This window comes from Vanacampus margaritifer, chromosome 9 (assembly GCF_051991255.1).
Source record: "Vanacampus margaritifer isolate UIUO_Vmar chromosome 9, RoL_Vmar_1.0, whole genome shotgun sequence".
NCBI classification, from domain to species: Eukaryota; Metazoa; Chordata; class Actinopteri; order Syngnathiformes; family Syngnathidae; genus Vanacampus; species Vanacampus margaritifer.
The window spans coordinates 10,631,765-10,896,700 of NC_135440.1; the positions used below are offsets into that span (position 1 = coordinate 10,631,765).

At 38.5% G+C, this 264,936-nt stretch overlaps 16 protein-coding genes and 2 long non-coding RNA genes across 44 annotated transcripts; 9 read left to right on the plus strand and 9 right to left on the minus strand.

Moving 5' to 3' along the window:
• Positions 1–10,668: 10,668 nt before the first annotated feature.
• On the minus strand, positions 10,669–14,210 carry ggctb (gamma-glutamylcyclotransferase b). Its single transcript, XM_077575962.1, has 4 exons — positions 12,907–14,210; positions 12,702–12,847; positions 12,484–12,616; positions 10,669–11,096 (listed from the first exon to the last, which is right to left on the minus strand). Exons 1-4 carry the CDS (start codon positions 13,015–13,017, stop codon positions 10,974–10,976), a joined length of 513 nt encoding a protein of 170 aa, XP_077432088.1. The 5' UTR covers positions 13,018–14,210; the 3' UTR covers positions 10,669–10,973.
• An 888-nt stretch (positions 14,211–15,098) lies between these two features.
• On the minus strand, positions 15,099–44,674 carry LOC144057747 (oxysterol-binding protein-related protein 11-like). Of its 2 annotated transcripts, XM_077575618.1 has the most exons (13): positions 44,576–44,674; positions 43,494–43,722; positions 40,772–40,950; positions 38,129–38,208; positions 30,497–30,589; positions 29,966–30,284; positions 27,965–28,059; positions 24,257–24,415; positions 20,068–20,590; positions 17,457–17,643; positions 17,101–17,283; positions 15,858–16,011; positions 15,099–15,543 (listed from the first exon to the last, which is right to left on the minus strand). In XM_077575618.1, the coding sequence occupies exons 2-13, from the start codon at positions 43,685–43,687 to the stop codon at positions 15,499–15,501; spliced, it is 2,211 nt and encodes a 736-aa protein (XP_077431744.1). In that variant the 5' UTR covers positions 43,688–43,722; positions 44,576–44,674; the 3' UTR covers positions 15,099–15,498. The 2 variants fall into 2 exon arrangements, with proteins under 2 accessions (XP_077431744.1, XP_077431745.1); XM_077575619.1 differs by lacking the exons at positions 38,129–38,208; positions 40,772–40,950; positions 43,494–43,722; positions 44,576–44,674 and adding an exon at positions 37,797–38,005.
• On the plus strand, positions 44,211–52,607 carry gpd1l (glycerol-3-phosphate dehydrogenase 1 like). Of its 2 annotated transcripts, none has more exons than XM_077575620.1 (8): positions 44,211–44,968; positions 45,337–45,514; positions 45,761–45,901; positions 48,243–48,381; positions 48,892–49,004; positions 49,608–49,844; positions 49,938–50,044; positions 50,352–52,607. In XM_077575620.1, the coding sequence occupies exons 1-8, from the start codon at positions 44,925–44,927 to the stop codon at positions 50,446–50,448; spliced, it is 1,056 nt and encodes a 351-aa protein (XP_077431746.1). In that variant the 5' UTR covers positions 44,211–44,924; the 3' UTR covers positions 50,449–52,607. The 2 variants fall into 2 exon arrangements, with proteins under 2 accessions (XP_077431746.1, XP_077431747.1); XM_077575621.1 differs by lacking the exon at positions 44,211–44,968 and adding an exon at positions 45,012–45,038.
• A 741-nt stretch (positions 52,608–53,348) lies between these two features.
• Positions 53,349–62,796, plus strand: tcaim (T cell activation inhibitor, mitochondrial). Of its 6 annotated transcripts, none has more exons than XM_077576638.1 (12): positions 53,350–53,497; positions 54,190–54,335; positions 54,543–54,644; positions 57,354–57,486; positions 58,761–58,911; positions 58,997–59,243; positions 59,968–60,090; positions 60,518–60,615; positions 61,114–61,205; positions 61,282–61,514; positions 61,599–61,730; positions 61,822–62,796. In XM_077576638.1, exons 3-12 carry the CDS (start codon positions 54,610–54,612, stop codon positions 62,045–62,047), a joined length of 1,470 nt encoding a protein of 489 aa, XP_077432764.1. In that variant the 5' UTR covers positions 53,350–53,497; positions 54,190–54,335; positions 54,543–54,609; the 3' UTR covers positions 62,048–62,796. The 6 variants fall into 6 exon arrangements, with proteins under 6 accessions (XP_077432768.1, XP_077432764.1, XP_077432765.1 ...); XM_077576639.1 differs by having other exon boundaries at positions 53,367–53,492; XM_077576641.1 differs by having other exon boundaries at positions 53,438–53,456.
• A 2,251-nt stretch (positions 62,797–65,047) lies between these two features.
• Positions 65,048–76,669, minus strand: cnot10 (CCR4-NOT transcription complex, subunit 10). Of its 4 annotated transcripts, none has more exons than XM_077575707.1 (19): positions 76,520–76,669; positions 74,791–74,879; positions 73,824–73,985; positions 73,580–73,730; positions 73,303–73,439; positions 73,005–73,079; positions 72,860–72,943; positions 71,914–72,031; positions 71,615–71,764; positions 71,315–71,517; positions 70,562–70,683; positions 70,249–70,428; positions 69,152–69,232; positions 68,960–69,073; positions 68,751–68,881; positions 67,624–67,656; positions 67,394–67,521; positions 66,302–66,377; positions 65,048–65,412 (listed from the first exon to the last, which is right to left on the minus strand). In XM_077575707.1, exons 1-19 carry the CDS (start codon positions 76,533–76,535, stop codon positions 65,270–65,272), a joined length of 2,193 nt encoding a protein of 730 aa, XP_077431833.1. In that variant the 5' UTR covers positions 76,536–76,669; the 3' UTR covers positions 65,048–65,269. The 4 variants fall into 4 exon arrangements, with proteins under 4 accessions (XP_077431833.1, XP_077431831.1, XP_077431832.1 ...); XM_077575705.1 differs by having other exon boundaries at positions 67,624–67,659; XM_077575706.1 differs by having other exon boundaries at positions 73,303–73,442.
• On the plus strand, positions 75,051–81,086 carry calhm6 (calcium homeostasis modulator family member 6). 3 transcript variants are annotated; one of them, XM_077575709.1, is made up of 3 exons: positions 75,051–75,490; positions 77,431–77,912; positions 78,721–81,086. In XM_077575709.1, the coding sequence occupies exons 1-3, from the start codon at positions 75,448–75,450 to the stop codon at positions 79,135–79,137; spliced, it is 942 nt and encodes a 313-aa protein (XP_077431835.1). In that variant the 5' UTR covers positions 75,051–75,447; the 3' UTR covers positions 79,138–81,086. The 3 variants fall into 3 exon arrangements, with proteins under 3 accessions (XP_077431835.1, XP_077431836.1, XP_077431834.1); XM_077575710.1 differs by having other exon boundaries at positions 75,068–75,110; XM_077575708.1 differs by lacking the exon at positions 75,051–75,490 and having other exon boundaries at positions 76,688–77,912.
• Positions 81,087–82,491: 1,405 nt separating this feature from the next.
• LOC144057921 (calcium homeostasis modulator protein 5-like) lies at positions 82,492–85,828 on the plus strand. 2 transcript variants are annotated; one of them, XM_077575943.1, is made up of 3 exons: positions 82,492–83,016; positions 83,110–83,260; positions 84,402–85,828. In XM_077575943.1, exons 1-3 carry the CDS (start codon positions 82,718–82,720, stop codon positions 84,789–84,791), a joined length of 840 nt encoding a protein of 279 aa, XP_077432069.1. In that variant the 5' UTR covers positions 82,492–82,717; the 3' UTR covers positions 84,792–85,828. The 2 variants fall into 2 exon arrangements, with proteins under 2 accessions (XP_077432069.1, XP_077432068.1); XM_077575942.1 differs by having other exon boundaries at positions 82,492–83,260.
• A 1,990-nt stretch (positions 85,829–87,818) lies between these two features.
• rwdd1 (RWD domain containing 1) lies at positions 87,819–97,615 on the plus strand. Of its 7 annotated transcripts, XM_077576427.1 has the most exons (10): positions 87,819–87,900; positions 88,356–88,468; positions 88,554–88,655; positions 89,684–89,795; positions 93,098–93,163; positions 93,440–93,570; positions 93,883–94,026; positions 95,368–95,500; positions 96,133–96,195; positions 96,688–97,615. In XM_077576427.1, the coding sequence occupies exons 3-10, from the start codon at positions 88,569–88,571 to the stop codon at positions 96,798–96,800; spliced, it is 849 nt and encodes a 282-aa protein (XP_077432553.1). In that variant the 5' UTR covers positions 87,819–87,900; positions 88,356–88,468; positions 88,554–88,568; the 3' UTR covers positions 96,801–97,615. The 7 variants fall into 7 exon arrangements, with proteins under 7 accessions (XP_077432553.1, XP_077432551.1, XP_077432548.1 ...); XM_077576428.1 differs by lacking the exons at positions 87,819–87,900; positions 88,356–88,468; positions 88,554–88,655; positions 89,684–89,795 and adding an exon at positions 92,604–92,801; XM_077576425.1 differs by lacking the exons at positions 93,098–93,163; positions 93,440–93,570; positions 93,883–94,026; ... (1 more) ...; positions 96,133–96,195; positions 96,688–97,615 and adding an exon at positions 90,369–91,331 and having other exon boundaries at positions 88,356–88,480.
• A 787-nt stretch (positions 97,616–98,402) lies between these two features.
• Positions 98,403–108,014, minus strand: zufsp (zinc finger containing ubiquitin peptidase 1). 4 transcript variants are annotated; one of them, XM_077575333.1, is made up of 11 exons: positions 107,941–108,014; positions 106,149–106,671; positions 105,524–105,622; positions 105,247–105,339; positions 105,028–105,137; positions 104,247–104,415; positions 103,181–103,369; positions 101,990–102,155; positions 101,536–101,696; positions 98,962–99,182; positions 98,403–98,562 (listed from the first exon to the last, which is right to left on the minus strand). In XM_077575333.1, exons 2-11 carry the CDS (start codon positions 106,663–106,665, stop codon positions 98,515–98,517), a joined length of 1,773 nt encoding a protein of 590 aa, XP_077431459.1. In that variant the 5' UTR covers positions 106,666–106,671; positions 107,941–108,014; the 3' UTR covers positions 98,403–98,514. The 4 variants fall into 4 exon arrangements, with proteins under 4 accessions (XP_077431459.1, XP_077431457.1, XP_077431458.1 ...); XM_077575331.1 differs by lacking the exon at positions 107,941–108,014 and adding an exon at positions 107,256–107,367; XM_077575332.1 differs by lacking the exon at positions 107,941–108,014 and adding an exon at positions 107,234–107,287.
• Positions 107,353–118,132, plus strand: kpna5 (karyopherin alpha 5 (importin alpha 6)). Of its 3 annotated transcripts, none has more exons than XM_077575338.1 (14): positions 107,353–107,446; positions 108,382–108,513; positions 109,012–109,113; positions 109,275–109,374; positions 110,002–110,096; positions 110,278–110,409; positions 111,153–111,241; positions 111,331–111,430; positions 111,564–111,727; positions 113,264–113,342; positions 113,430–113,555; positions 113,654–113,781; positions 114,578–114,756; positions 116,254–118,132. In XM_077575338.1, the coding sequence occupies exons 2-14, from the start codon at positions 108,385–108,387 to the stop codon at positions 116,439–116,441; spliced, it is 1,611 nt and encodes a 536-aa protein (XP_077431464.1). In that variant the 5' UTR covers positions 107,353–107,446; positions 108,382–108,384; the 3' UTR covers positions 116,442–118,132. The 3 variants fall into 3 exon arrangements, with proteins under 3 accessions (XP_077431464.1, XP_077431461.1, XP_077431465.1); XM_077575335.1 differs by having other exon boundaries at positions 107,391–107,505; XM_077575339.1 differs by having other exon boundaries at positions 107,416–107,521.
• Positions 118,133–118,924: 792 nt separating this feature from the next.
• LOC144058480 (uncharacterized) lies at positions 118,925–141,689 on the plus strand. The gene is made up of 3 exons (XR_013295443.1): positions 118,925–119,070; positions 137,628–137,719; positions 138,569–141,689. It is a non-coding gene; the product is annotated as an uncharacterized LOC144058480 (long non-coding RNA).
• On the minus strand, positions 123,300–136,995 carry gprc6a (G protein-coupled receptor, class C, group 6, member A). The gene is made up of 6 exons (XM_077576954.1): positions 136,767–136,995; positions 134,585–134,879; positions 131,488–132,282; positions 130,348–130,563; positions 130,099–130,222; positions 123,300–128,614 (listed from the first exon to the last, which is right to left on the minus strand). The coding sequence occupies exons 1-6, from the start codon at positions 136,964–136,966 to the stop codon at positions 127,497–127,499; spliced, it is 2,748 nt and encodes a 915-aa protein (XP_077433080.1). The 5' UTR covers positions 136,967–136,995; the 3' UTR covers positions 123,300–127,496.
• Positions 141,690–143,887: 2,198 nt separating the features above from the next.
• cnih4 (cornichon family member 4) lies at positions 143,888–145,913 on the plus strand. The gene is made up of 5 exons (XM_077575526.1): positions 143,888–144,026; positions 144,409–144,477; positions 144,575–144,687; positions 144,851–144,991; positions 145,080–145,913. The coding sequence occupies exons 1-5, from the start codon at positions 143,958–143,960 to the stop codon at positions 145,105–145,107; spliced, it is 420 nt and encodes a 139-aa protein (XP_077431652.1). The 5' UTR covers positions 143,888–143,957; the 3' UTR covers positions 145,108–145,913.
• A 43-nt stretch (positions 145,914–145,956) lies between these two features.
• Positions 145,957–162,212, minus strand: wdr26a (WD repeat domain 26a). Its single transcript, XM_077575525.1, has 14 exons — positions 160,874–162,212; positions 158,669–158,768; positions 158,534–158,590; positions 157,872–158,008; positions 154,944–155,041; positions 154,537–154,693; positions 153,275–153,413; positions 153,038–153,178; positions 150,761–150,880; positions 149,460–149,605; positions 149,284–149,362; positions 149,075–149,204; positions 148,092–148,286; positions 145,957–148,021 (listed from the first exon to the last, which is right to left on the minus strand). The coding sequence occupies exons 1-14, from the start codon at positions 161,170–161,172 to the stop codon at positions 147,999–148,001; spliced, it is 1,821 nt and encodes a 606-aa protein (XP_077431651.1). The 5' UTR covers positions 161,173–162,212; the 3' UTR covers positions 145,957–147,998.
• A 1,792-nt stretch (positions 162,213–164,004) lies between these two features.
• adcy3a (adenylate cyclase 3a) lies at positions 164,005–193,265 on the minus strand. 3 transcript variants are annotated; one of them, XM_077576032.1, is made up of 22 exons: positions 193,112–193,265; positions 192,206–192,513; positions 191,328–192,062; positions 188,814–188,963; positions 186,833–186,963; positions 185,335–185,446; positions 184,142–184,269; positions 183,716–183,874; positions 181,881–182,046; positions 181,479–181,598; positions 180,430–180,572; positions 178,456–178,617; positions 178,245–178,332; positions 174,647–174,763; positions 174,254–174,537; positions 174,038–174,119; positions 172,602–172,760; positions 172,347–172,493; positions 172,125–172,238; positions 171,901–172,027; positions 168,928–169,052; positions 164,005–167,317 (listed from the first exon to the last, which is right to left on the minus strand). In XM_077576032.1, the coding sequence occupies exons 3-22, from the start codon at positions 192,000–192,002 to the stop codon at positions 167,138–167,140; spliced, it is 3,369 nt and encodes a 1,122-aa protein (XP_077432158.1). In that variant the 5' UTR covers positions 192,003–192,062; positions 192,206–192,513; positions 193,112–193,265; the 3' UTR covers positions 164,005–167,137. The 3 variants fall into 3 exon arrangements, with proteins under 3 accessions (XP_077432158.1, XP_077432159.1, XP_077432157.1); XM_077576033.1 differs by having other exon boundaries at positions 171,901–172,024; positions 191,328–192,513; XM_077576031.1 differs by having other exon boundaries at positions 191,328–192,513.
• Positions 193,266–197,575: 4,310 nt separating this feature from the next.
• Positions 197,576–204,217, plus strand: preb (prolactin regulatory element binding). Its single transcript, XM_077576556.1, has 10 exons — positions 197,576–197,741; positions 199,170–199,359; positions 199,434–199,629; positions 200,623–200,870; positions 200,936–201,016; positions 201,102–201,229; positions 201,322–201,495; positions 203,021–203,093; positions 203,175–203,334; positions 203,443–204,217. Exons 2-10 carry the CDS (start codon positions 199,225–199,227, stop codon positions 203,535–203,537), a joined length of 1,290 nt encoding a protein of 429 aa, XP_077432682.1. The 5' UTR covers positions 197,576–197,741; positions 199,170–199,224; the 3' UTR covers positions 203,538–204,217.
• Positions 204,218–205,027: 810 nt separating this feature from the next.
• Positions 205,028–205,873, minus strand: LOC144058317 (uncharacterized). Its single transcript, XR_013295421.1, has 2 exons — positions 205,628–205,873; positions 205,028–205,524 (listed from the first exon to the last, which is right to left on the minus strand). It is a non-coding gene; the product is annotated as an uncharacterized LOC144058317 (long non-coding RNA).
• Positions 205,874–227,549: 21,676 nt separating this feature from the next.
• lyplal1 (lysophospholipase like 1) lies at positions 227,550–237,714 on the minus strand. The gene is made up of 5 exons (XM_077575722.1): positions 237,594–237,714; positions 237,110–237,209; positions 235,664–235,833; positions 229,157–229,272; positions 227,550–227,844 (listed from the first exon to the last, which is right to left on the minus strand). Exons 1-5 carry the CDS (start codon positions 237,676–237,678, stop codon positions 227,608–227,610), a joined length of 708 nt encoding a protein of 235 aa, XP_077431848.1. The 5' UTR covers positions 237,679–237,714; the 3' UTR covers positions 227,550–227,607.
• Between the last annotated feature and the right edge of the window lie 27,222 nt (positions 237,715–264,936).

Consider the following 264,936-nt stretch of genomic DNA (forward strand, 5'->3'; position numbering starts at 1 on the left):
TAGACAATTTTAGACATAAAAGTGGTAAAATGGTTAACTAAATATAATATAACTAGACAATAACAGCGCTATAGGCTTAAATATTAACACATCACATAAGCAAGTTTCCCTCATTCCAATCAAAAAGGGCACTTATAGTATTTCACTCAAAAGGAGGCCACAAAAACAAGCTCCTTTTGGAGGAAGGAGTATTCTGCCTGACACCAGCAATTTATTACCTCACAGTAAGCTCAGGTGACTGTCTCCCAATCTGAAGCTTATGAGTTTGTACTGCAACCCTTGAGTGATTTAAAAAAAAAAAAACTTGTAACATTTAGTAAATCTTTACTACTGTATTTTTTCCCCAAGTAAATATCTCTTGTCCAAATTGTTTACAGTGTAGGTCTACTGTTTGACCACCTGTAACATTTCCTAACTTTAGAAGAAAAAACTTCAGCTAACTCCTGCCTAGCAACAAAGCAAAAAGCAGCCTGGTAATAATATGTTGAGAAGAAGAAATTTGTCACATATCTTATAGCAAGGTATAGCTTACGGCTTGTGGGAGGGTTGAGGTGGATCAAACCATTTTTTAAGCAAAGGGGGGTTAACTGCATTTTTGTCATTCAAATAAAACATTTCACCTTTGTGTGTATTTTTTTTTATATAACTATAATGTTTTTTTTAAACACATTTTTAGTTTGTGAAAAACAAAAATATAAAAAGATCTTTTAAAATTTGGGGGGGGGGGGTAGATTTATTTGCACCCCTAAAAATGTGCACGACACGCCTATATGCTGCATACTTAATCAAAATACAGTATAATCTGCATATATATGTCAATGGAGGACAGCAGTCTAACCACCACATTCATAAAAGCCGTAAACATTCAAGAGCAGCAGGGAAGACATTCAATACAACAGCGTTTACAATTTCCTTCGTTAACCTACTTGTGCTTCAATGCTGACATTTAGACTGTAGCTATACAGTAACAGACATTTATGAGCCGGAGCCATTATGTGTTTTTATTGCACTTTGAGGTTAAGCGGTTATGTAAATGTAAGGCTTACAAACCCAGGAATTGAACCTTTGCAAGGAATACTACAAATACGGTTACATAATGCAGCTCAATAAATGTAGTGGATAATATTGCTTACTGAGAGCAACTAACTAATTCACCCGGTTAGTTGTGATGTTCTCTAGCTCTTCCGAGTGTTTGTAAGTCATCTACTGCAATAATAATAATGTAATAATTACCAGATAGGCCAAACAGCTAGCTTAGTTAGCGTCTATTTCTTCAGCTAATTCTATTATGAATCCCGGGTTCTAGAGAGGACAGGCGCGCTGTAATATGATTGGCTGATGCATTCAGGTACGAGCCAGCAGTATCTGACTTAAGTGCCCACTAACCCACCCGAATCCTAACCCTAATATACTTAATTATTTTTTAACTTGTACAAACGTGATACCTATTTGGAATGGTCATAGCTTCTCATATGCGTAGACTTCCCTCCATGCCTTTCATGTAGTAGCCAATCAGAATTCAGTGGGGCATACTGTCTCACTAAGGGTGTGCCCAAAAAACTAGATAAAAATAAAAATCATAAAATCATAAAAATCACGATTCTCATTTAGTACAATTCAGAATCGATTTTAAATGTCCCAAAATCGATTTATTTAAATTATGTTATACTGTCTTCCCTTTGTTTATGTGTGCCTTTATTGGGAGCGCTGTTCATGTTGTACACGATTTGACCACTTGGGGGCAGTGTGGTTCCACACGGCCTGGAACACTGTTAAGTTGCAGCCACATTAGAGAGTAGAAGGAAAAAGTCATGATCAAGTTATTCCAATAAAAGTAGTTTTTTGCAGCGTTCTTTTGAGTGATAAAAGTGCCGCGAATAGCGCGCTAATTAGCATTAGCAAGTCGGACTGGAGTAGATCATTTCGATTCCTTAAACATCCATAAATTGAAGCAAAAATCAGCCAAAAAAATCACTCTTAATTGAAAATCGATTCTAAAACGAATCACACACCCGAAAATCGAATCGAATCGCGAGACATTCAAAGATTCCCACCCTTACTGCTCACCACTGTTTAAAAATCAGCATGTGTGTCTACTCCGCTTGCGTTCCAAGCATTTCTGGCTGATGTGGATGTTTTTTTTTGCTGAACAATTCAGATAACTACAAAAACGCTAGATAATATTTCCACCATTCTTATGGGGTGTTGGCTATAGCTTTTACACTCTGCTTAAGTTTACTGGAAAAACAGGTAAATGTCTCGAAGACCGCTCAAAAGCATAAAACCAATTTTTCACATATAAATATAATTACTGTGGAACCTTGGGCAATCAATGTGTGGGGCTAATTCATGTCAAAGTAAGCAATACAAGGTTACTGTTAATAATATATATAGTTAGTATTATTTCTATACGTAAAATACAGTGCTGATTTCAAAAGATATTGGATACAAGACAACATAGATTACATTGCAAATCAGCACATATACTACCTGTCGGATGATAACCAACCGATGATACAGCTTTTGGTGCTCCACTAGTCGTAACCTTCAACCTATTTTCTTCACTCTTATCTGTGAGGTACACACTGTTGCCTGATATTCATTCCTAGTTCATTAGAGTATTGTATTATCTGTTCACTACAAGATGTGACAAAGCAATTCGAATTCTGCAGAGAAAAACGATACACCAGAAGAGAAATTTGATACAAACTTGAAAAAGCTCAATCACTCAATAAATCCCAATTTTAAATACATTTGACTGTATTTCACTCTATTGATCTCTTTTTTACATTGTGTCGTCATATGTGGACGTTTTCGTTTTCGTAATAGAAATACCCGTTTTCAAATGTAGGGAGTTCTTTGTAGACGTGAAAAGTCCTCAGAAATAGAACAAAAGCACAGTACACTTCCCAGCACTGCACTTTGGCGCTATAAGTTCGAAATCTGAAATCTGAAAACTGGGTCAATAATGCACCTGAAGCGCAATGGATAAAGTCAAAGGCTGATAACATGACAATAAACGACTTTGTAACATCTCCTGAGAGAGACCTCTATCCTTTTTTCTATCCGTCTTGTCCTCGTTTGGACCACAAATGACCTGAAGTCTATCTCAGCTGGCTTTGCGCGGCAGGTGGGGTCCGACAGGGCCCTTATGCACATTCACATTAGCTACAAGGCTCTTTGGAATAACAAACCAAAACTGGGGATAAACTTGCTACAAAAGGAAACAAGACAGGACTCCGGAAAAACAAGACTCACAACAAACAGGAACAGGAATGGAAGCGGCAAACTCCAACAATGAACAGACAAGGACGAAAAAGCAAGCAGAAAATTCAAATATAAGCAACCGACGAGACAACGGGAGGGACCAGGTTGACAAGCACAGGTGGACACAATAACCTAATGAGACAGACGTGGAAAACATGACAAATCTAATCAAAACCAAACCCAACAAAAAAATCATGACATATTCATATATATTACTGACAAATGTTCTGGACACTTGATGCAGATAGACCAATAAAAGTAATTAATCAGGACTCTTATCAAATTAAAAGAGTGCACTGAAACAGACATAGGTGTTTACTTGATGGTGATTCTTCATTTTAACACCGGACTGGACGAGAAGAGGACTGGTCTCCTTGAATGGATGAGAGGAGGACTGGTCTCTGTGACTGGACTGGATGAGAGGAGGACTGGTCTCCGTGACTGAACTGGACAAGAGGAAGACTGGCCTCCGTGACTGGACGAGAGGAGGACTGATCTCCGTGACTGGACAATATGAGGACTGGTCTCCGTGACTGGATGAAATAAAGACTGGTCTCTGTGACTGGACTGGACGAGAAGAGGACTGGTCTCCATGACTGGATGAGATGAGGACTGGTCTCCGTGACTGGATGAGAGAAAGACTGGTCTCCATGACTGGACGAGATGAGGACTGGTCTCCGTGACTGGATGAGAGAAAGACTGGTCTCTGTGACTGGACTGGACGAGAAGAGGACTGGTCTCCATGACTGGATGAGATGAGGACTGGTCTCCGTGACTGGATGAGAGAAAGACTGGTCTCCGTGACTGGACTGGACGAGAGGAGGACTGGTCTCCGTGACTGGACAGAAGATGACTATTACAAACCATGTTTTACCATTAAACAGGAATAAGTGGAAATGGCCCCAAAAAAAAGAAGCTATAATTTATCGCCTACAGTAAGAACAGAATGTGTTTGGCTCAGCATGAATCACTAAAATACCTCTACTTTGATATACAATAAATTGACCAACGTAATGTGGCACACCTTTTAAATCCAATCTGGTACTGATTTTCACACCTGAAATTTTAAAAACCATTCGGAACTGTGGCGTGTCTCCAAGTTTTTTTCTCAGTGCATGCTGTGCAGTCCACAAAACACAAACAGTGAACTGAACATTAACAAGCAAAGTGGAGTTCAAACTTGTGCCCACTGAACAAAAACATTCTGATACTGCTTGATACAAATCGAATTCATGGGAATTCACTAATGTTTCTTGACAGACTCTTCATGCAGAAAGAGAAATACAACAACTGCTGCTACTTTGATTCTAATTGGAACAAATGGTCTTGTCAGTCAAAACATAGATGTGTCAAAGTGTGACGGAATGGCAGAACTCAGAATTCAAAGCAGGAAGAGCAGTTTCCGTCAACAGCTAGGTAGACTATAGCATCTCACTGCTAGCATAACAGCTCGTTTTAAAACTCATTTATCTCATCTGCTGAAAGACTTGTTGTGCCCCTCCAGTTCCAATGTCCTAAGAATTGCCACGCAAAGGAAATAGCTTACAATTCTGAAAAGTCCTTTTGGCAACTTCATGCAAATGTGATTGTTGTGACAATTTTATATATATATATATATATATATATATATTATATACATGTAACATTATATTTTGTCAAAGTTGCAAGACATAAAGGAAACGAAGCACCTGCTTGGGTCCAACCGCCGCTAGCGCGACCCCACAAACACTACAATGTTGCAACCGGGTAACTACTGAAATCATAATGAATATGTGACATCATTGGCAAAAGTAGAGGGCGCCAAAGTCAAATTTGTTTAAGACCCTGTGGCGGCTCGGGCCAGCTCTGTGGATTAGCATAAAGCAAACAAAGTTAACTTAATTTGGCTATTTATGATTATCATACATTGTATAATATGTACAGAAGATTATATGTTTTCTTTCTTGCACTGGATTTATTGTTTTTTGTTAAGTTTCAAGTCTATTAACTTGTAGGCTACAGTGCAACTCTTCATGTGGTTAAAAGTGTCACATCCATGGCTGGTTAATGCTCATGGATTCTTGCATTAAGCACTGTACCTATCATATGTATTCAGGGTTGGGAGGGTTACTTGTAAAATGTAATCCATTACAGTTACAAGTTACCTGCAAAATTTTTTTTTAGTTTGTAATGTAATATTAAAGTAATGTAACTGGATTACTTTTTGATTACTCCAAGTAAATATGCTCATGAAGACAAAATAAAAAAATAAATATCACCACAATATATATTCTATACAATGTGCCCCTTTTATTTGCGGGTGATAGGGACCTATATATAAATAGCAAAAATCCTGAACTGTCACTGAAAGCAACCACACCTCACAGTTTGATAGATAGATAGATAGATAGATAGATAGATAGATAGATAGATAGATAGATAGATAGATAGATAGATAGATAGATAGATAGATAGATAGATAGATAGATAGATAGATAGATAGATAGATTGTCATCAAATGAACTTTTATCCCAGTCACAAGTTTAGCCGTGTATATGTTGTGTATGATGTTTAAATAGTGAATTGGTGGGAGGAAGATTTGTTTGGAAGGTGTAACTCACATTATGCTTGTAGGCTAGCGGGCTAGCTAGCAAGAAGCTACATCGCGTAGCATGCCGCTGGACTCTCAGCTCAAACTTTCGCTACGAGTAAGTTAATAAAATACCGGCCGCCATTTCCTCCTCCCGTCCGTGAAGCTTTTTCAAACTGCCCGCGTGTGGAGAACACCACTAGTAACTTCGTTCATTCCCACCTCCCCGACATGTAGCAACGGTCCCACTCGCGCGGGCGTGCACGGGCTCTCTCTCGCTCTGTCCTTCTCTCCATCTCTGTCTCTCTCTCGCTGTCTCTCTCTCGCTCTGTCTCTCTCGCCCTCTTTCGCACTCTCTCTCATCGTAATTGTAATCCCTCGAAGTAATCCCCATTTTTAATAAATTTACCTGTAACCTGATTACATGTTTTTTTCCTGTAACTGTAATCTGATTACGTAATGGCGGTACATGTATTCCGTTACTCCCCAAGCCTGTATGTATTTGAAAGTTCAATAATTCTTTGGCGCTTTCCATCTGTGCACTGTCGGGGATCATGTGTTGACTGAGGCCAGCTGCATTTGTTTTGCCTCCCCGCCACCCCCCTAAAGAAGGGGCAGATCTCTGCCCTAGATCCTGCGCATCTCTGTTTCACACATAGTGATTATTTGAGATTTGGACACAGCTCTGCTTGTGTGTACAAGAAGATCGCAAAAAATGATCAGTGGGGAGAGCATTTTGTATGTGGAAGCTGAAGAGCCACCTGGATGGGCGATGATGCGCGCGAGGGGACGTGTATCGTCAGCAGAGAAGGAATTTTACAGGGCCCAACTCTCAAAGTGGGCACTGTGTCTTGTTTTCATATGTCTTTCAATGGGACAGCTGCAACTTAGAACAGATACTTTGTAACAGTCCTCTTGCCATTCTGGTACTTTTTAAAGGAGACTTTTCACAATTAAAAAAAAGAATGTGTCTTAAAGTGGATGTGAATTTTTAAAAAAAAATGTGACCCCCCAACTAGTCTAAACACAGCATTTTGATTAACTAATTCACTGCCATTGACGGCTATAGACGTCAAAAATTCATTTGAACTATTTCTATTAGTTTAACATTTTTTCCCACTTTTGTTAACAAGAGTATGAAAACCTAGACATTTTTAATAGTATTAGAACAGATATATCGCGGCACGGTGGCTGACTGGTTAGCACGTCCGCCTCCCAGTGCAGAGGACGTGAGATCGAGTCCGGGCTTCGGCCTTCCTGGGTGGAGTTTGCATGTTCTCCCCGTGCTTGCGTGGGTTTTCTCCGGGTACTTTCCTCTCACATTCCGAAGACATGCATTGCATGTTGATTGGACAGTCCAAATTGTCCATAGGTGTGATTGTGAGTATGGTTGTTTGTCTCTGTGTGCCCTGTGATTGGCTGGCAACCAGTTCAGGGTGTACCCGGCCTACTGCCTGAAGCCAGTTGGGATAGGCTCCAGCAACCCCTGCGGCACTTATGAGGACAAGTGGTTAAGAAAATGGATGGATAGAACAGATATCAAATCTGTGATTAATCGTGAGTTAACTAGTAAAGTCATGCAATTATTTACGATTAAAAATTGTAATCGCCTGACAGCCCTAATTTTTTAATAATCTTTTCCTTAAAAAAAGAAAAGATTATTAATTTTTTTTAAATATATATATTTAAAAAAAGAAAAGAAAAGATTATTAAAAATTAGGGGCATCAGGCAATAAAAATTTGTAATCCTAATTAATCGCATGACTTCACTAGTTAACTCACGATTATTCACAAATTTTATATCTGTTCTAAATGTACAAAAAAAATATCTAGATTTCATATTCTTGTTAACAAAAATGGAAAAATATGTTAAACTAATAAGAAATAGTTCAAATGAATTTTTTGACGTCTATAGCTGTCAATGGCAGTGAATGAGTTAATATTTGCAGAATATGAATGAAGTAGCAAAATCCACCCGTTTTTATCCATCTCAGTGGGCGGCCATTTTGTCACTTGCTGGCGAGTGAAAATGACATCACAGTGCCTCAGGGCTCCGGTAATGACCAATCACGGCCCACCTGGTTTCTGGATTTGGTAACATTCACAAGCTGAGCCCTTTTGCTGCATTCAAGGAAGGTGGAAAGTCTGACTTTTCCGACCTCATACCAGGAAGTGTGGACGGGAACGCACATTTGAACGCGGAGATCCAAGTTGCAAAGTTGGAAAAAACTAAAGAACCCCGACTTCACTGACCTGCTTCAATCTGACGTCACTCGAAAATGGCGACCCTTGAAGAGATATGTAATACCACGTAACACAACATAATTTGAACCTAAGCAACAAACAATTTATCGGAATCAGCCATCATTGTTGTTTACATTCGCCTTGAACGTTTTGAGGTCGGAATGGGACGATCTCATTACGATAATTCCAAATTCCCACCTTCCTCGAATGCAGCATTAAACACAGTGATGTCATTTTCAGTGGACAGCAAGTGGCAAGCCCCCTGAGATCGATTTTGCTGCTTAATTCGTATTTCATAAACACAATAATATTCAGAACACTCTGTTTAGACTAGTGGGTCCACATGGAACATGTTATTGTTAACAGTTTTGGCTTGACTTTCCCTTTGGGACATTATATTGCCAAACTACCATTGGATAATAAATTAGGCATACTTTACACCCAATTTTTAGCCTTCATATAATTATTGTTACTACTTTTTGTTAATTAAAAAAACATTAGTTTTTAGCATGTAGGTATGTCTTTCACCTTAATTTTGAAACATATCGAAGAACTGAAAGCGTGAGTGCATTTAGGAGTGCATACAATCTCCTTGTTTGTTGTTGGTGACCGGCTGGGTACACAATTACAAGTGTTTTTTTTAATTCCTTTGCGCTCACCCCCTTCTCCAGTGCACCTGGACTTGATTTCTTGGGTGTCCGTCCATGCTTTGGACCTGTGTTGATGGCTGAAAGTAGCTCATGTTCTCAGGAGAGGTTTGTAGTTATGAATTGATTGCGTGCGAGGTATTTGGCAAGGTCATAAATTGTGACATCATCAGTGTGTGGGCCAGGTTTGAAGCAGAAGGAACTCGGGTCGGATCGGACTGTCGGAAGTGCAGACGGTTTGCAGCTGACAGACTGGCGGGAGTAATATTTCTTGTGTGAAGCTGCCCCCTTCAGTGTGTTCTCTTGTTTTGCAGCAATAATTTGAGATTGGCGATCTGGACTACTATTTCCAGTCTTCGCTGATGTTGTAAAACAAAGTCAGCAGTTCTTGGTTCTCTCTAAGAGAATGTCCACAAGTAATGCTGAATGTTTTAAAACTTAATTCAAGTCATTCAACTTCCCAAAAATTTACTTCTGCTATTGTGCCAGATTCTTTTTCCTACTCTGCACTGCCTCAACGGTAGCTTGTGTGATGTGTCTGTTTAACTTCAATTTCTATGTCATTTCTGTTTGTGTGTGTGTATGAGACTAGCTTAACTGCTTCCATCTTGGTTTTGTTTCTTAATAACTAGCTTGAGACTGCAATGAATAAAGATTTCGTTGAAACAGCCAAGTGGACGCTTGATTTCATTCGTACTTCTGTACCCGTTTCCAAACAAAATGTTCACATTGCATCTTATCATATCAAATTCTCGAAAAAACCTAAAAATAATAGATAACCAGAGGCTGCTTTAAAAAAAAAAAAGTCTTATAAATGATTTTTTTTCAGACATTTTGAGTTCAGATGCTTTACATGTACAAGTGCTAAACTAGTGCTGCACAAGTTTCCGGTGCCATCTTTTCACTGAGAAGGTCTTGCTAGCTGAGGGAGCTAGCTTATCCAAACAGCGAAAAATGTATACACAAACTCCAAGTCGGTAGTGAAGTGCAAGGATTCAAGAAATGTTGTTGTCATACCAACACACATTTCTTCATGATATGGCACGAAAAACTGTACGATACCCGAGAGAACAAGGTAGAGGATGGGAGGATCAAGTACTGAGCCCTGTGGTGCACCTTGGGACAAAGAGGAGCAGTTAGATAAGAAATGAGGAGGGCCACTTCCCCAGAGATGATGCTCTGGAGGATTCTGCATAACCCATCAGGGCAGCTCCTGAGGAGAACGATTCTTCCAGTGGCATCTACCTGCAGCGCTTTATTCCATTAAATGTTGCCAACTTGGCATTGAAGAGGGTCGTCTGCCCAGATTTAGTCATAACTTTTAATTTATTTATTTCCTCAGTAGAACTTTTACCTGTGGATGTGTCTTTGTGAGTGCTGTCGCAATTTCTGCTTGTGCTGGCAGGTCTGGGGGGGCCTCCTCTATTTCCACAATAGAACATTTGTCTGTGGTTGAAGTCAATGTGTATTGAATGATGTCTGTAAAAGTCTTATCTCATGTCTGGTGAACTCCGGGTGGGCTGGGGGCTTGGGGCTTTTGTGGTACCGCCCTTCAAGATAGTATAAGAATGCTGTGAGTCCGCTGTAACTTCGCACTAATGAGAGGCTGCAGCAATTGTCTGGATCTCATTTGTGCCCGGAATATTCTGTAGAAATAAAAGCTTTGAAGTGACTGTTCATCGATCTCCAGCCTGCATTCGGATAACCAACATTCTCACTACCCGAAAGAAAATGAACACGCGAAGAAAATATATTTTCTTCAACAGCATGTAATGCTGACTGCTCATCCTGGAAGGGGATTTCTCCATCTGTAATTAACTCTCAAGGTGTCTTCTGGTTAGGCATAATCTATTTTGGAAAAATCATAGATTTATGACATTGGGACCCAAGAAGATGAGGATCCATCAGATGATCAATGGTGATTGCTTCAAAAGCAAGAGGCAGACTTATAAAATATTTTATGATAGAAAACTGTTCTTCAATCACATTCTTTACCAAATAGCAAGCAATTAGAGATTTCTCCATATACCCGAACTCCAACTGCAGTTAATCAAGCAGTATGATGTCTTTTTGATGCAGCATGAATTAGCATGATAACATAAACATGATAGATTTTAGGGCTAGGTGATTTCCAAGATCAGACAAGATTAGGAGTTCTCAGAGTTGCGTGTCCGTAAGTTATTTTGGTCCGTTTAAAGCCGGACATGCAGTCTATTGGGTCAGGCCTGTCTTTCTGCTTCTCTGGCTCACTCAAGCTCCAGCTCAACCATCAGAGGTAGAGGACCCCCATACTTGTTGGTCTCGATTGCTCTCAGCTTCTCCTGGTAGTCCTTAGGCAATCGGTTTTGCTCTGCTCCCATCACAATCACCTTCAATGAGAAAATACAAATTATACGTGTTTAAACATCCTGGCTGCTTGGTGCGATTGGCATTCGTAATGTTGCCTGTTACAATCACTACAGATATTTCGTTAGCAACGGAGCTAACATGATAATTTCATCTTCGAAAATTTGTTTTGCAATACCCCAAACAATGCAATTTTCATTTCCAATTATGCATATAAAAAAGTGTAAATTCATAAAATTATTTTAAAAGAAGAAAAAGAAAACCCACTAATATGCATTTCCCACAAAAACAGGTTCATTTGGTCCCCTAAGCGCCCCCAGAAAACACAAAGCAATCTGCATTACATTTAAATACTCTTTTTAAGTCATTCACTGCCATTGATGGCTATAGACGTCAAAAATTCATGTGAACTATTTTCTATTAAGTTTAAAATGTTTTTATTTCATTAAATTTTTTTTACATTTATAACAGATATAAAATCAGTAATTGAGTCAACTATTGAAGTCATGCGATAAATTACGATTAAAAATGTAATCATCTGACGCCCCTAATATTTTATTTTATTTTTAATTAGGGGCATCAGGCTATTTAATTTTTTTTTAATTGTAATTAATCCCATGACTGCACTAGTTAACTAACGATTAATCATACATTTTATATCTTTTCTAAATGTACAATCATTTTTTTCCTAGGTTTTCATACTCTTGTTAACAAAGGTGGAAACATTTTTAAACTAATAGAAATAGTTCAAATGTATTTTTGACGTCTATAGTCGTCAATGGCAGTGAATGAGTTAACAACATCATTTTCATTACTTAATGAAACACACTTCTCATTAGATTTATTTATAAGTTTTGCACATGATCCTCAATCATTACTATTTGTCGATTTATTTGCTAAAAGGTTTGTATTCCTTTATAGTGAGATTTGTAGATTTTAAGTTAACTTGCTATACACATACTGTAAGCCTTTGTTGTTCTGCATGTTATAACCATGTCAGTTAGTATTTCAATAGAGTAACCTAAACCCGGGGGGCACACAGTGGTCTAATGCACGCACTGCATGTATAGTAGAAGACAAAAGAACGGTCACAAAGCCACTCTGTCTTCATCTGCAGTCATTCTCATACGTACATTATTTGAAGCTCTCAGTAAGGGAAAGAACAATCTGGCATTCTCACAAACAAACTGTGTGATCATGGAGCACAAAAGAATGTGCAATTGGTTAATAACGTTGTCAGGTGACTTTTCTGGTTGATTCGTGCAGGGAAAAGGTGACGATAAACAAGTGATGTTTTGTTATGTAAATCTATTTAGGAATGAATTTATGAATAAATCATGAGACGCTAGCATCTTATAAGAGAGGCAAGTGACATCCATTTTGATTTCAAATATGGTTCCTTACACTTACCAGTAGGTACTGTGGTGATGGCGGCGCATACACACAGCTGTTCATCAAGTAGGTGCGACAACGAAGCTCCTGGCCTTTTGTCCTGACCGATATTTCCACAGGACTGTACGCTCCCAACATGACGTTCTCTTGACTGACATTTGAACACACACGCGTTGTCAGTTCCACGAAGAACACGTCACACCGCGTCAACGTCGCTAGCGAGGATGATACGTCACCTATCTAGAGACTTCAGATCAGACTTGTTCATCCTCCACACCACACCCCACACTTCATCTCCTGGACTGTGCTCTATGGTGGCCACGCCTCCATGCCAACGCTCACTGGCGAGGCCTTTATAGTTCCCAAATACCAATTTATAGTCCTGAAACACAAATTAGCTTAGTGTCCAAGAATGAAGTCAATGTGTGGCAGCTGCCATACCTTAAGTCGGGCCACACAGTGCAGCGTTGCAGATGGGTTCTTGAGCTGCAGTCGTTCCTTTAGCAGGTTGCTACCATATGCAAAGTACAAAAAGGTGCGGCTGTCCTCCATGTTTTTTTCCAGTTACCAGGAGGGGAGTCAAATAGACAGTTGCTAATATTAGCGTTCAGGGTAAGGTGACCAAGTCGGGTCCAAGCTCCGTGTACTGGGGCAGTTTGGGGCAAAGGTGAGAAAGCATGAGCTGGATTGAGAGAGAAATGAACTACTGACCTTCCAGCACTCACAAACTATTCTCATGCTAATCCCCCCACGCTGTATCTGCGCCCGGTTAATGCTCACAAAATGCCTTTCGGTCAGTCATTGTTCACGTACATTTAAATGGATATAGAGTGAACCACTATTGAATCGCAGGTTGATTGTTCGTGTCCTGCTATATCACAGATTATTAAGCATTCATTTTCTGTGTTTTTTTTACAGAACACATTTATACATTATAAACATTGGCTGTGCAATTGATGTTAGCGTTTTGTTAGCAGACCTTGACAAGACAAAATTATATAGTTTGATTCACGGGTGCAGATAGCACTGGGGACGGGGGTTAACCCTAAGCCTCCACTTTCGAAGGGTTTTTGCTTGACGGTGTGCGCCTCCGAACACACCTTCATCCTACACAGCGTGGCTTTTCCCCGCTGTGGTCGATATTCTCCCAAACTATAGGAGGCAGTGAAGAGCGTCTTCGGCATATGAACAACACTGCACCCCGTTAGAAGTAGAAAGCTTTTTTTCTTTTTTCAATAAACTAACAACTTTGGCAATTTGGGGTGAATGGTCAACATACATTTGACAAAATAAATGGAAAACAAAGAATCGGGAAGTAGAAAACACTGTTGTTTACGACAGCGTTTGCTCGTCCGCCATGTCTTCTTGCGCGGATCGTCCACGTATGCTACCTCGCTTGGAGCTTCAACGGCGGGAGTGGGGGAAAAGGCGCCTGACGGGATCTAGACCTTGCCGCCGCTTAATTATGCTCAAGCCACCATCCCGAGCTACTTGGAGCGGGGCCGTGGGAAGAACTTGGAATGTTATGAGCTCCAGATTCAAAGGTAGGCATGCATTGGGAACAGAGCACCTGTTCGAGCTAGCTGCAGCCAGCGAACCCCCGGACGAGCCCCAGCCCACTAGTAGCCGGGAAGCGGATTTGCGCCGTCTGCGCATACAAACACAGTTGGCTGAGTACGCCATTGAAACGGACCAATCACGAGCGATGTTACGACCCGCCATCTCTACGGCGTTCAAGATTTGGAGACGTGTGCGCCGCACCCGGCCACGAGCGACACAGTACTTGACTTTAATGACTGGCGTCGATCACGTGATGTACGCCAGTCATTAATGCAAGAGCAAACGCAGACGTATAAAGCAAGCTTTATTCCAACCGAGCACAAATTAGTATGTAAACGTGTTACCTTGATTGTTTCAGAAACCGGAATTCTTAACCTTAACCCGAATATTGACTGCATGTAAACGTAGTCAGTGAGAACAGGCACTTAGGATACTTGAAAAGGGATGGTGGTGATTTTGCATTGCACCGTGACAGTAGTATTATGCTTTTTCATCGTCTGTGTCATTGATTAAGGAGGAATTTTATGTATTTATTTGTTATGCTTATCATTACTATTAAAATGCTGTTATTGCTATTTTATAATAAAATAAAATATGTAATAAACATTTTAATAAATATATTTAAAAAATAATAAAATTTGTATTTATTATTTTTTAAATATATTTATTAAAATGTTTATTACATACATTATTATTATAAAATGTATTATTATTATTACAAATATTAAAAGTATATATCTATATATATATTAAATTTATTATAGTTATTGCTATTGTAATAATTATGTTATATTATTCATCAAAATCCTTTGGTTTCATTTAACAGATTGTATGAGGCCATTTCTCCGATGTAGTTCCATGCATGTTCTGCACATCTAAAATGTTCCAAGTTTTTTTTTTTGTGTGTGTGTCAGTGGCACTTCTTCCTTTTGCCCACTAGATGTCAGTAAATGATGGTTGATACGGTGTCAAGTCTCGTTTCATCATTTACCAGCAACATTTTGGAATCAGCGTGAAAAGACAGAACATTTGTCAGGAAAAAGATGAAGAGTGTGACTTTCATAAAACACAAGTTATTGTTTTTTCTTTATTATTCCAACCAACCTTTATAAAATGTGCAAAGTGTTTCCTCCAAATAGTTTTAATTAAATCCATGTGGAACCAAAAAAGCAGTCTGGGTTACTTCTTATTTACAAGCACTTCGACATAAAACCACAAAAAATGCTCATATACACTATGCAGTGTTCTCTACACTATATTTTATAGTGAGTTATATGAAACTGTGTTATTTCAAACAATAAAGAGTGAAGGTCTTGCGTGTGTTCTCCTTTCCCTAATTTACACTGGTACTGTGAATACAGTCATCTCAACAGTGTGAAAGACTCAATTCGATGATTGAAAGTTTTTGTAAACGCCTTTGGTGTCCTATTTCTCTCTTGATGATTAGTGGAGAACTGCTTCCAAAGATTCTGGTCAATGAACTTTCCACAGTGGGTTGTGGTAGACCCAACCTTCACCCTGCATATCAACACACACAAAAAAGAAGACACTGTTTGTTTTTATCCAGTGTTGGTACTGTATATCTGTCTAAATCTTTATAAACAACTTCCTGGCTAAAGTGTTGTAAATGAAACACTCGTTTTTTTTTGTGTACTGACAAACAACATTTGCTGTGCCAGAAGTCATAACAAGTGGTTGTAATTTAGAGCTATCAATTTAAGTGTTAACTTTATAGTATGTTACTGCCAAATTGTATCGTTATCAAAACGGGTCAGTTCTTAACCAGACCCATTTTATTAGGGACAAACCACTGAATTTCTAATCTTCCTCACCTCTTTGATAAAATATTTGGGTTTCCAAGGAGTTTTGGTGGCAGTTCTCTGTTTGTCCTCGCTGCGTTGCTTCTCCTCAAGGCGGTGTTTGTGTTCTGCGGCGTCATCCATTCTTCCTGCCCTCAGAGACGCTGTGACATGCTGCCAAAGGCGCCTGGACACGAAAACAAGTGTGCAAAAAAAAAACGGAACACTTCAATCATACATCCTAATTCTCAAGGAAGAAGTACGCGAGTTGGTGTTCAGTGATTTCCATAACATTTTGCCACATTAACACCCAATCAGTTTTGAGTTTCTTTGTGTGTGTTTTTAAGCGCAAAATGTTAACTCATTCACTGCCATTGACGACTATAGACGTCAAAAATTCATGCGAACTATTTCTATTAGTTGAACTTTTTTTTTCATCTCATTTTTTTATAAAAACTTTGTTGTATATTTATAACAGATAGAAAATGTGTGATTAATCGTGAGTCAACTATTGAAGTCATGCGATTAATTACGATTACAAATTTTAATCATCTGACGCCCCTTATTTTTATTTTTTAATTAGAGGCGTCAGGCGATAAAAATTTCAATTGTAATTAATCACATGACTTCACTAGTTAACTAACGATTAATCACAAATTTAATATCTGTTTTTTCTAGGTTTTCATACTTTTGTTAGCAAAAGTGGAAACAAATGTTAAACTAATAGAAATTGTTCAAATTAATTTTTGACGTCTATGGTCGTTAATGGCAGTGAATTCATTTTGACTTTCAAACTCCTACACACTGAGAGACATGACTGAACGCAACTCTGGCGTGCGCAGTTTTGAAACTTGCTTTCATTTTCGGTCGACCTTTTATGTTAATTAGATCATTATTTTTATTTTAATTAACTGTAGGCCTACCTGTGCGTAAAAAGCGAAGCATGGAGAGTCTCTGTTGCTGACAGCCAGTCGATGATTAGGGCTATGAGGCCAAAAATATCCACGCTCTCTTTATTGGATATGAATCTTTTTTATATTTATGTTTTATCTCTTTCTTGCAGCTTGTTGGTAGGTGTAGCTGCAATAAGTTTACGATTGCTTGAAAAAAGTATAACTATCTCACGCTCTAGCCACACAAAACAAGCACAGTGCAGCTCTGCTTCTGACTAGTGGATGTCAGCTGGTCAAAAGTCATGGAAACCGTTTTTTTTTAAACAAGAATTTAACAATCACCAATTAATTGTGTTCCATTAGTGATGCATCTTCTGACTCACCGTGACTCATTGTGTTCCTGCTTCTCTATTGGCCTGATCTTCTTTTTGATGACAGGCAGCTTGGAGGTATCAATTACCTTGCTTTCTCCATTACTGTAGGTAAACTCCAGCACGCCGTTCCACTCGCCTTGGACTTTACAAACTATGTTTCCTGTCTGGTTGTGCTTAACTTCAGCTGTGACTCTGTAGAAGGCAAATTGGTTCACGTGAGGATGTTCAACCAGCTAAAGAGCTTACGTAATTGCTATATACTACTGTTACGTGTAAACACAAAAATAGCCTATTCCTTTCAACCACTGTTTGTTAGCAAGGGGTTGTTTGTTTATTAGTGTCACATGACAAGCGTGTCCATCTACCTGTGAACTTTCCCTCCATAGAAAGGTTTGGTGTGGAACGTGACTGTAGCCGAGTAGCCCGTTTTGGCACAACTGATTGTGACCTTTCCCCCTAGCTCCACCCAAGGCACGGCCAGAATGGATCGGGCGTAGGCACAAGGAAGCGTGAACACGTACTCTTCATCGTGCTCTAACAGATGCAGTACACCTGGGAGAGGTTGATAAAAAGCTGTGATTAACACGGCGGTTCTTGAACTTGTTGGAGGTACTGAACCCCAGCAGTTTCCTATGCGTCTTCACTCAACCTTACTTTATTGAAAAATAAAATAGGTTTAGGTATTTAGGTATAGGGTTTACCCCTGAAACGGACTCACCGAACCCAGGTTAAGAACCACTGGATTAATACATTTATAATTTAGATGACCGGACACAACAACGACTCATGACTTGTACAGCTTGAAGGGGAAAAAAAACATGGTTTGATATGTCCTCATGAAACCTCTTATATAAGGATATGTTGTTGTCCTGAACTGTTGTACAAATCCAGGTGCCCAACAATTTGTAAATAAAGGGCTGGATCAACCTGGGAACTCTTCCTTGTTTATACTACAGCCTTCCCTGCTTTGCAAAACATGTTTTCGAAAGTGTCTGAGAAAGGGCTTTGCTAGCCCGGTTTCCCACGCTAATGAATAAAAGACGGAGCGGCACGCGGTCCTGACAGAGTCAGCTGCGGAACACGTACGATTGCCCAGCCGTTTTGCAGCTCGTTCTACCCGGACCGTGGGCTCTCCGGTCTAGTGTCAAGGTAAGCGCTGATGATCATCATATTATGCTGCTTAACGTTGTAGTATATTGATTGCTGTTTGCGGGGAATAAAAGGTACAATAATTCTAGCAAAGCAAGTTGTGAGTATTTCTGTTTGCGGGGAATAAAAGGTAAATTCTAGCAAATCGAGTTGTGACTGTTGCTGTTTGCGGGGAATGAAAGGGATAATCATTCTAGCATAGCGCAGGTGTTGATTACTGTTTGCGGGGGATAAAACGTACGATTATCCTAGCACGGTATAAATGTTGATTGCTGTTTGCGGGGAATAAAAAACACGGTTATTCTAGCAAAGCATATCAAGTCTCTGTGTATTCATTGTTGCCGCCGATCACTCACGATCCTGCATAAAAATATAACGGTGAAGTAGTGTTTTCCACAAAACACAGCTCATCAACAAAAATAACAACTGAGTGGCAACAATGTGTGAGAGCAGTCATACTCATTGTGTGGCACACACTAACCAAACTAACTAACTAACATTCTTTACGTACGACTTCCCGGCAAGGGCAATTGTGCAATTTGAATGTGCCATGCTTCAATTGTAAAATCCAATCCTTCTGTGAAAGAAACAAGCATTTAAGAGGGTCTGTGTGTAGCTTGACCTCAATTACTGTTTATTTGCGATTTGAGTTTTCAAACTGTCTGCCTCATGTCCCTACTGAGCTCCCATCATGCTTTGCTCCCTGCTTCCTCTCTGACGCTTATGTAACAGCCAGCTGTCTTGTGTCCAGGTCAACTGTATTCACATCTGTTTCCACAAGACACACACGCACGCACGCACATGCATGTATTGTTTAACACCTTCAGCTATTTCATTAGTTTGACTTTATTGCACATGCCATTCTGTTTGTATTGTTTTTTTAAGCACGTGCATTCACCTTGGTGGACATGAGCATTCTCTTGATTACATACGTTCCCGCATGCCTGGTTGTGCAACTATGAGACAAAGACCTATATATACACAAGTCATATATATATATATATATATATATATATATATATATATATATATATATATATATATATATATATATATATATATGTATATGACCGATGGTTTGTGATTCCTTTTGCACTGCACTGCATAAAAAAGGTTTACAAATAAGGGTGTCAAAGTTAGTGTGTTAATTTTGAGTTAATTTACAGTTCCTTTAACAGCAATTTTTTAATGACCGCCCCTTACTTGGAAAGCCCGTACTGGGGGAATTCCAGTCGCAACGCAACAGGCACGTCCACATCAAAATTCAGCAGTAATAAATTTAAAAATAAATGCATGTATTTGTGGAGACTTGGGTCAGGTTGTATTTTAGAATTTTAAAAATGTTCTGAATTTGACAAGTTAATTCATGTTAAAGATTGGATAGCTCTTGATATGAGAAGAAAAATGCACTGAGCGGTCATCAATGTCTCACAAATGCAATTATGCCATCTAGAGGCAGAAAAATGACCTCAACACAAAGCAATATCACTCTTTTTTTACAGTACAGTACATCTTTTTAATTTTAACTCAATGTTATGAATTATGGTATAACTAAAAGATGCAGCCATATTTCTATTAGTTTAAAAAAAAAATCCACTTCTATGTTAACAAGAGTATGAAAGCTTAGAATTTTTTTTACATTTTAATGTACATTTAGAACAGTTAAAAAAAATTGCAATTAATCGTGAGTTAGCTATTGAAGTCATGCGATTAATTCAACATTTTAATGGCCTGACACCCCTATTTACAAAACATCACAGGTACTTCTTTTTGAAAATACACTGTATTATAACATAATCATCCATTTTAAAAGAGTAGTTATCTTACCTTCTCCAACCATTGAAACTCCAACAGACATGCCCAAGAACTTGCTCTTGGTCCACACATGAGTATTAACACACATCCTCTTCTCCTTGCACTCGTAGTAAAATCCTGATACAGGCGGGTGGTGAGACACCTGCTCTGCCACAAAGCGAACCTGGTAGCAGTCGGACTCGAACCCACTGCGACTCTCCGTCCCCTTCTGTGAGGAGTTTGAAGTCGAAGATGTGAAGGCGACTCCTGATTTGGGAGCCGTACAGCTGGTGGCTCTGAGGGATCGAACACAGTCCCGAGGCACGCACCAGGTACAGTGGAAGGTCTCACCCAGGATGGGGTTGTAGGGCTTTTTGGCCACCGCACCCTTGCGGCCCTCATGGAAGGCAGTAAGATAGTACTCAACAAAACGGATGATGCGCTCCTCTGACGTGGATCCGGTGGTGATAGAGAGGAACATGTCTGGGTGAGCCATGAAATTGGCGTACATCTCTAACAGAGAGCGCTTCTCTAGGATGAATGTCGGGAGCACTACCTGTGAGAAGGAAGAGAAGATGGAAATTCACTGAGCATAAAAACGGTGAATTGGTGAGCTTTTAAGCAAATAATGGAAGACGGGTTCAAAAATAAATAAATTGTGGATGCTGAACCTTGAATGGGTGGAGGAGACCCATCTATGGTAGGCCCAACTCGACCTTCATCGAGTGTGAAGTATAAAGAGCTTCAGACAGCCGTAGAAGATCGAAAACTGTGGAGATCCATCGCAGTTCCAGTAGCGTAGAACCTCGAATATGCAGCGGTTCAAGGGAAGTCAAACCCCCCAAAATTCTTGACAATAGTATGTTCTATGCAGCCCTACTAGTCTAAATATGGTATTCTGGTTTATATTGCATTAGTGGAATATGAGTTACGCAGAAAAATCCAGCAGTTTTTATCAATATCAGAAGGCGGCCATTTTGCCACTTCTTGTCGAGTGAAAATGACATCACAGTCACCTGTTATCTGAAGCTGAGCTGTGGTTGGTTGTTACCTGAGACCTGAGCAACTGTGATGTCATCTTCAGTCGGCAGCAAGTGGCAAAATGGCCGCCCCCTGCGATGGATAAAAGGGGCTGGATTTTGCTTCACAACTCATATTCCACAAATGTAATATTAATTAGAATGCCATGTCACACGCGACATATTATTGTCAAGAAATGTTTAAAGTTGACTTCCCCTTTAAATGCATGCTAAGAAATCTAGAGCTTCGAAATGTGGGACGATCGACTGTGGGGCGATCATTACGCGCTTGAGGGCATTCACCCATGCTTCCTGTTTTCGTGTCAGTGCTTCATGATACAACAATGCATAACTGCAACTTCCCTGTATGAGACAAAATTCGATGTATTCTGCGAATTTCTATTATGTAACGTGGTGCTAATCACTAACGACTGGCGGGGGGAACAATTGCATTGATTATACTGAACTGCACAACACAACCAGGCCACACAGCACTTAGCACCAGTCAAATATGACTTTAAGAATCAGCACAGTTCAGCTGCTACCAGTGCATCCTTAATTCAGTCACTGCCATTGACGGCTATAGACTTCAAAAATTCATTTTAATTATTTCTAGATCCGTTTTTTCACTTTTGTTAACAAGAGTATGAAAACCTAGAATTTTTTTTTATTGTACATTTAGAACAGATATAAAATGTGTGATTAATCGTTAACTAATCGAGATTAATCGAGTTAACTATTGAAGTCATGTGATTAATAACAATTAAAACGATTTAATCGCCTGATGTCCCTAATTAAAAAAAGAAAAGATTGTTAAGAATTAGGGGCGTCAGACTAGAATTTTTAATTGTAATTAATCGCATGACTTCAATAGTTAACTCCATTAATCTCGATTAGTTAACGATTAATCACACATTTTATATCTGTTCTAAATGTACAATAAAAAATATTCTAGGTTTTCATACTCTTGTTAACAAAAGTGGGAAAAAAAGTTAAACTGATAGAAATAGCTCAAATGAATTTTTGACGTTTATAGCCGTCAATGGCAGTGAATGAGTTAATTTGACCCAGCAGAATGGATTGGCCAATTTAACCCAACAGATGAGTTATTCTGGGTTGTTTCAACTTCATATTTTTGTCATTTGCTATCCCCAAATGCTGGGTCAGATTAACTACAATTCTGGGTTATTTCACACACCCTACTTTTTTTGTTTTGTTCAATAATCTATGCAAATACTTGATCACATTAAACAGTATGAAAAATGTATTCTAATACTTTAAATACAATCTCTATGAATATTAATTGCAACGCCATTAAAATTGTTCAACTTCAAACCTATAACAAAATATATGTTAGATTTGGACACTCGAACCATATATTATTCTATAAACACTAGAAAATAAAATGCACCTATCTGACCAACAGAGCTGGGTTAGGTGGTCAGATAGGTGGGCTCTAAATGCTAAATGCTAACTAATTATTTTAACTAACTAATAGAAATAGTTCAATTGAATTTTTGACGTCTATAGCCTTTAATGGCAGTGAATGAGTTAAAAAGGAACCTACATGAATCAGTCAAACACAATTCATCCATTTTCTATACAGCTTATCCCATTTAGGGTTACAGTGGGAACTTGAGCCAAACTGATACATGCATTTAAAGCGATGGCTCCTTATTTCGGGAGTGGATGACTCCGCTTTTGTTGACACTTTCAGCTGCCTGAGAAACCTTGTCGTTCCTACATTCTATATTATCAGCACATTCTTCTTGTGATCCAGAGCAGTGGGCCATTGGTAATCATGTTAGCTCATTGGTCTGTATGAGTCACCACAATCACCTGAGCAGAAGCCATGTGATTGTAGGCTAGAACCAAAACATCATTGAGTGATAAAACTAGAAAGCAAAGCACGTTAGCAATCGAAACGTTATTGATTTTACCAGCCAGTTGCCATGACACAGTGATTGGAAATGACTGGTTTAGTAGACTCGTTTTCATATTTGTTTGACAGAGAAGAATATTAAACTGTTACTTAAAATGTAACATATAGTTAAGCTACAAAACGCAAAAAAATTAATTTTGGATCGCTACTGCCACCGGTGGCCAAAAAACGAAACTGCATTTTCCCTTCTTCATGTACACAATGCACACATGACGTCACATCAGTAGGCAGAGGGCGGGAAATTCAAACCCATACCAAAACTATTGGCCAGCAGGCGTTCCGATTATGAGCAGCTAAGGTGTTAATCTACTAATTAAAAAATGTTTCAGTCATAAATGGTCAAATAAAAAGGTTACTGTAAAGATATTTTGAGGCAAATTGTTACAAAGTGCATCTTTAATTAAGGGTTTTATGATGGTGAGTTTGATGATTTTTCAATAGGAAATCAATGTTTTAAAACAGGGGTGTCCAAACTTTTTCGCTTGACTTAAAAAATCACTCAATCAAGCAATTATGTATCATTTATTGTTTTCTAGTTAATTTGATACACCGCTACATAGCAGCTTTTTGTTAAAGGTGATAAGTCAAATAGTGAAGGAACTTTCAAGATTTTGGGGTGCCTAATGACCCTGTTATCCCACTAGACTAGATCCACTGAACAGCAGCCGAATCTCATCTCTATAATCAGGACCAAAACAAGGAAGTTGACAATTCTTACTTGAGGATCATTAATGTGATATACATTATTCCTAAATCAGACCTTGACACAGAGCAGAAAGTGGAAGAAACTATTTTTGCTACTAAAATCTAATTTTGAAGAGAAATTTTCTTATTTTAGTCATAAATAGTTTGTTTGTATCTTTGCATATTTAGGAAAGTTTACAGTATATAAACCAATGTATTAGTAGTAATGGCTTTTTTTTTTTAGCACCATTCCTACTTTTTTTTTTAAACTAGCCTTGCGTCAAATGTCAATTTTAGTATATGCTGTGGGCCGCAGAATAATGGATAATAGGCTGCAAATGGCCCCGGGCCGTAGTTTGAGCACCAGTTTAAAATATGGTGAACTATTGAAATGGAACAGACTGTGTTTCATCTTATGCAATAGCGAATGTGCCTTTTCTCCAACTGTTTTATGTAGCATAAGTACCTTATACGCCATATGGTCATTTGAACTTCTACACTGAACTCTGGTGCATTTTCTGTGAAGATAAAGTCACCTAAAGAACACACACATCAGAGGCAAGGATCAGAAGTTCACCTTCGTGAGGTCCATTCCAAGTTTGAGCTGGGACAGTAGATGGAGGATAATACTTCGCTGCTCCTCAAGAACTCCCAGGTCCTCCTCGTCGTTGTCTTCTGTGTCTGTGGTCTCGTCACTGGGACCCGGGCTCTCTGGGCTGCTGGGCTGCTGTTTTCCCTGCCAATAGACACATTTGGGCAATGCTTTTAATTGATGACATAAATGTATGCGGTCTAAACTCCTGTTTACTGCATTCTGTAAACGCACCATTCATATTCCTCCAGGCAATTACCGTAAGAGGATTTTATTAATCTACATGATTTTGTATTGTGGGTGGAAACACGAATGCCGAGCACAAGCAACTTTTACAGTATACTTTGCCACAATAAGTTTTAAACAATGAATACAAATAAACTCAAACATTAACGACTGTACTACAAAACTGTAACACGCAAATATAGCGCACAAATACACACGCGCATCTCTGCCACTCACTTTGCTAGGCTTACATTCAACCACTGCAGACGTAGTCCTGTTGGATTTCATGTCCAGCATCCACAAACATACAGAGAGAGGTGGAATAAGAAGCGAGAGGGACAGAGGGAGAAAGCACGGGTAAAAAAAAAGAAAAGAAAAAAGTGGTAGAGAAAGCGAGAGAATGCCTGCCTCTATATGTTTTTGAGAGCAGTTTAAGACTGATGCTAAAGATCGTTTCTGTCTTGCTATTGCTTGCTTTACACGTAAGCCCCGCCCCTTACACGCTCACCGTGTGCAGTGCGTCACAACTCGTCCTACTTTTAATAGCTCGCTCTCACTCCCTCACTCTTTCATTTCCCTTAGGCAATCTGCCTATTCCGGTCTGCTTTCACTCATTTGCTTTTAACACTATGAAAGGCAATATCATTTGATTTTGCTGTCTTTCAGAGTCTTGAGAAGAGCCTCGAGACAGCCGTTCATTCCAACGCATCCTGATAACTAAATCACAGAATAGACGGCTTTGTCAATACTTCTTTTTACGAGTTTAACTTCTTGGTTCACTCATAGCAACGTTAGTAGCCATAAACTACAATTCAATAGTGCTTCCACTCATCCCTTGTGTTAAACGACATACAAGAACCAAATGCCAAAAACATTTTCACAAGACACCATTCAAACCACAGCTGCCTTAGCTAGGTGTCTTTTTTGGGGTTATGTTGATGTTTAGCTGTCATGGAGTAAACTCACAAATTTGATTATAATGAATGCTTTCTATTGCTGTGATTGTTTCAATGGGAAGAAGCAGAGGAAACTCTAAGTTTCAAGACTATGCTATGTTAAGTCACATTTATTTATTTATTTATTTATTTATTTTACAATATGTTTTATGCTTCCCCATTTGTGAAATACAAATCAAGCAGCAAAATCCACCCAGTTGTATCCATCTAAGGGGCGGCCATTTTGCTCCCTGCTGCCGACTGAAGATGACATCACAGTTGCTCAGGGCTCAGATAATGACCAATCACGGCTCAGCTTGCAATCGTCACATGACCAAACTCATAAAACAGGTGAGACATGATTGGTTGTTACCTGAGCTCCTCTGAGCAACTGTGATGTCGTCGTTAGCAAGTGACAAAATGGCCGCCCCGTGAGATGAATAAAAATCGGTGTATTTTGCTGCTTAATTCATACTCGAGAAACAAAATATTTATCAGAATGCCATGTTTAGTCTATTGAGGCCACATATAACCAATTATTGTAAAGAAAATGTTTGACTTGATATCCCTTTTAATGAGAAGATATTTAATGATCATTTGTGTGTGTGCCTGTTGTCAAGCTGCTCAAATTTGCAGATCACAGTCATTACCCCCATTAAAGACGATAGTGAGTCTACATATTGACGAGAAGTGGAGTGACAGGTGCTCTGATGCAGCCAGCACACCTGAAGATGAACACATTCAAAACCGTAGGGTTGATTGTGGACTTTAGAAAATGTCTCTGGGGGGCAGCAAAAGTCTTGCCATTGAGGAGGGGAAAAGACACTTAACATACAAATGGAATGGGTTACATCAGGGATGTCTAAATCATTGTAGTTCGAGGGCCACATAACACTTAAGTTAGTGTTTTGTCCTTTGTTTTGATAAAAAGCAATACAAACAAGTATATCGTTTTCATCCTTTCAGAAAACAGGAAAAACCTCATATCAGGATCACATGAAACTAATAATATATTTATTTTCTATTTGATCACAATTGTCCTAAAACTGCCCGTAAAAACAAATCAGGGCTAAATTCTCTCCCTGTAGAGTTGTTGCAACTAAAATGACATGTCATGTCATTCTTCACTCTCCCACATGAGGAACATCCAGTTAATGCGTTATGAGGGTTTGGAAAGTGTGAAATTGTCTGTCCATCATTTTGTGCTGCAGGACTGACAAAGTGCTTCACCCAGCGGCCTAATGTTTAAAGCAAGATTTCTACATACACTGGAAGGATTGATGTTCAATGTTTGTGGCCATTGCACATTTTCTTTTATAATGACCTTTTTCCACCAGCAGAATTAAGTAATCCACCATAAACCCATACACACAATTTGTTTATCAATGTAAACAAACAAACAATAGCTTCATGAACTCATTTAAGTATCGGTAGCCTATAAGTAATTAATCAAAATTCATTTCATGTTAAACACAATAACAGAAAGGAGTAATGGCTAATCAAAGCTGTTGGGTTTAGGATTGTACACTCTAAAAACAGTTAGGTAAAAAATAACCCAACTATAGGTAAAAAATGTACCGATCCTCTACTTGGGTCGATTTGACCCAACTTTGAGTCAAGGAATGGGTCTTTCAGCAAATATTAAATATTGGTCAGATCCTTTACTTGGGTCAAAAATGTGGGTCATTTTGTATAAAACAACCCAGAAAGTTGGGTCAAATTGACCTATAAAATGGATCGGTCCATTTTTTAGCCATAATTGGGTTATTTTTGACCCCAACTGTTTTTAGAGTCTAACATACTAATTTTCTAAATACATTTTTTAGCTCTCTATTCAAAGATTATCCATCGGCCTGGTCAACAAATGTGATTGTCTGGTTTTAGTAATGTAACACGTACTGGAGATTGAAGCCATTAACTGGACCAGTCCACAAAAACCCAAACTTTAAATAACCACTGTCATACTTTATTCATTTTCTGTTTGTCGCCTCAAACCACTCACAAAACTACAAAGGCAAACATCAAACTATCAAAGAATAAATAATCAATGAACTGATACAAAAAAACACTACAACTTCCTAATTTAAAACAGTACTTTAAAATAAGATGATCACACATGAATGTATCATAAATGACAACATTTAGGCTTGTATTGTATTACAAATACAGCTCTCACACACAAACACACACACACACACACACACACACAGACTAGTAGATAGTTTTACTATCTTTGTGGGGCCATCTCATTGACATAATGCATTTCTTAGCCCCTTTCTCTAACCCCGTCCATCAAAAATGATTGCCTACCCCTATTCCTTACCCTAACCATAATCTAATAAAACCTAAACTCTAAAACCAAGTCTTGACCCTCAAAAAGAGGTCAAAACTTGCATGGATGGGTGGGCCCCACAACTCTGTAAAATCCCGTAGTGTTGGTCCCACTATGTAACAAAAACAAGAACACACCCCCCCCCCCCCCAAATATAGTTGTTGCTATGACATGGTAAAATGCAAGAGAATGTGCAAATACCTCAATATGCTGGGACTGGTTCCTGAACGGGACCGGGTTTGATACATCATGTGTCATCTGCTTCTGAGAAGATCCGACCCATTCAGTCAAACTGTCTGAAAAAGAAGATGACGGCACTCTGAAATTTGACACTCAAGGGTTGTAAAAGGGTTAGGATTCTGAAGTAACGTGGTTAAAAATGGACACTTGGTTTACACCAGGGGTGCTCAAGTTCGGTCCTCGAGAGCCCCTATCCAGCCTGTTTTCCATGTTTCCTTCCTGCAGCACAGCTGAATCTAATGATCCGCTAATCAGCAAGCTTTGCAGAAGCCCGATAACGATCCTGATCATGAATCAGGTGTGTTAGTGGAGAGAAACATGGAAAACAGGCTGGATAGGGGCTCTCGAGGACTGAACTTGAACACCCCTGGTTTACACTGTTTGAGCAACAACAAAAGTCATCAATTCAAATAATGGTAGTGCTGTATTTTTCCTCTAGGTGTCAGTAGAATGTTACAAGCTGTAGCCAACTGTCACAACACTCAAGAAGACATTACGGCTGTCAGTGTACTTGAAATGTTAAAGATGAAGAAAATGAAAATAAGTGTTTGTTGATTTTCTATTACTTATCCTGTTCAGGGTCACTAGGAAACTGATAGTAGTTCACAGTACTGCCTGAATACTGGTGGCGGAACTGAACTGTGAAATTCATTGCCTTTCACCACTCCTCCCTTTTAAGTCCTTTCTTAAAACCCACCAGTATTCCCTCCCTCGCAGTTTTTTGTACAGCAATTTGGCCTGTTGGAGTTTAAAGTGCTTTATAGATACGATAAAGCATGATTAACAACTAAATGAAACTGGGAATTGTTGGCAAATAAACACTTGTGAGGTTAGCAGTCACGTCACTGATGTTGGACCTGAGCGAGAGAGAGAGAGAGAGAGAGAGAGAGAGAGAGAGAGAGAGAGAGAGAGAGAGAGAGAGAGAGAGAGAGAGAGAGAGAGAGAGTCTCACAACCTGCCATCATCATGCCATCACGACTGATAGCCTGAGAAATTGGGTCGGGCTTTCTGGGACTGTTCTAGAATGGTTCTCTTTATAAATGTCAAACAGAAAATGCATCTATCCTCATCTGTGCATCTTACTTTGGATTTACCACAAGGCTCGATACCTGAGCCTATTTTAATTTGTATTTATGGATTACCTCGGAGATCTATTATTCGTCATCATAGAATAGTTTTTCACTGTTAGGCTGATGACACTCAGTTGTACATTTCAGTAAAATCAGCTGATTTTCGCAATGTGTTGGTGTTGCATGACTGTTTAGCTGATGCTCGAACCTGGTTGACTTGGAATTTTTTGTAGCTCAACCCCAAAAAAACCTGAGGTTTTTATACTCGGCCTAAATGTGGTGTTGGATAAATTACAATCATAAACAGTAAAAAAAAATAAAAATAATCTGAAAAATGGGGGGAAAATATTCAGAAAAAGTGAATAATTATAATAAAAAAACCTCAGAAAATATATTTTTTTAACACAGAAAAAATACCCTAGAAAAACTGAAAAAAAACACAAAAAAAACAATTTGCGATTAATTCAATTTTTTTTTAAATAAAAATAAAATAGTACTACTAATGTCACAATTTTTCCGTAGCTTACAACAAATATATGAATAAAAGATAACATTTGATTGTTTTACAATATTTTGTTTTTCACTATTTCATCTTAAACAGAATAATTTAAGTACAAAAATATGAAAAACATTAAACCTCTGGGAAATGAACTAACATAAAAATAGATCAATTTATAAATGAGTTCAGTTTACTCATTTTGTACTTGTTGCTGCCTTAAATTAATTATTATGCAGATAGAACAACCTAATTACAACCCAAGTGCATGATGTATATATAATCCAGGAGTCTAAACTTCAGACTCTTGGATTCTATATATATATCATTTCAAATCCAATATTTTTCTTGATTCTCTATAAACATGCAGAGTCTGGTCACCATATCTCAGCTCACCTGAATGACTCTGAATGTAGTTGTGGTCCTTCTCTTGTCTTCTAGTGTGGCTGCAGTGTTTGGGACTTTGGTTCTCGTTGACGGAGCGGATCTGGCTTGGACTGCTCGACTTGAGGCTACCGGGTTCCACCTGGTGCACGCTAGAGCTGCAGCGCTGATTCCAGGACTTGACTCTCTCGGAGGAAGCCGTCTCACTCAAACTCATTGAATGGTGGTTCTGGTTCTGGTTGTGGGCCCGAACGTTGTGGTGTAGCAAAGTGAAGCACTCACCCAAGCAGCTTAAAGTGGCTGCAGAAGTAGCTTTTAAAAGGAGTAAATCCTTGAGCAAGAGGAAGGAACAGAGCGTGAGAGGCTTGGAGTAGTTTTCTTATTTTCCACAAAAAAAGCAGAAAACAACTAACATGAAAATGTGCATGTTTGCAGCTTTTCTGGTACATCTAACTGATAATAATCATCATTCCTTGTTGTAAATATGTGGCATTTTTTAACATAACACAATTCATGTGTTTGAAGTGTTGTCTGTGTTATTACCTCATTCAGAGAGGAAAGGGGTCCAGCTCTTGGGGGCAGAGATTCATTGGAGTTGACCAGGATCTTCTGTTCTGGTTTTGCCTCAGCCATCCCCTACACACAAACCAACAGACCGGATAAGACGGTTTACAATCATTGCCAGCTGCGACATCGTTTGGAATGTGTTGGGACGAAAATCTGATTGTTGATTGAAATAAAAGGTGGCCATGTTTGCAGGAACAAGCACAGACATACCATCGGGAAGATTACCATTCCACAGACTGCTGTGAAGGACGGACAAAAAAAAATTACAGACTAAGAAATGTTGGGTTGTTTCATCTATCCTAGTGCTGGGTTATATTTGAACCCTTTTGGGTTATTTTTGAACTTGGACAAAATCTCTCAATCCAAGATGGGTTGTTTTCTTCTCAACCGCTGGGTTAAGAAATGTTTCACTCATTGGATTATTTGTATCGGGTACTGACTCAACAGATGGGTTGCATTACTTGGAAGTGGAACATCATGAACATCACATTGAAATCTTCACATCTAGCCAGTCCAGGCTCTGTGAGAATGCAAATTACCACTGGGAGAACTTCATTCACATTGTCTGTGTTGCTTTACCTATTGGCATAGTATCTCCTGAGTGTCCAGGCTTGTTAGTAAGTTTGGCTAACAACGAAGTATCCCATCTAGCAATTATCACTGAAGCACGCACTGATATTCATTCCCCCTCAGCCATTTATTAAATCAATTCTTGGAACTCGTATACTCGTATACAAACTAGTGAAGTAATGCGATTAATTAATTAATTTAATTAAATTGCCTGACGCCCCTAATTTTTAAAATCTTTTTTTTTAATTGCGTCAGGCAATTCAAATTTTTAACTGTAATCAATTGCATGACTTCAATAGTTCAATAGTTAACTCACCATCAATCACAAATTTTATATCGGTTCTAAATGTACTCCAAAAAAATCTAGGTTTTCATACTCTTGTTAACAAAAGTAGAAAAATGTTAAAACTAATAGAAATAGTTAAAATGAATTTTCGATGTCCATAGCCGTCAATGGCAGTGAATGAGTTAACAACTGTTGGGATGGTGCTATAACCCAGCAGCGGAGTTAAAAATAAACCAATTTGGGTTGGGTTATTCATTTCTTTTTTTGCACAGACGTGTTGTAATTATACTTTGGAGGTCTGCTCCAAAAGTAAGTTTAATATACAGTACAGTGTTCCTCCGCTATTCGCAAAAGGTAGGGAATGACTATTACATTAAATAGCGAGTAATTGACCTTGTAACCACAGCCCAAAAGGTCTATAATCATCGATAGTGGCAAAACTCACGTCAAAGTAGTTCCTTGGCATCAAGAAGCCACTAGATGGCGCCAAAGGACAACTATTTAAATTAGCCGAGCTTTGGCCTGAGCACAAAAATAACAGGTGAATTTTTAACTTATAAATTGGTCTTTCTAACTAACAAACAAACAGTGATCCAAACAGAGTTGGTCAAGTTTTTTTTACATGGTGAAGGTAATACAATAGAAGAAATATTTCCATTCCCTCGATGGCGAACCCTTGCAGACAAATGTAATTGACAATGAGGACGACTCGTGTGAGAAGAGAGATAATGAGTGCTTCGTGCGACCCTTGACTGTAATTAGGAGTGGCATTGGCTTCCGAGTACCACAACTGGGACATCAGCTTATTTAACGAATATGTGAGATGAACTGTGATGAATATTAATCACAAATACATTAGTGAAATGATTTCAACAGTGAGGACAACAATTAAGCAGAAAGAAGAGTTTAAACCCTCTTTCTCTATCACTGTAATGCGCTTCACTGTAGTGACACACAAATCACTGCAATCAGTACGTTAGTAATTACAATAGTGTATTATTTCTTTTTAACTCTTTGTCTGCCAAACATTATCCAAAAAATCAACCCCGACAATGCCAGTCAATTTAGAGTATTTTAACTCATATTTCAAGGCAAACAGAATATTGTGTAGTTTGACTACATATACATGGTGGGTTCCATTCTTTCATTAGAAAAAAAGATATCTTTCTACCTTATTCCGTTCTTTAGTAATTACCATTTGAAGATAGGTAATTTGAGTGACATTGAGAGAAAATTGAAAAGATAAGGAGAAAACAAGTTTTTTGTGAAGATCCATTTTCTGCACAACAGTGACTTTGACACTAATATTTTTTGTTTAGTGACACGCTGTGAATTAGATTTAATGTGACAAAGGCTTTGATCATTCATGTCATCCTTGAATACATTCAATTTCATCAGATTTGTCATGTTTCATTGTAATTCAATAGACCGGGAGCCCATTGAAAAGAGAAACAATGCTGCCATCTGCTGGCCGTAGTTAGTGGCTGTTTTGGGATTTTACAATCCCAATGACAAGGTCATTGAGACAAAAAACGTAGTTGACACCAACTGACGTTATTGGCGGCATTCATTAGGATTTTAGCATACGTCATTAAACGTTTTTGGCGGTCAAAGAGTTAATTCCCCAGAGAAATATTTCAATATAAATGACAACGGTGGAACAGTTTTAGATGTCATTTAAAATATTGTAACTTCCATCTCTTATGTTTTAGAAAGACACTGCTGAGATAGATGCAAACCTCTTGAAAGTGCTTTCATGTAAACACAGATATGCTCCTCTCAGAATTCCATTCAATACTTATTTATAGTGCACTACATGGCCAGGCATCTGTCTAGAGATATATTTGAGCATGACGTCACTTTCAGCTCACTCACACTTCAATCAAGGCCTGTGGTTTTATTTTTAAACCTGCCGTTCAGTAGCAGAGCTTCTTCTCTTTTTTTTTCATTCACATCATAGCAATTGTTGTTTCTATGATTTAAAAAAAAAAAAAGTTTTTACCATGACCCAACTTAAGGGGTCCTAATAACACTCTTGGTGCACGTTGAGAGCTCAAATACAATTACAATCAGGCCAAATTTGATCTTCCAAATATAACTGTAGACAAAATGAATGGGCTTCTTTACTTACATACAAAAAAAGTCTAAAAGTAAAATAAGATTTGACCTGTAAAGCAATAAAAGAAAAAGCTTTATGCACATGGAGGTCCTCTCTTGCATAGAACAGAGACAAGAACTACCATTAAACATGAAATGTCGGTTGGATAAGGCAGAGGCAAAGTCGAAGTAGGTCTTTTCATACACTGTCACACTCTCACACAGCTTCACTCAACACGTCTCATTCTCAGGGGAGGGTGAGTCATCACTCCTCTGACGGCGAGGGAAAGATGTTAAGACACTTTCACAGTTAAAAGTCCTGATGTACCCAAATATAGACTTGGATTTATCACACCCAAACACAAATAACAGGTTCTTTTCATCAGTGCAAAAAACCCCAAAAAAAAAAACAGGATGTGTGGACAAAATGTAAAGAAAGAAACCCCATTATGTCACTGAAACAATTTGAAAATAAATTAATATAAATCACACAATTAATTAATAAATTAATTGAATAGACAAAAAAAAAGAGACAAACATTAGAATAAATATATGAAATTGGAGTGACAGTTCTGATTATACTATAAAGCAGTGGTTCTTTACTTGGGTTCGATTGAAGCCCAGAGGTTCGATGAGTCAGTTTCAGGGGTTCATCATTTGATTGATGATTCTATGTTATGCTTGGCTATCATTGGCTGCAGGTGATCGCGCTAGTAGTCAGCTGATGTCAACATTTTCTGAATTCAACGTGATGAGAGCCTAATTTGATTCTTCCTGTTTATTTTGTTCACCAGTAAACATTATACCTGGTATGAATTAGAGAAAAAAAATCATGTTATTTTTCAATAAAGAAGTGTTCGATGAATGCAGATAGGAAACTGGTGGCGTTCAGTGCCTTCAACAAGTTAAGAACCACTGCTAGAAATTGTCTATTGGTTTTATTTAAAGATTTGGAAACGTTCTTAATATCTTTGCTTTGCCTTTGTTCCTCTCAACACCTTTCAATTTTTCTCAGCGGCTTTCACACATCATTTTCTCATTTCCCCCCTTCACTCATTTCTCACTTTCTTTTTCACACCACAATCTCTTGTTTGCTTATCACCCTTATAATCAAGACTTTATATAACATCACCAAAACTTCTCCACCATATCCCACCTTTTCTTCTCCTTCCCTGACTTTCAGTAACCTCTGTTCATCAAGAGTTTTCAAGTCCTCCCTTTCTCTTCATAATTCAAATGAGCTGTTATCATTGCTAGCTCGAATAGTACCCTGTGAGATCTTTAAGAGAAAGTAGCAGCCAAAGGAAGTCGAAAACGTGCGCGAGAAGTAGGATGAGAGGCAGTCGGTAACCTAATTCCTTTCTGCCTTTGCACCCACTGCACCTTCAGGCTACACTGCTGCCATCACAAGACTTAAACGCACGCAACAGCAGGAGAATTGGATGCAAATTATTAGCCCATTACGAAAAGGGACGCGAGTAGAAAAAGACATGTTTGTAATGGGGAAAAGGTATAAATAACAAGCTGAGAGATGGGATGGCTTGTTGGCAGTTCCAGCATCCTCCTTCGCAAGGTTGGATCCACCAAATCCATCAGGATGCTGTTTGGTGGCATTTCCCACCGGCCGCTTCCTGGCTGGACTTTCAGGTAGCAGTTTTCAAAGTACATTTCAAAGTAAATGCCCAGCAAAGCCCCTGCAGCCGACCTCAACAGGCTAGTTTTCAGACCTTCCGCTACTGCTTTCTCAGTGCTTTGCTGAAGCAAGGACCATTTTGCACTTTAGTCCTAATGCAGTGCTTTTTCATGACATTAACTCATTCACTGCCAATGAAAAATTCATTTGAACTATTTCTATTAGTTTAACACCCCCCCCCCCCACACACTTGTCAACTAGTGTATGAAAACCTAGGATTGTTTATTGTACATTTAGAACAGATATAAGTCATGCAATCAATTACGATTACAAATTTTAATCGTCAGATGCCCTTAATTTTTTAATTTTTTGTTTTGTTTTTTAAAATCGCGACAGGCGATTACATTTTTTAATATTAATTGATCGCATGACTTCAGTAGTTAACTCACGATTAATCACAAATGTTATATCTGTTCTAAATGTACAATAAAAAATTCTAGGTTTTCATACTCTTGTTAACAAAAGTGGGGGAAAAATGTTAAACTAATAGAAATAGTTCAAATGAATTTTTGGCGTTTATAGCCGTCAATGGCAGTGAATGAGTTAAGAAGTAAGAAGTTAGGCTGCACCTTCTTCCTTAACTGCTCTACACCATCTGCCAACTAATCCAGACCTTTGTCATGCCACATAAAATTTCCCATGCGGGAAGCGTTACAGACAATGACAAGACGTCACATTCCCCAAGTAGCATGCTATCTTGAAGACACGTCAACCGTGACAGTCCCTCAGAATCCTTATGATTATTTCATGGTGAGACAGTCAATAGGGAAGAGCAAATAGAATTCAATAAAAAGCCAAATTATTTCAGAGTTTTTACTTTCTGGATCTGGATTCCCCAGCTCTGCCTAGGAGTGAGAAGGAAGGATGTTTTTGGGTCTGTAATAATTTGGTATGAAATGTCACACAAACGCCCACAAAATATTGCTCGGATCCAGAAACTCACATTAGTCAGACACTGTAAACCCAGATTATTTAAGTTTACTTGGAAAATACTAGTTAAACTAATGAAAGAGGAAAACTTGCAATCATTTAACCCAACATTTTTCAGCAATTACAATTATAATGGAAGACAATTAGACAGGATATTTTTAATTGAAGAAACGTAAAGTTTATTCGTTACAACTTCAAATATTAAAGTCAACACCCTAAAAATTTCTTGACATTAATATGTTCTATGCAGCCCTCGTCTAAATACAGTATTCTGGTTAATATTAATATTCCAGCAGTTTCTATCAATATCAATATTTTGCCACTTGCTGTCGAGTGAAAATGACGTCACGTTGCTCAGGGCTCAGGTAACAACCAATCACATCTTAGCTTCAGAAAACAGGTGAGCTGTGATCGGTCGTTGCCTGAGCCCTGAACAACTGTGATGTTTATCTTTAGTCGACAGCAAGTGGCAAAATAGCCGCCACCTGAGATGGATAAAAATTGCTGGATTTTGCAGCATAACTCATATTCTACAAATGTAATATTAACTCATTCACTGCCATTGACGGCTATAGACGTCAAAAATTCATTTGAACTATTTCTATTAGTTAAACTTTTTTTTTTCACTTTTGTTAACAAGAGTATTAAAACCAAGATTTTTTTAAATTTAGAAATACGGATATAAAATGTGTGATTAATCGTGAGTTAACTAATAAAGTCATGTGATTAATTACAATTAAATAATTTAATTGTCGGACGCGACTTAAAGATTATTAAAAATTCGGGGCGTCAGGCGATTAAAATTTGAATCATAATTAATCGCATTACTTCACTAGTTAACTCACAATTAATCACAAATTTTATATCTGTTCTAAATGTACACTAAAAAATATATAGGTTTTCATACTCTTGTTAACAATAGTAGAAAACATGTTAAGCTAATAGAGATAGTTCTAATGCATTTTTGACATCTATAGCCGTCAATGGGAGTGAATGAGACTAGTGAGGTCACATATAACATATTGTCAAGAAAAGGTTGACTTCCCCTTTAAGTAATTACAATAACTTTGCAAAACTTATTTTCAATTAAGTGGATTTAATTCTGAGTTAGTTTCATTTAAAAATATTTAGTAGAAATAATGGAAGTGACTTGATGATCACAATGATGATCACCAGTATATTAAAGTCATTTAATGATAACTCTTCCACTAGTATTACCTTAATTCATTTCACAGGTAATGGAACATTTCACTCTTGTGTAATAATAATATAAATACTCTATGTATGTGACAATAAAAGGCTTGACTCTTGAGTGCTGGAGGGAGGTCCAGAAAGAAATAACAGTGTACTAGTAAAGCACCTGGTTACAAGACATGAAGAACGATAAGCGCAAATGATTAGGTAATAGTCACATGGTTATTATTTCAAAGACAGTACTCACACAGCACATTAGCAAATGAACCACACTAAGATGTGCTTAAATACATCAGCCGCCTGCTACGGCTGTGTGCGGAGAAGACTGAGCAGATGGGAGGCTTTTAACGGTGAGATGAAAAACAAAATGTCATTAAGTCATTTGGTGAAAGTGGAAAATAAAGCAACAACAACAAAGCGCTTGGATCATTTTTGGTTGCCCATTTACAGTGACAGCAGGTCACATTATACATCACAATCCTAAACCCGTATTGCTTTTAACACACCTGTGATAGTGAAATTGTGGCCGGGGGGGGGTAAACCATTAGAGAGATGGGACATCTGCTTCGCATGCCTGAGTGGACGAGATGTGGAAGCGCTAAGAGGCTGAATCAAACAAACTATATCTTACAAGTGCAACAGCAGGGTAGAAATCCAATATGGCTCCAATGTGTCTCGAAATTTAAACTCTCTGGTGTTTGGAGTAGTGCTAATCCAATAAGGAAGCAGGGAAGAGAAGTGGATTGATCGAGCACTGTCGTTTCGTGATCAATGCAGAATTCAACCGGTGGTTTAAATGGCTGCATGTGCGTGTGTGTGTGTGTATATGTGTGCGTACCTTCGCCCCATTGTCAGAGTGGCATCGAGAACATAGCTGCAGCTGCGTCATCCATAACTCCTGCTCCTCTAGATTTGAAGCTGAAAGAAACAAGGAAGGCTACTGTAACTGCCGTCCTGCATTCATAGTGTAAGAAAGGATTCATGCTTGAATATGAAAATAACTTTTTCCAACAGCTGTTAAAAGTTTTTTTTTGTTGTTGTTTTTTTTTGCAATTTGCAATCGGTGAACAATTTGTGCAACCAAGGCCAGCTGGTGTAACAATAAAGCAGCTTTTAGCTGTCTGTGTTTAAAAGCTGTTCCAATGTAGACTGCCTTGAAAAAACACTTTGTAGTTGCCAAATAAAAATGCTGGTTTGAGAATTTAAACAATGAACGAAAGACATTTGGACTATATCGAGTTCAATATTGAAGAGATTTGAAAAACACAGTTAATATACATACTGAGCAAGATGCCACCACTTAGCTTTGTTTGTGCTGTTTTGTTTCAGTAAACAAAGACTACATAGTGGTTCAATTGCCTGATTTCAGTGCAGGCTATAAAGTATGTGCCCTATGATTGACCAATGTTTATAAAGTCATTTTGACATAGTAAAATAGTGGGACGGATAGGGATATGCATAAAAAACGGACAAAACTGCTTTACAGAAAACATTAGAAAAGGGAGGCATACACCACCCTTGTACAAAGTTTTCAAGAAATCAGTTTAAAAGGTAAGTTAACCCCAAAAAATATTAATAATGTGTTCTATGCAGCCCCACCTCCGGTAGTCTAAATGCAACATTCTGATTAAAATTGCATTTGTGGATTATCAATGAAGCATCAAAAGCCACTAATTTTTAACAATCTTAACTCTTTGACTGCCAGACGTTTTCAGAAAAGGGATGCCGTGGGTGCCAGCCGATTTAAGCATTTTTGACTGATCTTTCAAGGTCCACAGAAAATTATGTGTTTGGACTATGGAACGTCGTGACCGAAAGAACAAGATCCCGGATACAAGCGGCCGAAATGAGTTTCCTCCACAGGGTAGCCGGGCTCGCCCTTAGAGATAGGGTGAGAAGCTCGGTCATCCGAGAGGGACTCAGCGTCGAGTCGCTGCTCCTCCACGTTGAGAGGAACCAGTTGAGGTGGCTCGGGCATCTGGTTCGGATGCCTCCTGGACGCCTCCCTGGGGAGGTGTTCCGGGCATGTCCTACCGGCAGGAGGCCCCGGGGGCGACCCAGGACACGCTGGAGAGACTATGTCTCTCGGCTGTCCTGGGAACGCCTTGGGGTCCCGTCGGATGAGCTGGCTGAAGTGGCTGGGGAGAGGGAAGTCTGGGCTTCCCTGCTAAAGCTGCTGCCCCCGCGACCCGACCCCGGATAAGCGGAAGAAGACGGACGGACGGACGGACTATGGAAACACACATACTACCAAATGAAAGATTGGACTCTCATCTTTAGTCGTTAGTTTCACCTCTGTTTTGAAAAAACGTCTTTTAACGTCTTTGGCACTCCTCCATTGGATTTTACTAAACGTCATTTAACGTTTTTGGCAGTCAAAGAGTGGGGCAGCCATTTTGCCACTTTCTGTCGACTGAAAATGACATCACAGTTGCTCAGGGCTCAGATAACGGCCAATCAAGACTGAGCTGTTTTCTGAGTTTGCTCATGTGATGTTCCTAAACTGAGCCACCTGAGCCCTGAGCAACTGTGATGTCATTTTCAGTCGACAGAAAGTGGCAAAATGGCTGCCCCCGGAGATGGATAAAAACGGGCGATTTTGCTGCTTCATTCACATTTCACAAATGCAATATTAACTCATTTGCTCCCAAAAACATATAACAATTGTTTTTTTAATGTTTTAAGTGTCCCAAACACGTATTTATACTTTTTTTTTTTTTTAAATGCTACAGCATACAGAAGGCTTTGATGCAGCCTCTCAACTGCAAAAAACAGTTGAAGAAATTGTAGTTATTACACAAATGGTCAGCAGGTGGCAGCAGAGCAAAAGAGATCAACCAGGGGCCATGTTGGGAAAAAAGCTCATTACTCACATTTCTAAATAGATTTGTGAATAATGATGAAATTTAGCTATATTCTAATGCTAATTGCTCCAAAACAGATTTTTTTTTCCTGTTGAAAGAAGAGAGTCTAATCTTCCTTTTGGTAGGTTCCATGTTATAGCAATATAATCCATGTTTATAGCAATAGAACACTATATTCTTTGGGCCTTGCTAAATCAGTCAAAATCCAATAAAACAGCCGGGAGTGAAGGGGGTTGCTTCAGTGAAAATGGCTGGGAGAGAATTAGTTAATCACAATGCCGTCTTTAGATTAGTGGGGGCAAATATATTACAACAACAGCAACATATTATTGACAAGAACATTTTGGGGTTGACTTTCCCTTTAAGTGATGATCTGGATAAAGGTTAAAAGAATTGTATTTCATTTATGTCATCAACCATCATGAACCAGGCAGCTAACAAATGTATAAATGACCATTTTGCCTTGATGTTGCGACATAATAATACAGAATATGGTCATTATAGCATTTAAATATAACAAATGCAATGGTGTTCCAAGACTTAAATTGTTTGTGTGCATGTCTTTATTTCTAGAATATTTTTGCTAAAACCAGTCTTACATGTCATGTCACACTTACCTCTAAGTTTATAGGATTCACCAGTCGGGGACTGAACAGCAAACATGTAAGGAAAGTCACTGCAGGACACAACCAATGCTCCGAGTAGAGAGAGGGAACCTCTTGGGGGCCGCTGGCTTTTGCTGTGTTCATTTCGATAGTAGTCAAGCTGGCTAACCTTGGGGTCAAGAACAAAATACCTGCAAAAAGGAGAGAAGGCAGAAGAACGGCAGAAGAAACTCAGAATACGGTTATGTTTTTTTTTTTACTCATTCACTGCCATTGACAGCTATAGACTTTTAAAAAATCATTTTGCATTTTTGTTAACAAGAGTATGAAAACCTAGATTTTTTTGTACATTTAGAACAGATATAAAATTTGTGATTAATCGTGAGTTAACGAGTGAAGTCATGCGATTAATTACGATTACAAATTTTAAACGCCTGATGCCCCTAATCTTTTTTTTATTTTTAAGAAAAGATTATTAAAAAATTAGGGCGCCAGGCAATTCCATTTTTTTAAAATCATAATTAATCGCATGACTTCACTAGTTAACTCACGATTAATCACAAATTTTATATCTGTTCTAATACAATAAAAAAAAATCTAGGTTTTCATACTCTTATTGACAAAAGTGGGAAAAATGGTAAACTAATAAAAATAGTTCAAATGAATTTTTGACGTCTATAGCCGTCAATGGCAGTGAATGAGTTGAATGATACTATGCAAACAAACTAATGTACTGTACCCACAACACTGGCAATATCAAATGCAGAGAACACCAATATGTTAGTGTGATAACGCTCAGTCAGTAATCTCCAATGGGGAGGAAAGAACAAACTGAATTCATTTCACTCTTGACATCATGAACAACTTCCGAATGAAAGATGAAAATACTCAACAGTCACGAAGCAGTCTCTCTAGGATTGCAAATAAGAGTCCACTGATGTTGGGGATGAGAATGAGCAAAATAATAATAATAATATGCAAAAGGATCTGACAGTGGCATTGTACAATTTGCAATCCAACCAAAATGATTGGTAAATATACCTCTCAAATTGCACCAAACTTTGAACTTGTGTGTGCGCGTGCTTGTAATTAAGCATATATCACATTGTCAAAGTGTGATCATGAAGCTCATTACACTTTTGGATGGTTCTATCGATCCAGCTGGACAATTTACAATAGAGAGGAAGAGAGTTGGAGTTGGGGAGGGAGAGATGATGCCGGAGAGGAAACAAGTGCAGGACTTTCCTGGATGACTCATTCAGTATTTCTGGGACACCCGCCCACACAACTCCTCTCAGCAATGTTTCGAAAAACAAGCTGCAAATGAATGAATGGAAGCACGCGTGAACAAATGAACGGCTTACAAATATGACATACAGCAATGCAGTCAGTAGGTGGGAGGAAATGAAGAAAGTTGGCTGTGATGGGATTTATAGCACACACTGCGGTGCACGTCAGTCATCCACAACGGCATGAGCACTACATCGATGGAAACACCGAGCTCATCATTTTTAATAGAAAATGTATTTGAATCTGATTCGGCGAGTGATTATATTCACTACTAGTGTGCTGTCACCCATTAAAGGGCAATAGTAGAATGGAGCAAAAATAATGATAATGCTATGTGATGCAATCGATGCCTCAATGAAATATAACTACATCAAAATGAAAACATGTTTCACTACACCATACGTGCCATTAACTGAAAAACACGAGTTGCGTTTTAAGTTTATTTCTTGCAAGTTGTACGAAGCAAACGCTTGCTTATTTATGTAGAACCGACACCACGTTGAGTAAGTAGACTCTTCTTGCACATTTTCCATTACACATTTTGAATTTAAAATCCTGTTTGTATGTTTTCCTTCTTCAGTTACAGAGAAAATTATCCTTTTTTCCCCTCCAATAGTAGGATTGGGTTATTAAAAAATCTAATAATAGATATCGAATCGATTTTCCTTTTCAAACCTGATATTGATTCTGAAAGCTATGAATCGATTATTTCAATCTCTTTTCCCAATAAATAGAATTTTAAAGGCTGAATTTTTTGTATCTTACCGTTTTCTTAAAATTTACAATTCACGTAAATTTAAAAGTATTTTCTTATATTTATCATGAAAGACTTGACTTATTGCACTTTCATTTCAGAATATTTGTAATTTAGATTTGCAATTATTGAATTACAATTGTGAAAATATTTTCATCTCATCCTCTCATCCTTGATGATGTCAATGTTTGTGTAACACTTAAGTGATAATAACATGTGTTACTTTAATAAATAAACTACAGTTACTGCCTCTGCTAAATTTAATTTGGAGTTTAATGTTTGTGGAGTTTGCGGAACCGCATAACATTGCCTTCATCATCTATTTTCCATACTGCTTATCCTCTTCTGGGTCATCATGGCTAATATTGTATTTAATGGAATGAATGAAAATGAATTACGTTTGAATATTTCATTGTTATGAAACAAAACAAAATCCTAGATTTTTTTGAATTGATTGATGCCAAAACCTCAAATTCTTTCCCTTAAAATTCTCAAGCAGCCATTTGATATCAAGCAGAGTTAAAGGCTCTTGGCAATGGTCATTTCACCTCTAGTTAACCCTGCAACACTATATAAAGGAAGCAATGACATTTACACACATAGCAACAAAAATAAAGTAGGCATACCATTTAAACAAATGTCAATGTTATGCAAAAAAAAGTTTACAAAACGATTCTGTATTTCCCTTACCTATTCTGCCAGCCCTGCAACAGATTAGTGTATTTCCTCAGGACCCCCTCCAGATGCTGTTTGTTGCGGGTTGTTTTATGCGGCGATGACCCTGCACCACTATGCCCGGACTCGGAAGCAGGTGGTCCAACTCGCTGGTCTTGCCTCTTGTCGGGATATTTAGCGGGGTTCTCTTGGCAAACGGACCGGTTCATGATGCTGATGATTAATTCTGTCTGTTCACGGTTATCTTTAAGTGTTTATAAAGAGACGGGCAAGAAGCGTCAAAAGATTGCTCCTCATCGATTCGCCGCAGCTTTTAGCAATTGATGCAGTGATAATGAGAAAACGAGACTAATTCTACAAGTGGAGCTTTACTGCTCCCTGACAGTGTTGACACTGAATAGATACTGACTTATTTACTGCGGAGCTGTCCTCCTCCTCCTTCTGTGGTGACGTTATTGTGTGTGTTTTTTTTTCCAATTTGGAAATCCCGGGTTGGTCACTCCCCCCAGCCCGGAATACTCCCCCTCTACAGTCACTGGATATGAATTATTAATCACAACATTACGGTATCGCAGGCAGGATTTGTACTTGGTCGGTGGGGTGAGGCGGGGGAGAAACTACGGGGTGGGGGGCTCCACGTTTTATTTAGAAATGAGTCACTGTGAAGTTTTAAGCATTTTTGTACAACAAGTTGTTAGTATGTCCACTGTTATTGCTCGTCTGCCATTGTTGTGTAATATTGTGTGTGTTGACTGTGTGTGACGTCATCAAAAAGAGACGCTGACGCATGACACCGTATTTTAGCCGCAGGACGACGGACGTACAGTAAAAAATAATACAGTAGTAGTCGCCGTATTTATTCGCTTTCTTAATTCACCGTTTTACGGCAAACTTCAAACCTTGTACAAAATACAACCGCAATGATTCTGTTGCCAAGCCTGAATAACGTCTTTTACCCGTGGTAGTCATTAACTACTCGAAATGTATAGCTATGATGACAGGGCATATAAACTACCCTCTCGCTTCTTTATTTGCAAGTGGTCATGCTAGCAAGCAAAGTTCCTTTTTCTAGCTCCCCTTGTAAGCAAGTAATTTACCTATTCCACCTCTTGAAGTAGTTTAGTTCACTTAAATTAAATGAATCCACTGCGTGAGTGATTGTCATGATGTATTCAAATGCATTAACTGTGGAGGCTTCATACAGCCGCTAAAACGTTAGCATTCGTTGTGCTAGCACCTACAGTCAACAATGCTAGAGCAGCACGGGGATGTGTCAGTCACGTGACCATTGCCTTGCTGCTCGACTCCAACCAACTGGCGCTGCTGTAGCTGCTGGATAACTGTCGTCGCTTTGGCGCTACGCTCATTTAGTGTTTCTAATATAAACACGTTAACTTAAAAAAAAAAAGACCTTAAAAGGGTGGCTAAACACAACACGTGTCACCCATGGCGTCTCCGCTCAAAGTTTGCATAGTCGGATCCGGAAACTGGTGAGTTAAGATCCGAGAATCACACGATATAGCGATGATGATAAAACTATTAGGATCAGGGTGGTTAAGAGTTACGTTTCTTAAATTATATGTGAGGACTTATAATATATAATGTCTGTTCTTCAGATATGTTAACAGAAGTAAACGGGCAGTTTACGGTAGAATGTATTGTATTGCATTATCATCAATACAACAGTGACGGGAAGAGGGCTCATGTATAATAAGTGCACAAATACCTTTTAGCTGATGGCTTTTGCTACATTCTGTATTAATATGTGATGTATTAGGCAGTCATTCTTTGCCAAGTGTAGTGAGTGGAAATGAGTTATGGACTAAACCAATGGCAATGTCCTTTGCTTTGTTTCTAGGGGCTCAGCCATTGCTAGGATTATTGGAAATAATGCCAGGTCGTTGCAGCATTTTGCGACCACAGTGAAGATGTGGGTTTTTGAAGAAAATATTAATGGTCGAAAGCTCACGGACATTATAAACACTGAGCATGAGAATGTTAAGTACCTGCCTGGATACAAACTGCCTGATAATGTGGTAAGACATCCGTCTTTTAGACTGTCCTTGCAACTTAAAATCAACGTATCACACACACAGCTACAGTATTTCAGTTGCACTGTCTCTCAATCATATACAATGTCATCTCCCCCCAGAGTGCCTCTACTCCTACCCTAACTACAAAATCATGCTTAGGCAAAAGTGTGATCGCCAGATTTTTCAGCTCCAAATCAGCAAATTAAATCACAGCATTCCTCTTAATATGCATCTTTTCTATGTCGACAGGTGGCTGTTCCTCAACTCCGTGATGCTGCTGAGGGTGCAGACCTTCTGGTGTTTGTGGTGCCCCACCAGTTCATCAGGAAACTGTGTGACGAGTTGGTGGGCTGTGTTCCGACCAAAGCTCGGGGAATCACACTAATTAAGGTAATTTAATGCTAGCCCTCGCACTGACTGGCTCAAACATCAGCTCCTCCACCCCAACCCCCCACGCACACACCTGGAGTGTTGCATGATGTGTGAGATTGACACGTTCCAGTGAGCGAGTGTTAATTTCTTACGCTGCCGGACAAATCCTGATGCTGTCACACATGATATGGACACATGCAGAGCAACATTAACTAATTTACTGCCATAAATTCATTTAAAAAAAAAAAAATTTTTAATATTGTAAAAAATTCAAGGGAAGCGGCGATTACATTTTTTTTAATTGTAATTGATCGCATGACTTCACTAGTTAACTCACGATTAATCACAAATTTGACATCTGTTCTAAATGTACAATAAAAAAATTCTAGGTTTTCATACTATTGTTAACAAAAGTGGAAAGAATGTTAAACTAATATGAATAGTTAAAATGATTTTTTGACGTTTGTAGCCGTCAATGACTGAATGGATAAAAAAATAAAATAAAAGATTCTTAAAAATTCGTGGCATCAGTCAATTAAAGTTTTTAATCGTAATTAATTGTATGACTTCACTAGTTAACTCACGATTAATCACAAATTTTACATCTGTTCTAAATGTACAATAAAAAAAATTCTAGGTTTTCATACTATTGTTAACAAAAGTGGAAAAAATGTTAAACTAATATGAATAGTTAAAATAAATGTTTTACGTTTATAGCCGTCAATGGCAGTGAATGAGTTAAATTCCAAATTGATGAAGAAATCTAACACTAAATAGTAGTTACTTATTCCATAATATCTAATTAAGGTCATGAAATGCCATTCATCAGATATTGTTGTGTTCAACATGCATATAAATCTTTATGCTTTACATAGAGACAAATTCCTCTCTGACGTGACAGGCTGCCTCAAGGACTTGTTTGGGCTATTATCTCCATTTTCATTGATGACTGAGATGAAAGCCAAGGCAACACTTAGCCAAACAAGGTTCGTGTGCGCATGCACGCAAGAGAGAGAATTCTTCACACTATCCACTGGTTAAAAATCTGATTAAAAAATGTGGACAGACTCATTAATTTGAGAGGCAGATTTGTAGTGTGATTATTTACAGTAGGTGCGAACAACACTAGGACAAAGCTGTATTTTGGCTCATGTAGCACATAATATAGCAACTTTTTAAAAATCCTTCTCAACAAGGAAAATTACATTACATAGCTCAATTTGTCCGATATGACAAGTGTTGGGAATAATGGTATTTAAACTTATCGTATCGTGACTTTCATAACTTGATAATATTGTATCGTGATGTTTGGATATCGTTACATCCCTAGTAATTAATAGCGCCAACAATTGTATTTCTCTTAACCGACTGTGCGCAAATTACATATATTTGGGGGACATATGTGCCACAAATCACCATATATCCACCGGTATTTTTTAGATTCTAATTGCTGTAGTAATTAGGGATGTAACGATAACGGCAATATCATGATATCGCAATATTACAACTGCCACAATATATCGTCGTCGTCATGTCACGATATTAGAAGCACGCACATCTGTTGAAAAAGTCAGTTTGATTTCCATTTGTGCAGTTCTAGCACCCTCTGGTGGCTAGTTTTTTAGTGCAGTTTAATTTTCATAAGGCATGTTTTGGCCCTTCTATGTTTAAAATCCATGCTAATGGTCAAATGAAGGGGAACATAATATGTCAATATGTGGAGGAACTCAATGTGTGCTTGCTTTAGCAAGTGAGTGCCTTTCATTGCTGTAATGTACTAAAGCACAATATATATATATATTTTTTGTATGAGCCCTTTTCTTTTCTTTTTTACAATATTGTGACCTTTTTTGTATCGCCAACCTCCCCACAATATTGTGATAATTATCGTATCGTGATAATATCGTATCGTGATAATATCGTATCGTGATAATATCGTATCGTGATAATATCGTATCGTGATAATATCGTATCGTGATGTTTGGATATCGTTACATCGCTAGTAGTAATTGGCAGTGGTAGAACATATTATGATATCTGTCATTATGGTGTGAAATAAAAAAAACAAGCAAAAATAAATGAAAACACCCTTTATAGCTTGAACCTAAATTGAATTCCTTGTATGCAAAATAATAATAATAATAATAAATAATAATAAAAAAATCTAAGTTATTTGATATAAAACATTTTTAAAGTAGTGAAAATAGTTACTTTGCCTGGTAATGACTTACTTTTATTTTGAAGTAATTCAATTACTCACTTCAGTTACTTTTTTACTACTAATTACCGGTACTTTTATAAAGTAATGTTCCCAACACTGCATATGACATGTGTTCCATCCATTATGCTTTTCTCTCAGGGGATAGATGAAGGTCCTGAGGGCCTCAAGTTGATCTCTGACATCATCAGAGAGAAGATGGACATTGATGTCAGTGTCCTCATGGGTGCAAACATCGCCAATGAGGTGGCAGCTGAGAAGTTCTGCGAAACCACCATTGGTAAGCATAAGAAATGATTCAAAAGATAGAAGACACGTCTTCGAAATACCTCATCTTGTCTTGTTGTTTTTCAAAAACAAATTTCATGATTAACTCATTCACTGCCATTGACGGCTATTGACGTCAAAAATTCATTTGAACTATTTCTATTAGTTTACCATTTTTTCCCACTTTTGTTAACAAGAGTATGAAAACCTAGAAATGTTTTTATTGTACATTTAAAACAGATATAAAATTTATGATTAATCATGAGTTAACGATTGAAGTCATGCGATTAATTACTTAACGAGTTAACTCATGATTAATCACAAATTTTATATGTTCTAAATGTACAATTAAAAAATATAGAATTTCATACTCTTGTTAACAAAAGTGGGGGAAAAAATGTTAAACTAATAAAAATAGTTTAAATGAATATTTGACGTCTATAAACGTCAATGGCAGTGAATGAGTTGCATACTTTTCTAGCCAGATGATGCCAGTATGTGTTTGTGTATACTGTATATGCAGGCAGTAAAATTCTGGAGAACGGCCTACTATTCAAAGAGCTCCTGCAGACTCCCAACTTCCGGATCACAGTGGTGGATGATGCAGATACTGTGGAGTTGTGCGGAGCTTTAAAGGTACAAACAATAATAGTTGTAAAAAAAAGTTCTTATTCATTCAGTTATATGTAAAAGTAATGACTTGGATCAAGTGCAGCATGACCGTACCACCTCATTCCCGAGGGGTCTGTAGGGGTCTGTTGTTTTGCAGTGTTCACATCTGCTGACTAATGGCTTTGAGTTTGTTTGGAAGATGAGAAATGTGACAGCAGCTTTAGTGTTTCCCACTCTCTGTCCATCCATTATCTTATAGCTGGACCCTATCCAGTGTGACACCGGGCACACATCGCATCAGCCCTCCATTTAAAAAGTCATTCATTTACGCTTGTCTCATTGCTGGAAGATAAGCTTACGAAGCATCATATATACTTTTCAGCAGCGACTAACTCATACCTAACCTGGAACGCTTTATTTTTTTACACATTAAGGGAACCCAAATTCCAATGAATTAGATTTTTTTTTTATACATGGAGAACATACACAAATGGATTCGGAATCACACTCAAACCCAAACTCTTTTTTCTGAATTTTATGCAGATGTTCACTATTGACTGGCTGCTCTTGTCCCTCATGAATAACTAAAAACAAATATATATATATATATCTTCTTGTCTGGGTCAGAACATTGTGGCAGTGGGTGCAGGTTTCTGCGACGGGCTGCGTTGCGGGGACAACACCAAGGCGGCCGTGATTCGTCTAGGCCTGATGGAAATGATCGCTTTCGCCAAACTCTTCTCCAAGGATGACACCGTTTCCACGGCGACCTTCCTGGAGAGCTGCGGCGTGGCCGACCTCATCACGACCTGCTACGGCGGCCGAAATCGACGGGTGGCGGAGGCCTTTGCCACGACGGGGAAGGTACGGTATGACGACATAAAAATGGCGGATGTTTGAAATGAAAACAATGAGTGACTTGAATTTGTGTGTCCCTCACCGATGGCACCAACCAAGACCATTGAGGAACTGGAGAAGGAGATGCTGAATGGTCAGAAGCTCCAAGGTCCTGCGACCTCAGCTGAGGTTTACCACATACTCAAGCAGAAGGGCCTGGTGGACAAGTTAGTGTGCAGCTTTTTTCTATATCGATCATCTGTATTGACATGACCCTCGCAAATGTGATCATTTCATTGCCAGTTTGCAGGAAGGTTCTTACTAAGTTATTTGATCAAATGCCAAACCATAAGAAGATTGAATATTTTTGTGGTAGTTTGAATTTTTGGCACAGCTCCACATCGGACAGCCACAGCTTCATGCTTACCATAGGGATTTTGAAGTGTTTTTTAAAATTTTTTATAATTTCATTCAACCATTGTTGTTTTTCTTTCCTTTCAAATATCCAATGTAACTCTATTGTCCTCTCTGCAGGTTTCCTCTTTTCTCAGCGGTCTATCACATTTGCTTTGAGGGGAAACCAGTCCAGGAGATGATCTCTTGTCTGCAGAGCCACCCCGAGCACATGTGATGTGATAACTGGATGCCCAAGTCAGCACTTTTTTGTGTTAATCATTTCGATCCTTTGTTACGCTAAAAGGCAAGTGACATGAATCAGTATGGTCAACTACGTTGATGGTCATTGTAATTTGAGCAAATAGTATGTAATGTGTATTCCAGTGTACTACCCAAGCGTTATTAAGCTTAAAATGAAGGATACTTTCTTTTTTGATACAAAGATGAAGACTATAAATTCTGTAACAGTGGGAAAAAAAATAGCATGACTACATATGAAATAGAGATAGACCGATATGCTTTTTTCAGGGCCGATACCGATTATCGGTAGTCAGGGAGGCCGATAACCGATATTTGAAGCCGATATACATTTGCAGGGGAAAAAAAGTTGGTGTCAAAATTTGTAATAATAAAATAATAATAAAAACTCCAGCACTTGACTGCTTAAATGCCTTCAAGCACATGTTTGTTAAACAGCTTTTGCGATTTGCAACATGTTAAAGGTTTTTTGTTTGCCATCAGCTTTTGCACCAACTGTAATGCCAACTCCCAAATAGCCACTAATTTGCGGGCTAACTGTTAGCTCATGGGCTAACCATTCACACACACGCTAACCCCGGGATAACTCCCAAATAGCCGCTAAAAAACGGCTATTAGGTTAGCCCGCAAGCTAACCGTTAGCTCACTGGCTAAAAGCCACTAATTCGCGAGCTAACGGCTAGCTCGTGGGCTAACCATTGACCCGCACACTAACTCCCAAATAGCTGCCAATTCGCGAGCTAACAGTTAGCTCGCGAATTAGCGTCTATTAGTCCGTGAGCTAACCGTCTAGCTCGTGAATTAACAACTATTAGGTTAACCTGTGAGCTAACGGTTAGCTTTTGCACCAACTATAATGCCAACTCCCAAATAGCCACTAATTCACGGGCTAACTGTTAGCTCATGAGCTAACTATTCACCCACACGCTAACCCTGGGATAACTCCCAAATAGCCGCTAAAAATCGGCTATTAGGTTAGCCGCAGGCTAGCCGTTAGCTCGTAGGCTAGTAGCCGCTAATTGCTGCTTATTGGCTGTTAGCACTGCACGAGAAACCAATCAGAGGGTGCTGTGGGCGGGCGGGAGCAAAAATAACGGTTTTTAATATATCGGCCATCAAAACAAAAAAAGAGGCCGATGCCGATATTCATAAAATGCTGAATATCGTCGCTGATTATCTGCCGGGCCAATTATCGGTCTATCCCTAATATGAAACGTGTATAACAAAATTGCGCCTGCAGTTGTGGTTTGCTTTTAGTTTTTGTAAGACGTATTTACTTCTTTTTATAACAAATATTTTCTACTTGTTTTATTACAGAATTGTGTTGTGCATTTTTACAAGGAATATCAGGAAGAATAAAACAACTATACAAACATATTTGCCAGTCTGCTGCAGTAAGGTTTATGAATTTGCAGTTTTTCTGTTGCAAGATGAGCATCCATTGCACTATACAAACCCACTTTTTTGATTAGACCCTTGAGTATTTTTATTTTATTATTTTTTTTGGGAGAGAAAATTGTCAGTAATCACATATCATTTCCAGTACAATTCCCAAATACTCAGGTCAGGATGAAAGCTGGAAAACATGTTCATTTTCAATTTGTGGACTAATAATGAAAAAAATGTAATCTTGTTTTGTAAAAAGGCATTCCCACCTTAAAGCTTTCACAATAATGTACACTCCAAAGTTGATGTTTAAAGCATGTAGTTAGACTGAATTGTGAGTGCTGCTAATGCACATATGCTCAAGACCACTCCAACCCCAGCTGTTATCCCACTGCCAGACCAATGGTGCATAGTGGTCTTCTGGACTGAAAAAGAACAAAGCCGCCATTTAGATTTTCTAAATAGATGTTATGTAGGATTTGTGTCTCATTCGGATTTGCCTTTACTGCTACTCAGGAAATCAGTGTTTCAATGTTGTTCATGGTGAAATACATCTAAACAAGAGAGAAAACGGTATCACAAACAATCATGCAACACCTATTATTGATTCAGCGTTTGCCTTTATTACAGAAATGTTTTACGCTTTTTTTTTTTTCTCAGTGTGTGTGTTTCAGTAGTTTCTCTGGATATATAACAAATGTATGCTGCTGAATAAAATGTGCAAATGTTTAACTTGCCTGTTGTTGTCAATATTGTGGTGTAATGTCTTTATTTAATGCAATTCATTGATTCAAATATAAAAAAAACTTTTTTAATGTGTGATGGCATCCACAACAGATTCCTTCGTTAACACCATCGGGGCCAGGTTTGGCCTGCTAATACATTTTATTTGACCCATTAAGCAAATAAAGTGTGTCAACTTTGTATCTCTTCTTAAATTGATTTCAATATTTTTCATTTCAGCAGAAATTCTGGTGTAGAATTTCTCTTTTCTTTTTTTACTTGTTAAAAGATATTTAAAAGTTTTTGGGCCCCTAGCTCCATAGTGTATTCGCAACAATATGTTGAGTTAATTATTATGATTTTCACAGCCATAACGGCCCTGTGAAGGAAACCATTACTGCGATGTGGCCTGCGTTGAGAATGAATTTTTGACACCTGTACTTTACAGGGTTTCGGTCAGGAATTTGATCCATTATCATTATATTAAGACTATATTCTCCAGGAAAGACCAACACCGAAACATCCATTTTCTATGCAAATATAGCTGCTTTTTTTTGTACATGGTTCAAATGTATTTGTTTTATTTACCAAATGAAATGAATAAATTAAAATTGAGTTTTTTTTCCCATATAGTTCAGTAGTATCATTGCAGTAGACCGATCACCCTTGTTTCATGTGGGCTTAAAACAAATAACTAGAAAAATTCCATAATAATAGAGATAAATTGCGGTGCATATGCTTTTCACTTGATGACCAACAGTGGATGCTCTTCCAGATCCAGTCCAGCGGGAGGCGCTAAAGGGTGAACGAATATTTCTCCGAAGAAGAGAAGCGGGACAACTGAAGACTCCAACCAGCTGGCAGCTAACTTGAGCAGTGAGCACCAAACTCCAATCAACTGGAGTCTACACAGTACAGTACTTAACCTCCTCAAGTCTTTCACTTGCCATTTAATACTACCAATTAAATGTTTCTTATATATTAACAGCAGTAGGGATGACGCTTTCTAATGGTGTCACTGCTAGCAATGTTATTGACGCTCATGGGAGCCATGATTTACTTAATGCGCGTTTAACTCTCAGCAAACAGGAATCACATTCTGACGGTCGCTCCATTACGTAATGTTGTTTTGACTGGACTTATATCGGTCATGTATCATATGCCTTTATTTGGAGAACGTATGTGTTTTTTTGTTGTTGTTTTTTTAAACATCTTTGTCATTGTCAAACGGAGTTTGTTCTCTCACCTCGTAAATACATATAATAATTTCACGCAGGTGACATATTTAATTACAGCGTACTCTACTTCCAAAATTTTGATTTGAAGTGACTAAACATTGTGTGTGCTATTAAGAGCTAAGAATACTTTTGTTGTGGTAAGGTGGTCGACTTAAGTGTGAAAGTCAGCAGGTTCGACCCCCAAAATGAACAATTGTACTGCTTACTGTCCACAATGTACTCATAAGGAAAAGCAATTTGAGCATTTAGTCGATGTCCTTTGATATGCTTTGTCTTCAATAGGAAAACACGTGAGCACACCAGTGGCATGCTTGGATGTTTTTCTTTTTAAAATAAAGGCTTCTATCTTTCCGCCCTGCCCCATAATCCAGACATATAAAGAAGACAGGAGGTTGTTGTCACGTCTACGTGCCAGAAATTTCTGCTGCAGCTCCTTGAGTGTTACTGGCGTCCTCCCTGACCAGTATTCTTCTCGTCTTTTCATTCATTTTGGAAGGACGACCTGTTGTTGCTAGTGGTACTGTTATGCTATATTTTGTCCACTTGATGATGACTGTCTCCACTTTGCTGTGTTCGATGGTATAATAATACCTTAATTGTTTTGTACCACTTACCTGATTCCTGTCACAATAAGATCCCTCTGATGCTGTGGAAGTAAAACTGGAGTTTGAACAGGTTCTGTGTAGACTTTTTATAGCCACTGTTCTGTTGCTCCTGCTGGCAGGACTGCTGATGGAGCGGTTGCTGAGATCATGAGCTAAAGTTCACCTGTTCAACGCACGGCATCAGCTATGTCTGTCCACTGCCTCCTGCGCTGCACCATCAGGTGTGTTGGATTACTCAGCTGTGGTATTAAAACAATAAAAAACAATGAATCTTCACTAAAACCAGAGCCACATGAACACCACTTATGCCAAGATGATATATATTTTATACATTTGGATGTTTTTGAAGTAAAACAAGAAACGATTGAGTGTAGACTTTAATCTTGAATGTAAGGTTTCACCAATATATTTCATACAGCTCATTTTAAAATACACAATAGCGATCCATTATTCCTGCAGAGTTTTTGGGCTCAGTGTTTGATAGTGAGTTGACAGAGTAGTGAGATAGTTAACTCATTCACTCCCAGCCATTTTCACTGAAGCAACCCCCTTCGCTCCCGGGCGTTTTACTGGATTTTGACTTATTTTGCAAGGCTCACGCAATATTGTGTTCTATTACTATAAAGACATGGGACCTACCAAAAGAAGATTAGAGTCTCTTCTTTCATCAGGGGGGAAAAAAACGTATATTTGTATCTCTTTCCGTTTTGCAGCAATTAGCATTAGAATATAGCTAAGTTTCATCATTATTCACAAATCTGTTGAAAACACTGGGGAAAAGAGCTTGTTTCAACATGGCCCTGGCTGATCTCTTGTACTCTGCTGCCACCTACAGGCCGTTTTTTTTTTTGCTACCCCTTCAGGTCAGAAGGTGCATCAAAGCCTTCTGTATGCTCTTGCACACACAAAAAAAGTAAACAAATGTATAAATATGTTTTGGGAGTGAAGGACGAAGTATTAACTCTTTGACTGCCAGACGTTTTCAGAAACGGGATGTCGCCAGTGCCAGCCGATTTAAACATTTTGACTGATCTTTCAAGGTCCACAGAAAATGTTGTGTTTGGACTATGGAAACACACATACTACCAAATGAAAGATTGAACTCTCATCTTTCATCAGAAAAAAACCTTTCTACCTTATTCTGTTCTTCAGTAATCAACAATAGAAAATGGTTAGTTTCACCGAAATGCTCTGTTTTGAAACAAAAAGCGGAGAAAAGGAGCTTTTTGTGAAACGATGTTATTTCATGCACTCTAGTGAATTGTACACTTCTTTTTGTCCATGAATGATGCCACAAACACCTAAATAGTGCTTTACTTCTGTAATACACCACCACCAACAATGAAAAAGTGTTTTTGGATTGCAAAATATGTTTATTTCCATTCAACAGTAACAATTTGACAAAACAATTTGGCAAACTATTTACAAATGTGTGCAACTGTGGTACTATTTACAATTATGTGGATGTTTCAAATACAGTTTTTCTTCTTTTTTTTTTGTAACACTGCCCTGTGTGCAAGGAGACGGAGCAGGATTTGCACAACAGATACGTTTCACTTCGATTGTCCGTTTCGCGTGCAGACGTTACACTTTCTTGACGGCCTTTTTTTCTGGGGAATAGCAAGTAGCAGACTGTACCCACTCCGATGAATATGCATTGGACTCGGGGTACTCTTTGTCGTCCAATTGAACGTCCACCTGAGCGTGCTTGGTTGTGCTCCGCGTTTTCCGGTGTTAGCATCGCTAGCCCGTGAACCTTTATGACGTCGTCATAGCCGCGTCAGCGCTTCAAACTTCGGCGTCAACCTCGGAGTCACCATCATCGATGATGATCATCGTCGTCATCAATGTGCTCTTTAGCGTTGGTCGATGCCTTTCGTCTTTGAAAAAAATTCCCAAGTGTGAGCTGCTTGCAACCGCCATTATTTGCTTCCTCAGCCATCTATCTCCGCCTCACGTCTTCTACTGCCGCGTCAACGCTTCCAACCTCGGAGTCACCATCATCATCATTGATGATGATCATCGTCGTCATCAATGTGCTCTTTAGCGTTGGTCGATGCTTTTCGTCTTTGAAAAAAACTGCTCTAGCGTGAGCTGCTTGCAAACCGGTCGCCATGTTCTCTTCCCTTCCCCAGCCATTGTCCCCTCTAGCTCCGCCTCACGTCTTCTGCTGACGCCTATCCAATCTTGTCAAAAGAGAGTCATTGCTGCCCTCTAGGGGCCAAAAATAGTCATTAGGCTAACTAGATCTGCTTGAAACTTTCACCAAAGCTGGGCAAGGCTTTCCTTCACCCGTTTAAAAAAAAAAAAAAAATTGGATGACGTCTTTTAACGTCATTGGCGGCCCTCCGTAGGTTTTTACTTGACGTCTTTTAACGTCCATGGCAGTGAAAGAGTTAAAAATGTATTTATAAATTCTTGGATTTGAATGAGTTATATGTCTCTACTCCTTATTTGTTTAACGTCCCTTTGCAATGTGAGAAGCATGCAACTATTATTCTGACTCTTCATGAAGTTCTATGTGGTTATAATTACAACTGTGTGTATTGCGCAAGAGCTGCACAATTAGCTGGTGTCATGTCTAGTATGTATGCCGCGTTTCATCCAAAGTCAGCTGGGTTAGGCTCCAATTACCTGTGACCTTATGACACCAAGCACTATATAAAAAAAAATCAATCAATGTAGTAAGCCGGCTCATGTTATGGTATCATAGAACTCAAAACATCACAAGGTGAAAGAATATTTTGCTAAGAAAAGCACTTCCTTTTGGAGATGTTGACACATTAATGTATATTACTGTACTTGTCTATATTGTACTAGAATTGAAAGAAATAAGGAAAATATGTAAAGAGCTAAAGAGAAAATGTGTGTTTAGTATTTCAATGCTACTTGTTAAAAAAGTTGCTCTGTACATGTTTTTTTTTTTGTAGGCTGGAAAGAAAACACGCAGCCACCCATTTATTCCTGCAGAGAGCTCTGTCCGGAGCAGACGCCGTCAATGCTCTCAGACCATTTTACTTTGCCGTCCATCCTGATTTCTTTGGTCAATATCCCAGGGAGCGGGTAAGTCAGCCGTTCATGCACCTGTAAGGTTGACCATGCCACAAATCAATAGTGATTTGCTTTATAGACTTAGACAAGCTATGATCTTGATATTGATATAATAATGAATGCAGTGGTTCTCAAACGTTATATTGGCCCCACCCCCACCATGCGATGCCAAAGATTTTAATTAAAGGGGTCAAGGTTAACTTGTATCGAGGAAAGAGAAAACACAATGTTCTATGCATTTCTTTCAGCCATTTCTTGTGCAAATAAAAAAATGACATATTTGTTGTTTTCTTAGCAAACTTAATATTTCACTTTCGTCCCACAGGTGGTGAGAATTAGTCGGAAAAACACTTGTCAAACTTTTCATGGAATTGACTTCATTAGGAGAGCAATCAATTTGGATGATAGTTTATGAGAAATCATAATATTTGATAATTGTGTTAATATTTCGGATTTGATATTATTCGATCCGTTTTTATTGAATTACCATCAATTTTTAGTTAAACTGTTTCAGTGCCAGCCATTTTCAGGCCCTACTTGGAATTCTCATGAATAGTTTCCTATTGGGAGTATTTCCGAAATGGAAATGTACTCTAAATTTTACAGAATTTTACTGGAAAGTTTCTGTAAATTTACTGACAAATTTCCACAATGTTGAAGCAGTAGTTTTGACTTTAGACTCGAGTTTAGATTTTGTGTTGCTCATCAACACAAAGTCTGTGCCAGCTGCTACTTAGACCAGGGGTGTCAAACTCATTATTTCAGGGGCCACTTTCACCCGTATTTGATCTAAAGTGGGCAGGACCAAAATGTTCATGGACTAATAAGAAAGATTAAAATAGTTCAGTTTTTTTCTTATTGCAGATTAATTAGAAAATTCTCAACAAAAATGAGTATTTAAAAAAAAATATCAAATCCTGACTTAACAGCCAAATTTCAAATAGTCATTGAAGTGGTTGTCAGTGTGACCTTCAGTAGACAAAATTAGCAACAACAGTTAATTTTAGTGAAAAACTGCAGTTTGTTTTCTGTCCTCATGGGCCACATTGGACCCACTGATAGGCCGGTTCTGACCCACTGACACCCCCTGACATAATCAATTCTGTCACACTGCTGTTTATACTGAACAGGAAGAGGGAAAAAGCCACAAATTGCTTGCGTTAGAGCTGTGGTGAGTTTGTTTGTATTTGGTTCCTCGAAATAAAGCCATACCGAAGGATTTGTCCAATGATTGTATGCATGGTCAAGCTATCATGAGGCATTCATGGTTTTGATGTGGTTTACAGGAAGTGAATGAAAATTCCTTAAAGAGCTTAAATGGCTATATGGAAAATCTCCTGAAACCAGGATCACGTTCACTTCAGCCAATGAAGCTCACCTTTTATGTGAGAGACACAAAAGACAGCAGTGACGTGCAGCAAGACCTCCTTTCCTCAGGTGCAGATTTCAGGCAGTAATATTGACCACAATATCCATCTGTTGTGTTACTATAGAAGCTTGAAACATTCTTACTTGCTTTAAGGGTTCCGTCCAGTGAGCTTTGTCTTGCGCACCAACGATGTCCTGAGCACAGTGACGAATGTGTTAAAGTCCTGCAGTCTGCCCATGGAGCACATGAAGGAACTTGCCAAATCTCCCCAAAGTCCAGCTGAAGCCGCCATTCCTTTCTACAGACCCATCAAGTGGGATAAGAGCTACTATACCTTCACTGGCTTCCGAGACCCTGAGGAGGAGATGCAGCAGGCCAAAAGAGTTGAGCCTACTCTCAGGTTAGTTACACGGGGCTCACACTTCACCATCAACTGTAGATTAAGGGGGACGTATTTGGCAGGGGTGTGCCATAAAAAAAATCGATTCTCATTTAGTACGATTCAGAATCGATTTTAAAGGTCCCAAAATCGATTTTATTTAAATTATTTGATACTGTCTTGCCTTTGTGTGTGTGTGCCTTTATTTAGAGCGCTGTTCATGTTGTACCCAATTTGGCCACTTAGGGGCAGTGTGGTTCCACGCGGTCTAATACACTGTTAAGTTGTAGCCACATTAGAGGGTAGAAGGAAAAAGTCACAATCAAATTATTCCAATAAAAGTTTTTTTGCAATGTGGAGCCGTTTCTTTTGAGTGATAAAAGTGCCGCGAGTAGCGCGCTAATTAGCATTAGCGAGTCAGACTGGAGTAGATCATTACAATTCCTTGCACATCTATAGATTGAAGCAAAAATCATTGTCAATCAAATTATTTTGAATCAAAAATTGTTCTCAATCGATTCTGAATCGAATCACAGACCCAAAAATCGAAATCGAATCGTGATAAATTCAAAGATTCCCACCCTTAGTATTTGGGTCTACTGTATTTTTTTTTTACTAGTTAAATTCTTATCTAGACAGTTGGCTAATTTACATAAATCCCATCCTGCAAAGGAGTCTCGCTCTTTTGCTTTCGCTCTCTCACGCATAAACTTCAATCAAAATGTACCTTATGTTCTCTTTTCAGCATGTGGCTTCAAAACAATGAGGCAGAGGCTACAAAAAAGCACAATGATAGTCTTCCTCGGAGAGATGAACTCAAACGGTTGAAGAAGGAACTGTGCTACAAATTTGACCTGGCTGACATCAGGTACACTCATGAAAACTCAGAGCGAGACAAAAACTCAAGTCGCCAATTTTAGGACGTGTTAGTGCCCATGGCGTGGTTAACTTGCACATGTGTGAAGGCACCATTAATGCTGAAAGGAGCAAACATGTGCTGACATCCAATCAACATCATTTTCAGGGACTTTTCTGCCTATTTCCGCCACACAATGCCGAGCCACATTCTGCACGTGTTAAAACAGCGTGGCTTCATAGTGAGAGTGCATGCATTCGTCTGGCCTGCCAGCAGTCCAGACCTGTCTCACATTTTATTTTGAATGCAAAAAAAACATCAAACTGGCAAAATACATTTTTGGGGGGGTTATTTTGGAAAAGATGGCATTCAATTAATTTTGAGAAAGAATGAGTACGCTTCAGCCTTGAGCAAGTTTAACATCAGCTCCAATGTGCAGGTGGCAGCGCAGTTGGGGAGTGGCCCACAGGTGCTCTCAGCTTCAGAGTCTGAATCGACTGGCCGTGCAGAATCCAGAGGCCATGCGCAACCTACAAGGTAAAAAACTGTTTTTGTTATTTAATATGTCATCAATCTGTTTGGGAAATGGCCGTCATAGCACGAGTTGAAATTCATGTCGTCTGCTTTTAAGATATAAACTGTATACAGTGGAAACCCTGCATACTACACAGGGTCATTAAAAAAAACATTAAAAGTCATTAGATGGATTTTGCTCAAATAAAGGTCTTAAATGGCATTTAAAAAATTAAATACAATTGATGGTAAAAACATTTATGCTTCATTTTACATACAAACATTGTGCAACAGAGTCACTATAACACAAACAATTTATCAATAATAAATGTGATTAAAAGTATATGTATTTGTGGGGATGGTTGAGTAGTAAATCACAAATCACAATCAACAAAATGGCCTGGAGTCCACAAGTTGTTTCATGTTCCAAATACCAATTGCTCTCAATTTGAAAAGGAAAATGTACTGTTCATGTAAACAATGTCCAACATGAAACCAGATCGTTTCCTTGTCACCCTCCAGGCCACGCTGTTGTGTTCGCCGACCAATCAGGGATGAACGCCTCCGGGCATGTCATGCTGGGAACTACGGATGTTCATCATCAGTGGACCAAAGTAATGCGCTTGCATCTCATTTGAAGCGTGTTGCCCCCCCCCATGTGCTCACCTGCTCTGCTCGTATGCCTCGCAGCTGTTTGAGCAACTTCCCGCCTTCCGCGTCCTGCAGCAGCGCACCGAGTGGCTGAAGGAGAGGATCAGTCTCCTCCTGGGTGGGATCCAGGTGGTTCCCGCCGAGGGGCTGGGACCGGTGCAGCCGATTGCAGAGCTCCACGGCACCCTTAACGCCTTCCATAACAATCTGATAACGCAGAGGCTTTGTCTCCACCCCAGAAGTCTTGAGGGGCTCAACATGATACTGGAAAAGTACACGGTGTCATTTGTCCCTTCATGGTTAGCTCGGACCTTCTTGATGAAGAAGACGTGATTTGTCTTTGGTATCGTTGATAGGGGCCGCTCTAGTCCCAGTCTTCATGAGATGGGACACTTCATCATACCGAACAACTGTGACCCGCCAAAGCTGCAGGCTTTCCTCCAGAGTCAGGCGCCCAATGCCAGACAACGAACGCATCGTAAAAAATTGTGAGGAAACGCCTCTCAGCGGGATTTCTAAATCGAGCACAACTCTTTTCATTAGGTTCATTAATGGCCGATTTTGTGTGCGTCCGAGCAGGCTGCAAGCAGAAGAGGCGGCCGCGATGAAAATGTGTCTCCAGAGTCTTTCTCTTCGGGGTCTCTCCAAGGAGCCCAGCGTCACCTCCAGCCAGATGATTCTTTGCTGCGAAAAGTTGTCGGAGCAGCGTTCGCCCCTCATGCCGGGCCTCCATATTTGCGCTTCTCACTTCTACTCAGTTATGCAGGACGGAGACCTTTGCATCCCGTGGGACTGGAAAGGTTGAGGTTCCTTTCGAGGTTCGCTTTGTGCCAGGTTACAAATATTTTGTAGCACTTTATAAATGTGAATCTTCATCTGTTGAACGTGTAGAGAGAGAGAGAGAGAGAGAGAGAGAGAGAGAGAGAGATTTATGTTAGTATTAAAATGGTCGGTCAATTCACAATGACTTGAATAAATGATCAATCGTTGCATAAGAAGCACTTTATTTCTTTGCTGAAGATGACCAAATAGAGGTGTGTTTAAACTGTAACTATAGAAAGTTTGCTTATTACTTGACCAGAGTATTTGGGAAACATGATGACTTGGTCACCAATTTAACTCATTCACTGCCATAAAAAAAAAAAAAGATTATAAAATACAATTTTTAATTGTAATTAATCGCATGACTTCACTAGTTAACTCACGATTAAGCTCAAATTTTACATCTGTTCTAAATGTACAATTAAAAAAATCTAGGTTTTCATACTCTTGTTAACAAAAGTGGACAAAAAAAATGTAAAACTAATAAAAATAAGTTCAAATGAATTTTTGACGTTTATAGTCGTCAATGGCAGTGAATGAGTTAATAATGGTTGTGTTCAGGTGCGGTCGGTCAAGTTGATGTAAATTCAACTTAAGTCAGTTCAGTTCTATTTTCACTCTCCTACACGTGGCTCGGTCCTTTGGCACACTTGTTTGGGGCACACGTGCCAGTCAATTGCTGCCTGTATTTTTCACCAAAATAAAAGTTGCCATTTTCAACTTGTTGACTAACCTGTGGCTAGTTGTCTCTCTCACTCGTCCACCAGTTCTACTACCAAATGTTGTTGCAGCAAGTTAAATTGGATTGTTTTGGATTCAGTCAAGACATTTTGAAATTGTGACTTGTCAAAATTAATATGTGCATTAGTAGTAGCGGCATATCTGCTTGGAGATGTTCTGGGTTTGAATCTTGGCTCAGGCCTTCTATTGCATATTTTTCACCTCAAAAGGTGCGAATGGTTGAGACCAGTCCAGGGTTCACCCTACCTCTTGCCCAAAGTCAGCTGGGACCGGCTTCATCTCACCCGTAACCCAAATGAGGATAAACGCCATAAAAAATGAATGGATGGAATGTGTGCTTATGTAGATTTCTACAGTAGTTGGATAGATTTAAGGCCACATAATCTTAATACTGTGCTTTTTCTACATCCAATATTTACAGTTGTCATAAAATCCCTTGGCAGAATTTGTCCGTTTCATTTATTCAAAGCCAAACGTATTTTTTATGGAATTAATATTAACCTATAAAACGTTTCAAAATAGCACTTAAATGGAACACAAAGAAAAAAAATAGAGTCCCTGATCAGTCATGTTTCCCTGAGAAATAATCCCAATTACACTTAATTGATCTGAAAACTATGAAAGACATAAAGTAAATGAAAGACAGGCCCAGATGATTTATTCATACTCGAGCCTGCGTATTCCACTGAAGGGCGAACATTTGCGTGTTGATTTCACGTCAGGGTTTGTTAAAAGTCGCGGCATTTTTTAATTGTCCTCTAAACTGTCTTAATGGTCTTTTAAGACTGGTTAGAGAACGATTAGCACGTTTAGTTCAACACTGAGACCTTGAACGAACCCTGACATGAAATCCACTTTTGCTGGCGTCACAAACGTTCATCCCTCATCGCCATCTTTATTTCAAAATACATGTAATTATGTATACTATATATATTTTTTTAATCTTAATGTGTGTACTGTAAAATAAGCCTTAGCTCAATAAAGGTGAGGAAACACTGGAAACGTATACTATAGTAATGTAAATGTAATACCTGTAATTAGTTTTGACACTTTTTTTCTCCTTTGATTTTTGTGGTTGTAGTTTGCGATGGTGAAAAGAGACGGGTCTATCTAATAATTTGGTTAACTGTGTTATGGGTCAAAAATATGGTAGCAGGTGAAAGATATTATAACATTTTTAATACCTAATTTCATATATCAACTATTGTTACACATTATGAACATTTTAATTCTTCATATTAACCTATAAGACATATTTTGTGTCCTGAGCAGAGCAGATGATGTCGACCTCGTATGGTCTGGCCTTAAGCTGGGTCATATTATTTAGTCTAAAAAAGTTCCTTCTCAGCGTTTTGTGCGAAAGCACATTTAGCCCTTGAACCAGAATTTGTCTCAAAAACACACACACATACTCCTTTGGCTGGTATACACTGATTGGTCCAAAATTCCTTGTTTTATTTGTACACGCACATCTCGGTCATGAAAACAGAATTAGTTTTGAAATAACACACACACACACTTTACTTTCTTCATCAGTCACGGCCACTGTAAATTTGGTTCAACTTGTTTGTGAGATTTTGCTATGGGAAAATCCTTCAACTATATAACACATTCTGTCTCAAAAACATCCACCTGACCTTGTTTACGCCATCTGCTGACGGAAAAGTACCAGAGTATGTTTAGTCTACAAATGAAAAGGAGGAGGTCTTTTTAACTATAAGAAGCTATTGTACAGTAGAAGAGCACATTTGACGCTCTGAAATTCCACGTTCTTTAAGTGATGAAATCAGAAGCTGTTGTATGTCCAGAGACTGTTTTTTATTAAATCATTTTTGCAAAAGGTGTATTTTTCTTACATTAAACCTATCTTCATTTTTGGAACACGCAAAGAGGACAAAATTCCTTCAAATTCCTTCACAGGCTTGGAAAGTATTATGCTGTGCAATGTTGTGGCTTGCATTTAGGCAAAGTTAAGATATGCCAAAGTTGCCACAGTAGTCCCTTATTGCATGCGTTTTTTTCCCCCAAACCAATTTCACTGACCATAATTTGTTCCCAGGCCATACGGACACTATAATGTGCAGCTAGTCTAAATTATCATTTTTGAGAGATATGTCTTATGAAGTTTGATTTTAATCCACTGACAAATGTATGAGTTACAGTTAATAAAACACAGTCTTGCAACATGAGAACAGAAAAAACAAGTGTAAAACATGAAATAAAGAGTCGCATATAGTCATCATATAGTAAATAAAATTTTATTTTGTGATTCGGACCTACAGGCAAAATGAATTAAAAATATGTCCTCAGCGGGCCTCAGTTCATGATCACTTCTCACATCGGCCAGCAGTCCGATTTGCATTTCAAACAGCTCCTGATGCTGAGGCAAGAAGCATAATAAATAGCAAAGCTCCTCAGAGTGCGCGTGTCGGTGGTCTAATGGGGTCAACGTGAGTATGGCGGCTCATTTACGCTGGACTTGTGTGAACGGCGAGGGGAGCTGGATGGGATGCATGGGTTTCTTGCGGGAATCTGGCGACACCCTCTGGACCGCCGTGGGCAGCAGCTGGTTGCGCTTGATGATCTGCAAGGCCAGCTGAGTATTCCCTGAAGACGTGGACACAGGTGATGAGTTTTGAGGCCTCGCTCGCATTTTCAACAGGCCTCGGCACAAAAACGTGCGGAAATCCTGGCTACATAACACAAATCCAGAGTTTGGGATTTTTCCTTATAATTAGTTTTTATTTTGCTTTGACTTATTTATTTTTATTCAGTTAGTTGTAATCATTTTTTAAATTCAGTTAGTTGTTTTTTAGAGCAAGTTTGTTTTTATTTTTATGAAAATGCTTTGTTTAGTGTGTGTGTGTTTTTTTTTAATAAAAATTCCCAAATGACTATTGGACCTTCCTTGTTTTGTATAGCCGAACAGTCATACCAAAATAAATGCATTTGAAAAGAACCCCAAAAGTTCATGTATGATATTGACAAAAACAAGTACATTTTCGCCATAATTATAGTTTTATAAATGTGAACTTAAGTTTCTGGTAGTTTTCATTTTTTAAAAGCATTTTATTTATTTATTTTTTTTCCCATTAGTTTTTGTCAACTATAATAACCCTGGTTCAGCTTTCCTTAGATGTCACTATTTGAATGAAGCCAGGGGCCACTAATGTGGTCCCGGGCACCAGGTAGCACCCAAGGACCACATGAGTAGCCCTGTTCTAAAAATAACTAACTAATGATAGGACATTGTGATTTCCTAGGAATTTTGTAGAAGTGATTGAAAATGTGACTATTAGCAGAGATAAAATAAATAAATAAAGTGTTACATATTGATATTAATCTGTTTCCTGATTAGTGTCAGAAACCATTAACATGATCAGTGTCTTCACATAAAAAATCGTTACTATAACTGTACCAAATCGCTGCACGGGGAAAAATAATTTTGTCACGTTCACAGACGCTTTTTGTTTTAGAATTGGAGGTGGCAACTGACCATTCTGTAGCTCCAAATAGACTCCCAACAAGATGGCTTCAGGTGGAATCTCCTTCGTGTTCACCATCGAGGCAGCCTGAGAAAGACAACAAACATGAAGTGTACGTTCATCTGAACAATCTAATCTTGAGAAGCATAACATGGGGAAGCTATATTGTATATGTGGGAATTAAATGAACAAACTACAGTACACTGGCAAAGAGGAATAAAATAAACACTGGAGACAAAACCCCATGATGCTTACGTAGAAGTCAGGCAAGTAAATAACTACACCAACTCCATATTTTTGTTTTAACTCATTCACTGCCATTGACGGCTATAGATGTCAAAAATTCATTTGAACTATTTCTATTAGTTTAAAATTTTTCACACTTTTGTTAAGAGTATGAAAACCTATCATTTTTTGTGTGTCTTAGAACAGATATAAAATTTGTGATTAATCGTGAGTTAACTAGTGAAGTCATGCAATTAATTACGATTAAAAATTGTAATCGCCTGACGCCCCTAATTTTTAATAGTCCTTCCTTAAAATAAACATAAACGATTATTTCTTTTATTATCCATAAAGGGCATCAAAAACAAATAAATAATTGAGAAAATTCCAAAATGACTTGGATATCACACTAGGGTTTTTAACTCATTCACTGCCATTGACGGCTATAGACGTCAAAAATTATTTTGAACTATTTCTATTTACATTTTTTTCCCACTTTTGTTAACAAGAGTATGAGAACCTAGAAATAAAATATTGTAGCTATTGAAGTCATGCAATTAATTACAATCGCCTGACGCGATTAAAAAAAAAGAAAAGATTATTAAAAACTAGGGGCGTCAAGCTATTAATTTTTTTTTTTAAAAATCCGCATGACTTCACTAGTTAATTCCCGATTAATCACAAATTTTATATTTGTTCTAAATGTAAAAAAAATAAAAATTAGGTTTTCATGCTCTTGTTAACAAAAATGGAAAATAAATTTTAAACTAATATCAAGAGTTAAAATGAATTTTTGACGGCTATAGCCGTCAATGGCAGTGAATGAGTTAAGAATAATGTCGACCAATGGATGCAATGTGACCGCCAACTGCGGTTACCTGCTGAAGGCACTTGCGGGCTTTGTCATATTCGCTTCGTAAGCAGTAAGCGCTGCCCAGGTTGAAGAGCATCATGGCCCGAGCTGAAGTCACACTGCTGGGGTAACAAAGCGGAGTCTGCTTGCCTGCTGCAAACACACGATGGCCAGTCAGTGTCATATGCTGCCTTAAAACTATGAGGATTCTGCGTTATTTTTGGATTTGTTTGGGTAGAACTAAAATGGACTCACAAGATTCGACGGGTTCGTCTCCTTTATCAGAACCTGCTGAGAAAAACAAGATGTACTTCAAATTTGGTAGACAATGCTTAAAATGCTTAAAATTTATACTAAAATTGATTCCAAAAATTTCCGGATCTGTTAAAACGTGCCGGGTTAAAGATATTTTAAAAATGAAGACCAAGATGAATTATTTCAAAACAGTTCACCCAACATTCATAAAAAAATAACCTGTACAACTCCCAAAAAAAAAAAAGAGAAGTCTTTTAGAAACTGTAAATTGTACTGTAAACAGCTGAACTTTATTTTGGGTTAATCGGGACATTAAATGGTGACTGTGTGCTGACTCTCATTTAGGATGAATTTGAATGCAACCGGTCATTTCTGAACAGAGCCACAAGCCCAGTTTTAAGAGGGTGTGCAAAACTGTTTGGCTACACTTTCTAAAGTTTATGTACGTTTACCTCATGCAACTACGGTATCTTTTAGTTCATTGGTAGTTAATTTTGAAGTGATTTATAAAGTTATTTGTAGTTAAGCTAAAAGAAGTGTAAAACATCAAGTCAGATTTGTGTTGTTTTTTTGCCACCAAGTGGCATTAGCATTTCATGTTGGACATTGGTGACAGAAAGAGTAAATTTTTCAAATTAAGAGCAAATTAATTGAAATATGATGTAATTAATTGATTCCTGCCCATTTTGTTCATTGTAAATTACAACTAGGCCCCGGTCTCCATATTCTTATCATATTTATTATTGTTGAACTGTGTTATAGTGACAACATTGTTTGCCTTTCACTTGAAGTTTAATTCCGATGCGCATTGGCATTAGTAACGAAGCTCACCTGCAAACGAGCCAGAAACGAACCCAATGTTAGACAAAGTAGTTGTCTAATAAAATATGCCTTATGTGACTAAGTGCCAAGGCGGGCATATACTTGCCTGTCGGCCCGTTTGAGGGCTTTATCAACCTAGCTCGGCGCTAACTGCTAACCGGCAGCCTAGCAATGGTGTTTTAATTTAATTCCTGCTTCTGGGCAATGTATTGAATGCTTTTCAATGCCAATTAAGGCTTAATTTTCACAATAGCATTTTAATGACTTTTAAAAAAAAATTCATGAGCCAGGGAAACACAGCACACCTGGGTCTTGCTCACTGGTCAGCACCCCAATTGACACGTCGACGACATTCTCCGGGTTGAGGTGCGCGATGGCATCGGAGATCCTGTCCAACGAAATGAGGGCCTCGGCCGCGTAGAGGTGACCGAGGAACCTGAAGGCGGCGGGGATGCAAGTCGCGAGTCAACGGCGGTTGGGTTTTGAGGTCCGGGAGCACTTCGACAGAACTTACTTGAGCGATCCTGACACCTTGGTTTGATGGAGCAGCTTCTCGGCGTGATTCAAAGCCATCAGGTTGTCTCCTAGTGCTAAGGCCACGTAGGCACTACACGCCAAGATGGAGCACCTGCACATTAAACATGGCATCACTCCTGTGTTTGCTTGAACAGCCAAAGGTGCGGATGCGTCACGTCAGTGCAATTACCTGAGGTTTTCCACTTCCTGCTTTCTGAGAGGAGATGACGGCGCCGCAGAAAGCAACCTGTCGGCCTCCTGACCTTTCCCACTGCAAGACAGATGATGTTCATCAAAGTAAAACAATTTTTTCTATGCAGCCCAACTAGTCTAAAAACTGTGCAGGTATTCTGATTAATATTATAACTATGTAGAATATTAAGCAGCAAAATCCACAAATTTCTATCAATCATTTTGCCACTTGCTGTCAACTGACATGGCTCAGCTCGCAAACGTCACATGACCAAACTCAGAAAACAGGTTAGCCGTGATCGGTCGTTACCCGAGCCCCGAGCGACTGTGATGTCATTTTTCAGTCAACAGCAAGTGACAAAATGGCCGCTCACCAAGGTGGATGAAAACGGGTCAATTCTGCTGCTTAACTTACATTCCATAAACACAATATCAATCAGATTACCACGTTTCACACTAGCGAGGCTGCACAAAACATCAAACAAATCACTTCATGTCACAGTCATGTTTTTTTTTATTATTTTTTTTACACTGGATATTTGCTACTCGGAAAATGATCATACACTCTCAAAACAGGTCAAAAATTGACAGATCCTCTACTTGGGTCAATTTGACCCAACTTTGAGTCAAGAAATGGGCCTTTTAGTGGAAAACAACTCATAAATATTGGTCAGATCCTTTTCTTGGGTCATTTTGTATAAAATGACCCAGAAAGTTGGGTCAAATTGACCCATTAAGTGGATTGGTCCAGTTTTGATCCAAAATTTGGTTACTTTTGACCGAACTGTTTTTAGAGTGTATGCAATGTCGCTACAACTGTAGGGGAATCCCCACATAAAACAAAATGTACCAATCATTTCTCGCTGTAGCTTGTTTTCGTTTTTCTTTTTCACAAGTGTCCGTCTGGCAAAATAAAACAGCCTAAACAGAAAATGTAATGTCAATTTGTCAATCAAAATTCAATCTTTAGGTTTGGAATAAGAACAAAAGAAATCCGATCCAAAACTTGCTGCACACAGCTAATCAGACTTTGTAATATTTGTGCTTCTATTTCTCTAAATTTTTTGTAGTATGCGTGGTGTGCGCATGTCCAACCTGCAGGCATCGCTGTTCTCGCTGCCGCTCTCGGTGCTTCCGGACTGACTTGAGCTCTTGGAGCTGTTCTCCATCTTGACGTCCTGCTGTTGGTGTTCAGGCAGCAGCAGCAGAGAGTTTCTTAGGCAAATGGCAGCAAACTCCATACTGGCTACTGGGATGGCTGCTGATTGGCCCTCACTGCCACACAGAGCAATTTAGTCAATCAAAAAAAGATCACCAAGAAAATTGTGTTTAAATGGTCAAGTCGCGTGTGTATTTTGTTTTATTTTATTCGATGATTAAAGATGATATAGTGAGCTCTAGTACTAACCTGTAAATGGTGTTCTGCATGGATTGGGATGCCAACACAATCTTGCGATGGTATCCCTGTCCGACAACTGACTGAACAGTGCCTTTCTTACAAGGTAAACCTTTGCTTTCCTGTTCTGAACCCTGCAAGACAACAAAAAGGGTCTCAATGACAAATTAGGGAAAGGTATTACCCATATTAAATATGATCCTTTTTCAAAAGGCATGACACACATATATTCACTCTTAAAAAAAACATGAAATTAATGAATTGATGGAGTTTAACCGCCTTAAAATAATGTACAAAGCCCATCATGAAATTGTATCAATTAGCATGCAAATCAAACTAAAAAAAAAGGGAAAGTGTGTACAAATTAAGACGAACAGATATTTTTCCCCAAACCTACATACAGAACAAAACAAAAACAACGACATATTTCAACTCAAGGTGTCAGTTTCTGGATTATAAAACTAAATAATCTCAGTCTATTTGTATTTTTTTTTTGGAGCGTATAAAAGCACAATAATTGGAAAAATATATATATAGCACAAGGTCATGCTGTTGAATTATTTTGTTTAATTGTTACATTGAAAGCATTTTGCCTGCTTGCTGTCATTTATTTTGTGTTGATCAGGGGCAGATTCTGTCCTCTTTGTATTTCTTTTTTTTAAAGAATAAAAAAAAATGAAATTGAAAAAATTGAATTGAATTGAAAAGTCGGGTTAAACAGCTACTTAATCCCAAAGGAAATGATGGCAATTTGATTTGACGTACCCCTTTGTTAGCCGAGATGCAACACTCCGCAAGCCGCAGCCACAGTCGAGGGTTTGAATGGTAAACCTGCACCGCCTCAATCAGACACTCAAAGGCGGCCAGAGGCCTGCCGATGTGCAGCAGCTGGATGCCGCAGTTATACAGAAGCTCATAGCGTTTGTTGGCTAGCAGTGCACACATGGGGATACCTGTAAATTTCTTTGCTACAAAGTAGAAGAAGTGTTACATACACAATCATTGACCGCCGTTGCAACCTCGAATATATAAATATACCAACTGAACCAACTTTCTTTGACTCACCTTGCCCATTGCCGCCATCTCCGAGCTGTGCACAAGTGTGGTCATTTTCTTGTAATGCCTTCTTGAAGTAGAAAATGCCAAGATTATGTTTCCCCATCGCAAAGTGAATGCAGCCAAGATTGTTCCAGAACATACACCGAACACATTCGCCTGGGTGGGACAGAAGAGAATTAAAAAAAAAAAAAAAGCCAAAATGCAGATTCATATAACACAGATGCTAAAACAATTTCGTTATGTACAATAAATCCAAGCTTAGCAGACAAAGGGAGTCAGAAGAGGCCAAATACAGTCACAGTCACCTGTCTTGATGGGTCCGGGGTGTTCTGCTATGTTGGAGCTGTTGAGCAGCTTCACTGCTTTCCGGTAGTTCCCTCTCAGATACTCAAAGTTGCTCTTAAGAAATAGTGATGGTGCAGACTGACCGGGAACAGGAATAAGAGCAAAGACAGGGTGGGTGGGGTTTTAGCAAGTTTTAAAACTCCCCAAATTCTTCAAAAAACTAAGTTAATATGTAGGGGAAAAGGGGAACCCAACCCAAAACAAACCCCAAAAAATATATGCTAATCCACAGGTGCCAAACCACGAGTATGCAGGGGTCCTCTGTAGTCAAAATACAGTAAATATTTGTATAAAAACAACACATCTGAACCATAAATATAAAACTAATTAAACAAAGGAAGTACAGTGGTGACCTGGTGTGCCTTCTTGTGTCACAAGACGCATTCTTACGCCGCTATACAACTATTGTACGCCAACCCTCACCTCAAAATGTTGGGAACACCGTAAACTGAGGACCCCTGTATTTTATTTAACATGTTAAGTGATACTAGTACAGTATAGTATCTGTAAACAAACACAATTTCGTAATAGAAGCTAGAAGTACAGGAAAACGGTTAGTTTTTTAATATATGCATTATTTCCCTGTCTAACGAGTTAAACGATTCAGTCATATAGTTCTTTTATTAAGCCAACCTGATTACTTCAAATCAAAATTCAAGCATTTTACAAATCTTGATAATGTGTTCCTTAATGTCAAGCACCTGTGCTTTTACTACAGGAAATAAATACACATTAGACTGTCTCTTTGCCACAGACTCTCAATGGACTCCAGAGCTAGGAGAGAAGCTAGCGCGCTAGCAGCTAGAAAATAGTGACCTCAAAGTGTACTCTAGTGATTACAACATTGATTGTGACAAGACCAACAGATAATGTTCTGGCTAGTGTGATAATAAGAAAGAGACTCACATTTCCTGCGGTGTTCATCACTGACTTGATTTCCCTTTTACACGCTTTGGAGGATTTCATCTGAATGTAGGCTCTGACTTTGTACTGTAAAGGGAGAAGAGGAGTCATTATGGAGGCTAGCCTAGCGCTCCTCTGGCTAGCATACCTGGTGCATCTTTGATTTAGCTGCCTCGATCATGGCTGAAAACTCTGCCTTCTGGTTCCCACTATTTTTGTTGTTCTGGAATCAAAAAAACGTAGTTAAAGCTTATAGAACTTTTTTTTTTTTTTACAGCATTCAGACCCTTCCACAATACTACAAATGTTAGCATTAAAGCTATCAACCAGGGATGGGTGGGCATAATATTTCATTAGTCAGATAGACTACTGAATACTTTGCATCTGAGTTCCACTTTAATTAGAAAAATTATGAAGTTGTGACTTTCAATTTTTAAATTGAGTACCTCTCCTTTGCCGTTCTTGTTGCTTCCTTGTACCGATAGCTTATCGAGCACAGCCAACAGGTGGAGGGCCTTCTCTGGCTGGAACGTGAGCAGGTACAGATCCACCAGCAGGAAACACACAGCCTGAGCAAACTTCTCTTCTAGGACAAATAACAGAATGACTCCATGCCAAACTGGATGTCGACATTACAAAGCACGACTCGATAATAGCGTTACGTTACATATCGCAAACATTTTAAAACACATGAAATCGTATTGCCATTTCACCACAACATACCAAACGGTTCCAGAAATTGATAGAGCTTCTCTCCAATAGAAATTGCTTCTGAGTATTGTCGCATATGATAGTGGATAATGGCTTGATTGTAGTACAACAAACTATTTTCAACATCATCCAACCCATCGACATCTTCGGTGGCTGTGTGAACCTGGATGATTTCCAGAGGCAAAAAGTGCTGTTATGTTAAGTTAACATAATAAGCTGAAAGGATCTGAAGAAATATGGATCCACAATCACTTACCTGGGTCTTCATTGCCATTAGGCTTTGCTTAAGGTGTCCTGTGGTAGTCTGACCACTTTTGTAAAACTCTACAATAGCTTTATTCAAAGCGATCTTGTAGTCCTCTTTATTTAATTCATGCAGAGCTTCAAGGTGTCTCAAAGACTCGTCGTATTTTCCAGCCTGCGAAAACAGTATAGGCATGATGATCTGATTGAGGAATACGTTACATTCCATTCAAAGCCAAAGATGTAACAGAAAAACTCAATTTTTTATTTTTCAAATTGGTTAACATGAGATTCTGACTTAGCTTTTTTATATTAGCACAAATCCATTGACCAGGCTCATTCATGAATGTATCATACAGTGACTCACTCAGTCACAGTCATCTATCTGCAAACCTAAACCGATGATGTCACAGAGTAAGTGTATCATTGGCGCACGTTTGTAGTTAAATACATGTTGGAATGCCTCCGAATATCAAATTATGCCATAATGCTCAATAAAAATCCTGAGTTGAGTAAATGTAAGTTTACTGAAATAATGGTCGATATAAGCCAAATAATATTGCCAATATTCATCATTGTGGCAGTCAAGCCACAATGAGAGAGAAAGGCTCTAACTTAATTATCAAATACATATTAAAAAAAAAAAAGAAAAAAGTTCAGATATCTCAATCATTTGGATTTTCCCCCCATAGAAAACACTTATGAGGTTTATCCCTTTTTCCCCAAAAATTTTGAGGTTAAAAAAAAGGAGAAAAAAAAACTAAAATTCCCCAAAAATTTTGAGGTTAAAAAAAAGGAGAAAAAAAAACTAAAAAAAAAAAAAAAAGAGTCCCCCCCCTGGCCTCGACCCAAAAGACCTTTAAAATAGGCATCAATTATATGCAGATTTTTACTATTTACATGTTGACCTGGTCTCTATTCCCCTGCGAATAGCAGGATCCACTCCAATGGTTCATTAAAATTTAAATGTGAACACTCACCATAAACGATTCATATGCACTGGCTGCCATTTCTTTTTCGTGGTCTGTCATTCCAGGTGACGAGTTGTCATGCTTGGCCTCGTTTTGCTCTGATCAGAAAGAATAAATGTGTCAAAAAGTGCAAAATTACGGTTGCTTGTCTTGATGTAATCAATCTAATGTATCGTTTTCATCCAAATCAACCTGAAATGGCTATATTGCGTTGTTTAGTGTCATCACAAAGAACCCGATAAATGCCTATGAAGTTTGAACCTACACCTACAGTAACAAAGGAAGGCAACCCGTAGTCCAGAGCTGCAAATGACTCCTTCATCCATCTGGTATGGCTCACTATGTCTTTGCAAAATAAGTAATGCCCAAGGGCTTTTTACGAAGAAGAAAAAGGGACAATTGGCTTTTCCCTGTCTGGGGTTGTCACAGCGAGTGACTCGCATGATATGCTAGGCACGGTTTTTACACTCGATGCACCCTCTTCCATTTTTATCTGGGCTTGGGAAGGACAGTCGCTGTGAATCAGCGTACAGCATAAAGGGTCTTCAATTAGTATTCGATTTTACATTTGTTATTTTTTCTTCATTTGAAGATTATGTTGATTCTGTAACACTAAAATAAAGCATTTTTATTTATTTTTTGCGGTCAAAATATAGTACGTCACGAATGCCACCAACCCCCCGTCTTAAAGGAGCAAAACATATACCAGGTAAAATAAATACTTTAATGGCTATTATTTTGCAAGCATTGTCCTTTATAGTCAGGCTTACAGTTGACTGCATGTGATAAAATAATGACGTAAAGCAGAAGCAGTTATTTGAAACGAAGTGGATATTTCGCTGTGACCAGCAACTCGCCACTTAGTACTATCATGGTTAACGCGTTCACCACATAAATGTGAGGTCACGGGTACGAATCCCATAGTACTATCGAGGTTAACGCGTTCACCACATAAGTGTGAGGTCACGGGTACGAATCCCACTCAGAAAGTATTTTTTAAAATAATTTTTAACTAAATTTTTTGACAAAAGCCTATATGCTCTGATGGTTATTGTCAGGCAGGTAATGCCGATAACAGCAGGTTAGGTCGGTAATGCCAATAGCAGCCTATCTTCGGTGGCAAAACAAAATAAAAACTTCGTGAAAAGACACAGAAGGGGCTGAAGCTAGGCAAGAACCACGCCAAGTGAATGACTCGCGAATGACCAATCAGAGTCGTACATGCTTTTCTTTTCTCTAGCAATGAACCATCTTCAAAAACGTGAAACGCTATAATTTCATTATTAGTTTAGTTAGTATTATATTTGTTTTTACCAATACAAGTTTTTTTTAACGAGGTACGCAGTGTTATCATTACTTTAGATGTCAAAATGGTTTTGGCTCCAGGTGATTTTATATTCTGTGGGAGACGCTCCAAATTGCTCTGTTAAGTATTTAAGGTTGCCGGCAAGTAGTTTCATCTTTGCAAATATTCTTAAAAACATTTGGTAGGGCAGCAAACGACGAAGGTGAAAACTGACGAGGTGCAGAACTGCTACGGAGCTAAAGAGCTCTGCATACTATAACACATATTTGTTTTCGTTTCGAAAACGGTAACATTGGCGATCAAATACACAATGTTATTCAGAGGACTGATAAATAGTATCGAAGTCTATCTTTTCAAGGATTAGATCCAAGTTGAAATGCTAGTTCAACTCCTCCGACTTGCTAACTGGCTAATGTTAACCAATGCCCTTACCTGTGTTTTCTGCCATGTTTTGATCTTTCTGACTTCAGATAGAGATGCTCAATCTGCACGTAAAACGAAATAAACTGTCGGTTCGGATTATTTGCTAAATACACTTAAATAATGTAATCGTTAGTGTCCAATGTGTTCAGCATAGAACAAAAAATCTGTCGCGATTCAATTCATATGCTTCTTTGTGGGTAGGCGTCAGTTTGCAACTACGCCGTAAGAACAAACCAGCGCCCTCTACGGATTGGAGTAAAATTACAACAACAACAACAAAAAGATTCAGTACTCGAATAAAAGCACAAAACAGGTTTGGAACATTTGCATAAGATTATCGTCAGACTTGAAACAACAAAATATTCAATTATTGTAAACAATAATTTATCAGTAACTTTAAATAAAAATAATCAATGGAGCTGGTCTCGTCATATGATTTGTTTTCTTGGCCAATTGATGATCAGACGATAAAAAAAGAAAAATAAATAAATATATATATATTTTTAAACTTGACTGACCCACAACAAAACATTAATGACAAAGGCATAGTAGGAAGGGCATTGTTTATGGATAATTTTCTATAAAATTGTTGTAAGTGCACGGTGCACCTCTGCAGAGGAGCTAATACTTCTATATCCACTTATGTTTATTACCTTGCTTTACGTTCATCCAAACTTCCTGTGACAACATTTGATCATGAATTGTAACGTTGCTGTAACTATATACCCATGAATAACCCATTGCTAGATAGCTGACACCTGTGGGTGTTGGTGGTTTTAGAGGGTGGAGGAAGAAGACTGAGTGGTGATGCCACACTCTTATTCATACAAAAAAAAAAAACACACGGCAGTCAGAGATGGATAAGTTTAATACTGTTCTGAAGATTGCCAACAAACAGACTAACCTCGGTTTTGGGTTAGTCTCCTTGCTGACAGCTGGAGGAGAGCAGATCTTCTCTTCGGTGCTCTTCAGATGTCCCTGCAATGAGCTGAACTTCATGTACGGCATGGTGTTCCTGCTGGTACCTGCTCTGGCTCTGCTACTGCTGGCTTACATCTTAAGCAAGAAAATGTGGAAGATGATGACAGGGTTTTGCCAACGTGGGACCGATTTGTCTTGCTGGAAGAGGATGTGTCACTGTGTGAAGATAATCTTTCAGATCAGCACCACAGCCCTGGTGGCACCATCCAGCTGGATAGCCGTGGCTCTGCTAAACGGGAGCTACTTTGAGTGCGCAATGACAGGTGTCAATGTGAGTGATTACAGTGAGCGTCTCTGCCGAGGTGCTACTTCTACTTCTCTGGTCGAGTGTCGAAAGGAACTCCACAGGTTCCCTTGTGGGAGAGGCAGCAGTGTCAGTGACAGAGAAGCTGTCCTGCTCACCCTCAGGGCTCACTCACAGGTCAGTTTTCATGTACTCCAAAGCGTTGCTCAGCATCAAATGGCATTTCATCCTTGAAACATGAGGATTTGCAGTACAGTGTATGCAAAAGTATATGGAAAAAAACAATACTTGAGAAAATAATAATACTTTAAATTAGGGGTGTCCGGCGATTAATTTTTTTAATCGTAATTAATCGCATGACTTTAATAGGTAACTCATGATTAATCGCAAGTTTTATATCTGTTCTAGTTTGCATGCTCTTTTAGCCATTGATACAGCAATTTCATAATTCATAACATTGAGTTAAAATAAAAAATATGTACTGTACTGTAAAAAACGAGTGTGATATTGATTTGTATTGAGGTCATTTTTCTGGCATAATTGCATTTTCTCAACGCATTTTTCTTTTCATATTAATAGCTATCTAATCTTCAACATAAAGTAACTTGTGAAATTCTGCACATTTTAAAAATTGTAAAATACAACTTGACCCCAGTCTCCACAGATATATGCATTATTATTATTAAATGTATTACTGCTAAATTTTGACATGAACGTCTCTGCTGCATTGCACCTGGAATTCCCCTAGTACAGAAGGGGCGGTCATTAATCGCACTTTAAAAAATTTGTGGTGTTAAAGAACTTTAAGTCAAAATTAACGCACTAATTTTGACACCCTATTTTAAATATATAACAAATACAAAATAGCACTTTTGAAACAATTTGAGTTGTCTATGATATTTGCAGTAACAGTGCCTTGTGTCTGACAGCTCCATGTAATTATTTCAATTTCCTCTTGTTCTACATATTGTGTCTTGTGTCACAGATCATTGGCTGGCTGTTGATTGCATCTGTCATGTTGTCCAACCTTTTGTTGACCTGTTTGGCCCGATGCACCTCGCCCGTCAGCTACCTGCAGCTAAAATTCTGGAGGGTTTATTCTCAGGAGGAGAGCAACCTCATGGATTCCTACAGCATGATACATGCCAAAGAACTAGCAGAGAGAAACCTGGAAAGTTTCTTCAAACAGACAACGCCCCGACATGTCATCACTCCTTCCAACAAAGATTGGGCGAAGATCTCCATGCTCTACAAGTTCAGCACCAAAGACCACTACTACAGCACATTACACAAGTATATGGAGACTGGGATGATGCGAATGGCCTCAGTTAAATCAGTTGAGTCACCTGCAGATAATCCAGCTGTTCTTAATTTTGTGGATGAAGGCGGGATGGGATTATGAGGACGGATGTCAGATGGGTAGTCCATTTTAGACTTACATTTGCCAAAATACTGACTATGTTTGTAAAAGGCTTGTTTAGATCAGTAAGGATATACCATATATGAATACTTTTTAATTATTTTATTTTGAATTCTAAAAAGTTTAGTTTACCATGTTTGGGAACTTGGCCGACTGCGTTACCCCTCGATGGATGTTCCGGCGTATTCGATGACATGCCACTGTTTCATTTAGTAATGTGGTTGTCAGAACGGGTGCGGTTTGTTGGAGGACCCAGATGCAGGGAGCAAAAACAGCCAGGCAAGGATGCAGCAAATGATGAAAAAAAGGGATTTTAATTTCTATAAAACAAAAAGCGAGCTTCCAAACTACAAGGTAAAACAAAACATGGGGGGGGGGACAACAAGGCAAAAACGGGCAGCATGACATGGGAAAAGACAATGAACCAACACAGACAGAGGGGAGACAGGAGACTAAAAACACAGACGCTAACGACACAGCAACACACACCTGGGGCAAGACACAAGTGGCTGAGGGCACTGATTGGTTCACATGAGGAAGGGTAAGATTACACTTAGACAAGACCAAGGGAGACACACAAAGAAAACAGAACCCAAACATGACAGTGGTCAGGTTTTAGACTAGCTAAAAGCAGGTCTAAGTTTTGGCGCAACGGGATTTTGGTGGCTTTGATCGTATTTTATGCATATGACAACAGCGTGGGCCAATCCATCTGACTCATTGTAGAAATGAAATTTATTGAGCAAATTTATTTTCATTATCATTTCAAAAATATTTCAATAGCACCCCCTGAGGGCATGGCACAACTATAGTTGATGAGGTGGGGGTTGCACATTGACACGATCGGGGGGGAAGGTGGTCTCTAAGTGCCCATCCACAGTAAATTTTAGAATTTTTTTTCAGTATTAATTGAAATGCATCAATCTGGTGTACTTTGAGGGTCACATGGAGAACAAATAGATATAAAACCAGCCTAGAGTAGTTCTCAAATTGTGGTTTCGTGTGGGCTCCTAAAACTTATTTTTGTCTCAGTTTACATTATAGTTGTTGTTTTTTCATAGGCCCTTATGGCTATGAAAACCATAAAAATACTGTATAGTCACATCACCGTTTCATTTCATTGACACAAGTGTCTCAGGAATTGATTCTTATGTATAATAACAGAGAATTGAATTGAATTTGGTGGTGGTGGTGGTGGTGGGGGGGATAATTGTAAATAAATCAATAAAAATGCAGGAAACAACCCCAGGCCTTGAGTTTGACACATGCGCTCTAGTGGTACGTGAAAGTATCACTGAATTGAATGTTCAAGCTGTGTTTAAAGTTGCAGTAGCTTCAGCTTAAAAAGAATCCTGAACAATATTTTTGCTAAATGTAGTTGTATTTAACATTTAAATACAGGTTTGACTTTCCAAATGTATTGGGGTATATAGTTTATTAAAATTGTATTTATGCGCAATACATTTTAATTGAATAAGGTTAAAAAAAAAATATATATATATAGTTAAGTGCAGTTTTAAAGGAGAAGTCAAATCAAATATTTTCTTTATTTCTAGTATGTTCTATCAACACCACTAGTCTAAACACGGTAGTCTGATTAATACAGCCATTATGGAATATGAATTCAGTAGCAAAATCTGTCCCCTTTTATCCATGTAAGTGTCGCGATATTGCCACACGCTATTGACTAAAAATTGACTTCATGGCTAAAGGGCTCAACTCATAAACGTTACATGACCAAACACAGAAAACAGGTGAGCCGTTTTAACAAGCGGATTTTTCTTCTCAGGGGATGGGTCAAATGCGGAGAAAGAATTTCACCCCACTTAGGTGGTTGTGACAATAAGTGGTACTTGAACTTTTAATATTAAATGTGCTTTGTACTTAGGAATAAAAACCTTTGCCTCAATTCAAATAAACACTTGAACCTACTTTTTGACTATAATTTCATGTTAGTCACTTGTTACTGGGTGTACAGAGTTGGTGGGTTAAACCACTGGACGAAAGAGGTCATAGTACTTCACAGACATAACACAGAAAATTGACTTTTGAATAAACAGCCAAATAAGAATAAGCACTGTATTTGTGATCCTTTCTGGACCGGTTGGCACAATTGGAATATGTCTATTGAGTGTTTGTGCCATAATGCATTTCTTATGTATGTGTTGCTGATATTTCACATTAGTAGCCTTCCACAAGGCACTTAGTCTGAGTGGTCACGCTTGTGAGGCTTGCGACAGACAAACCACTGAGAGGATGCGTTTCCGTCTTCATTCTGCTGAGCTGCTGATGGTGACTGGCTGCATTGCTATAACAATGGTATGTTTTGTATGGAAACATTCAATAGAAGTGGTGTCATTTCGCATGATTATGCTGATTGCGTGTTTCCCTTCCTCGCATGCCTTGCCAAAATACATGATTTCATCATGATATGTTGGTTTCAAATTTCACACTTGCAAAGGTGGGTTATGTCAACATACTACAGTATATGCATCTGACTGAAACTGATTCTTTTACTTTAAAAAGTGGGGAATAACTGACAGATTGGAAGTGTAAAGTGGTTGGCTTGAGCGGTTTCCGCGTGCTTGCCTTTAACTCACTGCCATTGACGGCTATAGACGTCAAAATGTATTTTTTTATTAGTTTAACATATTTTTCCATTTTTGTTAACTAGAGTATGAAAACCTAGATTTTTTTTGTACATTTAGAACAGATATAAAATTTGTGATTAATCGTGAGTTAACTAGTGAAGTCATGCAATTAATTCCGATTACAAATTTTATTTGCCTGATGCCCCTAATTTTTAATAATCTTTTCTTTTTCTTTTTAAATATATTTTTAAATTCTTAATAATCTTTTTTTAATATATATATAAGGAAAAGATTATTAAAAATTAGGGGCGTCAGGCAATTAAAATTTGTAATCGTAATTAATCGCATGACTTTACTAGTTAACTCACAATTAATCACAGATTTTATATCTGTTCTAATACAATAAAAGGTTTTCATACTCTTGTTAACAAAAGTGGGAAAAATGTTAAACTAATAGAAAGGGTTCAAATGAATTTTTGACGTCTATTGCCGTCAGTGGCAGTGAATGAGTTAAATGTGATCAGTGCAGAACAGTAAAAGAGAATCTACCACGGCTTACAAGCCTGCATTACTGTCAAGAGACTTGGGGAGGTAATCAGCAAAACTGGATATGCAGGATTTTCATGGCACAGATGCAGCTGAAAAGCACAAACATAAACATACAAGGATTAGTGGTATTCATTTGGAACATGCTATATTGCAGCCTCTCTTTCACTGTTAGCTATTTTGTGACTTCCCTTTGGATAAAGTGTAGATTTGCTGAATGAAAAGCAATGAGTGGGTAGGAGTAGGCGAGGGACAGAGGGAGGAGTCTGAAGGGAAGAGCACAAACCAAAGGGAGGGGCACTGTTTTTGTCTTCAAGACAAGACCTAGCAAATGTCAGTTGCTCGACAGTCCACATTTTCATTCCACTCTCTCTTCTTTTCTGTTTTATTACTTGTGGAGCGCGTCTAAATCCCTCACTGGTACCATGGATAAATTCCAGACCGTCCTGCGTTTCTTCATGAACCAGAAAGCCACAATTGGCTACAGTTTTATGGCCCTCCTGACGATAGGCGGGGAGCGAGTCTTCTCCATGGTCTCCTTTCAGTGTCCCTGCAACCATGACCAGAACTTTGCCTATGGGCTCACATTCCTGCTTGGACCTGCGGCTGTGCTCCTGGTCTTGGGTCTGTTCTTCAGCGCCAGGTTGTGGAGGCTTTACACCGGGTGCTGCCTCAATCCCATGAAGCTTTGTCCCCGTGGTAGATGCTTTGGATGCTTCAGAGTGTTAGTGAGCATCTTTACAGGGGCTTGCGTGGCTCCTATAATGTGGCTCTCTGTGGCCCTGCTCAATGGGACTTTTTATGAATGTGCTGTCAGTGGTCTCGACGATAACCTGGTGGTGGACCTCTTCTGTAAAAACAAGACCATGAAGTGTCGAGAGGAGCTAGCCAGAGTTCCCTGTGGCAGGTCCAAGTTATCTGATGAGGAGCGCATGGACCTGCTGCTGATGTTCAGGGCCCAATCTCAGGTAAGGGAATTTTATGACTTCTTTGCCTAATATTCATGCATCATTTGTAATGTGTATAATGCACGTGTTATATTTTCCATGGTGCTGGTGGCGTTACACACAAACAAGCCTCGACTTGTAACTTAGAAATGTTGGCTTTTGTTTACACCTGCTGGTAGATTCTCTCCAGCTTTGTAAAGAACAGTCTATAGTTTGGATCTACATTGGGATAAGAGGCAGGGACATATATACAGTAAATTCTGTAGAGTAAATTTGACCAACCAGATTCAGTTTTAGAGCAATATCTACACTTGGATGAGAGTAAAATAAAGAATTGAAAAAATAAATAAAAGTCACTCAAGGATTGAGGAACAAAGTCACGACCTTCGGCTTCTACTACTTCCTGAGCCATGCAGCTCCTGCTTTTAGTGTACTTCCTAACTCCAAGAGACCAAAAACCATGAGATAAGCAACCAGGAGGAGGGGCATAGCTCAGGTGGTAGTGTGGCAGTCTCCCAAGCTGAAGGTTGTGAGTTCATTCCTCAACCCTTGAGTGACTTTTATTATATATTTTCAATTCTTTATTTTACTCTTTTCCAAGTGCAAATATTAGTCTACTCTAAAACTGAGTCTATTTGGTCCCACTCTAGAGTCAAATTCACTCTACAGAATTTACTGTGAATTTCATTTGGCAAGCATTCACACTTTTAAAGGCTGTAATAAATGAACCTTCAACCTAACATGCTGTTTGTTTTTTTGTTTTTGTTTTTTAAGCTGAGCCGTGATTCTCTGTTACCTGAGTCCTGTGATGTCATTTTCAGTCACAGCAAGGGGCAAAAGAGCCCCTTAGGTGGATTTTGCTTACTTTTCACAAACACAATATTAATCAGAATGCATATACAAGATATTAGTGTCAAGAAAATTTGGGGTTGACTTCCACTTTGAAAAAGCTCGTTACATGCCCAGTAGAAGAAAAAGAAGACAACTGTTTGAATAGGAATGTGTTGTGTGACAATGCTAGTTTGCAACAAATGTACTTGTTTGCAGCAAATCGCAAATGAAGAAAACCCTCATCAGTGTCAGGTTGGAGGTTATTTATCAAAATGTCATAATAGTCTGGTATAATGTGTTGAACATCATTTTGTTTTGTTGGCGTGTGCAGATTCTGGGCTGGTGCATCATCATCATCGCGGCCACATTTGGCCTTCTTGGTACCTGCTACACTAACTGCCGTTCCAAAGTTAGCTTCCTGCAGCTCACGTTCTGGAAACGCTATGTGGAGAAAGAAAAGGAGCACTTTGATGCCTACACTCTGGAGTATGCCTCCAAACTGGCTGAAAGAAACCTGCAAAGTTTTTTTGAGAACAAAGATCCCGACCCATTCCCTTTCCCCAACCACAAGTCCTGGGAAGAGATCTCCGCACTATACACTTTCTCAAGGAGCGAACAATATTACAGTACCCTGCAACGTTATGTGGAGAGAATAGACAGGGAGTTTGCACCAGAGAAGAGACCCGTCTTGGACTTGGAGCATGGAATTGAAATGAAATAAAGATGTATTTTTTTCCATTAACAAATAAGCAAACTGTGGAGACTGTTACAGGATCGTTGAAGGGCACAACCACTCTGTTTTACTGGCTTAATTGTTACTTTTATTACCTTACCAATCCATATATTTTGTATCTGCGCATATATAAATAACAGAATACTTGATAAGTTGCAAATAATGTTCGCTTAATTTTTGACTGACAATACCGAGGATTTGGTATTTTTATTGACTGTTGCAAGTTTGGATACAATACTTTGATATGGTGGATATTAGAGTGTTGAGCCAAATTATTCCCTGTCCTCTGTATAAAAACACTTCAACTTGCATTTACTGTATGAACTTCAACCCATTGTCATTAACTCATTCACTGCCATTGACGGCTATAGACGTCAAAAATTCATTTGAACTATTTCTCTTAGTTTAACATACCCCCCCCCCCCCCACACACACACACACACTTTTGTTAAGAAGGGTATGAAAACCTAGACATTTTTTTGATTAATCATGAGTTAACTATTAAAGTCATGCGGTTAATTACAATAAAAAATTGTAATCGCCACCCGCCCCTAATTTTTAACATTCTTTTTTTTTCTTTAAAAAAATGTTTCTAGGTTTTCATACCCTTGTTAACAAAAGTGAAAAAAAATGTTAAACTAATAGAAAAAGTTAAAATGATTTTTTTGACGTTTATAGGCGTCAACGGCGGAGTTAACATGCTAGGAGTATTTAAAGTAGTTAAACATGCTTTGTTATGTCTGTGTGAGACTGTGAGTACATGCAAGAAAATATTTCATACTACAGGAACTGAATTTTTGTTCTTGGAATTCACATAGTTGTGAAGTGTAAAATTTCATTTTTTAAACTCAACTCATAAAACATGTTAAATGCATTTGCTAACTGACTGGTGAGAAGCCAACTCATTGTTAAAGCGCTAAGTGTTAAAACTCACTTTGCATTGAAATAAAGTTTGTGTCCATTTTCTGCAACGAGAGAACGGAAGTCTATTTTTCCACCAATAAAAAAGGTGCACATGTCTGTAAGACTGAATTAAAGGAAATGTTTTTGTTTTTTCACAATTTAAAAGCGTTCTCACAACTCCTTCCGTGTACTGAAAATCAAAATTTCAAAAATATTTTGCATAACCTTTATTTTTGTTTTGCTGTAATATGCCCTTATTGAGCGGGTAGTCCCATCTCATGCATCTCGACTTTACCTCTTTCCATATATTCTTCTGCCAATGACAAGTAGCTCCAGCTGTTGTTATCATGAGGGCTGAAGACTAAGCTAGGGGTTGAAATGTGGCAAGTGGCTTCATGTGAGCTCCCGGAAAAACAAAAGAATCCATCTCAAGTCGCACTAACAAGATGCAAGATGTTTGCAAAGGAAATGGATGTGCACAAGAGTTTAACTTTAGTCAAACAGTATTATGGTATGTGGTCAATGTGTGGATGCCAGAAATTATAATAATAGATTGGAAAAATAAAAATAAATAAATCATAGTTAAATTAATTGTATCTTAAATTAATTTTATGAGTTAGGAGCAGAATAACCACAGAGATCATGTGCTGATTTACTGTTGCCATACGAAAGCGAGAAAATGAACAAAATAGAAAAGGAAAATGCTTTTAAAAAACATTGAATTTATTGTCATTTTCTACGAAAGCGTATTGCAGTCACTTGAAAAAACATCTCCTGTTTTTCTGACTAATTGTTTGGGGGAGCTTTGTTTTGAGTATTTTTTTTCTTTCTGTTTTTCTGATTTTTTTTCTGTTCTACTAAATACTTTTTTCTATCAAAAAAATATTCCGAAAAACAGGCTGAAAAAACAGAATTCACCCCCCCCCCCCAAAAAAAAAAACCCTGAAAAAAAATTATTCTGAAAAACAGAGCTGGTGTTCTGTTTTTTTCTTACCCGCATACCTCCATATGCAATAAGATGGTCATGTTTACTAATAGAAATTAAACTGAAACAAAGCATTAAAAAACACACACACACACCCTAAAACTAATACAAACCAATAAACTTGCTCTAAAAACTAAAACGAAATAAAAACTAATAAAAATTCTAAAACTATTATAACCCTGAACATCATATGTCTGTGTGCACCTGCACTGGATTAACTATTGATTGCCAGGTTATAGTTCCTGTATAGTTCAAAATTTATGACGGTGGTAGTTGCACTTTAAATGGTACGAGCAATAAGAACATGTAAATACATTCAGTAACTAAAATGCTAGAACAGCGACAGCCTTGCTTGGAGAAAAGTGAAACATTAGTAAAGCTGAAGTTTTATGGTAGAAAAAAAACTAACACACTTCTGTAACTTAGGCTATTTATTAATATATATACCAATGTAGGCTACTTAATGCACCTTATTGCCAGTGACTAATGTAGTGAATGAAAGTACTTGATGAACTGTCACCACTAAATGTTGAGATAAAAAGAGAGAAAAAGAAAATGTTGCTTGATCCTTGAATAAAATAAAATAAAATCTTCTACGGATGAATATATCTCTTTCAAGTGCGGAAGCTGCGCATAGTTATAAAAACTTGACAATTAACCTTGAACAAGGAACAGCTAACGTACATGAAATATAAATAAAGCAATGCCCAACTTTAATAGCAAGTACGCCCTCTTCTGGCGTATTGCTATACTGCTCTACTACGTGGGGAGAGGTACAAATGTATTGATGTAACCCCAGAGAACTTTATAAACATGTCAAAATGATCAAAATTGCCCAGAGTACAGGAAAGGAAAAGTACGGAAGGCATGGAATTACCAATGTGGAATGTTTTGACTGTGCTATGTCATTTGAACGACGTTGCAGTACCTAACTTAGAACGTTTTGGTAAAATGGTTCGAATGTAATGCAAAGTGGTTCGAACGTTTTGTTAAAGTCGTTTGAATGTGCTTCAAATAGGTTAAAACGCGTTGATAAAGTCGTTCGAACGTATGATAAAATGAAGGCCAAATGCTAAAAATATAGCATTTTTTCCCATAATGCCACGGGGTATTGTTGATTTGCGCATGCGCAGTTGTGCGCCACATGCACTCACGGGCGGTCACAGGTGGACAAGAGGCTGTCATCACCGAACCGACAGTGAAAATTAAGTAAGTAAACATTGTTTGCTTGTCATTCTTATGGTTTTATGGTTATTTCTGCAGTGCGTGGTTTGCGTCCGGCCATTTTGTTGAAACGTATGCCAAATGCAAATGCTACGTTCCATTTGCCCTCGGTAGGAAAGAAGAAGGGACTCCACTCCATGTTTTGTTTTGGCCAGGTCTTTTACCGTTCCAAGTGTTGTCGGAATGTTATGGTGGCCATATTTTCCACATTAAAAGCTGGGACGCAAAGGCAATTTATTAGAAAGCAAAATCAAGTAAAAAATATATAAATGAAAACAGAGACAGAGCTTGTGTAAAATTAAGACGCATCAATGATTTTGGAGAGATCCACAGTGATATTGCAAAGAGCTAAAAAAGAAAAAGAAAAAAAGTGACTACTGGGAAAACTGTGACGTCTGGTCACTAGATTTTTTGACAGTGACAAATGCATATAATTTTAGCAGTAACACAGGGTTGGGGTACACACAAGTGTGCACAACAGACTACACCACTGAACGCCAATCAGCAGATAGACGGGACAAGCAAGATCACAAACACCACCAACAGACAAAAAGTAGGTGTATAGGTATGATGAGTATGTGGTGTTTTTTGTTATGTTTTTTGATTTAATGATCACGATTCCCGAACATTTCTGACAGATTAACAGTTGAGAGATGGAGATCGGAATGGAGGCGCTGTATACTTTCTTGCGAAGCCGCAATATTCCTGAGGAGAACATAATCAAACTCCGAGATGACAAAGTAGGTTGCCTAAAGATTCATGAAGCTCCATTCACTGTTGCTAAGCTTTAAGTTAAATACTGTTTGGCACTTATTTTATATAATCACACAAAGGTCAAATGTCATGTTTATGAAAACTATGTAGTGTGAAACCTGTTTTACAAATACAGAAATGTCCACACAACACTTTCAGAATGTGCTCAGGCCACTAACACTGCCTTGCATAATAGAAAATAAACTAGGCTTTTGAACAATATTATGGAAGCGCATTGCATTCACTTGAAAAAAAAAAACCCTCCTGTTTTTCTGACATTTTTTGGGGAGCTTTGTTTTTTGAGTATTTTTATTTTCTGTTTTTCTGAATATTTTTTTCTGTCAAAAAATATTCCAAAAAACATTAAAAAATGATTTTTAAAAAATAGGATTTATTTTTTCTCCGAAAAACAGAGCTGGTGTTCTGTTCTGTTCTGTTTTTTTGTTTTTTTTAACCTCTGAACTCCAAGTGACTTGTTGCAGACTCGCTAATAGCGGAAGCGGACACTTTCCCCACATACCTCCATATGCAATAAGGTGGTCATGTTTACTTACTGGCTCACAATAAAGGAATGAATGTGTATACTGTATTGTGGTTTGTTCTCTAATCTCTGAGGGAAAACCCCTTTAAAAAAATATTCTGAAAAACAGATATTTTTTTTTTTTAGATAAACAGGAAAAACTTTTTTTTAGAAAACAGGGAAAAATTACTCAGAAAAAAATTATTCAGAAAAACAGAGGAAAATATATATATTTTTTAAACCGAAAAGATTACCCAAAAAAACAGGAAAACATTTTTTTAACAGAAAAGATTACTCAAAAAAACTGGGGGAAAAATATTCAATAAAACAGAAAAAAAATACTCAAAAAAACAAAGCTCCCCCAAAAAATTTGTCAGAAAAACAGGACTTTTTTTCCCAAGTGAATGCAATACGCTTTCGTACAATATGACCCCTATCTTATTTTCATAGACTTCATAGCTACTTTAGTACTAATCATTTTATTTGGTGTTGTAGATAGACGTCTCCGTTATTGAATTGATGGATGACCGCGCCTTGGCTGTTTACATTCCTGCCTATGGGGACAGGATTGCCGCTCGGAAATTTTGTTCTGAGTATCAAAGAAAAGGTGAGAAAGATACACCGAGGAAGTCACTACTACAAAAGCTCAGGCGGAAGATGGACATGAGTAAAGCCTTTGAGGAATGCGACGAGGGAGACCCTGGACCATCTTTCATACATCCCCGACCACATATGAGAAATAATAAGCTTGCCGTTAGACAAACAAGGAAAGTAGAAGTGGGGTGGATACACGAGGGGAAACAGCAACGCAAGAATCGAGGCGGCGGCACATGGAGAATTGATATGTCAAAGGAGTCCAAAAAAGCGGACATTTTACAAATAGCACTGGATATTTTCTTTCCAAATGGGGCTTCTAAAAAGGGAAAATTGGAAGAATTCTGCTTTGATATTTTAGATTATCAAGAAGATGCAGAATTGGATGAAAATGTGACTATAGGGGAACTTTATTCTGTGCTGAAGATGGGAATGCTAAGGTTCTACCTCTGCACAACAATTAAGGAATCCACTAACTCAAACCTCACTGAGCTGGAGGGAGGACACAACGGGCCAAGTGACCCCACTCCCACTATCAGTAAGCATCATGATGCTGTAACACCGCGTGTTACTTTTTCTCTTTCAGGAGCATCTACCCAGACCAAAATCGTCTCTGATCTCACAAAGAATCAACTCACCAATGCCGACATAAAACTCAACAGAACAAACCTTCTGGATGAATTAATCTCACAGTTCATAGATCCTAATCTGCTAAACAGGACTTTCACATTTGGTTACATCAATGAGAGAGGGGCAGAAGCCCCCGCAGTTTCTCGAGATGTTTATTCTGCATTTTGGATGGATTTTTACGATTATGCCACTGAAGGGCAAGACATGAGGGTCCCGATACTCTCACACAAGAGGATGGAAGCGGAATGGAAAGCGATTGGTCGTATCCTGCTGAAAGGGTTTCAGGACCATGGGTATTTCCCTTGCATGCTCGCTAAAGCATTCACGGCAGCCCTCCTGTTTGGTGAGAAATCTGTCACGCCAGACCTGCTGTTTGAGTCATTTCTCTCATACATCAGCAAGGAAGAACGGGATCTTGTAAACAAGGCTATAGAAGAGGATCTTGATTATGAAGAGGAGGAAGAAATGATAGATTTTTTAGGCCGCATGGGAGTCAAGTGCATCCCAGTAAAGGAAAACTTGAAAGCTACACTTTTCAGTGTTGCTCACAAGATGATTATCCAAAAGCCAAAGTATGCTCTGGATAAAATGTCAGAGGTTGTCGGTCCAAAGCTCAGACAAGTTTTTGATAATGTGGATAGGCTTCAACAATTATATGACATTTGAACGCCACCACAAAGAAAGTAGTGAAGCCGAGCATCAAAGTCTGCTGTGCTTATAACTATATATCAGAGGACTTGATCAGTAAAGCAAGTTTTAGAGATTTATTACATGCAGTAATTACTGCAATTACTTTAATTAGGTAATGGTGGCCCGTCGTCATCACACTGCAAGTTCTTGCTGAGATGTTAAACTAATTGATCATGATGTGAAATACTGAATTTAGTGGTCACAATAAATGTTTTTGATGACTCGACAATTGTCTTTACTATTTACAGGAAAAAGTTCCCCACGGGGAAAATAAAAGTATATCGTATCATATCGTATCGTATTTTTCCAAACTGATTTGGACTCTTTTGATGGTATCTGCTCGCCAACAACCCCCACCCCCCCAAAAAAAAACGGACCTGCCAGATATCCACATTACCTGATGCTAACAATTTAATGATGCAGTCAACATTCAATGTTAGCAGCATTTTCTAAAAACAATGTTTAATTTTCACCGTTAGTGAGCTTCATCCTACACTGTCCACCCCTTTGCATTATGGATATTTTTTTAAGCATTTAACCTACGTTTTACCGATACTTTAGAACTACTTTACAGTACATTCAACCCACTTTGCAGTATGTTTGAAAGACATAGCCCAATCAAACTCAAAACGGTTTACTCCACATTGGCAGTTCCATACTTCAATATTTTTTATTTGATTTTTTCATTTATTTATTTTACAAATTGTTAACCAATCCAAACTATTTAAAATGGCCTGTTCCCTTTGAAGATGCAGTGTTAATCGTTGAACAAACATGACATTTTTGGAGTCTCTTGAAAAGTGTTGATTTTGGAGGTACGACGCCAGTGATATGTAAAAAAAAAAATTATGGAGGTGGGGTGCCACATAAAATCTTGCCTAGCGTGCCACATTGGGTAGGGTCGGCCCTGCATTTGGCTGTAACAATACAGGTGGGTTACCGGGCCAACACCAATTTCAAATCAGGGTTAGAAGATTGAAAATGTATCAAGAAAAAGACTGTGGCTTTTATGAATCTGCACTGCTGATCTCACTCTGGCCAGGTAACCAGTCTGTCTATACATCTGCGTTTGTCCAACTTTGTTGTAGAAAATGTATGTTAGATACTATAAAGTACATACTATATTTCAGTTTTTACATTGATAAAATACATACGTCGAGATTGATGTGGTTATATTATATTAAATGTACAAAGTGGAAATAATGGAGGTGTAACCAAAGATACTAGACTCATGGTGCAGGCATACTTGGTTCACACGTCATACCAGTAGAGGGCGGTAATCTACCGTAACGCTTCTTGCCTACCGCCATAAACTACGAGAAGAACTGGCAGACAAAAATAATGGAAAACAGAAAAGTCATTCTGTTTCTGTAACAAACAAAAAAAAAGCGTAAAAAGTTAAGAACATTATTGAATAACATGTAACAGACACAATCATAATCTGCATATCATCACAAAGCTTAAGGACTGGCACAATCTCGGGGTCATAAAATTGCTGAGAGCAGGTGGTAGATATAATCGATCGTCATCGAACTGCCTGAACACGCAGCTTGTGATGGTAGTAGCTGCCTGCAACACCGTGGTGATGATTTTGATAGCTGCTAGATAACCTGCATCAATACAAAAATGACAGACTACGCTGAAGAGCAAAGAAATGAATTAGAAGCAATTGAGTCTATATACCCAGACTCTTTTACAGGTGCGAATTCATTTATATTGACATGCGAGTAAAAGACAGCTAACAGGTAGCTAGCAATAGAAAAAAACACACCTAACTTTTGTGTAGGTATCTTGAACAACGTAGCCGTGTTACGCTCTTTTAAAATACATTTAGACCGTGAATTCATTACATAGTATTTTTTAAAATAAAAATATCGTATATATATGTACCCCACCACTAGCCTAGTCAGTTAGGATACTCATCCATCTCAGTAGGAAAATGGTCATGTGGATGGATGAGATTGAATCATATTAATGAATTCTATGCGATTTCAGTGCTTTCAGAGGACCCCATCAGCTTCACTATCAATGTAACGTCTGACGCAGGGGAAAATGGTGAAAGTGAGTATGTTGTGTATGTTGGTTAAGCAAATGACTGTCCTTTATACATTTATAGTTTTAATTTGAGTAGTTGTGATGATGGTGGCTTAAAATTGATAATACAACACCTAGCTCCAAAATTTCTTCCATGGCTGTCTTCCTAGCAATCTTTTTGTCTATATGAGAGTCAATGTTTCAGTCAACACTTTGCCATTATAAAGCCCTTAGCGACTGTAAGACAATACAGTCATTAGAATGTTTGTATGCTGACTGTGTGATATTTTCTTCTCTTTACAGCTGTGGAAGCAACTTTAAAGTTTACATATGTAGAAAAATACCCAGATGAACCACCACTATGGGAGGTCCACTCCCAAGAGAACCTGGAAAACAATGATATGGATGACATCCTCACACTATTGCAACAACAGGTCTGAACATAATGTCACAAGTTGTATGGGATTCTTTCATGGAAATTGACTCCTGGTTTGGCTTATACCGCCTGACTTTGAATGAGTCTAATATGTTATTAGTGTCATGAGTAAACAAACTTGTCGAATAGGAGTTACTAATTTTGTGTCAAGCTGAATTAAAGCGAAGACAGGCCTTGTCTTTTCGTATGGGTACCTTATATGTATTTATGCACTTTTTGAGTATGGTGTGATATGTCATAGGAATCCCTGACATGCATTCTACCATTGAAATTGGTTTCATTGCGGCGGCGTTGTTTTTTTCCTCTGCAGGCAGAAGAAAATTTGGGGATGGTGATGATTTTTACCCTGGTGACAGCCGTGCAGGAGAAACTCAATGAAATTGTGGACCTGATGAAGAACAGACAAGAGGAGGAGAAACTGCGTCAAGAGAGGGAGGCAGAGGAAGCAGAGAAGGTAGTAGCTGGACATTATACTGTATAACGTGTCTCTCGGTTTAAAGGGTTTTTTCCTGGTACAAATTGAGGCGGATGTGTTACCAGTGCCCCCCACTGGCTCAAAAAAATAATGCAGTTTTGTGAATGAAGTATTTATATGCATTTTAGTGTTGTTTTTTAATGTTTTCTTTTTCTTAAATCGTATTCTTCTAAAATATTAAATAAAATTACAGGAACCCTGTTCATTGTGAAATTAAATAATTTATAACAGTGCTGTGTTCGGTTAACCATTTCATAGTCAGAAGTTAAACACTGGCCTCTTATTTCAAATTTTTATAAAATAAAAAGTGTGTAATATGAAGGTATGTCTTAATAAATAAATAAAAAAGTCAATATATATTGGTACCTCGGAGTTTGAACATAATTCATTCCTGCGAAGTGTTCAAAGTCCGAATTGTTCACCCTCAGAAATGTTTTTCCCCATAGGAAGTAATGTATATGCAATTAATCCGTCCCCAAGATCCAAAAACAGAAAATTCCTATTTTAATTTCTATTCATGTTTTTTACATTTACAGTACAGTATTTAAACAATAAAAATACCTTACCTTACCTTTTGTGATGGCATCAGTGGATGATAAATGCTATGTTAATGCTAGCTTTAGTTCAGTGCTGAGTTTGTGTATTTTACGTTGGGCATATTGTTAGACTACTAAGCGGTCCTTGCATGCGTTGTTTAACGTCAGGCACGTTGTTGAACAGCTAAGGAGGGTGCTCATGCCAGTCTTTACAGAAATAGTTACGGTAGTTACAACAGCGCGATAATCTCCTTCCTAAATCCACTGTGTTTCGAAGCACTGTATGTTTTTCTTTGGGCCCGTGGCGAAGAAAATTGAAAAAATCAAAATGCACTCACGAGTATGGAGCACCTCCGGGAGTATTCACAATCTGACTGGAAATGAGCAATGCATCGTCTCAACTACCGCAACGTGAACATTTGGCATTGCTCGGCTTCGCTTGGCTTCACTCGACTACCCGTTTTCAAGCTATGTTCCGCTTAGCCTGCTTTGCTTGGGTGTTCAAACTGAAAATGAGTTCAAACTCCGAGGCATTTTTTACTAAGATGTTTTTGGTTGAAGTCCGAATTGTACGAGTTCCAAGACGTTCAAACTCCGAGGTTCCACTGTACATAAATTTTTTTTGGAGTGCACCCCAGAATTTGGCAGAAGTACCACTCCGCATTTTTTAATAATGAAAACCCCAGAGGGTAAAGCACTATTTGGAATGATGATGACGATGATGTGCAATGGATGGTCTCTTGATTTGAGAATGATGAGAGCATTGCATGTGTGCTTGACACAGGTGGCGTTCCAGGGCACAGTGGTAACAATTGAGAACTTCCTGGCCTGGAAAGCCAATTTCGAACTCGAAATGGCTGAGATGCGGAGGACAAAACAGAGGGAAGAGGAGCAATCAGGCAAAACAAAACTCACAGGTAAATGCTTCAGCTTGCAATTACAGTACAATAGTCAAGCATTGCTCTTTGGGTCTTGGCCCATTTACAATTAAGCATTTTAATTCCTTTTGTAACCAAACGGCCATCGATGAGATATTTAGATAATCTTCAGACTGATTTAAACATTTGTGTTAGCTTCAATTTCATGTTGCCTAAATTAGTGATGGGCAATTATGTCAGTTTTGCTGATGGCAATTTTAAAATACCTTTAGGTAGAGTTTGTATAAGATGACCACATCACATGACTGATGTCTGAATTTTCCAAAGTACTAGTGCTTTGTCACATGTCATCTGTTTGAGAAAGTAGAAGGCAAATCTGCTGCACACAATAGACTGTTAAGATTTGGATTTTTCACTTTCTTTTTTTTTTTTACCAAACTACTGGGAATAGTGACTCAAAATAAACATTATCACAAAAAAAACCACTGCATCTTGGAAATAATTATTGTGGTGGCACATTTATTAGGAACAAAGTGTGTGTTGAGTGAGTGTGAATTGCACCCATGACATTTTTTTTTCTGCCAATGCCAAACAGCTTATTATCGGTTACCATTGACTCTAGTTTTGAGATTCAGCCCCCCCCCCCCCCTTTTTTTTTTTTTTTTACACAGGCAAGCAGCTGTTTGAGACGGACCGCAATCTGGACACGTCAGACATCCAGTTCCTTGAAGATGGTAATGTGTTGATGACATGATACAGTTTATGTTCATATCCAGTGGAAAAAAGGGAATGAAATAAGTTGATTTCATGTTCATATGTGGTAAAGAAATCTTTGTTTTTCTTCTATGTTCGCATGGATGAAGCAAACATACATTGAGAAATATTTGCTGTTATATTTGATTTTAGTATTTGCTAGGCAATCAAATTCTTGGTAAGATTGGATTCATTCGGAACATTACAGGGTGTCCTCGCGTCCCAGTCATGACATTTTTATTTACAAACGGTGTAAGAATATGTGGTCATGCAGCACATTTTTTGGCCTAGAAGTGCTTTTCATAAAAATATTGTAATCTTTATTTTTAGTGTAAATTGGTACTAAATTACGGCGCAGTTCGGTTCCATACAAGTTTGGCGGGAACTCCATAGTAAACCAAAAACTTGCTGTATTTCTAATTAAATTAACTTATTGTTAAAAGTCACTCCTGCTGTTTTGTCTTCTCTTTCAGCTGGAAACAATGTTGAAGTGGATGAATCGTTATTCCAGGACATCGAGGACTTGGATTTAGAGGATGATGACCCCGACTTTGACCCTTTAGAGATGGGCAGTGATGAGGACTAAAGCTGCAGTACCAAAAAAAGGACTGCAGGCGGCTGACAGCACCATTTCTCTTGTCTGGAATACGATTACGTTACCAGACACAAGAAGATGATCCAACATTAAGACTCTAACAGCAGTCAGAGGGAATCTTTGTCAATGCAGTCATCCATCTTTCATTAATTACCTCGTTTAAATTTGTTTGTGAATGCTTGACTTGTGCTGTCCACAAGGGTGTACTAAAATAAGTCATAAGTATGGCCATATAGTGTATACCGATCTATTTCACAAATATACTTATTGAATTCAAAATGTTCAAAGAAATCCATACAAGTAGAAGTTGAAAATCAATTGAACTACTATATTGGAAAGTTCTGTTTACACAGAGTGACACAAAAAAACAGAACTTTTTAACAATCCAATAAAACCAAGTGATGGAAGAAAAATATTTTATTCATAGTAATTGAAACCTTAAAACATGCCATTTGTAATCAAACAGTGATGGAATTCCAGCTATCCCAGCTGGGATGTTGCAGCGGTCAATCAGAAAACAGCCGATTTTAAAGGATTCGTACAGGAGGATGTCATCCACAGGAAGGAATAAAAACAATTACAACATTGTTTCTTATATGGCACGTTTCAATTACTATGAATAAAATATGTCTTCCATCACTCTTGGTTTTATTGGATTGTTAAAAATCTCCCGTTTTTTGTGTCACCCTGTACTTAACCTGTACAATTACTGATCTGAAGTATTTAGGTTTTTGGGGTATAGCTGCAAGAATCACATCCTGGAAAGTGGAGCCTATTTTAAATAAAAAATGTGTTAAGAAATACAAGTTGAATCTCATTTTCTGGCAACATAATTTTTCTGTCATCTTCCTTGTGCTGCCCATTTAGGTGCGTGCACTTGGTGGATCTCGGTGGATTCCTATCATATACTGTGACGTATTGTAATCCACATTCAGTTTGTCCCATCAGGAGTTACCACTATTTTTGTGCATTTTAGTATACAGGTAGAGTAAAATTGTGCACAAAATGTGTGTTGACAGCATATAAACGTTTTAAAACCATAAATTAGACACAAATACAATGTTTACAGCAAATAACCAGTCAAACTTATAAGTATAGTAGCTATAATAGTAAGCTTATATATCTATGCTTTAGATGGCTAAACAGTGCTACAATGCTGAAAATGTTCTTTGCTTCCTCAATGACAATTCAAGTGAGAGTTGATGTCTGCAGATGATAAAATGGTAGATCGGTCAGTCAGTGATAAAGATATAAAGCACTGAGGAATATAAAACACCTTACCAGAGGTTTGAAGAGGAAGAACTGGGTCCAACATCATCACAGGCAATAAGAGCATGGAAGGAGCAAAAAGTGAAGAGGACGTACTGTACGGCTGCTTTGATAAAAGTGGTGACCACATGAGCAGTGAGCCCAGAAGGGGGTCCAACAGTGACACAGTCCAAAATGTGAAAAAGTAGGAGTACAGGTGGAGAAAGGCAGAATTTGACCCTGCAGACGTCTCATTTTTTAGTGTTGATATTGAAGAAACGTCACTAGTAACTGAACCCATACTATCTAAACAAGTTAAGCGAGTGACCCACTAACATCAGTGAGTAATTTTGAACATTTATTAGCAAATGAGTGCAGCATACTGTAAATATAATATTCACATTAAAAACAGATGGTGATGATGAAAATACAAAAAAATAAATAATCATGTTTCAGTTCAGGGGATCCTTTCAGCACACAGTGTCCTCGAGTTCAAGATGCTGGTCTGTTAAAGCAAAAAAAAAAAAAAACATGTTCTAAATGTGCAATTAAAATGAAATATTTCTCATCATTTAGCAAAATACACATTAACATACAGTGCTGTGCAAAAGTCTCAGTTGTTTTAATGATCCTTTTCATAACATTTTTTTTTCCAGAAATAGCACAAAACTAAATATGAGGACAAATACAAAATTATTAAGTAATTTTCACAAAACTTTAACAGATAATAGATGGACTAAACCTCAACTACACATCACAATTTTCCCCCCACTTTTGTAAATGATTTGACAACAGGTCTGTGCACTACTGACTGACATCCTTAAATGCTCAACCAAGTCGAATGGTGGCCTGAGACTTTCACACTGCACTGTACTGTATATAAAACAACACATAGCCATCTAACCTGTTTCTCTTCATCGGTCATCACACCCTCTACTCCCACTATCTGGTACTGTTTATGTTTCAGGCTGTTAGGAAGCTTTCGGACATGGCGGATGGCTACGGACACAGTGTCTTTACGCATCAACTTCAAGGTGTCTGATGATGATGTAATAGGATCCAAAAGTAGAAGGCACAGGCTTCCATTCTTCCGCTGCTCCAAACCCACAATGGAGCGACTATGCCCTAAGGGGACAGGATAAGGACGGAGCATTTGACATATGGCTGTCTTGAAACAATTTGGATGTTGTAATAAGGATGCCGTGTTTGGCAAGTGGTTAACCATGAATCTACGTTTATCCTTCCAGCCATTTCCTTATTAACTCATTCACTGCCATTAACGGCTATAAACGCAAAAAATTCATTTGAACTATTTCTATTAGTTTAACATTTTTTTCCCACTTTTGTTGAAAATCTAGATTTTTTTTATTGTGCATTTATTTTTGTACATAAAATTTGTGATTAAACGCGAGTTAACTAGTGAAGTCATGCGATTAATTACAATTAAAAACTTTAATCGATTGACGCCCCAAATTTTTAATAATATTTTAATTCTTTTCTTTTTATTCATTCACTGCCGTTGACGGCTATAAACGTCAAAAAAATCATTTGGACTATTTCGATTAGTTAAACATTTTTTTTCCACTTTTGTTAACAAGTGTATGAAAACCTATACTTTTTTTATTGTACATTTGGAACATATAGAATTTGTGATTGATCGTGAGTTAACTAGTGAAGTCATGTGATTAATTACAATTTTAAAAAAATTATCGCCTCTTGCCCCTAATTTTTAATAATCTTTTCTTTTCTTTTTTTAAATGAATTTATGGCAGTGAATGAGTTAAGATGATGGGTGAGCTGGAGCATATCCCAGCTGTACACTCTGGACTGGTCACCTTGAGATACGAGTGACACGACTCAAGTTTTTGAGAGATAAGTTCGACCAATTTTTCTTTTAGTGGCAGTAACTCAACTTCACACCTGGCACATACAATTAGTGAACAGTTCTTGAAAAAGAGACTTCAAGCTGTCTGCTGCTACTCTCAGTTGAAGTATACTGTCAAGCTAAATATAAAACATATATAATACAACCATGTAGTTCAGCCTTTCAGTACGTTAGCGTGATGCTAACGCTAAATGGTTAACATTTTAAGCAACGGACTGAACACAAAGAGCGCAGCAACAAATGCAGACAAATGTAATCATACTCAGAGTTAAGAGATGCCCCAATCATTTTTTTTTCACCTGAGTCCAAGTCATTTGCTTTTAAGTATCTGCTGATACTGAGTCTCAATCTATCGTAATGCAATGAAGCAAATAAAATAAAATAAAACAGCGCGTCCAAATTCTATCAATTATCTTAATTGAAAAAAAAAAACACAATAAAAGGTGTCCCAACATGATAGCATTTTATATTGCTATCGAGGAAAAAAATAACAGATTTTATTCTTATTCTTTAGACATTAAGCAAATGAAAAAAATCTGATCTTTTTTAGCTGTTGCCCATCATCTGAAAATCCTGATTGGCCCCAATTTCCGATCACATGATCAAATCGGTACAACTCTATTCACAGTCATATACTCCTTATCCCAGAGGTGGGCATCGAGGGCCGGAGTCCTGCAGGTTTTGCATGTTGCCCTTCTCCAACACAGCTGATATATGATCAGCTCATCAGCAAGCTCTGCATAAGCCTGATAACAATCCTGTTGATTGGAATCAGCTTGCGTTGGAAGTGAGAAACCTCCAAAACCTGCAGGACTCCGGCCCTCGAGGACCGAGATTGCCCACCACTGCCTTATCCTCTACGTAGAATCACTAATATTATTGTTATAGTGACGAGGTGAGATGTCTTAATGAACAGTAAATACATCTGTCCAAAGCCGTATATAGAGAGTTTGGCCAACTCTGTTTCAACCAGGGTAACAAGATGGCGTCCATATGTCATGTGACCAGCAGTTGACCAATCACAGCGCGAGATTGGTCAACTGCTGGTCACATGACATATGGACGCCATCTTGTTACCCTGCTAAAACCTGTCTCTCTAATACTTTAATACCATTTAATTACATCATTACTGTATATTTTCATAAAGTACATGAGAGAGTGCTATTTCTTCTCATTAAAATACACATCACAACAAATGTTGGTGCTTTTTTTGGGTGGAGACTTGAATTGATTAAGGGCATCTCCATTCATTGCAATGGTGAAAGATGATTTGCGGTACAGACAGGTTTTGAGTTACAAGGGTGGTCAAGGAATGAATAAAACTCGTATCTCAAGGCATATGGAATTTCTGGCCCAGCTTACGCTTTAGAAGTCCCATTTCCCATGCACCACCCACACTACTAATAAGAGCTTACTATTCTTCTTACTGGATTTGACAGACCCACTAAGAGTGATATAATGTGGCCCAAAACCCAACCTCAGTGAAATGACTTTTTTTTTTAAAGGACTGCAGTACAAGGAAAGATAAGATATCCAAGTGGCCATGTGCAGTGTGCAAGTATTGAGATGTGGCGTTGTTGTGTGCGTGCGTACCTTGATGCTGCAGGTACAGTGGTGGCAAGGAGGTCTGGATGACTCTGGAAGGCAATCTGTTACTCCTGCTGGACTGACTGAAGTACTGTTTGACCCACTCAAAGAGCTGGGGATGGGTGTCTCCTGGGCCTGTTGGCTGATGGAAGTCAACGATGCGGCCGCTTGGCGGAAAAAAGACAAAGAAATACGTCATTTAAACCTCCTTAACATTTAAATCAATCCGGTCCGGTACCGCTATGTGGGACATTTTATATTGGGCCGCAAAGAGAAACCGAACACATTTGAATACAATTTAATTTACTTTCATTGTAAATACATTGGGTGTCATTTTTAAATATATTGGAGTAGTCTATGTCAATAAAAAGTAATGTAGCTTAATTTAACTTATAAATGACCAGAAAAAAAAACTATAAACGCTAGCCAATTCGGCAACAACCAGTTTAACGGTAAGCACCTGATTCCTAGAGAAGTGAGGAGGACGTAGATCTCTGTGGCGCCAATCCAGGCTCGTGTTCCCTGCAGTTTATGGTTAAAGTGCGACGCACCTTGAGGATCCAGTCCTAATTTCCATGCATCTTCAATCATACTCTGCACCCGTGGGATACTTGGCACTGATTTGTCTGGGACAGAGTGAGCATCAAACGAATAAGATGTGTCCCTATTTTTTTCTTTTTAATCTGATCATCTTTCATTTCATAATATAAATATGGAATATGATCAAGTTTGTGGAAAGGATGTGAATCAGTACCCAAAAAGTATATATTTTTTTAAAAAGGCTGGTAATCCCTGCTCTTACAGTTAATGTCAAGCAAACTATATAGTCGTTATGGGTGCAATCTCAGTCAAATACAGTGGATATAAAAAGTCTGCACACCCCTATTCAAATGCAATGTTTTTGTAATATTTAAAAAAAAAATAACAGCAAGTTTCATTTTGAAATTTTTCCCACCATTGTGACCTATAACCTGTACAACTCTATTGAAAAAAAAAATTAAAGAGTGGAAGTAAAAATAAATAACTGATAAACTCAAGATTAGCACAAAACCTTCAGGTACTTCTGCTAGAAAGAAAAAAAAATAATCAAAGATGACAGTGCATACTCTAATGGACTGGTTACCAGGGTTGTGGAATCAAGGTCCAGAAAGTAAAAACCTTGCCACAGATTGGCTTTAGCCACAGGTGTTTCTAATCAACTGGCAGGTAAACGAGCTCGTCTCCACCTGTTGTATGAAAGCACCTGTAGCGAAAGCCAAACTGTTTCAGGGTTTTTACTTTCTGGACCGTGATTCGTAATTCCAAACACAGCCACGTGTCCAGTTAAAGAGGGTGTGCACACTTCTGCAACCACACTATTTTAATCGTTTATCTTTACTTCTCCCTCCCAATTTTTTTTCCCCAGGTTTTGAAATGTTTTATTTACTGTTTCTAAATCTTAACATCTGGCATTTGAACAGGGGCGTATACTTTTTAGATCCACTCTAAATAGAATATAATTAACGGATTGTGACGGGTACCTTTTTCTCCCATTCCCTCCAAGTGCAATCAATACATCCCAGAAATTTGCCCTTGTGTTTCAAAAAGTATTGAAGGAGTAGTAATACTAAGCTTGTACTTATTTCCTATAAGGGTGGATATAACGGCGCACCTTGTAAAGAGGAATCAAATGTATCTAGCCTGTAAAGGCAGGAGAGCAGCATCTGGAAGTTTCTGTAACCACAGCCCCAGCCTTTGTCTCCCGGCGAGGAGCAATAGTGGTCCGTTTCAGCGCTCAGCCACACGTGCACACAGTCTCTGCTCTCAGTCTGATAGTATTGACACAAAGCTCCAATGACGCCTGGGCACAGGTGGACAAGCATGCACGTGAAACTACAGAGCAAAAAGTTCAGCTCAGGACATTCAACACCCTTGTGCTGAGACTATCAATTACCTACCAATGCAAAAAAGGTGTCACTGGATAATGGGTACAAATATACTACAGTTACATATATACTAGGGGTGTCAAAATTAGTGTGTTCATTTTGAGTTGATTTAAAGTTCCTTTAACGCCACTATTTTTCTTAACGCACAATTAATGACCGCCTGTACTGGGGGAATTCCAGTTGCAACACAGCAGACGCATCTAGGTCAAAATTTTGCTGTAATGAATGTAATAATAATGCATATTTTCTGCCACTAGATGGCATAATTGCATTTGTAAGACGTTGGTGACAGCTGAGTGCATTTTTTTTTATATCAAGAGCTATCTAATCTTTAACGTGAATTTGTGAAATTCTGCACATTTAAAAAATACAACTTGACCCCATTCTCCACAAATATGACCTCAACACAAATCAATATCACTTTCCTTTTTTTTTTTTTTTTTACAGTAGAGTACATCTTTAAAATTTTAACTCATTTATTAATTATTATGAAACTACTGTAACAATTACTAAAAGATTTCTATTGAGTTTAACATTTTTTCCACTTTTATGTTAACAAGAGTATGAAAAAAAACATGTTTATTGTACCATTTGTTACAGAACAGATATAACATTTGGGATTAATCGTGAGTTAAATTAACTTAATTAGAATTTTTTATCGCCTAACACCCCTAATATATATGGTACATATTTCAGACAGATTTTTGGAAACTCAACTTCTTTCAAACTGCATGTGTGTGTGTGTCTTAACGTTTTGCAGAATGTTGGTAGCGCACTAAGAAATACACATACCCTGAGTTCTGGTCTTGCCGTCATCAACTCCTGAGGCAAGAGACTCCATCATCTCCACCTTCTTACAATAATACTCTGCGGGGGCCATGATGCCCCTGGCCACATCTCTCTCCATGGTCTTCTCCATCTGTGCGCGATAGCCGCCGCTGCCATCCAGGCCAAACTGCTTCTGCACATGCAACATACCACACACAGGTGCAACTGACATGCAGAAAATAAAAGCACAAGTAAAAAATACACAATTCTATTTTGCTTTTCTGGTCTGGTGGGAAGAGAGTGGAGGGGATAAAGGGGAGTTACAATAGATCAGATTTGATAGTTTTGTATTCAAAATAAAATGAGTTACAAAAGCTTTGACTGTGTGTATCTGACGTGTTTTGCTTTATTATCAGGAGACCGATAATCATGATCATTTTGGTAATAATTGTAGCGTGAATCATGTATGCTGTTTCATCCCATATTCTTAAACTCACGTCTTGTGGGTGGCAGTAATGTATATTATGATACTGGCACCCACATGCTGTACTCTACTGTACATGGTGGCATAACCTCAATTTGTACAATTTTGCGCTTGCCAGATGTAAAATCAATGAAGTATTTTTGCATGAATATAAGAAACGAAAGATTTGAACTAGCCATCACATACACAGAGCACGTATAAAGCAAGAGCTAGATTGCACTATTACATCTAAAATGAACATAACTTATGTTGAAAGCTGTACATTTTGAATCAAAATGTGACATTTCTCAGCTACAGTGTTCTTCTCTGTAAACTTCAGACCTGCAACTTTTTAAACTGCTCCTTCTCCAGTCGGTTTTCTTCCTCCTTCCTCTTCTTTTCCATTTCTTGCTGAAGTTTCCAAGCCACTTTTGCGTCTGAATCAGAGCTCCCTGCAGCAAAAGCAAACTATTATCAGAGTTGACTGTAAGATGAACGAGTTACGAGCCTCTGTAATTAGACACATTTAACCGGTGAAATCATGCTTAAAAACAATCCCACCTGCTCCGTCGTCTAAATGCAGTTCCACATGCAGCTGCAGAGAGGTGCTGTCGCTGCAAACAGTTGGACACATTGGGCACTCAAGTTTCTCCTCTGCGAGAAGACATTTTGGGAAAAGTCCGATTTAGAAGAGTGACATTAAAATGACCCCTGAAAACAGATTCCTCACGTACATTAGGTGATTTAACTTGTCTTAATTTGATGTTTGTAATCTCTGTTGAATATTATGGCCTTTTGCAAACTCAGACACATTCGTCTATACAGTATTACAAAATACCTTCAGCAAAGTGGTGTTCCTGTAGGTGCAACTCAACATGCTCCTGTAAGATGCTGCTGCTGCTGAAGACAAGTGCACACATGGGGCAAGAGAATGGCCCTGTAAAAAACATCAACTCTAACTTATAACTCTTAAAATGACTCCAGTTGAACATTAACTCATTCACTGCCATTGACGGCTATAGACGTCAAAAATTCATTTGAACTATTTCTATTAGTTTAAAAATTGTTTCCACTTGTGTTAATAAGAGTATGAAAACATAGATTTTTTTTTATTGTACTATTAGAACATATATAAAATGTGTGAATAATCGTGAGTTAACTATTGAAGTAATGCGATTAATTACAATTAAGAAATGTAATCGCCTGACGCAATTTAAAGATTATTAAAAATTCGGGGCGTCGGGCGATTAATTTTTTTAATCGTAATTAATCGCATGACTTCACTTGTTAACTCACAATTAATCACAAATTGTATATCTGTTCTATATGTACAATAAAAAAAGGTTTTCCTACTCTTGCTAACAAAAGCAGAAACAAAGTTAAACTAATAGAAATAGTTAAAATGAATTTTTGACGTCTATCGCCGTCAATGGCAGTGAATGAGTTAAAAAAAAAGTTTTTACCATTCTTTGTAGAAGCTCGTCGTTTCTGTTTGGGACTTTTCTGCTCAGGTAAACATCCATTTTTTTCCATAACAGGAACGCTCATCCCAATACCACGTTTTATTTCAGAGCTTACAGATGTTGATGAGATGGCCGAAGTCACCTCAGATGTTAAAACCCCTTTACTTTGTGTCGACATGGCATCGGTTCTCTGTTTATGTGGCGATGAGTCACTGGACGATCCACAGGGTTTCGCGTCTAAATCTGTACCACAGCTGACTGCAGTCTGGGGATCTTCAACCTCTGTCAAATTTGTGCTGGTTGTAGGACAACAGGATGTGGAGTCAGATGATTTTTTGGCTTTATGCTGGTTGTCTGGATGTGCAGAGCTAATATGGTAGCAAAGCTCATCATAGGACACTCCTGACAAAGAACATAGTGGGCAGTCCATGTCATTTTCCAGATGGCTGAGGAGCAGATGTGTTTTCATGTCCTCCTCCACCATGATTTCCTCACTGCATATCTCACAGGTCAACATAGCCGCCTGTTGATCAAAAATAGAACCAGATAAATAATTTTCAAAGAAAACCATGAAGCCTCTGAATGGGACACCTACATTTTCTGAGATGTTGAAGCCACTTGAGCTATTGCTTCATTAACTCGTCATCAATTCACAACGAGAAAAACCTTAATTTACATTTGATTGAATAAATGTCCAATGGTAAAATGGTTGCATTTGTAATTGAATGTGTCAGCATTTGCAGAGAATGTTAGGTACTTAAAACACAGCAAATCATCTCGTAATGAATGTTGACCCACATGCTATCCAGCGTTATAAAGATTTTGAAATTTGGACATCGAGAGCCAACGCGAGCCATGAGTAAAACGCTACGTGATTATAACTACTAAGTCATACAGTGTTTGACGCAAAGCTACAAACTTGAACACACGTACGTTGTTGTCCTTCAGTTTTACACGGCATTAACGTGTACATTTGCTTACTGTCCAAGAAAGATACATTGGTCATTCGCAAACATGTAATTTAAGAGTTCCGGGCTACTCTTTCACTATAAAAAAAATCGAGGAAATTGACAAAACATGCATACATAATTAAAATTGTCGTTTTACCCGTGTGGTTTTCTGTGTCTTCACATAACATTTATATAACTACACTACAGTCAGTTCAAATAGTGGTGCTTCAAAACCGGAAACCAATCGACAGCTGGCGGAAATGACGAAAGTCTTGTTGACGCGAGGTGTTTTCTGGGAAACCTATCACTACGACGCCATTTTCCTCTACCGACAGGGGAGGGAGACTTGTAAGAATTTGAGTTTTTAAACACTCTGGACAATTTCAAGTCCGTCAATTTTTGTGTTGGTAAGAATCAACGCAGGTATTAGATGTTGAATATTTGGCTATCGCTGTTGAATGTTAACACACCAGCGGGTGAGAATAGCTGCATCTGTCAGGCGCTAGCCCAACTGCTAGATTAGGAACCGATTCCGATTAGCCTAACAGAAATATTACATAGCAGCGTGTCCAGAAAAACAAGTAGAGGATTTGAGAAGCACGGCTAAAACCATGTTCGTTCGGCGTTTCAACGTGTGAAGTCATAGCTATGGAAGATGTGTGCGAGCAGTGCACCCTTAGCATTTGACAGTCCCGTTCCAAGGGGTAAACCCTGCTTAGCATAACGGTTGATAAACGTAAACATTCCTTTGGAGTCTGGCAATGTAGTTTACCAGGCAAGAGCTTTGTTAAGGATATCGGATATTTTATTATAGTCGTGGTAAAGCATATGTCTGTATCCACCTGGTTGAAGGGACTACTTGGATCCGAAGCCCTTGCACCAGTTTTCAGAAGTCTCAAAATCCCATTAATATTAGTCAAATCAAGAGTAGCCACAACAAGCTCACACAAGAATTGAAAATCTAGTGCTCTTTGAACCTGACGAGGGCTGGGCAATGACACTGACAATTTGATGAAGGGTCAGATTTTAAGGAAGCATACAGGGAGGGTAAAGATGAAGCTCAGTAAGAAGCCATTTAGACTTGAAAGAATTAAGAGGCATGTCTGTTTTGAATGGGGTCAGTAGAAATCAAAACAAGTTAAATCTTAATGAAATAGCGTTTTTCTGAATAATTAAAATAATTTTAAGTAGTTAAGCAGATCAAAATGTCAGAAATGCATGAAGAAATGCTCTTTTTTTGTGCTTCGCTTAATTCTTGACTTTGTTGTGTCCTGACTTTTCAGACCATGGCGAGTCCGGGGAAAGATAGCTACAGGATGAAGAGCTACAAGAACAAAGCCCTGAATCCTCAAGAAATGCGTCGAAGGAGAGAGGAAGAAGGAATCCAACTGCGCAAACAGAAACGAGAGGAGCAGGTAAACACTTAAAATCCATGCGATTCATGGGATGGCACCACACATGTCATGATCACAAACTTCTACTGTTGTCAGAATTGAGACACAGAACACTATTTTGATGAAATTTAAATATCAGAATCACTCAGTACAATGGTATAAATTACACTCAGACTCGTTAAATTAAATGGTGTTAAAACAATTGTGATCTTGACTACATCTCATTTGACCTCATTTTGCCTACACTATATGCAGACATGTCAAGTGTTGCGGTTTGGCTGTATTTTGCCTACACTATATGCAGACATGTCAAGTGTTGCGGTTTGACTGTAGGTTTTTACAGGCCCTTGCCATGTGTTCTGCCGTTACAGGGAAGTCAAAAATGTTTGAATTGAACAGCTGCATTATCAAAAGAGGAAGGCTGTATACAATTAACAAGTGAAATCGAATTATAGTTGCAAAACATCAAATACGTGTCATGTAGATGGATAATTCTATGGCCCCTACTTTTCCCCACAGCTGTTTAAGAGGAGAAATGTGTGTACACCATCAGCTGATGAATCAATGTCAGAATGTCCAATCCAGGATCCAGACATTAGCTCAACAGTGCCTGTTGCCAGCGTAAGTCATGTTACATTCATCATGAAATCTTTGTTCAATTAATGTTTATTGTTTTCCGGTTGTAGTCTTTGCATAACATACATTCATGTATTTATATGCAATATTGTGTGCATACAGTGTGTGAACATTGCTGTTGTGTTTTATCTATCTGATGTCGACAGGATGGATTTATAACACCTGATATGATTCAGATGATGTTCTCTGAAGATCCAGATCATCAGCTGATTGCTACGCAAAAATTCAGAAAACTGCTGTCTAAAGGTTTGTGTTTCCTCCCTAGAATTTGTAGTGTTTATTACTTGGGATCTTCGATACCACTCTTTTCAAACTGATACAAACACGAGTACTCAACTCTTGAGTAGTCACTGATACTTATGCCAAATACTCATACCACTAGTACTTTGGATATTTAAACCCCCCACCCCCCCAAAAAAACTAACGACAGATTATTTTAAAGGAGCGTGGAGTTTCCAAACTGCTAACATTTAAATGTTGCCTCACTTCACTTGTGTCGCTGACCAAAGCCACGCCCCTAAGTAATGTGAATGTGTCATGCACGAGATGTGCATTGTATGAGCATGCATGGCAAATAAGCCGATCTTAGCCACGGCTATTGCAGAACATTTTTAGCATGATTCATTCATGTTTGAGTGTTGCAAAACACCGCCTCATAGGACACCATGTTCTTTATTTTCTTTTATGTTTTCTTGTTTTATCTTAAGTGCTGTCCAATTCCTAATTTTTGCTCATTTAATGTAAATATGTTCGTTAAGAATTGAGATCTCTATTACCCCCCACCCTATTTTAAAAACCGTGTAGAACAGTTGTTGACTTTTTAGTCTCAACCACTTAAAAACCAGAGTTCAAAACTTAACTTTGCATTTTTAGAGCCCAACCCACCCATAGACGAGGTCATTGCCACCCCTGGGGTTGTGAATCAGTTTGTTGAGTTCTTGAAGAGGAGTGAAAACTGCACATTGCAGGTAAAGAGTTTTGCTTAGTCACACAATGCTAGACGTGTACTTAAATTTGCGCTTCATTATTTGAATTAATGTGCCTTTGACTTTCACAATACTGCTTAAACTGAATGTTCTTACAGGGTAGACGAGATTTGCTGAATTGTCATTCAAGTGTTTGTGTCAATCTACGTGTGTTTGTTTTCAGTTTGAGGCAGCCTGGGCTTTAACCAATATTGCCTCAGGCACCTTCCAGCACACTAAGGTTGTGATTGAAACAGGAGCTGTGCCTATTTTCATCGAGCTACTGAATTCTGAGTACGAAGATGTACAGGAACAGGTGAGAACCTTTTGTAATCAAACGTAAACATGAGTGAACAATGCAGTATCAATAGAAGTCTTGATTAGTGTACAGTGGCTTGCGAAAGTATTTGAGCCCCTTGAACCTTTTGACCTTTTGCTAAATTTCAGGCTAAAGATATAAAATTAGATTATTATTTTTTTGCGGTGTGTGTGGAACACCAAGTGGAACGAAATTCATACGATCGTTTTAACGTTTCAGAAATGAAAAAAAACGCAAAGTGGTGCGTGCAAAATTGTTCATCCCGCTGAGTTAATACTTTATAGAGCCAACTTTTTTTTTGGGATATGTCTGTATCAGTTTTGCACATCAAGAGACTGAAACTTTTGCCCATTGTTCCTTGCAAAACTCTTTAGCTAAAAGTAAGGTTAGATGGAGAGTGTGAACAATCGGGAAAGTATATCAAGTAAGACATTCCAAGAGAATCAGCTAAAATAAGCTAATGAGGGTTTTAGATCAGGCAAGTGGACATGTTTCACATTTTTTTCAAGGCTATTCCAGGGAAATGAAGCAGCGTGAAAAGCTTTTTTAAAATTTTTTTTATAAATAAATCTACGTAACGTCTTGAAACAGACACCAGCACCATGATGAACTCCTTTCCCCTTTATGAACAACAATATAATCAACTTGGGTCTTCTTCCTTTTGGACAAGCAACCAGGAAATGTTGAGCACTATTTGTGATTCACAAGCACAACAATAGGAGAAACTGTGCTGATTTCAGGCTGTGTGGGCGTTGGGCAACATCGCTGGAGATAATGCAGAGTGCAGGAACTACGTTCTCAACTGTGGCATCCTGCCTTCACTACAGGAGTACGTTTTCTTCTCCTATCTCTGTGTTCTCTCATTGTGTTGTACATTATTTAGTCACTTCTAAATAATGGCGCTCTCTGTTGCTCCAGGCTGCTTGCAAAATCCAGCCGCCTCACAACAACTCGAAATGCAGTTTGGGCTCTGTCCAACTTGTGCCGCGGGAAAAACCCACCACCAGATTTCTCCAAGGTCAGTTATCAAGACTTGATTGAGGAATATGTTAATTACGTTCCTTCTTTGTATGCAGTTTCTCTTTTTGAATTTGACTTCATCCCCGCAATGAAGCTCTTCCCATCTTTCTCGTAACCTTAATTGCTATCAGGTGTCGCCGTGCCTTAGTGTGCTGTCCAGGCTTCTTTTTAGCAGTGATCCAGATGTGCTGGCTGATGCTTGCTGGGCCTTGTCCTATTTGTCTGACGGTCCCAATGAGAAGATCCAGACAGTCATCGACTCTGGAGTCTGCCGCAGGCTGGTGGAACTGCTTATGTGAGAAGCTTTTATCTGTCACTATAACTCTTTTAGAATAGATGGCGTTTTTTTATTCACAATATATTCCGTTTATTGTACTGTAAAAAGCAGTGTTGCCACCATTCATTCATACAGTTTTTGCATTCTTATGAGATGAGCATGCCACACCACACAGGCTGGATGTTCGTGCCGTACAACGGAATGCTCATTAAATTTTGGGTAGAGAGAGCATCAGGCTCTAATTGCAGCGTGCGTCCTCAGATTGTTGTCGTAGCAACGATGAGCTGAAATTTGCCTTAGTGGTGTTTATGTTCAATAAATAGAAAAGCATGGTCATGTTCTTGGCTGATGAAAAGGGGCTGGAGTTGAGTCACATTATAAGTAAAAGCTTACAGGTTAACATGACCACTTCCTATTGTTTGTCTCGCTGTCATCAAAGCAGCAGAGATGGTGGGATGATTTTTATGTTACTATCTGACACTGCTTTGTTTCCGTTGCAGCCTTTTTTTTGATCACACAATGGTAACATAATTATTTTTATCTGTGACCACACTAATTTGAGCCAAATTTTCTGACAGTGTGAAACACACTTTTACTCTTTCAACCATTAGAATAATTCCAGGCTATTTTGGTATTGAATCATCTGTCATATGTGTGTGGACAAACTCTTCCAGTCTCATTTTTTTTTCATGATTTATTTTCAATAATGGTTTCCTCCTTGTTTGTCTTCCATGAAGTTCACTTTGGCCCAAACAAGGATGGATGGTGTAATCCCGTCTATCCTAAATTTCGGAAAATTATGTGCAACTATAACCAAAAGAACATCAAACTGCTTGGAAATTGTTTTAGCGTTTACTGCCGGTAATGTGCTTGTCTATAAAAAAAATTAAACTCACTTTCACTTCATCTGGTCCACGTTTAGTGTGGTACCATGTCACCAAACTGCACTGACGACTTGTCACCCTTTAAAAAGACTGATTCACTAATTACAGGCTTGACGTCACAGACGATGCTAATTACATTAACTAAAACACCTTAGTTGACACGACAGTCAGATTATTTGCTAGGGGTGGGTACCATCATTTTTGTCCAGGCCTGTTTCATGAGTCTTTTTCTTCGTTTTAATAATTCTATTGACCCAACAATTCAAAAGCAGTGTCTGATTTTCATAATGTTTTCATTTATTATTACTTTTGCCAGATTCAAGTTATCTGTTTGAGCGCTGGGACTTTTTTCTTTGAATAATATCAACAATTTTGCCTGTGTGTATTCTGGTATTATATACATGAGACTTTAAAACATATATAAATAATAACAAATATTTGGTCGCTACTTTGTGGAATTTGCGATAAATGAGGATTGCTTTGTCTGTATATAATTTTTAACAGCAGATTACCTAATGTGTCTTTAGTGTGTGATGTGCACATTGCTAATAGAACATATATACTGTAGTTATTGTGCTGCGTTGCGTATTTTCATCCGTGTGACAGATAAAACAACTTGAAAACACAGACGATTATTTCATTGCTGCGTTTGTGTTTGTTCACTCACAAGGCACAGCGACTACAAGGTGGTTTCTCCTGCTTTACGGGCAGTGGGCAACATTGTTACTGGAGATGACATTCAGACACAGGTCGAGTCCAACGAATCACGTGGCTCACGCACACTTGACATATATGCTGCTTTTCTTCTTCTTCAATGCGTGTTTTTGTCGTCACAGGTGATCTTAAACTGTGCAGCACTACCTTGTTTACTACACTTGCTAAGCAGTCCCAAGGAGTCTATCAAAAAGGAGGCATGCTGGACTGTGTCCAACATTACAGCTGGAAACAGAGCTCAGATTCAAGTACATGCTTCTTAAAATGCATTCCATTATTCCTGTTTTAAGACGAGTGGATTTATTTATTATTATTATTTATTTGTTGTTGATACTCCTCTTGCCAGAGTGTGATTGATGCCAACATCTTCCCGATACTAATTGAGATTCTTCAGAAGGCCGAGTTCCGCACAAGGAAAGAGGCAGCGTGGGCGATAACCAACGCCACCTCGGGCGGTACACCTGCACAGATCAGGTACAGAATGTTTTACTGTTTCTCTGGGGAAAAAAATCAGTCAGGTATTTATTTGAACATTAATCGTGGGTGTGTGATAGATTTCAATACTTGTTAATCAAATGAGCATCCCCAGGCAATTTATTGAATTAATCTGTATAGGACCAATTGTCACACCAACCCACCCCACACCTGTATAATAACGATTTTGTATCATCCCGTCATGTGCTGCAAGGGATTTTTAGATACTGGATTGGCTGTTACTAGGCATCTTTTGACATGCTTTAACGTTGTTGAATAAGAACTATGCTACCATATGCGTTTTATACTTTTGACGCAAATCACCTTCAGGTCATTTTAAAGAAGTAAGTTGATTTTACTTTGAATACATTTAAAACAAAATGTTCTGAAATGTGTTTGGTTGCTCCTTTCTCTGTCATGAAAGTAGTTGGTTAGTTCCTAATTTGTAATGAATGAGCATTTGTGGGGTTTTGTTGCTGTTCATCACAAAATGCATGTTTCCTCAAGGAGCAAAATTTGGACCTTGAATAGATATAACCTTCCTATTAGCGCAGAAAAATAGTATGCCATGTTATATAAAGGTGGATGGGCGTGATATTTAATATATTTTTTGAGAAGTAGCTACATATAGAACTTAAGTTATTAATAATAATAATAATAATAATAATATTAGTGTACATGGCAATTGCTCTTTTGCCTTCAGAGAAACAACATACATTATTATTGCACATAACCTTCAAAGTCATTAAATTAAACTGGCTTACTGGATGATGGTTTTATTGTTTTGTGTGACTAGGTACCTGGTTTCGCTGAGCACTATCAAGCCCATGTGTGACCTTCTCACCGTGATGGACTCTAAGATCGTCCAGGTCTCTCTGAATGGTCTGGAGAACATCCTCCGGCTGGGAGAACAGGAGGCCAAAAAGAATGGAACAGGAATCAATCCTTACTGTGCACTTATCGAGGAGGCTTACGGTACAGTTTTGCACACTGCTTGCAAAGTAGGACATGACCAATGTTACAAATAATCTGATCTTCCCAATACACTCACTGCACACTTTATTAAGTTAGTTTAGGTTTAGCTTTAGTAAAAATTACATCTAACATTTTTGACTTTATAAACTTAATGCCCAGTTTTGATGGAAACTAATGTGTTTTGATCAAACACAACTTCAAATCTGCATTTAGTGCTTGCAGCGCATCCTAATGAGATTGGTTTCTGGTCATTTATAATGTACATAATTTTTATACACAAAAATCTGCATCTGGGAACGTGACAACTGGCTGCCAGCTTTGTGGAATTTTCTAAAACAAAAAAACAAAAACAAAATAACAACAACATGGAATTAGCACTTCAAATGCCTCTAGAATTGTCCCTACCCCAAAAAAAAAAAAAGATTACTAAAGTACATGACCAATTCCAATTCCCACAATGCCCTTCTCACCAATAATGTTCCATTTGCGATATTTAATTCAAGCTTTTGAGCAAGTGACACTGTTTTAAACATCACTGTAAATTTGATACACCAACTATTAGCGAAAGTTACAGGGGTATTGTTTCTAGTCATGTATTTACGACGGCGTATTAGGGCCACATATAAATATATATTTTTTAGAGGACGGAGGCAATATTCCAAGAAAAAAACTCACAAATTTGCCACTTTATAAAATCGCAAATTTGCAAGAAAAAAATTGTAAATTTGCCACTTCATAAAGTGGCAAATTTGCGACTTTATAAAGTAGCAAATCTATGACAAAAAAAACATACGAGAAATACACATAGCGTACTACTCAAATGTTTGTGCTAATACTTTTCGGTCGGGTTTTCAAATAAGGAGATAGTAATGGCTTTAACCATATCATGTAGAAGCATTTGCTCTTTGCAACATTGGGTACCGTCAGCGACAAAAACGCTTTGCAAAGGTCCACACCCTGAGGATCAAGCATTTAAGTTAATTTGTTAAAATGTATATATACTTATACATTTATGTTTCCAGAACTATTATTTACACATTCATACTTTTTTTTTTTTTTTTTTTGTACAAGTAGCTAAATTGATGTGTCGAATCTGCCGCTCCCCGTCATTCACTTGCATTTACCTAAAGTATGCTAGATTATGATTGGTTAGTGCTAATCAGCTGATAGGTGATCAGGAAGTGTTGTCGTTCTAGCTGCCGTGTATGAAGAGTAAAGTTTAAATTAGGAATGAATCAGTCTCTATCCTGCCTATTTTTTAATTTTATAAACAGTGCCCCATTAACCACCAACGACTCCTCACATTAGACTATATTAACGCTACATGTATTTCTCACAACTCTGCCACTTTATAAAGTCGCATATTTGCTACTCTAATACGCCATCGTGTATATTAAATGTTTGCTGCTTTTGGTATAAAATTATAGTGGCATCTGCTAACTATGGCCTGCTTAGATCACCTTTCATCCTTCCTCCTTGTGTGTACGTGCACATCAGGCTTGGACAAGATCGAATTCCTGCAGAGTCACGAGAACCAGGAGATTTACCAGAAAGCCTTTGACCTGATCGAGCACTACTTCGGTGTGGATGAGGAAGATGCCAGCCTGGCGCCGCAGGTGGACCAGGGTCAGGGCCAGTTCATCTTTCAACAGCAGGAAGGACCTATGGAGGGATTCCAGCTCTAACGTCGCCTCACTTTGACCGCTTCATCATTTTCCTGATGTCAAGGATCTCGCTATCTGATAAACCGAGTCCTGACCTAATCTCTCCTGGGCCGGCTCCACCAGCTCCCCCGAGACCATCCACGTCCTTAAATAAAAACAACCATCTCTGAAATGGCGTCGAGATGTGTGAATACTGAGGTAAATGTGAGAGCATTAGGCCCATTGATGCTTCCCCGACACGAGCGAGCCTGTAAGGGGTAATCGTACCTGCACTAAGGAATAAAAGAATCCTGTTTTGATATAGTATATCTTTGGGGTCCTTTGATATGTTTTATTATGAAACCTGTCAATGCAACAGTACTTATGTCACAATTGATAACCCGTCTCATAATTCACATTTGTATCCCTATTGAAATGTGAATTGACCTCTTTAGTCCTCAGATGGGGAGGGAGGTACAATCCCTCAATAATCAGGGAGGATATTCTAATATGTTCAAAGTCTGCAAGGGGTTCCTTTCAGAAGACTTAACAGGTGCTGGATGTAAATACAGTGCAACTGTAAGTCCTCAGATCCCCCTTCGTCTCGATGAACAACTGGGTGGGTTCTTATTTATTTGTCTTGAGTGAGAGCTGAGTAGCTCCTGTTATTCCAGCTATCTGTTCAGGCTGGTATTTCCTCTCTCGATAGTTTCCCCCTCCCGTAGTAGGGCAAGATTGCTGCCTGTGACATGATGCATCATGAGCAAAGATCTCATTTAAGGATTGTAGCCTAAACTAGCAACATAATTGATGTGAAGTGATTAAGCAGGATCGATTTGGAGGGTATATCATACATATGTGCAAGAGTGTAAATCAACTATTTAACTGCCAGTGGGATGTTCATGTATGAAGGTGTAGTGTTTACAGTCATGACTGCTTCTCTTGATACCTCAATAATTAGGATGAGGTTCACCTACTCCAGGGATAGGGAACCCTGGTCCCCGGGAGCCACTGGCCTGCCTCTTTTCCATGTCTCACTCCTCAAACACAGCTGACTCAACCGATCAGCTAATCAGCACGCCTGATAACGATCTTGTTCATCAATCAGGTGTCTTGAAAACAGGCAGGATAGCGGCTCTCGAGGGCCAGGGTTGCCTACCTCTGACCTACTCTGAACTCTTATGCTTTTTTTTTTTTTTTTGCTTCATATTGGGACTTAGTGGTTGAAGTTGTGTAACAGAAGCACAGTGTTATTTTTTTCTACTTGATGCTTTTCCCCTCAACCACACATTAACCATATTTTCTTGCACATAAATGCACAATTGATTACCGCAATGTTAATTGGTGGACAACAAGAAATGATCTATATTTACATGGAAATATTTGTAATGCAGAAGTTATTTCATCTAGCACATTCAACAGTGTATAGTTTTCTAATATTTCTGGTTTGTACAATCGTATCATTTTTTTTATTTTATTTTTATTTTTAGTAGATTTCTTGTTTGAGAATTTATTTGCTGTGTTGTGGCTCTAAGTAGAAATCCTCATAGACCTCCAATAGTCTGTGTACAGGTGCGACATATCATGCAGTCGGACTTTGAGACTTTGATTTTGGACAATTGAATCACTCGACACCTGGAAGTGAAGCTGTGTTATGTTGCTGGCAATGCCTGTGTCTGGAAATACACCCTGTTATTATCTGGAACTAATAAATTGGCCCGTTGGAAACAAGACTCCATGCACATTCCTTGTTTGCATTATGAGGTAAAATGATACAGTAAATACACATTACAAATTGTTATTGACACGCTTACTAACCAAACCATTTGAGTGATCCTGTACGACATCAATCCTCAACCACCGGCCAGTGGACTGTGGAACATTTGGAATTGGGCCGCACAGAAATTGAGCACAAAAAAAAGTTGTATTGATTATCACTGTCTGAAAGATTAAGACAGAAGACTGACTGTTTTATCAATATCTCTATGTACCTGTCTGTCTGCCTCAGCATATTTGTAATTGGGTTAATTCCAAAGTAAAAAATGTTGCATTACTTTAATATTACTACTTAACTCATAGTACATTTTTTGTCAGGTAACTAGAAACTATTAGAATACATCAAATACATTAAAAGTACATTGATACTGTCTTTTAATTCTGCTTGATTAATTTTTTTTCAAAATGCATCAAATTGATGCGTTTAAATATGAAGACTTTTTCCACTAAGGGCGCAGCCCCCCTATTTGTTGACACTCACAGTTCGCTTTAATGCATTTATTACACTGTTTTCTGCTTTTAACCCCCCGCACTGCTCTTTTCACACCATGCCTTAAAAAAGTAAGCCCACAAATTAGCTAAAAATAATAATAATTTTAAAAGAGAGAAACCAAATGATGAGCATACAACTTCAAATAAAATTGAATGACGTCAATCAAAACAAAATTATGTACACTGGACATACGAAGCGCAATTTGAGTCCATCCACATACAGTACATACATACAGAACGTCACCCACAGTTGCCATTTTGGAGGTTCGACACAATGTTTTACTGCCAGTCTTGAACCATGGAGAGAAAACAGAAAATTTGCCAGGAAGACAGCTGAGCTGATCTCACTGCGGCCAGATAGACTACCCATTCAACCAAGTTTGTTCTGAAGGCTTTATTGAAGGTAAGATTTAACACATAGCCATTACAAAATATGTACTAGCATGCACGCTATATCTCAGTTTTCAATTTTTACTGTTCAGTACTCTTTAGTAATAACTTTATAAAATATATATCTGACATTGTATATTTGTTCATTATTGCGATAGTAGTCTACCGGTGTATATATATAATATAAAAAAAAACACTTGAGAAATGTAGAATTCTTCCACCATGAGGCTAAAGTTCTAGGCAAAGTTGGTGCTGTATTAGCTAAAGTAAGCTACATTGGCAACTATTGCGGGTCATTAAACAGTCTCGGTTTTGTTTCCTCTGGACTAATTTGCGCACATTTAGATTGTGAGATATGTTTGAATTGTGAAGGGAGCATATAGTTGTTTGTTTATAGCCGCTATGTGATTGTGTTGTCTTATTGCCACTGTATCCAAAGTTTCTCAATGCTCTGTCAGCTTTTAGCCTTTATGTATCTCAGCACATCTAGGATAAAATTTATAACAGTGCTGAGTAACACTGGTGGTATTTTGGCTTCCTCTACTAGTAGTATTCTAGAGAATCAATGCCCAGGTACTTTTCTGTTGTATTTATACATTATACAATACGTTAGCATTTAGTCTTTAAGAACTGTTTCTTTTCAAAATTGTTATAATACAATTTTCATTTAGCCTACCGTTTAGGTTAAAAAAAAAATTCTCACATTCTTGCATATAACATTTTGACTTAATTATTCCTGTAAAATCACATCGATGATTTGTTTTCTTATCTACCTTATTCCTACGCTCCGGCGTTTGGTTTGCGTAGAAACTGTGCAAGTCCGCGTTCTGTGACAGTTACAGAGTTTACCAATGGGAAAAGTTGAGAACGGCAAGTTGGACACGGTGATTGATTGGTTAGCACGTCCGCTTCACAGTGCAGAGGACGTGAGATCGAGTCCGGGCTTTGGCCTTCCTGGGTGGATTTCGCATGTTCTACCCGTGCCTACATGGGTTTTCTCCGGGTGCTCCGGTTTCCTCCCACATTCCAAAGACATGCATGGGCGGTTAATTAAGCGCTCTGAATTGTCCTTAGGTGTGATTGTGAAGTGTGGATGGTTGTTTGTCTCTGTGTGCCCTCCGATTGGCTGGCAACCATTTCAAGGTGTACCCCGCCTACTGCCTGAAGCTGGCTGGGATAGGCTCCAGCACCCCCGTGACTCTTGTGAGGAATAAGTGGTTAACAAAATGGATGGATGGAACACCAGTTGTTGCAGTTTTTGCTTCCCATGGAAGGGGTAGTAGGATGGATGACATAAACAAAAGGCCAGCGACAAAGTACAGTCGCACGCTGTTGCTTCAAACGTGAGGCATTGAGCAATCTCAAAAGCTCTGAGGCAAATCAGTACCTACACAATAATAAAGTTGGTTACGTTTTGTTATAAGAGCATGTAGTTTGAAAAAAAAAAGTTAGAAAATTCTGTACTTTTTCTTGCAATATTTCAACTTCAGGAATACAACCTTCATCTCATTATTGATAAATATTTACTTCTGTATTTTAATTTTGGTCATTATAGTGGTACTTGGAGAACCAATTATTATTATTTGTTGTGGTGTTTTGTGTGAAAATATTGAGAACCACTGACATACAGTATAGACCAAAGATTTGGACACACCTTTTCATGCAATGCATTTTCTTTATTTTCATGGCTATTATGGACTATATGCCACGGAGGAGGCGGGACTTCCGACTTCCGGGTTGTAAAAAAGTCATCAGAATAAAGCAAACACATTAAATGAGATGTGTGTGTCTCCAAACTTTTGGCCTATACTGTAGATGATATTATTAACTGATTAGGGTTGTTGGGGGAAAATTTAACAAATGAAAATGAACATGAGTCGGCAGATCTGGTATTTCTGTTTCAAGCCTGGCTTGTCTCCCGTGGAGAACTCAACTGGAAGTCAGACTCTTGCTCCACCCCTCACAAACATTTAAAATTGTCGTGTTGCCTGGAGGACCGTTGGGTTGCGAATGGGGAGAGGGGTGGTCGTGGTCTGGCTGTGATTGACAGCAGCAACTCACTAAGAAGCCGTTTAAGGAGGCGTGTACGAGAATGAGCCGGTGGGTGGCTGGGGCGACTACGTCATGCGGAACAAGTGACGTAGTACCTATCGTCTCATGTAATGAGAGGACAAACAGGCAAATTCAGTTTATCCCAGTGTGTTACCTGAAGATGGTGCCAAACACACGGTTTTTGCCCCAAATTCAAGCTTTCAACAAACATGCACTAAAATGTCAAAGTAATGACCAGGATATATAGACAGCATTTGTAGACACCAGTTTATCAGCAAAAAAAAGTTGAGTGGCGTTGAGTTATCCTTTAATGTCGGAAATGTACAATCGTTATCCAAATTCACATGCACATATGTTCATGCCCACTTCAACCTCTGAAAATATCAAAACAATTGCCCCAATATATTGGATGTTATGGCCGTTGTGTTTTTCTCTCCATTAAAAAGGCTTAACATCTTGATCTAAAAAAACAACAACCTAAAACTGTGATCAATCTTAACCAAAATCTATATGTACATCTGTACAATATACCCACATAAATTTCTGAAAATATGAAAATGATTGCAAAAATATTTGGGATTTTATGGACAGAACATCTTCCTCTCCATTGGTGCTCATTACAGCTTATTGTCACTTAATGAGAAAAATGCTTAATGTCCATAAAATGAAAAATATTGAGACATCATTTTGATCATTTAAGCGATTGATGTGGGCAAAGGTAGAGATCTGTACGTGAATTTGGGTGATTATTGGTCGTACTTGTTTTTTTTTTTAAGCATTATCTCATTCACTGCCATTGACGGCTATTGACGTCAAAAAATCATTTTAACTATTTCTATTAGTTATTTTTTTTTTTACTTTTATTAACAAGGGTATGAAAACCTAGAAAAAAAATGTATTGTACATTTAGAAAATATATAAAATTTGTGATTAATTGTGAGTTATTGAAGTCATGCGATTAATTACAATTACAAATTGTAATCGCCTGCCGCTCCTAATTTTTTATAATAATAATAAAAAAATGTCTAGGTTTTCATACTCCTGTTAACAAAAGTGGAAAAATGTAAACTAATACAAATAGTTAAAATTAATTTTTGATGTTTATAGGCGTAAATGGCAGTGAATGAGTTAAGCGACGTTAAGCTTTTTCTCTGTAGTAAACGTGTATGAAAAGAAAAAGGCTTAATGCCCATAAAATCCAAAATACTGTGGTAAATGTATCAATATTTTCAGAGGTTGCAGTAGGCATGAACAGAAATGTGCAGGTCAATTTTCATGACGATTCACAGCGGTTTTCTGATATTAACTGACATTAATCTTTTTTTTACATGTTCCGGTACATTAGATTGTCCCCAAACACATGGTGGACAAACAAATACTGATTATGTCATCGAAAACTACCTATTGCACTTTTGTTCCGTTAACAAGTGGAGCAGCTCCCGGCGTTTCACATTCAGAGGTTTGTGATAAAGCCACGGGGTTGGGCAGAGGAGTGTGCGGGAAGTCTATTTGTGTAGCTCCTGTCTGTGGAAAAACATTTAAATAATGTGTTAATTAATTTGATTTACCACTCCCTTGTTCTTTACTCTTATACCTCATTCCATCACAACAGCTGTATGCTAGTTTCTCATTGACGGAAAAGCTCGTCTTTACCTTTCCTTGACATGACAATGAAGTGGAATAAAGTAGATATCCTGCATTGTATGCAGTCTGTCTGACAGCAAAAAAAGTGACAGCGAACAGTAGCAGAGGCCAAAGGTAACAGCATCACTGAATCTTTTACATACCACTAGCAGGAGCTGTACCACACTTTTGAATCGCTGTCTTCATGTAAACAAACTAAAAACCGCTAAAGTGAGTGGAATTACTTAATTGTCTCTCACCAAGGCACTGCACCGATTGACCTGGTTGTCCCAAACCTTTGTCCCATTTAAAAACATCTATGCTGTACATTACAACAGCAGAACATTTTTGTAGTCCTCCCCGGCTTCCCGTCCCTGCTCTTTAGACATTTCACAATTTAGCTTTTGCTTGCATATTGTTTGTCCCAAATTCCCTGCAATTGATTAGCGATCACTCAAGAGTATACAAACATCTCCTGCACTAAATCATCTAAGATTGGCTCCAGCTCACACGCAGCCATAATGAGGACACACGGTAGAGAAACTGAATGGATGGAAGACAACTATAAGCTTTTTAATTGACATCATTTATTGACATACCCAAAACTTAGATACAACAACATCTCTACAAATCTGCACAAAAACAGCATTTATGGCATTTACACACAATAATAAATGTTAGCGAGTACATTCAAGTGGGAACAGGCCAGTCAAAGTGGACTACAGGGACTAATAGCTGCAACATGAGAAGCAAAAAGAAACTTTGACTTTGTCTGTTCCCTCACACGCGGTGCATTCAAGGACAGCTAACAACACTGGGCATCTCAATCACAAAACACCGTCAATAAATTAAACCCAGTTGCCTAAGTAATACTTTCATTGCTTTTGCCTGGCCACAATAAAAATTGAATAGGGACGTTTTTCAGCGAATAATGCAGCTTAGGTTACCTTCAAAAATCCACAAACAGGTGAATTTGTGAATGCCGAACCACAAATATGCCGGGGTTCACTGTATATCAAAGAAAAAGCTGCACATCACTGAATATTGCACATATAAGTGAATACATGCGAAACATTGCATAATTAGCATCAAGCGTGATCGTTTAGCTGCAGCAAATTGTGCTGCTGAAGCTAATCGTACCATAAAATATATCCTTTTTTTTTTGGGTCACAATTCAATGTTCTCAGTGTGATACGGGCTTAAAGGGCAAGTCAAGTCAAAAAATGTCTTTACAATAATGTGTGCCCCCACTAGTCTAAACACGATATCCTAATTACCGGTAATATTGTGTTTGTGGAATAGGAATTAGGCAGAAAAATCCACCCGTTTTAATCCATCTCGGAGGGCCATGTTGCCACTTTCTGTCAACTGAAAATCATATATCAACGACCAATCACCTTTTTTCTGAGTTTGGTCATGTGACGTTCCCAAGCTGAACCATGATTGGTCATTACCTGAGCCCTGAGCAAATGTGACGTCATTTTCAGTCAACATCAAGTGGCAAAATGGACGCCTCCTGAGATGGATTTAAACAGGTGAAATTTGCTGCTTAATTCATATTCAACAAATGCAATATTTATCAGAATACCATAGTTTAGACTACTAGTGCTGCATAGAACATATTCTTGTAGAGATTTTTTTTTAACTTGACTTAAGTCAGTACTTAATTATTTTTTGTTTGCCAGAAGAAGAAAATATTCCGTGCCCCCCAACTCTCCGTCGCGACTATAAATAACATAATTTATCCATAAAATTGTTGTAAGTACACCGCTGCAGAGAAGCTAACACTCCTTTAGCACTCTCTGACAATGATAACAGCACTGCCACCTACTGCAGAGAATGTGCAATTACACTTTATTCAAGTACGGTATAATACGGGGCCTAAATGTCATCATAAGCACTAAACATTATATTTTAAGAATTGTATATCAAAACCCCAATCATTACATCATTTTACAAATAATTCTTATTCCAACAGAAAGTAAAAAGAAGCACGGGAAAACCCCAACAGGTTGTTCTTTGTTAAATGTGATTAAGTCTTCAACCAAGAGAAATCATTCTTGGCTCTGATATCTCATTTCAGCTTAATTACATTTAGAAATAAGCGTCACATTTCTGTTGAGCTTGTAGAGCAATTAACTGCCTGCATACCGTAAATGTTGACCTTATGTTTTATTATTATCAGTTTTTGGAGGGTTTGTTGCAAAAGCACCACTTCCTCATATGTGTCTTCTAGAACCACTAATGAAAGGACAATAAATGAAAGTGATTTTATGGAATTTGTGGAGGCGTAACTATAAAAATGTTTCTTTCACCCCCTCCATGTGCTGTGTCTTTGTCACACAACCAGACTGACAAGTTTGCAGTTGGGGCTTTTCGGTGTGCGTGAAACTAGACGACATGCCGCACCTGGCTGTTTATGTTCTTGCTCTGACAAACCAGCCGTCCTTTTGAATGAATTCATTGTTTTCAATCTGATTTCCCATGTATGGGAAAAAACACTTCATTTATGTCTTCATGTCATCAAGATAACATGATGGACACAAGTAGGTTAAAAGATTAAATCCCTTGTGCACGCACCTGAAACGTTCAAACATGGAATGCCTCACGTGTTGACACTACCTTTTGTTTTTATAGTGACCCAAAAAGATGTCCCTCAAACTAACACATACATGAGCACAAATATTAGATAAATACCTCATCATTTATATATCACCCGAGACTAGTATTTCAGTGGGTGCCAATTTTATGTGGATTTTCGCTATTCATGGGCCGGCACAGTCCCTATATGTACGTCATAAATATCTTGCGCAATACTCTTCTTTAACTCCTCCCACATGGCAATGTAGCGAGATTTGTTCTTCATGAGTTTAAACTAATACTATTTACTGTTTAATGCTAACCATAATTTTACCCTGCAACACTCGTATACTTTTGAATGAACTCATGCAAAATGGTCTAAAATGACACTCAGCGCAGACTAGTGAGCCTAATTTGGATCAGCACCAAAATTGTACACATTTATAGGCATCTGCCTCCTGCATTGGCCTTAATTATGCAATTAACTATTCACAAAGAAAAAATAAAATAAAATAAATAGATGTGCACCTTTATCTAGTTTATGGGTTCTATATACTGCGCATACTATAGGCTCATGCCCCACTTCTACATCCTTCCAGAAATAGTTAAATAGTTGGCTATATTGTGCAAGTACATGATGAATATGTAGCCTCTTTGGCTTGGATGCAAAGGGAGTGACACTTAACTCTAAAGTAACACTTAAAATTAATTATAGAGCCTAAGGTTAAATAGAGCAGTGGATGCAAGCAGGTTTACACTCAGAGCTGCCCTTTACTTGTGCCATCATCAGAAACAAAACATTAGTAAGAAGGGCTATCATTTTTTGGGGCGCTGAACTCCATTGTTGTTGTACATAGCAAAAATATTTGGGTATTATAAAGTTCTCCTTTGCATTGCCAGGATTTTTAAAAGTTGTGCCAGCGTGTCAATCAGACAACTATGCCACTCCGTGCAAACGTGATCCAGTGACAATTGTTTCTGATGTTCAGTACTCAGTTTGTCCACATTCCTAAATGCCAGTCAACGTCAACATTGTTGTGAAGACATTCAGGGCTGCAGTGTCTTAACACTAATCCTTCGTGACCCATCTTCTAGCGTTTTCATACTGCGTGTTGGAAATATATCCATCTATTTTCTATATCGTAAGTCAATCTAGGACACATGTAGGCAAACAACTGCTCTCGCTCACACCTATGGACAATTTAGAGCAGGGGTCACCAATTTGGCTGCCTGTGGGAACCAGATAGCACCCAAGAACCACATGTGGACTTGTTCTAAAAATAGCTCACCAGTGAAGTTATCCTTTGAAAATGTTAATATATGCAGAGATATACAGAAACAAAGTGTAGCATAATGATATTTATGGTTCCTAAATGTTAAATTATTGTGATAATTATTGTCAGAAGTCATGAACGTATGCAGCAAACTGGTAGCCCTTAATTTGCATTATTCAGTCCCCTAAAAGTATCTCTCTTCCTCAAAAAGGTTTGTAACCCCAGAATTAGGTTACCAAGTATATTTATGCAATGTCGAACCGGAGGACCTGGAGAAAACCCATGTGTGGGTGTAATTTTAATTAATTGGGGAAACTAGTATGCATCCCTGATGGCGCAATCTTCCACTTACGCTACGTATTACGCTTGGAGAGTTCAAGGCTATTGTAAAGGAACGCGTAAAAAAATGCTATTGGGCGATGTGACTGTTTTTAAAGTTTTAGCAAATTTGTTGAATTTATTGATAGTATGATGAGGATTTTGTGTATACATATATATTGTTGTTTGTCTTAAATTGTTGTAACGATTGTGTGTTTTTGTTGCGCCCCTGTGGCCAGGTCACTCTTGGAAAATAGATTTTTAATCTCAATGAGTTTCTTACCTGGTTAAATAAAGGAAAGAATGAAAGCTTGTCTCACCGCCTGAGCTCACTTCCCACTCAGCAACAGTGAGAATGTGAGCGTATTTTTGGCTTTGTGCTGTAAAGCTTCATCCCAAAGTCCAAAACATGAACAATGTGCTTCAAATTTATTCTCGGAATAAGAACAGATGGAACAAAAGCACTGTACTTTTGAATCATGAATGGGACCAAAAACATTCGGACCCACTTTCAGATATTTGCATGTCCACGTTACTTGGTAACACCCTCATGAGATAGCTAATGGTTGGACAGTCTTTTGCCAGGGAGTATCTAATAGCTGAGGCTTCTTTTGTGGGAACTGATTTGATCAATTAATTTTCTATTGCCTCTGTATGAAATTTTGAAACTGTCTCTGTCTCTGTAGTTTTTCCCCACATCGGGCTTGACGTAGTCGTTTTGGGGCGAGGAGGACGGTGAATGTATGTCATTTTGCTGATAGCTGTGCTGTTTTTCTGACACTGAACTTGAAAATGAATCTGTACATTTGACATTATACTGATACAGCTTCTCCCTGAAAGCACTGCTGGTGTTTTGGGCTTTCCTAAAGAGGATTATGTAGCACTTTGGGAAGAAATGACAGCCTATGATGCCGTAGTTGGAGATGAGAATGACCACCATTTCCACAGCTGCGAGATACTCTCCAGTTGTTGTGATGTAGATGGGGACAAAAATTACCCAGGAGATAAGATAAATCAACATGCTGAAGGTAATGAATTTCGCCTCATTGTACCGCTCTGGTAATTTACGCCCCACGAAGGCACAGACGAAGCAAACAAAAGCCAAAAGTGCGATATACCCCAGCATCACACCAAAGGCCAGATTGGATCCTTCATGACAGTTTTTCAGCATAGTTTTGGGCTGCAAAATAATCTGCTTATAAGGGCTTTTGAGGACCAGCCAGCAGATGCAAATGACAACCTGCACAGCTACACACGCAACCACAATCAAGTAGGACTGGTAGACTTTACTGAGCACTCCCTGCATTTCTATATTCAACTGGAATGCCAGAAGGATCTTCAAGGATTTGACCAGGATGCAGGACACGCATACAGTGAAGCTGATGCCAAAGAGAATTTGCCTGGCTTTACACTGGAGGAAGCCAGGCTCGCCGACAAACAGCACGGCACTGATGAAACTGACAACCAAAGAGTACAGGATGACCTGGCTCAGGGGTCCTCCGGCCGCTCGCACCACAGGAGTGTCTCGCTTATGGATGAACAATGCTGACACCATCAGAACCAGCAGGATGCCCAGAGCGGAGAACACCAGAAGGGCAATGGCCAAAGGGCTATGCCAGCTGAAGTAGAGGGGAGTTCTGGGCAAACATATAGAGCTTCCGAGAGGAGACCACTCTGTGTCTTTATCACAGCTCAAGCATTGGTCCATATCTGGAAGAATGAAGGGGACACACAAGGATACGCAAGGAAGTCAGGTAGTTCATTTAAAACAGATAATAACAATGCGCAAACAAGTGTGTGAAAATATGTTCTAGTGTTACCTTCTAGCTACCGTGCATTTGCTTTTCAAAGAGCACTAATTGTCACCTTCAACCTGACAAACTCTAACCCTGACTGCAGCTTGGAGTAGCAGACAGAGTTCACTCGCACGACTTAATAGGGTTCGGAGCCTGGAGCAGGAACGTAAAACACGAAATCGAAAGCATGATTGCGTGCGAACGTAACTAAGCTGCTTTCATAAAAGTCATTCAGTTCAAACCTACCCCACCAACGTGCAAAACAGGTAGCAGTGAGCACTGAAGCTAATGTTAGCATCAACAGCTCTAGTATAGCAAGGCTAGTTTAATTGTCTCCGTGCCAGAATGGAAGAAGAGAATAAATACACTAAGAAGTCATAATCTGTTCAATGTATGAGCACATTCCAATCAACTATATAATGTGTGTTTATTGCACTTCATTTGTTAAATATATTATCAACTAACTAACTCAAATCAAACCAAAACACACCCAAAATCTGATAGTTTAAACCAAACAGATTTTGATTTTCATGAAACTTTCTGTACCTGTCGGTAGTGATGGCGCAACACTAACTCTGAAACGGTAGGCAAATCGGAACAGTTGTTTGGGAGCTACGGCCCGCCGAATTTGAGTATTTCCGACAAAAGGGGGTGTGGCTGCCTCCTTTGAACCCTTGTATCTCAGGAACTACTGGGTCAATCTTCACAAAACAGTTATTGTTGGAAAGGGAATTCAACAAAGACTCTAAAAATACTAAAATCATTTAGAAGATTGGTGCATATTTAGTAACTTAGTTGACCTTGAATTTGACCTTGTGGATCACGTGGCAATTGTTATTTTTTTAAATCATGAAATGTAATCTCTCATATGTTCTCTAAAGTTTTTTTTAAAGCAATTTCCATACCCTCAAATATTTATTAAATATTCATTGAATGTTGACTATTCAGACTATTCATTAAAAGTTGAATATTCAATCCGGGCCCCTTTTTGCCGTAGCTCCCGAAGCACTGCTCTGGTTGACCTAAAATTTGAGATTAGCGTTACTATCAACAAGTACAGCAAATTTCATCCAAATCAGAGGAATGCCAACAAACAAAGTTTTTTGTGTCTGGAGACAGAATATTTTGTTACTCTTGTTTAAGAATCTAGATAACTATTTAAAGCTCATAACAAAAATAGTACCTTAAATGTACCGTATGTCCTGTTCTATTCAGATCTGATACAATAGAGTTGAACTGCATATTGCAGCACACTACTGTGACATGTCTCATAAACAAAAACACATCTAAAAAAAGTAACTTCTCACTATGTGCACGTGTGTCTTGCTTTAATCAATTTTGTGGTGTGTTGGCCGATATAAGTGGAAAGATGTCCTGTGTGTGCGGCTAATTACTTGCCTGTGTCGTTGGAGTAGTAATTCTCCGTACAGTTTATGCAGTCATAACAACAAGTGTGTTGACCCTCCGATGTTTTCTTGAGCTCCCCAGGCATGCAGCTATTGGAACATTTTGAGATTACGCGCTGGAAGCAAGGAGAAACCATATAAGCACTTATGCCAACATATACCAATACTATATTCAGTATGCTGCATACACTGTGTGTTTGTGTATACGAAGCGATATGGTGGCAGCAGGATGAGGGCCCACCTCCAAGTCTTTAAAAAAATCCGTGTTGTTGTTTTTTGTTGGGGTGAAGGTGTTGCTTTGTGGATTGTACTCAGCCACAATGTCGTGGACGTCAATTTTCCCATCGCGTACCTTCCATAAGGCCACATCATAACCTTGGTTGATGTCGCCTTGGTTGTCAAACACGTGTGTCTCGCCATTACTATCAAATTCATGCATCCGAAGAGCTTCCAATACCTGCAGAGGAATGAAAACTTTAAAAATTTCAATTTACGGTTGTTGTCAGGTTCTGTTTTAATTTTAGTTTAGATTTAGATCTTCGTGTGTGTGTGTGTGTGTGTGTGTGTGTGTGTGTGTGTGTGTGTGTGTGTGTGTGAATGGGAGCCATTTACACGTCCCAAATCAAATTCCTTGTGTGTCTTCAACTTGACAGATTGTTTATTTAAAACAGATGTAGATTTGGAACCAGGAAATAGAGAATAAATACATACTGACATGTTTTGTTTACCATAATCCCAACTATTGATAACCCGTTTCATCACTTGTTCCAAGTGCACGTTTAATCATTTCAAGTATTTTAATCTCTAAATGTTTTGTACTTTGTATTTCGGGGAACCTATTCTTTGCTTCCTTATTAACTCATTCACTGCCATTGACGGCTATAGACGTCAAAAATTCATTTGAACTATTTCTATTAGTTTAACTTCCCCCCACACACTTTTGTTAACAAGAGTATGAAAACCTAGGGAAAAAAGTATTGTACATTTATAACAGATATAAAATTTGTGATTTAATCGTGAGTTAACTAGTGAAGTCATGCGATTAATTACAATTAAAAATTGTAATCGCCTGACGCCCCTAATTTTTAATAATCTTTTATTTTAATTTTTTTAATTATGTCAGGCGATTACATTTTTTAATTGTAAATTGTAAAAAAATATGTATATAGGTTTTCCTACTCTTGTTAACAAAAGTGGAAAACAATGGCAAACTAATAGAAATAGTTCAAATGAATTTTTGACGTCTATAGCCGTCAGTGGCAGTGAATGAGTTAATAATGCGTTTTCCTGGCAGCTGTTATCTACCAATACTTTTTTTTTTCTATTTTGGCAGTCACGTCAGAGGTGTAGGTGTAATATAGATTGATTGACAATACCGTACCTCCCAGGGCTGCAGGTTGCCAGGGGTTGTGCAATCTCTGCTCCTGCAGAGAGTTGCTATAGCTTGAGCAGTGGCGGCCACAGCCAATTCGACGCTCAAGATTGTGGCCGGGTTAATGCTTTTTCTGATGACCTTCACAACTTCAGATGCCACGCCAGAAACGTCGCTGTCGTTCATCAGCGTGAACAATTCTTCCAGGAAGGTGTTATTCCATGTGTCGTTATATCCCGTCGCCTCCAGCCTGTCCAGATACTTGTTGAAAGATGACATGTTTCCAGTTTTGAAGTTGAAGCCCACAACCTGTCCCATGTCTTTGAGGATTTGGACATCTTGCATAGAGGCTGTGGTGGACCAACTGTCACTGGCTAACCACACTCTTTTCATGTTCCCTATAGTTTTCCCTTTTCTCAGAGTTTCATTCCTCATTTCCTCGTAAAGGTCTTTCATGTGAACCCCCTTTGTAAAGGACACAATCACCTGTGCCTTTGGATTTTGAAAGATAGTTTGGACGGTCTGCCTGAGAGCAGTGCGCAACATCTCGCCCGTGGCGGTGTGCGGAATGATGGATCTGAATGCTATACAGATTCCATTTTCAGCTGCTTGAGCTGCAAACTGCTCAAGTGCTGAACGGCCATAATCACCATCCGAGATGACCATTCCCACCCAGTTCCAGCCATGGAGATCGATGAGTTTGGCCATGGCAGCTGTCTGGTACTCATCATTTGGAACCGTCCTCAGGAAGCTGGGGAAGCGGAGCTTGTCACTCAGAAGCACAGCTGTTGATGAATAGCTGATCTACAGACACAAAGTGCAGCGTTTGTTATCAGGAAATGAACAGGTTGAACATGTGCATGAAAAAAATATTATAATTTGCGATTTTCAACAAAAATTGCTGCACTCAAGCTCAATTTGATGTATAACTGTCAAATTAGCAATACAAACATCCCCCTTTATAAATATTAGTTTTAAAATATGTTTATTATTGTTGTTATAGTATGGAGTGATTTTTAAACTGCACGGTCACACTGAAGGGTCTTCAGAAGCACTCACATTTGTTTTAGAATATCAATACAATATACAATGCAGTTAAATTTTCTTCATTTTGGCATTGTAAAGTAGCAGGAATGATATTGTTAGAAGTATTAGACAACACATTTTGTAGAGAAGTGGTGCATAGCCCAAGATAGAAGATTGAACTGTTTGTGCTGCCTGATGCACTGTAGTGTTCATTTTATCAGCCATTTTTAAATTTAGTGTCAGTTTGAGTCCAGTTTCAATCACGCTTGTTTTTATCAGTTAGCCAACCTCATCCCGTTTTTATTTAGTCCATTTTTAGTTGACTATAAATCTAGCATTTTAATCTGTATTTTAGTCCAAGAAAATATAATTTTATTCATCAACAAAAACTGTCAACGTTATAATCTAGTTTTAGTCAGGACAATCATTTTACGCCTGTATTTTTTTATCTGCAGGTATGTTGAACATTTTGGATCTAAAACTATTTCACAAAATTTTTTCCCTCATCTTTTTGATGAAAAACAACTTCACTTACAATTACAGTATGTCGGCAAGTGGGAACTATGCCTCCATGCTATAATAAGATAGTAAGTTAGCCAGCATTAGTTAGCGGACGGATTAACATTAGTGTTGGAACGTTATAGCCGTTGAATTAATGTTGCGTTAAAAATATATTTAAAAAAATTTAACCTTTCACCGTAAATCCAGCTCCTGTCTGTCCCATGTGTTTGTGCATGTTGCACTTCCTAGCTGCAAATTTGAAAGCGGGTGTGTCACTGTGTATCAAATGACAGTGTCACGGTGACACATTAGCAGAGATTTTACAAAATCATATAATTTCCGTCTCTTTTCATGAACTAAAATGTCCACAGATTTTAAGTCCAATTTTTATTAAGAAAAGTACATTTTTAACTCGTCTTCATTAGTCGACGAAAATGCATACCGATTAAGTCCCAGTTATTGTTTATTAATGAGGATTTTGGTCTAGTCTAGTCTAGTTTTAGTCCGGTGAAAAATGTGTGTTGACAAAACTATTTTTGTTTATTTTTCGTTGACGAAATTAACATTAATGCACCCATTTGGAGATCCTAGGGCGTTCACCGGCACCATTTTGGGTGCACTCTGATTCTGAATAACCGCTCGGCACATCTCAACAATGCTCCGTTTTATTTTATTATTATTTTTATTACAGAATTATCAGTGGGGGAAAACTGAAGGTATTGGACTGTCCAAGTTATTCTTGAGACTTAAACCCCATAGAGCACCTACAAAAAAGGAGGCTAAAGGGCACAGAGTAAATTTGACTCTATTTAGAGTGGGACCAAATAGAGTCAGTTTTAGAGTAATATTTACACTTGTAAGAGAATAAATAAAGAATTGAAAAAATAAAAGTCACTCAAGGGTTGAGGAATGAACTCACGACCTTTCGCTTGGGAGACAGCCGATCTACTCCCCAAGCCACGCAGCTCCTGCTATGTGCCAGCTGGAATTTTCCTAACTCCAAGAGAGCAATAATGATGTTTTTGGTCTCCTCTTGGTGATAAGCAAAAAGGAGGAGGGGCATAGCTCACGTGGCAGTGTGCTCTCTCCCAAGATGAAGGTCGTGAGTTCGTTCCTCAACCCATAAGTGAATTATTTTTTTCAATTCTTAATTTTACTCTCTTCCAAGTGTAAATATTAGCCTACTCTAAAACTGAGTCTATTTGGTCCCACTCAATAAATAGTAAATAGAGTCAAATTTACGCTACAGAATTTACTGTGCACCTAAAAAATAATAATCTGGAAAAGCACCGCAAACCAATAGTAGTCTTCCTCTCTGTTCCAATATTTTTTGTCCGCTAAATAATTTGGTGTTTTGTTTTGTCTAACAGATGCACATATGAACACATAGAGATAAAAACAGTTGATCAAACCAAATATTTTCAGTGTACAGCAGTTAATAAAAGTGATTTTCCTCCCTGTTCTAATACTTCATGAGTGGATTGTTTACATAATAAAAAAGTTAGATAAAAGGACCAACAGTAAAAAAATAAAATAAAATAAAAAGTACATGTTTTTTTAGTAAAAACTCAAAACTTACTTGTGGAATCATGTCGATGGCTAGTTGCCTGGCCACAACAATAGACATTTCAGAAAATGCAGAACCCAAGATGGCGACAACTGGTTGATCACATGTGGAGGAGGCATGTTCCGTTCCACACTTTGCCTGTTCCAGGAAGTCAGCTGTGGATCTCAGACCAGTGCTGACATCACTGCAGGAGTCTTGGATCCGGTAGCCCAGAGTGATGTTAAGATCCATCAGTAAAGGAGATTCATTCATAACATCAATCGTGTTGATCATGGCTAGCAACAGCGCCACGGCTCGAACGGATAACCTGTGTGAAGAACAACATTTATTAATTTGAAAGAATTTGAAATACTGCAAAACAATCCCGATGTGACTGAACTGCTGCCATTTTATGCATAGAACACTTTTCAGGGGTTTAATATTAGTACAGTTGACATAATTGTGAATGCTGTATATTTATACAGTATTTGGAGCCCCTACTGCATTTTTTCCATGGAGATTTTTTGCCAGGACTTCACTGACTTGGCCATCAAAAGTCTTAATTTACTTCTTTGATTTACAATTTTTATCACCATATTTTTCGATTCCCGTCATTTTGAGTCAGGTTATCTCTGTTTTCATCTGTCCTACAAAATTCAAGATTCCAGAACATGGCAGGCCTTTTTAGATGCTTGATGCCAAAGACAAGTCTGGCTTTCCTGTTGTTGAACGTTACCAGTAGTTTGCACCTTATTGTCAAGGCTCTATTATTTATATTTATTAACGTATCTCTGTTACCTTCAATTGATGCTATAACGAGTTTTAAAAACTATTAAGTGATATACTCTACATCATCCACTATAGTTAGTTACTGTGAGAAACAAATTCAGACTTTTCAAGGCAAATGAGTTAAATGTTGTACAACTGGACACAAAGTGTAGGCGAGACGACACAAACAAACATTTAGGTTAAGATGGTTGCATTTCGAGGCCTGGCAAAGTATCTACAGCTGATGAGGATACTCGTAAATTGGTGATTGGTCCACAGGCTCCAAACTTCAGAAAAAAATGAACGTGCTGGATTTCACTTTCCTTTCTTTGATCCTTCCTCGGGTCTCCTGACAACCTCACGACTCTAGCTGGATTCTGAAGTATGCGGTTTAGATGGACGTTATGGGATTTTTAATAGGTTTTAGGTGAATTAATGAGTACACACTCACATGCACACGCACACATGCACACACACGACCGCACATGCACATACTCACGCACATACAAAAAAAAGAAAAAGAAAAAAAGAGAGCGAGCAATGATGCCGAGCTTTCTCTAGAAAAGAAAATGGAAAAAAAATAGAAAAAAATTCACATTCTTTTCAGCCAATTAGTAAAAATTTCAGGTGTATTTAGAATTATGTCAGTTGAATATAGCGGTAGTAATAAAAAGTGAACGTAATACCTCAATAATAAATGACATTTTTGTGAAATTTCTTACATTTTAGATGAGTTTGTACTTCAATGCCATACTTCTAATCTACAGTATTGTGGTGGTGTGAATAGGGGCAGCTCATAAAAACTATCACTGTCAAACTATTGTTCTACCTAATGTCAGTAGAGTTAGCAATGAAAACATTTTAGACAATGGAACTTTTCGTTTCAACTGTAAAACCCAGTTTCTAAACCGAACACAAACTCTACCTTGCCTAATCTTTCATAGAGCGTACACGGATTGACTTGAGCGCTCACAAAACTTACATATTTTCACGTGCGATCGTTGAATACGAGTTGACTCATAAACAGGTTGTTGTTGTTAGTGTCAATTATTTTATCATAGTCACAACATTACCACATAAACATTGTAATGACATCGGTGGATGTAAAAATGTTGAAGGTTGCATCAAATATTCTACATTTAGAAAGATTTTTTTTTTTTAGTGCAGTTTGTTTGAGTCATGGAGGCATTAAGTTAACGATATGTTCATAACTGTAGTTTTAGGTAGCAGAGGTCTACAACTATTGAGCGATGTATATTTTGATTATCTCAATTAGTTACATGAGCAAGTCAAAAGCATTATTAACAGCTAACTGCTAACATAATTATCTTTGTAAAAACAAATTCAACAAGTGAACTAAAACGGATATCAGAATGAATCAAAATTAACATTCAGGGTGATTAATTGTGAGAAATGTAGTTAAACATTAAATTTCTACTGAACTCACCCAAAACACGTGCGAGGCTGGGGTTCAAAGGAGCTTTGATTTTTTTCAACACCTCTATGGATGGGGAACATTCCTCCTATGATGACATGTCCTCTGGCTGTCACTCCTGGTGCTTTCATATCATATTCCGAGGCCCCTTTCCCCAAAATAATACAACAAAGGATGACAAACAAATACATTCCAGACAAAACCTGTGCCATACTTTGTGTCCTCTCCTTCCCTCCCGTTCTCTCCCAGACTCACTTGCACCTCTTTACCTCAGGCAGGGTGATGCATTTCTTTTTAAGCATCATTGTTGCGGCCAAGAAAACCACTCCTCTGTCTTCGTCATGATCAGATCTCTGTACTCGTTTCCTCTCGGGAGGCCCCGCCCACTCTTATGTGACTCAATGTTTCAGCAACATATTTCTTGTTGGGCATAAATAAACTTCAAATGATTATAGGTCATAGCGGCCAACTTTCTGTTTGAAAGTACACCATTAACATTTCAGTCATACTTCAACAACTCCATATAATTAATTTTTCATATCTGATACTGTGTAAAAACATGGGTGTGGTGCATCTGAAACTCAAATGAATTACAGTTTTTTGCATTACAAAAAAAAAGGATAATTATACCAATGTATATGTTACATAATATATCGAAATACTTTGGGGCAGTGTGGTCGACGATTGGTTAGCAGGTCTGCATATGTGGAGTTAGCATGTTTGCTCAGTGCTTGCTTGGGTTTCCCCACATTCCAAAGACACTTGTTAGGCTATTTTGAGTCTCTAAATTGTCCATACAGTAGGAGTGAATCTGAGTGTGAATTAGTTTATTTTTATCTTTTTATTCATTGCCTGTTTTTCTTTTTCGTCTAGGAGACTTCCTGTTTGGGTGCTGTTCACCATTCAAACGTGATTGTTGGTGACGTTTGACTCCATGTCACCAATCTAACAGAGAAGAAGTGCAGGTACACCATCTTGTCACACACACACACACACACACACATCAGTTCCAATAAGCAAAACAATCCTGGCCTGGCCTCACATTAAGTACATGTTGTTTACATTTAAGTGTACGACAAGTTGTCTGTCCAAATATGAAACTTTCAGCCTACAAAAGGTCAACGTCTAAACATGAGAAAGTTGTAGCAAATTGTAGATAATTTTTCTACTGCTGTTTTCTTGTTTTGGCTGCTAACAGTTTTATGTTATGGGCGTTTTTTAGAGTAGACACAAACACACACATTTTAGGTACCATAAAATATAACTACTAAAAAGCCTGAAATTTATCAATAAACAACAAGAAGCTCCTTCATTCGGTTATTTCGGTGAATAAAGGAAACAAAATCTGTTCTTGTCTTCTAGTTAATATGATGGACGTCCTATGCAGAGTGCAAAAATAACAAATTCCACTGGTTTATTATTATTATTATTATTATTATTATTATTATTATTATTATTATTATTATAAAGACCTTGTTTGTTTTAGTTACATCCATCGATCCATCCATTTTCTGAACCGCTCAAGTTAATTATTACTACTTTGTACTTGAGTCCGATTATTCTTTTTTTTTTTTTTTCCTGGAGAGCTCAGTATTGTTCATTCGGTAATTTTACCGATTTGACATGTCATTATCATTGCTCTCTCTTTTTTTTTTTATTATTATTATTATTACAATTTATTTTTATTTTATTTTGTATGTGGGTGAGAATGTGTATGTGCGTGTGTGCGTGCGAGTGTGTGTGTATTCATTAGTTCACTTAAAACCTATTAAAAAATCCCATACCGTTCACCTAAACCGAACACTTCCGACCAGAGTCGTGAGGCCGTCAGAAGGACCAAAGAAAAGAAAGGAAAGTGAAATCCAGCACCGACCAGACATCACCCACCACCCACCGGGCCACCAACCAGAGTCCTTCACCAACCCCAGAAATATCCAAATTCCAACAAATCAGGGAGACCTCAAGAGACCAAAGGAGAGACTAAGGAAAGGAAGGAAGGACAGACGAAGCAGAGTGAGATCCACAGACACCAGCCTCCACCGATTCAATGACCTGAGGAAGAAGCAGATTGTGTCTGAATTCGCTCCATCCAGGGAGAGCCCCGCAACGCAACACCCCACAAGAGACCCAGGGAACGGCCAAGACGCATCCGCCACCCAGCAGCCAACAGAGGGGCAGACCCGCCACGCCCAGCCAGGGGGGGACAGCACCTATAGAATTAAACCACTGGCATGCAGTGAATCCGAATATTAACCCTTAGTGCCCATTGGAGGGGAATCTTGAGGAGTTGGTGATTAAGGTGTCGTTTGATGTAGTCTGCTCGATCCTGTTGGCAGCAACTGGTTTCCTGACTATAAAAACACAACCATTAGTTACAAATTGCCAAATACAGAAACATCATTGTAAGTTATCGCGATGTGGTGGCTCTCGCTAACAGGCAGAATTAAGTAACCAGATTTAGGTTAAAATATTCTATATACGTAGACCATGTTTCTATAAATTTTGATATTTGGTTTTTATTTGAGGCAGATATTTTTTCCATTAAAATGTGATTTATGAGGAGGTTAGACCATTGGCCGATATTCAGAGTTTGTTTATTTTTCCAATTAACAAGAATTGTTTTTTTTGCCATAGTAAGGGCTACAAGTGTAGATTGAAATTGTTTATGTGGTAAGTCAGTTGTTGTTAGGTCGCCTAGCAAACACAAGTTCGGAGATAAATGTATCCTACTGTCCAAAATAGCGGAAAGTTTTTCTAAGACTTTAGTCCAGAAATACATAACCGGAGTACATAACCATAAAGCATGAACATAAGTGTCTGTAGTGTTTTGTAAACATTGGAGACAAATGTCGGAGTCTGAGAGTCCCATTTTCTTCATCATATATTGAGTAATGTATGTTCTGTAAATAATTTTATATTGGATGTACTTTTAAATACAAGTTTGGACTAATCTACCCAGCTCTGTTTATTGGCCACCTAAGATAAACAGATCCAATGCTGTCACAACATTTGCTGTTACAAAGACAAGTTAATGCAAGCAGCAATAAGAATCCCTCGCATCCCCTTTTGCCATCCTTCTTTGTCAAAATGTTTTTTTAATACAAAAGCCTAAATTAATGTTTGTTGCTTATGTTGAAATATATGTAAATTGTATTTAATAATGAAAAATTTTATTCAATTATCCACAAAAAGTTAGGTTTGTGAATTCTCCAAGTTATCCAACTTTGATTCTATACATCACACACAGTGCCACGCGCACACACACTTACAAAGTGTTGCAATTTAAAGCGGCTCATCGAGATGTCTCAAAAATGTTCTGCAATTGTAACGTGTGGTGGCTGAAATAAACACTGGATGTACACACAATGAAATCCTTCTCAATCAACACCTCTGGGCGTGGTAGTGATTTGTCATCAACAGAACGCCCCCCCCCCACCCCCCGGCTTGTATTTTGCCATTTTGTTGTGTTTTGCCATAAGAGGGACGTTTCTGGGCGGAAAGTCAATGTTTACCCCTCCAGCCAATCACAGAGCAGAAACGGTCAAAACTTAAGACCCCACCTTTAAAAGAAACCAAAAAACAGTTGGCTCGGCACCACCACGCGTCACAATAATCGTACGCTTCCATGAAGTCAAACACATTGACGACCAAAACGAAAAAGCGCTGTACATGCTCAGCAATAACAAAGAGGCGCCACCCTGTGGCGCGGTGCCACACTGTGGATTGTTACACAATGCCGAAAAATTGAAGGACGCAAGGGCCACTTAAGCAATCTTTAATTTATTAAAGATGCTAAAACCAATTCTTTACACAATGCTACATTGTTTAGATTAGCGATGTTCGATAGCACTTGGTTTCAGACTGATATAAATACGAGCACTCAACTCTTGAGTAGTCACCGATACCAATTCCAAGTACCGATATTACTTACAATTTTAAGGCCATTATATTCAAATTTAGCATTTTTCTGTAAAAATGCATGAAATTAATGAACATTTTCTGTTCTTATCATTTCTAGTTCCTGATTGTAAAACAACCACAAGAAGGCAGCCGATACCGGTATCGGCCCTGTCAGGAGTACCGATACCTTGAATTAAGGCTAGGGATCAGCCCAATCCCGATGATACTTGGTATCAGTACTTGCCCATCCTTAGTTTAGATATTGTCGTTATTTTGAAAAACTGTTATGAATCAGCTTTCTGTTAAAGGTGACAAAACGAAAGAATGAAAGATTTTCCAGGATTATAGGATGGTCCCACTAGAATAGGTTTGTCCCTGCAAAGAGTCATCATATATCCACATTCAGACCAAAATGAGAGGAGTTGCTTGAGGATCATGTGACATGTTCAAGAATTGGACATCGACACAGAGGAGAACGTAGAGGAAACTTTACTCAATGTTGTAATTTTTTAAAATAGCTTTCTATGCTCTGTATAAAAAACAGTTTAATAATAGATTAATAATAATAGGCCTAGTGGTAGCAGTGGTAGTCACACCCATGCAGCATTTTAGCTCGTGCCAAATCTTAGTTCTAGTATTTGCCGCGGGCCATTCAAAAGTGCACAACATGCACAAAATGATAGTTTGTACTAGAGATGGTCAAATGAAACCGAAACCTCCAAACTTGTGTTAGCATTCCTGAATCGCACTGCTTCGAAAATAGTGTTTCAGAGCTTGTCTCGTTCTGCTGATACCATATGACCCATTACGTGCGTGATTTGTTGTTCGAAATGGTTTGGTGACTGTCACCCGTTTGACAGGTTGTTTTGGCGCTATCACCAAACTATTTAGTGTGTTACTAATGGTGACCACTGTGAAAAGTGACTTTCAAAACTTTGGGCTCTTGGAGATACGTCTTCCGGCATCATCAGCGCCACGAGAACACATATTTTCAAAAGCCAGAAAAATAGTCAGCGGGAAAATGAGCCGCTTAATCTGCTGTGGAGAATGTGTTATTTTTTTAATAAAAATTGTAAATACATCCCTGTGGCCTGTTGTTATTATATAATATAATATAATTGTCAATAATACATTGATCACTATCATATCTATTTAACTTTTACTGCTGAAAGATAAGCGTGAGTCTCTTGAGTGACATGGTTGCTTTGACTTCTTTCGTCCACTAGATGTCCCCAATGTTGCTTTCACTAAAGCACCAAAGCTCCGAATCTGGTTGGTCGCAATGCGCTCTTTGCACAAATCCACTACTTCCTGAACTCAGTACAAACTGATTAATCCAGGTGTGCCTGACCTCAGTAACCACAACGACAATGGAAAGACACACCTGGATTAATCAGTTTGTCCAATCATCAAAGACAGGAAATGTAGGAGTGGTATTGAGTTCAGGAAGTAGTGGATTTGTGCAAAGAGCCCTTTTGACGGAAAATCTCAACAAAGCTTCACCCGTCCATCGCTAGTTTGTACACCTCAGAGGTCTCAATTATCAAATAGTTCATAGTATTCCTACTAAAGGTCTACATATGCACAGGTGCCACCACAAAACCTATTAAACACCCATTTACCACGCACACAGCTGTGTTTTTGTATAAAATGGGGGCATAATGCATTTCCTAGCCCCTCCCCCTAAAACCCACCATCAAAAATGATTTCCTACCCCCATTCCTTACCCTAACCTCAACCATAACCCAATTCAAACCTAAACTCTAAAACCAAGTTGTTAACCATCATAAAAAAAGGTCTGAACTTGTGGGCTTCCACCAAAATGTCACCACAATTTCAAGTCGGTCCCCACAATGGTAGTTAAACCTGGAAAACACGCCTGTATGGGCCCCACAATGTTGCGATGACAAAAGTACACACACACACACACACACGCCTGTAATTTTCCCGTGATCACAATACAGCACTTGGCAAACTTGCAGGTGGATCCCGCCCTCTGCACGCCCAAATTTAACCATATATGGTCAATGCAAAGCAGTACAGGAAACAAATGAGCTACACCTGCCAAGAGCAACTCGTGCCAAAGTGCTTTTTATAGATACAGTGGAAAAAAGGTAAAGAATAGCGGTTGTCAGCTTTGGCAGCCGAGCAGACAAAGAGAATATGACAGGAAGGACAGAAGGAGAAATAAAAAAAAAGGATAGGCGGCCCTTGAGGGACCGGAAGTGACACCTGCTCTAGAGTTAAAAGCGGTAAATCCAAGAGTTACCTGCGGGGGTGGCTCGAGGATTTTTATTTTTTTCTCCCTTGGGTAAAGGGGGGCTTGACAACTACATGGGTGTCTGCGAAAATATGTTTTAAATACATTTCCAGAATATAAAAAAAAAAATGCTTGAGGGGTTTTACTATACAACATAATATGGATATGGGTTCAACCAGACGTGTATTTAGCCCATGTTGGGGGGGTGCTTCAGCAGTATATATATATATATATATATATATATATATATATATATATATATATTTACAGTATATATATATATATATATACATATATATATATAATTTTACTGTGTGTTCTTTTTAACAAGCTAGAAACTTATAGCTATAATATATATAAACAATAGCATTTAAAAGTAATATAAAGTTAAACAACAAAAATACAGTACACCCCCCCATTTGATTGAAAATGTTTTGATCCACCTCGACCCCTCCTCTCCTGTAATCCATAATCGAGCAGCCCTACCAGGTAGGCAATAAAAAAGTTGTAAAGGATTTAGTCTGTATCAGTCTTGTTTCCAATTTCACAAAGGTTTTTAAGCAGTGCCTGACCAATCCAAGATGGCAACGATTTTAAATCTAAGTCAGTTCTTTAGAATTACAAGATGCACTTCTATTTTGTTTTTTCATTTGGTGTGATAGTACGGTATTCGCATTGGCATCAGCTGATACTGCATAGCCGGGTGTCGGAGTCAGTATCAGCTAATTTGAAGGTAAATTGAGACCAGCGGTGTTTCAGAATACAGTGACATTTATGTTTGGTAAATTGTGAATGTTTCCAATGTAAAATATGTGCCTTGGTCAAAGTTTGCAAATGTTTTGAACAGCTAAAAAATCTGGCAAACCTACTTGAATGCAGTAACTAAGTATTTGTACTTCGTTACTTCCCGCCCCTGGCTTTGAGTCTGTAATCGTTGCTGTAGTGTTCAGTCGAGTTGTCCAATGATGCTCGTAAATGCTGCGTTGCCACCCCCGGCCGCAAGGTGGCAGTACGTATTTTGTCCCGGTCTGGTCGTAACAAAGATGGACGCCGCTGTGTTTATTCTGTCGCTGATCGACTGTTGTGCACTGATTTTTCTAGCGGTCTATTTTGTATCCTTTGCTGTGTGTGTTTCCTTGTACGCACGAGGAGCCATTCTTGTAAGTTAGTACCGAGTCAAAAATGTATGTGAGTTTCGTCTTCCTAAATCGGCAAATGGGCAGAAAAACGAGCTACCGTGCTAACACTTTAGCCACCTTGCTGTTTCCGAGTAGAGTTTGAAGAAGGTCGGCGGCATAACAAGTCGCTGCAACAGAAAAAACAAGTTAGTTATCGTTGGAAAGTAATTTGTTTTGCTCGGACTACGATCAAGCCAATGTTTATTTACGTTGATTTAATTTCAATTTAACATGTCGACTTAGTACTACTTGTAGTCTGTTGCTCTTCACATCTGATTATTTATATTGTTTTACGTCACCTTGACTCAAAGGTCAGATTATCACCTTGTCTGATTTAGAATGCGACTACATCAACGCCAGAGCATGTTGCTCGAAACTCAACAAAGTAAGTCTGCATGGTTTCTTTTGGGACAAACTTCCTGAACAAGTGACATTATACATGCGCATGCGCAGTACATCTCAATTGTTTATTGTATGTTCAGTGGGTAATACCAGAGATGGTTGGCCAGTGTCTGTCCACGGTGCTGATGTTGGTCTCCACACACTGGTTCGTCTTCTTACTCAACCTTCCTGTAGCAGCTTGGGACATTTATAGGTAAACCGGTTTCCCATTTAGCTGTAAGAGAACACTATACGCATCGTGATTATTTACTGAATTGCAGCGAGAACGATGCATCAGTTAGCATCACAACGTTGTGTTGGCGTGTGTCTTAATGTTGGCAGCATGTTGACCGTGCTCACCACTGTTGCGTGTGTAGATACGTGAAGGTCCCGATGGGCAACATGGGCGTGTTCGACCCCACGGAAATCCACAACCGGGGGCAGCTCAAGTCCCACATGAAGGAGGCCATGATCAAACTCGGCTACCACCTACTTTGCTTCTTCATTTATTTGTACAGGTAGATGAGCACACGCAACACAATCGCAGGTTGAAAATGCTACGAGAGCTTGAACATGAACGCGCATCGTTGGTTTCTGTTTCGGCAGCATGATTCTATCCCTGATCAACGACTGAGCTCGTCGCACTCCCGGATTGAACGTTTCCTCCTCCCATCCTGTGCCTGTGCTGAACACGTCAAATCTTTCCAAAATGCTCTCCTGATAAGTTCAATCATGTGTGCTGAAAGCATACTTTCATAAAAGAAATAATTTGCATCTGATACAAAAGTATCAGAGCTTTACAAAAAAAAAAGAAAAATAGTCAAATGCCTACAAAAATCTTGTCAAACTGGTGCAAGGGGAACATTTTTTTCATAAAATAACTCAACAAGTTCAACTGTCCTTATCTTGATGCAGAGGTACAGTATAGACTTAATAATATTTTGACTTTATTCTATTATAAAGCCTAAATATTCAAGCTAGTGCACTGAGTCTGTCATTCCTGTCATTCACCAAACATTTTCAACTGCCCGGCTCATAGTCAGACATGCAAATCATCAAACATCCTGTTTGCTTTCAACAATGCAGTCATTATGCTAAATGAACAAATGGCTTGTCCCGACCTTGTGTGAACTCTCATTCTTACATTCCTCCATTCGAAGGTGTACTGTATCTTCCCGTGTTGTTTGTTTCTCATCAGAATGCTGCACTTGTGCAGTCACCTCCATTTTAAAAGGCTGCAGTGCGTTTTGAAACGACTCCAATGAGAGGCACGTGTGCGGATAATGGAGCCGGTGATGTCACTGTGTTAACTGACATGACTGCTGGTCAGCTTGATGGCTGCTTCTCAAAGTCTTTGTAGCAGTGTTGTTTTTTTCTTGAGATTTTGAGTTTCATAAATAAAACAAAAAATGCAAACAAATGTGTCTTCATCTGCGTACGTTGGGACTATGAAATCTTTTAACTTCTCAAACTGGACAAAGGATTTTAAAACCCTGACTTTATTTAAAATTTGTATACAGAACAATACAGAACAGTACAATCACTTTTTGTAATAACACGCATCTGGCAGAAACTACCTGCAAGCAAAGGAAGTTCCTACTTTTTGTCATCTTACAGCAAGAGAAGCCTGAACCACAGAATCAAAAGAAATGGGCAAAAGCAGAGACATGAAAATCACAGCTGTGACTGACTGAAGTGTGAGTTTGTGTTAATTGATTATGACGATGTTTAGACAAACAGGGTTCCCATACTCCAAATGTGTCGGCATGTGTAAAAGCGCTTTCAAAATGTCACTTTATTATGGCTGAATACAACTGCACTGTAGTGCATTGTACGTACTAAATTGCTGATTTGGTTTGGATTGAGTTTTCAGTGCAGTCAGATGTAAAGACAGTCTTGTGAGTACTCATGGAAAAAAATTTAGACAAGGGGCAAAAAAACATCAACTAAAAACACAAGGAACCCTGTGAACATATTTTGTATCTCGTCTTTCAACACAACCTCATCAAACATGCCATAACACAAATATACAGCACATACATCAGAAACCAGATTGTTCACTTGAGTCTATTGAAAGGAAACACTTTGTACTTTTTTTTTTTTTACACTACGTGGGAAGTGAGTAGGTCATTATAAAACATTAAATTGTTACATTAGTAACAATGTGTACAAACTTAAATGGCCGGTCACGTGATATGGAATATACGTTTACTATCAACACATCACGTGCAGACCTGAATCCAAACACCCTTTGGACTGACATGAAAAAAAAATGTGACTGATGCAATGGGTGGCGTTAGAAATCCATCACTCCTCCAGAAATGTTCAGCTGTTCGAGGGGATTATTGCAGCTTTACTTTAAATCACTGTGTAATATTTGTGAATATTATTTTTGGATGAATTACAAATTTACTGACATTTGAGATTTTCAAGACGCAGACATGTTTGTTTTGAAATCCAAATGCTTATTTAGGTTAGAGTAAATAACAGAGGCGGTAAATCCAGGTCCAGAAAGTAAAAACCCCTGCTCCAGTTTGGCTTTAGCCCCTCGTGCTTGCTAGCTAGCTAGCTAGCTCCCTGGGTGCTTGTTTACCTGCTAGCTAGCTAGGGGCTAAAGCCAAACTGGCAAGATTTTTACTTTCTGCACCCGGATTTGCCACCTCTGGTAAACAAAAAGTAAAAGCAGGGAGTCTGACTTCAAATGTTCAACTCCATTTGTAATAAGCAAAAAATAAGTCAAGAATAAAACTTTGAACGTTGTGACTAAACTAAAAAAAATACAAGTGAATTGCAGTCTGCAGGGTGAAATGGCGACAGGCTACAATCAAACAAGGATTCATTTATAAGAGCAACCAGTGAAGCCGCAATAACAAAAGGACATCCACAACAAAGGCATGAAGCAATCTACACTGACAATCCAACATCTTGTCAGACAGAAGTCAGCTACTCAAAGTCTTACGAGATGGACGACAAACTGCTGAGCGCAAGTGGACCATCAAACACATTTTGTGCAATCTTGTGCAACATGCTCAGTAAATACTCTTCTGTCTATGCACGGAAGCAACAAAGTGGAAGGAAAACAAAGCCATTAAATCTCTTGTGTACTTTAAAATGACAACACAGCGTAGGAGAATTCTTTTAAAAAGAGCGGTTAAATGGGCGGACGTTACATCCGTTGTGTTCCTGCAGGTAAAATCTCGAGAAGATGTTGAGGTGAAGAAAGAAAGCAAACGACACGCACACGCCCTTGAGCTGTTTTGTCACTTAAACAATAAATTACGTCTCTGATAATAAATAAGAGGAGGTGTGGGTGGATCCAGTCGGGAGATGGCGTGTCAGATCAACGGAAGTCCAGGTGCGGTCTCAAGAAATCGATGGGACCTCGTGGACACCTAGCGAGCGCCGCTCCGGCCTCCGGATGCGGCTGCTCAGTCAGCAAAACGCTCCTTGCTCCATGCGGTCAAGTGTCACCAGAGTCTTAGTGCTCGTCGAGTTCACGGCGACATCGGCAGCCGTCGCCGATCATCAGCTGTCCATACTGCAACAATCTGGCACGACACAAGAGGACACGTTCGCCTCAACAACTTCTCTCTATACATGCAATATGTATTTTCTTACCGTTGAGTCCCTCTGCGTCCTGGACGTCCAGGAAAGGGGCGGGTCCCCAGATTCGGATGGTTCCGTCATCGGAGGCGCTTGCCAGCAGGCCGGGCAGGACCGGGTTCCAGCTCACACAGTTGACGGTGCGCGTGTGTCCGGTCAGCTCTGCGATGGGCAATTCGCTGCGCCTGTGCCAGATGTAAACTTTGTGGTCTGTCAAGGGACGACAGCACATGGCAGTCGACAGTTAGAACATGCGAGACAGGAATGCTAGCAGGAGTTCTGATGGAGGACCAAAAATGACAATCAATAAATACATGTGAAAATATAAATGAATATACAATTTTTTTTAATGGATACAAAAAAATATATATAAATGGAATAAAAACAAAAAAATTAATTAAGTACATTTAAAAAAAAAAAAAGCAAGATTAAAATGTAAAAAATAAATGTGGAAATAAATACAAAATTCTATACATCGAATTAATTGTCAATCAATAAATAAAAAGTATCTGCTCTCATATTTATTTATTTCATGCTGCAGACGCTGGGAGCAAGAAATGTTATTCAAATGAGGGGGCGGTCCTAAGTGTAAATGTGAGAGCAGAGCCGTTTTATTTATTGATGTTTAAATCTATTCATATATTTATTTTTGTATTTATTTCCACTTTTATTTACATTTTTTGACTCTCATTTTTGATTTTTGTATTTATTTTAGCGCTGTCAAAGTTAAGGTTTGAACTTTAAAGCTATAACTTCCACAGCATTAATTAATTTTTTTAATTTATTTATTTATGTAGCTATATACCAGTATATATTTGTTGTTGTTTTTATTTCCATTTATATATATATATTTTTAATTACATATTTTAACGTTATTTTTTAATTTTCACTTTGATTTATTTATTTAGGCATTTTTGGTCCTCCATACTCTGCACCATCCTGACGGTGAAACACAAAAAGACATTTGACAAATGTTTGTCTAAAGTTTGACATCTTGCCTTCACTGCCGCTTGCAATGAAGTCTTCGTTGTGGCCTCCAAAGCAGGAGTGAATGGTGTAGAAGCCCTGCGTCACCCCTTGGTACTTCCTCACCAGCACCCGATCCTGCAGGTCCCAAAGGTGCACTCCCTGCCAACATAGTCCATTTAACATTAGACAGTAAGAATGGACTGAAGAGGGAGCCGATAGTTGGAATTTCACCACCGACCTGGGTGGCAACATTGAGCAGAGCTAATCGTCCATTCTTGGAGACGGTGAAGGACATGATGGGATGGTCCTCCTGGACTCTGGAAGAAACCATCCACCAAAAGCACACTCCATTTAAATGGCTCCTGAACGCAGGTTTGTAAATCTGCCACAGTCGAACCTCAGTGGAAAACTTACATGTTTCTGTCCGTCAGGTCCTCGAAGTTGTAGCCGCGAATGCGCTGGTGGGTGTCCGAGGCAAGGACGGTCCGGCCATCGCCCAGACACCACAAGCACTGCACTCGAATGCCTTCCCACGAGTCCAGTAGGTTTCCATCCAAATCCTGTCCCGGACCAGGAGGACACAACACACATGATGAAAACTTATCCACAAAATGTAATGACGTCCTCTCTTTAAACCGTCATTTATTTCCCTGCGGGGACCAATCAATCTAATCTAATAAACCACAATAATAACAACGTTTCAGAATGAGGCATTCGTCTCTTAAACAACTAGAATACGATGACATTTAATGTCACTGTGTTGTCCTGAAGCCGCTCCTCCTCAGACTTGGCAGTGTGCTTACGCTCTAAAAACAGCTGGGTCAGAAATAACCTAAATCTGGCCAAAAGGGGGCCGACCTAATTTTCTTGGGTTATTTATTTCAACCAAAAAGCCGGGTCAAATGAATAACCCACAACCCAAATTATGGGGTTTTGTATGCACTCTAAAAACAGTTGGGTCAAAAATGCAGCACGTCACTACTTGGGTCAATTTGACCCATTTTTTTTGGGTTGCATAACAAGCAAAAAAAAAAAAAAAAGAGGTCCTTTTATATACACCCAAAAAAAAGATAATTGAATTTACCCAGTTTTATACAAAACAACCCCCCCCCCCCCCAAAAAAAATGGGTAGTGGATCAGTCCAGTTTTGACCCAAATTCGGTTATTGTTTACTCAACTATTTTTAGAATGTGTAAATCATTTTGCCAACCAAAACCCCAAAAAAATTTAAATTGCTTTTTGCAAAAACAACCCAATTTTTGGGTTATTTATTTAACCCAACATTTTGGTTTCAAAGCAGTTGGGTTGGTCAATTTTTGACCTAAATTGGGTTATTGTTGACTCAACTGTTTTTTATAATGTGTTAATCCTTTTGACAACCAAAACGAACATTTTTGAAATTGCTTTTTGCAAAACAAGCCATTCTGAGGTCAGAGCAGGTTTTCATCTAAGATGTCAACAAACATCGCCGCATTAATTTTCCCCTCAATCCTGACTAGTCTCCCAGTTCTTACCACTGAAAGTCACGCCCTCCTTAGGCTCTTCTTGCCCGATTTTTTTTCTCTTTCAAATATGTGTTCGTATGACCTTTGCGGACAGCTTTATTAGCAAAACCATCAGCTTGACCAACACTGGCCAACCTCAGTGATGAACTGTTGCATTGTTGGTGTGAGCTGCAAATGTGTAAGCGCGCGTGTGTGCTGAAAGCTACTCACACATTGGTAGAACTGGCCTCTCTGCCCACCAGTGATGAAGCGTTTGCCATCTGGATTCCACGCCACGCTGGTGAGACTATCTTCATGAGATTGACTCATCTTTGTCCGTAACTCCCCCGTCTAAACGAGCCGAGAGGGAACACGCTGCACTCACTTCAAGTTCCTTCAGGGCGGCTTGATGTCACGTGACCCGCCTACAGTATCTTATAATATAGTGAGCGAGCCTGTTGCATTTATGGAAATAACTATTTGTTGGTACCTTTCTCTTAATGCAGAAATGTCTTATGACTGAATCAGTAAAAATTCACCGTAAATAACATGCAACCCCCAAAATCTAAATGTCTGACTTTAACTCATTCACTGCCATTGACGGCTATAGATGTCAAAAATTCTTTTCAATTTCAATTAGTTTAGCATTTTTTGTATGAAAACCTAGAAAAAAATATATTGTACATTTAGAACAGATATATAAAATTTGTGATTAATTGTGAGTTAACTAGTAAAATCATGCGATTAATTAAGGGGAAAAAATTACGCCCCCAATTTTTTTAAATAATCTTTTCTTTTCTTTTTTAAAAAAAAGAAATAAAATAAAAGATTATTAGAAATTAGGGGCGTCAGGCGATTACATTTTTTTTAATCATAATTAATCGCATGACTTCACTAGTTAACTCTTGATTAATCACAAATTTTATATCTGTTCTAAATGTACAATAAAAAATGTCTAGGTTTTCATACTCTTGTTAACAAAAATGGGAAAAAATGTTAAACTAATAGAAATAGTTCAAATGAATTTTTGACGTCTACAGCCGTCAATGGCAGAATGAGTTAAATGGTTTTATTTTCCATCACATTTGTATTTATTATTACTTCCTGTCAGATTAACATGATTTCTGTGACTACGGCGTGTTTTCATGCCTCGCCGCAGGCACCCAGCTCAAATGAGCGGGTGTCGTATCTACCTATTCAATTCTGTGGACGTGAGCGATGACAGCCGAAACTATCAGCAACTTCTCTTTACACCAGAAATATGTGTCTGCACACAAGAAATCCCAATCTATCAGGTTACAGTTCCTTTCTCTCGAGTTGAGCAAAGTCGCCAGCCAGCATGTGGGTGGCACACGAAAAAACTCCCCCACAAATGGCGACACTCGGGGGGTGCGGTGGAGGGGGAGTGCGGGGGCGGCGGCAGGCTTCATTGGCAATTGTCTCAGCTGTGATGGATCGTCAAAGTATGTGTTCACGTGAAACGGCCAATTCAGCAAAAAATTTAAAAAACAAATTGTGGACCACTGCTCTTGAGCAATGCGCCAAATTAGCTGATTTGGAGTTAATTGTGCAATGGGGCTATGTGAGAAACTGAAGTTGTCAAGGGACACACCAATTATGTTAAACTCAATTGGGTTAAATATGAATTTAATGGCTTTTTATAAAGCAATAAATTATATTCTTTTAATAAGTTACTTGTGCATGTATGGTAGATCTTGTTAAAATTAAATTTAAAAAATAAAAAATAAATAAAAAAGAGTCAAATTAAAAAAGTAAAATTTAAAAAATAAATAAAAGTAAAATACAAAATAATAAAAGTTTAAAAAAAATTCAAAATAAAATTAAAAGTAAAAAAAAAAAGGACAATTAAAAATAAGTTACATTTAAATGCTATATCTACAGTGAACCCCCACATATTTGTGGTTCAGCACCCATGGATTCACAGATTCACATTTTTTTCGTGCAATAATTTTTTTTTTTGGGGGGGTGGACTCCCATTTTTTATGAAGGATGCATATTGGAGGCTTTTCAGCATTTTTTTAAATTTGTGTTTAAAAATGCATTTCAATAGGCATCAATTACACAAGGATTTTCACTATTTGCAGGACAGCACAATTGCTAATCCAAGCAAATAAAGTGGGTCCACTGTACACATATCAACATCACTATTTAATCAACATGCACAAAAACAATTCTACAGTGTTGTTGTTTTTTTCTGTATTTTGTAAACTGCTGACATCATGAGCGCAAACGGTGCTTGAATGGTCAGTAAAATTGCTAAACAGCTTACAGTGACGCTTTCTACATTGGCAACACTGAAGACAAGTTGTTGCTCTTGCTCGCTCGCACTACCAACACACACGCACATCAGAATAAAAGCAGCGTGTGCGTACGTTATAATTATGATGACTTCACAAAAACGGCAAGATTTTTTTTTCGTGCACCCATGACCATAATATTATATAGTACGCGATATTTGTCTTGCAAGCACGGCTGATTTGATCTTACCTGTACGTTCCACAGCCACAACTCCGAGCAATCATCAGGACCGCATGCTATCAGATAGGAATCATCGGGGCTCCATGCCAAGTAAGAAACTCCATACGCATGGCCCTCCAGAGTCTTCAGTAACTTCACCTGCCGCGTTTCCTTTAAAAATAAAAAATAAATACACACAGGTTCCAGCGCTCAAGTGGATCCCTAATTGATGACAAGCGGTAGCACGATAGCAAGTTAATACATTACCGTGTCAACATGCCATATAATGACTGTAGTGTCTTTAGAGCCAGTTGCCAGTTTTGTGCCATCGTTGGAGAACTTGCAGAACCAGACTTCATTGCAGTGTTCAGTGAGTATTTGCTGAGTGTAGCAGGGGAACTGTTTCCTATAAATAGTAACATACTTTTTGCAGAAAACATTTTCAATGAAAATGTATAAAGTATTTGCAAATAAAATGCATTATTTTAACTCATTCACTGCCATTGACGGCTATATACGTCAAAAATTAATTTGAACTTTTTCTATTAGTTTAGCTCCCCCCCCCCATTTTTGTTAACAAGAGTATAAAAACCTAGATTTTTTTATTGTATATTTAGAACAGATATAAAAATTTGGATTAATTGTGAGTTAACTCGCCATTAGGTAAATGGATTGAATAATTTTTTGCTTTGCTTTCTTTGTTGTAGCCGATTCATAATACATTTTATTTCAGCTTGGCTTTTGTTTTTTTTGTTTTTTAATTCAGTTATTTTAACGAGTTTGTTACAGTATAATTTTTGGGGAAAATGTTTCTGTTTTAACTCATTCACGGCCATTGACGGCTATAGACGTCAAAAATTCATTTGAACTATTTCTTTTAGTTTTCCTCCCCACTTTTGTTAAGAGTATGAAAACCTAGAAATTTTGTTTTATTGTACATTTAGAACAGATATAAAATTTGTGATTAATCGTGAGTTAACTATTGAAGTCATGCGATTAATTAAGATTAAAAAAATTTTAGCGCCTGATGCCCCGAATTTTTAATAATCTTTTTTTTTATTTTTTATTATTCATCCACTGCCATTGACGGCTATAAACGTCAAAAATTCATTTGAACTATTTCTATTAGTTCAACTTTTTTTTCTCCACTTTTGTTAACACGAGTATGAAAACCTAGAATGTTTTATTATACATTTAGAATAGACATCAAATTTGTTATTAAGCCGCGAGTTGACTAGTGAAGTCATGCAATTAATTAAGATTAAAAATTTTAATTGCCTCTCACCCCTAATTTTTAATATATATATATTTTTTAAATGAATTTATGGCAGTGAATGAGTTAATGATACATTATTACTTCACAATTTGTGACTAGTTTGCCGTCAAAGTAAGAGAAGGAGTTTGTCTAACCACCTCCATACGATACTTTTCTATCTCCTCAACAGCACAATGCCAAAAACTATCAGGATTTTTGTGTGTGGATAAAAACAGATCAGAAAGAGGTTCTAGAAGTTCACTGTGTGGGTTACCGGCTGCAGCCGTGGTCCAGCAGCAAGGACACGGAGTCCAGCCCGCTGTCCAGCTTAGTGTTGTGGTAGAGGCAGCGCTCCCGCTGTAGTTCCACCGCCTGTTTGAGCAGAGTCTGCAGTCTCCGAGGAGGCAGCATCACCGACGGAGGCAAGTAGGCTGCACGCAAAGATCACCTTCAATATGAACAGCTTTTGCTAAAAAAAACTTACTGTATTCTCAACATGCTTTTGTTTACTTCTGCCGAGCAACAATCACAAGGCAGATCACGTTAAAGTGAAACGGACTAAACATGAATTCAATAGATTTTAAATGTATAAAAGCAGCTGCAGGATGTCAGTAGGGTCTGATAAGCGATCAGTACAATACAGCGTGTGCAGTTGGTGTGTATGAGTCAGACGGCACTCACTCTGGAGTTTGTCCAGCAGCTTTGTTCGGGATACGGTGCCTTTGCCTTCCCAGTCCGCTTTGGCACGCAGGTCCTCTGCGTGACTGCACATCAGGTACCTTCAAAGCACACAATCAACCATGATGATTTACTGTATATACACAGTAAAAGAACCGAAGGGTCTATTCAGACTTTAAACAGGCCAGAGTTTGTTTCCCACGGCGATCCGGACCTTTTGTGCAGGTCTGAATACACACAAACGAATACTGGTGCAGACCGAGACCCACTTTTTGAGGCGGTCTCAGTCGGCTTGCAAAAGTACTCAGTGTGGTTTGCTTCGCAGTCTGAATACAAACCGCGGCTGATCGGCTCCAACTACAGGACATATACGCCTTTTTGGGCTTAGCCACCGTAGCCCAGCCTTGCGGTGAGGAAACATTGCCCGGTAGTGAATATTGTGCTAGGTTCATTCATAATCATCCGTATTCTGTCTAGCCATGCTTCTGTCAGCATGTTGCGGTGGGGGCGGGGCACGCCGAGCCCAACTGCTCCTCCAGGTTACTGTGCGCAATCGACGGCGCATTCCAAAATTAGAAACAGCGTCGCGGAGTCTCCGTTGAATGAGCTACTCTTGATGCTTGCAAATATTTTGCATCTAAGAACGCCACAAATGTCGGAATTTCATGTTTTTCTCTATTTCCGGGTTTGGTTATGCTTTCAGCCCTCGTTATTTTTGTCCAATGGGAGCACAGATCGTCATGCGGGTCGATGTGATTACGCAATATAGTCCACTTGCAAAAAGCACAGTGTGAATATAAACCGCACCAAACGAAAAAAATAAATAAAGTCACTTTTGGTCCGGACCAAACAAGCGGACTAAAGGACTTTTCTGATCTGAATACACCCCAAGTGAATTTTGCCAGAGAACAGTCAACAAAATAGCTAAACCCAATACAAGTGATGCAGATTTCCGACAGCGGCTATAGCACTCCCAAGCAAAATATTTTCATTATTGTAATTTTAAATATGAAAAGGAAAAACCTAGTAAATATATTACAAGATAAAGATCTAATAGTTATACGTAATTGTGTGTATTTATATATATAATACGTAAATATCTTGCTAAAGATATGGTAAAATCTCAATGAGTTTTTCAACCTGATTAAATGAAGATGAAATTAAAATATATTGTCTAATAAACATGTTGCTTAGATTAGGCCAATGTAGAAACAAATTTAATCAGTTCAATCTCTAAAAATGATCCAGAACAGCATGCTGCCAAGGCATAGAAATCTAAAACTGGTTAGCATTGCCTGTTGAAAGTAAACGGTCAGAAGCAAGTCATCAATGTAACTGTAAACTGTGCTAAACAACTGAGAAGGGGGACATATTTGCAGAGGTGAATACTCTAGGGATAGGTCACTATTCACTACTAGTTAGCAGTTGTGCTCATACGTTTACATATCCCTTGGGCAAGAGTTTGCAACCTGCAGCCACATGTGGCTCTTTAGTCCATCTCCTGTGTGTAGTGAGTAGATATTAACTCTTTGACTGCCAGACGTTTTCAGAAAAGGGATGCCGTGGGTGCCAGCCGATTTAAGCATTTTTGACTGATCTTTCAAGGTCCACAGAAAATTATGTGTTTGGACTATGGAAACACACATACTACCAAATGAAGGATTGGACTCTTATCTTTCATCAGAAAAAAAAAGTTTGTTTCTACCTTATTCCGTTTTTCAGTAATCAACAATAGAAAATGGTTAGTTTCACCTCTGTTTTGAAACAAACGTCTTTTAACGTCTTTGGCACTCCTCCATAGGATTTTACGAAACGTTATTTGACGTTTTTGGTAGTCAAAGAGTTAATATTTTTTTCTACATATTTTAACTTTTTTGAGCAAAATATTATTTAAATGAATTAATGATTTAGATTTAAAAATAATAATAATATATATTTTTTTTTATCTGAGTCCAAATTTTTAAGTTGTGAGAAAAAGACAAAAGGTATGTGCAAGTTTTTTGTAAATACCTAAACATGTCCAAAAAGTGACCATAAAATGTCCAAAAGGGAAGAGGAAAAGCAAAAAATTACCAAATAATGTACAAAAAATTGCCCAAAAAGTGAGAATATGTATATTTAAAAAACATTTAAAAAGTCCCCATAAAATGTCCCAAAACAAAAGAAGAAAGGCAGAAATTTACCATAAAATGTCTTTGAGATTGCACCCCCCCCAAAAAAAAGTGAATAAAACGGGAGGCATTGTAAAGTGCTTTGGGCAGCATATGGTGTAGATGAAAAAAGTGCTCTATAAAAAACAGTCCATTTACCAGTCCAAAAGTAACTGTAGATGTCCAAAAACAAAAGAAGAAATCCCCAAAATTACCATACGATGTACACAAAATTGCCACCAAAAAAAAGGTCAGAAAATTGATAGCAAAAAGGCAGAAACATATGTCAAGAAATAGCCATGTCCAAAAAAGGAAGAAGAGAGGCAGAAAATAACCATAATCATAAAATTGCCAAATATGTCAGAAATTTGGCAGAAAGGTCTAAAAATGCATAAAAAACTAAGTGAACAATTACACACACATTTTTTTTTCCCCAAAAACGGAAGACGAGGTAGAAGAAAATTAATCTGCATGTTTGTTCTATTATGGTTAGCTCTTGGACCCTCAGTACATTAGACTAACAACAACACACTGTTTCTTTCATTCAGCATAATGTTCAAAGGTTTTGACCTCAAATGGCTCTTTTGACAGTTAAGTTTGCTGACCCGTGCCCTAGGCGGGTAACGTAAACTTCTAAGCACAACTGCATATCCAGTCAAGAAAAGAAAAAAACAACAACCACAGTAATACTCTTGGACCCAAAACATGGTACAGAAAAAAACTGAAAGGCAACACCCAATATTTTCAACAAGTTGATACTGATAAGGATGGTTGTACTGACCCGCTCAAAATGTGAATGCGCTCAGTGTTGTACTTGAGAGGAGTGAGCTCGGCTCTGAGAACCTGCAGAGCCTCCAAGACTTTCCCGTCCTCCAGATACTCCAAATACTTTTGCTGCAGCAGGAGGAACTTCATGCGCTGTGCAGTTAAGAGGCAGAAAAGCTCATGTGGCTTTCACGTGATTTGCATTGCACATTATACAGTAGAACCAAGCAATGACAATGAAACCCTTCATACAAAACATCTGTTAAAAATACGGCTAAGGAAATTGAAGGCTTGGATTTATTTCCAAATGGAACAACCTGATCATAATCTGCATTTTTTTTTTTTTGGACCCACCATGATAATTATGATAAATTGCGTGATAATTGATGTGCTAATAAAAAACGGTGTTAAAGGGCATGATGATTGCTTTGTGTAGCTCAATGGAAAAAAGCCCAACGCATCGTTAAAATCTACACTCAGATACTTTGTGTTGTCAGGAACTTCGGGATTAGCGGGTTCATGGTGTTCATACAACCAATTGTGCTAATCTGGTGCTTATCTGATTGACCGATTATGGAGTTCAAACACTACATACTCAATCATGTCATATCCTCTCCTCATTCATATAAAAAAAAAAAAAAGTTAGTATTTAGTGAGTGACGGTTTGGGGATACTCACCACTACAGCAGTAGGAGAATGCATCAGCGCCTTCAGCTCATTCAGGTCACTCTCTGCCTAAATGAGTCAAAACACAAATAAAATCATATGCTGTACTGCGTTTGTGTACTCGCGCGGCAAATAACTCGGCCCAACCTTGTCCCACTCTCCTTCCATGACGTGATTGCGAAACTTGGTGGCAGAGGGATGCTCCAGCCTGCAGCCAGATTCTTGCATGAGGAGGTCCACCGTCTGACTGTGTACAACAAACGTCACAGAGTAGAAAATCAATTCACATCAATGACCCGAGAGTACGTCTCATCTCGTAACATGTGACCTTGTGTTTGGACGAGTTGATCCTGAGGAAGAGTGAGGCTTGCTTGTGTTGTTTTCTTTCTTTTTTTGGTGGTCTCCTGCCTTGCTACCATTTCTTGAAATGGTACCTTCAATTATTTCAAACCATCCAGAATCCTGCCGCTATTACACTAAAGCAAACGACAACCACTATAGACCTTTTTAGAATATGTTTGTAAACGATAGGCGCGAGGGTACTTGAGGTGATTGCTGCTGACCTGAAACTGAAAATAGCTCCGCTATCAATCAGTTTATACGATTGCTGAAACTACATTTTGTGTTAAAAAATAAATAAATAACTATAATAAGAGCGTCCATTGTTTTCATCTTTGTCAACTCATTTTAAACATGATTGATTTAAAAATATATATATTTTGGTATTAGTGTACAGCCAAACGTAAGAAGGAAGTCATTATCAAACAGTTGTTTGATAATTTTAGTTTTCTTTGCTTTATTACACAATTAGAATTCAACAAATACTCCATATCTTAAAAAAAAATCTAAAATTAATACTAAAACGCAATAAACTCATTCACTGCCATTGACGGCTATAGACGTCCAAAAATTATTTTAACTATTTCTATTAGTTTAAAAAAAAATCCACTTTTGTTAATCTAAAAAATTAGGGGCGTCAGCCAATTACAATTTTTAATTGTAATTAATCGCTTGACATCACTAGTTATTTTTATTATTTAAAAAAAAGAAAAGATTATTAAAAATTAGGGGCGTCAGGCAATTAAAATTTGTAATCGTAATTAATCGCATGACTTCAATAGTTAACTCACAATTAATCACAAATTTTATATCTGTTCTAAATGTACAATAAAACAAAAGTTCTAGGTTTTCATACTCTTAACAAAAGTGTGGGGGGGGGGGGGGAACTAATAGAAATAGTTCAAATGAATTTTTGACGTCTATAGCCGCAATGGCAGTGAATGAGTTAAAACAGAAACATTTTCAAAAAAATTCTACTTTAACAAACTCGTTAAAATAACTGAATTAAAAAACAAAAAAAACAAAAAGCCAAGCTGAAATAAAATGCATTATGAATCGGCTACAACGTTAGCAAAGAAGGCTAAAATTATTCAATCCATTTACCTAATGGCTAGTTTTTTCAAGTGCTCTGCCTTGGTCAAATGTCATGTTAGGGTTTGTCTACGAATGGTGAAATATGATATTCCATTTTGTTTTGCTACCTGAAAAGTACATGACTTTATGGTGAAAAGGTCTGTAATAAAAACACAATCACAATACAGGGAAAACTCAACTGTTAAGTTTCTAGTTATCCCAGAATAATAGTGACTCATTTGATAGCTATTGTAGGTATTAATAAGCAACAGACAGTCAGATATCTGTCAAACAAGCTACAGCAGAATACAAAACGTGCCATTAATCTTTTAGATGCCGGGGTGAGCTCCAGGTAGTGTTTTACTATAATGTCATTTTTACAGTAAATTTTGTTCGACTGTAAAGTGAAGCGTTCAACTTTAGAGGCTTATGTATTCATAAGAGTTATATTTTTATAAAGGCAAATACTGAATAGAGAACTATTGAATCGATTCTCTTTGGCTATCACGTGTATGTGGAATGGTGTGAATGTGTTATAATAACTCATTTGATTATATTGTACAGTGTGTCTGTCCTTTACAAGTGAAGGCAGTGGTTATTAAGGTAGTTTCAACAGTGTGGTCCACGTATTTCTTGAGAGAATGTTTACGAAACGTTGCGACCTTGAGAGAACCCTGATGTCAATTCAATATTCGCTAGCATTGCAAACGATCGCCTCAAAGTGGAATATGGGCTTAACAAAACATGTATTTCGAAGGCGCACTGGTATCTTTCGGCGCAGCCATTCACGAGCTGACGTTGGTGAGCGCTTTGTCGTCATAGAAGACAGAACCGTAACTGTATTTTCTCCCCAGAAGAGTTCGAAAATGTGCTTATGTCATCACCAGTGTTGTGTCCCGTCTTGTTGATAAAATGTGAAGTCCACTCCAGCTCACTTACTTGAGACCCAAATCGTGTAAATGTTGTCCGATGAGCCTGATGACGTCTTCCTCAGACTGAGACAAGCGCTTCTTTTTCTTGACGCCACAGTTGATGTCGCCCGAGCTGTTGTTGTTGATGTTGTTGGACGCAGGCTGGGCTGACACTCCGTTGTTGTTACTCACCGAGTTTCCATTGTTGCTGGCTGACACAAGTCCATTTGAGTGAGCTGCCCCAGCGGCGGACGACTCACCGTTCTGGGTACCGTTTCGGCAGGACAGTTCAGGGTCTCGGTCCTGCGCTGCCCCGTTAGCCTGCATGTTAGCTCTCAGTTCGTACGTCGAGTATAAACCGAAAAAGAACAACAGACCCGGTGGGACAACGCGGGGGGTAACAAAACCACCGGCAAAGCAGCCGACAGGCCCACTGACCCAGATGCAGCCCCAAACTGTCTTGTTCCCTTGCGGCCGAGTCTGCTGCTTGATTCGCGGCGGTTGCTGCGACAAAACAAAAAACGAACAATTCGACTCGGAGGACGAAGACACGAAGGTGACAATGGTTTCTAGCGCCACATTTTGCGGAATTTCGTAGTATTTGGCGCTGTCATATAGCGCTTCGGTCGCGTTAAAGTTACTGGTTATTAAAGCTTGTTATTGTTGCTCCCAGACAGCTGCAGCTCTGTTATGGACTTACGCAGTGACGTCAGCGGAAATTCCTTCATGTCTTTTTGTACGTGCGGCGTCACCGCTAGGGGCGCACACGTGCCTGATCCCTCTACTTCTATTTGTTATCCGCACCAATTCCAGCATCAACCTGGGCGCGTGTGCAACTAGAGGGCAGTTCAAGGGGAGACACAACCAATAGAAAAACAATAGCAGGTTACCACTGCTGATTTTTGCGTTTTAGTTGCTACTAGCACTATGGGGTCATTTTCTTTCTTTCTTTCTTTTTTATATCCAGCTTGACGTTCATGTAGCTATATGCTCTTTTGTCGTCATTAAATAATTAGCACACTACTGTGTCACAATATAGTACTTAATAGTTTTTTTTTTTTTACACTATTACCTTGGATGACATTGCAGTTCAGCAGTTGGAAAACTTTGGCATACCAGAGGGCAACGTCTTAATAGTGAGGCAAAGCTACTAGTTGACAAATCTGTAATGGTAGTAATAGCAATAGCATTATTCGTGACATAAAATTGTACTAGTTAACATCCAGTGCAGGGATACCCGTTGCCCCCCAAGGACCTTATTGGTAGCCCACGGGCCTGTCCTAAATAGCTCGACATTGTTATTTTCTAGGAATGTTGTAAGATTGATAGTTTGAAAATGTGAACACTGGCAGAAATTTATAAAAGTAAATAGTTGAATATTAGGGGTGCACCGATCACAATTTTCCGGCCTATCACCTATCTTCTAAAAAGTCTGACCTGCTGATGCCGATTTTTTTCCCATAACAAAGCATACTTTTTCAGTGTTCCAATCTTATTTTATTTGAAAACATTGAAAGATATCTGTAAAATAATAGAAACGGTTTGTTTTAACTGCACATAAAGTATTTCTCTCAAATAAAATCTAAAAACTAGAAAAACATCTCAGCAGAAGAAGACAGTGGCTGACTTTTTCAGACCTTTAAGAGGTTAATGATATTGGTGGAAAAGATCGGTTTAAAAAATAAAATAAAAAAAGCACGCCACTATTTATGAGTAACTGACGGGAGGTTAGACTTGTCGAGCATTATGGGCTGTCATTTCAATGACAACGATGCGCTAATTGGCTGATGACTACGCAACCGGAAGTCACTTTGACGGTGCAAGCGGTGGTAACGTAACGTCTTTGCAGCAGCAGAATTGCTATATCCGACATCAAAGCGCCAAATCGGAGAAAGATGGACGTTGATAATCGCCGATTTAATTATGAATGGACTGGCAAAAACGTTTATCTTACCTTTTTCGCGCACAAAGCAAATGTGTTTTTTGTGCAGAAGCAAGGTGGCGCTGTTAAAAAAGTGAAAACACAACGCCATGAGAAGCGCCACCGTGAGATTGCCTCCCAAAATCAGAACTCCGAACAGATCAAATAAAAAAAGCTGAAAAAGTCATATGAGGCTTCTCGCACAAAAATGACCTCGTGAATGACAGAAAAGCAAAAGGTAACGGAGGGCTCAGTCAAAGTGGCCTGGATCATGGGTAAGCACAAGAAACAATTTTATAATGCACTTTAAAAAACTTTGCTAAAAGGAAGTGTAATTGCTGCCATCTTTATTTCCTTTTGAAATATATAATGCTTTTATTTTGACATTGCAAAACAGAAGTTGCGGGCTTGCCTGTATGTTGCCCATTGAAGAAGACTGCCGTTGATTGAGAGCAGGCCAAAGTGGTCAGTAGTGTTTTGAATTATCGTTGCTTAGATGTTAAACAATGCAATGTTTATAGTAAATGCAATGTTTGTCTTTTTTGTATGTCTGAAATTTTAATTCTATGGTGTTTTGCTGTGCAATAAACATCTGTAAAAGGCACTTGAGACTCGCATCCAATCAATGGGCGGCATAGGAAGGACATTTTTTTACTTTAGATGTATGTCAGCATTTGAACTCCCAAGATACTTGATTCACCTTTAGTTAAAGTTGATTATTTTTTACTTTTAGTAATACAGTATGCAAGAAAGACTGTTACTGAAAATAAATGTTTTCGTGCCTTCCAGTAACCCAGACCCAAACTACATAAAAACAGCAACAACAACAAAAGGCCAACATTTTTTATTTATTTTGGCAACACACACATTCTGTGGACCTATGACTTCCTCCCAAAATTAAAAATAATTCTGGACGTTTTACATTTCTAATTGAGAACCAATTTTCTTGTGGCCATTTAGCAATCAAGAACTAGAAATTAGAAGAACATAAAAGTGCCATTCATTTCATTCAATTTTAAGGACAAATGCTATATTGGGATATGTCTCCTTAAAATTATCTGTCATTGTTGTTTTTTTATGCTTTTCTTGAGCAAACTTTTTTACAACTTGAAGTTGAAATCTTAAATCATACTAAATCCCCACTGTTGATGCATCCAGACACTGAACTACGTTTGGAAAATAAATGATAGGCCTATTTTGTTGTTGTTAAATAAATAATGAAAAGTGACACATTTTCATTTAGAAAAAAACAACTCACTTTATTATGACAACTGAATGAACAAGGAAACATCTACTTATATGTACTTGAAATGAAAAAAATAAAATAAAAATAAAAAAAGCATTCTCGGGATCAAATGATACAGTAGATGTCTACAACATAAATCAATTAGGAAACAGCAAGGGGCTCATTACCATCAAGTCATGAATCAATTAGAGGAAATTGGGATATTGAGGGTGACTAGAACCACTTGGGGAAATCTATGTTGTCTTTTGGTGCTATTCGCTGGAGTTACATACATAGCAACGTAAAATTGGCAATTAACACATTATTTAAGGTGCTATCTTGTTCCCAAGATTATTCCATAATACAAGTAAGGAAACAATCCCAAATCTATGTTTTGGCTTAAACATCCAGTCATATCATGGTAATTGGCACTTTCACATGAGCGTAAAAAATGTCGCAGTTGTTTGCAATAAATTCATCTGACCCATAAATACCGTTTTGACTCTTATGTACAACACGTTTTTTTAAATGGAGCACAATTTTACATTATATTATAAAAATATGAATTAAAGGGGACGGAATGTCAAGGTTTGCCGAAGAAACTATTGCACTTTGATCCCATTCTACAGCTCCGGCTTCCGAAACACACGGACTCAAAACTTCCATTTATTTACTAATTCTGCTGTGTGTCCTGGCTACCAACTTGTACATCTAAAATGGCGACTTTATGGAGAAGGATGTTCTCATCTTGCCAAACAAGAGAGAGATCATTTGAAGTACAGTAAGTAGTGTACTATGTATGACACCCAACTTAGTGTTTGTCAAACCTTGGGTTCCATTTTAGTGTGAAATTCCTCATCACCAAAGAACAAATAAAACATTATTACAGGACATCTTAATAAATTAAACATGAAAGAAACTAGAGGTCACAAAGAAGAACATTTAAACAAAAACATGTTATTGTGTGTACAAATCATGTTTTTGTGTACAATTTTGACCTGAGAAGTAACTAAAGCTGTCAAAATTTACGTTGAAAATCTAAAGTAGATTAATGGCACGAATGAATTTCCATACTCAAGTAAAGTGCAGGTACCTCAAAATTGTACCCTTGTGTTAGTATAATTCCATTACTTTCCAACATGGGTTTGTTTGTTTGCCAGCTGTTAAAGATTTGGCACACGTAAATCATTTGGAAGCTGAGGGTAGCCAGCTATTTCTAATAATAAAAAAAATACATTTGATGATCGGTGATCAATAGACAGGCTGCAGTCCCGATCCGGACCCAGGTGTCTTTCTATATGGAGACAAATTTGGACCAATACTTTGATGAATTTCACACGCACACTGGAAATGCACATTTTGTGTGCACAATAAATAACTTCTCCAATTGGACAACTCAGCCAATCAAATTGCTTAATGGGAGAAGGTTTGCGAGTGCTGCAAGTGTTTTTTCAGTGAGGTAGGAAAATGGTGAAGATAACTGGGTAAACAAGTTATGCTGCAAAACAAGAACACTTTTTAATATTGAAAGGGTTTCCCCCAGTGCTTTTGCTTTTTGAATATTTATTTATAGATTTTCCTTAAAATATTTGAATATCCGCAACTTTGATTATTTACGTTAATTACTGTATTTGGTTTATTTTCTAACCATATTTGGCATTTCAGGAAGTCAACACAAAAAAAAGTTTTTGACAACAATATTTTTTATGCAGCCCCACTAATCTAAATAAAGTATTATTATTAATATTGTGTTATATGAATTAAAAATCCAGCTGTTTTTATCCATTTCAGGGGGCGGCCATTTTGTCGACTGAAGATGACATCAATGTTGCTCAGGTCTCAGGTAACAACCAATCACAGTGCAGCTTCAGAAAACACATGAGCTCTGATTGGTTGTTGCCTGAGCAACATTGATGTCATCTTCAGTCGACAAGTGGCAAAATGGCCGCACCATGTGATGGATAAAAAACGGCTGGATTTTGCTTCATAACTCATATTCTACAATATTAATCAGAATGTCATGTTTAGACTAGTGAGGTCACATATAACATATTATTGTCAAGAATTTTTTTATGTTGACTTCTACTTTAAGCAATATTTAAAATAAATTTGAGAAACTGGTCCTTCCGGCTAGCTATAAAAATTGAATGCATTTTCCTGAAATGGACCTAAAGTCATTGTAATAATAGATTTTAGTTTGATCGTCTACTTCTGAGACTGAGAGTGTCACTGTATATGATATTATCATCAAATGTCAAAAAAATAATAATAATAATAACGCCGTCATAATGAACTGCAGTTATCCTTTAAAAGCACAGTCAATGGACATAGCCGACTTGAGATAGTGGAATCCTTCATGTAAAATTTGGTGATCACATCTGTGATAGGCACTTCTATCTACCAACAATGAGTCAAACAAACGCTATCTTCTGTGTGGCTTCACTTTTGTCTCCGTCCAAACACAGTTTTTCCTATGATTGATTTTGATGGCCCAGGCCAGCAGTGTACGAAAGTGTGCTTTGGAGATCCATGAGCAGACAGGAGAGGAGAGGACAGGACAGGACAGCACTGACTGAGCTAACCTATTCCCCGGCCAGGAGCATGGAGAAGAAATACGTTGAGAAAATCGAGCAACGCGGACAAACTATCACACACGCCTATGAACGTCCGTCCCCTCTCTTCAGGTCATTTGTGTTTGTTTGTTAAAGGAGCATAACAGTAAAGTCACAGTGTGATTCCAGTCTGCGCTTTCAAAATCATCACCATGACCTTAATTATTTTAGTCCCCCCTTATACAAAGTACCAAATGTTCATACTACTGGTACACATTATTATGTACATTTTCACACAGAAATAAATCCTAATCGAGCAGTATCCCCTCCTATAACAAACGATTCTAGTTGACCGTGACACGGAATTACAAGTACATTCTCTACTGGCATTAAAAGAGGGACAGCTTCAGTCGCGAGTGTCCAGCGCAGCCTGCAAAAAGACGTGATTCCGCAGAGACGTGTAGGCAGTGTCGAGGGTTACGAGGGCATTTCATGGTTTCAAGGCAAATGACTTTGCATTCAAAAAGCTCTTTCCGCAACCTCTTTGAATTTAGCATACAGTACAGCTGCTGTTATGACTTTTTGTGTTTGGGTTTAACTGTCTACGACTTGATGTGGAAGCGTGACAGAGGAGCCGTTCAGAAAGGAACCTTGTTTGTCCCTTCCCTTCAGGAAATAAGTGAGCAATTCCCCTTTTCCCTTCACAAAGATTGGCCCCCTCCTCACAAAGCGGAAGCCATACTCTTTGAGGATGTTGTAGCAATCTTCCACCACCTGGGACACACACACACGCACACAACAGAATGATGTAATCCATTATTTGCACAATTCCGTTGTCCCATATTTAGCTCATTCCAAAATTGATTACATTAATCTTTTCCATCATCAAGAAAAAAGTGCCCCCCCCCCCCCCTTCAGGTCTTCTTCACAGCCATTTTCTTCCATTTGCTTTTGTAGCTCTTGTCAATCTGCATCAGACTGGAATGAGGAAGTTGGATGACAGCCAATTTGAGATCCCTCTAGAAATGTTCCATCAAGTCCGAACTCTGGCTGGGACACTCAAAAGACACTGGCAGACTCCTCAAGTCAGTCCTTTCTCATCATGGCTGGAATATGACAACATTGCTTTCACCGCTGACCTAAATGTACATTGCTCCATAATTTTTGTGTCAAGTAAAACTGTTTGCGAGCATAAAAATGGTTTGTGAGAACGAACCCTGAAAAAAAAACAAAAACAAAAAACACTCGCTACTTGCGCACATCCTTGCAAGTCTACGCTCAGTGAGATACCACCTTAAAGGGATTACATCACGGAATTTTAACTATAGGCATATAGTGATTAAATTTTACCTTTGACACCACGGCGATGTAATTTGTAATGAAATATTAGTTATTTTGCTGGCTACTTTTCTAATGCGGAAGTAAAACGCCCGGTTCAGTAAAACCCCGCCTCTCCCCGTGCGCTGTGTGGCCATGCAAGATCGGCCAGCCGTGCGTCTTCTTTACATGTGGAAATTGGATGGATGTTCAATTCTTCAATAAACAAAACGTCTCCTTGCCGCAAGAAATCATAGCGGAGGGGAGGGGAGAAGAGAAAAGAAAGGAAGAAAAGAAGGAAAAAACCTGAGACCTGCTGCTTACGCTAAAACCACTACACCAGGGGTGCTCAAGTTTGGTCCTCGAGAGCCCCTATCCAGCCTGTTTTCCATGTTTCTCTCCACTAACACACCTGATTCATGATCAGGATCGTTATCAGGCTTCTGCAAAGCTTGCTGATTAGCGGATCATTAGATTCAGCTGTGCTGCAGGAGGGAAACATGGAAAACAGGCTGGATAGGGGCTCCTGAGGACCGAACTTGAGCACTCATGCACTACACTATTCGTTCAGTTAGGTTCACCAGTGCAAAAAGTTGTACTTGTAGTTTACACAAGTGTAAGCCAGAACCCTTTCTAGGATTTTAAGACGGCCAATTGTCATTGCACTTTGGCATTGCAAATGTGAAGGATAATTAATTGCTTTGAATTTATTTGGACAGAATGTTTACTGATAAAGGCTATTTTTGTCACTATCCCATGGAGGTCTCAGAGGAAGTGGGCGTGCGTTTAGTCCGCAGAGGCGGTGCAGGGGTGGGGCCGCACCTCATCACGTCAAAAAGTTCCAACAGCTCGTTTTCTCAGGTTGGGAGGGGCTGGTGCTTGGAGAGCAGAATGACCTAGAATTTCTCATAGAGGAAAACACCACTTTGGTGATGTTTTTGGTGAGGAATTAGCATTTTAACATGACTAAAAGCTCCAAAAAGTTGATTTTTTTTTCACAATGCTGTCCCTTTAATCGTGTGAAAGAATAGGTGATCTTAACAAAAAGGTAAAAACTGTTGCCATACCTGAATGTTTCCCATGACGCCCGTGGACTCCATACGACTGGCAACATTGACTGTGTTTCCCCAGATGTCGTAGTGAGGTTTACGTGCACCAATCACACCTGCTAAAACTCCTCCCTTATTCAGACCTGATGGAGAGCATTAATAAAGAAGCAAAAAAAAAAGAGGTACTGTTAAATGTTAATATTTTCCTTCATCTGTTCAGATCTGGAAGTAAATTGAACCCATTGAGGGTTCATGTACCGTGTTTGTATTCGGAATATCAGACAGCCTTTCATGTATTTTTGTTCATGGCATTATTTAATCAGTGGACTCGATAGATATGGTAGTACTTTTCAAGAATAGACTTCGGAGTGAGACAAATCAACCCTATATGAAATATCCATGTAAAATTAATGAGTGGTCAATTTAAGTATACCATTCAAGTCCTGTATCACTCCAGAATTCCTGAAGAACCCCTAAAAGGCTGGTTGACCAGATGGTTTATTTTACCCCAAAAGTTAATTCCACAAATAGATTTAGGAAGTATCACTTTCCATGAAGTCATTACAGGTTAAAAACAGATGAATGCAAGGTTATTTTAGTAAACGATAGCAGACAAAAAACTAAAATTGAAAAGACAATTTCGTTAACAAAATAAAATAAAAACGAAAATGCTTTTTAAAAAATGGAAACTAACTGAAACTGCATTTTATGTTTACAAAACTAACTATAGTTGTAGCAAATTTTCCTTTATTTTAGTCTTTGGTAATTAATTTAATACATGAGCCTTTGGGGATGATTTTAAGTAGATTTATTTTTATATTAACCGGAATAAGGACATTTGAAAGTTGTCACGCAGAAGTGACATCATCTAGCAGCAGCTGATAAAAAAGCATCTTCAGATGCTGTCGCTCCTAGGCAACAATTTTTCATGCTTGACCTTTGAAACTGATGGCACGGCTTGCCTGCTTTTTCCATTTAACTCAGCCGAAATGCAACATTAGGTAAGAAATGCGTTACTTTTCTATTTTTACCATGGTTTTTCATTTTTTTTATATTTCACATAAATAATACACCTTTTTTTTTTTTTACTAAAACTAATACTGTAACGAACCAACCAAACTAAGCATTTTTAAAAATAAAACTAATAAAAATTAACAGAGCCGCCCTGAAAACTAATTAAAACAAAATTTCAAAAACATAATCAAAACTAACTAAAATGAAAATTCCAAAACTATCATAACCCCGGATGAATGTTAGCTTCTTCGTTTTTTCTAACAATCTAAATATGATATCATCTGCCAAAAGCCTGGATAGAGGAAATTGTGATTATCATCATTTATCATCACACTATCACATCCTGCCAGTGTTACTCCTACAAATATTATATTTACCCTATATATAATTTTACAGTGGAACTCCGCTACTCGCGGGGGAAGGGAAAAAAATCAGCATATAATTGACGGCCATTGAAATGCTCAGGGGTGAGTGGGGGATTAACCCAAATAAATTCTTCAAAAAACAATGATGAAGATTCAATGAATAATAAAATAAAAAATACACCACCTAAAAATTGGTACGACGGCGTATTAGGGTCACGTATAAATATATTTTTTTAAACTGGCAAATTTGCCACTTTTTAAGCTTGCAAATTTACAAGGTTTTCCTTGCAAATTATCCACTTTATAAAGTGGCTTATTTGCGAGTTTATAAAGTGGCAAATTTACGAGTTTATAAAGTGGCAAATTTACAACTTTATATAGTGGCAGGGCGGCTGACTGGTTAGTATGTACGCCTCCCAGTGCAGAGGACGTGAGATCGAGTCCGGGCTTCGGCCTTCCTGGGTGGAGTTTGCATGTTCTCCCCGCGCTTGCGTGGGTTTTCTCCGGGTACTCTGGTTTCCTCCCACATTCCAAAGACATGCATGGCAGGTTGATTGGACACTCCAAATTGTCCATAGGTGTGATTGTGAGTATGGTTGTTCGTCTCTGTGTGCCCTGCAATTGGCTGGCAACCAGTTCAGGGTGTACCCCGCCTACTGCCCGAAGACAGCTGGGATAGGCTCCAGCAACCCCCGCGACCCTTGTGAGGACTAAGCGGTTAAGAAAATGGATGGATGGATATAGTGGCAGATTTGCAAGAACTACACGTAGCGTAGCTATAGTCTAATCATGTGAGGATTTGTTGGTGGTTAATGGGACACTGTTTTTAAAATGAAAAGGCAGGATGGAGGCGGATTAATTCCTAAATTTAACCTTTACTCGTCATTCACCGCAAATTGAGCGGCAACACTTCCTGATCCCCTATAAGCTGACTAACACTATCCAATCAGATGCTAGCATACCATAGGTAAATACAAGTGAATGACGGAGAGCAGCAGATTCGACACATCCACTTAGATACTTGTACAAAAAAATACCAAAATGTAGGAATGTGTAATTAATAATTCTGGAAACATAAATGTACAAGTAAATATACATGCTTGATCGTTAGGGTGTGGACCTTCGCAAAGCAAGGCATCTTTGTCGCTGGCCGTACTCAACGCTTCAAAGAGCAAAGGCTTAACATCATATGGTTAATCTCTGCTAAAACAATTACTATCTCCATATTTGGAAACCCGACAGAAAAGTACTGGCAAAATCAGTCGAGTAGTACGCTACGTGTATTTCTCGTACGTTTTTGAGTTTTTTTCTCACAAATCTGCCACTCTATAAAGTCACAAATTTGCGAGAAAAAACTCATACGTTTGCGAGTTTATAAAGTGGCAAATTCGCAAGTTTTTTTCCTCTGAATATTGCCCCCGCCCTCTCTCTCTATATATATATATATATATATATATATATATATACATACACCGTATATACGTGGCCCTAATGCGGCGTCGTAAATTGGAAAAATATTGGAAATAAATAAAAAAATATACAAATATGCAAATATACATTATATATTAAAAATACAAATCCATATGAAAGCAGCTAAAGTGTGAAGACGTACCGATTCGTAGCATGAAGTTATTGAATGACTGGTAGTTTATGTTCATGAGCGTAACCTTCATGGCTAGCGCAAAGTCCGCCAGGTCTGCCAGGTGTTGCCAGCGCTCTTTGTCTGACTGCTCCGCCTTCTGATGAACAAGGCCCAAATAAGTACACATATTTTTGGTGATAATCTGATCAGTTCCACAGGATGAAACAACGCTATTATCAAAGGACCACACTGACCTTCATACAGGTGTACCCATTGTTGACATCAGGAGTAACACCTGATGCGGCCATGTAGGTGCTTCCGATGGTCTTGATTTTTGTGATGCAGCGAAACTGAGGCTCGTCCAGCAACTGTACATATGCACGTCAAATGATTAGCTACGTCAAACAATAATTTAACTGAATCCTATGACCCAAAGGCTTTTTGAAGCCTTTTTTTTTGGGGGTAAACCAACTTACACTGTCAAAGTCTGAGATGATCTCGTTGAGGAAGCGCAAACATTCAATGCCTCCATTATTGATGCTCTCCTCTGTGTAGAAGTCGGAGAAGTTTGGGATGGACGCAAACATGACTCCGATCTCATCGTAGGACTGACTGTACAACTCCTGGCACACAGCAATAACACGAGATTGAGAATTTTTGTAATCTGCAGGACCCAATGTATCGTATACTAGCAGAGTGAAGGACCATTTGGGTCAACTTCAGGCCCTCACCTCATCTCTCTTCTTAGAGCCCAGGAAGTGTCGAGCAACGTGTTCAGGAAGCATGTTGGTCACCAACGCTTCATTCCATCGCCTCATCTCATATACCTTCTCCTTCTGCTCATGAACCTCAAGCTTCCACAGGAATAATGTGCGAGCAAGCTTCTCCACCTTCAGGTAACAATAACAACTCATTTTAAGCGTTGACAACTGTCAATGCCTAAATTATCAACACAGAGTTTTCATGAAATTAGTAAAACTTTTGTTCAGTTTACTGTCTTGGAACATATTCATTTAAAAATATCACTGTCATTCCTTAGTGGATGAATATGAGAAATAACTTCTTAAACCTTCTTATTGACAATTCTGAGTACACGTCACCAATCAAAATGGCAGTAAACTCGGTGAAAGGAACCTCGCCGCTCATTGAAAAGTAAGATTGTTGTAATTTGATTTGTGAGGATTATTTTGATTTCAAAATGTGATGAAATGTAATTTGACTACTATAACAATCTGCCTGGTTTGTATGCTAGTCACAGACAAAAGCGATACAATACGCCGTTTGTTTTCACCATGTAAAGGAAGCATTTGCATTGTGGAAATATCAGAAATGTCCGGATGTTCGGAATTGCCAATTACATACCAAATTACTGAACTGCTGAGAATACTAGACAATGTTTTGGACGAAAGGCTTCTATTAGAGAGGAATCCTTAATTAAGATCAAAGTTACAATTTAGCATGTATGAGCTGTGCATGGTTCTGTTTTAATCTTTCTGTATGGAGTTATAGATTGTATTTGTGTGTGTGTGTGTGTGTGTATTTTCATAAGCCTTTAGGGTGACCATATTTTCAGTTCCAAAAAAAAAAAGAGGACACTCGGCCCGGCCTCAAAATTGTGGTACCAGTCACGGTAACACGGTGCACTCCACGCACTGTCAACTGGACATTTTCATGAATTTATAAACGCCCCGAACGCCCAGACAGGATGTAAAAAAAGTGGTCTGGGTGACCAAACGTCCTATAAGCGCACACACACAAGAACACACACACAGACAGATAGCTAGATGAACAGATATTTGTAGATGGGTATTGACAAACGGATGGATGGATGGATGGATGATAGATAGATAGATAGATAGATAGATAGATAGATAGATAGATAGATAGAAACTATCTATCTATCTATCTAGATAGATTCTATCGAGATAGATAGATAATTTCTATCTATCTAGCTAAATAGCTAGTTAGCTAGATAAATAGATTGTATCTATCTAGCTAGCTAAGTAGCTAGTTAGCTAGATAGCTAGATTCTATTTATCTATCCAGTTAGCTATCTGACTAGATAAGCTGTCCAGCTAGCTATCCATTTAGCTAGCTATCAGCGATGGATGGATGGATGGATGGATGGGTGGGTAGATAGATAGATAGATAAGTAATGTCAACTTACATGTCGGGAGAAATAATAAAAGCTGACCATCATAGTGAAGATCATAATTGTCATTGTCAACTTGGATGGCACTAAATATGACCTATGAAGAAGAAAAATGATATCCAAGTATTCAAAGTTACAAAACCTGTTACATAAAATGTTAGGACTTTGATGAACAAAGAAATCAAATATATAATATAATATATGTACGGTATAACATTTTCATTTTCTCACCTGTAATCCTGAAAACGGGCCATGTCATAGCGGTCAAAGATGTCCCTCCAGCTGTATATATTAACAACACCAGTCGCCACAGTGATTAGCAGCATCAGTGTGAGCTTGACCATGTGACTAACTTGAACCAGCATGGTGGTGGCCATAAGCGCTAGTACAGCAATGTAGCTATAATATTTGGGGTTGTTCAGACAGCCTTCAGGGCTAGACCAGGTGGAGGAAGAGGAGGAAGGGGACGCCACAGAGGTCCTGACTGACATTGGACCTTGAGGCAGACAGCTCAGCTAGAAGATGTACAGTAAGCAGTATTGAGATCAGTAATTCTATGATTAACGTGGAGCTCATGATACAGCTTTCCACTCAGAGCTTTTTGGGATGTAGTACAAATCTTACCATGTCAACAATGTCAGCCATGGTAAGTATGAAGATGGCTGCCATGGCCCAGGTGTTTCGAGCCCAGCGAGTGTGGTCAATCCAAGTTGAGAAACCAACAAGCTTCTTAGGAAAAACCTAAAAATAACAACAATAACAACAAAACAGAATATTACAAATACTGTGATAACAATAAATTGTGGAGATACAAGCACATTCCAGCACATGCGCTGCGTTGTGTAACTCCTGAAAGACACTTTTGGCTAATGACATTGTAATTTGATGTACTGTAATTCAGATTCTGACAGAAGAACCTGGAACACTATTAACAGTGACTCATCTTTGCACTCAACTCAGCACACCCATTTAGTGACTGTGCTGTGAATTGCCCGAGAGGTCAGGCAATCAATTCTGCTGGATATCAAATGCATTTGAATTTCCATGGTGAGGTGGTTCGAATCAAAAGTAAACCTCTCAGCCAAATAACACATGGATATCTCCAGTGAGCGTGCTGCTACTGAAAGAGGATTAAAAGTATTTGTCTTCTTTGCGTGTTCCAAAACTTGAAGACAGATTTAATGTAAGAAAAAACATCTTTGCAAAAATGATTTTATCTAACAGAGATCTCTGGACACTCAAACAGCCTCTAATTCATCACTTAAACAGGTGGGATTCAGAGCGTCGAAATGTGTGTCTTCCGCGTGTAAAATGGCTTCTTATAGTTAAAACCGACCGCCTCTCTTTCATTTGTAGACAAAACATACTCTCTGGGTACTTTTCCATGAGCGATGGCGAAAACAGAGTCAGGAGTGCGTGTTCGAAACAGATTCTGTTCTCAAGGACCAAATGTGTTTTTGCACAAAGCGCTGAGAAGGAACTTTTTTAAACTAAATAGTATGTCCCAGCTTAAGGTCAGATTATACCGAAATCAACACCATCTGCTCTGCACAAGACACAAAACATTTCGACAAGGTTAATATAAAGAATTAAAATGTTAATAATGTGTAACAATGGTTAATATATGAAATGAAGAATTAAAAATGTTACAATATCTATCACTACATGGAAGCTTTCATTTAAGCATATATTTGATCAAAAATAGTAACTTTATGAAATATTTACAGTTTAGGCAAAAGGCCAAATCTTTGCTTAATCAAACGTTAAAATGCTTAAAAGTGAAAGCCATAACTAATGCAAACAAGCAAGAGACCTTTTATTACCATTGAGAACACTCTGCTGGGGTCCATGCAATGTGACACAGACCCAAGTCTGAACAAAATTTAAATCTGTCTTCATAGTTCATAGAAGTGCACCAAAAAGTCAACAGGCCTTTTTGCAAAAATAAACCTTTGCAGTGGAATCGATCCCAGCTTGGAGTCCTGTTTTCCAACAATCAATAGGCATATCCCTATCCCTAAATGGTAAAAATGATAACAATGGCTAAAGGCCACACTTTACTATCTCTTGTCATGTCATCAAACACATTTCTATTTGTTAATTTTTTTGCTAAGGTGTGTTGAACACGTGACAATTTCTCAAGGAGCAAAGGAAAATAACTCATGCTACTGTTGGCATGTCAACATTCTATACACTGTATTTGCCTTTCATATGCTAATTATACGTATAAATACATTTTTAATACTTTGTTTTTCACTCCCAAAAACGTAACGTAACTATACGTTTTAATGTCTTGTTTAAGCTAGAGCATACAGAAAGGTTTGATACAGCTTCTGACATGAAGAGGTAAGTAAGGGTAGTTATTACAAAAAAATGGCCAGCAGGTGGCAGCAGAGTATAAGAGATCATCCAAGCGCTTTTTTCCCAGTGTTTTCAACAGGTTTGTCAATAATGATGAAACTTAACTATATTTTAATTCTATAGTAATAATAGGTGCAAAACTGAAACAGACACAAATATACTTTTTAGAAGAGACTCTAATCTTTCTTTTGGCAGGTTCCATGTTTTTATAGCAATAGAACACAATATTCTGTGGGCCTTGCAAAATCAGTCAAAATCCAGTAAAACAGCCCGCAGCAAAGGGCGTGGCTTCTATGAAAATGGCTGGGAGTGTTGTTTCACACAGAACACAGCTAAGGCAGGGTATAGTATTATATTGTATGTTATGGATCAATCAGGGATGGGTAATTGAAAAGCTGGAGGGGACCACAATTTTTCATCAGCGTTAGATTGGGGGGTGCACTTAGGAGCATGCACTTTATAACCAGATATATGACAAAAATGCTATTTTAAATATATGGACAAAATATGTGCCAAACTGCGAATAGCGAAAATCTGCATATAATTGATGCCTATTCAAATGCACTGGGGGAGAAAAAAAAGTAGCCAATAAGCAGCAATTAGCGGCTATTAGCCCATGAGCTAACCGTTAGCTTGCGGGCTAACCTAATAGCCATTTTAATTTGCGTCTATTTGCGGTTATCCCGGGGTTAGCATGTGGGTTAACGGTTAGCCGGCGAGCTGACAGCTTGCGAATTAGCAGCTATTTGGTAGTTAGCGTGCGGGTGAATGGTTAGCCCGCAAGCTAACTGTTAGCTCGTGAATTAGCCCATGAGCTAACCGGCTAGCTCGCAAATTAATGGCTATTAGGTTAGCTCGTGGGCTAGGTTAGCTCCTGGGCTAACCTAATAGCCGTTTTTTAGCAGCTATTTGGGAGTTATCCCGCGTGTGGGTGAATGTTTAGCCCGCGAGCTAACTGTTAGTCCACAAATTAGCGGCTATTTGGGAGTTAGTGTGTGGAAGCCACCTTATAGTTGGTGCAAAAGCTAATGGCAAACAAAAAACTTTTAACATGTTGCAAATCACTAAAGCTATTTACTAAACATGTCCTTGAAGGCATTATTTATTATTAAAAAATTTGACACCAACTTCTGCAAATGTATATCGGCTTCAAATATCGGTTATCGGCCTCTCTGACTACCGATAATTGGCATGGGCCCTGAAAAAAGCGTATAGGTCTATCTCTAAAAAAAGTTATTAAAAATACTGTAATGGAAAAAGAATATTGGGAAAAAAATGTACAATTGGGTGAATCTATGGATGCCGAACTAAGCATATGCAGGGGCCCTGTGTAGTAGAGGAAACATTGGAATGTGTAAATTATTTTTTTTGTATTTGCTGATATTTTCAAAGGTTTATTTTTTTCACAAACTACTGTTGATAGTTTTCTAAGCATTGCATTTTTTGTGTGTGTTTGTGTTCCAAATAAATTCCACAAATAAAAAAGACATTATATGCATCTAAGTCGTTATTTCCACAGCGACCCTGAATCCAGGTATTAGTATCGGTGGTGCCAGCACCTGGTGTGAGATATAAAATGTTAGATAGCAATATTGCTTGCAACACAAAAGGTGCGAGACGCGAGTATCCAAAGTCAAACCTCACACACCACTCTAATACTACCTCCAAAAGCAAAATATTGGTACAATGATTCGGCCCTCCCGTTCTGTGTCCTATCCATTTGTGCAGAAGCAACAAGGAAAAAAGGTGAATAAATCCTGACTTCATCAGACTGTGTAAAAGGAGCTACATGAACAGATAGCTCTAGGAACGGGTACGGTCCGTATGGGAAAAATCAAAGCATAAAAGTGTTTAATCTCACCCTGGGGAAGATGGCGGCCAATGAACAGATTGTCAGAATTAGGAGTAGGACTTCCCCCACAGCAAAAGTGATGTAGTTTGCGATCAAGCTGTTACGAAAAGAAAAATCTTGTTATAATAGTGAAGAGTCAACGAGCAAGAAGATACTCAGCAAATTGTTCAAATGAAGTTAATTTATTAAACCCTTAAATAACACATACTGAAGAACTAACCTGGGATCGATGAGGGCCTCCATGGCAGCAGTGAGGAGCAGCACCACGCAGGAGCAGCAGAAGGCAGCTCCACTCTGCTTCTCCTTCTCCACCGAGTAGCGCGTCTCCAAGTCGGGGTCAACAAACCTCAGGGAGAGACGGTTTGTGTGCTTCCCTTTCAGACTGACGAGACCAGAAAACCTCAATAGTCACATCCAACATTTCAGCATGTCATTTATTCATTATTTGTTATACTAACTGTAGATAGCATCAAGCAGCAATGTAGTAGGCCGTTTAATTATAAAATCTTCAAAATTGCTTTCAGAGGGATGCAGTTTCACCAAATTTTCCTGATTTTCCCGTCACTTTGGAGTGCCCCTGGACATTACAGAGTCAGTCTGACGGAAACACACTTCATTTCACAATTTATTCTGCACTAAATATAAAATGCATTTTGACCCGAGTCAGCTGTAGTTCACTAGTCAGGACTGCTGCTATTTTACATTTTCTTCCAAAATTGTTCTTTGTTCTAAAACAGGGGTGGGCAAACTTTTTGACTTGCGGGCCACAATGGGTTTGAAATTTTGACAGACGGGCCGGACCAGGAGCATTTGGACCTCATAGCACAGTAAAAACACACAGATAAATGTACAACCCAATTTACTTATAGTGTGCACTAAGGACTGCGTTTTTCAAATGTGTAAAATCCACTTATTTAAAACAGCTTTTCCAATAGCTTCATTTTTATTGTTTTAGCTCAACTTTTGCTGTGTTTTTATGCTTTGTAAAGTGACCTTGGGTGTTCTGAAAGGTGCTGTTTTTAAATGAAATGTATTATTATGATTATTATAAAATAGCCCTAATCCAGGTAGTACGTTTGCCTCAATGAATATGCAAGATGCGGCATTTACACACTATTTGGCAAAGTGGGAGGAGAAATGTAAATAGATTATTTGGTGACTGCATCTATTATTAATAGATTTCAATTCAAGGCGTAAAGTTAAAGATTTTTGTTTCCATTGGCCCACCCATTTTTAACCCGGGCCCACAGTACGTGTGACACATGCGGCTGCATGATAGCCGCTGCTGCCTGTCACGCGCTGAGGACAAAGCGCGTACATCCAATCCGTCTCTGACCACTTTTCCATCTCCGTAGGGGACGCATAGCACACGGTGTTTGTGCAGCAGCTCAAAAAGAAGCCAAAAGCCAACGAGGAAACGCTCATAGAAGTGCTCGACGCACGCCCCGGGGATGTCTTCACCAATATCAACAGTCTCCTGCATGCGCGCTCCTCACCTCACCCATGACAACATGTAGAAAGACTATCTTCAGCTGTCAAAAGGATCAAAACACGCAACAGTGCCACAATGTTGACTGATAGACTGAACTCTTTGTCCCTGCTTTCTTTCAAAAAAGAATTGACCGATTCTCTGGACTATCAGGACATTATTGCTGCGTTCAACACAAAACCGTGCCGTCTCCTGCTGTAAATGTCCAAATCCGAAACCAATAAGATAAGATAAGATCCACTGATTGTCACACCCATCCAAGTGGGGCGAAATTTGTTCTCCGCATTTGACCCATCCCCTGAGGGAGCGGTGAGCAGCAACAGCGCCGCGCTCGGGAATCATGTGGTGATCTAACCTCCCAATTCCAACCCTTAATGCTGAGTGTCAAGCAGAGTGACAATCGGTCCCATTTTTATAGTCTTTGGTATGACCCGGCCGAGAATTTAACCCACGACCTCCCAGTCTCAGGGCGGGCACTCTAACCACTCGGCTACTGAGCTGAACAAAAAAAAAAAAATTGAATTTTTTTACTAGCCTTATTGGATAAGTTCGGCGGGCCGGATTGAAACGCATAACGGGCCGTATTTGGCCCGCGGGCCGGGGTTTGCCCATGGTCTGTTCTAAAACCTTTTATTGTTCACCTCGCATTTCTAACTAGGCCCTCTGGACAAGCTAAGAAATAACTTTTGAAAAATGTACACTCACGCTTGGACCGTCTCTCGCTCCAACAGAGCCTCATTCAGCAGTTTGTTGAGCTCCTGCTCATTCTCTTGGGCATCAATCACCCTTTCCGCCAGGTCCCGCAGGCGTAGCCTTCGGCGAGGATTTGGGAAAGAAGGGTTTACCACCTGCGGTTTCATAAATCAAAGTCATGTCATGCTGCTTTCAAACACATCACTCAAGAAAGAGGAGGAAACATACAGTACAGGACAAAAGTTTGGACACACCTTCTCATTCATTGCATTTGCTTTATTTCCATGACTATGTGCATTGTAGAGTCTCACTTGAGGCATAAAAACTAAAGACAACTAACAAACACATTTGGAGTTATGTACTTAAGAAAAAAAAGGTGAAAATACTTACATAAATACATAAATAAATAGCCACTCTTTTCTCTCATTGCTTTTTTACACATTCTTGGCATTCTTGAGCTTCAAAAGTCACCTGAAAGGGTTTTCTAACAGTTGTTAAGGAGTTAAGAATGCCAAAAGTATGCAAAAAAGTAACCAGAGGAAAGGATGGCTATTTCTAAGAATCTACAATATAAAACATGTTTTCAGTTATTTCACCTTTTTTTTTTTGTTCAGTACCTAACTCCACATCAGTTCATACATAGTTTTGATGCCCTCAGTGAGAATCTAAAAAGTAACCATTTATAAGAAAAAAGCAAATGCATTGAATAAGAAAGTGAGTCCAAACGTTGTGACTGTACTGTATAAATTCAAGACAACATCTGATCTCATGTCACCAACGTTAGCAGAGTGAATTTATGCAGAATAACATATGGCTCATATTACCGGTACATGTTTTTAAATGACTCCATATTTGATTTTTACAACAACAGTACATCATTGTTTTGTCGCATTTGAGTGAATTTCTAGAATTAAAGCCTGTTGTTCTACAGTTGTCTTTTTATTATTATTATTATTATGCAATGAAGGATGGGACTAGCACCTGAGGACTCGTGTTGTTTTTTTTTGTTTTTTTTAAACGGTCTCATCTGTAGTCTAATCTGAAAGATGACAACTGTTTACCCTTGTGTCCAGTTCTTCAGGTTCCTCTGGTGTCGTGCAGGCTGTGTTCACACTACCGTTACACTCCGTGGTGTTGACCAGCACAGGAGAGTTTCCATTGGACGAAGTTACAGATAATTTCTAATGGGAAACAGGAAAAAAAAAAACTCAAAACTTTTAATTGCCAGTCAGATTTGTGTAAAATTCTAATCTAAATCTATTTTTTGAACCACTATAATGCATCAATACACTTCCTTTGCAGAAGTATTGGAAAAGTGAGGAACATCAACATTTCAACTTTGTTTCCAGGTATTTAAATCGGCATCTTCTACATAACCTAACATTGAGTTGCAAATCCATTGCTTGCAATTTTAAGTCTGAATATGAGTCGATATCATGTATGCGTGTGTAGGTTCCACTCACTACACTGTTGATGCCGTTTTTTCCAACCGGTCCTTTGGAAACGACGACGAGGTAGGTCTCGATCCCTCTCTCCCTCAAGTAGTCACAGCGCTCGCCTCCATCACCTGGCTCAACTTCAAACTCCCCATGAAGACACTCCATGGTGGTTTGCGAGATGTGGACACGGCTAGTCCACATGAAAAGGGATGTATGGAGAGAATAGGGTCAGAGGTCAAACACTGCTTCACTTATGAGCCACTGTGAAAAGTAACTAGGTAGACAATAATTTTTTTAAACGACACATCATGCACACACTCCGTAATCATAATAAGCCACCAGTCAGGTTTTTAATGGCTAGCCCTGAGCTTACATACAGTATTTGCTATCCTGAACTATGACACATATTTTACCACACTTTTTTGTAGAGAACTTAGACACACACCTAATATACTACATTTACCAGAATAGCATTTCAAGCATTAAGACTTGACACAGAATAGGATTCCAATAATCCAATTGCAAGTAATTAATTTCCTCCCACTCCAGGAGAATGAATACACAATGATGAGAACATAATTTACAGTTTAAAAAAACAACATAATAAAAAAGAGAAATAACCCAACTGAATCTCATTGCCGGTGACAGAAAATTATTTTTGAAACATCTATCAATCTAGTGGTGTTTTGTATACATTGCCTTAATGAAAATCCTGGTCTACAGCAGCAATTTGACTACCGGTATGCTAATTAACGCGCTACTCGCGGCACTTTTATCACTCAAAAGAACGGCGGTTCATACAAAACGCTTCAGGAATGTCTACAGAGAAACATCTTAACATTACTCACCGGCATATGCTCTTCCTATGCTGCAAAAAAACTACTTTTATTGGAATAATTTGCTCGTGGCTTTTTCTTTCTACTCTCTAATGTGGCTACAACTTAACAGTGTATCAGAACGCGCAGAACCACACTGCCCCTAAGTGGCCAAATCATGTACAACATGAACAGCGCTCCTAATAAAAGGCACACAAAAACAAGGGCAAGAGTAATACAGTATATAATAATTTAAAGAAAATTGATTTTGTGACATTTAAAATCGATTCTGAATCGTACTAAGGCCATTTATACACATAGCCGGATTTTTTGCAAACGGGAGATCATTTTCTACGACTTGCCGTGTCATCCACACGTCTGCGTGGATTTTTTTCATTACAAACGAAGGTTTCTAAAAACTCCAGCCAAAGTGAATATTTGCGTATTCCTCCGGCTCCGCGGTCAAGTTGTTAAAAAAGAAGAGAGAAAAAGGCGGCGTGGATTTGCTTCCCCACCGGGTAGACCATGTTTGTATATGTGTATGTGGTGATTGGGAAAAAAAAGGGTTATTAAAAAAGGGAAGCTTTTTAAGATTTTGTATTTATCCTCTTGGTTTTCCTCTATGCTCCGTTTATGATGTACTCATCGACAGTTTACAAGTATTTCTTTTTTTAATTAATAAAAAAAAAAAGTCTTGTGTGCCCTGACAGCACTGATCGGCATGTATACAGATCAGCGGCTGACAGTCCGTACTTGTGTGACATATGGTGAAGTGACGTCAAGAGACGAGCAGTATTTGGCTAAGTACCGCCACCTAGAGGCTTGGCATGCATCTCATTGTAGGCCCAATTTGTGGAAGTGGTATCGCCAGACGTACTCTGATTGGATAGGATTTGGGGAACTATTGCCATTGTTATGAACGTACTTAAAAACACATTAATGCGGTTAATTGTGGCCTAAATGAGAATTGCTATTTTTATGAGAATCCATTTTTGGGCACGCCCCTTGTACAAATGAATGAAATCCACCAGAGTGTGTTCTTACCCTGGTATCCCTCCAGCCTCCATCTTGTTGGCTACAGTGACATCAGTGGACCACACGTCATATTGCCAACGTTTCTGACCAAGCACTCCCCCCAAGACTGTACCGCTGTGCACTCCAACTCGCATGTCAACATCTGTTTGGGTTTTCTCACGTACGTACCTAGCGTTTGTTAACACATACACGCAATTACATGTTAAATACTGTCACCACACCAGCATCACGGGGCAATAATAAAAGCAAATCATCGCACACACAAGAAGTGATCCCTAAAACAAACACACTTTCTTTCATGGCTACACAAAAATCTATATTCGTCTGTCTGAGTGATCAATTTCCCACTGAGCATGTGACAGACCACCATGACACACACGCAAATGGAGTGATTGACTTCTGGGAATTTTAAATATAGTTCTAGTGCATACTCACGAGATGGCCTCAACCATGGCGAGGCCCATCATGATGGAGCAGGCGGCATGGTCCTCCCTGTAGTCTGGCAGGCCACAAATGCAGTAGTAACAGTCTCCGAGGATCTTGATCCTCAGCTGGTGATATTTCTGACAAGTTGGTTGGGGTTTTAGACAGTGAATGACACACTTTATGCTGCATGTGCTTTGTGTTTTGATAAATATTCAGTTTCAGGGGAAAGCAAATGCTCAATTAAAATTCACCTTTTAAAAACACAGGACTTTTTGTATGATCGACGCAATTAGAAGGAAATAAAAATCACAGGCCGAGCTTTGTTATAATTTATGAGAATGTTCGCAGCTTTAAGAAACCAGAGAATATAGTAAAAGTGAGAACAGAGTATTGTAAAAAAATATTTTTAAAAATCCTATACATCATTTTTTTTACACATGTAACAAATTATACATTAATTATAACCAGGGGTGCACATAAGTGGTGCGCCGGTGCGCTAGACAAACAAATTGAATATTGCGTTTTAACGGTTCCAGTGCGCTTTTATGCACCAGAATAATGCATCGAAATCGGTGCAGTCAAGCTAGCCTCGATTTGAAGTGATGTTAGCCACCACAACGATTGCGTCCGATCGCCAACTTCAAAATAAAAGTTAAGTAAGGCAATGATATCCATCTAAAATAGTACTTGTCTTGCTTTTATTTTGAAATTGACCCTTGCCACGCATTGCATAGTAGCCTATGAACAACTGTTGTGGTGCTTGGCTTAACTACGCTAACAGCTAATGCTAAGATCCACCATGAGACGGTAGACAAACAAGTCGCGGTAGGGCTGCCGGCGAGACGGTTATCAACAGTCTGTAAAAAATATCTTTATGGTGAAGCAGTCTGTGGTGCAAAATATATTGTCTTAATAAGCTGCCATTGTGTAGCCCTGGTATAATGTTGTTGTAATTAGGAAATTAAAACTTGATTTTTTTTTTTAATTAAAATTACATATTAACGATAAACCTTGCCTACTTGTGTCGTAAGTTTTAAGTTCATCCATGAAATCGGTGGGTCTGGAATTTTTTTTTAAAACCAAACCATTTGAGGGCCACGCCAAAATTTTGATGGTCACCCCTGATTATAACCTTGTTGTCAAAAAACAACAACAAAAACAAATGCATGTGTACATCCGTAATGATTAATAGTGAGACTCACTGCAGCTAGTTTGTCAAAACGAGCGAAGAGTTCATTGAGCAGTTTGACCAGCTCCTGAGCGCTGCATGATGATGACAGCTGAGTAAAGCCCACAATGTCTGCAAACAAAATACTGCACACACAACGAGAGATCGAGAAAAAATATTGCATTAGTATAGCTACACATTGATTTGTAGGGTGATCAATTACTGTAGACCTCATAGTGTATAGTGTCTATTAACTCAATGACAGAAGAAGGCAGAAAAGTCACTCTGAAATAGAGAATTTAGGTTCAAAATATACCCAAACAACGAACCCAGAATTTAGGATTCATTTGTAATAAATAAATAAAAAGTACAGGCAGAAAAAAAACCTCACAACTCCCTCACTTTTAGTCTTTGTTAAAAATAAATAAATAAAGAATATTCATTTATTTTTACATTTGACAGTAATTACAATCATAAACTCCAACTATCATGTGTTACCATTTTAAAGTGGAAATCAACCTTAAACATTTCTTAACAATAATATGTTATGTGACTTCACTAGTCTAAACATGACATTCTGATTAATATAAATTTTTTGGGAATATGAGTTATGAAGCAAAATCCAGCCGGTTTTATCCATCTCAGGGGGCGGCCATTTTGCCACTTGCTGTCAGCTGAAGATGACATAAATGTTGCTCAGGGCTCAGGCAACAACCAATCAGCGCTCAGCTTCAGACAACAGGTGAGCTGTGATTGGTTGTTGCCAAACGTGATGTCATCTTCAGGCGACAGCAAGTGGCAAAATGGCCGCCCCCTGAGATGGATAAAAACGGCTGGATTTTGCTGCATAACTCATATTCCACTAATGCAATTTAACCAGAAAACCATATTAAGACTAGTAGGGCTGCATAGAACATATCATTGTCAAAACTTTTTTTGGGGGGAGGTTGACTTCCCCTTTAAAGACTTCTGAAAGATTGATTTAAGACATTTCAACTGAACATACAGATGTGACAGATGGAATGAGTGCTCAGTACCGGTACTTACCTCATTTGCTCCCAAAAACGTATAAATGTGTTCTATTTTAAATGTTCCACGCTAGAACATACAGAAGGCTTTGATGCAGCCTCTCAACTGCAGAGAACAGTTGAGGAAATGTTAGTTATTACACAAACGGCCAGCAGGTGGCAACAGAGCAAAGGAGATGAACCAGGGCCATGTTGAAGAAAAAAAAACCCTCAATTACTCACAATTCTAAATAGATTTGTGAATAATGATGAAACTTAGCTATGTTCTAATGCTAATTGCTGCAAAACGGAAACAAATGGAAATATACTTTTTTCCTGATGAAAGAAGAGACTTTACTCTTTTGGTAGGTTCCCTGTTTTTATAACTATAGAACATAATATTCTGTGGGCCTTACAAATAGTCAAAAAAAAAAGAGGCGTGCCGACTTCAAGGATAAGCACATTAAGTAAAAGTAAAGTCTTAAATTTGATTTAGAATAGAACCTTTAAAAGTTGTTTGGTTACCTGACATTTTCATGTCTGTACATGTACATGGTGTTAAACTGTTGCATCTCTTTTTGACTGGGCTCCTTCTTCATGTCCTGCAGCATCTCATCAGCTATGTGTTTGGGGAGGATGGACAGCAGCAGGCGTTCCTACGCAAGAATAAACAAGCAATTAACTCACCTTAAGAGGCTGCATCATCAATATTGATTAACTCATTTAATGCCATTGACAGCTATAGACGTCAAAAATTAATTTGAACTATTTCTATTAGTTAAACATTTTTTTCAATTTTTAACATTTTACCAAGAGTATGAAAACCTTTTTTTTTTTCATTTAGAACAGATATAAAATTTGTGATTAATCGTGAGTTAACTAGTCAAGTCATGCGATTAATTACGATTACAAATTGTAATCGCCTGATGCCCCTAATTTTTAATAATCTTATCTTTTTTTATATATATATTTGTAATTTTTTTTAATAATCTTTTTTTTATTTTAAAGAAAAGATTATTAAAAGTTAGGGGCGTCCGGCGATTAAAATTTTTAATCGTAATTAATTGCATGACTTCACTAGTTAACTCCCGATTAATCAAAAATGTTATATCTGTTCTAATACATTAAAAAAAAATCTAGGTTTTCATACTCTTGTGAACAAAAGTAGGAAAAAATGTTAAACTAATAGAAATAGTTCAAATGAATTTTTTATGTCTATAGCAGTCAATGGCAGTGAATGAGTTCATTTGAAATAAATAATAATGGTGCATCACACCTATATTTCCTTAATGATTTGAAAATTAATGAATCAAGTCATCAAGCAACAATCGTAATGATAAAAATGTGAATCCTAATTTCGACAAGTGTAGGTTGCTTAGATGAAGAAGCTATATAAACATTGCATGTTGGTTGAAGTCTGCATTTAGTGGAAAGTAATTTAAGACGATCCAATCTAAAAGCCCGGTTTGAATCAATTTTTCCGTGTGGCAGATAAGAAACAATTAGCTGATCAGGTTGACTTTGTGATTACATGTATATCATCTCAGGAGGCCAATTGTCATGGTAACAAGACTCTCCACTCCTTGATTGGTTGGTGGCTCTCATCTGCCAGCAGCCTCAGCATCCCATTGTGAAGATGATGTACTGTAATTAAGTCTGATACAAGTTGACAGAACTACCGCATCCCTCTAAACGACTCGAGTCTCAGTCAAGCTCATTTTTAGGTTTACGTAGTCGGGCATATTATTCTGACAGACATAGCAAACGTTGCAAACACATCAAAATGAGATTGAGGATGTTGGTTAGCTAGTTAGCACATTTATTTATGAAACACTATAGCACAAAACCTCAGTAATCCTTAGCTCTTTTTTCCTTCATTTTGTATTTTTTTTTTGCAATCAGAGCAAAATACAAGTAACAATGCGAAACATCTAAAAGTTCCTCAAATCAAGTCAAGAGATAACAATTGGTGTCCACATGTTGTGAGTAGCGACATCATGAAAAAGGATTGAAATGCCTTTTGAAATGTTCATTAGGCAAAATAAATAAATAAATACATTCACAACAACAATATGTTTTATGCACCCCACTAGTCTAAACACAGCATTCTGGGTTTTATTTTTTAAATCCACCCATTTCAGTGGGCGGCCATTTTGTCACACAGTTGCTCATGACTCTGGCAACGACCAATCACGGCTCACCTGTTTTCTGAATTTGGTCATGTGACCTTCGCAAGCTGAGCCGTGATTGATCATTACCTGAGAACTGAGCAACTGTGATGTCATTTTTAGTCGACAGCAAGTGGCAAAATGGCCGCCCCCCAAAATGGCTGCTTAATTCATATTCCACAAACGTAGTATTAATCAGAATGCCATATTCAGACTAATGAAGGCACATACAACATATTATTGTAAATATGCATATTTTGGGATTCACTTCCCCTATAAAGTAGTTAATGTAATAAAATTGTATTCAAACAGACATATTGTATTCTCTGCCCTCTGACCTGTTGTTGGCTTTGCTCCTCCAGGTTGAGTTTGACTTCAAGAGATTGTCTTGCCTCAAGAAAAGCCTTTCTGTGCTTCCGATCTGCCATGTAATATGACATGATGCCCACGGTGATAGCACAAATATAGATCACAATGTTGGCCAGGAGCTGGGGGAAAAAAAACAACAGGAGCACAGTTCTGTGAATGTTCTGTAAGCCACCTCTGACAAAATTGCATTGACAGGTCACCAAACCTGCAGCTTTTTTCCCCTCCAGTATGGTATATGACACTGTATATTTAATTTACAGTTTTTATGTATTTGCCTTTATATATATATATATATGATTATGTTCTAAAAGTCAATAAGGTCAAATGTTCCAAACATGTAAATATAATAATTAAAAAAAAAAGATAAAATAAAAAAACAATCGCATCTTAAATCGCAATCACACATTTTTAAGACAAATTCATCAATTAATGCCAGTTTGCATGTTTTGCACTTGAGAATTATTCGCTGTTCTAAAGTTAAACAAACACAAAAGGACAAAGTATTGTAAAGTCGTCAAAAAGTTCTGCCTGTGATTCTTTTAAACTTAAAGGCCCGCTCCAAATAGTTATTTGATTTATTATGTAGTTTTTAAAATTAATCAGTTGATTTTTTTCTCTCCCTAATATCGGGCCCCAAAAAAAATAAAAAATTATTTACTATGAAAAGCTACAGTATGTTTCAAAAGGTTGTACATGTTGAGTCACAACAGCAGTAAAACAGGACTAAAAATACATCTGCAACATTTGTTTAGCGTGTCATTATTTGCATGATCAGCTCAGACTGGTTTTCATTTTCTTATGCCCACAGTTTGTGCAATAAAACCAACGGTTCCATGACGGGAAGATCGCTATTGTGCTATGACTTCTTTTAAAGTACATGAAAAAAGGGGAAAAAAAGGCACAGGGTAGAATCAGCTGATTTTACTTTTCACTGAAGCCGTAAGGGATAAAATGTTGATTATGACATTTACTTAACCAAGTACAGTTGGTTTGACCATAGCCGGGAACTTTTTTTTCCCTATTTGTTCGACCATATTTGTTTGTTATATATTATCTGTTGCTCTACCTTATAAATGTCCTCAAAAAGCGGAATTGTTTTAATTTTTTATTTTGCTGAGACGCTTAGAGACTTTGACTTCGGTTTTAAAATCAAAGTATTTAAATTGGAAATACTGTAATATCTTAGTTTATATTTTCAACAAATATAATAATACAAACAATAATAAAATGAGTGACAAGTTATTTTTCTCAGCTGGCTCGCTCAATGGTGACAATATAAAGTCAACATAGCTGAGTAAATACTGAATATTGTGTCGATCAGTTGGGCTGCATAGAACATATTAATGTAAAGGATTTTTGGGGGGGTTGACTTCCCCTTTAAATGACAATGTGACGTCCCTTTTTTTTATTTTTATAATTGTTTTAACATAAAAAGACAATTATCCCTGTATGCCAAAATGAACCAATTTCTATAATTACAAAATAAACAGACATAATAAAAACAAACAAACACTTGAATCAGAATTTTCCCAAGGAAGAAGACTTTTAATGGAGGAGCTCTAGTTCCTCCCCTTTTAATCTCCTAAATAAAAGTTAATGCGCAATAATAGAATTATGTATGATTTAATTGTGTTATTTTTAACCTGACCAGTAAAAAAAGAACAACAACAAACTGAACCTTATCTTGGGGGCTAGAACAGATTACCGGTAATTGCGTTTCCATTCTTTTCAATAGGAAACATTACCTCGATTTATGAACATTTCAGGTTACAAACGGGCTCACAGAACCAATTAAGTTCGGAACTTGAGATTCCACTGTACTGTAGATACATCAGAATTTTTTTGTTTGTTTGTTTGGTATTAGCCTCTTGTAAAATAGAAGCTGAGAATGTGATCTAAACATGTAATTTTAGCTTAAAGCTACTGAACGCAGAAAATTCCATTTTGAATCGCTACTGCCACCTGTTGACGAACAATGGAACTGCACACACCCTTCTTCACGTACACAATGCGCATATGACGTCACATCCACAGACAGAGGGTGGGAAATTTGAACTCGAATCTAGTCTGAAAACTATTGGCTTGCAGTTATTGCAGGTATTAATCTACACATTAGAAGATGTTTCAGTCATAAATGGTCAAATAAAAAGGCTATTGTAAAGATATTTTGTGGCAAATTATTACAGAGAGCAGCTTGAATAATATTTTAGTGAATGTGTTGCTATTGTTGTAGGTCGACACTTATGACCTAAAATAGCCTTCTGGCTAATTCTGGCATATTTACTGAAATGTTTACTAATATGTACTATTGTACTGTCCCTGAATAAGTAAAATAGTAAATGTAGCACGACATACACTGTAGGTATTTGGACAATGTACCTGTACGAATTGTGCCATATTTTTTGAAGCATGTGAAAGTTTAACATCATTTTTGATTCTCCATTGTGCATTACTGACAATGTTCATCCCTTGCCAAGTCTCACCTGCCTGCCAAGTGCTGCCCCCTGGATGTCCTCCTGTAGCTGCTGGGCGATGGTGACACCCAAAACCAGGGTGTGAACCCCGCAGGTGACGGCCGTGATAAGCACGATGGGAGTCAACCTCAAAGGCAGAGTCAGGAAAAAGGAGAAGCTGAAGAAAGCCTGCCAACCCACTGTGTCGCTTGCCTGGTGAAAGTGGGCATAATTCAAACCCAAGTAGCAGAATATTTGGGCTGCTATGAGCACCCACAGGGCGTAGGGTACCACCCGCCTGGAGATGCGGTCTGGCAGCAGCCCGAAGCGGCAAAGCAGGTAGAGGATGATGTCTGCTAGCAGCCCGACGGACGCCACTAGGACAGACGGCAGCTTGTCACTGGTGTAGACCACCGCACACATGACAATGATGTAGCTGTCGAAGAGAGCCGCAAACACAACCAGCACCAGTAAGGTTTCGTGTCTTTGACGCCTGAAGTAGGTCTGGTAAAGGTTCTCCAGGGACTCTGGCGCAAAGGTGAGGCGCATGAAACGGGGCAGGCAAAGGCAGCATCCTGAGCTCCTCACCGTGACTTCGTGCGTTCGGCCGACCGCCTGCCCGGGGTCAGACGGCAGAGTCACCGAACAGTCCGCGGAATACTCGGCAGAGTACTCAGGCTCTGAGAAGGCTCGGTTCCGAGGCATTATGGAGGTTAAGTGTTGGAGCTTCCTGTTTGCTCTACTGTCTTCTCTCCAACTTGAGACCTGATGGTTTTCACACAGGCGCTAATCAAATTCTTGGATGCTTCATCGGCTCGCCACTACATCCTCTTTGAGTCCGCGCGTGTACGAAATCCCTTCCGTATTTTGATTGTCTTACAGGACTGACGCTAAAGACATCAGCTTACCTTGCTGCATTTGTGCCCACTCCATCGAATGCTGCTGTTTGGCTCAGTCCTGTGTCATATCCACAAATTGGGCACGCCTCTTCAGCAACATGATCCAGAGATTGTCTTCCCCCCCCCCTCATTCAACATCAGCAACGTGACTGGCCTCATTTCCATAGTGGCTCTCCACAGTAATGCACCCAGTCTGAGTGGTTGAATTGAAGTTGACATCCCCTGGGCAGATGTTTGCACGAGCTCCCGTCGCCATCATTCCACTGGCATGGACGGTATTTTGCATGATGACCTTCCATAGTCACACCTCACATGTCCTGAATAAATGGGAAGACATGAAGAGTATATTCACAATTAAACACTCAAACTCATCACAATCAGGATAGATGGTCTAAAAGTATGATGTTGTTAAAGAGGTTCTGTTCCTGGATATGTATCAATACAACTGATAGTGAACATTTTGGGCTAACCTATGTGCTATGTACTGAGGACAAAACAGCAATAAAACATTGGTCGTTTTGTCATCATTCAAGGTCCAGGCCCTGTGCTGAGGGCCTACCTGGCTGACTGACTGACTGACTGACTACATGTTGCGCGGAGCCATTCGGGCAGTTCGTAAATACACTTCCACTTTCTTCAAACGTTGAGCATCAGCACTAATCTGCGTCCATTTGACCTTACTCATGTCTTACAAAGGATGGCATCCAGCTTTGCCGTCTAGAAATCATATTTCCTCTCATGGGAGTTTAAGAATGTATAAACTATTTATATGAGATGTTTATTGTACGCGGTGCTTTGCCGCCCAGAGTTAGTATTTCATTAAGCTCATTTTAATTCCCTTGCTACACTGAAAGCTGATATTTTGTGACCATTCTTCCAGATGTCGTGAAATTCTTCACTGATGCATTTGCCTACCTTCCGTGGAGCCAGATTTCGGGTGCTATCGTAGACGTCGGTGTCATCGCCAAGAATCACAATATCCCTATTTAATATCCCTTTTAGCCCCAGTCTACAGAGAATAAACAAGTAGAGTCAAGAAAGTAGCCTCGGCATAAATTTGGCGTGTGCGTGAGTGTTTTCGCCCCCCCTCGTTGGGTGTTTTCCGCAGAAGATACAGCTTCGTCACTAACTGCAAACATCACGAACAGAATTTCCGGTCCTTCATGTTCAAATAAAATTTGTTCTATATAAAATTAAGTAAGAAATTAAAAACACATTCCAAAAAAGTAGTTCAGTAATTATGACACATGTGTGCAAAATTGTGAAAATTGATAGTGATCATACTGGCCAGCTGTTTTAGAGTTACAGCTGAAAGGAAAAGTAACCAGAATCAAAGCCAACGCCATGAAACAAATGAATTTATATTCAAAATTGATTTCGGGATTGATCACTTTGAATATTTTAACGTAACCCAATTTAAATGTTTACCAATATGATATTATTTAAACAAAGTTTGGATTACGTTGAGCTCTTGTTTTGAAGGAAGAAACACTATACTTCCGTAATAGTACTGACAGTTTCTTTTAAACTTTACACACACATCTCCACATTTTCTCTTTTAGTATCCCCGCCCACTTAAACAAATTGCTGAACAAGTACTGTGCTGTACCTATTTTATTTTATTTTTTATTTTGGGGGGATGCTGCAAGACAATGTGTGGATATATTTAGGGATGTGGGCACAATATTCGTTATATCATGATACACATTATTTGTTTTCTGCAAATTCATGTGGAAGTGAATGAAAGTGTGGATGAAGGATGATACCGATCTAAAATTCCCACCCATTACAGAAAAGTGGAATATAGCCTACTATTATTTTTTCTTTAAAAAAAATATAAATAAATGGGCTAAACCTCCACTTTTCAGCATAAAAAAACAAAAAAAAAACAAACCATTTTTACAAAATGTTACAAAAAAATATTGCGGGGAAAAACAGCAAAGAGATTAAACTCACGTGCTCACTGTTTGTTTTGTTTGTTTGTTTTTCATGGCAAACGTCCACTGTAGGACTACTCAAATGTGAATTTCATCTCGTTTTGGGTTTAGCAAGTTGAAAAGAGCATCAAAGTGGCTCCTAAATTACTTTTTGGCCCCCAATTTTTTGTTGTTGTTTTTGCTTAAATTAAGTCATTACCAATGTGTAAAATTAATTACTACTTTAAAAAAAAACATAATTGAATGTTATTGATATTTATTCAACAATTCACATACAAAAAGAGATACATCAATTAAAGATTAGGATTAAGATAAATTTAAGTAATGGGGGAGCAGTACCAATATGTTGCATTTTAATTTAAATTTTGCAAAGTATGCACTCTTCCCTCGAACAATCCAATATTTCAAAAATCTCTATCAACCATGTCCCAGTTAATGTGCTCACTTTTACCTCCCTCTTCACCCTTCTGCTTACTATGGACATAGAGACACTGCCACACATTTTGACCACTCACATGTGGCTTTAACAGAACAATGGATGAGAGAAAAAACAACAAATCACTAACGGGATTGTTCACAAACCAAAACATCACTGAGAAGATTGTTTAAATTTGGTGGCAATTTGTTTGACAACAAGCCTGCTGTCGTGGTTTCTCTGATCCAGGGACTGCATACAGAATATAATACCTGTGTATACAGTACAGAAGAGTCAGTGTCCCAAGTATACCACATAGATTCCACCCACTTTCTACAATGCATTGCAAATTCTTCCTTGAAAGCTCACGCAAGCACATGGCGAACATGAGACTTCCACACAGGAGGCCAGAGCCAAGATTCAAACCCAGAACTTCAGAACTGTGAGGCAGACCTGCTCACCACTATGGCCTGTCACAGAGAACGCACAGGGAAAACAGTGGTCAGAAATGACAATATCTACAAACAAATGCACACAACAATACTTAATCCAGTACAAGCATTGATGTATAACTGACCTCCTGCAAGTTATTAATCAATGCATTATTAAAAAGTTTATGTATTTTGAAAATGAAAGATGCACTTTATATATCAAGTAATTTGGAGTATTATTTGTGAACATTTACGGTATCACCTTGTTAAAACTGTACAGTTTTTAATTTACTACATGGTCTTTTTCATCACATGATCTACAAAGTCAGCTTCTTGATCATGTTCTTTTTGTTTATATACATGACTACTACTTATCTCAACCAGTTACTTTTCAACTTCAGTTAATGAATACAAACAAACAGAAAAATAATCAATCAAAGATTCCAACACATACATAAAATGAATGTGAAAGCATAATGAAACAAAACAAAATGTGATTCATTTGTAAACTGAATTGCAGTAGACTCATGAATGGAAATGCATTTTGATTATTATTCTACAGCTACATTGGATGTGTGCAATAAAAGCCTGGTTCTATCCTAACAATAGAAAACTATTTACATCGACAAACATAGGTTGAACTTTTCTGTATTATATTGAATGAAGTGTATTTTAAAAAATCATATATTTGTAATCTGCCCAACCTCCTTGCGATAAAGTATACAGTTAATTAATGGTAATACGTTTTTCTCTGTGGCAAATTCATCTTACGCAGAAAATAGTGATGCATCAAACACACTGATAATGCATTAAAATACATGGCATTTTCTGTACATGTAGACTCCACATCATGTGCAGCGTTTGTTTCAGCAACATTCCCCAGATATATAGTCAAGTCTTAAAAGCGCTGTTGGCATGAAAAACATTGCTGTCAGATTATATTTATCAAAAAGTACGGTAGATGGCCAAAAACTTGTGCATTGATGATGGTAAGCACGTGTCTTCAGTGGAAAAATCAATATAGGCAGTGGCACATGCCTAATAGCAATGTAGAGTCGTTGTCAGAAAGGTTAAAATAGAAACATGAATGTACATTTATAACTTTGCAAAGTCACATCCGAGCTTAATCCATTGCAATCATTCGTCATGTATCTTCTGTTGATCTAGTTTCTCAACATCTGATATACTGTCGTTCTAATGCTAACATGTGAAAATGACAAGTAGTGACATATATTGCTCCCAGCATGTTCTATTTATTTGTTAAAAACTTAAATTGTCACTTGAGTCAGATTCATAACAAAAATGCATATTTTTGTCATTGCATAGCGTAGATTGCACTATGTGATGGTGAGTGTGATGGCCATAAAAATTCTGAAACTTGCACAGAACTCCATTCAGGGACAGAAATACTTCTTGCCAAGCTACAATTTTGCAAGGCTGCCTCAAAATCAATTAGTGAGCCATGAGCAAGGGAACGATATGCTTACAAAAAGGGCAAATTCTAAGATGTCAAATGCTGATGGCCTCACGTCACGAATCATACGGGTAACAATATTCAAGAATAGGACTGAAATTATAAACAAAGCATATAGGCGACTGTCTGGCAGAATTCACCACTTAATTCTAACTAATCAAATGCACATTCACGATTCAGTTGGAACCTTTCCGGCAATTACCATACACTGCTAGAAGGCCTGTGCCGATTGATTTTTCCACTGAAACCCCGTGCTCTCCACCATGACTGCACAAGTTGCCATCTACTTTCCACTGAATATAATCTGGCAACAAGGTTATTTATTTAGACAATTTCAGGCCATTAAATGGGAAGTCAACCACCCCGAAATCTTAACAATATGTTCTATGCATCCCCAGTAGTATAAACACTGGGTTAAGGTTGCTTTTGTAGAATATGAATGAAGCAGCAAAATTTACTCATTTTTATCTATGTCAGGGGGTGGCCATTTTGCCAGTTACTGTTGACTGAAAAAAAAAGAAGAAAAAAGGAACCTATTATGGCACAGCTTGTGAATGTCACATGTCCAAACTCAGAAACCTGAGCCCTGAGCAACATGTGATGTCATTTTCTGTTGACAGCAAGTGGTAAAATGGCTGCTCCCTGAGGTGGGTAAAAAAAAAAAAGTGAATTTTGTTCTTTTATTTATATTCTACAAATATTATATATATTCTACAAACGCAACATAAGAACATATTGTAAAGAACACTTTTGTTTGGGTTGACCTCTCTGTAAGTCTTGAAATGTTGGTTGTTGAAGCAAATATATATATATATATATATATATATATATATATATATATATATATATATATATATACTGTATATAAAACCATGACTCGCACACATCTAAGGTAAACAAACATGCATTTCATTCATGGAACTAATTCAATTTATGAAAGAATCACATCTATATTTTTTCTTCTTTTTTTTTTTTTTTTTAATGCAACGCAAATGATGCCTTATTCAAATTAAGTTATACAGTATACGTTTGTAGTTAACAATGTAGGTATTTTATGGGTACGTCATGGCGCAGTTTACGTCTACTGTTGCTGCTGACGTGTTCGGGAAGTAGATGTGATCATGTGAGCTCCGTGAACGTGTCGTCACTTCGCGTTGCATCATGGACGCGTCGGCCATTTTACACATCATAAGACTTTGATCAAAACACGTCATAATGAAATAATCAGCCCTAGCTCACGTAGAGACGATTAAAAGACTACATGAGGGGTACGGAACCATATGCACAGGTAGGCGCCCTCAAATTTAATAATCAAATAAAATGCTACACTTGCGGGAAGTCGTGCTAACTAGCCTCTAGCTGTCCAACGAGTGTCATGTAACATTTCACTCACTCTTTACAGATTTCTTAATTAAAATTGTCCGACTTGTTGGCAAATACATTGACTCATAAACAGCGTTGATATCTGCCGAGATGAGTAGATTATGGTATTTGACCTGAATGACTTAAATGCTTACATTCAGGAATTAAGTAATCTGGAGAAAACTGACATTTAGTACGAAGTCACTCATATGGACTGTTTTTTTGTGTGATATTGGCATTCATTAGTGGGGAAAATGCAGTTATGTATTTATCAAGTACATACTGTAATCGCGACTAAAAGTCATGCACAGTCACAGAGGTGCAGTGACAGATTGTTTATGTGCAACCTCTTAGCTAACATGTAGAGCTGGACTCTTTAGAATAGGTTGCACATTGGTGTCAACACTGACTGATGTAACTCTTTTTCCTGCCCAAAAACATTAATAAAACAAATAACTACAACTGTTGTTTATAATGGTAGCGTCACCGGTGAGACTGTTTATTGTGCGCTGTCTCTTTAAGAGAAGACAACCATTTTTGCTGATAAGGCAAAAAACACATTCTCAATAATTGCCACCAATTTAGCACTTAATTTGTAAATTTAGCACTTTTGTTTGCCCTAAAAAAATACCTGCAACAAATAAACTACAAAAAATGTCATGTGAGCATGGGAACTTAAAACACAGCCCTGACCACCCAACATTGAACATCAACCATATATCAGACCATAACTGTTTGATTCTTAATTAAACACACCAAACCCATAAAAAATCACATTGAAATAACCGTGTAGGTTAACACTAGTAAAACCTGTTTGTGTAAATATTTAGAAAATCCTCACAGCTCTGCAAATGGCAATATAATTATATTTTTTTTATGTGGCAGACACCATGAATAAAGGTTAGGGCAATATACAGTTACAGAATTTTTCGATTGAATCTGTTAAGATTAAGATTGTATTAACCCCGTTTATTACATAGAGCACATCACTAGCGGTATACCACTACAATAAGTCTGTTGTGTCATTCTACTTCATGAAATAGTCATTTGAGGTTAGTAGGTTACAAATAAAAACATATTTCTACTTCTTCTGTGCAGATGCTGTAGGCCTGGTCAATACATTTAAAATCATGACAAACAAAATGGGTTGTTATATTATAGCACAAAGAGGACGCAGGTTGGCGTAGCAAATGATACTATTACAGTATTTACTTAGTTTTTATTTTAAAGTTAGGTTGTTGTTTTTTTAGCAGCCCTCCAGTAGGTGGCGCCCTCAAGGCTCTGGTAGCAGATACCTGAAAGTGGGGCAGAGAAGGTGAAAAAAGAAACCAATGCTCATTTGTTTTTGTTACAGGTGGGCTTGAATGCAACACTTTTATGAAGAACTGTGAGTGCATTGTGGACCAGCTATGGGCAAACGGAAGGTGCCAGATCTCTACAGAGCCCCCTTCCCCTTGTACTCCATAAAAGTCGACCCTAAAGCAGGACTAGTGGTCGTAGCAGGGGGAGGAGGGGCTTCCAAGACTGGCATCAAGAATGCCGTGGTAAGCAAGTGCAAACGTGATTTTTGAATGTCTATGAACTGATATTTAATGAGCGATTCATGACTGTGTTACAGCACTTTCTGGAGCTGCAGTTGGTGGGAGAAAACCAATACAGTGCCAGCCTGCTTCACTCCCATGACACCGACTCGCGTGCCACCATGAATTTGGCGTTGGGCGAGGGGGTGATTGCTGCAGGTCAAGATGGCTCATGCTCGCTTATGAAATTTGATGACTACACACAGAAAAGTGGAAGCAAGGCTGCTAACGAAGGTATGCACTAAACTGCTGTCCCATCTTAGAATTCTTACAAAGTCTAATCAGGGATGTGATTTTTCCGCTAATTCGCGGAATTCCGCTTTTTTTATCTCCAAAAATAAAAATTTTAAATTTCCGATTTCGTCTCTACAGCATTCCATTTTAGTGTTTCCGTAACTGAAATGAAACGGATCTTGCGATTGGCTGAAGTGAAACGGATCTTGCGATTGGCTGAAGTCTCCATGTTGACGACCAATAAACGCGCTTGTTATAAAGGCATAGGAGTATGCCATTGTTCATTTCTCAGACGTTTTTGCCGGGTGTTTAAATAAAGATGTCCGTGATCGAACGCAAAGATGCTCCGCGAGTTAAGGAAATTGACAAGATCGTAAAAAACAAGTTTCGATGGGACTGGTTAGAGAAGGATATATCTACAAATGTTGGAAAGAAGACTGTGATGAATTTGTTCAGTGACTTTATTCGGAAGATCGATCGTGCCGGGAAAGCGCTTTGCATTTGGTGCCATGATACCATTGACTATGGTGGGAGAGGTTTCAAAGCTCTTGAAAGTCACACAAAGAGCAAAAAATACATGAAAGAACTCCAGTCAAGAACAACAAATTATTCCATCGCTGGAAGTTTCGGTGCCCAAATGAAAACTCCAAAACTTTACGGCCTCCATCCCTTATTGACATCACAATCGGAAGCGGTAATAGAGAGACGTGATCCACCCCAACAACCTGTACCAGTTGCTGATAGAGTCGTGAATTTTGAGGTAGGTGGTAAACTTTTCAAATTAATTTGACAGTTTTCCCCTTTTTTTCGAAAATATTATAACGTAATAATGATCATGTTTGCACTTTTCAGGTTTCAATATGTTGATATGCGGCCCCCAGACCCCCGGCTAAATTTTCAGATAATTTCACTTTGGTCAAATCACATCCCTGTCTAATATGTAAAGTTTTTGTGAATAATGTGCACATCCTGCGAAATCTGTCTTCTCTGTAGAAAACAATGTGCAAAAAGGTAATGCCAGGCAACGAGGTGGGAAGAGAAACAAAGGTGGAAAGGATGATGCTGCTGCTGTCTCTGGGTCTGATACGAAGGATGAGACGGCACACATGTCTGTGACAGGACTGGCTGATCTGCAGTCAGATCTGAACCCTGTGGACCCGCTCCAAAAGGTGGTCAGATTTAGTCAGGACCTGAGCCTGCTCCTGACTGGAGGCACAGACGGACACATCAGAGTCTGGGAGGTAAGCAGTAAAAATATGATTGCAATATAACAATCAGTTAAATCCTACACAAATTTTCCTTCCAGTTTCCATCCTTGAAGAAAAAATTTGACTTCAAAGCACATGAAGGAGAGATCGAAGACTTGGATCTGAGCCCAGCAAACACGGTTGCGCACTAGCACTTCTTTGTCATACTGTACTAAAAAAACACCATGTAATTGACTTCTTACATAACCTATTGTTTCCATGCAGCACCTGGTAACCGTTGGCAGGGACTTTGCTTGCAGTGTATGGCGCAACAACCTGCAAGTTATGGGTCTTAAATGGCATGAAACCTTGCCTCAGATGGATGAAAAGATGTATCGGTATATGGCTTGCAGGTAAAAGAACAACACAAAAATTCAGTGTACCTGTTTATGACCGTCATAAGGACGACAATGACGTGTTAACAGGATCGCGTCGTGTATTTCAGGTTTGGAAAGGTAGAAGACCAAAAAGATGCACTGAGGCTTTACACAGTTCAGATCCCCCATAAACGAGACCGAAAACCTCCACCATGTTACCTCACCAAGTGGGAGGGCAAGAGCTTCCTGCCCATGTTGACAGCTCCCTGTGGGGCAGAGGTCATCTCAAGCTTTGCTGTCAGGTAAGGAGGTTCAATTATGCCCAAAGTTCATTTGGTGTGGTATCGGAAACACAAGGCTAACAACATGGAATTCATGTACTGTACAGTATCTGCGTGTGTGTGTGTGCCCACCCAGCCACCCGTCCATGTGGGGAATTTTTTTCAAATTTAGACCTCTTTTTGAGGGTCAAGACTTGATTTTAGAGTTTAGGTCGGAATTGGGTTATGGTTGAGGTTAGGGTAAGGAATAGGGGTAGGCAATCATTTTTGATGGTTAGGGGAAGTGACTAGGAAATGCATTATGTCAATGAGATGGCCCCACAAAGATAGTAAAACAAAAGTGTGTGTGTGTGTGTGTGTGTGTGTCCACGCAACTAGGGGTGGCTGATATGGCCTAAAAATTACATCACAATATTTCAAAATAAATTTGCAGGTGACGATCTTGGTAATAATTACTGAACAATAGATTTGTGATTAGTGCTTCAAAATAATAGCACTATTATTGCAGCACAATATTTAAGCCACCCTTTTTTCACAATTGAAATGTAAATAAATATCAAACATGGCAACCGTAATGGAATGCCCCTGCGAGGTCTACACAACTACATAAAGTACATTTACTTAACAAATACAAAGAAAACACAAACCTTCAGAAGTCAGTGGCAAATTTTAGAAAAATCTGCATTCATGCCATGCAATTGTAAGGAAAAACACTATCAGGATATAAATCATTATTGGGATACGTTCCCGACTAGGGGTGTGCCAAAAAATCGATTCTCATAAGAATCGTGATTCTCATTTAACACGATTCAGAATCGATTTTAAATGTCCCAAAATCAATTTTATTTAAATTATTTTATACTGTCTTGCCTTTGTCTGTGTGTGCCTTTATTTGGAGCGCTGTTCATGTTGTACCTGGTTTGGCCACTGAGGGGCAGTGTAGTTCCACGCGGTCTAATACACTGTTAAATTGCTGCCACATTAGAGAGTAGAAGGAAAAAGTCACGATCAAGTCATTCCAATAAAAGTTTGGGGTTTTTTTTCAGCGTGGAGCCATTCTTTTGAGTGATAAGTGCTGCGAGTAGCGCGCTAATTAGCATTAGCGAGTCGGACTGGAGTAGATCATTACAATTCCTTGCACATCTATAGATTGAAGCAAAAATCATTGTCAATCAAATCATTTTGAATCAAAAATCTTTCTTGATCAAAAATCGATTCTGAATTGAATCGGAGGCCCTAAAATCGGAATTGAATCGTGAGACATTGAAAGATTCCCACCCCTATTCCTGACCAGTCCTCACATAGTCAGTGAAATCCGCCATATAGAAAAAGATCACCAAAGGCATGTTTTTAAGACCATTTAGGTGGGAATATATTTTCTCCTCAAACTGACTGATTGAAAATGACACATGCTTGGATGAGGAAACTAGTCTCTGCTTAGCACCTGTATGTACAGTAGCATACACCTTGTTTAATACATGGTGTACATACAGTAAAATAATAAATGGAATGTTTTCGTAATCATATTTTTTTTTGTCTCCAATAGTGACTCTGGAACATTTCTTGGACTGGGAACTGTAACCGGATCAGTAGCTATCTACATTGCGTTCTCCCTTCAGGTAGTCGCATTTTTGAAAGACTTCAATTATTGGAGCTGCCCTACACTCCGATGATAACTTTGTCTTTCTGTTTCTGTGTAGAGGTTGTATTACGTGAAGGAGTCCCATGGCATTGTTGTGACAGACTTGGCCTTCCTACCAGACACGTTCAAAGGCCAAAATATCAAAGGACACAATGAAACGGTCATGTTTAGCGTGGCTGTAGACAGCCGCTGTCAGCTACACGCTGTCCGCAACCAAAGTACGTCCTGCGCCATCATCAATTTATCGTATTGTTACAGTATACCAAATAAGACAGCCAGGCATTCCCTCATTCACTGACCTCTTTTGTTGTTGTTGTTGTCTTCAGGAACATTTCCCTTATGGTTGGTGGTTTTCTTCTGTGGCCTCATGTTGGTGGGCATTGTCCTGCTTCTCCAGTATCTCTTCCCAGGCTTTTTTTGAGTTTCTGCGTTCTCGCATGTCATCCATTGAGGAGCCCACCAGTGCTGCACCATTGATATTAAACTCATTATATGGTGCCGGCATCTCCCTATACGTCTACTCAGGGTTGTTCATCTCAGACATGTTAACATAACACAGACACCCAAAATGGAATTTTAATTGTTTTGATTTATGTCATTGATCACATCTCTTGGTAATTATGTTGGGAAGGCTACATTGAATATTCGAAGTATGGGAACCCCCTCAATGAAATATTATTTAAATAATTTATATGTTAATGCTTATAGTAATTACATAATACTATATAGCCTGTGTGTGTGTCAAAGGACCGCAATTTACTTTCTGTACACTAGTGGGCAGCATAGACTAGGGCAGTGCACACACTGGTTGCTAATGTATTGAGATGTGTCATTTTCCTCAACATATTGGTGAATTATATTTAAAGAAAAAAAATACAAAAGTATTTTTATTCACCAGTATTCATAGTTGCACAAAGTCGAACATTGCCACACATTTGCTCTGTTCATTGTTATCAATTGAACAATATTTGATATTTTAAAACTAATTTAAAATGTTTGGTGCTGCCAGAATTACTAAACCCACCATGTTGAAAAGAATATCAAACATTCCAACTGCAGATGTAAAAATGTGAATAAAATTTTAAATGATGGCAAATGAAACTTATTGAGATGATACTTTTACTAGCAGCAGAAAAATGTATGTACACAACTGACTGAAAGAAAGTCTGCATTATTGTGCTGGTCCTCGTAATACAATATGGTAGATATTGAAAAAAAATTAAGCTTTAAGTATGCACTTGGGATTTGATGGAAGCTAAAATTGAAATCAATTATTTTATTTTTTTAATGAATACCATCTAATCAACTTAGCTTCCCTGGGCCTGTTATTGTTACAAATTGTTGTGATTGAAGTTTTGTCAGTGTCTAAGGGCTCATCTCATTCCTTAATTGCACATTCCTACATACTCACTCCTCTGTTCATATGATAGCACCTTTTAAGAAATCCCATTGAGGATGGAGGAGATTGACAAAGGTGCAAGGTGGGAGGAAGTTGGAATGTTTTGGGTAACTGAGACGATAACTCTCCAGTGTCATTTGATGGAGACGTCATTGATCAACACGCATCATCTGCATGCCAGAATTATTGCTATCGCCACAAATGTTCCATTTCACGCTTTGTTTGAAGCGGGATTAAAATTAAATCAAATATCAACACCTTTACACTGGGATGGCACAACACTGCAGCTATATCCCTGTCTGAAATCTGTGTAGACACAGTAAAACCCCTCCAACATTTAATCTGATATTCTAAAATATATAATTTCTCAGCACCACCTGTCTTAGGTCAAACATTTGTAAAAATAACACATCTGTGGACTGACTGTGAAGATTTTTGAAAATCAAATAGTGACTTAGGAGGTTTTGGCCTGACGCCAGTGTTATGCATTACGTTGAATAAGAGAGACTGTGTACAACCTTAAAAAGGTTTTTAATTTCTTTGTGGCAAAATACATTTGAGATGAACAGCAACCTACTACAAACCTTCGACACTGGTAGTTGGTTCAGAGTCATGAGCTTTTGTGTAATCAACAGAGTTGGGGAACTTAGTCCAGAAAGTAAACATCCACAGGCGCTATTCAACTGGCGGGTAAACGAGTTTGTATCCTCCAGTTGAGTTGAAGCACCTGTGGCTAAAGCCAAACAGTTTCAGAGTTTTTACTTTCTGGCCAACCCTGTTGAGTCAATATCATTTAAAAAGGTAAATACACCATTGGGGCCGAATTGCCTTTTGTTTGTACCATGTAAAATACTAACCTTGCGGTATTTGAGTTCACAAACCCCGCAGATTTTCACTGATCCGAACAACTGGTGGTTCGGACCAATCACAAAGCGGTATTGCGTTTGGGGGCGGTATATGCAGCTGTGACGAAACCAGGAAGCGCAGACGCCGCGGAGAACAAACAAACCTAACGTGGATGAATGGAAGCTGCAATTAATTCTTTTAAGGCGGAATTACACACCGTTTCCATGTTGATGTTGAGCAGTGAGAGGCGCTTCGTGCATTTTTACCTGGTAAAGATGTTCTTGCCCCCCGCCAATCGACGAAAACGAAGACATTTTCATCTGTTTGCCGTGATTGGTCAAAACCAAAGGTAGGTAGACGTGCACAAGATGCTGAATCGTCCAATCAGCTCGAGGTATTGTACAGAATGTCCCGCCTTTCCCGAGCAAATCACAATGAATGACAATATCCATCTGGCTATTGCCAGGTTAGTTAAATACTAGCAAAAGTATAATTGATTAGACACATTTGAGATGCTTTTAGAATTTAAGAACTAAGAAAAGAACAAGCAGAATCCAGAATGGATAGAATGCCAAGACTAGATTTTTGCACTGATGAATATCAAGTGGCAAAGGCACTGTACATCAATTCCTTGGACTTCAAGAAAACTTTTGCCAGCCTACACGGATGCAGACTTTGAAGAATTTTCATGCATACGGAACGCCAAATGACAAAGTGCTCATATCAATTGATTGGGTAATGAGGCGCACAACTAAAGTTTGAGGACTACACTTGGTGCATTTTTGTATTTAGGAAAACCAAGATTTTGCTGATGACCTGGTCTTGTTTGACAGTACACAATCCGAGAAGTAATAATTTAATAGCATATTTACAATTGTAGTTTTAAGTGTATTTGTTACAGTTAAGGCTCATATACTGTATGTGCAAAATCTGGTTTTGCTATCCATGTTTTATTGGAATTCTCTATGGCTATGTCTCAAATTGAGACCCACATTTAAATAAATCACATAACAACCTGGTTCTGAGTATAAAGTAAAATTCTAATTTGTATTGATATACCAATGTAGACCTGCGCTTTGAGTACCTCGAATGTAGAAAAGAGCAATTCAAATATAATACCACTTACCATGAAGCAACAGTAGGGCACTTGTCAGTTTGATGACACCATTGACCAAAGTCACACATTTCTCTCTGATGATGTCATAAAGACAAAATGCACCACCTTTATACCTTGTCACATCTATTCAAAATGCTCTGCAGTAATATCATTTGTTCAGAATTGTGTGCTGTGCTGTTTGGATCTCAAACAGTTTCAAGATGGGGAACAGAACAATCAAATGCATGTTATAGATCTTGGATTAAGCAAGGGCATCGACACTGAACCACAATGGAGACAGCCGTGGGGAAACACGTGAAAGGTCAAGGCGACGGGGCCATATCAACTACTGAGAATTGTTTTTTCAGTAAAGGGCTACCCGGTTTTGAACTACATGGCATGAAGATGGAAAGAGAGAAAAACGACTTGAGGGCCGAATTTCAAGTTTTGGAAGAAATCAAGACCGTTCTCGATGAACAAAACAGGTTTCTCAAAGAAGCACTGCTGGAATGTCATAAATTGAAGATGGATACAGAGAATGGACAGTTGAAGGAACACTTGACGTATTTACAAGAAAATGAGGACAGCCAGGATAACAAATTTCTACATCAAGCACTGGCACGTGTGCAAAATCAGAGTGTGAGGATTAGGAAACAAACTGAAAAACTTTATACGGTAGGAAAAGTTCTGGAAAAAAATGTCATCATCATAAATGAAAGTACAGAGAATCTAATTTCTGATTTATATCAAATTGAAGCTCAGAATGACAAAAATCAAACTGAGATTCTTCGTCTGAGAAGAGAGTTGCAGACAGTTCGGTCCATGCTTCAAGATCAAGACGACTTAATAAGGCGGATTGATGAATCCGAAACTGTCATGAAGAATGGATTTGTGGAGAATAAAAATTTGAGCAACAAAGTGAATAACCTTGACGAAGATAACACCTTTTTAAAAAAGCAGAATGAGATGATTACAGATGATCTGGAAAAAATCAAATCAGTTAAAAATCAACAAAGTCAACAGATCGCACAGTTAAGGACAGCTTTAAAAGATCGTGAGATCTCCAGCGAGCAAGTTCAGTTTCTCCTCTACAGTAAAAACGATATGATAGAAAAGCAAAAAAGGGAGCTAGATTATCAACAAGAAGTCACAGAGGACCTTAATACCAACAATATCAGTTTGAGACAAATAATACGTGATCTTCAAAGTCAAATGGAGCAGATGGAAAAGTTATTTGTTATGGAAAAATGTAACGAGTCTCTCTTGAAGAAAGCATCTAAAGGGGAATCTATTGATCATGCTGTACTTGAACTGGAACTGAATACTGAGGACCAACAAATTAAAGATCCCCAACATGACATCGAAGAAGACTTGAAGGCACACGTTAAAGTTCTTGAAGGAACAATAAACAGCCGAACAACGGATAAGGTTAAAGCCCTGACAGATGAAGTGGCGTTGCTCAAACGCCGGTGTGAGAAGATGGAAATAAAGGAGGAGGAATTGAGGACACAAGTTGAAGTTCTCGAACGTAAGTGCACTCTTGATGATAAGAACACATTCCCAGATGTGCTGGCTGATGTTGAAACGTACAGTGTAAGGATAGACAAACAAAATGAGACGTCGGTAGCACAAGAAGACATCAGGAAGAACGACAACATTGCCAAGAAGAAGCGGGGGACTTGGCTTGCCGACTTGTCACATGCTGAATCTCAGAGGGAGACCAATCAAAGCGAGGTGTATTGCACGAGAACAGACACGCAGACCCTTGACTCTGAAACGAAAGATCAACATGACATAGCAAGGAGTACAGATGACATTTTAAAAAAGCAAGAGAGGGAAATAGCTGTTCGACAAGAAGTCGCTGAGGAGATGAACGCTCACATTATTACGTTGAGAAAAAACATTCAAGAAGAATTATGTCTCTTGACGAAAATACACCAAGGGGAAACTGTTGACAAAGGACTGTTGGAAGCCAAGATGAAGAAAGACTTGAGGGCACAAATGAATGAAAACAGTCAAAATACGGCACAAGGGGATTGTCCGAAGAATGAGACAGACGAGGAAGACCTGAAGACATATCAAGAAAAGAAGATTGGAAAACATCATTATGTGACGATTGAGGCAGAATTGAGAGCACAAGTCAAACAGAACGAAACAACACGGACCCTCAATGACAGTTCGGAGACGTATCATCTCTCAACAGAAGTGCCCAGAACGCCCAATTCTGCATTACAAGAAATTCAAGACTTAACAAGTTGTACAGATCACAGTGGGTCTTTCATGGAAAAAGAGCGGACAGAGAACGAAAGGTTCAGAAATAAATTACATCGGCTTCAGGAACACAACAAAATTGTTAGCGAGGAGCTGAAAGAATGCACAACTCTTCGAGGGCAACAGTTGTCCAACCTGAAAATTGCAATCATAGACCCTGAGATCCCCACTGACGAAGAACAATATCAACACTATTGTGAAGATGAGAAAAAAGAGGAACAACTTTATCAATACGCGATCACAGAAATGAAAAAGCTCATGATCAGGTTGAGACAAACTAATATTGATCTTGAAGAACAGCTTGGGCAAATAATCAATAAAAAATCATTTGCTGGAATTTGGGGAAGGACAGCAGAGGATCCTTTTAATTGGCTCATTGGAGAGCCAAGAACTGAAGAGGATTCTGTTGATGAGGGCCTTCTAGAGACAGAAACTGAGGAGGATTCTGTTGATGTGGTCTTTCTAGACCCAAGAACCAAGGGTGATCCTTTTGAAGAGGCCTCTCTAGAGACAGAAGCCGAGGAAGATTCTGTTGACGAGGATTCTGTTGACGAGGGCCTTGTAAAGACAGAAACCAAGCAGGATTATTTTAATGGGGTCATTCTAGAGCCAAGAACTGAGGAGGATCCTATTGTTGCAGGCCTTTTAGTCACAAGAACTACGGGTGTTCCTGTTGAGGAGGGCCATCTAGAGACAGACCTTGAGGAGGATCCTGCTGATGGGGTCCTTCTGGAGTCAACAACAGAGGAGGATCTTGTTGATGAGATCCTACTAGAGACAGAACCTGAGGAGGATCCTGTTGATGAGGGTCTTGCCGAGACAGAAACTGATGAACAGGGTCTTCTAGAGGCACAAACTAAGGAGGATCCAGTTGATGAGGGCTTTCTAGAGACAGAAACTAAGGAGGATTCTGTTGAGGCAGTCCTTCTGCAGCCAAGAACTAAGGGTGATCCTTTTGACGAAGGCCTTCTATGGCCAAAAACTGAGGGCGATGTTGTTAATAAGGACCCTTTAGTGCCAAGAACTCAGGCTTATCTCTTTGATGAGGGCTTTCTGGTGCCAAAAACTGTAGAGAATTTTCCAAATGAGGGCTTTCTAGAGACAAAAACTAAGGAGGATTCTGTTGATGCAGACCTTCTACAGCCAAGAACTAAGGGTGATCCTCTCGACGAAGGCCTTCTATGGCCAAAAACTGAGGGCGATCTTGTTAATAAGGACCTTTTAGTGCCAAGAACTCAGGCTTATCTCTTTGATGAGGGCTTTCTGGTGCCAAAAACTGTAGAGAATCCTCCCAATGAGGGCATTAAAAGGAAAGCAACTCAGAATGTTCCTGTTAATATGGCGTTTATAGAAACTGAGGCGGTTCCTTTTGATATGGGCCTAAAAGAAACTGAGGAGGGTCCTGTTGAAATGGGCCTTATAGAGACAGCAACTGAGGACAAACCTGTTGATGTGGTCCTTACAGAGACTATGGAGGATATAGTGAGTATGGGCCTTATAGTGCCAACAACTGAGGAGGATCCTCTGTATAAGTGCCTTATAGAAGCAACGACAGAGAACAAACAGGTTCATGAAAAATTCCATCACGTTCTGACCAGAAGTTTTAGTTCTCGCTCTGTTAAAAAAGTTATGAACGGTGCTAAGAAATGCTTTTTTGCAGTAATAGTTTTTATGTGTGTACTTGTTTGTGGGGGTTTAGTTGTATTAAAAATAATTATTAATAACAGAGAAATCTGTGAATGTTTAGACCCCTTTAAGAATTTTTTTGATTTTTAGGGCCGCCACCGCGAGGTCCTATTGCAGCTGCTCGCAGTTAAAAAATATATTTTTTTCCAGTGTTGACTGTAAACATTATCTTAAATTGCATTAGCAATATCTACAGTTTGTGTTTACATTTTGAGTGTCTTACTCAAGAAAATTCTTTTTTTTAAGTTGATATTTTTTTTTACATAAATCACTGTGTCAAAGAAACTCGGATGGACATTCAGTACTTTGTCAACATCTTGGTAAAGGCCTTAAAGTTGCATTGTGGAGTTTAAAAATGATAACGTTAAAGGTTTATATCTACGTCATGCATGGTAAGTATGACCCACTATACGCATATGAGTGCAGATGGCCGGAGGGACGGGAGACATTTCAGTCAGTGTGTTAGACTGCCTTTGACTTTCACCCAGACAGCTGGGATAACCCCTTATATTGCTCCAGGACATTAACTCATTCACTGCCATTGACGGCTATAGACGTCAAAAGTTCATTTGGACTATTTCTATTAGTTTAACATTTTTTTCCACTTTTGTTAACAAGAGTATGAAAACCTAGATTTTTTATTTTTTTTATTTTTTAAGAAATAGATATAAAATGTGTGATTAATCATGAGTTAACTATTAAAGTCATGCGATTAATTACAATTAAAAATTGTTATCGCCTGGCACAACTTAAAGATTATAAAAAATTTGGGGCGTCAGGCAATTATTATTTTTTTAATTGTAATTAATTGCATGACTTCACTAGTTAACTCACAATTAATAATTTTTTTTATATATCTGTTCTAAATGTACAATAAAAAATATAGGTTTTCATACTCTTGTTAACAAAAGTAGAAAAAATGTTAAACTAATAGAAATAGTTCAAATTAATTTTTGACGTCTATAGCCGTCAATGATAGTGAATGAGTTAATCAGTCCAGAAAATAAATGGATCATTTAAAAAATATAGTTTTTGTTTTCAGTTCTCCACTTCAGTCAGGTATGAAGTGCTCAAAATAAATAAAAGTGCCTTGAGTTGCCTGTTGAAAATTGCTGAAGTAGCCCATCTTTATTCACTGTGGCAATGAATGAGTTATATTTGCCTCATTACAAGCCACTAGTTGGGTTTCCATCCGCCCATTTTTATTTGAATTTTCAAGAAATGCGAAAATAAAACTGAATGGAAACGGAAAAAATACAAAAAAGGGAGCAAAATTCGCAAAAAAGTTTTTACGCTTAGAGAAGGCGGATTTTGAAGCTTATTAAAAAAAAAGGAAAATGCAAATTTTCGCTATGGAAACAGGTTTTGCGAATAACTGCTGGCAAGACCGGATACATGTCGCACGTTTTGACCGGATATTACCTCACACGTACGTTTGTAGTCCCAAAGCAGTGTCGGACGACAAAGTAAGGTATGTTTGGGGGAGACGACGAAACAAATCTTTTCAGAATTAATTAAAGAAAATAAATATTAATTCAATTTTAGATGGCAAACAGCAAAGAAACGCTGCAGTTTATCAAGGATTACAAAAGCAAACTCACATGATGTCATCGCACGGCGCAGTTGCTTCCTGGTTTTCTTTTAAATTACCTGGTGGATCACATCTCTGTAATGTATACTGCCGCTGTAGGTGGCCGTATACATTATAGAGATCTTAACTCATTCACTGCCATTGACGCCTATGGACGTCAAAAATGAATTTGAACTATTTCTATTAGTTTAACATTTTTTTCCACTTTTGTTAACAAGAGTATGAAAACCTAGAAAACATTTTTATTGCTCATTTAGAACAGATTTTTTATTTAATTTTTATTAATCGTGAGTTAACTTGCGAAGTCATGCGATTAATTACAATTAAAAAATGTAATCACCTGACGCCCCAAATTTTTTATATTTTCTTCTTTTTTTTAATCGTGAGTTAACTAGTGAAGTCATGCGATTAATTACAATAAAAAAATCACCTGACACCCTTCATTTTTGATAATATTTTCTTCAAAAAAAAAAACTTTAAAAAAGAAAAAATTAGGGGCATCAGGCGATTAAAATTTGTCGCATGACTTCACTAGTTAACTCATACTCTTGATAACAAAAGTGGAAAAAAAGGTTAAACTAATAGAAATAGTTCAAATGAATTTTTGACGTCTATAGCCGTCAATGGCAGTGAATGAGTTAATATTTGCAAAAAAAGAACAGATGGAAAGGGGCATAAGTCGCATGACCGTTTTGCGCATTTCCAGTAGATTCTCTTAAAAAAAAAATTAACAATTGGATAAAAACCTGACTACTGTCTCGCCAGAGCTATTTTGAAACCTTTTTCAAGTGAAATGACTAACTGCATATTGCTGCTTTAAATAAATTCCCTGTGTGTGAGCGCTGAAGAGGATTTTGCTCGAATAGACTGACAAACTACTGTGGCTACACATCTGCTGCTCAATATTTGGAAACTTTTGAAAGGTTCACTAATTAGACTAAATGTAGTGACTTCATGTCCTCAGAAGTGTATAATGTGACCACAGGGTTTATATTTGTGTTTTTGTGTGTGACACACTGTAGTAATACCACACCAGTCTATCATCAGTGTGAATATCTGGACAGACAGTAAGTCATGGTTTGTGGCAAACACCAGAAGCAACCACCATGCTGTCACACAGCGCTCTTTAAATGTTGACAAATGAAGATAGAGTAGAGACTTAGACATGCTTTCCAGTGGCACATGCGGTATGAAATGATCCTATCATTCGGTCAAAGCAGACCTCGGTGGGACTAACTCCCCACTCAGTGGTTGGAGAGTCATCGGCAGTCCCACGGAGTCAGACAGACTATCGTGGGTCAAGCCACCCACCCTGTCATTTTCTTTGTCCCATTACCACTTTGTTCAAAAACAAAAACGTCTCTTAAAATAAAGTGGCGTGCATTTCCATGTTTGTCTTGAGAAATGTTTAAACATGCCCACTATAAAGGCAGGGCGTGTACGTGTGTATAATTTTCATCACAATGGAAGAATTGCTCACTGACCTGCTCTTGACATTCTGTCTCATAAAGAAATTAAATTTGGGTTTCGATTAAAATAAACAGAAGGGACTTTTTTTTTTTTTTTGGAACAGGCGGGGTGAGAAAGACAGAACGTCATGGTAAGAGCAATGTTTCCCAAACTGTATTGAGCCACGGCACGGATTTTCTATTATATAAATTTCACGGCACACCACACTCTAAAAACAGTTGGGTCAAAAGTAACCCAATTATGGATCAAAAATGGACCGATCCACTTCATGGGTCAATTTGACCCAACTCTCTGGGTTTTATACAAAATGACCCAATGATCTGACTAATATTTATGAGTTGTTTTATGCTGAAAGAACAATTTCCTGACTTAAAAATGGGTCAAATCGACCCAAGTAGAGGAGCGGTTCATTGACCCATAGTTGGATTATTTTTGACCCAACTGTTTTTAGAGTGCAAAAAAACCCGTATATGTGTATAGTGAAATTATGATGTCTACTCTATGAATGGCAACAGGCAGACGAGCAGAGAGCCTGTATAAATATACTTTGCGCGCGCCAATCTCTTGCACGGACCCCAGCTAGTACCGCCCTGATTATAATGGGAATGAGGGGAGCCACTTCAATTGTCCAGGAGTCGGCTGCATTCCATCCCACAGCGCCGCAAAACGTGTCTGCGTTATCGCTAGACTTGCGCTGGGCATGAAAACAGGGCCCACTGTAAAAAAAATGTCTGTAGAATTAACAGTGAATTTCTATAAAATCGTGAAAAACTGTAAATATAAAAATAATGAAGGATTGTGTAAAGTACATTAATATGTTGCAAAAACTCTGAACCAAACACAAGTGTTGATTTGACAGTAAGAAAATGTTAGATCACATTTTTTTGTGGAGAATTCACAAATTACTGTAATTTAAACAGATAAAGTGTAAAACAAAAACAACATTGGGATACATTTAAAATTACATCATAGCAGTGTTAGAATAACAATTTTTTGTCAGTAGGTTCTTTGGTACATTTTGTTTATGCCAAAAGAAACATGCATTTTACAATTTCATATTACAGATAAGAATATTTAGACATAGGCCTACAGTAAAACTAGGTGAATATAAAGGTTAAACTAAATGTATTATGTCCATTTAAAATTGATATAGTAGACCTAATTATTAATTTATCAGCACACTTAAAAAAAAAAATCTGTTTAAAAAAAAAACTTGACAGAATGGAATTTTGTCACCATGTGCACTCCCTTAACTCTTCACTTCTCTTAAAAACTTAATTTGTCCTTATTACTAATCTGGTTAAGAAGCTTTGACCTTTTAATGTACTTAAATATAACTTGAATGAAGTGCGGTTGTGGAAAACTCATGTGTAGTCATGGTCAGTTTTTAGCAGCCTGAAATCTTTCAAACTCATGGATACAATGAGCCAAAAGTTCCCATGACTGACATCAGTGCATGGATTTCTCACAGGCTTTTCATGGTTTACCCTGAAAATGTTGTTCCGATTTGTATGGAAAACTGAATCGGTCCGACACCAAATAATCAAGTGCCATCAACATATAAAAAGGCATTATTGTAATATTTATTTAATACACTCCCATCCATTTTCACAGAAGCAATCTCCTTCACTCCCGGCTGTTTTACTGGATTTTGACTGATTTTGCAAGGCCCACAGAATATGGGGGGGGGGGGGGCAATCTATGTAAGTCCTAGCACAAAATGCAGAGGCATATTATATTACAAAGCATGCCTTCCTCCTTAATATGAGTGAGCCAGGTGAACTTGTCCATTCACTGTCGATCAAACCCGCCGGCAGTGTGTTTTGTGGGAAATCTGGAAAGACGTATAACCGAATAGAAAACCACATATTATCAACATTTAATCCTGCTTGAGACAAAAATATGAGAATATTTTTATTGTCATGAATTCTACACTTTGTACATTCAGTATACGTTACTTTTGTGATCAGCATTGGAGGCATCACAGTGGTGAACATGACAAGCAGATACTGAATAGGACAACCAGGTTGTTTTTTTAAAAAAGTGTTTGTGTGCCTTGCTCAAAAGTATTACAGCTGTGGGTGTGACTCCAAAATAAATTATTTTAATCGGGAATTGGGTCTGGTCGGTGCTGTATTTCACTTTCCTTTCTTTTCTTTGATCCTTCCTCGGGTCTCCTGACAAACCTCACGACTCTAGCTGGATTCTGAAGTATTCGGTTTGGGTGAACGGTATGGGATTTTTAATAGGTTTTAGGTGAATTAATGAGTACACACTCACACACGCACGCACACATGCACATCCTCACCCACATACAAAAAAAGGAGGAAAAAAAGAGAGAGAGCAATGAGGAGGACATGTCAAATCGGTAAGATTACCGAATGAACAATACTGAGCTTTCTCTAAAAAAATAAAAATAAAAATAAAAATAAAAACAAAGGGAATTGGGTCCATAGTAGAGATGGGTCAATAAGGTTTTTTCATGGCCAATATCGATTATTAGTAATCAAGGACGCCAAAAACCCATATTGGGAGCCGATGTTCATTTTCACTAAAAGGGACAATATTGGCATCAAAATATGAAAAAATACAAACTCCAGCTCTTATTGTTTTTTGTTTTTTTTATTTTGAAGCATATGTTTGTTGAACAACTTTTAAGGTCCGTAAAATATTGGAATTTAAATCTAACAAAAAGTTCAGGGATCTCCCAGGGCAGTAGCATGTCTTCAAAAGTTAAATAAAAACTTAATAGCACCCTATTGTGTTGTACAGTAAATAAAGTTCTAAATATCTGAAGTATTACAATTTTGCTAATCTTAGTTTTAACTTCAAACAAAAACACAAGGTGCACAGAGTTCCCAGGGTCAGCAGCATCTATGAAATTTAATAATTACTTCCCTGCAGTTTTTCCCCCCTGAACACTTTTTTTAAATGGATCTATTATCGGCCGTATGATACTTCAAAATGGCCGATGGCGATTTTCGTCAAAATAATCGGCCCAGCCGAGAATCAGTCTATCCCTAGTCTAAGGGTCTCATGCATGGCAGGTAAGAAATCTTCCACCGAACCCCTGAAGAACCGATCGTGTTAAGTCAACAGTTGATCCAAATCTCTTTTTATCACGTCAATAAATCATCATATTGTGGGCATGAAATGACACCTCAAACCCACAGACTTAAAAAATATTTCACTACATGCATTAAGTGTTTTTGTAACCTTTAGATGAACCTTTTTGACTCAAAGTTCCATCTTAAGGAAGGTCAAACAATCCCCCCCAGTGCAGCATAATGTATAATAGGCGCAAAATAAAGAGCCCTTTTTATCGGCTAGCTGGAACAAGAGTGAAAATGACGGCGGGTGTAAATGAGGAGGAGCTCCATCTTGGGACTCTCGAAGCACAGAGGAGCCACTGTCTCATGGCTAGAGGAAGTTAGAATAATATATATGTTGGATGTGGGCCCACTCATGGGGTCTACTGAAGGTAGTGGTTAGAACTTCAAAGAAGTTGCAGTGTCACTGTGATGTCAAAACCGCTCCGAAAGGTCTAAATTGAATCAGCGTGATAAGTCGAGGGGAGAGATTGGAAACAATAAGATACATCAAATTCTATTTTCTCCAGTGGTCAGGTTCCACACTTTCGCTTTCAGGGCAGCAGCCATTTGTGAATTGGAAAAGAGGAGGAGCGGAAAAAAGTGCTTACGGTACTTCATGATTTAATCATGTTAACTCATTCACTGCCATTGACGCCTATAGACGTCAAAAATTAATTTGAACTATTTCTATTAGTTTAACATTTTTTTCCGCTTTTGTTAACAAGATTATGAAAACCTAGAATTTTTTTTATTGCACATTTAGAACAGATATAAAATTTGTGATTAATCGTGAGTTAACTAGTGAAGTCATGCGATTAATTACAATTAAACAATTTAATCACCTGACGTCCCTAATTTTTAATAATCTTTTTTTTAATCGTGAGTTAACTAGTGAAGTTATGCGATTAATTACAATAAAAAAAATAATCACCTGACGCCTCTAATTTTTAATAATCTTATCTTCTTTAAAAAAAAAAAGATTAAAAAAAGAAAAGATTATTAAAAATCAGGCGATTAAAATTTGTCATCATAATTAATCCCATGACTCCACTAGTTAACTCACAATTTTATTTTATTTTAAAGTGGATTTTATGTTCTAAATGTACAATAAAAAAATTAATAAATCTAGGTTTTCATACTCTTGTTAACAAAATTGGAAAAAAAATGTTAAACGAATAGAAATAGCTCAAATTAATTTTTGACAACTATAACCGTCAATGGCAGTGAATGAGTTAATAGGACAAAATTTCAATGTGACCCCTCTTTAAAATAAGCAAGGCTGGGGAGGGGCGTATTGTGATTGGAGGAGTTAGTGTTTATCTTTCATTGGGTCTCTGCTCACTGCTTCGTGAAGGTTTTGTCTGGCAACAGTGACGCAAACCCTCTCAAATAAAGACTCGCACGGTTCGAGAATTTGAGAGAGTTTCTGTCACCCTGAGTACTTTAGCAGCCAAGCCCCCAAAACAGCATAGAAAAACATGGTAGCCTCCGCAGGTCCAGGAGTCAGTGAATGCTAGCATCTGCTTTCCCAATCACAGGGAAATCTATCAGTGGGCGATTGTGGTAACGCAGCAGCAAACACACAAACACACCACAGTCCAAACAATAGCTACTATTGGTGTGTGTCATGTGCCACACATATCTATAGTTTTTTTTTTTCCAGAGGGGAGGTAATATTCTGAGAAAAAAACTCACAAATTTGCCACTTTATAAAGTTGCAAATGCAAGAAAAAAAAAACTCAGAAACTTCATGTTAAGCATTCGCACTTTGAAGCGTTGGGTGCTGACAGCGAAAGTCCACACCCTGAGGATCAAGCATTTAAGTTAAATGTATATTTACTTGTACATTTATGTTTCCAGAATTATTATTTGTATATTCATACATTTTGGTATTTTTTTGTACAAGTAGTTAAGTTGATGTATCGAATCTGCTGCTCTCCGTCATCCGCATTAGCCTAAAGTATGCTAGCTTCTGATTGGTTAGTGTTAGTCAGCTGATCAGGAAGTGTTGTGGCTCTAGCTGCCGTGTATGACGAGTAAAGTTTAAATTAAGATTGAATCCGTCTCCATCCTGCCTATTCATTTTATAAACAATGTCTCATTAACCACCAACGAATCCTCACATTAGACTATAGCTATGCTACGTGTATTAGTTGTAAGTTTCTGAGTTTTTTTCTCACAAATTTTTACACTTTATGTGTTTTCTCTGAATATTACCCCCCTCTGGAAATATATATATATATATATATATATATATATATATAGCTTTTTTATGTTATAAAATGTACACTTCATAGGTCATAGGGCACATATAGAGAAGTCACCATTCACACCATCAGTGTTAAAGGGACGAGTATTATTTAGAGCCATCAAGTAGTAAACGAATAGTTTATTAATTAAAAAACATGATACATTTCAATAATATGCAAAAAAAAAAGGCTCTATCACATCAACGTACTTTTTTTTTTAAATCTTATTGTAGCACTAGACATCGCTAATATTACATAGGTTGTGCCGCACCTTCTCCGCCCTCTTATAAATAAAAAACAACTTTATGAATGTAGTTAGCGTCTGCTTGTGCTTGCGGACCCAATGGGTAGACCGCCGCTTATCTCGCACAGCTGGAGCCTGCAGGTGGCCGTTGCTGAGTCCTGTGGTTCGGGTTCCTGCCGCTTCTCTCCCTCTGCTTTGCTCTAGCTAGCCGCTCGTTAGCCGTTCCAGTTCAAGCTAGCCACTCTTGTTCACTCACTCACTCCAAATAATAATTGGTAGTTGGTGGTAAGCTTGCTAAGTGTGGTCCATCTGAGGTACTTGTTTCAACATTGTTGCATTCTAGTAGTTCACCACTAGATGGCAGTAAATAATATACACTGTGACCTTGAAGGCCTCTATGCACCAATCAGACGTTGGTCAATATGACCGACTGTCGCATCGCCTTAAACGAACCCAGACTGCCTGCACTAAAGTCAGGTGAGAATGACTAAACTACTGTATGCAGAAAGAGCACCAACTCATTATATTTTAGCCCACAGTCGATATTATTATTATTTTTGTACAAAGCAACTAACTTAAAGCACTGCTGCTAAATCCTTCCATTGTTTTAGGACTTTGACTTGACCATTTCAAAACATTGCATTTGTTATGGGTTGACTGTCCCACAATGGAATGACGTGCATGTTTAGAGTTCTTGTCTTACTGCATGATCCACTTTCTCCATTAAACTGATGCATTTCCTTAACATTTTCCGATGCAATTTTCTGGTAAATTTCCTAATTCAGTTCCATTCATGATGTTGAGTCAACCTGAACCAGATGCAGCATGACCGCCCCAGCACGAAAATAGAACTATTTATTACAACTGCGCACACATGCAATCTTTATGAAGTCTGAATAGTAACATGAAACATGTTTGCCGTTTCATGAGCAAAATTCAGGAAGTATACCCTTAGAGAGAAGTTATACAGTATGTATACGGTAGTACAGTGTTGCCTTAAACATTGAACACATTCCTTTCCGGGACCGGGATGTTGGAATTTGTTCCTATAGAAAAAATGAAAACCAAATGTATCAATTCCGTGGTCAAACTATCAAATCATAACGTCTTAATCAATTTTTAAAGTAACATTGATAATGACCATGATTATGCAAATTTGAAAAAAATATGTTAAATGACGGTGCAATAACAAACTAAAGTGTTCAGTTTGATAACAATAAAGCAGCTGGCCTGTTTGCTTCATGCTAGTAGCTAGCATTAGTTTGGACTTCCGAGATTTTGTGTGACATTGGAGCTATATTTTCCCCTAAAAAACAAAAATGTGTTCGGGTTCCAAGTCGTACAGCCTTTGGAGGGTTCAAATTGTGAGGTTCCTCTATATAAAGCTGGATTTTCATTAACTCATTCACTGCCATTGACGGCTATACAGTAGACGTCAAAAAGTCATTTTTACTATTTCTATATTAGTTTAACATTTTTTTCCCGCTTTTGCTAACAAGAGTATGAAAAAAGAATTTTTTTTACTGTAAATTTAGAACAGATATAAAATGTTTGATTAATCGTTAGTTAACTACAGTAGTGAAGTCATGTGATTAATTACAATTTAAAAAAATTATCGCCTGACGCCCCTAATAAAATAAAAAAAAGGGGCGCCAGACGATTAAAATGTGTAATCGTAATTAATCGCATGACTTCAATAGTTGACTCACGATTAATCACAAATTTTATATCTGTTATAAATGTACAATAAAAAAATGTTTCTAGGTTTTCATAAAAATGTAAATTAAATGAAAAGATGTTAAACTAATAGAAATAGATCACATGAATTGTTTTTACGTTTATAGTGGTCAATGGCAGTGAATGAGTTAAAAGCTGTTCTGCACCGGAGAACAAATCCATCCATCCATTCGTTTTCTTAACCGCTTATTCCTTACAAGGGTGGCGGGGTGCTGGAGCCTATCCCAGCTGGCTTGGGGCAGTAGGCGGGGCACACCCTGAACTGGTGGCCAGACAATCCATGGCACAAACAAACAAACTAGAGAACAAATCTAAATCTAAAATACCAACAATGCCAAGCACATTCAGTATGTTTATTCAATGAAGCTTAAATCAAATAAACAGAGAACATTTTTAAAGCCTTGTTAACATTGCGTTGATGTCCATAAATGCGTATCCTCTGGCAAGAGGAAAAGGTTCAATTGAATTACTTCAGTTGTGATGAGCTAAGCTAAAACATTGCTTTCATGATTTGAGTATGGCACGATTGCCCCAGAGGCTGCAAAAGGGGGGTTGATGAGGTATAATTTTAGGAAAGGGGCGTAGAGCTGGAAGACAGCCAGGACTGAGGCTCCTGATGGTGCCGCTTCAGGGTCAATCAGCTCAAATGTTTTCATGTAGTCGTACCCAAGTTCTTCATCTGATGCGTTTTGAGAAAAAAAAAACAACGGAAAAACAAGAAGCTTTCTTTGAACATCAGGGTGGTCTAGTAGTCATTACGCTAACTGTTGTCTGGCTCCCTGCATCTGCCAACTTATTATGAGGAATTTCTCCAGAGTCAGAAACAGCCAGCTGACAAGAGAATCGGAGACAAGTGAAGGAAAACAAAAATATTCCGAGGGGGGAAAAAAAAGATGTTCCTTTTAAACATATCTCCAAATGCTGGATTTAATTTTCAGTTCATCTGAACCTAACCAAGGGAAAGCATTAACATGGTTCGGAGTCAAATTTGATCTGACATCATGTGCGCGAGGTGGAACAGTGGCCCATGCCCTTCAGACCCAATTATTTGCATACAAGCAATGAAAAAGTCAAGCCCTCCATTTGCTATAGCGCTTGTCCTCATGAAAGTCACAATTTGGAGCCTTCGAATAATTGAGCATGTATGTTTTAGGGATGTGGGAGGAAACCACAGCATGCTACACATAGACACTGTGTGGAGAGGTTCGGTAAAACCTGGAATTCTCAACCTGTTTTAGTCAATACTGTGTACAATTTACAGCTAAAGTGTCATGAGCCATTGTCTTCAAAAGCAAATGGGAGAACACAAAACAAACTACAGTTGGCAACTCGCACCCACACACCTGGCGAGGGAACACCACACACATATTGTAGCTACTCGCTGCAGTAGAAACAATGTTTTGAAGCACCACACACAGTATACTATATTGCTTCTTTCTTTTTTTTTACACAAAAACATGGTGAAACAGTTCAGTCCCATTTGGCCATGTCGCTTGCATCCAGCAAATTAAAAGGTAGGCCTACACTCAACATGTCAGGTATGAATTTGCTTACGAGGACAACTCATTCACTGCCATTGACGGCTATAGACGTCAACATTTTATTTGAACTATTTTTATTTGTAAAACATTTTTTCCCACTTTTTTTTGTTTGAAAACAAAGATTTTTTTTATTGTATTAGAACAGATATATATATAAAAAAGAGAAGTCATGGGATTAATTACGATTTACGAAATTTTAAAAATATCTTTTTTTAAGATTATATATTTTTTCCCGTAAATTAAGGGCATCAGGCGATTAAAAGTTAACTTACAATTAATCACAAATTTTAGATCTGCTCTAAATGTACCCCAAAAAATTTGAGGTTTTCATACTCTATAAAAAATGTTAAATAGAAATTGTTCAAATGAATTTTTGACGTCTATAGCCGTCAATGGCAGCGAATGAGTTAAACAATGTCTGATGGAAAAGTGAGGGGACACGGAAATTGTAAATCGGTTGTCTGGCGACTAGTTCAGGGTGTACCCCAACTGGAACTCATCTTCAGAATTTCCGGCTTGTTGGTGTGTCAACTGCTTTTGATTGTGGCATTGGCTGAAAAATGTCACATTAGCTTTTTTTTTTCTTCTTCTCCAATTACCACTGTTACCAGCATATATATCTATAAGAACATTAGATGGCTTGTGCCGCGCTGTGAGTAACGTCGTTGCAGGGCGGCCATCTTGGGACAGGGCTGCTCCATCACTAATAACACAATGGAGCACGGACTTCAAAATAGCTGTAGATTGCTCAACCGATTTACATTTTTTATGCTAGATATGACACAAGAGATGACACAAACAACTATGCCGCGTTTTTCAAAATTGGAAATCTGTTCTGTAAATCTGTCAAGAATTCATCAGAGTATGAAAGAGTATGAAAACCTAGAAGAAAATTATTGTACATTTAGAACAGATATAAAAAAATTGTGATTAATCGTGAGTTAACTATTGAAGTCATGCGATTAATTACAATTACACATTTTTATTGCCTGACGCCCCTAATTTTTAATAATCTTTTCTTAAAAAAAAAAAGAAGATAGTTAAAAAAAAGTCTAGGTTTTCATACTCTTGTTAACAAAAGTGGAAAAAAAATGTTTAACTAATAGAAGTAGTTAAAATTAATTTTTGACGGTTATACCCGTCAATGGCAGTGAATGAGTTAAGATGGCCGACCAGTGACGACACTGCTGACTCTGCCTTGAGCCATCTACCGTTCTTATAAATATCTACAGCCGCTAACATTTATTCTGGGGACTACTGTACATTGTGGCTTTCAATTACTGTTTTTTATTTTATTTTTTTTAATTATATTACGTTTTTACTTTAGACCCTAAAAAAAACATGTCACATTGTGCATGACAAGCAGTTACCGTAAGGCCAGTATAATGCAAAGAACTATGATCATCGCATCAATTGCGTTCAGATGAGCAATCTGGAATCTGTCAACACCTTAACTCCCTCGGTCGGGAATTCCTTCTTTATCCCGGCCACTTTGGAGCGCTTCCACGTGGAAAGTACTGAGCAGTGGAAACTGGCAACCCCAAAAAAAACAACAACTGCAGTCCGCAAGATGTCCAGATTTGCATTCCTTCCCTGTGACGCAAAAACAAGGGAGAACACCATCATTTGACCGAGAGGGGATGCACTTTTGGCTAAGGGAGGTGGTGTGAGTGATGCAAAAAGAAGCTGACAAAAGTGCGGAGAGAACTAATATAAGAAATGATAAGTGAAAGAAAGAGGAACTTTTGTCCTTTTTTCGCCCCTGGAAAAAAAAATAGATATTTTAATAAGCTGTCGACAAAAGCTTGTTAGCTTCAACTGTTTTCAAGACATGGAAGCAATCTCTCTCTCTCTCTCTCTCTCTCTCTCTCTCTCTCGAAACGATTGAGGTGGCGTCGTGAGGGATGATGATGAGGTAGTAAGTTCACTGGGGGTTGGGGGGGTGTTACTGCTGGCTTCTCAACAGTAGCATTCTTTCACACTTGCTGGAAGTAATCAGCGACTGGGGCCAGAGTGAAAATCTGAGCTCCTTGTGTTTGTTTTGGCTGCACCTCCCTCCCCTATATTCCAACTTACTACGTGCTCACCTTCACATGCAAAAGCCCCATTTGCTCTTGTAGCCGCAAGAAGCCGACTTTCTCCTCCTGCTGCCTTCATGCACCTCCCTCATCCATTCGTCCACTCCAAATCACCTTAGTTGCTGGATCAAAGTGATCCTGGTGATTTCATCCCGTGTAAGTCAAATGGAGACAAGAAAGGAAAGTGAGAGGAGAATGTGATGCTGATGTGGAGTGAGAATGGGAAAAATTGCAGGTGATTTTTCTTGAGGCAATTTTCTTATTATGATGAGGATCTAATTAATGAGACAGATGTAAAAGACCTCATGCCAGCCAAAGTCCATATGAACTTATTCACTGCCATTGACGGCTATAAACGTCAAAAATTAATTTTAACTATTTCTTTTAGTTTAACATTTTTTTCCCACTTTTGTTAACAAGAATATGAAAACCTAGAATTTTTTTTATTGCACATTTAGAACAGATCTAATTTTTTTTTATTAATCGTGAGTTAACTAGTGAAGTCATGCGATTAATTACAATTAAAAATTCATAGAAATATGGTCTACGTATATAGAATATTTTAACCTAATTCTGGTTATTTAATTCTGCCTGTTAGCGAGAGCCACCACATCGTGATAACTTACATTGATGTCTCTGCATTTGGCAGTTTGTTACTAATGGTTGTGTTTTTATAGTCAGGAACCCAGTTGCTGTCAACAGGATCGAGCAGATTCACCTCCAATGGGCACTAAAGGCTAATATTCGGATTCACTGCATGCCAGGGGACTAACTCTACAGGTGCTGTCCCCCCTGGCTGGGCGTGGGCGGGTCTGCCCCTCTGTTGGCTGCTGGGTGGCGGCTGCGTCTTGGTCGTTCCCTGGGTCTCGTGGTGGGTGCTGCGGGGCTCTCCTTGGTGTCCGGGGCGGCGCCGCCCCGACGCGGTCCGTCGCTCTGGGTCCGGCGACGCGGGTCGGGGCCTGTGGGCCGCCGGGGTGCCCCGTGGTTCCCTCTCCCCTCCCCCTTGCTTCCTCTCCCTCTTCACCTCTCCCCGCCCGTCCTCCGCCTCCCTTCCCTTCTCCCTCGTCGCCCTTCCTCCTCCTCTCTCCCTCTCTCTGCGGCCCTGCCTCCTGCCCTTCCTGTCGTCTCCTTCCCCCGTCCCCTCCCCTGTCCGCCCTCCTCCCCCTTCCCTAGGCCGGGGGTTCCATCCGTGGCCCGGGTCTCGGCGCTCCGGGGGCCGGGGGAGTGGGCGGGATTGGTGTTGTGCCCGCCCCGCTCCGGTGGGCCTCCGGGCACTTCGGGCGGGCCCCGGTATCTGGGGGGCGAGCCCCGCCGGGGTCCCGGTGGGTGGGTGGGGGTTTTGGTGGGCGGGTGCGCAACCCCCCCCCCCCCCCCCCCCGCCCGGTTGGGGGGGGGCCCAGCTGGTCGCTCCTCTTAACTCACTGCACTAGTTTTGCACAATACATTTTAGGGCACATAACACACTTTGGGGGGGGAGTGGGGTGGGGTGGAGACACCGTCTCCGCCCTGCAGCTCCCCTCCAAATTTTAATGCACCACACAACTGGGGGGGGGGGGGGGGTCATCGGTTGGGGCGGCCGCGGTATGGAGCAGTGCTGCGATCGCCTGTCCGTGTGCCGGTGGGGGGGGGGTGCTGGGGTGGGGGGGGCGTCTGGGGATTTGGGGACCTGGGGGCGGTTGGGGCTGGGTTGGGGTGGGTGGCGGTGGTGGGGGGCGGGGGGGGGAGCGGGGGTTGTGGGCCGGTGGGGTGCCTGGTGGGCCTGCAGTGCCCCGTCCTGCTGCGTTGGGTTGGGGGCGCGGGCCGCGTTGGGGTGGGGGGCGCTCCTGCTCCGGGGTTTGCTCTCCGGCCGGTGGCCCCTGCGGGGCCCGGGGGTCGTCCTTTGGCGCGGCCGCGGCCTGGGGGGCCCTGAGGTGTTGCGCTTGCTCTGTCCTGGCGGGGGTCGACGGCTCCCCTCTTTGGTGGAGATTTTCATGCATGCTAGATCCACCACACCAGCATCTATCGAGACTCAGACACAATTTGTTTCTCCCTCAGGTCATTGATTCGGTGGAGGCTGGTGTCTGTGGATCTCACTCTGCTTCGTCTGTCCTTTCTACCTTTCCTCAGTTTCTCCTTTGGGCCCTTGAGGTTTCCCTGATTTGTTGGAGTTTGGATGTCTCTGGGGTTGGTGAAGGTTAGTGGCCCGGTGGGTGGTGTCTGGTCTGTGCTGGGCTTCGCTTTTCTTTCTTTTCTTTGGTCCCCCTTCGGGTCTCCTGGCGGCCCCACGACTCTGGCTGGATTTTGAAGTGTTCGGTTTAGGTGAACGGTATGGGAATTCTTATTTATTTATTTTATTTTTTTCTCACGCACGCACGCACACACACGCACGCACGCACACACACGCACGCACGCACACACGCACAAACACACATACAAAAAAAAAAAGGGAGAACAATGATGATGACATTTCAAATGATCAATACTGAGATCTCCCAGAAAAAAAAAAAAAAAACAATTAAAAATTTTAATCACCTGACGTCCCTAATTTTTAAATAATCTTTTTTTTTAATCGTGAGTTAACTAGTGAAGTCATGCGATTAATTACAATTAAAAAATTTAATCACCTGACGCCCCTAATTTTTAAATATTTTCTTTTTTTTTTTCAATGTGAGTTAACTAGTGAAGTCATGCGATTAATTACAATTAAAATTTTATTCGCCCCCACGCCGTGCTCTCGTCATTCACCAGACGCATTCAAGAGTTTTGATCGTCCCTCGTAAACGGAGGCTTACCTTGCTTTCTTTATCGGCGTTTCGCATTGCTCGGCAGAGAGCGAGCCGCCATTCTACGTCACTACGCACTGAATGCGTTGCGATGTAAATAACAATGGCGGCATAGGTTGTAATTTATTAAACTGGAAATGATTTTTCAAAAATTTATCTCATAGTTAGGTTAGTAACAACCAAATAAATAATATAGAGCAAACTTGTCATGACAGTCGGGGTTCCTTTTAAGGGAATTTGATTTCAAAATTCATACTGTAAATACATTTGACTTCAAAATGAATGCAGGTATAACATGTCCAAAAAATGATATTAGTTTTGTGGTTGTTAAAACCTTTAAGGTTGCTAAAGAAGAATGGCAGCAACAAACATGGAACAAAATATAAACATTTATTACTAAAATAACACACAAAGAGGAAATGACGGTGGTCAGGATGAGTTAGGTGGAAGTTTTTGTAGAATCCAGGCTTTCAGCAGCTCCATCTCAGGCAGCGAGAGTTGGTGGTAGAGCTCGGGTAGCGAGTGGAAAGTGGTTTTCATCCCAGCCTTCTGTAGCAACACTGATGTGTCCTCTCCCCACTTATGAAGCACCAGATCATCACTTGTCCCATGGCACTGGAGCAACTCCGGGAGGGAATGTCCTGTTCTTACCCGCTCCTCCACTGCCTTCATTACACAAAAATACACAAATGAGGGCCAATCTGGTGGGATTGTTCAAAAGTAATCTCAAATACTGTGTTTTATGTACATGGGCTCCCGCTAGGCGTTTTTATAATTCCCTCTTCTATAGTTGTATATTCCACGACAATCAGCAAAAAAGTCTGACCTCATGACTCTAACACCAAAGATGCTCAGGAATAACATCCAGATGGCGAACAACCTACGGAAGTATAGATTTACTGGCGCCACCAATACTAAGCCCAATGCATCCTCGGACCAGAGTGCTTCCAGGTGTTCTCTCGAGCAATCCCCTCCCCCACGGGGCCCCCGCAAAATGCATCTTTCAGAACTGAAGCCTGAAATTGGCATTGCGATGAAGGTGGCTATATTAGTGATGAGTAAATGTAAAGAAATTCCCTCATAGAAGATTTTCACTCAAACTATAAGTAATGAACATGGGCCCAGTAATATTTGCTGTCAAAAGTGTCACAATTGTTTTTTTGTTTGGTCACTCCAAGTAGCCTGAAAAACTAAAACACAAGAAAGTCTGCTAGCTTAATGCTAACGCACAATGAAAAACGTCATAGACGGGCTACAAATACTAGCATGGCTATGGCGGTGAACGAACCTTTAAACAAAAAATTGAAACAAAAATGGCACAGGAACACGTTGAAAGACAATACAACAATACTTACAGGCATATATTCTTTATCCTCTGTGAAAAATGACTACTATTATTGCAGCTTGCTAAGTCAGTTGTGAAACTCTTTATTATGAATGCTTTTTTTTTTTTTTTTTAAATACTGCCCCCTAGTGGCCAAGGTACGTCAGAAGAAGCACAATGGAAGAAATATGACTAGAATTGATACGCGGCTTCAGACAAATTCACATTTTCTCTGGCTTACGAGGGCAACCAGTGCCCTCTTCTCTAATTGCACGGTGGCTTTTCCTTTCGAAATGGAAGTACTTCCTCCGGCCGATTTACACCCACTGGATCAGGGAGGTTGTGGGTGAGAGGGGTGGGGGTGGGGGGTCAGAGTAAACTATTCAAGGATCCGATTAAGATTCTATGCTATCTGGCAACCATTTATATAATTTGTTGAAAACATGGCAGCGACTAATCTGGCAACTGGATAATCTTTGTAATTTGTTATTTCATCATGAAACATAAGGTTTATGCAAAAACCCTCTAATCAGTTTCTCAGGGATACCTGTTTGTTCATGCATCATAAAAAAAACAAATCATAAATTAAATACTTTGATCACAACTTTAACAAGAAAAAAACAGCCAATGGCATTGTGTATATTGATGCAATACCTGAAAAGCAACAGAGTCTTTATTCAGGAAACTGGAGAGTGCGTAAACCCCTGCGACATCTGGGTGGTACCGACACACCAAGTGGAGGGCCATCGCGCCACCCATGGAGAAGCCCCCTTTTATTTGGGGAGACAAAGAGAAAAATAACAGTTAACAAAAAACAGCTGAAGTTCTGCGACTAGTTCCCACACATCAGAACTAGGGCTGGACCTATACTGCGTTTTTCATACCAAGTACGAGTGATTAAAAAAAAAAAAAAGTATCGAATCCTAAATTAAAAGTTCTACATCATCATCTTTTTGGTCTTATAATAAGTCGTTTAAGACTGTCCTTAATCTTCCACATCTGTGTACATCTGGGAACGTGTGCAAATACCCAAACTCATCTCAGAGAGTAAACAAACGAGCAGGAAGAGAGAAATGAAGAGAGTGCAAATAAGGACTTCTGTGTAAAATGACCAGTTCAAATCAAAGAGATAATTGGATGCAATGGTGCATACTAGTAAGTGTGCTAATAGCAATAACAAAATGAAGACTGCAGACATCTCTAAGCAGTAGTGCTTAAAAAACAATTTTAACCTCTTTACCATGGAAATGTAAAGTAAATTGAACAAATTGCTTGTCCAAAATACGTTCTACTTCTTTGCTTCTTAGCTTGGTGAGCAGTCAAATTATCTCACGCTAACCCCCCCACCCCCCACCTTTCTTTAACCTACATCCTTACCATTCTAATGGAAAGTGAATTGCTCAAACTTTGTGTCCAGAATGCAGTCCACTTCATAACTTTGTGAGGTCAGTCAAGTTCTCCCACACCAAATTCTTTACAATTATGGGCAGGGCCTTGAGGCGCTAGGGGGTGCTATAGCTCCTCCAGAGACATTTTAAACATCTGAAGTCTTAAGGAGAACGTTTCTCATTCAAACGAGAAAACTTTCTCATTAGAACAAGAAAGTTTCTCCAATGAGAAACATATCCCCCCTCCCATTGGCTCCACTTTAGGTCAGGTCCAATACGATTTGCCTCTATTTCAGAATTGAACTATGTTAGGGGTGGTGTGTTTCAGAAAGTGTGCAAACAGAAAGAAAGCTTTAATTTATAAGAAGGATGACGAGGAGAAGCATTTGTGGTTATGCTAAAAGAAGATTTGGGGACAATAATGACTATATAGTGAGTAAATCTGGAAGCACAGACAAGGGACAAGAACGTAGCAGCTTGACATAGACCCAGTGGCTACGTTAGCTAAAGCTAGAGATCCTTGAAAATGTGTAAAATTAACTTTGGTTCATGATTTCTAGAAGCGCTAAAAAGGAAGCCGTACTTATTTGACATGATTCCTTTCATTTATGGCTAAGAATTCTGTCTGTCACTGGTGTGGAACTCATTGCTAATAATTGCATCTTGAGGCAGTTGATGCAAAATACCGTATAGGTGCCACCAGCACAGGCGCTGTTGATTCAACAAACAACATGACATCATCTACAGGCAGTAACATTCTGCTCAGAATAACACTGCCATCAAAACAAGTTCAGAACATTCGGTCTGGCATAAATAAGAAAATAATGAATCCATTAACTGACACTGCAAATCAGTAATGGTCACTATTAGGGATGGGCGTGTACCGATACCAGGCCACAATTCATCGATACTGGTATCAGCCCCCGCTCTTGTGGCCATTTTTCTGTCAGGAACTGTCAGAAAGTTTTGTTTCGTCTCGTTCATTTCCTGTCCGTCTCCTTATGAGGTAACACTTGTTCATTTCATTACTTCCGGAAGTGCCATTTTGGTGTGTGTTACTGAGAATAATTAAGTACTCTTGTTGTGCATACCTATATCAGTGGTTCAGTGTGTGTTATATATATATATATATATTTGTAGCTCACGTAACATCACCGTGTTTAATTGGCTCGCTTACGTGCCTCATTAACGTCGTCGAGCTGCGGTGCTAAAAATAGAACGGTGCCGTTTATGGCCCTCGTAGATTATAGCTCTTATACATACTACATTATATTTATAATGAACGGAGAACGTGAAACAGGAAACGGAAATACAGAGCAGCCTTCCAAATTAAAAGCATGGATTTCAAAATAAGATATAATTAAACATCACACTAATCAGCATGAGGAATTCTTAACATGGTAGATATTACTAAAATACTTGAAGCCCAAATGTATTGATTTGAATTATTTGCATTTCACATATTTTGATTGGGACCTTTTTTTTCCTGGCCACTGGATTATTTGTTTCACCTTATTTATCGATTTTTAAAAAATTAATTTTATTGTGTGCTTTATGCAAAATAACTTTTATGAGCAAATTGAAAAAATATAATTGCCATTAATTTCATTCAATTTTAAGGAAATTTGCTGTAGTTGGGATATATATGTCATCATTAAAAAAATATGTCATAGTTTTTTTTTAATTGTATGTATAATAAGTACTAACGCTATCCGCACTTGGTATCGGTATCGGTGAGTACTGAAGATTTGAGTATCGGTATCAGTATCTATCTAAAAAAAAGTGGTATCGAACATCGCTAATCACTATAATGAAGGAAACAGGTGAACGTTCATCCCTAAAATCGACCTATTTCTATGTAAACATCGTTTTGTTAAATATCATATCATAACGAATAAATGCATATAAATACAATTGTGATCTTTAAGTGCGACTCTTTAAGTGTTACTGTTCTGTATGAACGGGACTGACCCACAATGGGGTGACTAAGTCGAACCAGTGGTTTTCTACCTTCAGAGAGTATTGCACAATCCCAGAATTCGGTGTGCAGTGTAACACCTGACACCACTTCTGCTGCCCCTGCTGGCACTGACACACAAATTAAAGTTCTTTGACTGTGGAGGTCGTGCCATTGTGTGAACTCACACACCTGTGGCGATATTCTGTTTCGCTAGGTTCTGCAGGAACGTATAATCAAGCAAAAAAATAAAATAAAAAAAATTGCAAATGATTATTTTAAAAATCTATAAAAACGACACTAAAAAGGGTAAACAATTAAATGCAAAGAACAAGCGATACCGAGGAGAAAAAAGTGCCATACTATGATACTCGCATTACGAAACGTGTGTATAGTGTTTGACTGAAACAGCAGCCTACCCGCTCAATAATGGCTTCCATAGAAAGTGCTAGCGCTTGTCGATATCAGCCAGGGAAGTGCACTTTCTACAGAGCAGCCAAGTGAATGCACGGAGTATTTATAGTTAATGACAAAAATGTTATGATTTAGTAAGAAAGTATTTCAGCACTTTCCCATGAGCGTATGTTTTCTCACTTACCGTACTTTGGAATCAAGATTGGGAGCTTTTCTGGCCCTTAACACTACATCTTTCACACAGTTCTGTCGCCACCCCTCCCCCCTCCCCCCGAGCAGCACTACCTTCATGCTTTCACGACTTGAAGGCTAACCCTTTCTCCACTGCTCTCGGTAGTTTCTCCTTTCATGGGGGACCGGCCTTCGGTGAAATTAAAACACTTGATGGCCTCCCATGTGTTTCCTGTGGGAACTCTTACCTTACTCCAGTCATAATATTTATAGTGCTTCATCCGACTCATTGTATTTCACAGTGATTTAGATGGGCTTGATAAGAGGAATATTTGAAGCAAAAAGCTTTTTAGGGAAGAGAAATATCTCAACAAACGTTTTATACACATGCTGGCAGAATATAAAAGGCCTAAGTAAGTTGACGAGTTGCATTCTTTATTTTATATCATGACGGAGGGAGGCAGGGAATAAGTCAGGCTTGTGACTGTGCGAGTTTGTGTATGTGGAGGGGAGTGGAATTAGAGGAAAATAGATACTGTGAGAAAGGGAGTGAGTGAACAGGACAGAGTGGTAGTGTTGGGAGTTGACAGATTACATCGCCACCCTCCTGCCCCCCCCCCCCCCCAAAAAAAATCTGACAGAGGCGAGAGTGTGACGATGGCGTATTAGGACCACATATAAATATATATATATATATATATATATATTTTATCATGAAAAAAAACCTCTCAAATTTGCGAGTTTATAAAATGGCAAATTCGCAAGTTTATAAAGTGTCAAATTTGCAGGCAAAAAACTTACTTGGATTTGTTGGTGGTTAATGGGACACTGTTTATGAAATGAAAAGGCAGAATCGAGACTGATTCATTCTTAATTTAAACTTTACTCGTCATACTAGAGCGACAACACTTCCTGATCCCCTATATCAGCTGATTAACACTAACCAATCAGAATCTAGCACACTTAAGGTAAATGCAAGTGATTGACGGGGAGCGGCAGATTCGACATCAACTTAGCTAATTGTACACAAAAAAAAGTATGAATGTGTAAATAATAGTTATGGAAACATCAATGTATAAGTTAATTTTAACAAATGAACTTAAATGCTTGATCCTCAGGTGTGGACCTTCGCAAAACAAGGCCATCTTTGTCGTTGACCGTACCTAACACTTCAAAGAGCGAATGCTTAAAATAATATGGTTAAAACCATTACTATCTCCTTATTTGAAAACCAGACCGAAAAGTATTAGCACAAACATCCGAGTAGTACGCTACGTGTATTTCTTGTAAGTTTCCTCGCATATCTGCCTGCCACTTTATAAAGTGGTAAATTTGTGAGTTTTTTTTTTTTTTTTAGGAATATTTCCCTCACCTTCTAAATTTTTTTTAACTATATTTATATATGCCGTATATGCCAGTATGCCAGTTACTGATGTGATCTAAAGGTTATAATTTTCACTTTCAATTTAATTCATGTCGCTGTAATACTTTTATGACCAGAACAATATTTTTACCCCTTGTTTACAAAATAACTACTGGTACTCTTTTTTTTTTCCCATAATTGACAATTGCTACCTAATATGAGATGCAGGTAGTTAAAATTTCAGTTAGATAGGCAGGGTTGTCGAATCCAAGTCCAGAAAGTAAAAACCTTGAAACAGTTTGGCTTTGGCCACATGTGCTTCACTCAACTGGCAGGTAAACAAGCTCGTCTCACTTGTTGAGTAGAAGCACCTGTGGCTAAAACCAAACTTTTTCAGGATTTTTACTTTCTGGACCTTGGATTCCACAACGCTGGTCAGGACTACGTATTTAATAAAAAGTAAAATAATTCAATGACCGTTCAAAAATAATGTTATAATGTGCATTTTGCAGATGGTGAAGCAGGTGGAGCTCAGCTCAGCCCCACCATTTTTGGGACCATGGTCCTCAGCTGGAAAAGGGTTCAGTACCCTCTCCGGGTCAGGATGACATCATGTCCTAATAGTAGGAGTTCAAGTACCTTGAGGTCTCATTCACAAGTAAGAAGAATAGAGCGGGAGATTGACAGACAGATTTGTGCAGTAATGCGGACGCTACATGAAACTGCCGAGTGAGCTGTTCAGCCAAAAGGCAAAGATTTACCGTCTGATCTCGGTTGGCAGCCACATATATGGTGCCGAGCTGTGGATAATGACCAAAAAGAACGCAATCACAAAAACAAGCGGCTGTAACGTGAAGTGTGAAATCAATACAATTGTGCGACTTGTATGATTTTATGAAGCTGTTCGTGGCTTTATCGTTATGCACTTTTGTCGTTGCCATTATGCAAGAAGTGCATTTCAGTTGGCTACCACGCTCTGAAATTTTAACACCAATTGGTAAAGTTTAAGGTCATTGCTAATTTTAAGAATCTCACCAATTTTGAAGAAAGGTTACTTGTTTTTAGTATTTTTTTTGTTGTTGTTGCAGTTTTTCAAGACGTCTTCCATTTCTGATGGAGGTTACTGTTTTCATTGGGAACTTCCAAGCAGCAAACATTTCCACATTTTCCACATCCGTTCCTTGAGACAATCCCGTCTCAGAGGTCAACAGACAAATCCTTTGACTTTATGTTTGGTTAGTGCTCTGACATGCACTGTAAACTTAGGAACCTTAAATGGCCCCTTGTGTGCCTCTCCAAATTACGTCCAATCAACCGAGTTTACCACAGTTTGAGTCCAATTAAGCTGTAAAAACATTTCAAGGATGACCAGTGAAAGTAGAAGGTACCTGAACTCAGTGTAGAGTTTTATGGCAAAGCCTGTGAATACTTATTATACGTGTGATAATTGTGATTTCTTACAAAGTAGTTGTTGCAGTTTTTTTTTAATGAATTTGAAAAAAAATAATGCTAAAAACGTTTTTCATGTTACAATGGGGTGTTTTGTGTAGACTTTTGAGGGAAAATTTAAATTAATCCATCTTGGAATCAATTCTGTAACAAAGCTAATTTAGAAAAAGTGAAGCACCTATAGGAGAAACTGGGAGAATAATACTTGTTGCAACTACAATCTTATTTGTGTATTGATTTCTGCCTCTCAGTTGGTAGGTAAACCTGGACAGCTTATTCCACTGGTCAACATGAATGCATCATCTTGTGCGTCAAATGCAAATCACTGCAGTGACAGGCAACATACCGATAATAAGAAAAACGCAATACATGGATCACGTAGCAATATTGACAGTGATCAAATGATAGCAGAGTCATACCGATGATGATCCGATGTTTGGGGATCCCAGCACTGACTTCTTCCTGAATGATAGACCCTAAGGTGCTGCACATGGCGTCTATGGATTGTAGGTGCTCTGGGCTGTCGTATGAGATCTTATGACGGTCAAACCAAACAGTGGACAGAGATCCGTGCATGGGTGTGTATGGTCTGATTGGAATAAAGAAAAGGGTCAAAGGTCAGATCAAATGACAGTAACATGTTAATGGTGATATCTTAATAGAGAACAAGCTCTGATGTGAGCAACTGACAAATTGATTTAAATTTCGATAAATGCCACCATAGGGTGGAAAGGCATTGCATGAAGCTCCTCAACTCACTTTAACATAGTTCCTTGGCACTAAGATGCCACAAGCTGGTGCTACAGTAATGTTTTTTTAATACAAAAAAAGCTTTGGCCTGAGCACAACATTAGCAAACAGTTGAGTTTTTCAGCATAAAATGAAAGCCCCCCCCCCAAAAATGCGAATATGCAGGCAAACACCTTACTGCTTTCTTTAGAATAAGAAAAGTCCAGTTTCTGGTTCTATAATCACGATTACACTTTTGGTCATTTTGGTATGTATAATTATCATTTGGTCATTTTTGTATTGCTGGTTTATTTCTATTGCGCACAAATTTGCTCCTGTGTGACAATTTGCAAGACAGAAACACTTTTGAATAACATTAATTTTGGACGTATTTTTTTCTTTTGTTGCCTCCACTGTATTGTGCTTTGTCTAAAATGAAAATTGTTTGGTATCTAAGAAAGTTTCAAGTTTTACTTCTTTCTGTCCCCTTTCAATTATTTTATTTACTTTGAATTGAATATTGCTTTAAATTGTCTTTTTTTCTTTTACAAGTGAATGAAATAAAGGCTTGATTGATCGATTGATTGATTGATCTTAAAAAAGAAAAGAAACCAGTGATCGCTTCAAGACTCCGAATTCCATGTCATTTTTAAGATCAGTTGAAAATTGTCCGTGTAGCTATTGTATATAAATCAAGAAAATTGTAAAAAGACAATATTACATATAGTTGCTCTAAATTTGTTTTTAAAGTACAATGTTACATGGCTAGGTCATAATATTGTCATCAACAACCAAGTAGTAAGTAGCAAAGGATTTTCACATCCGTGCCTGCCAAAGTTCCTGGTTTTGCTCCAGGCACATGATCAAAACATCAACAGCACGCCCACTCACTTACTGTGAATTCTCTCGACAATGACCTATTCAGTTCACACATGGACTCAATCGGATCTTACACAGACTTTGTACTAGGAAGCTGGCACGACTGTTTAATATCCACTTTGAACCTGTCTGACTGATTCAGACATTTGCATTGGTCCAAACACCTCCTAGATGACTATTTCAAAGAATACTGTGGCGTGTTTCGGATATATTTGGTAAATTGAAAACAAACAAACAAACACAATTACAAACCATACCTTGCTGGAGCTGTGGGGTAAATTACTCTGATGTGGGCAAAGGTCAGACCAGGCATCATCACATCTCGAACCCAAGCTCTTAATCCTTGCCCTGTGTCACCTAGTGATGAAAACGAAGAGCATTATGCATATTGTTGACACTGTATCCTGTATAATGTCATATCTTCAACACACTTCTATTTTTTTACACGGTAAGATTAGCTTTAGATCGCATGCTCCAAGAACATTTCATACAGCTGTTTAAAGGGACACTTTATTCCCCAACAGCTGCTACTTTATTTATATATCTAATGAGAACCAGGAGCTAACAGAGTTGTTAATCTCTGTGCCAAAAACTTAAAAAAAAAAGAAAAAAAAAAGAAGTCATTCTAACAGTATCCGTAAACAAGTCACTCTTGACGAGCTTGAACTGTACGTCTGTTAAAAACACAAACAAACGGTAACACTTGTTGTTGCATACTTGAGAGTTTCCGAAGCAACGCACCTGAACCGTGCAGAAAGATAACCGAAGCGGAGTGCTTGCCGGTGGGAGACACAACACACTTCCGAAGCTTCTGCATAGCAGCCATGACAGCGGCGACGTAATCTCGCGAGAGTTTGCGTGATGCCGAATGGGATGGAATAATCGAATGCAGTATGTACTTTATTTATTTTGATTCCTCCATTATTATTATTATTATTATTATTATTATTATTATTATTATTATTATTATTATTATTATTATTATCATTATTATTATTATTATTATTATTGAACAACTGTACAAAATACATACAAACAAACACTTTTTGGCATTGTCATAATGAAATAACGTAAATTTCAATAAAAAAAAAAGCGTATTCACATAGTTATACAAATTACTTGGGTTTTCCGACATTATCAATTGCCTGCCATGTATTGTAATGGGTCTCTGTTGAATTGTCTCACACCCCACAACATTTTCACATTAGCCTATACAATAAATCCTTAGATGCAAAATGGTTGAACAAGTTGTCATAATATTGTATATCAAACATTTTTATACATTTCTATTTTCAGAATCTGCAAGGTTACAATTTGAAATAATGATTGAAAGGCTTCAAACTGCATCCAACCCAACCCGGAAAATCCAAATACTCTAGGATAAACAGATGTGAACTACTTACTAGAACACATTTTACCATACAATTTCGACAAGCGTAATTCAATGAAATACATATTACATTTGACAGTGCCTTGACTGACTGTTTAAAAATAAATAAATAAATTAATGTCCAAAAATAAAATAAAAGGGGCAAAAATGCCTATTTGGCCCAAAAAAAATCATAGAAATACTTAAAATTAGTATCAAATGATCAGAATCATGATTAAGCTTCTGCAAAGCTTGCTTGATGAGCTGATCATTTGATACATGTGTGTTGGAGGAGGGAAACATCGAAAACATGCAGGATTCCGACCCTCAAGGACCAGGATTGCCCACCCCTGGTCTAACAGCTTGCAGAAAGAAGACGATGCAAGAGGAAGTGTGATGATGCACAGAGCCCTCTTTCTGCATCTGCTAGTGAAGATGTCTGTAGTTGTGGGGAGACTATTCCCCAAATTCTTCTGAGCAGTGTTTATTGTCATTTGACGGTCAGAAGTTGTGCTGCGCCACTTCTAGCATGACTTGCAAGCTGAGCTATGTCCAGCCAGTCTCCACAAAGCTGTCTGGAAGCAGCGTGGAGTTGAGGATTCAGCTTAGCTTCTTCAAGGGATTCAAGTTCATTTTGCCGTTACAGTCCTCCCCAGTCGAGACATCAAATCCCAGCAGTGCAATATGCTATGAACTGAATATCATGAAATATCTAAATGAAACAAATTGGTGTGCCGTGGTTTAGGCATGCAAATTCATGAGTTCCACATCGCTGCTGCTGTTATCTTGATAAATACAACATGTTTTCCAGCACTGTGTCATACTGTGTGGTGACCTAATGGAATGTCTGGATCTGCATATCAGTTTAAACACATTCGAGCATCTTATCTTGTATAAACCTTGGTCTAGTTAGCTTGAATTCTGGTCATTTTCCTAAGCCATGCACTCATTGGACCACACAAAGTGTGTCCTTGCCCTGAACCCCCTCTAAAAATACAATGAGCTGGGGGGAAAGTATTGCTTTAATGGGCCTAAAAAAACATATATCGTAGTTACCGCTTGTACTCATTGAATTGAGATTTGTGTCATAATGCTTGTGTGACCCTATGGATTGTAGACAGAAGAAAGCCCAACTACGAGTCACTCTCATGTTATGTTTTGTTGCTCTTTCTGAAAAATCCCTCCATTTTATTTATTTATCTTTTTTAATCCGGGCTAGGAACCATCGATGGCTGGCAATTAAGACATTGGAATTTAACACCAAATGAATGAAAGGTAGGATCATGTACCACGGTACTAACACCATCAGAGCGCTCAGAACTCTTCAACTTTGAACTTCACTGAGAGTTCATTTGACCACAAATGGGCCAAAACAGAAAGGATTATTGATAAGTAATGCTGTTCGGGTCACAAATCATCCAAAGGAAGAGGTCATTTGATAAACCGACAATTTCCTAATAATTGATATTCTTAATTCTGGGTAATTTTGAGGAAGTCTATGGGAAGAGATGAAGTTTAGCAGGGATCTAGGCAGACTTGATTTTCTGTATGCGATGCTGTGTGTTGTACAGACAGATCACCAGTCCAACTCAGAAATGATAAATAGAGGCAGATAACTACTCACACAGAGAACCCCAAGCCTAGAACAGAACAAATTACAGTATTACTATGTTTACAAATAATAATAAATCCATCACATTTTATTGTATTTGTACAAGTTTCCTATGTTGACAGAAATTATTAGTGCGTGGACTTGCTTCCAAAATCAGCACTAGCTATTCTCATTAACTTTAACTCATTCACTGCCATTGACGGCTATAGACGTCAAAAATTCATTTGAACTATATTAGTTTAACTTTTTTTCTCCCACTTTTGTTAACAAGAGTATGAAAACCTATAATTTTTTTTATTGTGCATTTTTAACAGATATAAAATTTGTGATTAATCGATTAACTACAATATATTTTTTTAAATCATCTAACGCCCCTAATTTTTTATAATCTTTTCTTTTTTTTATTAGGGGCATTAGGCGATTACAATTTTTAATTGTAATTAATCACATGACTTTACTAGTTAACTCAAGATTAATCACACATTTTATGTCTGTTCTAAATATACAATACATTTTTTTTAGGTTTTCATACTCTTGTTAACAAAAGTGGAAAAAAAATGTGAAACTAATAGTTCAAATTCATTTTTGACGTCTATAGCCGTCAATGGCAGTCAATGAGTTAATGAGCGAATCTCAAATCATCTTGAATCGGTTACTTATTGTACTTTTCATAGTCCAACAAATGAAAAGTCCTATTTGATCAAAATATTAAATGGTAACTGGAGTGCACTTACTGTATACAGTACTTTATCGTCATCATACATTTACAAAGCCATATTCACTTATTTTATTCGCAGTTTAGCCTACACTAACTCGTTGGCGCAGCGTATCAACCCTTAGGAGTTTTTTCCTTTTCAGTTTAAAATAACTTACGGGTACTTTAACCTCTAGGATCCTGTGCTGGACCCAGGATGCCCCCCCCCCCCACCCCACAGTTATATTTTAAATCCATCCTCGTTGTGTTGTGCGTGTCTAGTTCGCCTTGTCCTAGCTAGCACTAGTTTGTCTCTCAGGTGGCCATTTGCAAACTATTTTCCGTTTGTTGCTAGGATGGCGTGAAAAGCCAACAGTAAGGTGTTGAGCAGCCAAATTTCCCCGATGCTAGGTTGCCGTTAACCCGCCAAATATTCCTAAAACAACTATTTTCAGGTGTCTGCTGATACGTTTACGTAGCGCATAGGCTACGTAGCTTCCGAGCATGTGCAGTCTCCATCTAGAGGGAGCCAGGACATCCCATCCAAGCATTTCTCTTTGATGACAAAATGCTACCACGCATTCTGATGAATGAGAAATTCTGATTCAATTTGAATGACCACCGTTTTGTGCACAACTCTAAAAATTGCGTTTCGGTTTTGTTAGCTGACAGAGCAAGGAAAAAGTTATCCTTTTGAATTGATTTTGTCGTTTCATTGTTACTGTCTACTTGCATTGGGGCCATATACACTAGATGTGGAAAAAGGTGTCCATTTTTTTGTCACTGTGAATTGTGTTTCATCACCACCTACAGGACTCATCAGTTCATTCAATCAAATGAGTCATACTATACTTGTTGGGTTGAGACTTGATCCATGGTCCATTTTGAATGGTAATCAGTGTTCCTCTGCTGCCCTGCAATGTATAATTTGGCGCCACGGTTACCTGTCTAACCCCCCTCCCTACCTAATGTAAGCACTATTGACCTCCTGCCTCAGTTCAAATGTAGTACGCAGCCTTGGCAGCTTTTTCCAGCTTTATGGCTTCACATGAAAGCCCCCCTCCTGCTGCCTTGCCAGAGAGCGCCACATAACTCAACCAACATGAAAGTACTCTTGAGTGTAAATTTTTTATGGAGAGGAAAAAGGTAAACATGCAGAACCTTTAATGTAGTAGATAACTTGGTGGTTGGTCAGTGGGTGTTGCAGAGACAGTACCGGCACCTCTCTATCACAATTTGAATCGACACAGTCAGCTTTAAGTCGGATTTTTATTGCGTTTTGATTAGATTTTCTATGTTCTCTCTTTTTGTTTGAAATCAGCTTCTTTCTTTTTTTTACCACAAGGACAGGAGCAGAAGTTTTGGATTTAGAGGAATGCTTATTGGAGGCCAAAGAATTTTCCGGCAGTATCTTTTTATTCTCAGGCCTTACTTTGATGTGGACGGACTTATACTTTCGAGAAAATAAAAAGCATACTGTGCATGTCAGTACAAAGGTCAACAGGAACAACAGGATATAACAGAATTTGGTTGGCCCCACGATACTGTTTAGTCCCTCCCAAATGCCGAATTCATATCGACTTATGCTTGATCTGCTTTCAAAAAAGCCTTTTTTTCCCCTACAGTTTTCCCTTTGAGTTTTTATTGACATACTGGAGTCAGAAAGCAATTGGGATGCCAAGGTACAGTACACCTAAGGGTGAAATTCAGACCACTGGGTGTCAGTAAAAACATCAATACTGTACATTGCTGCTCCTCTGCTGTTTGAACTGAGCATTCACAGGCAGATGCGGTTTTAGGCTTGAGAGCAGTGCTTTCTGATTCAGTCACCGGTATGGTCATTGTTTTCCAAACTAAAAAGTAAGCGGTGGCAAATTTCAATTAGAAGAGAAGTCAACCCAAAGTTTTTATTTACAATGATATGTTGTATGGGCCTCCATTAGTCTAATCACGCATTCGGATGAATATTGCATTTGTGTAATATGAGTTAAGCAGCAAAATCCACTTGTTTTTACCCTTCTCAGGGGGTGGTCGTGTTGATGTTGACTGAAAATGACATCACAGTTGCTCAGTATCAGGTAACGATCAATCACGGCGCACCTGTTTTCTGAAGCTGCTTAACTCATATTGCACAAACGAAATATTACTGTATTTAGATTAGCGGGGCTGCATAGAACATGTTTTTGAAAGTGGAAGTCAACCTTAAACATTTTTTGACAATAATATGTTATATGTGACCTCACTAGTCTAAACACGACATTCTGATTTATATTGCATTTTTGGAATAAGAGTCATGAAGCCAAATCCAGCCGTTTGTATCCATCACTGGATTTTGCCACTTGCTGTCAACTGACGATGACATCAATCTGGCTCAGGGCTCAGCCAACGACCAATCACAGCTCACCTGTTTCTGAAGCTGCGTTGTGATTGGTTGTTACCTGAGACTTGAGCAACATTGATGTCATCTTCAGTGGTTGCATAGAACATGTTTTTGTTTTTTGTAAAGAAAATGTTATGGGTTGACTTTCACTTGAAATTTTTGACAATAATATGTTATATGTGACCTCACTAGTCTAAACATGACATTCTGATTGTCATGTTTAGTTTCTGTTTGCCTTGTGTGTCTTCCTTGTTCTGTCATGTTTAGTTTCTGTCTTCCTGGTCTTGTTAATTGTGATCCTGCCCTTCCTCGTGTTATCCAATCAGTGCCCTCAGCCACTTGTGTCTTGCCCAGGTGTGTCTTGTTGTGTCATTAGTGTTGGTGTATTTAGTCTGCTGTCTCCCCTCTGTCTGTGGGGGTTCATTGTATGTTTTTCCCCCATGTCATGCTGCCCGTTCGGTGCCTAGTTGTGCCCCCATGTTTTGGTTCTAGTTTTGGTTTATCTTCGAATTTGGAAGATCACCTTTTGTTTGTACGTAATTAAAATTCCTTTTTTTTAATTGAACCTCTGCCTCCTCGCCCTGTCTTCCTACCTGCATTTGGGTCCTCAAGCTCCCCAACTCTGACACTGATTAATATTGCATTTGTGGAATAAGAATCATGAAGCAAAACCTAGCCGTTTGTATCCATCACTGGGGGTGGCCATTTTGCCACTTGCTGTCAACTGACGATGACATCAATCTGGCTCAGGGCTCAGCCAACGACCAATCACAGCTCACCTGTTTCTGAAGTTGCGTTGTGATTGGTTGTTACCTGAGACTTGAGCAACATTGATGTCATCTTCAGTGGACAGCAAGTGGCAAAATGTCTGCCCCCTGAAATGGATAAAAACGGCTGGATTTTGCTTCTTAACTCATATTCCACTAACGTAATATTAACCAGAATGCCATATTCAGACTTTGTGGGGCTGCATAGAACATCCATCCATCCATTTTCTTGACCGCTTTTCCTCACAAGGGTCGCGGGGGTGCTGGAGCCTATCCCAGCTGGCTTCGGGCAGTAGGCGGGGTACACCCTGAACTGGTTGCCAGCCAATCGCAGGGCACACAGAGACGAACAACCATACTCACAATCACACCTATGGACAATTTGGAGTGTTCAATTAACCTGCCATGCATGTCTTTGGAATGTGGGAGGAAACCGGAGTACCCGGTGAAAACCCACGCAAGCACGGGGAGAACATGCAAACTCCACCCAGGAAGGCCGAAGCCCGGACTCGATCTCACGTCCTCTGCACTGGGAGGCGGACGTGCTAACCAGTCAGCCACCGTGCTGCCTTGCATAGAACATATTATTGTAAAAAAAAAAAAAAAAAAAAAAATCACTCTGACAAGAAGACACCAAAGTAGCAGTGATACATTTGCTACAACAGCTTTTGTTTCCTTCTGTAAATGATCATAGGATCCTGTTGAGTTTGTGGCTCCAAGAGCAATGTTTTGAAAATGTTGTTGTGAGAATGTGTCCAATGCCTACCCGGGGGATGAAGAGCAAAGAAACTTTCGTCTGAAAATCTTAATTTGAAAAGACCACCTAAATGTTGTACAAAAAGCTGCACAGACATCCATCAAACTTGTGTTACGGCAAACCACCGGAGCAGATTCGCCGGGTACCCGCAGTTGTGTTTTTTTGTCAAAGTGCTGTATAAATGAAGATGAGTTGAGTAGAGCATAGAGTTTACTACTGTTTCCGAGGTAGACTGTTTCTCATTTTCACCACTGGGCAGCAGCGGACCTCGTTAAAGGAAGCAGACAAGTCCCTCTTGCCAGGTTCCAATAGGACTGGATTAGGACTGAGATCTTCAAGGGAAGGGATACATTTCAAAGAGAGCTCATGGTTGTGTGATGGAGAAATATGAGACTGAGAAACATTTGAGGGGAAGCATGATGAAGGAGTGTTCGTTTTATTTTATAAGATTATATGTGCTCTTTATGACAGATGATGAGTTCTTTGCCAAAGTCGCAGCAATGACCAGATTATTTTTTTCTTGCCTCTAAAGGCAGAATAAATAAGGATGCACGTGGATAGAATTGACCGTTTTTATGATTTATTATTAGTATTAGTGTCTAGTGTTTTGTTTCTGTTAACACAGCACGAATGATTCAGGGGCTGCTTCAATAATTCAAATAGACTGTTCAACAATCTGTGACCCTTGCCCTGATTTCCAGGACTATTGTTCTGGGCAAAAAAGGCTGTACTTGAAGGAGACTCCAGTGTGTGGACGCAAGCGGTGTTTAGATGTAGTGTGTTTACATTACATTGCAAGACAGATTAATCTTATGTTAATGTCCCATGTCCAGGTGATAATCACAGAGGGGGAGGTTCTAACTGTCGGGAATGTGTGGGAGTTGACCATTTTATCAAGGGAAAAGACAAAGGAAAGATAGCATTGGCATAGGTGGACCTGCTGATTAATGGACACCATAAGGCCGACAGTCACGAATCCCACTCTCATAACACTCCCAGGGGAGAATCAGATTTGGCACAGAAAGAAAAACAAGGTCATGAATAATCTGGTGTGAACACGGCAGTCCGATGAATCCTTTACTATTTTCCATCTGAAAATGTTTTGAAGACATTCCAGCTCCGTGGAAAATGTGTGTGGTAAGTGAATAAACAGACACTGATTCGATTCCAGAGTCATATAAGCTTGAACATGATCCTTGGAGGGGCTTGGGAGGGGGATCTGTGGGCCCGATGCCTATTAGACGGCCTATTCGGAGTAGACTCCATTTTTTGGTACACTCAATAAACAGTGCGATAGGTCAGACATTTAAGGCACATATTAAGCAGTCAATAACAGCATGAGTGATGCAGGATGACTGAAGTCGAATAATACAGAGGTCAAACAATTCGGACTATAACCCACATTCTATGGGTCATTTGAGGTATAAATTTGTCCGATGATGGCCATTTTATGAATTATTATGCGACCAAAAAGAAAAATAAATGATTTGGGATTTTTATTTTGAAATACAATACAGTTTGTATCATCGTCAAGAACACATTTGGACCAGCTATCAGATTTTAGCAAGTGATTTTATATATATATATATATATATATATATATATATATATATATATACTGTATATATATATATATATATATATATATATATTAGGGGTGTAAAGTACCTGGCGATTCGATTCGTATCACGATTCATAGGTCACGATTCGATTAGATTAATCCCGATACGAATCTATAAATTGATTATTGCGATTTTTAAAAAAACTCAAATTAAGAAAATACTAATCAGTAAACTTGTACTTGTATGCTGTAAGATTTGTATGAAAATGTATTTATTTATCTGAAAATTCAGACTCATAAATGAGCCACTGCATTTACCAAACAGGTTGCAGTATGTTTAATGTTTGAACAGCTCTGAAATAAAATATTAAGGCTTAATGTTCCATTAATATAACATTCTTTCATGCTTAATGTGTGAATCCTAACCCTAAGTAAGACGTTTTGTTGAATATTTCCATAAAAAATGGATGTTGGAAAATCGATTCGGCCATATATTGAATCGATTCGAGAATTGTGCACTGTAATATTGCAATATATTGCCGAATCGATTTTTTCTAACACCCCTAATATATATATATATATATATATATATATATATATATATATATATATATATATATATATATGATGCAACCATTGTAGAACGCTTTCTATGACTGATGTTACGTCCTAAATTCTAGGTAATAGTAAAATTATAGACAATACTAAATAATAATAAGGAATAAATATTTTATGTTTTTTATTTTTTTATATATGTATATTACCAAAATTACTTATTTTGCTTTTTGATAATTATGGCTGGTGAAGCGTGAATGTTGTCCTGACGTAAGAAAAGATTTTCTTTTGAACTAATTGTACAGTTGTTAGCCTACATTTGACAGTGTGTTGTTGCTTTTGCTTTATTCATTCTATAATTCTTTTGTTATACATAATACTGTATTATAAAAATTCACAAAAGAAACGACGTTTCTGAGAGGATGGTCGATTTCAGCAATACAGATGCTCCCCTACTTATGAACATTCGAGTTACGAACATTCGAGTTACGAACAACGGTACATACGAACATGTCTGCGCGTACAGTATGTCGAAAAATGTTCGGTAAATTAGATTTTGTATGCGCGCCTTTTTCCGAGTAGTGCTTCTTTCCGCCGCTAATACCGACGCTTGGCGCTGTGAGAGCTCACCCAGCATTGGAGGCTCAGCAACGTGTCGAGGAGGAAGAGGAAGAAACGCCTGTCCCCATGAAGGAGGAAGTAACTTTTAAAGCCCATTCCAGCGACGACGAAGACCCACTCATGATATAAAATCCTCCTCTTCCTCCTCCATCATCTCCTTAAGCATCGAGTACATCTTCCAAAAGTAAGTTAAACTTCATTTTATTTATCTTATTACGTACATGTACATATTGTGTGTGTGTCTCTCTCTCTCTCTCTCTAACATACGTAGTACAGTACAGCACTGTACGTATTCTCTCCATTTTATTAAATGTTTTTTTCAGTACAAACCAATACAGGTTACTTATACAAGCCTTAAACATACTTATATAAACCTTCAATATACTTATATAGGCTTTAAACATAAATTATAATACAAAATATAGCGCTGAAGCAACTTACGAACAAATTCACCTTACGAACGATCGCTCGGAACGTAACTCGTTCGTAAGTAGGGGAGCGCCTGTACTGATTGTGTCAGCAAAATGTATAATGAGGTGATTCATGCCAGATGCTCAACTAGATTGCTACAACAGAGTGACCATTGCTATGTTTTACAACTTGAAAAGTAGAATAACTATTAAACCTTCGAGTCAGGAGGCAACCCATTTACAACTCTTTCCACCCTCCGACAGCACCTGTTAAAAGTGAAATCACATTTTCAAGGAGCACCGTGACGAGTTTTCCGGGTTAGAGGCAGCTGGTGAATGCGTAATTGCCTCTGGTTTCTGCCCGTCGTGCTATAAATTTAAATGACTTGCATGGCACTTCCTGAGACGTGCTGGAGAAAATTATGTTTGGGCTGTCCGAACATTTTCACACAAGCACCGTGACCAAAGGGCTCAATTACTAAAAGTATGTTGCCAAAACATGATTTAAGGCTAAAGCGATGTAAGAATGATTGATACAGTTGTAAATTTTAGTACTAAGACTCTGTCTTAGCCTATTTATGTAGATGGGAAAAAAAGAGAGTAAAAACTGTATGAATGGGCACTCTTCTAGGACAAGAGTACATCTGCCACCTGGCAGAATATTCACTGGTTACAGAAGGAAACAATAAGGAACACAATTATGAAAAGAACAAGTATAATCAAAATGAACCAGTAAACTTACACAGTTATTAAACTTCCGTCCCTCCCAAATTGATGAAAAGACGAGAATGAAAATGGCTGCAATGAGACAAATAGCAACTTTGAAGGAGCTGCAGGCATTTCTAGCAAGTACTTGCTTTGGGCTGTTTTTTTTTTTTTTAACATTATGTCATTTGCGAAAGTTTTGTTCAAAAGAACAAATCTTTTGAGTAAACGTGAATGAACGGATTACTTGCTGAAGTGATTCGCTTTTTTCTCATTTCATCTGAGCTCAGCTGTGAATTGTCGGCGGGAAATAGAAATGGATTTTCAGAGTCTGTCACTCCCTCATGAATCTTTGCCAACGACCAATCAGCAACCAGTGTCAGGAGGGGGAGCAGCTTTACTCAACGTAAGTCAGTGATCGAACATACTGCCATTTTCATTGTTGTTCGCAAAGGAGAATATTTGAACAGCGGCGTGTAGACTATTTCTTTTTTCTTTTCTTTTATCTGGAGAGCTCAGTATTGTTCATTCGGTAATTTTACCGATTTGACATGTCATCATCATTTTTTTTAATATATATATTTTTCTTAAATTAATTTTTATTTTGTATGTGGGTGAGTATGTGTATGTGCATGTGCGTGCGTGTGAGTGTGTATTCATTAGTTCACCTAAAACCTATTAAAAAATCCCATACCGTTCACCTAAACCGAACACTTCAGAACCCAGCCAGAGCCGTGAGGCCGTCAGGAGACCCGAGGAAGGACCAAAGAAAAGAAAGGAAAGTGAAGGCTATTTATATCCACGGTAAGTTTTATCAGCATTTGTGGAGGTCAAGCCGAACTGTATCCACAAACTGGATTTATGGAGGTTATCAGACATTTTGTTTTGCTTTGTGCACAGAGTTCTCTTGATGCTTGAAATTTAGAGCGTTATGACATACAGTAGTCAAACTCTTAGGATTTTTTTTTTGTATTGAGAAACATTCTCTTTAATTTTTTTTACTGACAAAAACATCTTTTGAATAGCATTGTGATGTAACTTTCTATAACTGCTTGTCCTCTCATTTCTGTCATTCAGCCATTAGATCACTTCCTACCACATGTTCCTGAAGAATGTTCAGTCTATAAAATGTGAACTGGCCCAGGGATGTAGAACATAATGGCCAGAGTAAATCTAAATATTGTTATATTGCATGACGTAACCCAGATATGTTATAGTTACCTTCCTTTATCCTTGGAAAAAGTGGAAATTAGTGTCATACCAACCTTGGCTTTACAGAATATTACTATTGGCAAATGGTACCAACATGACACGTAGGATGTCTGTAGGCGATATATTGTGTTTGTTTAACAACAAATTTTTCAGGTCAGATTTAAATGTACAGACAGTTTGAGCAGATATTACGTACTCTCATTTGAGGAGCATTGAAGCAGAATGCTGCTTCACTTTGTCACCGTAGGAGCAGTTTAAGGACATATTCAGTAAGAGAACCAAAACAGCTGGGGATAAAAACAATTTAAGGGGATTAGAAAGACATGATCGGGACACATGAAAACAAGACATGACAAAAAAATGAAACCAAATTTACGAAAAACATGGCTCATGACCCTCAAGGACATTGCAAAAAATAATAACAAAGAAAACAAGCAATCAATAAAAATAAGACACATCAGGGAAAATTGCAAATGTGATGAAAGGTGGTGAGCTAAAATACCATTTTTTTTTAATGGTTATCAACGTAAATAGGCAGTACAAAAACAAAAATCAAAACTAAACTGTGTTTTGAGTCAAAATTTTAATAATGAATCGGCATACTGTGGTCCAAGGAGTTCTTTATATACGTCACAAATGTGCAAATCACCTACGATACTTTTCTTTTAGCTAGCTAGGTAATAGATAGATGATAGATAGGTTGAACTGTGCAAACGGGAACACTGATGTCATGATGTCCTTGTCTGTTAAAAAAGATCTTATCCTTAAATCACAAATGTTCTTGGACCACAAGCATGCTTTAGCAATAACAAACGGGTTATTTTTCAATCATCCTAATTAATGGTTATTAAATTGATTTAATGTTTTTTTTTGTGATAGCCAAGACTATGCAGCTTCTCAAAATGTTTCAACACAATTCATTTAACTTCTTTATTTTCATTGACACATGTAGAAATCCAGAAACAACACACAGTGCTGGGGATGACTTTATTTTTCCAACCACTCTCAGAGTTAATATAAAATTTATTTATTCATGACATCATCCACACATTCTTTAACAGACGCTAAAATGTGTAATTAAATAGGTGGTACTCTCGTGGCTGACAGGCGTGTTTGTGTGCACCTGAGCAACATAGCAGCCCTCTCTCTGTTTATCAACAAGCCTCCACTTTATGCGATTGCTTTGGTCCTCCAACATCAAATTTGGAGTGTCAATACCAGGAAGGAGGGCATTTCAACGATTGTATCCTTGATGCCACAACTATGACCACTAAGTTCAAGTCTTCACCACATGAAAGTAATGAAATTTGAGTTTGCGTAGATACAGGATGTTCTATGGCTATTGCAGTGACGTCATCTTTGCATTTAGGATTTATAAAGCTATGGTTCCAACCACGGATTATATTGTGAAGTAATTCACGCCATTAAAAATCACAATAAAACAAATAAAACAACACAAATACCTTGTCCCCATTCCAGCTAAGTGCTTAGACAGAAACAACGTAAATCGGCGTTTCAGTCAGCAACACGTTGAATCACGGACTATTTCCCCCTTTTCCCCCCTTTTGTGTTAGCGTCTTTCTGTTGGGTGTAAAGCCAACTCTCGTGGATAGCACTTTCTGGACTGCCGGAAGTGCGCCAAAATAAGAGCACATAACAAACAAACAAAAAAAACGACTAAAAAAATAAAGCATGGGGGGAACAGGTTATTGACATTATAAATCCAACAATTTGTCAAATTAATAAACAGATTCTTTTATGAGTTTGTTACAGTAGCATACAATATATTACAGTATTAGACTGGGAGCACCTGTAATTACTAAGAACATTAGCTGTCAAACAACCATCACCTTTTCCTTAGTTGGAAACAGAAATGGATCGTATTAGTGCCAACAAACTGAGCGAACTTCCATCACACCATACACAAGCAACAAGCTTACGTGTTGTGGTGTCTTGATTTACTATGACTGAAAATTGATGCTTATAATCACCACAATATGGTAAAGTGCTTGACAGCTCCAGATTGGGGAATATACTTTCATTATTGGTGGGAAACAAGGCTGATTTTGACAGGAAATGGAAATTTCAGGAGCATAGTAGAGTGACCACGGTTATCAGGTTGCAGAATCAAATGAAACGGGACTTATCACCCATGGTTGCCTATCAAACACTATGGGAAAATGACTAAAGTGGGTTAAAAAACCTGGAAAGTCTGGTGAGCAGTGGGCAGGCTTTCCATGTTCGGTTGGATTTCATGGTTTTCAACATGTTATGTTCATCACAGTCAAAATGAGAGAAAGAATGAGGGAAAGAGATACAAGTCACTTTTTCCACTCTCTCATTACATTGACCTCAGCTTTAGTGAACTAGGGGCCTGTAATGTAAAACAAGATTAGAGTGAAACAGCTGGGACTTGAATAATATCTAGGAGGATTTTGGGGAGTGAAGGACACCATTGGCTCTCATTTCTGTAAAAGTCAATTCATAATTAGATGGGAAAATTCTGCTTTTAGTGTTGCAATTCGACGAGCGCTTCAGGATGTCCTTTCTGACTACCACTATGACACTATACAGACGCTCCCCTACTTATGAACATTCGAGTTACGAACAACGGTACATACGAACATTTCTGCGCGTACAGTATGTCGAAAAATGTTCGGAAAGAAATGCTGTAAGTTAGATTTTGTATTGCGCATAGTGCTTCTTTCCGCCGCTAATACCGACGATTGCCGCTGTGAGAGCTCATTGGAGGCTGAGCAACGTGGCGAGGAGGAGGAGGAAGAAACGCCGGTCCCCATGAAGCAGGAAATAACTTTTGAAGCCGACTCCAGCGATGACGAAGAATCTCTCATGATATAAAATCCTCCTCTTCCTCCTCCTCCATCATCTCCTTAAGCATCGAGTACATCTTCCAAAAGTAAGTTAAACTTCATTTTATTTATCTTATTACGTACATGTACATACTGTGTGTGTGTGTCTCGCTCTCTCTCTCTAACATACGTAGTACAGTACAGTACTGTACGTATTCTCTCCGTTTTTTAAGTTTTTTTCAGTACAAACCAATGCAGGTTACTTGTACAAGCCTTAAACATACTTATATAAACCTTCAATATACTTATATAGGCTTTAAACATAAATTATAATACAAAATATAGCACTGAAGCAACTTACGAACAAATTCACCTTACGAACGATCGTCCGGAACGTAACTCGTTCGTAAGGTGGGGAGCGTCTGTACACCACAACTTGTAACAATCCGTAGTATGACACCGCGCCACACGGTGGCGCCGCTTTGTTTTGTTGTGCCGATTTGCCGTGGACCTGAGGGGTTGTGTACCGTGGTTGTTGTTGTCTTTTAAAAAAAGCAATGTGGACATTCAGCCTATTTTTTTCTCCCTGCTTTGCTATCCAGTACCGCCCGTCCATGGCTGTACTCAGCCCAAACCAATCACGTGTTTTTAAACTACCATATTTTTTGGACCATTAGGCAGACCGTATTATTAGGCTTAATATTAGTCAACGGGTCTATTTGTAGTCAAGGGATTCCTAGAAATGAAAGAAAGTCAAACACCCTTGAGTATCGACAGCTGCGTTTTATTTTTGAAGCGTGGGAAGTACAGTGCAGAGTAGATTCTGCTTTACAGTTTATATTTCTATTTTCCTACCGAGCCAATGTGTAACATGGAGTACCGTGTGGAAGTGGTGTGGGTGGGCCATGAGACAGTGCTTCAACCGCAGGCTAAATCGACTATAAACTACATGCGCATGAGTTCAGGGATGAGAACATGGAGATTAAGTAACCACCATTCTATGTAGGGTTGTTGACCCTGTGCAACCTCAGCTCTGTGTGTTTAAAATCTCACTAAAGATAATAATGGACAGTAATTAGGAGGAAATCTGGGCTAAAACAGAGCTGGAGATCCTCATTGGTGCCCTGAGGTGTGTGGAGAGCTTGGAATAATGTTGAGGAGGATTATGCTCTACACGGGGGGCTCATAACATTTGACAAAGATCTGGTATTGACATCATGGGATGCTGGCCCACACATCAAGTGCTAAAAAGCTGATTTTGAACTCAGCATGACAAGCAATTTATAGTTCGAGAAAGAACAAGTAATCATTTGAATGCACTTTGAGCAAGTAAGTAGAATTGAGTTCAACTTGTGAATAGTAATTGGCTTCTATACAGTATTTGTTGTGTACTGGGAGTAAGCGGGTCACAAAAAACTAGGGGGGTATCAAAAATCGATTCTCATAAGAATCGCGATTCTCATTTAGTACGATTCAGAATCGATTTTAAATGTCCCCAAATCGATTTTATTTAAATTATTTTATACTGTCTTGCCTTTGTCTGTGTGTGCCTTTATTTGGAGCATTGTTCACGTTGTACCCGATTTGGCCACTTAGGGGCAGTTTGGTTCCACGCAGTCTAATGCCCTGTTAAGTTGTAGCCACATTAGAGAGTAGAAGGAAAAAGCCACGATCAAGTTATTCGAATAAAAGTTGTTTTTTTTTGCAGTGTGGAGCCGTTGTTTTGCGTGATAAAAATGCCACGAGTAGCGCGCTAATTAGCATTAGAGAGTCAGATCATTACAATTTCTTGCACATCTATAGATTGAAGCAAAAATCATTGTCAATCAAATCATTTTGAATAAAAAAATCGCTCTTAATCGAAAATCGAGCCTGAATCGAATCACAGACCCAAAAATCGGAATCGAATCGTGAGACATTCAAAGATTCCCACCCCTACAAAAAACGTAGACACAAAATAAGGATTCAAAAGGAGATTTATTACAAAAACATCCATGCATCCATCATCTACCGATTATCCGGGGTCGGGTCGCTTGGGCAGCAGCTTTAGCAGGGAAGCGCCGGCTTCCCTCTCCCCAATCACTTCAATCAGCTCCTCCAGCGGGATCCCCAGGTCAGCCGAGAGACATAGTCTCTCCAGCGTGTCCTGGGTCGTCCCGCTGGTGGGACATGCCCCGGAACACCTCTCCAGGAAGGCGTCCAGGAGGCATCCGAACCAGATGCCCGAGCCACCTCAACTGGCTCCTCTCAACGTGGAGGAGTAGCAGCTCGACCCTGAGTCCCTCCCGGATGACCGAGCTTCTCACCCTATCTCTAAGGGAGAGCCCGGACACCCTGCGGAGGAAACTAATTTCTGCTGCTTGTATCCGGGATCTCGTTCTTTCAGTCACGAAGCACAGCTCGTGACCATAGGTGAGGGTAGGAACGTAGATCGACCGGTAAATCGAAATGTTTTTGTAATACTTGAATTCCCAAGTGGAGGAGTTCAAGTATTACAAAAACATTTCCATTATAAAGATACTCAAAACATAGTCCACTTACGGAGGACAGTGCTCACTGTCCGTTGATTAGCCGACTTTTCACATTGTTGAAATGAATGTAAGAGCAAAATCGGAAGGAACAGAAATCCCACCGTGGCTAATGACAGAGTGGAATTCATTTGTCGCATTTACAATAGTACCTTGAAATGGCACAATAATACGCTGCTACTCAAACTTTAATTTAGTTGTCGTTGCCACATTCATATGCATATTGACGCTTACAATGTTAATATAATCCCAAATATTGTGAGTTGAGTTGCAATATTTTCAGACTATGATTAAGATATTTATAAAGCAAATACATTTTGGTCACAATCCGTCATGTTTTTTGTATACTACTAGGTGATGCAATGTTCTCAACTCAACAGGGCAATTTATAGGGGCAACCTTATGTGAACAAAATAAAAAATAATATCAATAGACACATCAAGGACAACCAGCGGTGCTGCTAGCTTGAATGGCCCGTGCAAGACCCCTCGATGGTGTCATATGATGTGTCCTGTTCGCGTTCTTTACTGTCATTGGCTGTTTCTCAATACCAAAGAACGTAGAGTACGGTTTTGCTGTCTAGTCAGCCCGTGAGATTTCTTCTGTTTTTGTGCCTCTGTGTCGGTTTACAGCCCAAGCCTGCGTTATCATTGTCAATGTTTTCCCCATCTGTTTTTATCCGCGCTCTGTCGCTTCAAATGTGTGACTTTTTGATTGAATCGATGTTTTGTGTGTTAGTACTGTCATTTGCCACAGGCAGTAACTCGTATGCCACTTTTGGTTGCAACTAACAGTATCAGACGAAACTTAAGACAGTTTGGCTGATGTAGGTGAAGTCAAATCTTATTTGAGTTGGAATTGTAGATGGTCTTCAACATTTAGCAGTAAATCTATCCACCACTCTGACCACAATCCTTCAACTTTCCACCAGAATGTTTCGAACACACGCACAACTAACTCCTCTCGTCGTACGTTATTGACGTTCTGTGGTAGGAAACCGTCTCCGTTTTATTCAGGTCACGGGGCAGATATTTTTCAATGGGAAATGGAATGTAACATAAATGAAAGAATTTTTAATGGCTTTTAAATTGACGTTTAACCTTTACATTGTGTATAGCAACAGATTGGATTGTCTTGTCTAGAAGCAAGGATGAATTTATTTGATAAAAAAAAAAGATAAATTATACGGTAATTTAAATTTGAAAACATTTATTATGTAGAAGTCAAAAACTCAGGACTGAACTTAAGAAAACAAATAACTTCTAAATTACCGATATTACACTTTTAACCTTATAGGTCACTTTTCCTGGCTGACGTATATTGTTATGGACGTTAATTCACTCCTGCTTCCGATTCAGTATATGATTTTCTCTCCAGAGTCGAGACACTTTTTAATTAATTTGCCTGCTACTTTGTTGTTCAAAGTTGGGTATTCTTGGCTTTAACACTGTTCCAGCCAGACATCTGTGAAAAGTCAAGCGAACTCGATCACCCAAGCACTAGCCGTGTCAATTTTAGTTTAGCTTAGCAATTAGTATGGCTTCTATGACTTTTTTTCATCATCTTTTTGTGAGAATAAAACTTGTCAGTTATGTAACTTATTCCCCGCGATGGAGGCGATGATTCCTGACTTCGGAGTGACTCCGCAACCTGCTTAGGCGCACTCTAGTAGGCAACCGAAGCTCGTTGCTAGCTAGCTAGCTGCGGCGTAAATAGCACCAAGCTTCCCTCGACCTCCGAGTATCTTCTAGTTATTGACATGAGCCCAGCAAACTTTTTTTGGGACCATCTTGGTGGTTGATTCTCAGTTTTGCTATTCATTGTGTTTTGATGAGGTGTAAAATGCAAATTCCGCCTGGTGAACTGTGATGCCTTCGTTTGAGAGAGTTGTGAAGGATGTGAAGGTATTATTTGATTACTATATTAAGTGTAATCTTTGCGTGTTCAAATTAATTGCATTGAGATCTGATTAAGAAGTTTTCTTTGCAAAGATTTATTTAGAAGCTTCTAAAGACACAGTTAGTAAACCCACATCTGAACGCAATGTTGAGCCCCAAGTGTGTGACAGACTACAAAACATCTACTCATTTATAACCAAAAGATAAAAGGATCCTCCTTCCGGCTCTTGATTGAACAAAGGACAGACATGTCAACTCCTAGATTGAACAAAGGTGTAATGTTGATGGTAAACAGACATCTTTATACAGTTCCCCTTCTTGCTTGGGGGAACAGATGCAATCAGGATCTGACCCCAGACCTTCAGTCCCTAATGACGAGAGACTCTGATAACAACATGCACATTCCTATCTTCAATAGCTTTGAGGGTACGAAGATCAATAAGAGTTCACAAAATCATTATCCTACTGTATTTAACTACATTCATGATTATATCACATCTATATGCTTATAAGTAAATTCAAAAACAGTAAAATTATAAATTGAAAATGTTAAATGTCTTCAGATGCCACCGATGTAAGACTAAACTGGTGGTTTGTGCCATTATCCAAATCATCATTTTAGAGCCTCATCTTTCTTTCTAAACAAAAGTGAACCTTGGACTAAAATGTGTAGTACTTCTTACATTATGTATCTTCTGCTGTAAAAATGTTTTATTTTTCATACACAGTTGCACAAGAAGCTGCTTCATTCTCATTATACGTGCGTATAGTGACAATAAATGGCACAATTCTACTGTATTCTATGATTATCATGCACCAAGCCTGCTCAGTGTCATATTTTGGAACAGGCTCTCAAATAATGCAATGAAGCCTTCAAAAGTGTTTTGGCGCATGGAGTTGTGTTCTGGATTCGATTCAAAGCAGTTTACCCAATTCATTACTTGTTTCTATTGCCAACATATCATTGTGAAGTCAAGTTTTATGCAATGACAGCTACCAGGCAAAGACTGAGTATGGATATAATAACACGGCTATTGAGGAGAAACAAGCGCAGGGTCACCATTAATTACAACAGCACTCAGCATAATGAGTTGTATTTGTTATTATTATTTGTTTGTAAGTTGATTTGTCCCAAAAAAAAATTATGTGAATGTGGTGCATGGCACAAAAAAGTTGATTTTCACTATTGCCACAGCGGCAAACGTTTAATTAATAATCATACATCTATACTCTACCTGTGTTTTTTATTTTTGGTGTACATTACACATGAATATGGACATTTTGGGGATGTCTGAGTGAGAGAGAAAAAAAATCCCTATACTTATGCCCCCAGATCTCAGTTTAAAGGATGTTCGAGATATGACCCCGAGGTTCTGTCTATTGAAAGGAGGAGAAAGAGTCAACTATGTACTGCCAGCCTGACAAGCAGCCAGTGTCTTTCGCTTGGGGGGCTCATGTACGATTTAAAACACCCTTCTCATTAGTAAAAGCCTTCTGTGCTGCTTTTTGCCCTTTTTTTTGTTATTTTTAACTGCTGCGACAATCCTTCGTTCATTTATGTTCATTTCAATCTATGCAACAATCTCTGTGTGAAGCGTTTTTGGAAGTTGAAAGTTTGATGTCATATTGGTGTTATGTGACAGTAGCGCCGAAATTATGCATGCATGAAAGCAGACAATTGCATAAAAACCCGGCGCCTGAGTGAACGGGATGATTAATGGAATTGAGCACATGCATGACATAATATCTCAACCCAGCATATTTACTGTGTTTTCTTCAAGAACCCTCATCTAATTTAGCAAGATGATTTGTCACGTTACGATTATTTGTAGCGCTGCCAAATGTTTGTTGACTTGCTATTCGATTGTATATGTGGATCAACGTGATAGACTGGTTGGAAACTATTTCAGGTTTGTTTGGGCAAGGCTACGTGACCTGAAGGCTGAACCCCCCCCCTTATTGAATGGAGCATTGTCCCTCAAGACGGCCTTGATTTGCTGCCAGGAAACCCAACTGTCCTTGTCCATCAGTGTGACAAGCTTAGCTGTAGCTGAAAACTGCAACCTGACAGAGGAAGGCACATGAATATACATTTACAAGAAAGTTGATATAGTGCTCGTGTGATGGGGTGCAGCTTAAAGGTATTTACTGACAACATAAACAGAGTTAAGACTACTCTTTGCTCCCATTTTTCATGAGCTGAAAATTTAGGACTTTTTATGTGTGCCCAAAAAGTGTATTTCTCTCAAATATTGTACACAAATCTGTATGTATCTGTGTTAATGAGCCAAGATACTCTATCTGCCTCACAGGTGTGGCATATCAAGATGCTGGAAAAAAACATCCTAATTATAAAAAAAAATACATAATTATGGAAGCGTATTGCATTCACTTGAAAAAAAAAGTCCTGCTATCCTGACTAATTTTTGGGGGGAGCTTTGTTTTTTTGAGGTTTTTTTTCTGTTTTATTGAAATTTTCCCCCTGTTTTTTTGAGTATTTTTTTCTTCTGTTTTAAATATATATATATATATATATATATATACATATATATATATATATATATATATATATATATATATATATATATATATATATATATATATATATATATATATATATATATTCCTCTGTTTTTATGACAAATTTTTGGGGGGGATTTTTTTTTTTTTTCTGTTTTATTGAAATTTCCCCCCTGTTTTTTTGAGTATTTTTTTTCTTCTGTTTTAAATATATATATATATATATATATATATATATATATATATATATATATATTCCTCTGTTTTTATGACAATTTTTTTGGGGGGAGTTTTGTTTTTTTGAGTTTTTTTTTCTGTTTTATTGAAATTTTCCCCCTGTTTTTTTGAGTATTTTTTTCTTCTGTTTTAAATATATATATATATATATATATATATATATATATATATATATATATATATATATATATATATATATATATATATCTGTTTTTATATTTATAGTTTAAATTTTTGGGGGGGGAGTTTTTTTTCTGTTTTATTGAATTTTTTCCTCCTGTTATTTTGAGTATTTTTTTTTCTGTTTTTAGAAAATATATATTTTGTTGTTTTTCTGAATATTACCCCCCACCCCCAGTTTTTCTGAATATTTTTTTCAAAGGTGTTTTCCCTCAGAGATTAGAGAACAAACCACAATACAGTATACACATTCATTCCTTTATTGAGAGCCAGTAAGTAAACAGGACCATCTTATTGCATATGGAGGTGTGCGGGAAAGTGTCTGCTTCCGTTATTAGCGAGTCTTCAACAAATCCCTTGGAGTTCAGAGGTAAAAAAAACAAAAAACTTTTTTTTTTTAAACAATTGTTTTCCTGTTTTTCTGAATACCCCTCCCCCCTGTTTTTCTGAGTAATTTTTTTCAGCCTGTTTTTCGGAATATTTTTTTTGGACAGAAAAAAAAAATTCAGTCAAACAGAAAAAAATATTTAGAAAAAAACAACAACAAACAACCCAAAAACAAAGCTCCCCCCAAAAATTAATCTGAAAAACAGGAGTTTTTGTTGTCACGTGAATGCAATACGTTTCCGTACATAATAATAATAATAATAATAATGAAAATGTTTTACTGTAAGACAATTTTTTTTTAAGTAGTGAAAATAGTTACTTTGCCTGGTAACGAGTTACTTTTATTATGAAGTAATTCAATTACTAACTCAGTTACTTTTATAAAGTAAGTAATGAGTAACTATAACTAACTACTTTTTTTTTTTTAGAGTAACGTTCCCGACACTGGTGACTGACAGACAGTCCGTCAGTACTGACGTAATGCCCAACTCTGTTTTTTTATGGTCATGGCCCTGTCTCGACTCCCAGCATTCTTGGTTTTGTCTTGGTCTTGATGAGTTCTGGTCTTGGGCAAGTCTTGGTCTCAGATAACAACACTAGGTCCAACTCAATCTCTCTCTCTCTCTCTCTCTCTCTCTCTTTAAAGCCTTTAATTTCTATGAGGCAGTCCTGCCCCTTCCAGAAGACCAAAACATCTTTCAAAGACCTCCAACCCGCCCAAAATGTGCCCACCATTTACCCTCGGGAGAAAGTCAAAGGCAGTCCACCTCCAGGTTTGACAGAATGAAGATGGCAAAAACGGTTGTTGTATGTAAAGGCTGCGTTCCCCGATGTTCTGTCATTGCCCACTTGAGAGCAAGAAATTCCAAATTAATTGAAATGATCCCAAGCAAACACCTGAAGGGTGAACTGAAGGAGCTGTCGGCAGGAAAAGCTCAATCAACTCGAGCAAACAGTGACTTCTTTATGGACTTCCTCCTGAATGCTCCTTAGTATTTTGGCAGCAGGCCAGCCTTGTACAAATTATTTGAGTTCCCTTCACAGGCAATCATCAAGAACATTCCCAACTAATTGGTCACTGCTGCTTTAAGCAAATCATTAAGTTGCGCGCTGCTTTACTTGTCCTGTAAGGGGCTTCAATGCCAAGGAGGCTTTCCAACACAGAAGCATTGGGCATGTATATTATTAATTATTATTGGATTCATGGATGTGACCAACATGTAACTGAAAGTTAATCCTCCGTTGTGTGTCTAATAATCATCTTCAGTTGACACACCTGACCTGAGAGCTGGATGGATTATGGTGGTCGTTCCAAACTGGAATTTGAGTTGCATGCTCTAAAAACATTTTTTTCCCAGGTCCCCCTTATAAGAGTTGCCAGGGGTCAAAACAAGACAACAATGTATATTATTGTCTTACTCTTAAAATGCTCATAAAGACACTTACATTAACAAGAATTTCCTGCCTCAAGTAGAAAAAGGTCCCCTCGCTGAACCACAATGGTTTCCTGACCTGTAAGCTTTCCGCTGTTTTGCCTGTTTATCAGCAAAAGCGGGATAAAGAAAGAACGGAAGGGCTGGAGGAAAGCAGGGTATAGGAGAGATAGAGACGGACTGGATAAAAAGAACAATAGCAAACTAATGGACAACATTGACTCCAAATGTATGGTGGTAAAGCATAACACAATAAGTAAACACAGTAAGCTAACTACAAACATTCCTGTAAATATGTTAAATTATTACCCTGCATTTGTGAAAGATGTATCTGGAGTTGGTCTGGTAAGATCAATTTTAACCTTAGCAAGAATTCTAACACCCGGTGTAGACTCATTGTGTCATTCCTGGAGCCTCAGTGGGAATCCTGAGATACTTAGAATGCTAACATGCTAATAGAAACTGAGCTAACATTTAACAAGATGGGAAGAGAACAGGTAAAGGCACATTGTTAAGGTTTTTAGGTCATGCCCGGTAGTTTGCAACTACAGTAGTTCTGTTCAGAATTATTTTTTATCATTTGGAATTTTGAGGCCATGCGCTTAAATATTATCGTTAGTTTCCTTAAACGGTAGGCAGTAGCAGGGAATTGACGGGCCCATGATAAGCTAAAGTTGAAGCGGTTTTCTGTTCTCTCCATTTCTCAGTTGTCTGTGGCAGCATGTCATTAAATTGATCATTTATCATTACACGGTCAAGAGAATAATTCTCACTTGGGTTAATGCCTGCAAAGCCTTCGGAATGCTCAAAACACATTTCTATTATTTGCTTTGCATTTCATTTGCGGTAGAACAAGGACTTAAGGGATAAATACTTTCCATCTTTTTCTTGTTTGTCTGGTTTGCGTAGTGTTTAGTTTGACAACGAAGCAAAACAGCCTCAGCCTATCAGGAGAAGAACGTACCAACCGCTGCTTTGTTGATAATTATCACCCAGTGGCCTTTTCTGTAATGCTACTTTTTTAACCATGCGTTGGAACCCGATATGAGTCAACCATTTACAACCAGTTGGAAGAGTACAACGGGAATTTATTTTCCTAAGCACATTTTTTCCCCTCAAATTGGTGTGTGTGTACTTGTGTGTGGGTATATGTGTTTGTGTCCATAAAAACAATTTGTAAATATATTGATACATGGTTTTTGCTATGCATAGCAGCATTTTAACTTGATGCAGTGACAAAATGTGACGTTGAGGAAAAAAATGATAATTATGGATATCTAAATATTCACGGTACTTAAATTGGCTCTTGTCACGATACAAAATATGCACATCACTACCATCACTGCCTTGCCTTTAGCTGCATAAAAATAAACAAGAACTACTATAATAATTAGGGTTAGGCTAGTACTGATACCGATACCGGGCCGATACCAGGCACATTTCATGGCTTCGGTACTCACGACAGATATCGATACTGGTGTCGGCCCGTGCTGTTGTGGCCATTTTTCGGTCAGGAACGGTCAGAAAGACTGTAGGGAACGAACCTTTTGTTCCGTCTCGTTCGTTTCCCGTGTGTCTCCTTATGAGGTAACGCTTGTTCATTTCATTACTTCTGGCAGCGCCATTTTGGCGTGCGTTACTGAGAATAAGTAAGTACTGTTGTGAGTAATATCACCTATATTTGTGGTTCAATGTGTTATATAATGTTTATATTTAATTGCCTATAGAACGGTGCCGTTTGCAGCCATCACAGACGCTAATTATAGCTCTTATACATACTACATTATATTTTTAATGTGGCTTTTTTGTGTCCCTTTGGGTTTTATGTATACTAAAAGATATGAATGACGAAACAGGAAATGAAAATACAATCAGCTTTCCAAATTAAAAGCAAGGATTTCAAAACAAGATCTAATTAAACATCACACATCACAGCTTGAGGAATTCTTAACATGGTAGATAGTACTAAATTACTTGAAGCCCTATTGTATTGAATTTTGCACTTCACTGTATTCATTAAAAAGAAGTTGTACAACCACATATTTTGATTGGGACTTTTTTTTCTGGCCACTGGATTATTTGTTTCATCTTATTTATTTAAAAAAATATATATTTTATTGTTTAATTTATTGCTCTATGCAAAATGACTTTTATGAGCAAATTAAAATAAATTGCCATTACTTTCATTCAATTTTAAGGAAATTTGCTTTAGTTGGGATATATGTGTCCTTTAAAAAAATATATATCTGTCATTGTTATTTGGGAAATTTTATGTATCAGAAGTACTAATGGTATCGGCACTTGGTATCGATATTGGTGGGTACTAGGGGTGTGAATTTCCTATTACCTGGCGATTCGATTCATATCACGATTCATAGGTCACGATTCGATTTGATACCGATTAATCCCGATACAAATCTACAAATTGATTACTGCGATTATTTATTTATTTTTACTCAAATTTAGAAAATACTAATCAGTAAACTTATACATGTACACTGTAAGATTTGTATAAAAATGTATTTATTTATCTGAAAATTCAGGCTCATAAATGAGCCACTGCATTTAACAAACAGGTTGCAGTCTGTTTCATGTCTGAACAGCACTGAAATAAAATATTAAGGCTTAATGTTCCATTAATATAACATTCTTCCATGCTTAATGTGTGAATCCTAACCCTAAGTAAGACGTTTTGTTTAATATTTCCATAAAAAAATTATGTTTAAAAATCGATTCGGCCGCATATCGAATCGATTCGAGAATTGCGCGCTGTAATATCACGATATATTGCCGAATCGATTTTTTCTAACACCCTTTGTGAATACTGAAGATTTGAGTATCATATCGAAAAAAATGAAGGTGTTGTTGTTTTCTTGTGACACTAGACACTCTCTCATTGGAGACAGAGGTTCCAGGTACAGCCAAGTAACACTGCTAACTTGGTAAGATGAGGGTACGAGCTTCTTTCTCTCACCATTTCAGTGGGCTACTCAACTGAGCAGTAGGGCGGCGTGGTTTACCAGACACCACTGGTTGGTATTCATGTATATCACTCAAAATTACCACTTTCAGACACGAGTGGACTAAAATAAATTCCGTGCGGTGACAATTGACTAAGATGAGACACGCTTGATTCATTTCTCACCATGTTGCTTTAAAAATAAATTCCCATTTTGCACATTCCCCCTCATTTCTGACGTGCTCAAATAAAAGATGATTATAAGGTCAACACAGAAGACGTATTCCCTTCAAAAGATAAAGATGGAAACTCTGAATGTGACATAAATTGTCTGAACGTTTAGCTGCAGATTTATGTACTATCATTTACTCTTGAGTAAACCCTGCCACTGTATTAGTCATACTTGTATGGTTAAGCAACTGATTACAACTTCCAGCACTGGCATTTAACTTTGATTTGTGAGGTATAGAGCCCACCAAGTTGGTCTAA

Coding starts and splice junctions, on each gene's coding strand:
- ggctb (XM_077575962.1), bottom strand. CDS start 13,017: ATGGAGGACAGCCGCACCTTTTTGTACTTTGCATATGGTAGCAACCTG. Junction 12,848..12,906: donor ACTGTGTGGCCCGACTTAAG/GTATGGCAGCTG, acceptor TTTGTGTTTCAG/GACTATAAATTGGTATTTGG. Junction 11,097..12,483: donor CATCACCACAGTACCTACTG/GTAAGTGTAAGG, acceptor TTCTCATTGAAG/GTGATTGTGATGGGAGCAGA.
- LOC144057747 (XM_077575618.1), bottom strand. CDS start 43,687: ATGAACCGGTCCGTTTGCCAAGAGAACCCCGCTAAATATCCCGACAAG. Junction 38,209..40,771: donor TGAATCCTATAAACTTAGAG/GTAAGTGTGACA, acceptor TGTTTCTTTCAG/CTTCAAATCTAGAGGAGCAG. Junction 24,416..27,964: donor ACCAGTCCCAGCATATTGAG/GTATTTGCACAT, acceptor GTCTATTGGCAG/GGAAAACAGCAGCCCAGCAG.
- gpd1l (XM_077575620.1), top strand. CDS start 44,925: ATGGCGTCTCCGCTCAAAGTTTGCATAGTCGGATCCGGAAACTG. Junction 48,382..48,891: donor GTTCTGCGAAACCACCATTG/GTAAGCATAAGA, acceptor CTGTATATGCAG/GCAGTAAAATTCTGGAGAAC. Junction 49,005..49,607: donor AGTTGTGCGGAGCTTTAAAG/GTACAAACAATA, acceptor TGTCTGGGTCAG/AACATTGTGGCAGTGGGTGC.
- tcaim (XM_077576642.1), top strand. CDS start 54,610: ATGTCTGTCCACTGCCTCCTGCGCTGCACCATCAG. Junction 54,645..57,353: donor CTCCTGCGCTGCACCATCAG/GTGTGTTGGATT, acceptor TTTTTTTTGTAG/GCTGGAAAGAAAACACGCAG. Junction 60,091..60,517: donor TTTGACCTGGCTGACATCAG/GTACACTCATGA, acceptor TCCAATGTGCAG/GTGGCAGCGCAGTTGGGGAG.
- cnot10 (XM_077575704.1), bottom strand. Junction 71,765..71,913: donor CCCCGGACCCATCAAGACAG/GTGACTGTGACT, acceptor TGTCCCACCCAG/GCGAATGTGTTCGGTGTATG. Junction 70,684..71,314: donor GCATCTCGGCTAACAAAGGG/GTACGTCAAATC, acceptor GTTGTCTTGCAG/GGTTCAGAACAGGAAAGCAA.
- calhm6 (XM_077575708.1), top strand. CDS start 77,367: ATGGATAAGTTTAATACTGTTCTGAAGATTGCCAACAAACAGACTAAC. Junction 77,913..78,720: donor CCCTCAGGGCTCACTCACAG/GTCAGTTTTCAT, acceptor CTTGTGTCACAG/ATCATTGGCTGGCTGTTGAT.
- LOC144057921 (XM_077575942.1), top strand. CDS start 82,718: ATGGATAAATTCCAGACCGTCCTGCGTTTCTTCATGAACCAGAAAGCC. Junction 83,261..84,401: donor TGTTCAGGGCCCAATCTCAG/GTAAGGGAATTT, acceptor TGGCGTGTGCAG/ATTCTGGGCTGGTGCATCAT.
- rwdd1 (XM_077576425.1), top strand. CDS start 88,569: ATGGAGATCGGAATGGAGGCGCTGTATACTTTCTTGCGAAGCCGCAAT. Junction 88,656..89,683: donor TCAAACTCCGAGATGACAAA/GTAGGTTGCCTA, acceptor TTGGTGTTGTAG/ATAGACGTCTCCGTTATTGA. Junction 89,796..90,368: donor TTCTGAGTATCAAAGAAAAG/GTGAGAAAGATA, acceptor TTTCTCTTTCAG/GAGCATCTACCCAGACCAAA.
- zufsp (XM_077575333.1), bottom strand. CDS start 106,665: ATGTTGACCTGTGAGATATGCAGTGAGGAAATCATGGTGGAGGAGGAC. Junction 103,370..104,246: donor CGGCAAGACCAGAACTCAGG/GTATGTGTATTT, acceptor ACCTGTGCCCAG/GCGTCATTGGAGCTTTGTGT. Junction 99,183..101,535: donor ACTGTACCTGCAGCATCAAG/GTACGCACGCAC, acceptor CTGTCCCCTTAG/GGCATAGTCGCTCCATTGTG.
- kpna5 (XM_077575338.1), top strand. CDS start 108,385: ATGGCGAGTCCGGGGAAAGATAGCTACAGGATGAAGAGCTACAAGAAC. Junction 109,375..110,001: donor CAGAAAACTGCTGTCTAAAG/GTTTGTGTTTCC, acceptor TTGCATTTTTAG/AGCCCAACCCACCCATAGAC. Junction 113,343..113,429: donor GAGATGACATTCAGACACAG/GTCGAGTCCAAC, acceptor TTGTCGTCACAG/GTGATCTTAAACTGTGCAGC.
- gprc6a (XM_077576954.1), bottom strand. CDS start 136,966: ATGGCACAGGTTTTGTCTGGAATGTATTTGTTTGTCATCCTTTGTTGT. Junction 134,880..136,766: donor CAGCCTCGCACGTGTTTTGG/GTGAGTTCAGTA, acceptor TTCTTCACACAG/GTTATCCGTTCGAGCCGTGG. Junction 128,615..130,098: donor TTACTACTCCAACGACACAG/GCAAGTAATTAG, acceptor TCATTCTTCCAG/ATATGGACCAATGCTTGAGC.
- cnih4 (XM_077575526.1), top strand. CDS start 143,958: ATGGACGCCGCTGTGTTTATTCTGTCGCTGATCGACTGTTGTGCACTG. Junction 144,027..144,408: donor TTTTTCTAGCGGTCTATTTT/GTATCCTTTGCT, acceptor CTCAAAGGTCAG/ATTATCACCTTGTCTGATTT. Junction 144,688..144,850: donor GCAGCTTGGGACATTTATAG/GTAAACCGGTTT, acceptor TTGCGTGTGTAG/ATACGTGAAGGTCCCGATGG.
- wdr26a (XM_077575525.1), bottom strand. CDS start 161,172: ATGCAGGCTAACGGGGCAGCGCAGGACCGAGACCCTGAACTGTCCTGC. Junction 158,769..160,873: donor TTACACGATTTGGGTCTCAA/GTAAGTGAGCTG, acceptor TGTTGTACACAG/TCAGACGGTGGACCTCCTCA. Junction 158,591..158,668: donor TGGAAGGAGAGTGGGACAAG/GTTGGGCCGAGT, acceptor TGACTCATTTAG/GCAGAGAGTGACCTGAATGA.
- adcy3a (XM_077576032.1), bottom strand. CDS start 192,002: ATGCCTCGGAACCGAGCCTTCTCAGAGCCTGAGTACTCTGCCGAGTAT. Junction 180,573..181,478: donor CTGAAGAACTGGACACAAGG/GTAAACAGTTGT, acceptor ATGAAACCGCAG/GTGGTAAACCCTTCTTTCCC. Junction 174,764..178,244: donor TGGCCGCCATCTTCCCCAGG/GTGAGATTAAAC, acceptor TGTTATTTTTAG/GTTTTTCCTAAGAAGCTTGT.
- preb (XM_077576556.1), top strand. CDS start 199,225: ATGGGCAAACGGAAGGTGCCAGATCTCTACAGAGCCCCCTTCCCCTTG. Junction 201,017..201,101: donor ATCTGAGCCCAGCAAACACG/GTTGCGCACTAG, acceptor GTTTCCATGCAG/CACCTGGTAACCGTTGGCAG. Junction 201,496..203,020: donor ATCTCAAGCTTTGCTGTCAG/GTAAGGAGGTTC, acceptor TGTCTCCAATAG/TGACTCTGGAACATTTCTTG.
- lyplal1 (XM_077575722.1), bottom strand. CDS start 237,678: ATGGCTGCTATGCAGAAGCTTCGGAAGTGTGTTGTGTCTCCCACCGGC. Junction 235,834..237,109: donor TACCCCACAGCTCCAGCAAG/GTATGGTTTGTA, acceptor TATTCCAATCAG/ACCATACACACCCATGCACG. Junction 227,845..229,156: donor AAGACTCTGTTGCTTTTCAG/GTATTGCATCAA, acceptor TGTGTAATGAAG/GCAGTGGAGGAGCGGGTAAG.